Below are 288,358 nucleotides of genomic sequence, written 5' to 3' on the forward strand. Positions count from 1 at the left end.
TAGTGGACCAGCACCCGCACGTCAACCTAAACGCACCCAGCTCCAACCTGCCCTCAGTAAGAAAGGAAATTGCAGTTCCCGCAACAGTCGGGTGCCGCCCCACCTTGCCTCACGTAGTACCTGGAGCCCCGCCCCTACACACACACCCGCACCCCCTGGTCCCGCCCCTGCCGCGGCCCCTCCCTCTGCGCCCTGCCCTGCCCCAGTCCGCTCCCGGGGCGCAGCCAGCGCAGGTCCGCAACTGGAGCAGTGCACACAGCAGCGGAGAGAGACTCCGAGTCCGCACCTGGGAGTCGAGCCCGGACGCAACGCGCCCGCAGTGCCCGCTGCGCCCGGGCTGGCATGGGGAGGCCCGGCTGAGCGCCGCACCCCACCGCCGAGACCCGCCCGCTCTTCAACCGCGGCCCTCGCGCGCACGGGCGATGGCGAAAGCGACGTCCGGCGCCCCAAGGCTGGGGCTGAAGCTGTTTTTGCTGCTGCCGCTGCTGGGCGAAGGTGAGTCCTACGGGCGGCTGGGACGGTAGCGACCGGGGCGAAGTTAGTGCTGCGCGCCGAACCGGGGAGCTGACGCGCGCACAAGCGCGCTGACATTGGCTGGCATAGGCCGGCTGCGCGCCCGGTGGCCTCCGGGCCTGGGAACCGGGTCTCTGCGGCTAGCGGCTGCACCCGGAGCGCTCGGGCCGCCGGCTGGGCGGGGCTCCGGTCGGTGCGGGTCGCCTGCCGGACGGCGTGGTGGGTGCTCCGCCAAAGCCGCAGCTGCGCACCCTAGGCTGCTCGCGCCTCCAGCTGCGGCCGCGTGCCCGGGGGAAGTGGACAGATCTTGTCGCGGTTGGGAAGCAGCTGCGAGCGGACGGGGTTAGGCAGCCCTGGGAAGCCCGCGACTTGCGCCAGCGCTTGAAGGCTGCCGCTTCCAGGTCTTCCTTACACATTTCACTCCCGCACTTTCTGTAGCTTTTCTCTTCTGGCTAAAGGGTGCTGAGGCTCTTTGGTAAAGGGTATTTTTTTTCCCCTTGTGTGTTTTTGCCGCTCTGGTCTTTAAAAACCGAAAAGCCTGTGATTTCTGTCGTATCTTCTCCCTCGAGTATATCAAGGTCTGAGCCCTGCCTCGTATTCAGTTGGAGCATCCGAAAGTGTGGCTTTTGGAGGTGTGGTAGAATCCAGGGCTGACATTTACCCAGCGCTTTGGGCCCGGTCACTCGGGAGTCGAGTGTGACGATGTGCTCAGCATCATACACACATAGGAGTTCTTTATTAGGTGTGGCTTTAAAGGCTGGTCACTGTTCTCATTCCTATACCCTGGCCAAACAAACCCTTAAAGATGCAGGATGTTAATCCTCCGTGGCTACACCTGTTAGTGTCCTTCCAACCTACCCTAACTTGGTCCCCTCCCCTCTGGAAAATGCATATGTACCAAGTTTCTCTCTGATATCAGAACAGAGCCCATGCCACCCTCATCTCCTTCCTTACAAAGGGCTTTTTTCTCTTTCTCTGTTTGGAGCCTTTGAAAACAGAAAAGGCCTTGACCACCTTGCCTCTAGCCCCATGTCCTTCAGAGACTGGATTCACAGACTAGCTCAGGGCTGCATTTGTGGTCTTCCAAGCACCAAGCACCGTAGAGACAGATGCCGAGATGGGGATGGGATAACTATTTTACGAACCCTTGGTGGGGGGGAGGGATATTGGAGAATATGTTCCTAGGTCTTAGGGTGCTGGGTGGCAGTGCTGCAGAGGGCATGTAGGCAGGAGGCTGCGTGACAAACAGGTTAACACTCTGGAGCTTCTCTACGTCTTTGGATTTCAACTTTATAGTTTCAGGTGTATATTCAGGAGTGAACTAGGAAGACGTGCCAGGCAGCTTCCGAAACCCTTCGAGCCCTGTGTTTAGCAAGGTCTCCAGTGGTTGCAGCGGCCCAACTCAAGGGTCTGGCCTGGGCATTTGGTGGGAATATAGGAAGCTTTCTGTGAGACCCCTGGTCAATAGAATTAGATACCCCCAGATATTGTACAGAATACAGGGACTGTGAGCCACTGTGTTATACCCATCCGTTTCTGGATGGCCAAGAAACCATGATAGTGGTCCCGAGAGGGATGCAGCGGCCTCATACCCAGAAAGAAATAATTGGGATTTTGGAGAAGCCCTGTAGCCTCGGCTCTGGAGCAGCGGTTGTGACACCGATGATCTGCTCCAGACTGCCACCAGAGAGCTCGGGTGCGGTTTCTCAGCGTGTTACAGGGAGCTGCTTGGCCTCCTGCGCCCCCTGGTGGTCACGGTGTCGTAGTTGCTGGACCTGTATGCCAGGGTTTGGAGTGGGTCTGTAGAGGAGAGGGAGCCTTGCTCAACCCACGCTTATCCCTCATTTCAGGTCATCATAAAGACATGCTCCCACCCTCTCTCATGAACTCATGCTCAAGAGACCGGTGGGCACACATATACTCCCACAGCATGGCATGGCTTCCTTCCCACAGTACCGTAACCCCCTCCCCCCATCTTCTCATTACTGTCGGGCCCGGTGTCCTAGAACTAGAGATGGCAACCTCCTTCACTAAGTTGTTAGAATTTTCTGGATTTTTTTCCACTGCTCAGTACATATACAACTTGACTGTATGGATGAGGATTCTAGATTACAGATTCTCGGCTCCCATACATATTCCACAGCGCCTTGGTTCCCGCCCCCCCATCCCACCCCATGCCCCAGCTACTTGTCATCTTCCTGGCATGGCATCTTGCTTAACATCTCTAGCTGTAAGAAGCAAAGGATCTGGCACCATGTACTGGGAGGGTCCCTTTCTAGACAGCCCTTCTGTAAGTGTGAGGGGCCCGTATCTGTATACACCAACAGCCTTGTGATTAAGCCGCTGGCGCCAGGCACACGCAGATTGACCACTCTGTTTCCTTTTTCCTCCCTTCCCCTAGTGAGCCCAGGGGATCCTGGAGGTTTGTCCTGATCCTCCCAGATCCAGGCTCACCTGGGTCTGCCCTTGGCTCTTCCCTCTAGCTGCTGAGCCCCAGTGTTCATTCTCCCTGCTGGGCCAGCCAGAAAGCTCCTGAGGGTGGGGCCTGAGAGCAAACAGCAAGTGGGGAAGTTACTGAGCCCATGCACTAAGTTGCCTTTATTTTGTAGAATTGCTCTAGGAATGGGCTAAGTAAATCACTTGTTTCCTTGGTGGTGTGAAGAAAATGGGATGCATTCACCTAATGGGGTGCTAATGGCCTTTTAGCGAGGGGTGGGGAAAACTAATTAAAAATTATGGTATCTGTTGAAATGGAGCCTGGGATAGGAAGGGCAAAGGGAAGCTGGAAGCTGCTACCTCCCTCGGGATCATTTCTGCAGCCTGACAGAGGACTCTGTTGCTACCATTTCCTGCTAACCAGCAATAACTACCCCGGTCATCCTGTAGACAATCCTGTGAGGGTTGTCATCTTTTCCCCCATTTGACAGGTGAACAAACTGAGGTTCTCCCAATCTGTAGACTCTGGAACCTATGGAAAGCTAAGGACTCTCCAGTTTCTGGTCTCTTGTTTTTAGCAAGTCCTATCTGGGCCAAGAGAGCTTGGTTCTAGGAATAAAGAGATGGAGCGGAGCCTAGGAGATGGAAGTGTCCCTGCCTGTCACATCATAGCAAGTCACTCATGTTTGACAGCAGGTGCTCTAGAGAAAGACTAAACCGGATCTAGGGGTGACATGTGACATAGAGCACCACCCACAGACATGAGGCTCGAACCCCTCTGGGTCTGAGCGGAGTTCTAAGTGAGATGCTTGCTGCTCTTACTGACAGTGGGAGTCCCGTGGGCTAGGAATGAACACTAGGCCTGGCTCTCTCTGAGCTGTCCTGGAAAGGGAGCCTGTGTGCTCCAGGCATGGCTAGAAGACATGTTTGTGTGTAGCCCGAGGGCTGGTGGTGACAAGTCACTGAAGGATTGTCCTCTGCGCACTGTCTGCTGAGGCACCTGGTGCTGTGCTAGGGGAGGGGTGTAACTGTGTGCCATCATCCAGGTGGAATCCACGTCCCTGGGGCGCTAGGAAAGACTGACAGAGGAACACACACTGCATGCCCAGGAAACTAGGGCGGGGTTGGCTGGGAGTCCAGCCTCCACTCACTCAGTAAAAGCGTGGCGGTGATTGCACAGTGGAGGAGTGTGTTGTGTGTGTGGGGGGGCATGCCTGCTGCTGACCTCTTACCTCAATCTTCTTCCATCAATACTCTGCCTTCCTCTTTTTCCTCCTTCCCTGTTATTTTTCTGTGTGAATGCCTTGATGGTACTAATCAAAAAAGAGTGTTGTTTTGAAAGGAGGAGCTATCAGCAAAAACCACACCTAGTAGTTTGTGGAAGAGAGAGAGAGAGAGAGAGAGAGAGAGAGAGAGAGAGAGACAGACAGACAGACAGACAGACAGACAGAGATAGACAGAGAGAGCTCAGATAGGGCTGAGCAGTTGGCAGCAAGACAAGGTAACAAGGATGGTGGGCAGCCCCAACAGGGAGCAGCATTGAACGTGGACCACGGAGGAGGTGATGGTAGTGGGGTCACCCCCTGTGTCTCTACTGTGTGCGGGCTGTCCTCTGTGCTGTGGTATGAGGTGTTTCACCCTAGGAAGCTGTGGAGTTGGTACAGCTGTCCCCATTCATAACAGCAGCCAGGGCTTTGTGACCTGTGATTTGGGAGAGGCTGGGGCTGTGCCACCTGCACTGGGGCTCCAGTTCTTCCCAGAGGACAGAGATCCTTTCCTGACAGAGGTTCCAGGACCCCAAAGAGCTCTTGTGGAGTGTGCCTGCTTCCTCCCTCTTTGTTTCCTCAGCTGTTCCTTCCCTTATCACCCACTTCCCTGCCACTTCCCTGTTTTCTGCCTCCGTGGAGAGGCCCTGAGCAAGCCTCATAACCCTGTGATATATTGTAGGGGGCTTCAGGGACCATTCCCACCCCCAGGCTGAGACTGGGAATCTGTCGAGATAGCTCCTGACTATTGGGTGAGTGCTGCTGTTCTCTGTCAGCTCCTTCCCAGGCACGCTGGTGCCCCTTAGAAGGGTTGCTGGTGAGACCTGAAGGGCTGCTTTTGAGGCACCACCTGGGCTCTCTGGACTCTGAGGAGAGCAGGTGGCCAGCCACAAGCAAACACTTCTGTTTGCTTTTGCCTCACAGGCAGCCCCACTCAGCAGAGCAGCCCAGATGCTACTGCAGGTTAACTGTACCTGGACAGGTGTGCACCTGCCTGGTGAGTGGACAGCGTGGCCTCATCTCTGCAGCAAGAGGTGCCTGTGGCCTGATCGTAGCAGATGGAGCCCTTCTGCAAAACCCAGGAGTATCAGATGCTCCTCGTGGTGGTCCCAGGTCTTCCCTCCTCTGTGACCTGGGGTGCTGGTGTCTGAATTCTTCGGAGCTGTCCGAGGGGCAGTGTGATCCCAGAGCAGGAGATGAGGGAAGCTGGTCAGTGTTCATTGAAATTGATTCCACTTCCTCACATGGTCCTTGACATTTTCATATTTGAATTCCAGGGGGAAAAAGGAGTGGGCAATTTTTAATTATCTTGAAACTTAAGAAACCAGAGAATGCTGTGAGTGCCAGGACCTGAATGGGGGTGAGAGTAGAGTTATGGTGGACACGGTGAGTGCGGAGAGATTCACTGAATTTCTTGGACGTTTTTGCCAGTGTGACAGGAAAGATGGGGCCAGATTCAGGGTGACTCGGGGGCTTTGACTTCTCCAGTCTTCCTTTATGGCCCTCGACCCTTACCTGGGGCATCTACTGCATTGTGGAGTCAGGAATCCGTTTCTGCCCACCAGAGATCCAAGCAGCAAATGATGCTGGGAACCACTCTCCTCCCAGGCAGGACGGCCTTAATGTGCTTTAGCACCTTGGGATGTGCTTTGCCCCCGTGAGTGCGCTGCCTGGCTTGTGACTCAGCACAGGTAGTCAGTTGGAGGTCGCCCTTGCAGGTTGATCCAGCAGGTCCACATCTGAAGAGCCCTCAAAAGTCTGGACTGAGCAACATTTCATATGTTTGCTTCCCTTGCCACCCCAGCCTATACCTGCAGTTCTGGGTAACAGACTCCCAGCTTCGTCTCCGTGACTTAACATGGGTGCCCTACTTGTGTGACAGCTGGCATGCCCTCCACATCCAGGAATGCCCTCTCCCAAGAGAAGCTGCACCCCAGAGTCTTGCCCTGGGACATAGGCACAGGAAGAACCAGAGGCTGACAGAGCTTGTGTTGCTTGGCCAGTGTTGTGAATGTCAGAAATGTCAGAATCGCAGCACAGGGCCCATCTCAGTGCAGGGTAGCCTGAGAGTTAGAGAGAAGTGGGCCGAACCCAGGCTGTGGTGTACACATTCTGGGGGCTCCAGACTTCGGACCCTTTCTGTTGTTGTGGTCACCACCATGACGAAAAACAGTGTGGTAAGCAAGGGGTTAATTTTTGTCTCGCAGCTTACAGCCCATCACGAAGGGACGTCAGGGCAGGCACTGGGGCACAGACCATGGAAGGATGCTGCTCACTGCCTTGTTTTTCCACGGCTCAGCTTACCTTTTCTATATACAAGCCAGGACCGTCTCCAGAGATGGCACTGGCCACCGTGCAATGGGCCCTCTCATATTAGTCAAGGAAATTCCCTCACAGACTCGCCTACAGGCCAATCCCATGGTGGCATTTTCTTAATTGGGTTTTTCTCTTCCCAGATGACTCTATCTTGTGCCAAGCTGACAAGCAAACGAAACAAAACTACTTAGCCAGGGTCCCGTTAAGTGGCCTCTCCAAGTGGGCACCTCTGCCCATTTTCCTGGATGGTGCGGCGGGGGCCTATGCTGGGCCCTGGAGCTGAGGGTGAGGGAGGTGACAGTTGACTGAAATTTGTCTTTGAAAAAACCTTTTAAATGAAACAGACGTAGCGTAAGGGTAACTTTTGAAGATGCTAGTGCAGTGACACTCAGCCCAGTGTCCTGGTGTCCCTCTGGCCCATCACACCCTCATTATCCCCAGAGGATGCCGTATATGCATTAAACAGTTGCCCCTTTCTTCATGCCTGCTTCTGTCTCCAGATCTGCCTGTTCTGGGCATGTCATGTAAATGGTTCAGTGTTTATGGTAGTTTGTATGTTCATCTTCGTTGTAGCGTGTGTCAATATGTCATTCTTTCAGTTTGAGTAATAAACTTCTTTTGTTTGGATAGCCAGCCACGCTTTCGTTGGCCTAGGGAGGTGTGTTCTCTTTTGCGAACAGTGTTTCTCAGAACGTCCTCTGGACTGCTTCTTTGTTTTTAAGACTTGTTCTCAGTTCCTAGGAGGGAAGTTGCTTAAGGCTTTGTTGCTTAAGGCTTTGGTGTTTGGTGTTTGAGCAGCCGCTGAGCTGCCCTTTCCCGAGGCAGGGTCTTTTTCAGCCACTGCATGGAAAGGCTACACTTTACCCACATCCTCTCTGCCACTTGCCAGTCCCTGCTGTTTGTTGTTGGTTAGTCCCTCCTCTTCGCTAGTTCCTGCTGCTGTTTGCCTTCCCAGTGGGCTCAGAGTGGGATTTCATTGTGCCTTTGGCTTGACTCTCTAAAGATGCGTGATCTAGTCCTAAGACTAGACGAGCTGCTGTTTGCACACTCATTGACTGGTTATGCATGTTATTGGACAAGAGTCTCTTTAATTTCTCTCTGACAGTTTGATTCATGTACATAGTGCATTTTGTCTTGACTGAGAAGCCACTTCATCCAGTAGCATCTTGGCCGGTTCTGAGACGTCTCCTGAGAAGACAATGATGCCCTTGGATGGACCTTGAATCTCTGCGGTCCACTGAGTGTCTGAGTTTCTCAGGAAACCATGACTTTTGCGCCACATTGAGCACAAGTGTTCCAGAAATGATGGCATTACAGCTAGTGCAGGAGAAACAGATACCCTGGAACCTCCCTGTAAGGGGAGGATGCTGGAAAGCAGAGAGCCACCCCACACCCAACCAGGGAACTGGCTGCCTGGGAAGCCAGGGCTGCCCTCTCACTCTGCCTCTATCTAGACTAAAAATAACTGGACAGATTGGTCTAAGTTGATTACGGTAATTGCTGCTGTGATGTCATGCTGCCGGCCAGGGCTGTGTTGCAGAGATCATAGCCTGTGCGGAGGCAGTGGCGTCTCCTCTGCATTCCCGCTCAGGGTTTATAACCAAAACCGGCAAGGTCCAGGTACCAGTGATGGGCCTTCAGCAATGGCCTGCCCTGCCATACAAGGGACCCCAGGATTCCAGTGCGTTTGAAACCAGAAACCACTCCTGTGTGGTTCCCCCCCCCCCCACTATCCTCCAGAGTGGATGCTTGGGACTTCTTTATCTGTCTCCCCTTCCCAAGAAGAGGCCCATTGCATCTGCCCCAGAGATCAAAGTGGTCTCTTCCTGCTGCTGCACCTTGGTCAGGACGCACTGTATTGCCCCTGACTTTCCAGCTTCCCACCTCATCCTGGGCAGATCCCTGCAGTATGGGCACATGGAGCCATATAGCAGGACTGTCACATTTGGGTGTACGAGTTGTAGACTGCAGGCATGACACAGGCATGGTACCCGCACAGGAGCAGGACTGGCTCTGCGCTGGCTGCAGCATTCACGTCCTGACACGTTCAGTGGTATTGGGACCTTTGACCATTACAGGGTAGGACTCCACAATATGCTGTCGTCCAGAGAGTTGGGCTCATGAGAGCCTAACATTGGGCTCTGTACCTGTGGTTGCTCCTTCCATGTAGTAAACTCCAGTGGGATGGCACCCCTGAGCAAACATCCACCTGGTCTCACATCCCTGAACCCTCACTTTGTTTTGGGGCTCCTGCTCTGACCCCATCTCACTGAAATATTTAGGAGCCGGTTTATAAACACCAAACAAACTGTCAGGGGCATCCACCTTTTTGAGGAGGAATGGCGAAGACGTGGATGTATCTCCCCGGTAGCATTTTCAGCCTGCTACCGCAGGCATGTAAGTGGAGGGCCCCCTGGCCTGGATCTCTGTGACCTGATTTCTCAAAAGCACTATTTGAGCAGCTGTCACTGAACAGAGGAGCCTGGGCCAGTCTGGCTAAGTCCTAAATGACTCTGGATGGCCTGGGGCCGTTCTCTGTCTTGGTTTATTGCTCAGCGAGATGGGAATCCTAACATCCATTAGGCATTTTGATGTGCTGCAAACAGCACTATAGAAATGTCATCGGTGGACATTGAAGGTGACACAAGGGGCATTAGGATGGAGTGTTTAAAAGGAGCTTGAGGTATGTGGGGTGGCCATGTTCTGCGTCAGGCTGCTCTGCCGGCCATGTGGGGACAGCTGCACAGTCCAGAGTCATCAGGGTCAAAGTTGATAGTGTCTTGGCCCAGTGGCACCAGCGGAGTTAAGGCCACAAAGTACTAGAGAGAGCCCTGGAGCAAAAGGGGCCTGGTCTCCCACACACGACCATCTATAGACCACTTGGGTGGCCAGGCCTTGCCTGTCCTAGGAAAGAAATTAATTGTAACCTAATTGGCAGTTTCCTTTGTATAAAAGCCGGAAGAAACTGCCAGCAAGACCCACGATTAAGTCGGTAGCAGCTGGGAAATCATATTTGGGTGGGAGCTTCCTCCATCTCAGTGAGGCCAGTGCAGCTGGTCTGGGTGGGTATGGAAGTGCAGGTGGTAGCTGCAGTGCGTACTGGATAAAGCCTGGTACCCATGTTCCTTGGAGAAGAAGGCTGGGTCTGTGTGTAGAAGGCAGCTCTGGGGTCTGGCTGTCCCAATGACCAATTAGACCCTAACCCCAGGGGTATAGTAGATCCCCTCCCCTCCTGCAGCAGAGAACTGTATGATGGTGTGAGGCTTCGGAGGGCTGAGCCCTGAGGGAAGAACTACCATGATGGAGAGATGCTATCCTGCAGCACCAGTTCGGGGATGGGCAGGTGAGGACCATACCTGGGTGTGTTCAGGGAACGCAGAGCCTCCCAAGTCGGGAGCAGCCCCAGCCCCACTCCTGTACCAGGTCTCTTCTGTCCAGCTGCTACCAGCCGCCCTGCCCTGGAAGCCTAATGAGACAGGTGTCTACAGAGATAGTGCACACTGAGTCTTATGCTCTGTACTAGTGGGGGTCCAGACTTGAAGGGATGATGTGTGTGGACTCTGAAGACGAGTCGAGAGGGGATGCTAATAACTACGGGGAAGATGGAAATGACAGTTAGGATTGTGCTGGTGGTTATGGTGCTGATAATGAAGGTAGAGGTCTGGGGCGGAGATGATGGAGATAGAGGTGTGGGGGTGGAGATGATGGAGACAGAGGTGTGAGGGTGGAGATGATGGAGACAGGTGTGGGGTGGGGATGATGGAGATAGAGGTGTGGGGCTGGGGATGATGGAGATAGAGGTGTGGGGCTGGAGATGATGGAGACAGAGGTGTGGGGGTGGAGATGATGGAGACAGGTGTGGGGGTGGAGATGATGGAGACAGAGGTGTGGGGGTGGAGATGATGGAGACAGAGGTGTGAGGGTGGAGATGATGGGAATGGCAGAAAGAAAGCATCAGAACTTCACATCCGTCAACTAAATTTTGCTCCCAACAGCCCTATGAAGAAGGGCTTGATCTCCTTGGGAGCAGAGGGGAAAATAATTAAGGCACAAAATGTACAGTCCTTGTCCAAGCCAGTGCCCCAGTTCTGCCAGACATTGTGTACCCCAGACTTAATTCATTGTCCATAAGCTGATTCGAACTGTCATTTCTGACAGGGCTTCTGAGGTCATGGTCTCTTAGCCCTGAGAAACTAGACTTCCTGTCAGCATCTGCCACTTTCAGCTCTCTTTCCTGAATTTTCATAGTCTTTAGTCCTCTACCCTCCAAGCCAGGCCACCCTTGTCCTGACACTGTCTTCTCTTCACGCTTGCTAGGAGAGTCCCACCTCCGTGGCCTCCATCTGGCTCCAGCCAAATGATTCGGAACAAGCCACTTAGGTTTGAATAGTTATTTCCTTGTCCTTGGCGTTATGTCTAAATGCCTGACAAGAAACGGCTCTTAACTGCTGGGCCATGTCTCCAACCCCTTGGTTGAATTGTGCAAACAGCATTTGTCGTAGTCAGGGGAACTATTGCTAGGGGAACTATTGCTATGATAGAAGAGTGATGGAAAACAAGTTGGGGAAGAAGGGGTTAATTCTGGCTGACCTTTCCACATCATGGAAGGAAGTCAGGACAGGAACTCTTAACAGTGACAGGTTCTGCTGAAGAGGCTGTGGGAGGGTGTTGTTTATTGGTTTGCCCCCCATAGCTTGATCAGAACCCAGGACCACCAGCCCAGGGATGTCAACACTCACACTAGGCGGGGCCCTCCCCCGCAATCACTAATTAAGAAAATGCTCTGTAGGCTTGCCTTCATCCCACGGAGGCATTTTCTCAGTCGAGATACCCTCCTCTCTGATGACTCTAGCTTGTTCAAATTGACAAAGAACTAACCAGCACAGTATCAGAATACCTTTCATTTAAGATTAAGGTTGAATGTCGTGTGGCTGTTCATTCCACATTCTGGGTACTCATCCACAGGCACTAAAGCTGCATCTGCCTTTGGCTGTTGTGACGAGTACTACTGTAAAATGGATGTGTAAATCACTTTGGGATTTATTTGGGGTGATGCTCTGAGATGGAGTTGCTGGATCCTATGGGGAGCCTGGGTTGCATAGTTTGAGGAATCTTGACGTGTTGTCAGTAGCACCCACACCATTTCAAACCCCCGCAGCATGCACAAGGCTTCTATACAGAGCTCTTATTACTGTTTGAAACCACTATCTGGAAAGTAATTGGGCATACTACACAAAATCAGTATAGCACGCGGCGCAGCCAAGGCCAACGTCCACAACTCGCTCTGATGAGTACTTCTGTGACTCTTCCTGGCCTTCTGTTAGTTTGTTTCCATAACTGTGACCAAAACAACGCCCAGAAGCACCTTAGAAGAGATAAACATGTTTGGGCCCAGGTTTGTGAGACCAAAACAGGATCTCTATTGTTGTTAAGAAGCCGAATTGTGATACATTGTTATTAAGTCCCCATGCCTTACAAGGATGTTTGTTTCCTGAGCCTAAGGTAGCCTGAAAACCATGTTTTTCAGTTAACACTGAACTTTTAGCCCCATGATACCTGCCTACTCCTTTGCCTTGCTAAACTCCTAAACCTGTGAAATATGATTGAAATTTGCCATATGAAAGTGTCTTCCAGGATACCTTGATGATTCTCCTTTGATATGATGTTTTCCTGCACTTACCTACCCCACAGGCAGCCCACCCCCACTCTTCTATCCAGGTACTGATAGCTAATATCTCGGCAGCTGTACTCTATCACCCCTAACCCTTCCCCATAAGAGACCTCAAAAGTTAGTGAGGGCCTACTGCTCCCTGAAATCCCGACTTCAGGAGAGGTAGCCAGCTGGCTAGTAGTAAATACAGTTTGCTTTAGTCAGACAGTCATGGAATTGACTTTTCTCCTCAGGTCTAGCAATGTAAGTTTGACTTGACTGGAAGGGTATGCTGGAGCTGGGCAGGAAGCAAAGACAAATTCCTGGCTCTCTCTCTTTCTGTTACGTCATTCAGGCCCTCAGACTTTGGGACAGTGCAGCCAACTCTCAGGGCTGACCCCCCCCCCCCTTAGTTGGTCCTTTCTGGAGATGCCCCACAGACACACCCAGTGTATGTGCACCTCACTAAACTCTGAGGTGCTCGTTAATCCAGTCAGTTTGACAAGATGAGCCATCACAGATTGAAAGGCAAGCATCTTAGCTATGCAGTGTTAGGAACTCGATTATGCCCACATGACCGGCTCCTCATCAGGACATAGGGTATTTTCATTACCCCCAAATTCACCGTCTGCCACTCCCAGGCTGTCAACCCTATACCCACCAAAGAGCCCCCATGATCACCTGAAACCTGCTGAGACTCTGCCTGACTGCTTCCACTGGGCAGGCTGTCTGTGACCCACCCAGGTGAACATGTGCCGCGGTGGTCCATTTCTTTTCATTGCTGCCCTAGAATTCTACAGCACGGATGTACCAGTTTGCTTCTCTGAATCCCCACGGAAGGGCATCTGTGTTGCCAGCTCTTGGTTGCCTTGAGTAATTCTGCTGTGCAGTGTTAGGATATTTGATGGCTGGGTGGTTTAAGTTCTGCTGGATAAATGCGGTGGAGTTGCTGGGTCATATGTAAGAGCGTGTTTTGATAAAGATAATCACTTTCCTCCAGGGTGCTCTCTGTTTCTGGTGACTGATACATGCCCTGCTTGTCTAGCAGCGTCTAGTATCTATGAAACCTCCTCTGGCCCCAGGTGATCTGTTGAGAAGCTTATTGAATTCCTGGATCATGTATGATCCCAGGGCTCACCACTCTGGGGTAGCTGAGGATTATTTTGCGACTGTGCGACTGTTTTGTACTTTGCCCCACTCCCTATTCCTTACTTTTCTGTCTTTGCTTTAATATGGTGGAATTATCAGTTATGTTTAGCTATGCTCGTGTTCTTTGGACTTGTGAGAAATTCTTGCTGAGGTTAGAATTTAAAATTAACATGCTTTTTGACCATGAAGAATCTGTTTCTCCCACTGCTGCCCACACACTGCCCTGTCTCCTGCAGCCCCACTGGGCCTCTACTTCTCAAGGGATGCTTACTGGGAGAGGCTGTATGTAGACCAGCCAGCTGGCACACCGCTGCTCTACGTCCATGCCCTTCGGGATAGCCCTGAAGAAGTGCCCAGCTTCCGCCTGGGCCAGCATCTCTATAGCGCCTACCGCACACGGCTGCATGAGAATGACTGGATCCGCATCCACGAGGACACTGGCCTTCTCTACCTCAACCAGAGCCTGGACCACAGTTCCTGGGAGCAGCTCAGCATCCGCAGTAAGGGAATAGCCTGGCACCCCATCCCCATTCCACCTTGGCCTAGCCCTCAAGGTGCCCTCATCTTAGCTACCAGTCTGTGGCTAGGGATGGCTTCCTTAAGGCTCCTGTGGGCAAAGGTGTACAGCGTGGGGTGAAGGCAGCTGCCTTGTATCCAGTTTAATGAGGGACCCATGACTTTGGGAGCACTAATTACTCCTGGGCCTCCTGAGGCTATTGGGAGTTGGGAGGACCATTCAAATGACTTGGCTCTTTCTAAGTGGAGCAGTTGCTATTTGCGGTGGAATGCTAAGGGTGTTCAGGTTGTATGAGAGAGAGTCCAAGGAGCTGGGAAATCCCCAGGGGGGGTAGTTTAGCTGGTGACCTTGAACTTGCTGAAGAACACCCGGTCCCTCCCGGGAAGCACGTCAGGATTCCTTACAGTCGCAACGTCACATTAAGCACACAGCAGTCTGGACAGTTTGTTCAAAGAACATTAGCTGCCATGGGATTGTAATAACGTAATCGAGGCTAAAAGAAACCGAACAGAACAGTTAGTAGCCACTAACCAGGTGTAAGGTGGAGGCCCAGGGAGACGTGTGCCTCAGCCAAGGCCTAGACCTCACTAACCTAGGATGTAGTACCTCAGTGGTAGAACTGAACTGGAAATTCTTCCTCTAGGTGTTGATGAAGTATGTCCTTGGGATGTATCTGGGGGAAAGCCCTTGGTGTTAGTGGCCAGGGAGTGCAGTTGGTTCAGGAGTCTACGCTGTAAGGTCACTCACCTGAAGGGACCAGGGAATGTTAGCCCCAGGGCTGGAGCATTTCCCTCAGGAGGAACCATTTGAACAGAAACCTGAATGACAAGAGAGGCAGGCCAAGGACTCAGCATCCTGCGGCAGAGGTGGGGTGTAACAGCTGGGGCTTTTGTAGACACACTAAGCCCTGGCATCCCTGCCCCTGCTCTTCATCCCTTACCTGAAAAGGGGCTGTCTTCTTTTCTCCCTACAGATGGTGGCTTCCCCTTGCTCACCATCTTCCTCCAGGTTTTCCTGGGGTCCACAACCCAGCGAGAGGGTGAATGCCATTGGCCAGGCTGTGCCCGCGTGTACTTCTCCTTCATGAATGACTCCTTCCCAGCGTGTAGCTCCCTCAAACCCCAGGACCTCTGCATCCCGGAGACAGGCCTGTCGTTCCGCATCAGGGAGAACAGGCCCCCTGGCACCTTCTACCGGTTTCAGCTCTTGCCTGCGCAGTCCCTTTGTCCGAACATCAGTGTGGCCTACAGGCTCTTGGAAGGTGAGTGCCAGCCTAGGGCGGGGGGTGGGGGGGTGGCACTATTCTTCCGTTCTGTTGCACAACAGGCATAGTGCTTCCCTTTGGGTGAGCCACCTGTCATTTTTTTTGCCACTGTTTAAAATGCCAGCAATATCTCATTAGTGTCTGTCATGGGCCAAATATTGTAAAAGGTTGGGACACAATTGTAAACAAACAGGACTGGCATTTTGCCTGCTTGCAGCCTCTAATCTTCTAGAGGGTAGAACCCTGTGTCTAGGATACTGGGTGGTTTCTGGAATGAGGGAGGGAAGAAAGAAAAAACAGGGGGCCCAGAAGTGATGGTGCATACTTTGAATTGTGTGATCAGGGCAGAGGCCACTCTGCAAGGTGGGTTGGCGCCAGATGCAGAGGTCAGGCACCCAATGCTGCTAAAGCGAAGTCTTCTGGGACTGGAGAGCAGTTAGCCACAGGAGGCAGGGACCATTTCAGGGTTTTGTTCCTTGAATAGGGGGAGCAAGGCAGGCAGGGGTGGGAGGGGAGGTATGGGAAGTCTCCACTTGCAATTGAAAGGCTTAGTCAGACTTCTCCATTGGGTATGGTTCCAGGTCAGGATTATGTATGATGGTGGAATTATGGAGGCGAGGTACTGGGGAGACCTTTGAGTGGGGGGATGGACTGTCATGAGGCTAGAATTGGCATGAGAATCAGGCAGTGTCCTGGCGTGCTCTTACAAAGACCTAGATGGGTTCTTCCAGAGCTAGATGTGGGGTGTGCATCCCAGTTACATGGGTTCTGCTAGTGTCGATGAGCATGGTGGACCTTGCTGGGGAGCTGGCCCTTTGGGCCAAGTGGACCTGTACCCTTCGAAATCCCATCTGCTATAAAAGAAGTGAAGACCCCAAGAGATCAGTGTGGTCACACACCCAGGAGATAGATAGCCAGCAGAAATGCAAACCTCGCACCCAGAGGTATCTGTGTTTTAATGTCAACCGTGCCCGGATGTCCACTCTGCGTTTTCAAGTCAGGGAACTGTGATGTTGTCTCATATTGTCTAAAATGAGAAATACCACGTCTGTGGTTTTTAAAAAATGGCTAACATCATTGTTAAACCAGCCAGTAACTCAGCTGGCTCTCGGCCTGCACTCTGCCCTCCTGGACCCCACCCCCAGCCCACTACAGAGGTTAGGAGCCCCTCCCTGTTTTTAAGAGAGCTGACCCTGTGTCAACAATTGTTTATCTGTGTGTGTGAGTGAGTTCCAGCCACAAATAAAGGGAGTAAACACACACCTCAAGCTGCCTACGTTTGGAGTAGTGAGTGCCGTTGTCCCCGTGAGGCTACAAAGGGACAGACAGCCACTAGGGCGCCAGAGTTCTCGGACTCCTGTGCATAAGGAAGATCGTCCACGCCCCATCCCGTACTCTGTGGTCATGCGAGATCCTCTTCTGCTTGGTGACAGCGGAGAGTCTGCCCTTCCGTTGCGACCCCCACAGCCTGGAAGTGAGCACACTCTGGGCCCTGGACCGGGAGCTTCAGGAAAAGTACGTGCTGGAGGCCGAGTGCATCGTGGGCACTGGTGACCATGAAGAGAAGGTGGCCATGTCCTTGCCAGTGACGGTGTATGATGAGGACGACTCGGCACCCACATTCCCCGGAGGCGTGGACACTGCCAGTGCTGTGGTGGAGTTTAAACGGAAGGAGGTTTGTTCACAGCTCTGTCTGTCTGTCTGTCTGTTTGTCTTGTCCTGTGTCTCTATTGGCAGTTTATACGTTGATCTGTTTAGCTGCTCCACCAGCCATCCAGTCCTGTGGTTCTCTATGTGTCCCTTTTGTCTTGTCTGTCTGACTGGCTGCCAGCCAGATAGCCAGTAGGAAACGGGACTCTATGAAGGCCCCCAGCCTGGGATGCTTAGTTTGTGTCCAGTCAGGCCAAGGGCCCCAGGGAGACCATCAGGAAAACACTCTGGCTCGTCTGATCTGGCAAGAAGGAGGGTACTCCCTTCTGCTGGCTGGGGCAACCTGTCACAAGAGCCTCTGAGGCCATCAGGAGCCAGGAGGTGATTCTGAGGAAACGTCCTTGCCCATGCTGCTCTGACCAGCCTAGGTGATGTTCTACTGCCACCTGCTGGGCATCATACCACTCTGCAGACTGCTTCTGGGCTCAACAGCAAGGGGGAAAGTTACTTCTCTAGGAACCAGGCAGGTTTCCTGGGGAGGGGAGAGAATGTCTGATCAGACAACCTTAGGGTGACCCAAGTGGCCCTGTGGATTTGTCCACAACTCTTCCTGAGGTCCTGGGGATAAAGCATTCAGTTCTGACCATCTGCCTTTGTAAATTCTGGGCTGTGCTAGGTCGTGTGGTCTTCTAGCTATACCTGCTCTGACCAGCACTCTGCTCTCTGCAGGGCACTGTTCTGGCCACTCTGCACGTGTTTGATGCAGATGTGGTACCAGCATCTGGGGAGCTGGTGAGACGGTATACAAGCACTCTGCTCTCTGGGGATTCCTGGGCCCAGCAGAACTTCCGGGTGGAGCACTCGCCCAACGAGACCTTGGCCCAGGCCAACAACAACTCTGTGCGGGCAACCATGCATGATTACAGTAAGGAGCCAATGGTGTGATGTCTTCCCAGAACTTCAGGGCACTCTGTGCACAAGCACACAACACATGAAAACCGCATACATTACACACATACAACCATTCATACCAAAACCACAGAGCACACCCCTCCAATGCCACAACCAGTCTGTATATAAACATATATGTTTTGTGTATACAAATGCTATGCAAACACCCAGTACACAAACCCATTTACACATGCTACTTCTGCACACACCCACCATTAAATATGTCATTCGCACATGCCATACCTACATAATACACTACACCCACAAAAATATACGCTTACTCTACATGCATATCAAATCACAGGACACAATATATATAAACATGCACCATGCATATGCATGTGTACCTTCTGTCTCTGAAACACATGTACACACACACACATAAATATACTCACTGGAGATCTAACACAGTAGAATTCCAGCTTTCCAATAATCAGTACTATTGCAAGGCTGCCCACTAGGCCAATTTATTATCTGGTCATGTACATGAAAGTATCATGTGTGTGCACTGTTGTATGTTGAAATGGGAGTGTAGCATGTGGCATAGGGCATGATCTCGAAGCATAGTAACTGGCTTTGTCTCATTGTGTCCCCACCTATAGAGCTGGTCCTCAACCGGAGCCTCCCCATCTCAGAGAGCCGAGTCTTGCAGCTGGTGGTCCTGGTCAATGACTCAGACTTCCAGGGGCCTGGGACAGGTGTCCTCTTCCTCCATTTCAACGTGACTGTGCTGCCTGTCACCCTGAACCTACCCATTGCCTACTCCTTCCCAGTGAATAGGAGGGCCCACCGTTATGCCCAGGTGAGCCCACAGTCTGTTGCATGGCAAGAGACTGAGGGTCCTAAGACTGCAGTCGGAGTTGTGGGTGGATGGCACCTCTTCCCTAGCCTGCCAGTGTAGAGTTAGCATAGGTAGAGTCATGGAAGGTTCCAGAGGGAACCTCAAGCCCCCTGTGTGTATCTTTTCACCGGAGAGGGCACTTAGCTTCTTCTTAGCTCCTGGAGCAAGCCCCACTCCCGTTTTTACCTTCTCACTTCTTGGTATATTTAAAGCATTTTGCACTAATATAAAATCATCTCCTGGTCACCCTCCATAAGCCTGCTTGGAAAAATGTTCCTGGTGTACTGATCAGCGGGAAAGGGAGTTTGAGGAACCACTGGCCTCCGGTGACGCCATCAGTGCAAAAGCAGATTTTTTGTTGGAGAGAATTTGAGCATGCGGCAGACAGTGGGTGGCAGTAGTGCCCTGTGGGGAGAAGGCCAAGGTCACATCTGCTTTTGTAAGTTTATGTGCTAGAGAAATTACAGTGTGATGTTTGTGTTTGTCTCCAGGAAATTTATAACTTACATGGGGAAGTAAAAGACTGGGGCTGTGTTTAGTAGTATAGAGCTTTCTTGGCAGGTACAGGGTTCTATCTGAGTGCCCCTAAAATACATGAAAGCTGGAAGAGTGGAAAACAAAGCCTTAAGTGTTCATTACAGATAACGGGGAAGGAAGTAGGTTCGTCCCTCTCCCACCCATAGCCACCATTGATAAGCATTTGCGTCCTCGCTTGGCTTTTCTTAAGTGTGCTCTGGGTTTATTTGCAGTCTGGGCACGCATGGCTTAACCGACGGCAGCAGGTTGATCCATCTTCAGAGTGTACGTTCAGGACTGCTCCTTATTGTCCCCAAGGTCTTCCCCATTCTTACAGTCTGCCCCAGACCCCCACTGACTCCTGTCACCAGCATACAGGAACCCACCTGCAGATCTGTCCCTTGGCCCATTCTTTGGGGTGTTAACATCAGATCAGAAGTGGGCACAACAAAACTCGGGGCCTAGGGAGGAGTTAGAGGCCTCAGTTGGAGGTAGGTCCACCTATGTTTGACAGACTGAGAAGCCCTAGTTGTTGTCCTTGTGACTTTCTGGCCCCATAGTTTTTAAAACCAGATTGAGACCAGTGACTTGGATAGTTTTAAGGGTCATCTGAGAAGATGGAGTGAGCATTCTTTGTCGGGGAAACCGAATTGGCAAGGAGACTGGTTTGTTAGGGTGTCAGTGTGGCCTGCGGGCACCTGTCCCTGCCCTGGGCCTTAAGAGGCTGGCCTTCTAGGCCTTTTCTGCACCTGTGGACAGGGCCCCACATCCAGGACCACTTCTGCAGCTCCTAGCAACCATAGCTCACTGGAGTGGCTCAGAGGTAAAGGGTCAGTGGCTGGCTCCAGAGCCAGGCATCCTCAGAAAGGAGTCTCTTTCCAGAACCCCAGAGAGGCCTCTTAACCTCAAGTGGGACAAGTGACAGCATTGCAGTCATGCAGCTAGGGTACAGCCTCTAACAGTTGGGAGACTCGGACAGGGATTATGGTCCTCACGTCTGATTCCTGATGGTGTGGCTATCTGGGGAGTTAGTGTATCTGATGGGGGTGTCTTAAGCAGAAGGTTGGCCAGGCAGGTGGGCCTGGCGCTTCAGAGGCTTTAGAAGGCTGTCCATTGAAGAAGGCTGCCATCCAGGCTACGTTGGGGACCCTCCTGTGAGTTGGTCTACCCAAGGACCTTTCCAGTTACTGACTGAGGGGTGTTGGTGCCACCCTCCTCCCTCCAGATTGGGAAAGTCTGTGTGGAGAACGGCCAGGAGTTCAGCGGCATCTCCGTCCAGTACAAGCTGCAACCCTCCAGCACCAACTGCAGCGCGCTGGGTGTGGTCACCTCAGCTGAGGACACCTCGGGGACCTTATTTGTAAACGACACAGAGGCTCTGAAGCGGCCGGAATGTACCGAGCTCCAGTACACGGTGGTAGCCACTGACCGGCAGACCCGCCAGCAGGCCCAGACTTCGCTGCTCGTCTCGGTGGAGGGGACATGTGAGTGTCAGGCTTCGTGGAGGGTGGGGCGTTGTGGACAGTCGCAGAGAGTTGGTGTTCGTCGTTGCTCTGAAACTCTGGGGTGATCAGTCACCTGTGTGTCCTTCGCTGGTCACCCTCACGTCCTTCCTGCCGTTATCCGCTCCTCAGACAGGAGGAAAGCAAGTACCTTCCTCTGGCTCTGGAGCGCCAGCCCCTTTCGTAGGACACCCTCTAGTTACCCCAGAAGCCACAGAGGCAGTGGAGCGGTGGTTACACTCTGTCCATGGTGGGTAAGGTCTGGAGACTGGGCCCACAGCAGCCCTTGTGACCTTGGCGTGTCTGTCACTCCCAGTTGTTGCTGAAGAAGTGGACTGTCCCAAGTCCTGTGCAGTCAACAAGAGACGACCCGAGTGTGAGGAGTGTGGTGGCCTAGGCTCCCCAACGGGCAGATGCGAATGGCGTCAGGGAGATGGCAAAGGTAGGCCCAGGAGCCGGTGGGGCGGTCGGGGGGTCTGTACTGGCTGCCACCAGGAGTGAGCATGGCCACTTGATAGGGGCTCCTACAGGCTCTGCCAGTCCCTCCAGTGAGCCTTCCCAATTCTTGCCTTCTGAGCCCTACCCTTGTGTGGAACCAGGGCCAGCAGAGAAGGCAGGGTATGGGGTCACAAGGGCTTTGCCACCTTGAACCTTGATGTTCCTTAGTTGGATTTATTCTGGGCTTGGAAGGGATATACAGGGCACAGAGTGGATCTTCCAGAAGGTCCCAGCCAAATGGTGTATCTGCCTCTCTGACTGTACGTCTCCCACTGGCAGTATAGTTTTAAGTGGCCTTAGCCTTTATGTGGTCTCCTTAACCAAAGGCTATCTGCAGTCCTGGGACTCCCCAACACTTCAGCCCTCGGGGGACATCTCTATCCCATCATTCCCCAGCTGACACCTGAGATATATGTAGTCCTCAGTCTCCTCGTCCACTGTCTTCCTAGAGAGGCGGGTTTAGTCGGAAGGACCATGGTTTGTGGGTGACACCCTGCTGTGTGTTCTGTCATAGGGATCACCAGGAACTTCTCCACCTGCTCCCCTAACACCAGGACCTGTCCCGATGGCCACTGTGATGCCGTGGAGAGCCGGGATAGCAACATTTGTCCCCAGGACTGTCTCCGTAAGCCCATGCTAGGCCCACGGTGATGCATTTCATCAGTATATGGGGAAGGATGGAGGCAGGGGAGCTAGCAGTGGAGAGCTTGGGAAGTCCAGCCCCCACCTGCATACAGTCTGAAGCCACGTTTCTCTGCTGCATCAAGCTAGGCTCGGGTATAGCACCACGGCTGTGTACCAACTTAACTTATATAAGGCCTTGGACTTATCCTCAGCACCAAAGAACAGAAGTGTGTAATAGTAGGTTCATGCAGGCCAGATGTGTCAAACCAGTTCTCCTACCATCTCATTTGAATGATTGTTGCTGTGTTCCCCAAGACTGAGCTTCTGTAGCCTGACCTACCTATCCTTGGCTGACTCACGAGCTGCGGTCCCCATTCTGCTGGCTCAGGACCCACCTTCCCTTTGGTCTATTTCCTACATCTTTACTTTTATTGGGGGATAGCCATGAATGATGCCTTCTGGGACCCCAGTGATGACTCAAACAGTCTTGGTTCCCCTTACTTCCATAGCCATTGTAAGGGGACATTGTATTAACCCCCACCTCCCCGCCCAGGCGAAAGAGGTTCTGAGCCTTCACTGGGCCTGAGCTACTGACACCAAGCTTAGAAGGCTGTCACGATCTGAGGACTCTGAGGTGTCAAGCTGCACCAGGAGACTGAATAGGTTGCATATGTCCTCAGGTGGCAGCATCGTTGGAGGGCACGAGCCAGGGGAGCGTCGGGGGATTAAAGCTGGCTATGGCACCTGCTACTGCTTCCCGGATGAGAAGAAGTGCTTCTGTGAGCCAGAGGACAGCCAGGGTAAGGAATGCCCCCTCCCACAGGGCTCCCTGGACCTCCCCAAACCCTAAAGAGGGTTCTGAGCAACATTGGTGAGGTCCACCAAATGGAGAGCCCATGGGAGGCCATTGAACCCCAGGAGGCTCCCTCCTTCCCTTTGGGTCTCAGTTGCCCTTTGGTGCAACCATGAATAGGGGTCGGAGTCCCTATAAAAAGCATCTTCTAGCCACAAGTTCCCAGTGAAGGATGATCAGAAAACAGTAACTTGCTCAGACTCACTGTATAGACAGGGTCTTGCTTGACCTCTGGCTCTATGACACACTCCTGGCAATTGAGTCACTCTGTGAGAGCTTTTGGACTTTCCTTCCCCCCTTCCCACCATCTCAATGACCATCCAGATACTTGTGACAGGAAAAGAGTACAGTGGTGTGGCCGACATACTCCCTCTGCTGTCTGACCTGGCCAGTGGCCTCTCAGACCTTCACAGTGCCGTCCCTGCCAGGCTGCTGACACCTGTCACTGTGCCCTGCCACAGGCCCGCTGTGCGATGAGCTGTGCCGCACGGTGATCACAGCTGCCGTACTCTTCTCCTTCATCATTTCGGTCCTGCTCTCCACGTTCTGCATCCACCGCTACCACAAGCATGCGCACAAGCCACCCATTGCTTCCGCGGAAATGACCTTCTGCCGGCCAGCCCAGGGCTTCCCAATCAGCTATTCCTCCTCGGGCAACCGACGGCCTTCACTGGATTCCATGGAGAACCAGGTCTCCGTGGACTCTTTCAAGATCCCGGTAAGGGGCCCCAAGAGGTAGGTGGACAGTGTTGGAGGATACATGGCCACATGGCCTTTCTTTACTAGTTGGGGCACCCGCAGGTAGTTGATATGGCATTGCCTATATCTCTTGCCACATAGGGCCAACAGCAGGGGGGTCCTGTCCTTCCTTACACAGTCACCTTCCATTGGGAAGCTGGCCTTGTAAAGGCAGGCTGTCTAGGAAGAAGATAGCAGTCACTGATGTAGATGAGTCTGACTAGGATCCAGGATATGGGGCCTTGAGGTCCTAGGGAATGTGGACTTGGCCCTATCTAGCAGGGGAGGTGTGAGCTGAAGCCCCAGGGCATGGAAGCAGTATTCCTATACAGACACACACACACACACACACACACACACACACACACACACACACGTGTGCTATCTCAGAGTAGGAACGGTGGAAGAAGCCCGTGTACTATAGCTCTTTAACAGGCTACTCTCTTGAGAAGTGGGGGCGCAGAGAGTGTTGGAATACTGAAGTGCTGGTCCTGAGTTCCAGAGCAGCAGCAGTATACAGGGTAAATACCTAGGCATGGATGGAGGAGGCTCTGAGGACACAGCGCAAAGTTCCAGCCATTCTTGAGATGGAGGTGCCTTTCCTTGCACGCTGTTCAGAGCCATGCTCCCCTGAAATCTCCTAGTCCTGGCCTAGGCATTGATGGAGGAGGCCCTGAGGACACAGTGCAAAGTTCCAGCCACTCTTGAGATGGAGGTGCCTTCCCTTGGACGCTGCTCAGAGCCATGCTACCCCTGAAACCTCCTATTCCTGGCCGCAGCTCTGGGCTTGCCACGTGTGGCTTCTGCCCTCACGTTCAGGTAGACCCTGCCCCTTCAGCATCCTGCCCTCGTCTATCCAGGAAGCCAGAGGTACTCTGGGAACAGCTAGGGACAGTGCTCTGAGACAAGGGGCATGAACAGAGTAAGCCATAGATTTGGAAGGAGCTGTGATGTGGACACCTGTGGGAGCCCCCAGTGGCCATGGGGCCTTGGAAGTTTCCATTTCAGATTGAAGTGGCCTTAAGTAGCCAGGAGGTCCTGTCTCCCCCAGGGCCTGTATGAGTGACACCCAGCCCTCGGTTGGGGTCAAAGAAGCCCTTCCTAGATGTGCTGAGGCTGCTGCTTTCCCCCTCTTGCTAGCATGTGGTCCCTGCTCCGGGCAGTAGCTGGGACCTACAGCAGCCTTCTGGAATAAGCCACCAGAGGTCTCCATAACCCAGACAGCACTGTGAGGTCACCAGAGGTCTCCATAACCCAGATAGAACAGTGAGGCTACATAGCAAGGCCGTACTGCCGTTCCCAAGGGTAAAAATACACACGTCTGTCTGCTCCAGGGCTAGCCTTACAAGAGGACCCCAAGTTCAGGGCCAGACTAGACTGAAACAAGCAAACAAAACAGTAAGGTGCTGCCGTTGACCAGTCCTATGCAGCTCAGGAATTGGGGTGGAGCCCTGGAGTCAGTGGACTAATCACTCAATTTGGCTTTTCTATCTAAGGAAGTAAAACTTAATTCTTGGGGCTGATGAACAGGGAAAAACTTAACTCTGGGGTTGGCGCCAAAGGGAAACATGCACAGAGATACACCTTTAGGGTCTTTCTATTACCTCTCATCTCCTCATTTCTTTTCTTACCTCTATCCCAATGTATCCCTTTTGTGAATTCTTCATTTTTTTCCTTACAGATTATATACCCCAGCAAAACCTTCCAAGCAGTATAAAAATTACAATGTGGTTACATTTTATTTCTTAAGTGAATGATCACTGAATTCAAGTAAAAAAAAACATATTTTCCATATCCCTTATATGATTAAACATTTTGATATTACAGGTGAAAATGAATTATCCCCAAGAACCCACATAAACCCATGTCCTACTTATTGTAAATTAACAGTGTAAGCAAGCCAGGTATTTTCTCAGCCAGTTCTTTTACTAGCAGGCTGCATTTTGTGGTTACAAAGAAAGGATCAATCACTTTATTATTTATCTCAAAAGGTAATCTTATAAAAAAAACTTTGAATCCCAAATCTGAACTTTTATATATGAAAAACAGCTCTTTTAAATCCTCAGGGCGGCATACTTACTCATCTGTAGTTTTTTATGTCAGGAAGCTGAGGGCAGAAAGGGGTACAGGAAATTAATCATCAGCTTTGATCAGCAGCCCATCCTAGCATAAAAGGTACATTAGCAAACATACAAAGGCACAGTAAGAGACATTCTGGGGATGAAGCCCTGGAGGGTGGGTGGGGGGCTTGCCTATCTGAGATTTACCTATCAGTGCCTGGCTTCCTGGTGGGCTGGACTCCCGAAGCTCAGTTGCCACTTGGTCCCCCTGACCTGGCCACTTGATAGTGATTTTTCTTAAAGTTTTGAAGGAGTATGTTTGTATGTTTTTCCCATACTTGGTATAGTCTCTGGTGTGCCCCATATAGGTTTCTAATTCCTGTAATGGAGGCGTGGCAGTAGGGCTGTGACTCTGGTGCTATCCGTGCCTTGTTTGTACTCAGGAGGCTGAAAGGAGGTGCTCCCCACATGCCATGTAGATGTGAAAATACTAGCTCTGGCCTGGGTCAGCTCTGTGGCTGGGGAAGCTTGAAAGCGCCTTGTAAACAGAAATTGAGGTCTCCATTCAAGAACACGGGAGATGATGGGCATGCAGATGGTGCCAGCATCACAGGGTGACCACTTCCTGCAGGATTGTACATGGCTGGTGAAAGTCTAGGAATGAATCCAGAGTGGTCATATGATTGTGTGTGGGTAGGACTTGAATGGAATGCTGGGAAGGCAGCCTGCTAGCCAGAGATGAAGCTGGGATATAGCAAAGTGGGGGTGCCTAGGACAGGCCATGTGAGGAGCAGCTGCCTCACACATCAGGATGGGAGTTTCCCCAGGGGCTCAGTGATGTCTTTCTTTAGCAGGCAGCCACATGGGTAGGTGGTGTGGGAGGTCCTTCTGTATATGTGTTGTTTTTATTGGTTAATGAGTAAAGAAACTGCTTTGGCCTGTGATAGGGCGGAATAGAGCTAGGCAGGAAAACTAAACTGAATGTTGGGAGAAAGTAGGCGGAGTCAGTGAGATTCCATGCAGCCTTTGCAGGAGACAGATGTGCTATAAGCCACAGCCACGTGGCAATGCACAAAATAATGAAAATGGGTTAAGGTATAAGCACTAGCTAGAAACAAGATAGAAGAGACTGCTAGAGAATGAAATAATAGAGATGGATTAAAGTAGGTGGAGTCAGTGAGAAGCTATGAAACCACTGCAGGAGACAGACCCCAAGCACCAGATGGGACCTTACCAGTAGGCCACAACCACATGGTGATTGTAAATAATAAAGTTTTGTGTGATTATTTCGGGTCTGAGCTGCCAGGAACGAACAAGCAGCCTCCACCAACAAGTGGGGGTTGCTCTGAATGTTTTCACTGTGGGGAAATTCTGGGCTGAGTTGTGTCCTGAGCCTTGGGTGCCTATTGAGTCCAGGTTCTTCCCCTGGAGATTCGTGGCCTCCCTGGGCTGGCCGTGGTGTCCTCAGTGGGTGAGTTGTGAGATGGTGTCTGTGGCTCAGGAGATGACCAGCTCTCTGCCTACCGGCTCTTGTTGGGGCAGAGCTAAGGGTCAGTATTTAATGGGCTTGCCTTCTTGCTCAACTTGGCCCATCGCTCCTTTCTCCCTTCTCTGCTAATGGCCCCATCTCCACCCTAACACAGGAGGATCCGAAGTGGGAATTCCCCCGGAAGAGCTTGGTTCTAGGGAAGACCCTGGGAGAAGGAGAGTTTGGAAAAGTGGTCAAGGCGACAGCCTTCCGTCTCAAAGGCCGGGCAGGATACACCACAGTGGCCGTGAAGATGCTGAAAGGTACCTGTCTAGATGCCACATCTGCGGGGTGGCTGTGACCCTCCTTCCACGAGACCCACCCTGCGGAGCTCCCATTGCTGTTCTGTGGTAGCTGCCATCTGAGCACCCCGTGGATAGGTAGCCAGTGTTCTGAAGAGGACCCCATCCCAGCAACCCTAGGGGTCTTCTCTGTTCCTGTGACCTGTCATGCCCTGGGTCTGGCTCTCCATGTACACACCTAATTTTCTTACGCAGGGAGTGTGATTCTGATCAGAGGCTATGGCTGCACTGAATGGCGGGTAGCCTTTACTGTGATCAGGTCTCCAGCCTTGTGAACTGAGGGCCCCGAGGAAGCCGGACTGTGTGGTGAAGAGCTCATGTTACAGGCGCATAGCTGAGTCCAGTGCTGTGGTCAGGGACTGCAGCACGGAGAGCTCTCTGTATTTCCCCAGACGCTCAGACCAATTTCAGCCCTCAGTTTCTGGCCTCCCTAGACCTGGCTCAAGGGATCCCGGCACCCTGTCTCCCAGCTGTGTGTCTCTTTCATCCAAGATGAGTCTCAGTGCCAGAGGCAACAGTGTGCCACTGGCAGGCCAACCAGGAAGGTGCCTGGTTACATGTCTGACACTTAGTATACCTTTGTATTCAAGTGCCTAGTGAGAACCAAAGCCAACCCTGGCCACCGTCAGGACATGTTTCCTATGATTTCGGTGAAATCATATGCCAGATGCAGTTAGGCCCTCAAAGGAAGCACGGCACTCTACTTCACTGGGAAAACGCAGGCCTGATGTGTAGGGCGCTGCAGAATGCTAACGCTGCCTTCACTCTGCTGCCTTCATGCAGTATCTCACAGTAACTGAGCACGTGCTCCAAGCATTAGAGAGGGCCACAGGACTCCAAGCTGGTGTCGGGCAGATTGTAGAACGGGAGATCTGGGCTCAGTATAGGGGCCTCTCTTTTGTCCAGCACCTGTCTCTGTAAGTAGGCATGTGGGGACATAGTACGACTTCTGGGAAGACTGAAAAAGGCAAAGGGTGTTTTCCGTAGGCTTCTCTGAAGACATCGGGTAAAGAGACGTGCTGCTATACTTATGCATAGACAGTGAGACTTGGGTGGGAAGACCCTGCTTTTCTGGATATTAGCTCTATGGGCTCTTATCCCAGGGGTATATGAAGCCACTGTTGGAGCCCTAACCAGATGGATGCTGAGGGCCTCCATTTAAACCCAGGCTGTGGGTCTGTGAGGGAGATGGCAGTCTGTCTCATACTCAGTGTGGTCACGGGGATCCCAAGCCTGTGACAACACAGGTTTCTTCATGCTGTGTTTCAGAAAACGCCTCCCAGAGTGAGTTACGAGACCTGTTGTCAGAGTTCAACCTCTTGAAACAGGTCAACCACCCCCACGTCATCAAGCTGTATGGGGCCTGCAGCCAGGACGGTAAGGCTGGCCAGATGATAGGGTGGGCGGGCAACCACCAACAGGGCTGGGACCCGCCTTCTCCCCTTTGCTATACCTTACCCGCTTAATTTTCCTCCCTGGAAGTCTGAGCGTCTGGCTCCACTCTGTTCTGGAGAGTATCTGTCTGCTAGCTGAGCAGGCACCTCTGCCAGACTTTCATATTGGGCCTGCTGAGGGCGTGTCTACAGCATTGGCACCCATTCTGGGGAGCTCCAGGAGTTAACAGTATCCTGGCAACCTACAGAACAGCAAGTGTGCTGTTCCCCACAGGTGACCCTAACCCCAGCTCTGCAGGGAAAGAACATTGTCACCTTCTCAGATTAAGGACAAGGGCTCTTGCGCTGTCTGTTAGTTATTCGGACTTGGAAGTACATGCATGCATACGCACTGCATGTGCACACACAGTGTGAGGAAGGCAAAGAACCAGATGTAGGCCTGCCTGTACCCCTAGTATTTGAAGGCAGGCAGGAACAGGGAGACGGACTGGTGCAGAGCTAGCTGGGGCCAAAACTGAGCTGTCAGATTTGCACAAGCCTAAAGTCTTCCTGCATTCATTGGTTTTCCATTCCCAACCTGCAGGACCAAGGATGGAAAAAGGTACAAAGTTTTAGTAGCGGGCAGCGGTAGCTCTTAGAGTAGGGCTAAGAATAGGGTTCACTCACTCAGGCACCGTGGGAATGGTTTTAGTCTACCTTGAAAGGAGCTGATGTCCATGTCACAGTCAGTGTGGGCCAGGAGTGCGTTGGCCTTCCATAGATTCATGATCCATAAAGCCTTGACTGGTGACTGTCTAGATTAGGACTGTCCCCATCCACTTGCTGGTAGGGTGACAACGCCTGCAGCCCTCCCCACCATACTCGAAGCCTGAGGCTGGCCTGACTCCATACCCAGGGCTGCCTCTCTCTGTCCCCAGGGCCACTTCTTCTCATTGTGGAGTATGCCAAGTATGGCTCCCTGCGGGGATTCCTCCGTGACAGCCGCAAGATTGGGCCTGGCTATGTGGGCAGTGGAGGCAGCCGCAATTCCAGCTCCCTAGACCACCCGGACGAACGGGTACTGACTATGGGTGACCTCATCTCCTTTGCCTGGCAGATCTCAAGGGGTATGCAGTACTTGGCTGAGATGAAGGTAAGCGCCACAGACATTGGGCTGCTCCTGGTGCCCATCCCAGCTCCCGCCCACCCTGGCTAGTCTGAGGGTTCCTGGTGTTTTCTTTCTGTAGCTTGTACATCGGGACTTAGCTGCCAGGAACATCTTGGTGGCTGAAGGACGGAAGATGAAGATTTCTGACTTTGGCCTGTCCCGAGATGTTTACGAAGAAGATTCCTATGTGAAGAAAAGCAAGGTACCTGGCCACGAGTGTGCTGGCGAGTTTCCAGGTGGGGCAGTGGGTTCACAGCTGGACTGACGGGGTTGGGTGGCACCCTTAGAGTGACTGGAGAAGTGGAACTCTATCCCTGAGTGCCCAGGACCCCAGTCAGACCCTTCTTATATATGGTCTTCCTGGGGTCTCTGCTGCTTCTAGTCACTTTGCAAGACATCCCAATACTGGAGTCTAGTCTGCTCCCTGCAGTTCCTCGGTTCTCAGAATAAGGCCACTGACGGCTGTGTGGCTGCTCTTTGCTCCTAGGAGGGTGAGGTGGGATTGGCAGGCCCATGCTCGTCCTCCTGGGGTCTCTGGGTAAAACTGGATCCCGAAATGCATCTCAGGGCTCTTGAGAAATTCCTTCAGGTCTGAGCACCAGATGGACATCTTACTCACTGACATCATCATGTTCCTATGGTAACCGCCTTGCCTTGTCACCTAGCATCTGTCCTCCCAAAATGCCCATCTGACAACGCAGGAGTGCTCAGGCATCTAGTGACCCAGCGTTTGAGACGGCGCACACAGCTTCTCTGCTTCAGCCTTGCTGTAGGGTCGTCGACTTTCTGTGTTAGCACAGGTTATGAGGACTGGCTTTGTTTGTTATGGGGTTTCTGTGGTGACAACGGACCTCAAAACCGCATAGAGGAAGTAGAGGAGGCTGCTGTGCCACACAGTAGAGGATGTGACAGAGACTTCTGTACACACACACACAAGCACATACGTGCACACACACACATACATATCTTCCAGGGAGGACTGTCGTCACAGTGGAAGTACACAGGTATAGCTTATAGTAGCTTACAGGGGCTTTGGTAGCCCCTGAGAGCCCAGGCTGCAGGCTCCACGCTCCACAGGCAGCACCGTTGGAAGTGCAGTCATACATCATGAAGGGCGTAATCACAGAGAAACATGTTTGAGCAATAGAAATGGTCATGGTTGTGTGCTTTCACAAATGAGAGGGCCTTAAGATTTCCTTCCGGAGCCGTCCTGTGCAAATGTGAGGATAAAGGACAAGGCGTGTCCACTAAAGCCATTCGTTGTTTTAGAAAAGGATCTGTTCAGTGAGATGCCCACATTGCTGCTGGTGGTGGGGTGAGGGGACTTATTCTGAGACGCTGAAAAGGCCCTAAGAGAAGGAAAGTCCAGCTTTGGTACACAAGCACTTTCTTCTCTCAAGGTTTTGCAGATGAGCCTTGGTGGTGGTATACCAAGTTGACGGATAGAAGCTAGGAGTTGGTTTCCCAAATGCGTGTGTTCTTGGGATAGTAGAAATGAACTTGCCTTGCAAGACATGTTCTGGGCTCTACACTTGGGAGCAGTGTTCTGCCCCTCAGGTGCTCAGAGCCCTTGAAGCTCTACTATAGGTGGATTTCTTGGCTTTCTTTGCAGGCCTGTAGCATGTGAAAAGTTGTCATCTTTGGCTGTGGGTGGTTGCTCTGACTCGCAGTAGCATCTCTACAAAGCCAGAGGTTCAGGCTGGGGCTGTGACCCCTTCAAGACTGTGCATAGTTGGTCCATCCCAGGACCTGGTACCCTAGGCTCTCTCCGGAGCTGAAGCTAAAGGGACATGGCTGAGTACCTTGGTTATGGAGCTCAGAGCCACACTGATGCCTTCTTCTTCTACCTCTAGGGCCGGATTCCCGTCAAATGGATGGCAATTGAGTCTCTCTTTGATCACGTCTATACCACTCAAAGTGATGTGTAAGTGTGGGAGTTGCCATCCTGGGGTGATGATTTTGGCCCATAATGCCTGTCTCTGCAGCTTGGTTCCAGATACCCGGCTGCAGTGTTGGTCATGCACAACGAGCTCAAGCTAGGTCATCAGCCATTCATTCAGCAAATGGCTGGGCCCAAGCAGCAGTTCTGCCAACCACAGTGGAGTAGGAGTGGGGTGGGGTGGGGTGGTCGTGGCCCACTTTCCTCCATGGCTTCCTCTGCCCTTTCCTCCCATCCTCTGGGTGGGACCTGCAGACAGCATCTCTCCCATGAGTGCTGGAAGGAATATGACTAAGACAGGGCATCCGGTGATGTCACCTGCCCACAGGTGGGGGTCGGGGACCCCACTACAGTTAGTCTTTTGTGAGTTTGTGGACTGGTATATCTCACATTGCTTACAGATGGGAGCCCGTACTTGTGGGCAGATGACAAGACATGATTTGTTTTTCTAAAAACAAAATACTTGCTTCTAGAAAAGAAAAAAAAACTTGCTTCTACAGTGGTCTGCAGTCTGCAGACTTGCAGATCTTGAAAAATATGGGCTATGAAAATAGAGATCTTTCTTAAGCAATTTTAGACAGTTGTTTCCCAGTAATACAGAGTTGCTTTAAAAGAACTGGAAAATGCAAAGAAGAAGACAATAGGCGACCAACAGCCTTGAATCACACTGGGCCCCTCCCTCCTGGTGCCCTTCGGATAGCTTCTGTGGTGTGCACACACATGCTTTATTGCAAGGTGATACATGTTTTGTGATACTTTTATTTCCACCCTATTGTGTGTTCTCATATTCAATATTTTCTCTTAAAATGCTCCAAATCTTTATAAAAATTGCACAGCACACCTTAAGTTCTGTTGCTGGGGTCTCACCCCTTTAAGTGTAGTTGCACCAATGGCAGCGGCTTGGGAGGGTCTTGAACATCCCAAGGGTTGGTCCAGGTAGGCAGGGGGACCTCGCCCAGTTCTGTTAGCACCTGCTTGTGCAGGAGGCTAAAGATATAAACGTCTGGGTTTCACTAAGGAGACTTCAGGAGCCAGGAAGCTGCTTACTGGTTCCCTTGCTCACCACAGGTGGTCCTTCGGGGTGCTGCTATGGGAGATTGTGACTCTGGGGGGCAACCCCTACCCTGGAATTCCTCCTGAACGACTCTTCAACCTTCTGAAGACAGGCCACAGAATGGAGAGGCCGGACAACTGCAGCGAGGAAATGTGAGTAGGTCTTCCTTGCCGCCCTCCCCTCTGACACTCATGCCTCGTTCATTCTCTTCCCATCCCCAAGAAGCCTCATGCCACCAACCCAAGAGTAAGGTGGGTAATGGGAAGTGATAGGGCAGAGGTCACACAGCCATCAGCGGGTATGAGGTAGGTGTTGGGGCCCCTGATGGCATGAGGGCTGATGGAACTGTCAGGAGCCCCAGGCCTCCTGCAGAGTGTGTGGGAGGGACTTGTGTTAGGGGAGGTGTAAGGCCCAGAGGAGGGCAGAGCCAGCCTTAGCCTAAGAGTCCCAGACCTGTTGTGCTTTATACCAGGCAGTTAAATCAGACAATCCAGTGGCCAGGTTAAGGGGGGAGGGGTGTTAACTAGTGAAGATAGCCTGGGAGTACATTCATGCCATGTACTGTCAGTGCCTAGCCAAAAGCAAGGTTAGACATGCCAGGGTGGCATAATGCCTCCATGAACACCTGGGCTGGCACAGTTCCAGAGTCCTCAGCCATGCCCAGCCCTTGAGGAAGCAGGGCTGTGGGACAGAGGTAAAAACTGATAGCCAGAAACTTGGTTGTTAATTTTTTTTTAATTCTTAAGAATTCCATAGAGGTATGGAATGCAACATAATCACACCTACCCCTGTTCCCTCCTCCAGCTCTCCCACATCCTTGAAACATGTGCCCTTCCCAATTTCATTTCTTATTTTTGGATAACTCCTGAGGACCATAGTGCTGCCCATATGTGCATGGGTATGAGGCCATCCACTGGAACATGGGGATCTTAACAGTGACTACACCCTCCGAGGAGAAGGATTCTCCCTCTCAAAGCTCCTAGCCCCTGCCAGGAGCCCCTCAGGAGAGTTTTGACTAGCTTGATCTTGCACTGGTGGTGTGCAGGTAACCACAGCCACTGTCAGTTCGTGAGTGCAACACCCATGTTCGTGTCCAGAGGACAACATTTCATAGAGTATTCCTCGCCATTCTCTGGGCCTTACATCCTTTTCTTCTTCTCTTCCGTGATGCTCCCTGAGCCTTGCTTGGGAAGAGTGGGCATTGATATGTATGTCCTGTTGATGGCCAAGCACTTAGCAGAGCTGCTTATTCTGGGCACTTTGGCCAGTTATGTGTGCCTCTGTTGACAGTTGGTCACTGCAAGGAAAAAAAAGAAGCTTCCCTGATGAAGGCTGAGCCTAGGTCTATGGGTATAAATATGAATTATTTTGAAAGCAACTTGACGTCATGACCATTTAGCAAAATACAAGCAGCAGGTTCTACCCTAGGGCCCAGGACCTCTCCAGTCATGGACTTTTGACTAAGGTTACAGAATCAGGTTTGAAATTTCCTGCTGTGAGCAAACCTCAAATTCAGAAAGTTGTGACAACCTGACATTATTTATTCCCACCCAGGAGTCCTCGATTGGTTCCTCCTTTATACAGGTTGTAAAGACTTTGCTTCCTACTCGGCCACCATAGTGGGTGCAGATTCAAATACCGTTTCTCGTGTTGTGAGGAAAAAACGGTGAACCCCTCTGAAGAGAAGGCCACCAGAGGGCTGCACTTGGGTTGGGACCAGTGAGGCTCAGAGTTGCAAATGGTCCGGAAACAGCATACAAAGGGCAGACTCTGGGTGTGGGGGCCCTGCCAGGGCGTCACCGCCTGCCTGTGTTTTCCTCCAGGTACCGCCTGATGCTGCAGTGCTGGAAACAGGAGCCGGACAAGAGGCCAGTGTTTGCTGACATCAGTAAGGATCTGGAGAAGATGATGGTGAAGAGCCGAGTGAGTCCCAGGGTCACTGCCATAGGCCACGGCGGGATGGTAGTTGGAGGCTCTCTGTCCCCACTGTAAGGCCAGAGGAAGATGACTGAGCTATCCCACGGGGCAGGCAGACGATGAAAACCTGCCCTGCAAGCCAGTCCTCTTCAGCCTTCCAGTAATAACATCTTAGTTTCTAGCTTGTCTTCAGGCAAAATCTCTTCACAGGCAAGTACTGGAGAGTATGTCAGGATTCTGGCACCCGGGAATGTGAGCGTCTCTTCAAGGGCGTCTTGCTTTCGCCGGAATAGAAGTTCAGGCATGCCAGGTCTTCTGGATTTTAAGAAGTTTATGTTTTCCTCCAAATTTTATTAACTGGTCCTGTTGATTTCCAAAGCCAGGTGTGAGCCAAACACAACATGTGGTAATAGTCAGTCTCTGTGCCACGGTGAGGAAGTCAATTGATTTCTGCCTAATATTTATTGAGGAACTGTTTGTTCTGTTCTCTGCTGGATGCTAGGGAGACAGGGAAACATGAGCAAGCAGCCATCCTTAACACTGCTTCCATGGAGGCCTTGTCCTCGTCTGTGCTAGAAGTACTGATCCTTCCTTCCTTTGAATTCCAAAATCAGCAGTGCATGATCTAGGCCCCAGAGACAGAATTGAGCAGTTGGGATTGCGAAGGGGGAAGGCTTAGCTGGTGAGGGCACCTGCACAATCGTGAGGACCTGAGTTCAAATGACAGCATCTGTGAAAATGCTAAGTGTGGCCAGTGCTAGGAAGGACAGGGACAGCAACAGGAGGGTTTCTGGGACTTGCTAAGAACCAGAGTCAGTGAAAGGCCCTGTCTGAGTGGAGGGATTGGTGGAGTCATTCCCCTTAGGGCTGAATGTTTCAGGGTCTCTCCCACTCGTCACATGATCTGGCTGTAGGTCTGTATTCCCATATATACAGGAAGAAGTGTCTCTGATGGTGGCTGAGGAAAGTACTGATGTATGAGCATAGGGAAATGTCATTAGAGGTCATTTTATTGCTATGTTCCATTAGGAGAATACTAGTACTTGGTTTTCCCCTACATCCCTGGGATATCTTGTCTCAAGTTTTTGGTCACCCAAGCAGAGTTGGGCATGGGTGGTTCTATCTCATGGAATGGGCCTTATGTCAAATCAGATACTGGTGGGTTACTCCCACAAGCTTTGTGCCACCATTGCACTAACCTGTCTTGTTAGGAGGGCGCTGTTGCAGATGGAAGGATTTGTAGATGGATTGGTGTTGACGTTTCTCCTTTGGTGTGTGCACATATTTCATTCCAGTACCAAGAACACTAATCTGTAGAGTTGAAGGCTCTAGGTAAGCCCCAGCTCCAGGTCTCTGCTCAGTGAGTTGTGTAGGTGTTGTCTTGAGCAGCAGAGCCTTGCTGACTCTTCGTGGAGTCTAAGCAATAACTGTGGCAACAGTCTGGGTCTTCTAAATTAGTTGTAACTAATTCCTGGAACTGGCAGCTTCATTTGGTGAGAAGAGGTGTCCAGGTGGGGTTCTTTCTCCAGTGTTACTTGGCAGTCTCATTAATATTGCCTTCATATAGGTATATGTTTTAGGAAGCGTCTGCTGTATTAGGTTTCCATGCTATCTCTTTAGTGGTCCTTAATTTTAGCTACCTCTCCCTGTATCTCTGCCTGCCTTCATCCCCACTTCCCTCCCCCTCCCCATTTGATCATCCCATTCCAGTCCCACCCTTGTATATTCATAACTATTCTATTTCCCCTGCCTAGGGATATCCTTCCCTCCCCCAGAGGTATGCCTAACCTCTGTTGGTTCTGTGGTCTATAGCTTGGTTATCATTGACTTAACAGCTGACATCCACATATAAGCAAATATGGAACTTACTTGTCTTTCTTGGTCTGGGTTACCAAACTCAGGGCGATCTTCTTTCTAGTTCATCCATTTACCTGCAAACTTCATGTTTAATTTTTAAATTTAAATTAAGTCTAGGTTGTTTCCAATTTCTGACTGTTATGAATAGAGCAGCAATGAACATGACTGAACAAACGTTTCAGTAATAAGATGAAGCATCGTTTTGGGGTATATGCCCCCGGTAGATATAGCTGGATCTTGGGGTACATCAGTTTCCATCTAACTGAGAAACTGTCACACTGATTCCCATAGTGACTGTTGAAGTTTGCACTCGCACCAGCAGTAGATAAGTGTCCCCTTACTCCACACCCTCACTAGCATGAGCTGTCATTTGTTATCTTAGCCATCCTGACAGGTGTGAGATGAAATCTCAAAGTAGTTTGGATTTGCATTTCCCTCTTAACTAAGGATGGTGAACATTTAAGTGCTTCTTAGCCCTTTGAGTTTGCTCTTTTGGAGATTCTGTTTATAACTGTACCCCTTTGTGAATTAGGTTATTTTGTTTTCTTTATACACAGGGGTTTTTTTTTAGTTATTTATATATTATTTTTACCTTTGCTCTTTATCAGATGTAGGGATAGTAAAAATCTTCTCCCATTCCGTAGGCTGCACTTTGTCTGAATGACGGTGTCCTTTGCTGTACAAAAGCTTTTCAGTCTCGTGAGATCCCACTTACTAACTGTTGATATTAATTTTTGTTTGGGAATTATTTTCCAAATTAAGTAAAAGGAAAGGGAGAATATCTAAATTGTCAAAACTAGATATGAAAAGGGGGACATAACAACAAACACCAAGGAAACTAGAAAATTAATAAGGACAAATCAAATCAGAACATCTAAAATGGCTAATTTTCACAATATATATCATCTGCCAAAGTTCAATCAAAATAAGATAAGCAGTTTAAACAGATCTGTAACCCCTAATGAATAGAAACAGTCTTTAAGTCTCCCAACCAAAAAAGACAGGGCCTGATGATTTTAGCACATAATTCTACCAGACTTTCAAGGAAGAATTAATACCAATACTCCTCAAATTATTTCACAAAATAGAAAAAGAATGAACTTTACCCAATTCATTTTATGAGGCCACAATTACCCTGATACCTAAACCACATAAAGACCCAGCAAAGAAAGAATTACAGAATTTCTCTTATAATTAAAGTGCAAAAAATCTCAATAAAATACCTACAAACTGAATCCAAGAACACGTCAGAAAGAACACCCACCTTGATCAAGTAGGTTTCCTTCCAGAACTGCAGGAATGGTTCAACATGGGTAAATCTGTCAATGTAGTCCACCATATAAACAAACTGAAGGACAGCAACCACATGATCATCTCACTAGATACAGAAATGACTTTGGACAAATCCAACATCTCTTCGTGATAAAAATTCTGCAGAGATAGAGATACAAGGGACATACCTCAACATAGTTTAGAGCATTCGTATTGCCAGTGTCAATTTATAAAGAAACTCAAAGCATTATCATTAAAATCAGAAATGAAAGTTATCCACTCTCTCCATATCTATCTAATATAATAACTTGAAGTCTTAGCTAAAGCAGTAAGACAGCTGAAGGAAATCAGTGATACAGATGGGAAAGGAAGAAGTCAGAGTATCTTTATTTGCAGATGGTATGATAGTATTCATAAGGGACCTGAAAAATTTCACTGAGAAACTCTTACACTTTGAGTGAGGTGGCTGAACATAAAATTAACTCAAAAAAAAAAAACAAAACCCCACAAACCGTAGCTCTCCTGTATACAAATGACAAACAGACCGAGAAAGAATTATGGGAAAAAACCACCTTTTGTAATAGCCTCAAGTGATACAAAATATCTTGGTAACTTACACCATGCAAGTAAAAAGCTCATATGATAAAAACTTTTAAGAAAAAAAAAAGAAATTGAAGATACCAGAAGATGGAAAGCACTCCCATGCTCATGAATCAGTAGGAGTAATACAGTAAAAAGTGGCCATCCTACCAAAAGTAGTCTACAGACTCAATGCAATCTCCACCGAAATTCAACACAGTTCTTCACCGATCTTGAAAGGACAGTTTTTGACTTCATATGGAAACACAAAAACCCACGATAGCTAAAACAGTCCTGATCAATGAAAAGAGCTGTGAGAGGCATCACCATCCCCTATTTCAAGTTGTACTACAGTGCTGTGGTAACAAAAACAGCATGGTATTGTCACAAAAACAGACACGTCGTTCCATGGAACCAAATTGAAGACCCAGACATAAATCCACTCACCTATGGACACCTGATTTTTTATATAAAAAAAAATACACAGGAAAAAGACAGCATCTTCAACAAGTGGTTCAGCTCAAACTGGCTGGCCGCAGGTGGAAGAATACGAACAGCTCACACTTAGCACCCTGCACAAAACTCAACCCCAAATGGATCGAAGACCTCAAAATCAATAGAAGGAAAAGTGGGGAACAGCCTTGCACTCGCACAATTTTGCTGTTTCTTGAGAGATTCTCCCAGCTCTGTAGGTCCAGGGCTGTCCTGGGCATGAGTAGTAGCAAATGCCAAAATCACAGTGTTGAGAAACTGCCAGGATGGCATTGGGACTGTCTACATAAACAGTGCAACATACGTAGCAGGTACCTGCCACTCATGTTCATGGGGGTGGAAACCTGTAACATAGACTGCAGAGGTCCTGGGAGGGATGCTGGAAAGCACCCATTGGGTTGAATCTACCCCTTGGCACTCGGCTTCTGCAGGAATAATGTGACCATAGCTAGTGCTTCTGGACCCGAGAATCTGCAAAGAAGCCACTCCCGCAGCCCTATGCTCTTGGATGAATTAAGGAGCCTTAGTGCTGCACCTCAGTGCCATCCTCCCAGTGGGGAGGGTTCTGTGATCCTACAGAGAGGCCAAGAGAAAAGAGCAGGGTAGGGACACAGCCAGAACCTCTGCCTGTTAGCATTAAGGGGCCTTGAATGTTTAGGAGTGGTCCAGGGTCAAAGATGACTGGCCATCTCTTCCTCTCTCTTCCAGGACTACCTGGACCTGGCAGCATCCACCCCGTCTGACTCACTGCTTTACGATGATGGCCTCTCAGAAGAGGAGACGCCCCTGGTGGACTGTAACAGTGCTCCCCTCCCGCGCTCCCTCCCTTCTACATGGATTGAAAACAAACTCTATGGTAGAATTTCACATGCATTTACTAGATTCTAGCAACGCTGCTCCCTCTGCACCATCCCAACTCTCTGTAATGCTTTCTAAGAGTGTCTCTGACCCCAACGAAACCAAAGCCACCTCTGAACCCTTTTCTTTGTAAATACCTGACTTTGCATCCAGTTTACATTCAGGCATTTTGCAGCTATGTCTTTCTAAAAGGATGTGAGAATAAGTGTCCTTCCCATGCAGCCCAGCAACTTAAGATGACACAGGAGAAGCGGATTAGAGCAGAATTCTCAGGGGACATTGGGAAGCAACTCACAGCACTTCTGTCTGTCTTCGTTACCTAGATAAATTTGCCTGATCTGGGGAGGGATTCAATTGAGCAAGGGGAAGTTGGCATCCCCAGTTTGCAGTGAGAACTCAGCTAGAGGGTGCCTGGGCTGAGATGAGCCTCATGAAAGCCCTTCCACACTCCCGCTTTCAGATACTTGTCCACCGCCATACAGTGTGGCACAGCGGGAAAACCATGTGGGCCCTGGGCAGACACCAGACTGCGGCTGTCACTTCCTTTGCACCGTACCCCCCCCCCCGTTCCAATGTTGTCCCTTACGAAGCCAGTGCTAAACACTGAGCCAGTGCTTTCTGAAAGAACATAGTCTGTGGTGCTGTGGCCTTGTAATGGACAGTAAATACGGTTCTTGCCAAAACTCCTCCTTTGTCTTGGATTAAATACTTGAAATTTTTTCTGCTTTCTAACTTCATCCTTGTTCCTTTTTGAAGTCTTGAAGTTTCAAGCTCTTTCAAGCGAAGGTAGGTTCTCTCTACATGCTTCCTGAGTCACAGGTCCTCACTGGCTGTGAGCGTAGGGCTACCTGCCCTGAGTACTGCCGATGCTGTGGGGCAGCCTGTGTGTGCCCCCCATGGGACGGGAAGCCTTTCTCCTCCATCTTAGCTGGGATGACCACGTTTTCTACGGTGTTCCCACTACAGGAAGCTGTGTGGGCCAGCCGTTGGCTGATGCTTTTTACACTGTTCTAGAACAGTTAGGGGCTTCACCAGATCTATTTCAGATTCAAAAGCCTAAACTCATAGACATTGAGATGGGTAGAATCTGCTAACTTACCCTTGCCAGGAACGTGTGGTATTGCCCAAAGTCAAACAGTGTTTTGGAAACCTGGGATGCAAAGCCATGAATGTAACTGGCACAGAAAGTGCCAGTTGGTTTAACCGTCAAAGGGAGTTTTGCCAAGGCCTTACTGTCTGCACATGAAGTTTTGAGTTCTTCAGTGCAGAACAAATTATCTGTTTTCATTTTTAGGCATGTCAGACCCGAACTGGCCTGGAGAGAGTCCTGTACCACTCACGAGAGCCGATGGCACTAGCACTGGGTTCCCAAGATATGCAAATGATAGTGTATATGCTAACTGGATGGTTTCACCCTCAGCGGCAAAATTAATGGACACATTTGATAGCTAACGTTTCTTTGTGAACGGTAACGGACTCCCAAGGGGGAAGAAACATGCCAAGATCACCAAGTCCACCGGCCTCTTGGTGCACACCACACTGGCCAAGACCAGCCCCAGGTGGCAGACTTGTTTTCTGTAGTTTGTTTTAGCTGGTTCCCAAAGTGGTTTTACTTCTGGTAGCCAGTGGTCCTCCCTCCTAGCACACCTGCCCCACTGGCTGGGCGTTCGGGTCTCTGGTTAGATCCCCTTTCCTTTTAGGATCGGGTAGCACCTCTGTTGGTCTGTTCATCAGTAGATGCCCACGAGCTCTGTGTTCACGTGTGGGGTCTGCCATTCACACCTTGTATGAGAAATTGTACCTGAGCTGTTTGAGTTTTCTGGTGGATAAAAATCTACCCCCCCCCCAAAAAAAAACAATTGTACCATGAAGCACACATTCAAACAAACAGCATCAGTGGAATCAAGAGGCCAGGATGACCTGTCCTTGTTTAGAATGAGAGAGAACCCAGTAAGGATCTCAGTGGCAGTGTCAGAGTCCACCAGGGCTGGGAGGGAGAAGGGTCCTCAGGGCAGTATGTGACATCCTGAATATAGATTTTTGGTTGGCTTTTTTTTTAACCATATAACCTATTTTTAGGAAAATGTTTTGTTTCTGTCATGGTTAAATGACATAGATTTAGCACAATGGAGAGATTTGGTGCTGCCCTTGCTGTGTGCGAGGCAAGCTTGAGAGAAGTGGCCCCACAAGACAGACTTTCCCTTGAGCCCTCTGCGTCCTCACGCATTCAGCACTGAGTGACTACTACCAACTGACCAGAACAAGATGAAGACAAGGGGGCATTTGGAGCGAAGTATCCTTCAGGCCCAGAATTGCAGAGGCCTTGAGCCACAAACGCCGCCCCCACCCCCAACACACCATCCTGCAGTACATCCCACCACCAAAGAGTGTGCTTGCCTCGGCATCTGGGGCAGGTGGCTTTGTCTCCATGTGATTGGTATCCTGTCAGCTCAACGCCCAAAGGGAAGAACAGTTCAGCTAGTTGTAAGAAGTTGCCCTGGTAACGACTGAGGTGAGAAAGCAAGGTTTTGGCTCTTATAGAGCTTGCGTGGAAGGCACATGTGTCAGCTCTTCCTTGTCCGTCATTTATGCTGCTATGGCACGTGTTTTGGTTTCTTCGGTTCTGACCATGACTCACATGGAAGGTTCTTATCTTTCTGTACTGATGGTTTGTAGCCATGGACACTCCGCCCTCTTCCAGGGTTTCAGGGGTGGCCCTTAGAAGTCTCCACAGCCCTTTTGGCTGTCTCTGGACTGTCACTTCCCAGGAAATGGTTATATTACCAAAACACTGCCTGGTCTTCAGACTTAAAGCACTGTGATAGGACTTTGAAATAATTGTAGTAAAACACTATTTTATGGGCATTTCGCAAACACTATAAAGTTGTGACATTTTATGTGGCTGAGAATGCGCAGATAAGTATACCAGATAGAGCCTTAGGAGTGTAATATTTGTGTGCACACAGCCAGGCCAGACAGAAAGAGGAAAACATACTTAGGCATATAATGTGGCTTTAGTTTGAGCCATCTTTTTTTTTTTCCAGATACACTGTGATAAGTTGTTTTTTAAAATAACTGTCTCTAGTCATGGGACCCTTTTTGTTTTTAAGATTGCTTAATGATAGTTTTTATTAAATACAAAAGTAAGAATAAACTCAGATTATTCAACATGCCTACATAGTAAGTGCCAATTGCTACAGCAGGTTGGCTCTCATGGGCTGAGAGCTCCAAATCTGAATAGCTGGCCCATCTGTGGGAAGTTAACACTTAATAACCACTTGTCTGTCTGTTCCTGAGATAGAAAAGTACCCATTCTTGTTAAAGTACCCATTTTTGTTAGCAGTATCAGACAGATTTTCATCTACATATATGCAGAAGTTACCACATATTAAATGTTACTGAGTATTAAGTAGCAATCTGTCAGGTATTAAAATTTGTAAGATCCATTTAAGAAAGGCTATTAAACCATACCGTGCTGGTTTGTTTTTGTAATCAAGGTGACTAAGGGAATAATTTCAGTTGTGTAAATAAAATGATAAATCATAAAATGTGTCCATTTTTTCCTCTATAACTTCTGGTTGCAAAACTAAAGTCAGATGGTTGATTTTAAAGTTTGTGTACATAATTAAAACGTCCCAGAATCTGCGGAGCACTCACGGGAGAGCAGCAGTGGCACAGGTGGTGGCGTTTGTAGGAAGCATGGGAGAGCAGCACCGATGATGGCTGTGGTGCTGTTGGTGCTGCTGATGGGTGTCGCGCAATGTTCAAGCGGTAAGTCGCCTAAACCTGCAGCTCCAGGATTTCGTCCCCACAGCACACCGTCCTTAGAACAAAGCAGCGGCCCGTGTTGGTACTCACTGCCCCCTGCAATTTTTAGCTGCTAATATCAGTAATCTTGTCACTGTTATTAAAATCTGCATAGTGTGAACAAAAGTCACAGACTAGAAAGGGAAACTGTCAGCCACTTCTGTTTGTTAGGCTCCTCAAGCCCCATCGACTCCTCCACCAGGGCAAACTCCTTAGTAATAGCAGCCTTGTCTGTGACCACATTGTGTTGAATACTAGGAGCTGAGTGGTTCCAGTGTAAACTTGTGTACTCAACAGACTTCATGTGTGTCACCAGCACCCTCCTCACCCTTCAGAGCCAAACTCCAGACCATTCTGCCATCCTTTGCCTTTTCTTAAATTTGTGGTTAGTCTGGACCACAAAATCCGGAAGGAAACAGTCAAGGTAAAGCTGTATCTTGAGCGGTGTTTTACATAAATACATTGGAAACAGTCTTTCCAATGGCGTAAACTCCATGAAGGTTTTATATCTTCATGTGTTTTTTTTCCTTCCTAAACGTATCAACTCCATGAAGGATTCTTCCGTGTCCTGCCATGTGGCCGGTTTATTTGAGTGGAAGATTAGCTATCCGAGAGCAGGTCAAAGATGTTTTATATATAAAAGAATTGAGGTGGAAGCACGCCTCCCACTGTATAAAGAAAGCATAAATAAAAGCTGCTTGAATTCTAGACAGAATGGAGTACCACCATCCCTCCCCCTCAAGCATGCTCACATAATAGCTTCCCCAGCCTCCAGAGGTCTGGTCAGAAGGCTGAGGGCTTCACCTCTGTGGCTGTAAGGTACAGTGAGGAAGCGCGTGAGGAACAGGGATTGTGTGTCCCACTCTTTAGTGTACAGATTATTGTGCTAGGGCTGCTAATTAGTTCCTGGCCACTTAGCCCCAAAATAATCACACGTAAACTATTAAATCACTGCTTGGCCCATTAGCTCTAGCTTCCTAGTGGCTAACTCTTACATATTAATTTAACACAGTTCTGTTAATCTGTTTACTGCCACATAGTGGCTTACCAGCAAAGTTTCAGCATATCTGCCTTTGGTGCAGCTGCATGATTTTTCTTTGACTCTGCCTTCTCCCAGCATTCAGTTTAGTTTTTCCCACCCACCTCTGTTCTGCCCTGCTCTGCTTTAGGCTCAAAGCACTTACTTTATTCGCCAATGATATTCACAGCATATATAACTAGATTTGCCGGTCTGGCATCTTCTCTTAGCCCACACAAGAAGTCCCTCTTGTGTCTTTGATTGTAGCACCTTAGCTTAGGGTGTCCCACCTCATTGGGGTGCTAGCAGACATAGGATGGATCGTTTTTTGAGATAATGAGAAACCAGATTTCATATACAGAGGATGGTTTGATTTTTTCCCATTGCCATGCCCTGTAGCAAGGGCAATCATCCCCCTAGAGAGTAAGCAGATATGTTCCATTCATTTCCAGTGTTAACATAGTGAACATTATGCTTGGGATTATGGCATTGTGTGTTGGTGACAAGATGTGTTTTCAGCTCTGGGGACATGTTAAATTATAAGACCTGACCAATAAGCCCACATATAGGAGACTTGGCAGGGATATCTTGCCTGTGGTGGCATTACAAAGAATGGGGTTGGTCAATAAGGAGAGAACCCATAGCCTGAGAGCGTTTGAGCCATTATGATGTCCCCAACTCCCTTCTGTACCAGGATACCAGTGTCAGGTGACACACTAATTCAAGATAAAGTAAGTGTTGATAGGAAAGATAAGAGAGGGACATCCTACAGCTTAAATATAGTAGCCAGTTTTCAACTGGGGGAGTAGAAACAGTTTTGAAATTTCATAATGCAGATACTTACCTTGAAAACTGTCAATGAATAAAAATTTTCAGATCACTTTGAGTGTTTCATTTTTGTCACTAGTCCAGACTTAAGATCAGAGCAACTGTATCTTATTTGACTGTTTTCACCTCCCCTGCACTCTGATCGTTTCATGGGTTTTGAAATGTCTAGTCTGTGTTTAGATAATACATTAGGTGGCTTGTGCTACCTAAGGCCAGAGACCAGGACCCAAGACTGTAGTAGAACACAGCCCTGTTGTGAGGCCTCCGTTCTCATCGAGGCTATGGCCTTCACGTATCTTGGGTCACCCCAAACGTTTTAAAGGACTTGGGCATTTTCCTGGTGCCTCTGTGGTTATGGGGCCTGGTAGAGTGACATTCATGAATTCCTGAAAACCACAGGGTGAAGTCAGACCAGAAGCTTGAGGAGCGTCTTCAGTTTGTAGATAGAAAAGTGGACTTATAATGATTTCTAAGAATAGGAAGAAGTACCCAGTGGGGGAGGTGCCAGGATCACAGTAGGAGTAGTACTCTCCACACCTGGGAGACAGACAGGAAGGTCACCACTGTGGTGGGAGACCCAGCCTCCAAAGAAAGAAAGGAAATGACATTGGGAGTGGAAGGATTCTGGTGTCGTAGAAGATACTCGAAGGAAGTACTGTAGCGGTGTGTGTGTGTGTGTGTGTGTGTGTGTGTGTGTGTGCGCGCGCGCGCGCACGCGCGCGCAGGAATTGCCCACATCATGATTGCCTATTGGCGGCATAGTCTGTGTTTCCTAGCTGCTAGGAGAGTCCAGCCTTTGAACGTGCCTGTGAGAGATGCAAAAAGCTCCAGGGCTCCGGCTTTCATGAGTTGTTGCCTGTGCTGGAGTAGGTGTTTGCGGACGCAGCTCCCTTGGAGTCACACGTGCTCCTCTAAGTGACCCTCCTCATAGTAACCCGAAGAAACTCATTGGGTCTCCAGGTCAGACCTTAGTGCTATCACGACTTGTCTGTTCCTGGTTCCCTATCTGGGAGGCAGAGACATTTGTTCATGTCGCTCAGGAACAGTGTCACACAGCAGATAGGAATTAATCTGTCTAAATCTGTGAGAAATTTCATAGAGAAGTTTACCTAATATCTACCTGAAATCATTTGGTGTTACCATGCCATGTACTTGGGGGCATCTGAGGTTAGCTAAGAAAGAATTAGATTTTCCCCAGTCTTCCTCCTTGGAGTCAGGTTCTAAATGTTATGTTTTCTAAGGTGTTATTGAATCCCACGAGGGGTCCATCCTTTGACAAGCTACTTGCTTTCAGCCATGGCTTTGGGTAAGCCTCCTTTCTTAGCACAACAAATTTTTTTAAGCTTCAACATAACCCCTTTTGGCAGAATCCCCCTTCTTTGAAACAGCCCTTTCTCTGAAAAATAGAAGTGTAAAAGACACTTAACTTGTTGGCTGGCCATTTTTGTTGGCGTTCTATATACAAAGTCATGAACATCGAAAGCCATGTGCACTCCAAAAACATATTTCCTGTCTCTTCTCTGTGTTTGTCCCATGGATAGCTAGTTGACAAGTTGTATGCGCTATCAGCCATGTAGACTGCTGTTTGGCTCAGGTGGGGGACTATATTCTAAAGGTGTGCTTAAACTGCTGCGGTATATCCCACTCGATAACTTAGATGCTAACATATGGTTCATCCACCAATAAGTATTAAGTCCAGTTTCTCATGAGGAGGATCTAATAGGTGGGAGCGAGGTCAGAGAGTAGGCCAAATGAAGTAGAACAGTCACCAGGTTCCTTTCCTGAAGGGAGAGCAGAGAGGCGGGCTTCAGGATACATCTACTAGGAAAACACATCTAGCATTTTGCTATTAATATTTATCAAATTGAATTCGTTTTTAATTGGACTTTCACTCGGAAACTTCTGTTTGATGATTACTGCACAATGGGCATGAGAACCGTTCTTCCCTTTGGTCTGTGAGCTGTCCCTAAGCCGAGTGCTTGCGTCCAGTTTCTGGTTTCCAAATGCTCCCTTGGTGAAGTGAATACTTTTCAGAGAGGGTACAACAGCTGTGACTGTAAACACAGTGCTGGTGCTGCTTCACTTAAAACGAGGTGACATCCTGCTAACCTTAGTGTAAACGGAAAATGCCAAATGTTGCCATGCATTTTCTTTACCTTGCCAACTGAACACCATGGTTTAGCAATGTGACCCACTGGAGAGCGCTGCCTGTTCCCTCTGAGGATTGTGTGGCTAGCTGTGGGCTTTGGCTCAGCAGGAGAGCCCACTGGGGCAGATTACCAGTGAGGAAAATAGAACAGGGGACAGCCACAAGATGGGGAACCTGAATTAATTTGCTACCACCCCAAGAAGAAGAGCCCTGGGAGACAGCTGTGCAGAATGACAAGCCAAAAGTGCAGGTGGCAGGAGTCTGGAGTCAGGCAATGAAATGCTGACAGAAATGTTGCCCCGCCTTTGCTTATGTTGGGGGGGGGTAGATCTCATCCACTAAGATTAAGCCTGGTGCTTGTAGTCTGGAGCCTAAACTCAAGGAGTGGGCCAACCTCTGGCGCTGCCTGTCTGCCACTCATGACTGTGACTCTTGATGACTGAATCTTCAATGTTCTGCTTGACGCTGAGCTGCGCCCCTCCAGCAGAGTGACTGATAGTGAGGGGGGTCTTAAAAGTACAAGGAAAGAGTCTCACCAGACTCTAGATATCAGGGCTGTGGTTGCTTCTACTCCCCAGCAACTGGGAAACACAACCTAGCTAAAACAGCCACCTCAGAGGTGGCTTTGCAGAGCTTTGAAGATGCAGAAGAGCAAACTTGCCCAGCCCACAGACTGCTGAGCTTAAGTGAGACATGAGTGGCCCATGATACACAAGGAGAGAAATCTATTAAAATTAAAGCACGCCTGACAGGCACAGTATTGAGCCAACAGAGGCTCAACCCAGCTTAAACCATAGGAAAGTCAAGAGTCCAGTGAGTTTGTCTTGAGCCTCCCTTATGCAGCCAGACAGCCTCCAATTTTCAAGGACCAGAAGGCACCAAAACTTCATCCACATTTCCCACCTTGCCCGTCACTCTTTTTGTTTCTTTTGTCATTTCAGCAGTGGTTGAATTATTTTCTTCTTTATTCATCTTCATATATACTTTAACTTTGTTTACACAACTCTTTCATTATTGAGCTAACTTTTTCTTTTCTTCTTGTTCTTTTGTGCCCCATGTTTATCTCCCCCCTTCCACCTTTTTGTCATTTAAAAACAAAAACCAAGGATCAGAGAGATGGTTCAGTAGTTAAAAGTACTGGCTGTTCTTCCAGGGGACTCAGGTTTGAGTTCAGCTCTGACATGGCAGCTCACAACTGTAACTTTAAATAAAAAGGCATTAGAAAACATCACCAATTTACTTGATTAATAGGAAGAAAGAGCATCAAAAACAGAGGACAAACATGAAGAACTACTACATTCAGACATTTACAAGAAAAAATATGTAAATAAGGGGTGGAGAGATGACTCTGTGGATATAGAGTCTGTAAACAAAAGTCCTGCACCCATTCAGTCCCAAAGAAATACACAAAGGCTTATATTAATTATAAACTGTTTGACCTATTAACTCAGACTTACTATTAACTAGCTCTTACAACCTACATTATCCCATAATTCTTGTCTATGCTTAGCATGTGGCTTGGTAACTTTTCTCAGTGAGGCATTCTCATCTTGCTTCCTCTGCATCTGGCTGTGTCTCTGCCTTTCCTCTTTCCAGAATTCTCTTATTCTGGTTGCCCCACCTATACTTCCTGCCTGGCCACTGGCCAATCAGCATTTTATTAAATCAGTACAAGTGACAATCTTTACAGTGTACAAAAGTATTATCCCACAGCAAGAATCTGCTGTTGGGAGACCTTGATGGTCAGACATTGTAATCTATCATGCCCTGATAGGTCTCACCAAAGTTCAGCAACATGAAGGACTCTATCCCCAGCTAGACTTCCTACATTCTACCTGTCCCTATCTAGAGAATGTCTCTAGGCTCAGAGAACTGACCTTATCTGAAAACTGTCTCTAAGTCTGGAAGCCTAATTTACCTCTAGCAAGACCCTTGGCACAATGTCCTGCTAGAAGCCTCCCCTGCTGTGATATGGTAATAGACTTGTATTAGGAGCTTTGTTATAAGACCCTGCTACCACCTATGAAGCCTTATGATAGGAGTGTGCCACTTAATGCAAGTTAGAGTTTGTCCCCAGACTCCCCAATCCTATGTATTTCCTATACTCTGGAATAAAGCTGAGCTGATTTACCTGTTATCTCCAGAAGAGCTGTCTCCATCATTTCCACAGCCACTGAAGCCTGCTCCTCTCTATTATTCCCTCCACTCTTATAGACCAATGGTCCCCAAAGAAGAAGCAGAGCTCATGACCTGCCATGCAATCATGAGGAACTGACTTCTGATCCCCATGTAAAAGTCAAGCTTGGCAGTGTGCATCTGTAACCCTAGTGTCAATGAGCAGAGACGAATGGATCCCTGAAGCTTGCTCTCCAGTCATCCTTGTCTCTTGGAGAGCTTCAGGTTCAATGAGAAAAGTTTTCTCAAAAAATAAGGTGAAGAGCAATAAAAAGAGGCACTTAGCATAAAGATCTGGCCTATACACAAACAAGATACGCATGTGCTCTCTCTCTCTCTCTCTCTCTCTCTCTCTCTCTCTCTCACACACACACACACACACACACACACACACACACACAAAATATTGTAACATAAAAACAAGTAAGTAAGCATGACCATAGAATCCAAGAACTCTGGGATATAATCAAGAGATCAAACCTAAGAATTCATAAGATAAAAGAAAAATCTAAGCTAGTTACTAAAAGCAAAGAGAAATATTTTTAATTAAATTACAGTGGAAAAATTCTAAATCTAATAAAATTATATATATATGTATATATACATACATATACATGGCACAATATAATGAAGATGCTGAAACTACGAAGATAAGAAACAATATTAATAGGTGCAAGGGAAAACATCACTTCACCTACAATGGCAAACAGAATAATATCAGATCTATTGTCAGCAGCCCTAAAAATCAGAAAAACATTGAACAATATATTTCAAGGCCTGAAATTATGTGTCAACCACCACTGTTATGTCCAGCAAAGTTATCTATTAACGAATCAATCCCACACCAGTTATGTTTTAAGGGGTTATTTATTTGGCGGGGGGTAAAACTTACATACACCATAAACCGTCAGGAAGGGAGCCTAGTCGCTGGAGCAGGAGCCGGGAGCAGCAGCCGAGACCGAGCACCGGAACCAAGAGCCGGAACCAAGAGGGCCTATTCCGGATATGCTTCTCTTTTTAAAAGAGAAATATACCACGCCCCAGTGGGCTGGTATTTCAGCAGCTATTGGCTGACGGAGCGGAAGTCGCTCCCCGCTGCACTGTGGGCTCGTATTTCAGCGACTATTGGTTGAGGCAGCAGAAGTTACTCCCACAACAGTTATCTTTATTATATTATCTTTTTAAAGATTTAATTTTTTATTATGCATATGGCATTCTGTCTCCGTGCATGCCTGCAGGTCAGAAGAGGGCACCAGATCTCATTACACATGGCTGTGAGCCACCATGTGGCTGTTGAGAATTGAACTCAGGACCTCGGGAAGAGCAACCAGTGCTCTTAACCTTTGAGCCATCTCTCCAGTCCATTTTTATTTTTTAAATTTAATTAAAAGATAATCATATGATTTCCCCCTCTCTGTCCTCCCTCCAACCTCTTCCATACCCACACCACTCCTTTTCAAATACATGGCCTCTAATTCTTTAATTATTATTGTTACATATATATTTTATATATATAAAGAAAAAAATATGCAAATTCAACCATGGAGTCTGTTTAATGTCCCTTGTATATTTTTAGGACTGACCACATGGGACTGGATAATCATTTAGGGTGTTCATCGCTGGAGCAAACTCATTTTCCTTCTCTCAGCAGTTTAAGGCCCCATGAGAGTTCCACCCAGCCATGTTGGCATGACAACTGGTATTATCATCCAGGTCTTGTTTAAGAAGACATACTGTTGAGATTTCATGGGTGTAGCTTCCCTGCCACATCTGAAGATTCAGTCTTATAGCAGACATCCTGATCCTCAGGATCTTACAGTCTTTCCACCCCCTCTTCCACCATTTTCCCTGAGCCATGGAATGAGGGGATATGTTGTAGATTAATCACCCCACAGCCAGTTCTCTATGTTTTGAGAAGTTAAAGCTTTCTGTAATTGTCTCCATCTGTTGGAAAACCAGTTTCCTTGGTGCAGGATGAGAGGTTCATACATCTGTGAACAGAAGATAGGTAATTAGGATGTGGTTAGGAAGTCTATCGGTTTAGGGATGTAGCGGTAGTAGTTCTCCTATGACCTCACTAACTACCAATGACTGACTAAGTTTACGATACCAGACATAACTTCCTTCCTGTTAAGTAGCTTTTAAGTCCAATTAGGCAGCAGTTGCTTACTGCCCAGGCGTAAGTATCATTATTGTACCTTTAGGGACGTCTTTCTGTGATAGTTTGAATGTAATTGACCCCCATGATCTCATCAGGAGTGGCACAATTAGGAGGTGTGGCTTTGTTAGAGTGGGTGTGACTTTATTGGAGGAAATGTGTCACTGTAGGGGTGGGCTTTGAGGTTTCCTATGCTCAGAATAGCACCTAGTATCTCAGTTAACTTCCTGTTGCCTGTAAGATGTAGGACTCTGAGCTATTCCTCTAGCACTATATTTGCCTGCCTACCACTATGCTCCCCACCATGATGATAATGGACTGAACCTCTGAAACTGGAAGCGAACCCCCCAAATTTAATGTTTTTCTTATAAGAGTTGCTGTGGTCATGCTGTCTCTTCACAGCAGTAGAGACCCTAACTAAGATGCTGGTCACGCTGACCATTGTTGTGGTTCATAGGTGTCACACCTCGTCAAGACTGTCAAATGTTTTCCTCCCTTGACAATTTACATAGCACTTTCTGTTATTATGAAAAGTAGTCATCAGACCTTTGACTTAAATCCAATTTGATTCTTCCAAGTCTTGTGTCTATAATGTGTGGTGTCTTTAGCAACAGGAACTTGTCTTCAACTTCTGAGAGACAACCAAGGGGAACAAACATAGCCTGCATTGTTTGGAATCCTTTGCCCAATAACTCAAGGAGGTTTCTCATGACTTGTGCTGGAAGTGACGTCCCTTCCCCTCCCCAGTTAAAGCCCCTGTGGTGGTTTGAATGGAAATGGTCCCCACAGGCCCACAGGGAGCAGCACTATCAGGAGGGGTGGCCTTGTTGGAGGAAGTGTGCCACTGAGGGTGGACCTTGAAGTTTCAGATGCTCAAGCCAGGCCCAGTGTAACCGTTTCTGCTGTCTGCTGATCCAGATGTAGAACTCTCAGCTCCTTCTCCAGAATCATGTCTGCCTGCATGCAGCTGCCAAGCTTCCCACTATGACAATAATGGATCAAACCTCTGAACTTGTAAGATAGCCCCAATTAAATGTTTTTCTTTATAAGAGTTGCTGTGGTCATGTGTCTCTTCAGAGCAATAAAACCATAACTGACCCTTCATTTTCCCCTTTCATTTTCCTCCCGTTTCATCTCAACTCCACCCTGTTAGTCCCTTCTCTGGTGTTCCTTCCCTGCCTTCCTCCCAAAGTGCCCTCTTTCTCCCCCAGTTTCTGTGCTTACTCCATGTATGCTCACATCTGAGAATTCGATGTGAAGAGCTTCACACGATGAGAGTTTTGTCTTCAGATGCAGCATTTGTCTTTGTAGTTCTGGGTACCTCATCCAACATAATCTTCCCTAGTTCCATCAATTTGCCTGAAAATTTCAGAATTCATTTTTTTATTTTTTATTTCCAGCTGACTGATATTCCATTGTGTGTGTGTGTGTGTGTGTGTGAGAGAGAGAGAGAGAGAGAGAGAGAGAGAGAGAGAGAGAGAGAGATTCATTATCTATTTATCAGAAGAACTTTTATGTTGTTTCTATTTTTAGCTGTTGTTGATAGTCTGGCAGTAGATATTGATGATCATGTGTCTATGGAGTATGATGGTAAGTCCTTTGGACATATGCCAAGAATGGCATAGATGAGTCATATGGTAGATTTGGTTTTAGTTCTTCAAGGGTTCTCTACCCCGATTTCTGGAGGGACTGTACCAGTTCACAGTCCCACAAATAGTGCATGAGGATTCCCCTTTTCTCACATCCTCACCAGTTCAAATTTATAGCCCATTTTTTTAAAATTGGGTCATTTGGTTTCTTGACTCTTTAAAAACATTTTTTATAAATTCTGGATATTAATACTTTGTCAGATGTATAGCTGGCAAAGATTCTATCCTACTTCATGGTCTTCCTCTTTCCTTGGTTGATTATTTCCTTAGATACACAGAAGCTTTTTAATATTTTAAGATGCCAATAGTCAATCGTTCGTCTTACATCTGGGCAAATGGAGTCCTATTCAGAAATTCTTTCCTCTATATAAATGCTGCAGGATACCACCTATGTTTTCATTTGGCAGATTCAGTATCTCAGGATCAACTTTGAGGTCTTTGATCTTGTTGGAGCTCAGTTTTGTACGTGGTGGTAGACGCAGGTCTAACTTTATTCTTCTCCATCCAGCAGTTTTCCCAGCACCATTTGTTGAAGATGCTGTCTTTTTTTCAGGGTATGTTTCTGACATCCTCATCAAATATCACATCGTATGGAGCAGATCAGTTCTCCAGTAAGTGTATTGTTGACATGAGCATGGCCATGTCAAGGACCCCAGTGTCTGAAACCCATGGGACAGGCAAGGACTGCTCCTGCTGTGAGCATGGGTCTTGACAGTGTGTGCAGAAAGTTGCAACCAGGCTTCATCATCCCAGATGACTGCAGCCTGAGACTGTTTCTCTACAGAAACCTCCTGCCAGCATTAACTAACCCTCCCTATGCAGTGGTGGTGCATGGTGGGGGTGTGGTGCACGCCTTTAACCCCAGCACTCGGGAGGCAGAGGCAGGTGGATCTCTGTGAGTTTGAGGCCAGCCTGGTCTACAGAGTGAGTGACAGGACAGGCTCCAAAAAAAACTACAGAGAAACCCTGTCTCAAAATAAACCGAAACCAAAAGAGAAAAATTAGCTAACCCCCTCCCCATTCAGTTGTTTATAATAAATGCACCTCCTTATTCAACTGTGTATAATAACCCCCCTCCTTTTCAGCTGTATATAATGAGTCCACCTCCATATTCAGTTGTGTATAACAAACCAACCTCCTCATTCAGCTGAATATAATAAATACCCCTCTTATTCAACTGTAAACAATAAACAACACAGGGTTCACCTGCAAAGAAAGTTGAAATTGTGATTTTTGAGGAAAGGAAATAAACCAGACTTAGAGAAATACCATATGTTTTCTCTGATATGCAGACTCTAGACTTGAATTTATATTTTTGTTTATGTGTATGTACCTGTGAGTGTGTGCACGTGTGTGTGAGTGTGCGTGTAGGTCCTGAAGGTCTTGTAATTGGGAAGAAGTCAATCCTATCATGGCGTTACGTGGCATTCTTGAACAAATGTTTACTTACTCCAGAAAGGGAACTGACAAGAGATCAGAGTAGTAAAGATACCACCGAAGTCCAACTTGGAGAACCATTGAGTTTTTGGAGTTATTTACCGGAGCAAAAATTCTCCAATGACAGCTGCATCACCAAAAGCTTGCCCCAACATGGGTGATAGCTGGAGCTATCTGCACAACCTGAAACTCGCTGCACAACCTGCAGGTAGATCAATGTCTTTCAGATAGCTCAAGTGGCCTTTTCCAGGCAGCCCAGTTTGTCTGAGAGCATCCTTCAGCAGTCTTTACTGATTATATCTGCTTAAGTAGGGAGGTAGAAGATGTATCTAGTTAGTTTCATGGACTTCCTGAAACTTTTGAGTTGTATCCTGAGTTTAACTTGCTTTCCTGCAGGATGGAATGTTTTACCATTCAAACACTTTGTGTCTTAAGAAGCCTCGCTCCAATATGGAAGGTTTTATCTATCTATCTATCTATCTATCTATCTATCTATCTATCTATCTATTTTCGAGACAGGCTTTCTCCGTAGCCTTGGAGCCTGTCCTGGAACTAGCTCTTGTAGACCAGGCTGGTCTTGAACTCACAGAGATTCCCCTACCTCTGCCTCCCAAGTACTGGGATTAAAGGTGGGCGCCACCACTGCTCAGCGATGGAAGGTTTTAATTGAAGGAAGTTGCTACTTAACACCTGTGTAGTGGTTCCTTTCTGTTGCTATGATAAAGCACTGGCCACATTCGACTTTGAGAGGAGAGGGTTTGCTTGACTTTCACTTCCACATCACAGTCCACCACTGAGGGAAGTCAGAGAAGTGCCCAGACCCCTGAACTGAAACTGAGGCCGCAGAGGAAGCTGCTTACTCGCTCTTTCCATGCTCTCTCAACTTACTTTCTTATACACCCCCAAAGGCACTTATCCAAGGGTGATGCCACCCACAGAAGACCAGGACAGTCCCACATCAGTGATCAATAAAGAAAACGCCCCCACAGATTTGCACACAGATCAACCTGATAGATGCGACTCCAGCTGAGGTTCCATCTTAGAGAATGACTCCACTTTGTGTCAAGCTGATAAAAGATAGCCAGCACAACCTGGAGTGTCTTCAGCATTTTCTTCTATGCGGTTCATCTTCTCTCTGGAAACTGATGAACCTAAACATATATTAGGGAAGAATTCAAAGATTCAGATGGATGGCTGGGAGACACACCCACTGTCCAGGGTGTGCACCACAGAGAAAGGCACGTGGCTCTGCCTGGGGTGTGGTCAGGAAGGAAGGAAGATAAAGGGAAGAGAGCAAGCACACATTAGACAGAAACCAGCGTCTGTGGGGCTAGCAAAGAAGGGGAAGAAGAAGATGCTTAAAGTGACTAGGAATGGATCTATCCCAAACTACAGTGTGCTAAGAAGGAGCTGGGTCTGAATTTGCTTAATGGGATCACAGAGCTCTTTTGTGGAGACTTTGCGAGAATTCGGGCATTTACAAATCCGCTTAGATCCTGTGTTTGGCACTGAGATGCCAGGAACTCTAGATGAAGTCTCATTCTTTCCATCATGGTCCCCTTTCAATTTAAATTGAAAAACCAAGCCCAAGCATGTCCATGACCAGAGATGAGCCTAGGGGGCGCATTCTAAAAGCCCCGATGTCTGTGCAATTTCTTTTCTTCTGAGACAGGGTCTCAGTATGCATCCCAGGTTGGCCTGGAATTTACTGTGTAGTCCAGGTAGGCCTCCAGATTATTATTCTTCTGCCTCAGCACCTTGAATGCCAGGACTACAGGCAGATGCCACACACGGCTTCTGGGAACTTCTCGGTAACTGTTGGTGAAATGTCAAGTCTAGTGTGGGCACACAGTAGATGTGGGCTTGGACAAAATGTGCCAAAACTGCCAGTCTGGCATCATGGTTCTCTAACATGCTGATGAAATGCCATTTATATTTACCCTATTAGTCCCTTGGAGAACTTTGGTCTTATCTTGGAAATTTATCAGTGCTGAGACTTTACCGTTTGCTAGAGGTTCCCATGGTTGACATCTCCTAGGAGAGAACCGTTGCGTCTTTACACTCACACTCCTGTCGTGTGCCCACACTTGTGGTAAATAGCATGACAACCCCGTGCACTGGAGACACTTTAGCCAGACTCACGTGTAGGTAATCTTCGCCCAAGTGCTTACCCTGCTAACTAGAAAGAGAGCCGACTAGTGGGAGGCTGCCGACACAGTCAACATGCATTCTGCTCAAGGAAGGTCGCTACAGAACACAGAAAAGATCCCTACATGTTTTTATTTTAAATAATTTCGTTTGGTGGGTGCAAAGTACCAGGAGGTGAAAAGACTGGCCTCTTCAGGAAAGCATAGGCTAGGGGAGTCTACGTCCGAATGAGTTCTTTATCCCTGGGCCAGGCAGGAGGCAGGGAAATCAAAACTGTGTTTATTATTGCTTGGAAATGACATGGGGAAGAGTGAGACCTTAAAGTTGGGAAGAGACTGGATATTCAGTCAGCAGGCCTGTCTTAGAAGTAGGTGGTCCAGACCCTTACGGCATTAGATGAGAACATCTGGACTAAAGATATTGCAACAACTGCCAGCCAGTAAAGTCACCTGTGATTAACGACGAGTCATCTCCCCTGGAATGCTGCTTCTATAGGATGCAACCTGGCAGTCACCTCAGCCTTCCATCTACTCTACCGCATTCACAAACCACAGTAAACATGAGTTAGCCAACTGCTGTCTGCCAGCCCAAATCCCGAATACTTCAAATGTACAACAGCGTTTCATTCAGAAATAAAAACGTCATGAAGCTGGTTTAAAAAAACCACTCAAACCCTTGCCCCAGTCCAAACTGCACACATCTCAGTGGACTCCTGTGCAGTCAGAATGGTCCTTCTGAAGCCGTGGAGCTTTGCTTAGGAGTTTACTTTCATGAGCAATCTCTCCTTTTTTTTTTTTTATTCTCTCTTCTTGTGGTTCTTGCTACTTCAATACCCAGAATGGTGAACACACTTATCCATTATGAAAAAGGAGAAAGATTTGAAAAACCAACTATGATGGTATGATGAGGTTGAAACAAAAGGGAAGGGGGCTTTAGATGTTCTTTTCTGTGTCATGTGTCCCTTCGCCTACATTCCATGTTTCTATTTCGGAATTAATTAGAATAAAGTGACTTTGTAAAATTATATTTATTCCTCGCTGTTTTAGGAAACATATATTATTGTTATTGGCCACTAAGCAGATGAGAAAACTCGAGAGTCAGAGGGGCTAAGTCCAGATAGTCTGCCAAAACAACCCTGCAAAGAAAACAGAACCCAAGTGGAACAGACACCAGAGCTGCCCCTTGGCACCTCCACATTCTACCCAGACACTCGAGGGCTTTGTGCTGTTAGCCGCTCACCTGCTTATGCTAGCGTTTGTGGTGGACACTGCCTTGAGAATATTCCCTGAGCAATCGTTTGGATAGCAGCAAGAGTGGGAGAGGCTTTGTTTTTGTTTTTCTAAAAATTACATAATTTCAGACCTTAAAATCATTTACCAGACTGTCTACTTAAACCCCATAATTGAACATATAAGTAACCTTGGGTCCGATGAAATGGAATGGTTAGCCCAAATGTCATTGGCAAGCTAGGTTCATGGACTAGGGCCAGTTCACCTGAGAATGTCAGACAGCTCTGGAGACCTATGGGTCCCTACCATAGTTACCCAGAACATAGAGTAGTCTCTCTTAGGGCGCTGCTCCCCAATCTTCTGGCAGGGATTTACAGAGCTAATCTGTTGTTTGGCCTGGTACTCCAAGTCCCTGCAGGAGCTTGTTTTTCTGGAGGTCCACAGGCTTTTGTTTGTTAGATTTTAGATGAATCAACACTGTCAGTTGTGGAGTTTTCTGTGCCTGGTATGGGACAGGAGAGGGAAGAATGGGCATGTCCTGGCTGTAAAGGGCAAGGCCTAGCCGTGGAAGGGTGGGACTTGGCAGTGAAAGGCGGGACCTGGATGTAGAGGGCGGGGCCAGGTCGTGGAGGGCGGAGCCTGCCCGTGGAGGGCGGGACCTAGCCGAGGAAGGCGGAACCTTGGCCGTGGAGGGTGGGGCCTGGATGTGGAGGGCGGGGCCCGGTTGTGGATGGCAGGCGCGCGCGGTGGCGCCACACCCTCATTTCCCTCATTTCCTCGCGCGCGCCGGAAGTGGCGGTGCTCGGCGGCGGCGCGCCGTGCCGGCCCGCGCAGGGCGCTGGCCAGGTGAGCAGCTCCCCAGGGCGGCGGCGCTGAGCGGAGGGCGCGGTGAGTACCGCCCTCGCCTGCCGCGCCTCTGGGCGGCGGCCGGTCCTCTCCGACGAGCCCTCCGGGACGGAAGGCAGCCGGGCGCGCCGCTTCACTGACGCGTCCTCCCGGGTCTGGTCGGGTTTCAGGAGACCGCTGGTTTGCGTGTCAGTTATGGGCTGCGGGTTTTTATAACCTACTCGCTATCGTCTCTGCTGAGTGGCTAAACTTTTTACTGCGGGGTTAAAAGCGTCCTCTGGCATCAGCCCTCCCGGCTCTGACAAAACGGCCTCCTGTAAAAGATGCTCTTGAAACATCGGTGACCCCCGGAGCCTGAAAAAACGGGGAATGTCAGAATGGTCAGATAGTTTGGGAAATTCTTGCCTGTCTGAGCAAGTGGCCCTGTAATTTATCAAACTCCTCGGCGGTGCTTGTGTTTGTCACCGGTGATGGTATTGGCAGCATGACAGTTTGCTTACAAATCTAAAGCTTCCCCTCTTAAGCCCTTGTTAAATCTGGAGGTGTCTTGAGCCTGCTTTTGAAATGTGTGTGCAGTGTCTTGACAGACCGTGTCGCTGAAGGCCCCTGGGCTTTTAAAGCTTTGTAGATTAATGTATCTTTTAAAGGTGTGTTAAAATAGCACCTTCGGTTTGGGAAGTGACAAAAAGTGTTTTATGGCTTACAGTTCAGGAATAGTTTGTATTATTATCTGCTACTACTTGTTTAAAATTATGTGACTAAAGAATGCAAAAAGGATATTGGATTTCCGGTATATGTGGCTTGGAGGATTTGGAGTTAAACAGCCAGCATTAGTTTCAAATAATTTAGAGATCATCTTTTTTCCTTCTCCCCTTCTTTTATGGAGGTATAAAATACACATGAGGTCAACAAATGCTTACAGGTTAACTATGTAGGTCAGTGACTTTACATGATTAGTCCCGTGTTTCCTGCTACACACCTCAGACCGTAACTGTAGAGCATTTCCAGGGTGCTCTGCTTCTGCCCAGTAGGTCGTACCCCTGCTTCCTCATCTGTAGTCTGACTTCTCTCCTCAGCCTTAGTTTGATCTATGTTGGGCTTCATTTTAATGGAGTTAATATGTAGTATTCTCAGAAGTCACCTGTCATGTTTTATGGTATGGTGTCATTCATATCTATGGTAATTGATAGTTCTTTCGTAATGTCTCACTGTGTTGTGACTGGTTTTCTGTTGGTGAGCATGTGTGCTTCTGGTTTTGTCTATGTGTGTGAATACACTTCTGCTAGATGTAGAATGACTGAGACATCCAATGGGGGAAACTACATCTTAACTAAAGTGGACTCTTTTTTTAAAAAATGTATCCGAATTGCTATGCTTAACTATTACAGTAGTAAAGGTTGGTTTTTAAAGTATGGCTATTATGAGTTAAGTCATGTTGGTGCAAACCTTTACTCCCAGCACTTTGGAAGCAGAGGAAGGCAGATCTCTGTGAGTTCCAGGCCAGCCAAGGTTACACCCTGGCATGCTGTCTCTAGCAAACATTTAATATATTTATTTATATTAATAGCTACTATTTACACTTCATATTTGCACCAGCAACACTCTTCTCAAAGACTTGTTGTGTTTAATTATCTTCTACCCACAAGTCAGTTAGAGCAGGCCATGATATGACTGTACGGTTTGATAGCAATTAGGCAATATCTGGTTACTCAAGTTAGTGGTTCTTAGGGGAAATGTGGTAGCTGTCAGAGGAAATGAAGCACCGAAGGAGCTAACTAAAAATGGATTGGACAATCATGAGATTTCCAGACAAAAAATATAGATAGTTACTGTATTGCCACACAAGTACTGGGTGTGAATATAAAATTGAATTAAATTAATATGAAGTTAATTTTGGATGTGAATTTATTACAGTAGTATAGTTATATCTATAATAAAGAACAAAAATCACTAAACTTCTGTAGGAAGTCAGATCATGTAATTTGGGCAAATACAAGAAGCTATTGAGTTGAAGAAGATGTTTAAATATTAGTACTCTCAAGTTTGGAAAGATGCTTTGCCTACTGAACACACACACAAACACACACACAGCGGGAGAAGGAGGGAGAGAGAAAAAGATGCATCAGGGGACAGAGTACTGGCAAACATAGATCAACCCTTCCCTCTCTAATTTCTGGGGGGTTTTTTTCCCTCTAAGGGTGGAGATGATCTGAGAGTATGACCTTTCACAAGGGCTGTGGAAAGATTGTTACCTGTACTGTCAGCTCCTGATTGTCGCTCTCCAACTCACAGAAGATAACAAATATGATCAAGAAAATAAGGATATTTCTCAAAGTAGAAGTTTTGAGTAAATTGATACACCAAAACTATTAATATTGTTGAAGCCACACTTAGATACTGTCTAATAAAATTTATAAACTGTGGAGATAAATATAATTTTATAAGATTCTCAAAACAATGTTTTGTTTATTTATAAAGGAATAGAAATCAGATTTCCAAACATTGTATGACAATAGTTTAGGTTTCTAAAGAGCCCGTGGTAACAGGGCGTGGTCATGCATGTGTGTAGTCTCAGCACATGGTAAATTGAAGATCATGAATTCAAGGCCAGCCTTGACTACGTTAGGAGATTCTATCCCAGAAAAGAAATCAAACAAAAAACCAAAAATGCCCATAGGACTGTTTTGAACTTGGAACTTTGTTTTTAAACAAAATCATTTCACCCACATTCAGTAGATATACAGAAAATACTCAGTCAAAATGAAAAATTTCAGAAAAAAATATATATGGAATTCAAAGAAAATAATAAAACATTTCTTAGCTCCAAGTTATAAATAAATTTAGCTAAGAAATTTAAATGTAATCCTTAGGATTTTTAGGTCTTTATTTGTTTGTTTGTTTGTTTGTTTGTTTTCAAAGCAGGGTTTCTTTGTGTAGCCCTGACTGCTCTGGAACTTGAGACCAGGCTAGCTTCAAACTCAGAGTTCTGCCAGCCTCAGTCTCCCAAGTGCTGAGATCTAAGGCATGCACCACCATGCCCAGCTTGAATTTTTAAGTCTTTAATAAACTGGAGAAAAAATTTTAATGTGGCAGCTAGTCAGCTTTCCATTATTATAATAAAATACTTGAAACAAAAGAGAAAGGGTTATTTTTTTCCCCAATTTTCAGCTTGTGCTCACTTGGGCCTGTTGCTTTGCTTCTGTGGCAGCAGAGTCAACATGGTAGCAGGAATAGGTGGCTTACCTTGGGGCCAAAGAACAAAGGGTGAGAAAGGACCCAAACTTCAATATTCCTCCCAAGAGCAAAGAGCACGCTCCCAATTACCTAACTCCCCTCTCTGCTCCTTAAGTATTCTGCTACCTCCCAATAGCACCATAGGCTTGAAGCCAAGACTTTAACACATAGAGTTTGGAGGGACAGTCCAGATCTAAGAGGTAGCAGTTGGAAAGTAGAAAGTAGTTAAAGGCATAATGGAAACTTATCCTGGGCAGGGGATGTTGTAGAAACTGATTACATTCAAGGGAATTTAGGCAGCAGTTCCATTTGAAGGATTTCATAACATTTGTGTATTAGTGAAATACTGTGTTCAGAGTCAGGTATATGAAATATGAAAGCCATTCGTGCCAAGATGCTTAGTAGTGGCAAAAATTTTGGAAGAATACACAAAAATTGTGGGGCTGGCAGGAGAGAGACTTTTCACTCTATACCCTTTATTCATGTTTAACTTTTTTTTTTCAAGACAGGATTTCTCTGCGTAACAGCCTTGGCTGTCCTGGAACTTGCTCTGTAGACCAGGCTGGCCTCAAACTCACAGAGATCTACCTGCCTCTGCCTCCCAAGTGCTGGGATTAAAGGTGTGGAACCTTAATTAAATCAGTTCCACAAAAAGGGGTGCATGTGCATGCACACATATATATTTAGTTTATCCTTAATTAAGGAAATCATAACATCTTAGAATGAAAATTGGCTAGAGAGATGGCTCAGTGATTAAAACTGCATTCTACTCCTGCAGAGAACTTGAATTTGGTTCCCATCACCACATTGAGTAGTTCATAAATGCTTGAAACTCCATTTCCAGGGAGTCTGGTACCTCTTACTTCAAGGGCACTTACATTCACACACACACACACACACACACACACACACACAATTAAAGGTAATAAATAAAAATAACTGTCCAGAAAAACTGCCTCATTTTATAGAAGTCCAAAAAGGTTAAATGTTATGCCCAAGATTTTACAATTGTTAAATAGTTGACTGTATTCTCAAACTTGTTTTTATTCTGCCACAGACTGGCCCATTTTGTGCCATTGTTTGGCCAGCATTCAAGTGTTGTGAGTATAGTTTTCTCTAGAAGCACCTTATCAAAGGATCCATTTGGTGTTACCCTTGGTACTCAGCACAGTACTTGGCACACAGTAGGTGCTCTCAAGGAGTTGTGGGAATGTGCTGCTTTCTGATGATCAATCCCTTTGTTTCTAAACACTTAACATTTGTAAGTACTTAAATCGGTGATTCTAAACCAGGTGTGTTAGTACGCCTTTAATCTCAGCACGGGAGGGGCAAAGGCAGGCGGATCTCTGAGTTCGAGGCCAGCATGGTCTACAAAAACCAGTTCCAGGAAAGGCTCCAAAGCTAACTCTGTCTCGAAAAACCAAAACGAAACAAAATAATAATAATAATAACAACAACAACAACAACATTGGTATTTTAGGCATATATAGTCCATCACTTGTGAGGCTGAGGTTGGGGGATTGCCATGAGTTTGAGGCCAACCTGGTCTACATAGTGAGTTCCAGGACAACTGGGCTATATAGAGAGACTATCTTTAAAAAAAAAAAAAAAAAAAAAAAAAAAACCTTTTAAAACGTACAGTAAGAAGCCAGTTACCAATGTAATTAACAGTACCAGTGCTTTACATTGCTTTTTTTATAGATCTGTTTTCCTTTCTGTAGTACAGGTGATGAATTCTTTCAGCTTATTTTTATGTCCAAATAAAAGCATTTTGCCTTTGTTTTTCAAAAATTATTCTAATGAATTCTCGGTTGGTAGAGTGGAGAAATGTAGTGAACTCTGTCAAAAGTTGTTTTTGCTGGGCATAGAATTCTAGTTTGGCCTTTTTTTTTTTTTGGAGTACTTAAAGTGTTTATAGACTATATTTTATATGTATGAGTGTTTTGCCTGCATGTAGTATTGTACCGTGTGTGTGTGTGTTTGTGTGTGTGTGTGTGTGTGTGTGATGTCCTCAGAGGTCAGAAGATGGCATAGATCTCCTGGAACTGGAATTATAGGTGGTTGTGAGCCACAAAATAGGTGCTGGGAATAGAACCTAGGTTCTCTGTTAAAGCAGCAAATGCTCTTAACTGCTGAGTTAGCTCCCTAGCTCCTCTGAGTATTTATAAGGTAATTCCACTTTTTCTCACTTGTATTGCTTCCAAGAATTCATTTTGTTTCATTAATTTTTTTTGGAGATTTTATTAATTTTTATTTTTGTGTTTGAATGTTGTGTCTGCATATATCTGTGTACCACATGTGTGCAGTAGCTGAATGCAAAAGTATCAGCACAGGAAAATGGCAGTTTATAAAAGTACTAGGGGAAGCTCTGTGTTAGAATGAGGTTGCTTAATTTTAATTGGGCAAGCCAAAGGGGGCGTTTGATGACTGAATTTCGGTACTTTGATTGCTGGTCCTTGGTAGTCTGCCTCAGGAGGAGGAAGTGGCCAAATAAGGGAATAGACTCTGGGGACTAGCTTTAGAAATGTAATCAAATAGTTTTTAGCAAGGCAAAGGAATTGGGGGAGAAGGGCAAGACCTGCCAGAGCCATGCTCTTGAGAGGGCTAGTGCCCTTCAATACCAGAGGAGGCCAGAAAGGGTGACAGATCCTCTAGGATGGGCAGTTCCAGATGGTTGTAAGCCTCCGTGCAGGTGCTGTGAACAGAACCTGGCTCCTCTAGAAGAGCAAGCAGCCATCTCCCGAGCCCCACAGACTGCACTCCTTTCTTTGTTCCATATGTATTTTGCATTTTTCTGTATAGTCACTTCTAAAGTAGAATAACTTTTATGCGAGTGTCAGATATTGTAAATTCTATTTTGTTGTATGCTAAATATTTTATATTCCTATAAATATTCTTGAAAATTATGACATCATATGGAAACAATTTAATTCTTTCAGGTTTTGCTTTTAATATTTGTTGGCAGAAGTTAGATGAATGTTTATAGTTGGTTATTGTCCTGTTCTAAGCCAAGACTTTTTTGAATGCCCAGTGCCTCATGAAGTTAAAGTTTTCCAATCTGTCTGCTAGGAGCATATACTATTCCTAGTCCTATTTAAATGTTGGGATTTGTGTCCTCTGTTTTTTTTATAGTCTTTTCCTTGGCTTATTTCTTTATAAGCCTACACTAATGAGCAAGCACTCTGCTGAATACCCAAAGGATACCCTCTTTAGGTCTCTGGAGTTGTTTTGAACCCTTACTGCCTTGAACTTTTCAAAATATCGGGTCCATCCTGTCAACTCAGAAATCTGGGCTTTGCTTAGGCTGGCCTTCATTAGTACATACATAGATATTTATTATCAAAAACAGTTTCAGTAAGAAACAAGTAATCACTTGTTTCTCATTTCTCCAAGGATCACTACTCTTCATTTCCTGATGTTCAACATCTGGAAAACTGTTGTTTCATGTGATTTTGGTTGTTTCAAACATAGAGGTAAATCTGGTCCCTGTTATTCCACCTTGGGATGAAGTCTCTTAGTCTGTTTTTGAGTTAGGATTGATTGCTTTCAAAATTTCTTTCAACTAACTCTAAAAATATTTGATTTTGTCTTATTTACCTTTACTATCTCATTTTCCTGTCACTACAATATTTATTATCTCTTCACACCCTTCTCTGCATTTAGAGGTTGTTTGAATTAGCTCCAAACTGTGAGTGAATGCCATATGTATAATATATAGACAGTGCACAGGAGAGGGAATCAAGATGTACTAGCAGAAAGAGGTGCGTGTGTGTGTGTGTGTGTGTGTGTGTGTGTGCAGCATGTATGTGTACATAAGGGTGTGTGGGGGGTGCGCTCGTGTGTGTGTGCGTGTGGTAGGTGTTGAACCTAGGACCTCAAGCATGCTTGCAAATACTCCACCACTGAGCTATATCTCTAGGTCTTCTAAAATTCTTAGTAGCTTGTTACCGTTGTAATCTGGTCTTGTGGTATGTGGTCAGAGTTCCTTTTAGGAACTAGGCAAGTAGGCTGTAACAACTACTGTAGAGATATGCAAGTACACTCTAATTAATTATAGCAGCCTTTCTTTCATTGCAGTGGAAAGCAATCAACTGCAGCATTATCACATAGATATTCTAAAACCTATAGTTTATTAAAATGGAGAAACAACACCCAAGTTTTAATGCTTCCATTTAGTGGTTAAATAGCCTTATTTAAATCTATTTATTTCTGAACAATTTTTCTTCTATAAAAAGAAGCTAATACTAGCACTATTCTGAAAGGATATTTCATATATTTTATGGAATATGTGATAAATGGGTCTTAAACTAGTGTCTTTTAGAATTTTTTAATCACAACCCAATTATTACTATATTATACATTAAGTCGCATATATATACAAATATGTATACATATATACACACATATTTAATCACAATGCAAAACTTACTGCTACACGTTTTCTCTTTCACTGAAAAGTAAACCTTTAGTAGTGACCCATTATGAATTATATAAAATATAAAATAAAGAAAAAGACTATGAGGTGACCTATTAATAAGAAGATATGGTACATAGAGCATATATTACTTTATGATCAAGTTTTACCTCAAAATCATTTGAGTATATTGTATGGTTTAGTGTGTCTTTCTTTATTAACAGTTTTTGTTGTTGATGTTATTTTTTTCAAGGTAGAGTCTCACTGTGTAGCTCTGGTTATCCTGGAACTCACTATGTAGACCAGGCTGGCCTTGAACTCACAGCAATTCACCTGCTTCTGCCTCCTGAGTCCTGGGATTAAAGGTGTATGCCACCACCACTGGATTTATTAACAGTTTATGAAATTTTGTTTCTACACTTTCAAGTGTAGCCTTTTTTCCCTAGCAAGTAGGCTAGTAATAGCTTGCACATAGTAAAGAAATACCTCTGTTTATTTTTTCAGTAATGGCATTCAAGTGGCTCTTTTGTTAATGATTATGTTTCTAAGGAATGGTAAATTCTTAGAACTAGTATTAGCTTTGCATTGTCTTTTAATTAGTTTGTTAAAATTTAAAATTTCCCCTATTTTTCTCTAACATTTAAACAATATTTACAATTATCTTGTCATAGTAAAAGACACAATGAATTAAATTTTTCAGGACACTTGGTTGTTACTTGGTTTGCTAAGGTAACAAATGGCTTAGGGGAGTTAAGCCTATTATTTGTGGTCCACTATCATAAAAAGTTTTAATCTTGCCTACATTTTAATACAAATATCTACAAAAAATACACAATGCAGAATTTTTGCAGCAGGCACCCAGGTTTTCCTAGTGATTAAGAAAGCAAGTACCTAGGACTGATGTCCCCACTGCTCAACTCCAGGGCTGTGCTCACTTGGAGAAAGCATTCCTGCTAAACGTCCCTCGTCATGTCACATGATCCTGCTTAGAACACTTGGTTGGATGGAAGTTCTATTTGCAGCAGAGGACTTCTTGCCTCCCTTCTCCGAGTTTAATCTCTTCTATTTCTAGAGTCAGTAATCCTTGGTTTAGAATTATTCTGGAAGAGTTCACACAGCTGGTTGGAGCATGAAAGGTAGCACGTACTTTTGTCAATGTACTGTTTTTCTCAAAGCAGATAAACATAATTAAATCATTTGTGTTTTTTCTTTATATCAACTCCAAATCTTCCAGAATTGTAAGGAATCTTTTGCTGTGTCATACAGTGGAAAATGATCTAATGCTCAAGTAATCTACCAGAGGACTTTTGGATATAAAAATGTTTTAATGTGTTTTCCAGATGTCTGTGACCTTTTGAAATTGTACCCACCCTGCTTGATGTTTTAGGCTTCCTAGATTGGTTGAGCTGAGCAATAGAAATAGTGAGCTAGAGTGAGTATAACTGTAGGAGCTTTCTCTCGCAGTGAATCATTATTGCTGTAATAAAAACTTTGTACAGAAATCCAGTTCCCACATAGTACATGCTCTAGTTGGAAAGTGGTGTGTTAATAAAGAGTTATAAGGAAAATGATTTTCAAGTGATCTCATTAGAATCTTTGTAAAAAAGCTGAACATAATTTTGATGTTTCTTTGATCCAAGAGGTAATGAGGGTATAAACAAATGGATTTAAAGTTTTAAACACAGTATTTTAGTATATTTTATGGTATTTTTCTATTTTCTCCCAGTGCTTACCAATTTACTCTAAACTGTATTAGCACCTTCCTGGACCTCTACATTTGGTAGTAACATAGCAGCCAGCAATTTGATATACTTAAAGAAACAAAATTCTGATTGACTTTGATCTGTTTCTTTCAGAAAAGTCACCACCCATATAATGGACTTTATAGATGAGATTGCTTAGTGTGGATGTCATGGTAACAATACAGGAAATATACGTAATTTCTCACTTCTGCAAGTAGTCATGACTGCTGAAGAAAGAATCTCTTTAAACTACAGCAGAGTTCATTTGGGTACCTTTTATGGAAATCCTAATTTTTTTTCAACTTTTGATGTTTTTTGCTAAAGTTATGAACAAGCCAAGAGCTTGTCTTGCTAGGCAAACACACAGTGGTGAGAATGTCTAGAAGAGGAGCGATTCTTCACAGCCGGACCCAGTGGCTGCTGTTGGGCCTTGCTTTGCTCTTCAGTTTAGTATTATTTATGTACCTCCTGGAATGTGCCCCTCAGACTGATGGAAATGCATCTCTTCCTGGTGTTGTTAGAGAAAATTATGGTAAAGAATATTACCAGGCCCTCCTGCAGGAGCAAGAAGAACATTACCAAACCAGGGCAACCAGTCTGAAACGCCAAATTGCCCAGCTAAAGCAAGAATTACAAGAAATGAGTGAGAAGATGAGATCATTGCAAGAGAAAAAGAATATAGGGGCTAATGGCATAGGCTATCAAGGCAACAGAGAGCAGACACCTAGTGATCTCTTAGAGTTTCTTCATTCTCAGATCGACAGAGCTGAAGTTAGCGTAGGAGCCAAACTACCCAGTGAGTATGGAGTCGTTCCCTTTGAAAGCTTTACTTTAATGAAAGTATTTCAGTTGGAAATGGGTCTCACTCGCCATCCTGAAGAAAAGCCAGTTAGGAAAGACAAACGAGATGAATTGGTAGAAGTTATTGAAGCTGGCTTGGAGGTCATTAATAATCCTGATGAAGATGATGAACAGGAAGATGAGGAGGGCCCTCTTGGAGAGAAACTGATATTTAATGAAAATGACTTCATAGAAGGTAATATGAAAAATATGTTGGTAAGATCCATGCAAGTTGTCATCTGACCTCTACCCCCGTGCTGTGGCGTGTGTGCATGTGCACAATTTTTAATATCTTGGTAAATTCTTGGGTTAGTATTACAGAATGCTAGTAACATATGCTAATATATCAATTATTGCCACAGTACTAAAGCATTTACATTTTTATCCATTTAGTTTCACCAGAAATTTGAAATGGCTTTTGGAAAAAGTTAAAATGAGGTCATAATAAAAATAAGAATAAGAGTTGGGAAAACAGAATAAATCTAAGCCTAAATATAAGAATATTAAGTTGAAGGACTCTTGTGAACCATGTGATTTGCATTCCTCTCTTATCTGGTGTTGATGTTCCTCTTACGTTTTTAAAAATGTATGAACTAAGGTTAAAAATTTGAAAAACATTTGATAAGGGAAGAAAAAATCTAATGCAGTAGGTTAATGATATTTTTCCATTTTGAGAGAAGCAAACAGTCACAGCATGAAAGGGAATACATAGTTTTACATTTGGAAACGTAAGGAAATAGTACGTTTTCATAATACAGACTGCAAAATGGATATGGGGTCTTTCCTTTATTTGTATGTGTATGGGTGTTTTGTCAGCATGTATAATGCACCTCATGCATGCAGTGCTTGCAGAGACCAGAAGGTCAAATCCCTTGGGACTGTCATTACAGTTATCTGCCATATGAGTGCTAGGAATCAAACTCAGGTACTCTAGGAGAGCAGCCAGGTCTCTTAACCTCTGAGCTATCCCTCCAGCCCCAGGATATGTTTTTTAAATGGTATAAAACTTAAAGGTCATGAAAATTTTAGATATTTAATTGCTCTAAAAACATATAATTGTACATCCTTACCTGTGTCCATATTAATGCCCACTGGTAAATATTTAACTGCAAAGAAAATCCTTTTGGCTATAAGTGTTTTTTAAAAGTACTTTTTTCCCCTTTATTCTATATATAAACATTCTACCACATAAAAGCATTCTGTTTGACTCCGGATCTTCATGTCTGTCACTTGTATGGCTCTTGACGTCTATCAGGCAAGGCATTGTACTTTGCCGGGACATTTTAGCTACCATCTTCATATGGCCTCCTCTTTTTTCCTGCTGTAATTTTTTTACTAGTTGTTTTTCTTAAAATTTTTCCAACTTTCTGGAAAGCTTAATTTTTTGTTTTTGTTTTTGTGTTTTGTATTTTACGGTAGACTTGAAAGCTGAAGAGGAAATAGGATAGTTAAGTAGTGTATGACATATTCTCATACTCACTCTGCTCTATGACAGTTATGTGTTCTGCCCCTTTTGCTTATAGTTTTCCTTAGCTCCTGTCACTTTAAGGACTTTTCTTTGCTTGAAATATAGTCTATCTTTTACTTTTTATCCACTGTGCCATGGCTGTCTCTCTCCTAAATTAATTACTGGCAACCACTAAACAACTTCTGTTCCTCTTCCAGGCCTTAGTATAAATGTCATTCCTTCCAGGAAATGGCCTCTAACCTCAAACTTAAAATAGTGATGCTTTCTGTGTGTTCTTGTCACCTTTATAATGCATCCCCTGTCACAGGACTTGCTGCATTATGTGGTGTTGCCCATATCCTGGTTGGTTCTCTCTAGACTGTAAGCCTTAGGAGGGTTGGGGTAAGTCTAACCTTTTTGCTCCTGAGTGTTACACTTAAAACTCTTATTACACAGTCAGTCTTCAAACTGTCTTCCTAAACATACCTCATGCATTGTATTGAAATCTATACTAATATTTCTTTGTCTGATTTTTATATGTATGTATATATGTTTATATGTATGTGCATGTATGTATATATACATATGTGTATGTACATATATGCATACACATACACATATTACACAGTATATTGTCACTGTTTATTTTTCTGTCTTCCTCACTAGACTGACCCTTCTCATACTGAGACCACACGGTCTCTGTATCGTCAATGACTAACACAAAGGTACTTGATTCATGTTTGTTGAGTTGAACCAACTAATAAAAGTTTTGACTCTTGGGCTCAGACTTTAATAATGCAAAAGTAATTTGTTGGCACTATGGCAATAGGGGGTATTAAGGGGAAAAAGTCGTGTATAAAAAGGATGTTATTTTGTGGATTGAATAATGTACCACAGTAAAAAACAAAAAACAAAAAAACTTCTTTTGTAAACCTTTTCTTCCCAAGAGTAGTTGTTTCTGGCTGTACATAGGAGGAGGTGTTTTCACAAATAGATAAAGTCGCTACAGTCTGGTGTAATATTCTCAATCCTTGTCCGAGTGAAGTCTGTATTCCTGTTGAATTTAAACTTTGACATAACTTGGTTTTGTTCCAAACTCTTTTCTTTAGGCTATTATCGCACTGAGAGAGATAAAGGCACACACTATGAACTCTTTTTTAAGAAAGCAGACCTTATGGAGTACAGACACGTGACCCTCTTCCGCCCTTTTGGACCACTCATGAAAGTGAAGAACGAGATGATTGACATTACGAGATCAGTTATTAATATCATTGTGCCACTTGCTGAAAGGACAGAAGCATTTTCACAGTTCATGCAGAACTTCAGGTAACTCTGAACTTGAGATGTGGCTAAGTTCTTTAAATACCACATTTTGTCCATCTTTACTTAATCTTCACCAAGTATGATTACTTACAATTATAGAATGATTTTATAGGCCTCAAGGGATTTTTTTTTAGATTTCTCTTTTTCCTAAATTATGTGTATGTAGTACATTGTTTCTTGACAGTTTGAAGGTGGCAGCTACTTGGAAACTCCATTTGATGACTGTGTGTTTGAATTTAAGATAAGCTGAACTTTTTTAAAAGATTATTTTGCATGTATGAGTTTTTACCTTCATGTATATATGTGCAACACATGTGTACATTGCTCATGGAGACCAGAAAAGGGCATCTGGTCCCCTAGAACTGGACTTCTAGATGGTTGTGAACCTCCATGTGGGTGCTGGGAACCAAATCCGGGTCCTATGCTAGAGCAACCAGGGATCTTAACTACTGAGCCATCTCACCAGCTCCAATAAGTTCAACTTTTAAAACCTAACTATATTGAATCCAAACTTATGTACAATAAAAATTCATATAAGTCTAAAGATGATGTAAAGGACATTTTAATCTTATGTCATATTTTCATGGCTTTTGAGAAATGTGTAAACCAGCAAACCACTACAATGAAAACCCAGAACATTTCCCTCTCCCAGCAAAATCTCTTGAGAGCTATTTGAATTTTAAGATTGAAATAAACTTAAAAATGCAAACATTTTTAAGTAGGAGAACATTCCATCTTAGGAAGCAGAGTGCTTATTGTGCTATTTTAAAATGCTAAGTGTTAAAGTGTGATAGAAGGACCATTAAAGGAAAATGCCGCTTTTCAGTTTCAGCTTAACAATTGCCATGTTTTAACTTACCAGTTTTAGTTCTTTGTGAGCCTAATCTTTATTTACATATGTAAAAGTTAGTTAACTCTGTTCTGTGGTATACTATCCAGGAGTCATACTTCTAACTCAGTTTTACCTGTTTGAAATAGCTCCCGTGAGATATGATTTCCTACAACTTTTTAAAAATTGCCTTTCTTGGCATTGCTTTAAGAGGCTACATTGTCCTCTTTACTGGGTGACCTACATTATGGCAGCTATTCTTGATGGCAGGTGCAATCAGCAGTGTGCCAGCAGCTGACTAATCTTCTGAATTGTTCCATTTGAGAGCAGTTTCTTGATCTGAAACATTTATTTATATGGTTCTTAACTGATTGGGCATACTTCCTTAAATAGTTTTTAATTTGCTACTGAAAGAAATCCCACTGCAAATGTTCCAGAAATGTTTTGAAATATGGCAGTAGTCATGGCCCCCAGAAGGGTTGTCCTAACTAACACACACAGACCGTGTGCCTTTGCTGTAATGCCTTCAACAATCGGGCAGGATCATCACTTTCATGTTTACTTAATGCTGCATGTGATTTCATTCTGTATTGATGGTGTCTAATTCATTTTCTTGTAAAAATTTCATGTGATTCTTTTTTAATAAGTTGTACCTAGTATGTTTTTTTGAACAAACTTTATCTTTCAATTCTCTTAGAGATGTTTGTATTCATCAAGACAAGAGGATTCATCTCACAGTTGTTTATTTTGGGAAAGAAGGACTATCTAAAGTCAAGTCTATCCTAGAATCTATCACAAGGTTGGTGAGCCACGCGCATGCCAATAGTTTGCATGTGTAAAGAGGGGAATTTCAGGGTCTGAGTGTTAGTTATTTAGATAGCTGTGTGAGCAGATGCTCAGTCAGAGAGTACTGCTGCACAAGGCTGAGGACCTGAGTCATCACAGCCACGGAAAGCTACGCTTGACAGCACACAGCTGTAACCCCAAGGTTCCTATGCAAGACAGGAAGCAGAGGTAGGAGGATATCCAGAAGTTCACAGACCAGCTGGCGTGTGTAGTGACAGCACAGAGACCCATCTCTACATGGAGGGCAAAGTAATACCCAAGATTGCTCTCTAGCAGGGCCATGGTGGCACACGCCTTTAATCCCAGCACTCGGGAGGCAGAGGCAGGTGAATTCCTGTGAGTTTGAGGCCAGCTTAGTCTACAAGAGCTAGTTCCAGGACAGCTAGGACTGTTTTACAGGGAAACCCTATCTCAAAAAACCAAAAAAAAAAAAAAAAAAAAAAAAAGATTGTTTTCTGACATGAACTTGCACACATATACAAATGTGCACACATATGTACATATATATACATCATACATACACACTCATACATCACACACAAAGTTGTCTGAGCATGTGTACATGGGTGGGTGGTAATGATAGTAAGTTCTTCATTTCCCACGCGACTCTAAAGCCTGTCTTTCCTTAACTGCTTAGCAGGCAGCCCCGGGTGATCAGGATGTCTTGCTGTATCTTGTCCCCTTTTTTGAATCTACTCTCTACTTTAATACTGTCTGAACTTATCTCACCTTTCTTCCCTCCTATACCCGTGCTTCTACTCCCTCTCAGTGGCACTTAGGTCTCCTGTATCTTTACAACCCCCCACCTGATTCTGCAGCACACAGTACATCCTGCTTTGTCTCTGTAGTTTTGTAACTCAGTTGCTCGTGTAGTACCTGGCACATAGTAGATGCTCAGATTTGAATGAATGAATTGGTAATTCCTTAATAATTTTTCACTCTTTAAAATGAAATTTTTCTATACAAATTGTGGCCGCAAATGTAAGACTCTATTGCCAAATTCAGCCTTTCTCTCTGATGCCCACCTTGATGGTCCTTTTACATGTGGTAGCTAATCATTCCTTCTTTAAAAATGTCATGTGAATAAATGTTTTATTTTTAATGTAAATATGCCGTTTACTATTAGGTTGGCTGTCTGTTTTTACTACACTATAAACTGCATATCTTTCATGGCTTTTTTTGCCTTTTTGCTAGTTGTGAGCAGCCATTTTTCTTGAATTATTGAGCCAACTTCTTTTGGGTTCCACCTACTATGTCCTAGACATGTGCTTGGGGTTCTAACTCAGGCAGCTGGAAGAATGAGCGTAACTGAGAGGTAAAGCCCTGGCCCTGTCCTGCCAGGACTCACAGCCTGGTGAACAAATATGTTACTCATCTTTCCCTCCCCACATCATGGTGGCTTTCAGCTTGAGTCAGACCGTTTTCATAGGCCCTGGGCCTAATACCTGAGAGCCATAGTCTTTTACTCTTTATCTCTAGTTGTCTCTGGTGAGTTACTTTCTGTTTAGGGTCTTTTGTGTGTGTGTGTGTGTGTGTGTGTGTGTGTGTGTGTGTGTGTGTGTGTGTTCCTTCCTTGCTCCTGCCACTGCCTAACCCCAGTTCTTACTTCCTGCATGCCCCACTTCCCTCTTTCCTGCTTTTCAGCCACCAGTCATTTACCCTGGCACATCACTGACTCACCTCCCTGTGCTGTCAAGATTTCTCTGTAGAAAACGGTAGAATCCTGAGCCCGCTTAAGGATATTATAAGTAACACCAAAGAATCCTGGGTATCTCCCAGAAATGACAGGATTATTGCAAATAAATTTGGAGAAGAAAGTAATCAAAATCACTTTGGGGCCTGAAGGACTGGAATCAGACCGCAAAGACTTTTTTGTGGTCTTGTCTGTTTTCTGCATGTTGACTTTATTTGCCTGCTACAGGTTGATTTCTTCCACATGGTGGGGGATACAGCTGTTGTTGGCTCTGGGCTTACATCTTCTCAGCTTTATCATCAGAGAGTTTCAGTAAAGAAAATCCCAGAGGAGAACGTTTTGCTCACCCTTGGTTTCAGTTATTATGGCTGAAAGGAGTGGAGGCTTCACAGATGGCCACACATGAGCCTAGTCCTTACCCCTAGGAAATTACTGGTATTGGGGCAGGTAGAATGAGGGATAGTCTGTAATGAGGCATCCAGGCTGGCAGCGGGGAGAGAGTTATATACCATAACATGGAGAGAAGGGTCTGGGTTCCCCGAGCTCTTGGGGTCACTCCATGCATGGTCTGAGTCTGCCGCATTGTTATGAGAGCAGGCATCCTCACATACGCCCTGTTCAGTGGATCTCTAGCACAATGCCAGCGGCACCTAGTGGACTCTTTAGAGCATAGACGCTAACTCCACCCCTTGCTTCTGAGCCAGCGACTCAGAAGTTGTGTGGCCTGAGATGGCCTTGCTTTCCTCTAGGTCTCCTCAGTCTAGCTTTCCTCCCATTCTTCCTCTTTTACCGTTGTTGGTGCGACCCTCTCCTCATTGTTTCTGTATGTGTAGTCTGACCCAGCTACTTTCTTTGCTTCTGAGGATCGTTTGAAGTAACCTTTTTACTTGCCATTTACTTTGGGATCCTACCGAGGTGTAATTCAAGTTCCCCATCTGACATTCAGTTACTGTAGGCACAAGCCTACACTGTTCGTTCTTTCAGCAGGCTCTTTAATCTGTATCTTCCTCTTCTCTGTTTCCCTCAGTATCGTGGGGCATCGTTGTTTGGCTGTCTCCCCACACCATCAAAACAGATTATGTTTTCATTACTATGGCACAGTGCCCCACAGAGTCTTAGTTCAGTAAGTATGTGCTATCAGGGAGGAAAGAGGCTAGAGGAGCGATCTGGGTGCATCATTTATATAGAATGAATTATTAGTTACCAGAAACAATGGCTCTTTTTCCTTGTCTCTTTGTTTCTTTCATGGTACATTTTTAAGATCTCAGAAGGCAGTGTGCTTTTTAAAATGCCATACCATTAGCATGTGACTTCAAATGTGGGCATTTGGTCCGTATCTCTTCCTGATAATGAACAAACACATGAAGCTAAAGAGTTCCTTACCCTGTGTGACTATATAACCAACATAGTAAGTTATTTGAAATATAAACTATATTTTGTAAGTTCTGTTGAAAGAAGGACATTGTAAAGCTTTAAACGGAACTTACCAACTCTTGTATGTGTTTTTCTCATAGTGAGTCTAATTTTCACAATTACACCTTGATCTCGCTGAATGAAGAATTTAATCGTGGACGAGGACTAAATGTGGGTGCCCGAGCTTGGGACAAGGGAGAGGTCTTGATGTTTTTCTGCGATGTTGATATATATTTCTCAGCTGAGTTCCTTAACAGCTGCCGGTTAAATGCTGAGCCAGGTGCGTAAAACACTGTTAAATGAGCTGAGTATTGAGCTTAACAGAGTATCATTGCCTGTCAGTGTTGAGACACATTGATTTGAGGGAAAACAAGTTCTTGTTAAACCTTAGGATGTTTTTACAAATTACATTAGGCATGATTTAATTGAAACAATAAATAGGGAATTGAAATGTTGAGCCTCTGATGTTCAAATCCTTTGTTTTCTTGAAGTCAGATTCCAGTGGTTCTTTTGAAGGAAAGTAAAGAAATGCAGAGGGTCTATTGGGGTGATCTCAGTGGTGGGATGCCTGCCTAGTATGCGTAGAACCCCAAAGTGGGTGTGGAGGCATGCAGAGGGAGGAAATACAAAAGAAGGAAGTCTGGGAATTGATGAAAAGTAAGCGACTCAAATCAGAAAGAGTCACACACAAAGGTGGTATAGAGGGGGAGAGTTAGAAGTTCTTAGTTTCGGGAAGATAATGTGCCCCTCCCACACACACATGAGTACACACACACAAACACACAAAATGTACTCATGCACACACCTTACACAGGCATGCAGAAGTCTGTGTACAAGTAGTATTTGGTCTCCAGATTATGCATTTTAAATTGATTTACAGTACATTGCATTACATTGTAGATATAAAAGAAATTTGTAAATTTATAAGTATAAAAAATAAAGATGCTTCTGCCAGTCATAGCAAGGGCTCCTTTACTGGGGGCAAATGGCATAGTTAAATGGTAAGGTCCTTGAGTACCATCAGTTTGAGTGACAAGGTTTTCTCAACTTTCCCAGATCTTGGTTTAAATCTGTCTGCAGTTCTGTTTTATTATTCTTTATATATCTATGCTTCACACAATATTCTAAGTATTTACTGTTTTTATTGACTCTGTTTGAAGAGTGAAGAAAAGAAATGTCTGAATTTCTTGGTGCTTATGAGAGGCTAATTTATATCTGTTACTACGAATAGAAGATAAAGAGCAATGAAACGGGTCCCCTGAGGGAACACCTTTGTGTTCCTCCACACAGTTGAAAGGAATAAGCATGCTACACCCGTTAATGTGTTTTTTCCTGTTATTTTGCAGCTACAGTTTCATAGTTTGACCTGTTACGTATTATAAAATAGTCAATGATAGTCTGTAACTTCAGTATTGATAAAACTATCATAATAAAAGATAAAAATATAGTGATACAAGTCCTTCATGTGTAACCTCTGTGTGTGAAATAAGCATGTATTTTTATTTACAGGTAAAAAGGTGTTTTATCCTGTCGTGTTCAGTCTTTACAATCCTGCCATCGTTTATGCCAACCAGGATGTGCCACCCCCAGTGGAGCAGCAGCTGGTGAGACTTTATGTCTTTGGTTATGAAGGCCTTAATCATTTCTTGTAGTTTTTTTTTTTTGTGTTTGTTGCACAAGTAGAAGTTTCAGTTAAAAAATTAGCTGTTTCAAGCACAGCTCCATAGCATTTGCCCTCATAGCATCCATTTGCACTCCCACCCCATCAAAAGGCTTCGCTTCTGTTACTTTAGAACTAAGTCATTGTGGCAGGAGGAAACATTTAGCCGCAAGAAAAGTCCTCATGTTCCAGAAGATAGTGAATTCCAGAATTCCAGAAGGTACTCACATTTCTGCCAACTTATTTTAATAATACTAAAACTGAAATTAATTTTTAAACTCCACTAACTATAAATTAAAACTGCTTTGCTGAATGACTTTGAGGGAGTAGTAGACTGTTGGAAATGATGTAGAAAGTCATGAAAGGCAAATGCCATGCATGCATCAAGTCCTGTAGTGATTGCCTAAGCTATACATACATAAACTTTTCCTTCATGTTAAATACGCTTAGTGTTTGAAAAGATGTGGTTTACAGAGGTGTTGTAAAGCTAGGACATAGTGTTCCTGTGCCTCATTCACCATGTGCAACGATAGTACAGAGCAAGTGTGAGCACACTCACACAATTCCTGCCCCTTATGTTATGTATAGGCCAGCATTGGTTAGGAATGCATACACAAGTAAGACCAGAGTGGCAAATGATCACTCACATCCACCTAATCTTCTACCCAAATCTCTTAAAAATGAATGTCTAGGGAAGGCCAGGCATCTTCAGTAGTACAGCCACTGATAGGGTGCCTGTGCTCCTGTAAATCACCTTGCATCTGCAGTCCTAAGCAACCCTAGTGAAACTTACTGGATGATAAGAAAAACAAAACAAAACAAAACCAAAACAAACAAACAAACAAACAAAACAAGAGGATGGGCAGATGTGGAGGGGGGAGAGGTTAATGGAGATGAATATGATCCAAGCAAATTATTTGTGAGAAAATGTCATACTGGGGGCTGGAGAGATGGCTCAGAGGTTAAGAGCACTGACTGCTCTTCCAGAGGTCCTGAGTTCAATTCCCAGCAACCACATGGTGGCTCACAGCCATCTGTAATGAGATCTGGTGCCTCTTCTGGTGTGTAGGCATACATGCAGGCAGAACACTGTATACGTAATAAATAAATCTTCTTTTAAAAAAGGTAAGAAAATGTCATACTGAAACTGATATTATATATAATGAATATATTGTGAATAAAAATATATAAATTCATAATTAAAATAGATGTATGAGTATTGCAAAATGAGATCAAGTTAGCAGACATACGTTTTAAGAAGTTTACGTAAGATAATGTAAGATTGCTGCTGGAGGGTGGGTGAGCTCACTCAGGTCAAAGCACTTGTTGTGTGAGCCTGACAACCCAGATAATAGAAGGAGAAATGATGAAGGATAGCATCACCAACAATCTTGTGTATCTCAGGATGTGATACAAGAGATAGGGCACCTCACTTACAGTCTCAAGAGAATCACTAGAAAAGTTTCAGACAAACTCGCCCTGAGGGGCATCCTGCAAAATACCTGACCATAACTTCTTAAAATTCAATGTCATTAAAAACTCTAAACTCAGTCTCTTTATTTGAGACAGAAACTTCATCTATTTAATATTTAAAGTGATACTAAAAATAAACAAAACCACATATAATAGAAAAATGAATTTAAAAGTTGACAGTAATTCACAGCTATAATTAGTCAACTTTTACTAGAAATTACTTCTTTTAAAAATCACAGTCGTGCATGTGAGGCTTGGGAATGTAGGCCAGCTCTCTGGGTTCAGGTTTGAACAGATTCATCTCTAATATCAGTAATATCTACTCCTGGGATCTCCGCTAAGCAGATAATCAGAGCCTAGAATAGCAAGCAGTATGTATAAATTGACAACATCAAACACAAGCAAAACTCTAATAAGAAATTTAATAGTTGTTACTGTAGTGATTATTATATACCAAGAGGAGGGCATGAAATGTAAATAAATACCAAAGTGTAAGTATAGAGGAAATGGAACATTAGAAACTGAAATGTGTAGTCAGGTGGTGGTGGTGCACACCTTTGATCTCAGCACTCGGGAGGCAGAGGCAGGTGGATCTTTGTGAGTTCCAGACCCGCCTGGTCTACAAAACAAGTTCCAGGACAGTCAAGGCAGTTAGTTACACAGAGAAACCCTGTCTTGAAAACAAACAGACAAACAAAAAACAAGACACGTGACATGGGTATATGTCCAGGTGACTTTTTGCTATTGTTGTTTTGTTGTCCTTCCTTCCTTCCTTCCCCTTCCTTCCTTCCTTCCTTCCTTCCTTCCTTCCTTCCTTCCTTCCTTCCTTCCTTCCTTCCTTCCTTCCTTCTGACAGGATCTTACTATATAACCTAAGGCTGGCCTTGAACTTACTGTCTAACCCAAGCTGGCCTCAGACTTAAGCCTCAGTCTTCCAAGTCCTGGGCATCACAAGCGTGTACCATGTGCCTGGATAGTAATAGCAGCTAGTGTTTACATGCCCTTTCCTGTGTGCATGGTACTGCTCCATTTGGCCTATGTGTCAACTCCTTTAATCCTCCTGACAACCTTTGTGGTGGATGCTTTCATGGCGCCCTTGGACAGATGAGAACACAGCTGTGCTGCTGTTGTATCTGCTGAACGAAGCAGACTGGGGCCCAGACGGTGTGCTCCATCGTTACTCTGAGGCCCTGCACAGACTGCCTCTGTTATATGAGCTCTTCCAATAGTATGGGACTGTTCTCTGCCAAGCACTGTATTTCACTGAGAACCCCAGCACCCATAACCCTCCCTTGCTCACAAGATCTTTATTCTGGAAAGACAAAAATAAAATCAGATAATAAGCATGATTAAAATAAACTAAGTTGTAAAAACTGATGAGGTGATTTCATGGATGAAGCTGTTGGCAGCCATGTAATGGCTGGAAGGAAGCAGCTAAACAGTGGCTGAGTCTCCTCAGGTGATTGGAGCAAAGCTGGCAGCGTGGAGGCACAGTGCTGGGCTAGGTCACATAGAATTAGTGGATTCCCTAGAAGGAGTTTGCATTGTATGGTGTGTGCTAGCATTTAGAGAAAAGAAAGACTAACTCTGGTAAGAAGCTACCAGTAGGGCATTTGCAGTGGGGGTATGGTTATAGCTGTGCAAAAGGTATTAATGGCATAGACGTCTAGGTATTATTTAGACACAGAACTGATAGCTTGTTGTTGGCCCAAACGTAGAAACTGAGGAAAAGAAAGGAATGAAAGTAGGAAAGATCAGGTCTTAACTGTAGCAATGGTAAATGTATGTTACCATATACAGTCAAGGAGGGGCCCATGTTGCTGTCTTTGTGGACCTGGCATTCCTAGGGGTGAGACTGTGGGGGCTAGATATTTAGATTATGGTTAGCCTGCCTGGCTCATGTAGCAATATATCAATGCAGTAAATATTAACACTAGGATTAAAAGTTTAACTTTCATGATGAAACAGATCTAATTAATCATTTTCTCTAGACTGATAACATTTGAAGAGTTTTTCTAGAAACTAAATTTTAAGAACATATTCACTTCACCATCATAGTATGTATAGAATCAGAATTAGGGTGGGGTAGAGATGTCAAAATAGGTAGTTCACTTTCTTTAATATTCTGCATTGTTGTATTCCTAAAAAGATAGGAATATTAGACTTTAGACCAGGCATGGTGATGCATTCCTGTAATTTCAGTACTTGACAGGCTGAGACAAGAGGCTCTCAAAGTCCAGCCTGGACTACATAAGAAATTCCATACTAGCCTCAGCTATTATAGTCAAACCCTGAGTTCAATCTTTATTACCATTTCAAAAGAAAAATATTGAAATTATTCTGTCAGTAAAACTATGCTTACAAAATCATTTATTTACTCATTCATCATATATATTGAGTGCTAACTATATGCCTTGCATTGATCTGTGTGATAATTTATCATAGGAATAATCAGAATTTGTGAAAGTCCTGCTGTTAGTGAGCTTTATATTTTAGAGGGGGGAAATATGCCTGCTTCAAGAACATGGAAATAAGAAGCTTGTCTTCGTCTGTTAATTCCCATCCAAGCAGAGCCCTCAGGGCTTCCTGGTTCATTCTGTTTTCTGATCTTATCTCCTATTTTGTACAGCAGCATTTTCAGACCGTTTGCACCTTTGTTATAATTATTATTCTCTGAAAACCTCCATCTTCCTGCTATCTGTGTTCACAATGATTGCTACTTAAATGGCTTGAGCCCAGCCCACACTGTGCTTCCCTGGGTCAGCCCTTCCCCTGGGTTCCATCTGGGGGGCTGGCACATGGTTGACCCCCATTCAGGACTGCAGCCTGTGTCACCTGGTGCTAGTCCTACCCCACCCGTCCAGTCACTTTGACTTCATCCTTCCCTAGCTCTTTCCCACTGCCATCCACTGCTGTTCTCTGTAGACCTCCAGCTTTACACCTTACTTGTAATTTATTGTTTCATAAGTGGCCTCCCTTTTTGGCTTTTCTAAATTACTCTCTTTAACAAATGATTTTTAAAAACATCTGTGTTATTCCTCCAACTCTTCAGGATAAAAGCCAAACCATATGACCAGACACACAGGGCCAGTAACATAGGCTTGCTTATCCTAGGCCAGGGGTCAGCAGCTGTGGTTTATTGTTAAAATGTATCCTTCCTTAATGTGAACTGATTTAAAAAAAAAAAAAAGACCATTAGTTGTAATGGTTTAGATAAAACACTGTGGCACAGTTTCCCAAGGAGTGGGGAGCAGCGGGCCTCAAGGGGCAACCGGGTCCACCACCTGAGGCCTCTGTAGGTCCCAGGTGGTGGTGGGGTGGCGGGGCAGCCAGTCCTACAGGGAGCCGCGGATGAGAGACAGATGGATAGGTACGCCATACAGAGTGAGTGTTTAGTGGGTTATGGAAGAAAAGGGAAGGGGAGAGAAGGAGGAAGAGAGAGAAACAGAGAGAGGAAAGGGGGAGAGGAGAGGAGCCTAGGCAACAACCACCTTGTCCAAAGAGAGACAGGGCAGAGGGAGCTCGCATGCTAGAAGAGGAAGGAAGATCCACTTGCCTCTGTGGAATTGGGGAGTGGTGGGACTTATCTCTTAAAGGGACAGGACAGACTTACATTCCCATCTTTTTTTATTATTATTAATAAAAAGGTGGGAGGTTAGGCACAACAGGTTAAAGGAATTGGGATGGTAGATTCTCAAGACCTGCAGGTCTTAGTGAACTGTCATTTTGTCTACACTTCCCCAGGACATCTTTACCATGGTTCCCTTATCGGTCAGATTTCAACTTCTAGCTTTATTTCTGTGGAAAGCTATCCTAGTGCCTGCACTTTGGATGAAGTGCCTTGTTTTAGTTCTTACCTTCACTCAGTGGGCCTACATACCCATAGGCACTTTGCTGTTCTTTACAGTGTTGTTTTCTTACAGATTCCAACCGTGTTAAGGATGGTTGTCACCCAGGCCCTAGGGAGGTAACCGCATTCTGCCTTAGATGTCTGAGTCCAGACCTCAGCTCCTGGGCTGCCTTGGAGCCTTGCATCTTACTTCTTGCCACTCTGTCCTTGGGATCATGCTGATCTCTGCCCTCCCACCCCCAGAAGCCTTCACCTTCAACTTACTTTGTTTCCTATTTCACTTGGAAAAGATAGGCATCCATCATTCTCCTGTCAAGAGCTCTGTCTGCCTTACTGCCCCAGCCTCTGTCCATTCCCAGTGGAAGAGCTTCCCCATAGGAAGCTTACTGTGTTCTTGCCACAGTTGTTCCTTTCTTTGTTGAGCACTCTTTAAACAAAGCTCATGGATGCTACTGCCCTCCTTACTTGCAGTGATGTCTTCCAAGTATCTGCACAGCTTCTTCTCTCATTTTATCCAGGTCATAGTTTTTCCTCCTCAAAGTGTTGTAAGAATCTCTACACAAGGTAGGCTTTTCCTGTCATGTTTTCCCCTTGTGGCATAGCCTTTTTGAAATGAATATGCATTGGTTTGCAATCTTCCTACAAATCCCTAATTTTGTGTTTCTCTACTTGGACTTCAGTACCAACAACTTTATTTTAATATTGGTTTTTCTCATGGCAGAAAAGGATTTGATAGTTCCAAACTTCTATTTATACCCTTTGCCAGCTGTTGGCAAACTCTGTGAAGAGCCGATGGGAGTTATTTCAGGCTTTCCAGGTCAAATGGTCCAGTTGTAACTATGCAGCTCTCTCTTCCTGTGTAGTGAAAAACCCATGTGTCTTTGTCATGATAAAACTATTTGTAAAGCAGGTGGCAGGCAAGAGTTAGCCCAGGGCTGTAGTTTATTGACCCCTTGCTTATGCCACATAAAAAGAACAAGTTGTCTTTTCTATAAACTCTCCTAAGAGTAAGAAGATCTAATGTGCCCAACAGCCTGCCCTTTTTAGCTTGTTGGTTTGAATTTCGTCTTAATACCTGTTAGCAACTTACACTAAGCGGGGCAAAATTGTCTCACAGGTACAAAGTGTTTATGCCCTGCTGTGACAGACAAGTGTTTCCTAAAACTTATAGGCTGTAGATATAATGGGGAGGGCCTTTGTTGACTCCCCATGGGAAGCCTTACCCTCTCCTAGGAATGGATGGGGCATGGGGAGGTGGAAGGAGCAACAGGAGAGAGGAAGTAGGAACTGGGATTGATATGTAAAATGAGAAAAGATTGTTTTTTTAAAAAATAAATTAATTAATCAAAAAAACATACAGGCTGTATAGAATCAAATAATCACCAGAACAAAACTCTACCAAAGAAGATGGGGAAATGGGTGCTGGTAAACACCCAAATAAAGTATTGTGTGTAAAGATGATCATGGTAGATTGTGTATATGCACATTTAACTCTTGCCATCCTATCATGAGTCCTTTGAAGTCAGAGCCCTGCTGTTTTGTTATTAGTGACCTCAGCCTGAACTCTGCACAGGGTTCGAGTTCAGTTAAATTGCAAGTGGTAGGATCCCGTGCTCACACAGATTGGAGTATTTGTTTGTTTTGTAAGGTCTCAACAGAATAAGTGCATATGATCCTTGGTCAGTCACAAATGACAGGCAAAGTATTTTTTATAAAATGACTTGTTTATTTATTGATTAAAACTTCTAGTTATTAAAAATTAAATTGAATGTTTTTTCTTCTCTATCATAAGGTTCATAAAAAGGATTCAGGTTTTTGGAGAGATTTTGGCTTTGGGATGACTTGTCAATATCAATCAGATTTCCTGAACGTTGGTAGGTATATACTATATCTAAGGATATAGAACTTGATGTCTTTATTCTAGGCCTATGGCATTTTTAAAAGTATCAGATTTGAGTACTTTTGGTTAAATTGTAAGGGTTATATCTGAAATATGAACGGTAAAGCAAAGTTTATAATTAATGTCTTGGATTAGTAAAAGTGGGGTTATAAAGGTAAAAACTAAATTTACCAGTTTTTTAAAAAACAAAAACACACCTGTAATGGTCTGTCCTGTCCCTTTAAGAGACAAGCCCACCCACTCCCTCCCCTGTCCACTGAGGCAGGCAGATCTTCTGCTTCCAGCCTGAACTCCTTCCCTACCGGCTCTCTCCAGAAGAGGCAGCTTCTGCCGACCTTCTCCCCACTCTCTCCTTCCCCCTCCTCTCTCTTTCTCTCTGCCTCTCTCTCTGCTCTCCTCCCTTCTCCCTTTTCCCTCCATAACCCACTAAATAAATACCCACTTTCTCTGCATGGCGTGCCTAATAGGTCTGTCTCCCACCAGCCTGGGACCTGCTGGCCCTTGGGGAACAGCTTTTACTTTTACCAAAAGAACACTGTGCTGAGAAAACACTTGACTGCATGTTACTGTGTTACAGTTGTTTGCAGTCCTCCTCCAGAGTTCTCTAACTGTACCACTGTGTCTAGTCAAAGGCTTCCTCTTTTTCATTTAGCGGTGAAGCCCTCTTTCATTCTCTAAGTGCTGTGCAGAACCCCAGTATTAAGACAAAGAGAAGGGGGCATCTCTGAAGTGGGAGCTGGAGAGCTGTCTAGCCCTAGCCCAGAGAAGCCATAGAGGCCTGGCTTAATCTTCTCTTCCCTCAGTTTCAGTCATATTCACAGAAGGCCAAGTGTCAAAGAGGAGTGTTGGCAAAAGGGCTGCTTGTTGGTTCCCAGCCGCCCAGCTCGCTTAAACCTGAAATAATCACACAGAAACTGTATTAATTAAATCACTGCTTGGCCCATTAGCTCTGGCTTCTTATTGGCTAACTCTTATGTTAATTTAACCCATCTCCATTAATCTGTGTATCGCCACATGGCAGTGGCTTACCGGCAAAGTTTTGGCATGTCTGACTCTGGCAAGCTCCATGGCATCTCCCTGACTCTGCCTTCCTTCTCTCAGCACCCAGCCTAGCTTTTCCCACCTAGTTCTGTCCTGCCCTTGCCATGGGCTCAAAGCTGTTCTTTATTCATTAACCAATAGAAGACATAGACAGAAGGACCTCCCACACCAGAGGAGTGGATCCTGTGATTCCAGGTTAGTTAGCGTCTCCATCTCCACTAGGTGCTGGAAGTCATAGGATGATTCTTGTGATACTCTTAATCCATGGTGAATTCACTTTTATAATCAGACCTTTCACTCTGTCTCTTTATAATAATTTAATACTGGGAAAATAAGAAGTAATGATAAGACAAATGCCATTTCCCTGACTTTTTCACTATCTTTCAAAAATATATTTTAGTACACTATAACAATATTGTGAATGTTTTGAGTACTATATTGATTTACAGATTGTGGTGAGTCCACAAGTATTATACAGTAAATGAACAGCTGACAGATCTATTAGACTAAATCACGGGAGTATGGACACTCCACATGGAGAACACATTCAGCAGAGCTGCGGGAACACTTGTCTTTTGGAAAAGTCACTGTCTGTTCTTAAAAATCATGGGAAATAATGACGGTTTTCCCTTCAAAATGGAATTCATTCCCAAAATACCTCAGCAGTGTAGCTTCCTCCCATAAGGACAACAGAATGACCTTCTGTGAGGCCTTAGAGAGATAACATTCACTCTTTGTTCCAATAGTCAAATTTACATAGAGTCTGTCCCGCACAGTTACCTCTGCTAACAGACCACACAGGAATTTCAAGAAGAGGGGAAGACAGCCCTTACCTGGTGTGTTTCAGGGCCCCTTCGTGACTTTATCTAGTGGTTTGGAATGTCAGGTGTTTCCCCTTGGATGCCGACCCCTCCTGGAGTGCTGCTTTGTCGGGTTCTACCTGCCTTTTTGTGATTCTGAAATGCATATTGATATCGTTGTTTTGCCTATGGAAATTTTTTAACCCTGACTGTAAAAACTAAAAACTTAGTGGAGATTGCCCCTTTTCTCTCCCTGTTTCCTCACTCAAGGAATAAAGAATATGTAGAGTGCTGGGCAGTAGTGACACATGCCTTTAATCCCACACTCGAGGCAGAGGCAGGTGGATTTCTGTGAGTTTGAGGCCAGCCTGGTCTACAAGAGCTCATTCTAGGACAGCTAGGATTGTTATGCAGAGAAACCCTGCCTTGAAAATAAAAAAGAATAAGGAGAATGTGTAGAAGTAACAGATGTGAGTTAATTCATTTACCCTCAGATCTTCACTTGCCATAGACATACTGTTCTGAGCCCTGACGGGGTGCTGAGATGGGTATTTAAGGCCCCCCACATAACCTAAGTTGTATAGTTATCACCAATCAATTTAGACTATTACCATCCTTAAAAGAAACCTTATGCCCATTAGTAATTATTTTCCATTTCCCATCAATCCCCACACCCCCAAATTCATTAATCTACTTCCATTGATTTGCTCTTCTGAGCACTTAACATAACTGCAGTTGCACATCCCATGGTCTTGTATTACTGATTTCTTTCACTCATCATGATCGGTGCTGTGTAGTAGGTACTTCATTCCTTTTTTTAGTCAAATAATACTCCACTGTATGGTTATACTACATTTTTTCTGTCTATAGATAGATATTTGGTTTCTGTTTTTATTTAGGCTATTATGAATATTTCTGCTATGAACATTTGAATATTTGTGTATATACTTGTGTAGATACGGTTTTCATTCTCCTTCCTATAGTACAATTGCTGGGTTATATAATGTGATGGTTCATCTTGAATATCAACTTGAAGGGATTTAGAACCACCAAGGAAGCAAAACATGCCCAGGCATGTCTGTGAGGCATTTTCTAAACTGTATTAATTCAGATGAGAAGACCATGCTAAATGTGTGCCATACCATTCCATGGGCTAGGGTTCTGAACTGAATTAAAAAAAAAAAATCTAAGTACAAGATGTGTTACTCTCTGATTCCTGACTGGGAATAAAGTGTGACCAACTGCTCACAGTCCTGCAGCCATGCCTGCTGTGATGTACCCTTAAACTGGGAGCCAAAATAATCTTTCCTTAAATTGCTTCATGTCAGGGATTAGTCACAGCAAGGAGAAAAATAATACATCAGGTAATTATGTTTAACTTTTTCAGGAATTTCCGTGGTGTTTTCCAAAAGTCCTGTCTCTGTTTACATTCTCCCAGTAGTGTGTGATAGTGCTAATGTCTCTACATCTTCATAGTTTGTATTCTAATCTTATTTTTAAGATTTATTTATGTATTTTATGTATATGAGCACTGTGTCTGAGTGTACATATGTGCCCCAGAAGAAGGCATTGGATCCCATTACAGAGCCACCATGTGGTTGCTGGGAATTGAACTCAGGGTCTCTCTGGAAGAGCTGCCAGTGCTCTTAACCTCTGAGTCATCTCTCCAGCCCTATTTTTTTTTCAGGTGTTATAGAGTGTGTGTGAAGTGGTATCTTGTTGGGGTTTTGTTGTTGGGTCATTGGGTCAGGTCTCAGTGTTTTAGTAAACTTGTGGCCTGTACTGAGAACTTGGTGCATTCTTCTTCCCTCTGCTCCTTCTGGACAGGGCAGCTAGATGGAGGATGGAGGTGGATGTTGCCTTACTTCCGGCTCTGACTTAACAACAACAACAAAACGCAGCAAATCAGGTTCTGATTGACCTTTCCCCTGATATCAGGCCTTAGGAGAACTGAATGCACTTGTATATTTTAGGATGATTTCCCACCCGACTCTTGTAACTCACTTTCTAGAAACTACAGAGTTTAAAAATCTAAAGATTTTTTTTTTCTGTTTTCACCGTGAGAACCTGTGAAACTAGGAGTAAAAGTCCACTATGAAGCCCTTTGTGGATAGGCCCCTTGGAGTCTCTGACTCTCAAACTGTCTAGCAATTTTGGAAATGTAGGTTTTCCTGCCCCAGTCAGTACTGGCTCCTGAGGACATTTCTTCTGCAGAAACTTGTGATTCTTTGTGCCTTCCTGTCTCTTTCCAAGTTTCACTCTGTGACCTTACTTCTCAGAAGGATCTAAGAAGATGACTGATTTTTCAGCTTGCTCAGCTTTTTATCTGTTAGGACTGAGTGATGTTTTCTAAGCTTCTTAAATGCCGCACTTAAGTTCCATCTGCGTTTAGTTTAAGTGTCTGTACTAACTTTAGCATTTGAGCAGCTCATTTGTGTCTGTAAGGAAGAACGGCAGAGTGGGGTCACATGTAGCATTTAGTAAAGCTGTGATTGTCTAAACTTTTTAGAGAGCCTAGATGTGGATGGGAAATTAAATCATATCATTTTTTTTTTGTTTTGGTTTTTCAAGAAAGGGTTTCTCTGTAGCTTTGGAGTCTGTCCTGGAATTAGCTCTTGGAGACGAGGCCAGCCTCGAACTCACAGAGATCTACCTGCCTCTGCTTCCCAAGTACTGGGATTAAAGGTGTGTGCTACCACCACCCGGCTAAATCATATAATTTGAAAGGAAACAAAATGTAGAAACCTGGGTTTCAGACGATTGTTTTGAAGACTGTTTTCTAACTGTTCAAAACCTTCAAGTTCTTTTTTGTTTCCTTGCTTCTTTAAAAAGTCAGTTGTTGGGGCTGAAGAGATGGCTCAGGGGTTAAGAGCACTGGCTGCTCTTCCAGAGGCCCTGAGTTTGATCCCCAACTCCCACATGGTGGCTCACAACCACCTGGTGGGATCTGATGTTCTCTTCTGGCATGCAGGCATATATGCAGACACAGTACTCATTAACTAATTCCTTCCTTTAAAAGTCAGTTGTTCAGCTTGAATCCAATTTTAAGTGTCTCCATTCATTGTTATCCACTACAATTGGCCTCTGCTTTTTCTACTTCTTCAGAATTTGCTAATAAGATTATAACATGTGTGCTGCCAGGTCCACTGGCGCTCTCTTTTCCCTTTACTTTATTCAGTATGGAGACTGCACCTGGCTGCACCCCATTCACAGCCTTTATTTTTTGAGACAGGCTCTTGTAGCTCAGACTGGCCTCAAACTTAAGACCCCCTGCCTCTACCTCATAAGTGTTGGTATTATAAGTGTGAACTACCATGCCCAGTGTTCTTTTCTTTTTTTTTTTAAGTCTTTTAATTGAGTAACACTCACCTGGCAACTTCTTCCTTGAATATGGTTTTCAGTTGGCTACTCTCATTAGGGCAGAGTTGTATATCGCTGGTTGGGAGATGGGTCCCACAAGCCCCCTGCGCCTCTGACGGAAGTAGTCAATAAGTTGAGCTCTGGTGATCTTTTGCAAGCAGACTCAGCTGAACTCATGAAGATGGCGGCAGTGTGACCCAAAGAACAATCCTGTATAACACCATCTGTGCACCATCTTACATTTCTGTCCACAAGTTTGTCTATTTCTTGTGTTTTCTCCTATGGAAAGTTTTCTATAACCCAGAAAATCCTGTTTCTTGAAGGATAGAAGGAAGTATATTAGTGGTGGGGGTTTTATTGTATTTCCTTCTCTTTTGACTTTCTGTAGAACTTAGTGTTCTTTAATATTTATTGTGATAGAGATGCTCTCAGCAGCTGATGTTGAACGTGCATAGTCTAAGTGTCAGCTGTTAATGGGATTTCCAAACCAGGAAGTTATCCTCGTATCTGTCATCTTTGTGCTGTGCCGTGCCATCTCAGCTGAAGCAGAACATTTAATGTTAAGATGCTTGTTTATGCTCTGTCTGCCAGACACTTGAAGTGTCAGCTTTGTTCCTTTCTGCAGGTGGATTCGACTTGGAAGTAAAAGGCTGGGGTGGAGAAGATGTTCATCTTTACCGGAAATACTTACATGGTGATCTCATTGTGATTCGGACTCCAGTTCCTGGTCTTTTCCACCTCTGGCATGAGAAACACTGTGCAGATGAGCTGACACCCGAGCAGTACCGGATGTGCATCCAGTCCAAAGCCATGAACGAGGCTTCTCACTCCCACCTGGGAATGATGGTCTTTAGGGAGGAAATAGAGATGCATCTTCGCAAACAAGCGTACAGAACAAACAGTGACACTGCTGGGTGACAGCCATCAGCACACTGAAGTCAGAACCACAAACCAGCACTGGTTTTCAGCCTTAATCCAAATCTAGATTCTGTGCCTCGTCCAGAGAAAAACTGTTTATTTTTCATGTTCTTTCTGAATTTTATTTGTAGTTCAGCTTGATGGGAGAAAAAAACACAGGTGTTTTGATGCAAAGCCAGTTTTGTGAGCGTACTGTTGCAGAAACAGTTGACAAAATGAAATTTGGTATTTGTTCCCAAAATAGTTTGAAATAGAGTCTGCCTGGTACCTGTGTTCTGATTGGTCCAGGGGTGCTAGGCTGACGTGTTGGTCGGCACGTGTACAGGGAATCAGAGCATTGGTTCATGCTCCATAGGCAGATATCACCTGCTAACCACTGAGTCGATCATTCAGCTTCAGTTTTTAATGAGAGCTTTTGTTGATGACATGTAGAATGTTTCTTCACAGGGAATAATTAAATGACACATCTGAAATCTCCAGTCCATCAAGAAGGCAGAAATCAGGGCCTCTTAACTTCCTGTTGCTTTACCTCTAAATCTCTGTCTTTAAGCCAATGGATACAGTAGATATAGTTTAGAATCTACAGTTTGATTATAAATAAAACATAGCATTATGTTATCATCATCTTCAAAATACATAATCAAAACTGCTAGATTGTTTTGAACAAACAAGTAAATGAAGAAGCGTTTAAACAAATCATTTTGTTACATTGGAATGCAGGAAAATAGCTAGGTTTGGGAACATCATCTTAATATAAGCCAGAGGCATCAAACCTTCCTGAAGAGGCATAGAAGATACAAACATTATAGTATGGTTTTGTATGGCTTTTGTTTTGCACTGTCTTATTTAGCGTAGGTACAGATATATTTATTTTCTAATATGTTAATATTTGCCACAGCTGTGTTTGCATTTGTATTATACTTCCAGTTGAAGGCATTTCACTGGAAAAAAAGCAATTTAATGAATTGTATAATAAGATCACTCTGATTTGAAAAAAAGGGAAGGAAGGAAAATAATCTGATAGAAATATGAATTATGGAGTACTTTAAAAAATATGTACAGATTGACTTTTATTTTAATTGAAGTGTAAATTATATTAATGAGACCAGAGGAATAAGAAATTATATTCTGATAGGACTGTACTATAATATTTATCATATGGATATTTTATCATTGGGCCATTTACTAAACAAAGTAAAAGGCATGCATAATTTTTTCAGTCCTTGACTTTTATTAAAGAGGAACTACTATAACCCATGAAAACTCAGAAAAAGTCATTTTTATTCAGTAAGTCATACACTTTCAGATGTTACAAATGCCAAATTTCTAGGTGCTAAAGTGAATCCAATTTCATAATAACTAATTATTGAGGGTTCTAGCTGGGTAATATTTAGGTGTTTTTTTTAAAAAAAAAAGAAAAGATGTATAGAGTGCTTTCTGCAGAATAAGAAAAGCCAGCGTCTCCTTTGTACACATTTATTGTGAAGACCATGGATATGGTATTTAAAATTAGGAAACTTAATTAATTTGCAGAGGTGGATTTTGGCTTGGTTTTGAGATAAATGATTTTTACTTTAACTCCTGTTTTTTAAAGGTAGCTTTTATTTGAAGATGGAAGCAGACAATGAAAGCATTACTATATTTTTTACATTAAGTGGTACCAATAAAGTATTTTGTTACCAAAATTAAATGAAAATGTGGTGAATTAATCTTGTTCTCATTTAAAATATCTTAAGTTCAACAAAGTACACAGCATGCTGTCGTGACATTAAAGAAGAGTAAAGCGAACGCCAGTGCGCAGTGACCTGCCTCTTCTGTGCCCCTCCCAGGGCTGTACACGCCTCACTCTTTGTCACAGTCAGTCGGATTTGGTCAGAATTTGTCCATTGTTCCTTCACAGTTTCCCCAACTCTGAATATCTCTACTGTTTAATTTTTAAATTTGTGTTATTATTTCATTATGTTTTCTAACTTTTATAAGGTATTGTGTTCTTAAAGTTCACCCATGTTAATGTCCAAATACTCATTTTTACTATTGAGTAGCATTTCATGAATATATTATGATATTGATATTATTGATCATATTTGTGGTGCTTCCAAGTTTTTTTGTTATACTATTGGTGGCTCTTGGTTGTTTATAGTTTTATTGTTTTCTTTTGCTATTTCAAGCAGTGGTATCATGAGCATGACCGAACATGCCTCTTGTAAGTGTGACACAATTTCTGTAGGAGTAAAATTCCTATATCATTAGTTGTATGCATATTGAACTTACTTTTCAAAGTACACCACCTTCAGCACAGGTGGAGTATACTTGTGTCCTTGGTAGTACTTAATTTTATCAGACCTGAAAACAGTACTCCTAAAATGAATCTGTGAAATAGAAAGGAAGAATCTTTTTGGAATTCTTTTTTATAAAGCCATGTTACCTTGATACACAAGCAAGACAAAAAACCTTTTAAAAGGAAAAAAGAAAAGAATTAATTATAGGACAATCTTCTAGTTCTCAACCTGTGAGTCACGATATCTTTGGGGACAATTGGTCCTTTCATGGGGGCTGCCTAAGATCATCCTGCCTATCAGAGTTTTACATTATGATTCACAACAGTAGCAAAATTACAATTACAAAGTAGCAATGAAAATAAGTTTATGTTGGGGGTCACCACAGCATAAGAAACTGTATTAAAGGTCACAGCATTAGGAAGGTTAAGAACCATTGTCCTAGATGAACCATAGGTACAAATTTTCTCAACAAAAAACTTTCAAAGTAATTTAAAAAGATCATCCAAAATGGCCAAGTCAACCTCATCCTAGAGATGCAGAGGTGGTTCAACATACATGAATCAATAAATGTAATCCATCACATAAATATACTCAAATACAGAAACCAAATGATGATCTCATCAGATGCAGAAAAGACCTTGACAGAATTCAATATTCCCTCATGACAAAAGTCCAGGAGAATCTAGAGACACAGGAAACACCTTAACACAATAAAGGCAATAGCAATATACAACAAGCACACAGTCAATACTTTACTAAATGGAAAAAACTTGACCTACTTCCATTATAATTAAGAACAAGGCAAGAAGCCAGGCAGTGATGGTTCATGCACTTGGGAGGCAGAGGCAGGCAGATCTCTGTGAGTTCGAGGCCAGCCTGGTCTACAAGAGCGAGTTCCAGGACAGACTACAAAGCTACACAGAGAAACTCTGTCTTGAAGAAAAAAAAAGCAAGACAAGGATGTTCATTCTCTGCACTCTTATTCAACTATAGGGCTTGAGGTCTTAGAATATCCTTATTTACAGACGGTAAGATTCTATACATTAAAAAACCCTGAAAATGCCACCAACAAAAACACCTGAAGCTGATAAACATATTCATGGAAGTAGCAGGTTACAAAGTTAACACAAAAATTAGTAGCCTTCCTATATACCAACAAAAACATACAGAGGAAAAAGTAAGAAAACAGTCACATTAACAATAGCCTTAAAATCACCTTGGAATTAGTCCAACCAAAGAAGTGAAAGATTTTTACAATCAGAACTTTAAGACACTGAAAAAAGAGGGTGAAGATCCCAGAAGGCGGAAATACCATCCATGCCCATGGACTGGCGGGGTGGTAATGGATATAGCTTTCCAGCCAGAGGTAATCCCCAGATTTGATGCCATACCAATCAGAATTCCAATACGATATCCATAGAAACTCAGAGAAGAACCAATTGATACAGAATCACAGAAGACCCCAAAAAGTCAAAACATCCCTGAAAAATAAAAATAATGCCAGATTTACCACCAAACCTGATTTCCAGTTATGCCACAGATACCTAGTAATCAAAACAGCGTGCCACTAGCACATGAAAATTAGTAATGAATGGGGAAAAAACCAAGACCCAGCTATAAGTCCATGCACCTACAGCCACCTAACTTTTGACAAAGATGCTAAAACACAGTGTTGAGAAAAGACATCTTTAAACAATGGTGTTGGGAAAACTGGATATCTATGTGTAGAAGAATGAAACTAATCTTTTTTTCTCTCACCCTTCACACAAACGAATTCCAAATGGGTCAAAAATCTCAATGTTAGACCTGAAACTGAAGAGAGAGTAGTGGGTCCACTTCAGGATGTGGCTCAGGTAAGGACTCCCTGAGCAGGACTTTGGAAGTGCAGGAAATAAGACCAATAATCAAAAGCATGAGTTCATGGAATTCAAAGGCCTCTGTGCTGCAAAGGAAACAATTGACTGGCAAGTCAACAGAATGGGGAAGATTCTTTGCAAGATATACATCTGACAGAATATTAGTGCCTAATATACAGGGAACTCAAAAAACTAAACACCAATAAAACAAACCAGTTTTTTTTTTTTTTCGAGACAGGGTTTTTCTGTAGCTTTTGGCGCATGTCCTGGAACTAGCTCTTGTAGACCAGGCTGACCTCAAACTCACAGAGATCTGCCTGCCTCTGCCTCCCAAGTGCTGGGATTAAAGGCGTGTGCCACCACCACCCGGCTAACAAACCAGTTTTTAACCTGGGCTAAAGAACTAAACAGAATTTAGTTTGTGGGAGTGAAATTTTTAATTAACCGCTGTGGGAATCAGTGTAGCAGTTCCTCAGAAGACTTGAACTAGATCTACTTTATGACCCAATGATACCACTCCTGGGCATAAACCCAAAAGACTGTTTCCTGCTATAGAGACTCATGACCATCCATGTTTATAGTTGCTCTATTCACAATAGCTAGGACATGGAAACAACACAGATGCACATGAATGTACAAATGACACAATGGAATTTTATTCAGCCATAAGGAAAAAATGAAATCAAGAAAAATGCAGGTAAAAGGATGAAACTGGAAAACATACTGGGTGAGCCAACACAGACACAGAAAGAAATACATTCTCACTAACATGTGGATCTTAATGTTGAAGCTTTCAGTGTGTGTGCACTTAAGTTTGAGTACCTTAAAACCCATAAACCCAGAAAGGAACCGTTGGTGGCGAGGGGAAAGAAAGATCTTAAGCAAGGGAGCCGTATAGCATAGGTAATATGAAGGAGAAAATGGAAATGCTGAGGAGGAAGTTTTAAGCGGGAAGGAGCATGGGGATGGGAGGGCAGATGAGGAGGTTGAGGAAAGGATAAGTAATTTCTAAGGATGTTGGAAAAAGCCACGTGGAAACCTATTTTATAAACTTCCTAAATAGCTATCGACATAGCAAGATATACCTATGGGCACTGTGTTGGCTAATGGTGACTGTCAACTTTATTGCATCTGGAATCAATTCCTGTGGGGAATTTCTTATTCAGAATCTTTGAAACAAGAGCCGTTACACATCTGGGCCACACTTTCTGGTGGCTGCCTACTTGAAAGCATATGGAAGAAGGAAACTGCTGTTTGCCTGCTTGCCCTCGCTCTTGTTGTAAGTCCATCTGTCTATTGTTATAATGCTCCCTCACCAATATTAGAGCCAACATCTTTGGGATTCCAATGTAGACTGAAGACCGGCAGCCTCTCAGAGTCCTCCAAGCTTTCTGCATCGGGTTGTAACTGCAGAGACATCCAGCCTCGCAGACTAAACAGTGACCATATTCCTCCCCTCTCCACTGTGAGTCAGCAATTGCTGTACTACCTGGAATACATGTTATAATCCAGCCTAAGAGATCCCTGTTTAATATATCTGTATCTATTCTGTCAGTTCTGTCCCATTAGAGAACTAATGTAAGCACAGTAGTGGCATAAATGTTAGGGGGATAACCAACCACGTTCCAGTTGGGTTTACGGCATGCACCACAGGAGGAAACACATGCCTTAGTACTGGAAATCTGGCCAAGAGCCCTTTGTTGTGGAGCTCTCAGACCCCAAGGGTGAAACAAACTGCCCTCTAAATTCATATTTCTTTGCACACCAATGAGTACAGATTTCATTAGAGAGATCTCTTCATGCAGTGAATGGTGGTTAAATTAATGCAGAAACTCATAACTGGTCCAAGGGAAGAGACAAAGTGACTGTGAATACAGTCACATGTTGGACATCTTTATCACACCCCCTCCTCAAGGGACCGTCACAGAAGTGTGGTGTAAGAGTCAGATGTTAGGGATGACTGGAGCAAAAATACTGTCTTGTGGATATAATAGGACCTCTACAATTGTGAACGGAGAGAGATGAAGTTGCCTGTACAAGGGCAAGCCAGTCAACATTCTAGCATGGGATGGGAAGGAATTCATAATTCCCCTCCCCTAGTTAAGGAGCCATGAGCTGTCCCGCGCTACCGTCTCGCCAGCAAGAACCACGCGGTACACATAGGATCCTTCTGCAGAAAAGCTTTATGTCTCTTGGGAGCTAGAGCATAAGCCACATGGCGGAGACCCAGATAAGATGGAACCCATCCCTTATATAGGAAACAGACCCTGCTCTGGACGTGTCACTCTTCGATTGGTCAACTGCTCCCAGTCCCAGGTGATACCTTGGGAGTAGTGGAAAAATACCAACACGTGTGAGCTTTCTAGCTCACCTGGCGGTGCAGCGCCATCTATGGTGGAGAGTGTGGTTGCGGCCCTCTACATCTCCCCCTAATTTTACTTCTTTGCAGAAAGGCAACTCCCTAGGAAGGTAAAGATAGAGGTCGCACTTCCCAAAATGAAAACATTAAAATGGGCTTACACGGAATCTGTCCCTAGGCTCATGACACCTGGAACCTATCCGGCCTGCCCTCTGCCAATTTTCTGGGAAAGGGAATATACGGCAGGAAACCCTTAAGCAGAGCGACTTATCTCTCAGAGAGGGTCATTCTCTGTGCGATGCTCTTCAGCTCGACAACCTTCAGGGCTAGCTAAGCCAAGCACTCCACCCTGTGCAATGGACCACAGTCCTAGGGGTGCAGGAGCTGGTTGGCTTAAACCTTACTGCTTTAACATAGATAACCACATATCAGTAGAGGCCCCCTGTTCTAGGGCAGCCAGCGCTGAGCAAAAACCACTTTATCCCTATGGCTTTGGGATTTGAGTCAGCAGACCATCCAGAGGAGAAACACTAATCCATAGCATAGGACTGTTCCAAAACATTTCCACCCCCACCCATTCTTTGAAGTAGGGGATGAAGGACACAATCCAGGACTGGAATCCTTTGGCCAGGCTTATGTCCACTCGCGTGGAGTTGATTGTCATGATGGACCATCTCAAGGAGGACAGCAAATCATCAAAATTCTCCTGCAAGATACAAAGACAATTCTCGGGACAAGTTAGCCACTTTTATAAAGTTCTCATATGGTACACTGGTCACACATAAGGCTGGAGTTTTCCATTCACAGCCCAATTGGGCAAGCTGCCATAAGCTATCCACCTGTTCTTGCATTAGGTCAATTATTTGATTAAGAACCATTATTTCACCTCTAATAGATGTATCTATGGTAGCCTGCTGATCCAGGGCTGTAGCCACTGTGGTAGATAACTGATTGAGGGTCTCTGTTTTTCATGGTATAGGCCGTGCTGTCCCAGTGGCGCCTAGGAAAAACCCAGGCCCTGTTTGTTGATATTAGGTTTAAGATTTATTGGCTCCCGTACTCCTTGCCAGTACGGTGGCCTCGGGTTCCAGAGCCCGCCCGCCATCCAAGGGCTGTGTGCGGCCCTGGACCTGCTCGCTGCGCGGCTCCCCGTGTCCCGCTGTGCGGCTCCGCCTGTCCCAGGCCAGGAAGTGGCAGCTCCACCCCCAGGCGCCCCTGCCTTCCCCGCGGGGCTAGCCTAGTTCTCTGAGGCTGTGTTGGTGGCAGAGTGTGGCGGGAGCCGACACTCAGACCGAGGCGGCACAGGTGGCAACATCTCAAGGTCCGCGCCAGAGCCGCTGCGGCTCAAGGGGCTGATGGGAGAGGCGGCGAACAGGGCCGCTTTCCTACTAGCCAACTCTCAACACCTGTGCCACAGCAAAAGCAGCTGTAAACAAACTCTCACAGACCCAGCCAACGACCCAATCACTTTAAAAATCTAAGGGCTTTTTGCATCTACCTCCCTGTGGATCCTGAAACATTAGATTTAAAACCAAATAGTTGTAAGCTGCCATGTGGTCACTGGGGAATTGAACTCACGACCCTTGGAAGAGCAGGCAGCATTCTTAACCCCTATGCTATCTCTTCAGTTCCTTATTCAGATGGAAAATCTCTTGGGCTAGTAGCCAGCATTGTTCGCCCCGCCCGTTGCCCCAGGCCATTGGTCCGCCTTTGTTACCTAGGATCAGCACAGCTCAGCTCAGCCAAGCGGAACAGAAGCCACTCCAGCCTCAGAGCCCCTCACAGTTTCAGGCACATTGCAAGCCTTCTGACCTGGCAGCTTGTGGCACCGTTCTCATTCTCGGTACTGCTGTGATACCCTCCAGGCCAGGCACCAACCGAGCCTGCGCAATATGCCTCCCACCATAGCCACAGAGCAAAGCTCCGCTCCAGCCGCCCTCCAGCCCCAGCTGCACCCACTCCGAGCCCAAACCGGTGCACGGAGCAAAGCTGAACTCAGAGAAGCAGGCTTGAAAGGACCTCATTTAATCTTTAAGGGAATTTGGGCGTCGTTTAGTCTCTTTGGCTGCTTCCTGCTGTTATTGGGCCGCTGAATTTTAGGGGTATACATTACAACATTTCAGGAGGTCTCGGTGATTCAAACCACGTAAATCCCAAGTACACCCTTAGGCTCTCCCCCTCCGTGGAGACGAAAACAGAACCTCCCTCCCAAAACACCACATCCTCAGCAGTCTCCAAATTCAAATATCCCTCTCCCATCCAGTACACAAAAGACAACATGAACAACACAACATAAAGCTTTTGACCCTGCAAATCAGCCCTCTCCCCCATCCTCACTCTCTTTTAAAATCACTGGGGGGTCCTTTTTAACTTATTTTCTTTTCTGTCTCCCCCATTCTTTACCGGAGGGTCCTTTTTAACTTATCTGGGTGTGCGCACAACCTCCCACTGCTGCTCAGTTTCTGATATGCTCTCTGGACTTTAGAACGTACCTCTCTGAGCACGCATGCCTGCAGTTCTGAATCCTCCTTGTGTCCAAGGGGTCTCCGGTGGTGCAAAGTTCTTCTTTTTCCCGGGTTTCGGCACCAGATGTCCCGCGCTACCATCTCGCCAGCAAGAACCACGCGGTACACATAGGATCCTTCTGCAGAAAAGCTTTATGTCTCTTGGGAGCTAGAGCATAAGCCACATGGCGGAGACCCAGATAAAATGGAACCCATCCCTTATATAGGAAACAGACCCTGCTTTGGACGTGTCACTCTTTGATTGGTCAACTGCTCCCAGTCCCAGGTGATACCTTGGGAGTAGTGGAAAAATACCAACACGTGTGAGCTTTCTAGCTCACCTGGCGGTGCAGCGCCATCTATGGTGGAGAGTGTGGTTGCGGCCCTCTACAATGAGCAGTTGATGGCTTCTGGGGAAGGGGTGGTCAGTTTTCTTTAAGGATGTGGCTCCTAGGAGGTTGACCATGCTCCAGTGGATGACCCCAATGTCCAGATGTATATGGACAGGACTGTTGGAATCAATGGGTTATTAAACTTTAAAAAACAGAAAATATAAATTTAAAGTGAAGCTGGGAGGTAAGCAGGGGGGATCTCCAAGAAGTTAAGGTGAATAGTTGGGTGTGAATATGATCAAAATACTTTGTATGAAAATCTCAAAATATTAATAAAAGTATTTATTTTTAAAAAAGACTGAGCTGCTCTGGGGACCTGAGATTAGGGAAGAACTAAAAATCAGAGAGGGAGTTGTGGAGATCAGAAAGGCCAGACACTGAGAAGATAAAGGGCACAGGCAGCAGGAGGCTCAGCTCAGGCAGGTAAATGGATTCACAAGAAAAGATAACCCTCTCCTTTATGGTTAGGATCAGATCTCATCAGCTAAGGATCTTCCTGAAGTTTGGTAAGCTGAGCCTGAGGCCAGGCAGTGGATCAACCTCTGGAGCCATCTACCTGTCCCTGCTGTAGAACTGCTTAAGTTCCGTGAATGTACTTGATACACCACAGCTTCACTCCTTTAGCGGGTGACTAATACTCAAAGCTCCTGAAAGCAAGAAGACAGGTCCTCTGCCAGATCCCAGACCTCTGGATGCTTCTCACACTCCCAGTGGCCTTGGGAGACACACCCCCCAAAATGAAAACATTAGTATCCCTTGGGGATACCATCTGAGGAGTCTCAGGAGGGTGAGAACCCCACCCACCACCCCCGCTCAATCCACAGACTACAAACTTAAGTGTAGCGAGCAGAGGCCTCTGGTACTCAAAAAGAAAAAAAAAGGAAGCTGTCTGCCAAACACTTCTCCAGTATAGACTCACTATACTATACTATACTATACTATACTATACTATACTATACTATACTATACTATACTATACAGTGCATATATAGGCTCAAGGTCATCTTCATATGCATAGAAAACCAGCCTAGAATATATGCAATCCTACCTTCAAACAAATGAACAAATAGTCAGAAAGATCTCAAATCACCCAATGAAACATTTCAAACTCCTAGAAGAAGAAAGGAAGGAAGAAGACAAGAAAGGAAGGAGGGACAGAGAGAGGGAGGGACGGAAAGAGGGAGGAAGGGAAAGAAGGTAGGTCAGGGAAGAAATAAAGAAATGGAGCCTAAGAGAACAATACATGTACTCAATCAAAAACCCTAAAGACTCCACCAGAAAACTCTTAGAACTGATCATTTTTATTGAAAGAATTTCCTACAATATATTCTGATCAGTCTCTCCTCTCTTACCTCCCCAAAGTCCCATCCCCCAACCACTCAGCTCCATGCCCTCTATCTCTCTCTTGAAAAAAGGCCAACAAAAAACCCCCCAAAATTTAAATGAATAAACACAAGAAACACAAAGAAAACCCATAAAAACACAAAATGATTATCATTTTCAGCAAAGTGGTAAAATACAAAATTTTTTACAGACACCCATAACTTTTCTATATGACAATAAGAAATCTGCAGAAACAGAATTGGGTGGAGGGAATGCTGTTCAAATAGTTTAAAAAAGAAATCCTAGGAATAGCCCTAATTAAAGGGTAGAAGCCTTCTAAATGAAAACTGGAAGATACCAAAGGAAGAAATTGGAAAGGACGCGGAAGAGAGCAAGCCCTCCCGCACTCACGGATTGACAGAATTGATACTGTTAAAATGGCTGTGCTATCAAAGTCAGTTCAGATTCAAAAATCCTCATCAAAACAGCAAGGACATTCTTTACAGATTTTTTTTAAAAAGTCCTAAAGCTCCTAGGAAAACACAAAAGTCCCCCAAACAGCCAATCAATCCTTATCAGAAAGGGCAGTGCTGGGAATGCCACTGGTGGCAGGCATAATCCCAGCACTTGGGAAGCTGAAGATGATCTCGGGCTGGGGATGGGGCTAAGAGCACTGGCTTCTGTTGCAAAGAACCTGAGTTCAGTTCCCAGCACCCACTTGGCAACTCACAACCATCTGTAACTCCAGCTCCAGGGAACCAGGTGTCTGCTTCTGGCCTCCATGGATACCAAGCACACACACACACACACACACACACACACACACACACACACACACACAGAGAGAGAGAGAGAGAGAGAGAGAGAGAGAGAGAGAGAGAGAGAGAGAGAGACATGCATGCAGGCAAAGCACCCATTCACATAAAATAAAACTACATTTTAAATGTTTTTAAAAGAAGATTCTCAGGGTCAGGGTCAGGGTCAGCTGAGCTACATAGCGAAAAAACAAAACATAGTGTGTGTCCATAGTGTCACACACTAAGGACAGTGTTCTCTTTTATTGTTCCTAGAAGGTTGTACAAACTTTGAGTATTTGGGGGTTGGAGAGATGGCTCTGCAGATAGGAGCACTCACTGATCTTGCAGAGGACCTGGATTGGGTTCCCAGCACCTACATGGCTAATCACAGTTATTTGTAACTCCATTTCCAGGGCATCTGACACTGTCTTCCAGCCTCCAAGGACAGCAGGCGTGCACAGGGTGTGTATACATATATGAAGGCAGACACTCATACACATTAAATAAACTAAACACATTTGAAAAAGAAAATTGGATTATTTCTTGTTGCAAGGGAGAGGCACCCCCTTTTTGTCCCGGCTGCCCAGCTAGCTTACACCCAAAATAACCACACAGAAACTGTATTCATTAAAACACTGCTTGGCCCATTAGCTCTGGTTTCTTATTGGCTAATTCTTACATCTTAGTTTAACCCATTACTGGCAAGATTCTAATCAGCGTCCATCTCAGGCAGAAGATCCATTGCATCTCTCACTCTGCCCTTCTTCCCAGCATTCAGTTCTGTCTTCTCCACCTACCTAAGTTTTGTCCTATCAGGCCCAAAGCAGTTTCTTTATTCATTAGCCAATGAAAGCAACACGTGAACAGAAGAACCTTCTACACCATTTCCCCTTTTCTGTTTAAACAAAAAGGAAGGCTTTAACTTTAACATAGTAAAATTAATATAACAAAACAGGTATCAAATAAGAATTACAGGGACTCTGACCTTGCCACATGAACCCAGGCCTCAGCTGCTCTCTACAGCTCCTTGAATACTTCAAAACCAGTAGCCTGTGGGAGACCCTTTCACCTTATTTTGCTGACAGTTTGATGTGCAACCCTGGCCTCCTACTGGACCATATCTTCTGTGTCAATTATTTAAATCACTTCTATATTCTGGATTTGAGACCTTTATAAGACGTCTACATTACAAATAATTTCTTCTAGAAATGATCCTATTTTTCACTCTCTTAATGGTATATGATAACAAATGAAAGTTTTTTAATTATAATAGAGTCCAAGACATCAATTTTCTTTCAATTAAAATTTTCTATTTTTTTGAGTTTCATACATGAATATCATATTTACATCATTTTTCCTCCCCTATCCCATCTCAAATTACATACTTGTCTCCCAGTTCTCTTGAATTCATGACCGTGTGTGTGTGTGTGTGTGTGTGTATGTGTGTGTGTGCAAAACCACTTAGTATTGCTCACATGTGCACATTTAAAGCTGACTACTTGGTGTTCAAAAACCAATCAAGGCACTCATCCCAGAATTAAACTGATTTTCCTTCTCTCCTCAGCCATTGATTTCCTGTAGGTCCATGTCTAGGGCTGGGGCCTAGGGAAGTAAGTCCCATCCGTGTTGGCATGTCAAATGGTGTGCTCATTATGTAGAACTCCTATAGCCAACCATATTGCTGATATTTCATGGGATATTTCATATGGCACCCTTGCTATATCTAGGAGATACTACTTTGACAGCTGGTGTCCTGATCCACAGGCTCTTTTGGTCTTTCCACCACTTCTTTCACGATATTTCCTGAGGCCTAGAAATCAGGGTTGTATTGTGGATGTGTCCATTGAGGCTGAGCTCCTCGTGGCCATTTAGTCTCTGCCTTCTGACCAGTTGTAGGTCTCTGTAGTTTCCTGTCTGCTACAAAGAAGCAGCATCTTTGGTGGAGGGTGAGAGCTACACTTACCTGTAGGTAGAAGGATGAGTGTTTAGAATACAGATGGAAACTCTATTGCTGTAGAAAATGACAGTAGTGGGTTCTCCTCTAGGACCAATGACCTCTTCAGTCGCAGGGAGTTGGCTGGGTTTATAGCATGAACTCCCACCTGTTGAGTAGGCCTTGAATCCAATTAGATAACTGTTCCTTACCCCAAGATATAAGTGCCCCTATTAAACTACTGCGGATCTTGCCAGGCTAGTCATTGTCATGATTTACAGTCTTCACAGTTGAAGAAGACTATTAATTGCTTCACTACCTCAGCAACCCACATTGCACCTTCAGATTCTATGAGGGCTAGTTCTCAAGGATGAGGATTCCAGGTCAGGTGCAGCTCAGTTCCTCCTAGTCCTGTATCCGAAGTATGCAATGTCTTCAACTGTAGGGTTTTCTGTTCAGGTTCTGAGAGGCAACTACAGGCAATGGCAATAGCCTGTCTTGTTTTGGCAGTTTCTTGGACTGACCAACAGCTGGAAGGGGGGGGGGGTCTCCTTTGCCTGGTAGTGGAGTTTTTTTTTTAATTAATCTATGACTTTAAATTTTTTACTTTATTATTTTACAAGTGTGAGTGTTTTGGCTGCATGTATGTCTGTGCACCTCATGCACAGAATGCCTGCAGAGGCCAGAAGAGGATGTAGGGTCCCCTAGAACAGGAGTCACAGATGGTTGGGAGCCACCATGTGTATGCTAGAAATCCAACCCTGATCCTCTGCAAGGGCAGCGAGTGCTTTTAACTGCTGAGCCACCTCGCCAGCCCTTGGCTATGAAGGGAGCATTGTCACTTAGTATGGTGACACACACACATATGCACATAGATGTGTAAAGATTATAAAATTATGTTTTCCTGGGACTTTTTCAGACTTCCTTCACGCCATTTGTCTCTCTCCCCCCCTTTTGTGTAGCTCTCCCTTCTCTCCAGTTAAGCTCCTCCCCCACTTCCCTCTTCACCCTTCACATCACCTATGCCCTACTAGTCCCCTCTCTAGAGCTGCTGCCTCTATCACTTCTGGCTTTCCTAGCTTCCTTCTTTGCTTTCAGTCTGTATTTAAATCTAAAACTTCAGAGCTAGGGCCCACAAGCAAGAGACAAGTTTTAACACTGGGTTACTTTGCTCGATATCATATTTTCCAGTGCTGTCCATTCACCTGTCCATTTCATGATCTTCTTTCCAAGTTCACAGAATTCCATTGCATATATGTGCCACGATTCACTTGTCAACTGAGGACATTTAAGCGTTTCCATCTCCTAGCTAATGTGAACAGAGCGAGAGGAAGCACTGCTGAACAAGTAGCTATGGGATGAGCTTGTCCTTGGGACATACGCCAAGGAGTGGGATACCTGGGCCATATGTTAGACTATGTTTATGCTCAATATTCAGATAATTCTCCACCCTGATTTCTGCAGTGCCCTTCCCAGACAGTGATGAGGGCTCCCCTTTGCCTACATCCTTACCAGCATTTGTTCTCAGGTATTTTCTTACTCTTAGCCATTCTAGCTTGGATAAAAGGAAGCTTCAAAGTAGTTCTAATTTGTACTTCCCTGATTGCTCAGAGTGCTGAATGCTTCCTAAGGTATTCCTTGCCCATTTTTAATTTCTTTTTTAAAGTACTTTCTATTCATATCCATCGCCCATTCTTTGATTGGACCATTTGTTTACTTGATTCCTCGTTTTTTGAGCTTTTGCACATTTCACTATATTGTACTCATTCAGTGCTTTGCATATACAGTTACTAATCTGAATGTCTAATTTAAGAAATGTTTTCCTACTCCAAAATAAAAAGGGATTTTTTTTGTTTTCTTTTATACTGTTGTAACGTTTTCAAGCTTGCATGTGTAGCCCACCTGGAAATCAATTTGACATGTATGTTAAAGGTTAAGGGCCCTTTGGAGTTTCTCCTGATGAAGATCTGCTGATAGCAAATTCCATTTTTGTTTATATCTTAATTTCTCTGATTTAAAAAATAGTTTTTAAAGGGTAGAAAATTCTAGGCTTGCACTTTTTCTTCAGCCACATGAATGTCGTTCTCGGTGTGCTGGTTTCAGTTCCCTCTGCTGTGAACTGCCAACTTAACAATGCCCCCCGCACCCCCCTACAACAGCCTGACACTCACCCTCTGTCCCCAGTGGTCTTGGATCTGCTCTCCATCCTCTACTCTGGATCTTTCTTGTTCTCTACACATAGATGTGTGTAACGTGAGGGGGCCTGCTTGCTGGGGTTTCTGTCCCACCCGACACCCCACAGCCAGCATACCCCAAAGAAAATCACACACAGGACTCCATAAGATTATAAACTGATTGGCCCATTAGCTCAGGCTTCTTGTTAACTCTTGTAGCTTATATTAACCCATTATTCTGATCTATGTTAGCCATATGGCTTGGTACCTTTTTCAGCTGTCACATGTTGCTTCTTCAGTGGTCTGGGCAGGAATGGTGAAGGGAGCTTCCTGCTTCCCAGAATTCTCCTGTTCTCATTGCATCACTTCTACTTCCTGCCTGGTTTTCCCGCCTATACTTCCTGCCTGGCCAATCAGCATTTTATTAAAATACATGATTGACAGAATACAGATAATTCTCCCGCACCAGATGTGCTTTTCCTAACCCTGTATGAGCTTCTTCTGGCTTCTTGGATTTTTGTCTTTTATCAGCTGTGAAAAATTCAAACACAATCTTTGTCCCATTCTCTCCTCCTAGAATTCTGCCAGCCTGTGCCAAAATAACCTCCATGTCTCATGACCTTATTTCCCAACTTGGTCCTGAGTTGGATTCTTCTAATTCCCTCAAAGTTATGGCCAAACCAATTTGAGAATCTAAACGTGGGACTGTTGCTCACAGTGAAGCACTTGTGTGGCTTGCCCATGGCTTTGGGTTCAGTCTCCAGGGCTGCAAGAGAAACATAGTAAACAAGGCATCCCGCAATGAAAGCTGCAATAATCAAATGTGCAAAATAATCAACAGTCACATTTAGTAGAATATTAAGTAGAGGTTAATTGGAGTTTATGTCAGTTTGGTTCTTTGGGATGGAGCCACTGGAGGGTCATATTAAAACTCATCCCCAGCTGAAAGTTTGCTGGACTAGTGTGATTTGTGCTGCAGAACTTGGGAACATTCACTGACATGCAGCTATAGATTATTAGCAGGAAGTTTCCCCATATCCATTCAGTGACAGCCTCAAAATAGTTTTCCTTGACTCCCTTGCTCAAGGCAGAACATGGTAGTTTAATGGCACTGTTACACAGCAGGGCATTTTGATTTGTTTGTTTTGGCATGCCTGTCACACGGGCTGGGGTCACATGGGCCTTGGTTCTTCTTCATCCTCCCACATACCTGAGCATGTGGTATCTTACAATACCTTATCATACCTGAGCATGTGGTCCCTTATCTTCAAGGCAAAATCTGGCTTCAACATCATCCTGTCTTCTCTCAAATCCACTTGGATTCTTGACGTTTGTAGAACTTTATTAGTCATTTTCAGCAGGCGAGAGTTTTATGTTCCATGGTACCAGAAATGGTGAAGAACATAATTTGCCTCCTTATCCCCTCTACATAACTGCTTACCCAACTTTGTTGACTATCCATACTAAGTGTTCTGGTTAAGGGTTGATACTTGATACTTCTGGAGTTTTTTTCTTGCTGACAGGGTGGGGTTGGACTTCCTCCCCTTACTTATACTATCATGACTTTATTTTTGAGAACAATGACAAAAGTTGTGCTAACATGATATAAACCAACCTGTAGAAGGGTTAGAGAAATGCATTTTAAATTCTCCCACATAGGATAAACATGCATAGGATTTAACAATGGAGTGGCCCCTTTGCGGCACATTTCTGTTGGTCAGTGCTGGTCTTGTGAGAATGAGAAGCGTTGGTGCTGAAGGTGCAGGGTGAGGCTCTTTGAGAGCTGTACAGAAATCCTCATCTAGCACGGGTTGTATTGTGCTCTCAGGGGGAGCAGGCAGGCTGGAGAAATGGGGGCTCAGCTTCCCATTCAGGACCCGGGTTCTCTCTGTCAGCTGACGGAGCTTTGTGTGCCCTACAGTGTAATCACCACCACAAAAGGTCCCATCTGAACTGTGTCTGGAGGCGAGCTTTATGGGGAGGCGTAGCAGGTGCCTGCAGGACACAGCAGCCCCACGGCAAAAGATTATGACTAATGTTATGAATGAGTGAGAAGTCCCTAACTTAGATGATCACACACTCCATCCTCGGGCGTGTTCTTGGAAAAGAGCAGCTCTTCAACACTCATCCTGCGCCCTGTGCATCCTTTTCTCAGCTCACACTAATCCCTGAACGTCGTTTGTCAGAATGTGGCTCTGTTGCAAACAAAACTTCTTGTTGGGGTCCTCCGCTTGGATGCCTATAGTGGATCTCCACAGTGTTGCCCCCACCCCCAGGCTCCTTAGCACACACACAGGCAAGGGAGAAGAGCAACATGTTCTTTTATTGATGCAAGTACATCCAGTCACACCACAACTGACATCCTGCATATGGTACAGCTTTATACTCAAGAGATCAGCTCCAAATACCAAAACATCAAATGAAGGGCGTATCAAATTGGGGCGATGAAATAGCAATGTAGACACTTTCTCAAGAAGGGACTAGAACCAGTGACCCCTGAAGCACACATGGACTGAAGGCTCTTAACACATGTACAGAAAATGTTCTAACATTATATTCCAAATATATAATCTCAAGTGTCCTGCCTTTATCTCAAAGACATAAACAAATCAATATTTACTATCAATATACAATCTGTCTGTACTAGCTAGAAGGTCTGGAAAGTGCAAACACACTGTGACAGGACAGTGTAACCACTTGGCTCCCAAGGCTGAGGGTGGCCACCTCGCCCACCTCCCCACGGCCTAGCTGGCCATCCCCAGGCTGTTCACAGAAGTTCTAGGAATGGAATGAACCATTCCATACTGGGTCTCTTGACAGGCAGCTCCTACCCAAGCGAAACAAACCGGTGTAGATCTCTCCAGCTGCCTGAGGGACAGAGCCACCCCACCCATGGACAGCAAGACCCAGGGCTCACGCCAGGAAATAAGACATGAAAGATGAACCACGCTCCCCTGTTAGGCGTGTTGGACAGTTTGATTTGGAAGTGCTCCGGCGTGGGGAGCTGCCTGGCTAGTTGTCTGAGTTTCAGATTACCCATGGGGGACTCCTACCAAAGGGAGGGGAAGCTGTCGGTCTGCCACACACCCATTTTTCTTTTCCGTGCACCAGCTTCAGAAGCCGCCTTCCTTCACTGCAGTGCCACGGCTCAGGGGCAGCCAGAAAACTGGCAATGCTCCCGTGCCCTCCCTATATTGTCTTAGATTTTTCTCTCTTCTAAAACACAAGTGAAGAACAATTTGCCAAACAGATTCTCACAGAAAATATGCTGTCAGGCGTCCCCTTGCCCCTCCCAACCCCGTAAATCCCTGATAAAGGAAACTGAAAATGTAAACTTTGGAAAGCCCGTATGTAAAGGTTCCCTTCCAGAAGTGTGCACAGGAGACCTCTTGGCCACTCCAGCCCTTCCTGTGGGAACCTGGTGGCCCAGGCTGCTGAGGGTGGGCTCCTTGCGGCACAGGACAGAGCTGGCTGCAGCTCCAACAATGGAACAGGAAGACTGGACCCCCAGTACCCTCTAAGGCACTAACCCCAACGTCAGAGACACTGGCTGGAGAGGCGTCCGAGCAGGCAGGGCTCACATTGGTTTTGGTTGGGTTATTTTAAATTTTTTTCATAGGATGTTAATCATCAAAAGTAGAAAATAAAAATCTACATTTCATTAGAATAAGATGTTACCATGGTTACCATCTCCCATGATACTCTTTCCCGCCCCTCCCCAAAACAGGGCCCTGCCCTGTTTAAAATAAATAACAACAACAACAAAAAAAAAACTTCGTAAGTGCCAAAGGCTGATGCATGGAATAATTACCATTTTCTTTTTCATAAAAGTTATATACAAAATGGACCCCAACCAGTGAGGCCTCCTCCTCTCTCATCCCACATCTGTCACTATTTGAACTTGGTTCACTTGCTATGTTTCATCCGGCGTCTGCAGGCTGAATCCTTAGGCTCGGTTAAGGAGGGTGGTCCTGCAGATGGACAGAAGGGGCTGCATCAGGCTCCCTGAGCAGACAGAGGGCAGGGCCACATCTCGTCTTCAAACCGTCCAATGGGAAGGCCAGCTTTGTTCTTGCCACGCCTACCCTCTCCCTCCCTAGGCCCGGATGTACCTGGCAAGTCCTACCTGAGCGCCTTCCAGCTGTCCTTCTCCATGTGGTTCTCAGGACCTTCACTTTCAAAGGAGGCGATGAAGAGAGCTGAGGGATGGAGAGCCCCTGAGAGCCAACATCCCCACAGGTGGGCTATAAAAAGGTGACCTTCCAGGGTCACAGCGAGGCCCAGGACAAGAGGACTGGGAACTCTACCTGGGCCCTGACTATCTCCTAGGGCCACCTTAAGAGGTCAAGGGGCCTGCATGGGCATAAGAACAATTGCTATGCACTTGGGGAGATGGGCATGCTGTGCACCCTGGGAGATGGGTGTTCTGTGCACCATGGGGGATGGTGTGTTGTACACCCCAGGAGATGGGTATGCTGTGCACCCTGGAAGATGGGTACGCTGTGCATCCCGGGAGATGGATGTGCTGTGCACCCTGGGAGATGGGCACGCTGTGCATTCCAGGAGATGGGTGTGCTGTGCACCCCGGAATATGGGTGTGCTGTGCACCCTGGGAGATGGGTATGCTGTGCACTCCGGGAGATGGTGTGTTGTATACTCTGGGAATTGGGCACACTGTGCACCCCAAGAGATGGGTATGCTGTGCACCCCAGGAGATGGGTAAAGTGTGCACCCTGGGAGATGGGTATGCTGTGCGCCTGTGGAGATGGGTACGCTGTGTACCTGTGGAGATGGATACGCTGTGCACCTGTGGAGATGGGTATGCTGTGCACCCCAGGAGATGGGTTTGCTGTGCACCTGGGCAGATGGGTAAAGAGATACCCTTACCTTCCTCGCTGTAGATAGGTGCCGTGAGCAGGTAACTCTGAATCTTCTTGTCCTTCTCAAAGGGACACTCGACCTGTGTCCATGTCATGAACTCATGGATCTGTCTGGAAATTTCCCAAAATTTCTGAGGAGGCAAAAACACCAACAGGATATTCTATATGTCACCTGAATAAACGTAAAGACAGCTCTCAGAGCCAGAGAAATGGCTCCCACATCTGTCTCCTGCTTATGTTATCAGTCCCAGCAGGAGGAAGATGACAGTGCCAGTGCTGGCCTGGCTGACACCAGCGCAGCTTGTACAGCATCAGAGGTGGCGAAAATCCCTGAGGCCACTCTGCCTTGCCCTCTGCAGAAGCAATCAGGCTGCAGCAGAACCTATGCCTCTCCTGCATGGGGACCCAGAAGGCTCCCTCTGTGACTCCAACCTGAGGCACTCGCCAGGAAGGCCCAGCACAGGGGCACCAGCAGGACAAGCACCTTTCTCTTCACCATGGCATTGGTATTAATGCACGGGACCCAACTGCCCCTTACTGAATGCACCTTACACTTCCCCAGGTTCTGCTCCCCACATTGGCCAGGCACCCTCAGCCCACCAGGCTGGTCTCTCACTTTCTCTGGAATTTTGCTCAAGTTCCTTCTTACCTAAATCCCTCTTCACCCCCCCCCCCCCAAGTCCCTAGGGATGATTCCTCCTCTGCCTTCTTAGCAGAGACAGCACTGGTCCAAAGATCCTGGATAAATACAGGCCCTGTGGCAACAAGTTCCACGATCTGCCGTTCCCCCCAGAAAGACAGGAGCTGCACCTCACACCTTAAGGCTAAAGAGCAGCCCTGACCCACCTGGCGCATCCAGCCCTGAAGGACCTTCTAGACCTCGGGCAAGGCCTGGACACCAGCCCCTGCTACAGAGCCACTGCCTGGTAGCTGTAGTAGCACGGGAAGGCTCTGCCTGCCCCACCCATGTTGGGCCCTCAAGGGGCTGGGCTCACTTTGAAGTTAACATGCCCACTGGGCAGGTGATTGGTGTGGATTTTGTGCAGAAAATAGATGTCCTTCACAAAGAGGTTGAACACAGGTATGACGATCTTCTCGCGGCTGCTGTTGGCGGTCTGCGACCTCTGTGCTGCCCCCTGCAGGGCTGTACGGTAGTTGCAGAAGTTGCTGGAGGGGTCCATATGATGCTGTGGGCACGGGGAAGACAGAGTGAGTCCCTCAAACAGGTGCAGGATGCCCCTCTGTGGAGTCTGAGATGACAAGTGGAGAAGGCATGGTCCCAGGGGCCCAGCAGTCAACATGAGAAGGCAAAGGCCACGAGCAGCCCCTGAGCCCGCAGGCCTTGGACACGGGAGGGCCACAGCCCTGCCGGCCCAGCTCCTTCCATGGGCCGTCCATTAAAGCAGTGTTTCTCAACCTGTGGGTCATGACCCCTTTAAGGGGTCAAATGACCCTTTCGTGGGGTTGCATAAGGTTATCAGAAAACGAAGATACTTACACTACAATTCATAACAACAGCAAAACTACAGTTATGAAATAGCAATGGAAACAATGTTATGGTTGGGGTCACCACACCATGAGGAACTGTATTAAAGAGTCGTGGCATTAGGAAGGTTGAGAACCACTGCTTTAAAGTATTCCTCTGCTCCACTCCACAAAGGAACACCGCTTAGACCTCACTGCTCCACAAGGCACAAGGACTGGGCTTTCTAAACACAAAGTAGTCTGTGATCAAAGACATCTATGTGGAACTTCAGAAGACTTGTCTGCCAGTCTTTGGGGACCCAGATGGCCCAGGGTCAGGAGATGCAGACTACTCAGTGGCCAGTGTCACCTGGTTCAAGCACTTATGATCACACTTCAGGACTCACTTTCAGTGTTGATTCCACCAAAGCACCATGGCCAAAGGGGAACTCAAGCACCCACCACCAACACGGATAGTCCCATGCGTGTGAGTGCCAGGAGAGATGCCACCCTCTGCTGCTGAGGACCCTCTGGACAACCCAAGATGAGAGAGGGGACAGACGTCAGTACCTCCAAGACATCAAACTTGGCTGTCTTGACTTTGGACCATGTTTTCTTCAGCCGTGCCACTGGACTGAGGTTCATGCCAGCTAAAGGGACATCGAGCAGAGGTCAGGGCACGGAGAAGCAGGTGGCACAAGCAAGCCCCTCTGTACCTGGATACTCACATATGATGGCCATCATGGAGTTGAAGTTCCCGATGTTGAAGCATTCTCGGGCTACATCAATGAAGAACTCCAGCATGCGGGTCCGGTGTTTCTTCTTTACCACCTGGAAACAGTGAGTCTGCCTCGGCATGGAGCCATCAAGGGACCACTGGGCAAAGACGCAGGGAGGGCACAGGACTTTGCTGCCAGAGACCTGAGGCTGCATCTTCAGGGGACTAGATCTACATCCTAACACGGCTTCATCCTCATGCACAAAAGGAATGAAGCCATCTGCCTCAAAGGCCGAGGACCACGGAAGTCACTATAATTGGCTCTGTAGTTCTGACGCCAGGGATGGAGTCGGCAAAAAACAAAAGTCGGGCGAAAGAATCATTATTTCTTTCGTGTGTGTGATTCTGCTGGCAGGGGCAGGCTGAGTCCTGGAAGTGGCCACCATTTGCATTTATTTGAGTCTGTAAGGGTAGACGTCAGTCAGCCTTGCCGAGATGGTGAGAGAGGCCATCTTACCCAGATCCGCTACGGTAGGAACTTACCCCGGCACACCTCGGTAGCCACCAGCATGCTCAGGCAGTTGAACCAGTTGTCATAGGCCTCTAGACTGAAGGTCTTAGTCATGTCTCCTCGGCACTAGAGGGACAAAGCGCGTCACAGGGAGCCCTGGGGACCTTACTTGGACAAGCCAGTCACTGTGGCTGGCCAGGTCCCAGGACTAAGGTATGACCTGGTCCATGCATGCCTGCTCCTTAGCTGTTCTGACAGGCTAACCCATCAGTCCAAGGACACGTGGCTCTGTAGAGTCATCATTAACCCTCATGATAAATCACAGGAAGGCCACAGCCGCACCTACTGGGGGGCATGGTCCGGTATACCAAAGTGCATACCACACACTAAGTGGGACCTGCACCCAACCTGCGGGGCGAGGGAAGGGTGCAAGTGCCAGGCTCAGCTAGGCTGACTGGCAGCCGTGGCTGCCAGAGCGTGCCCGCTCACCCTGTGGTTGTCCAAGGAGTCCATGTGACTGATGATCTGCATGAGGTCCTCGGGGCGGATGCTGTTGACCCTCTCCTGCAGCGGGAGACAAGGAGAGAAGGCGTCCAAACTTCGAGGGAATGAGGCAGAGATTGCAGGAGCAGAAAGAGCCTGCCCAGGGCAGAAACTAGCTCCTCCCAGGCCGCTCCTGTATCCTGGGGCCACCACAGGCCAGTGTTACCATCCCCCCCTTCCACTCATACAAAGAGGCCACACTCTTACAGACCCAACACCAGATACGGAAATACCCCTTACTCTAGCGGAGACACAACTAGCCTGTGGCAGTAGTGGTAGGAGCTGGCATGCTCGCTTCCCTAGCACAGCCCAGACGGAGCAGCGGAGAGGTATCCTTGCAGCACCCAGTGGCGAAGCAATGCCAAGTGTGGCCCAGCCCCACCCTGTACCATACAGAGCATACAGCGGCACTCACCAGTTCGATGTGAGTCAGCTGCTGGGCCAGCACCAGGGGGTCACTGCACACACCCAGGATGTCTTTCTGGGCGGCTGGTGGCTTGGCCTTAAGGATAGGCCCTTTGTCCACAACCGGTGACCGGAGCTTCTCTCGAAGCTCCTGGAGCTGACTTCGGGCAGCCAGGGACAGCAGCAAACTTTGTATCATTTGGGCAATGGCTTTCTTCACTGTGCCATTCTCCTGCGGGGTGGGGGTGGGGTCAGGACTTCATCAAGGTGCTGGAGTGGATTGGCGGCATGGCCACCACCACCACCACCACCACCACAGAGAACCATCTCCCTTCTAGGGCTGTGTCTGACCTTCAGTTCCCACTCTCCTATCAAAGCCTGCAGACACCTTAGGGCCCTTGATGACTACACGGGCCACAGAGCGGCTCCCTGGGGCTGCAGGGATTTAGTGGGCCATCCTGCTGGGGGAGGGGCAGAGGGTAACTTTCCCCAAGGTTGTCAACACAGCTCTTGCTCCCTGCCTCCCATAGCAGGGGGGACCCAGAAGGCACCAGGAAGGGTTCTGTCCCTAGCTGTGGTGTCCTAGACTCCCTAACCTCTCAGGAGTCTCTCCCCAGGCTTCCCTACCCAGCAAACAGGAGCTACTAAGCATGGGGTTCTCCATCTTCAGGAGAGGCCATACAACTCCTCAGTTCTGTTTCTACCAAGGCCAAGACACGTCTGGGAGCCAGGAAGAGCAGACAGGTTCCTAGAGCTACCCAGAGACCCCACCCAGGCACGAGGTCAGACCAGGACGGAGGCAGTAACTGCTGTGATGATGCTGGTCCCCCCAGCCCATTGCTGGCCTGCTAATCTGTTGTCTGTGGGTGCCACCCTCTTACAGGTCACAGGGAAAGGGATCACACAAGCGGATATTCCTGCTGAAACTGCCCCTGCCACCAAAAATACCCAAGAAGCCTGGCAAATGGCCAAGGGAGGACCTCACCTCATCGCACTGAGTGACGCGGTGCGCGATGGCCTTCAGCTCAGCCATAGCCTTTTCGTCCTGGAAGTCGTAAGGGAAGGCCTCTGTCCACTCCTTCAGCAGCTGTACAATCTTGGTAGAGAAGGACTTCAGCTTGGCCTGGGACAGTGGGGGAATGTGTAAGACTCTCAACGAGGGAGCCATAAGGTGGCAATGGGACAAGTTACCCTTTGCCTCAGGGCCATGTCCCTTCCCAGGCCCTGTGCTGGACACACAGCCCCTGTGTGTATCCACGGTTTTGCCAAAGCCACACTACAATATGTGGCTCTTTTTTGTTTCTTATTTCTCTGAAGTGGACTTTTTCACTTAAATTCACCTTTAAAAAACCAAAACACGCCACTACCATAACATAAAAGAAGTTCTGCTTGCTATAGTTAAACATTACCCATTTAAAACAGCAAGAAAAATTGCATTAGATGCAAAACTGCTCTGCCCCTCTCTCCCAAAGTCCTGGGAGGAGATGTAGCCCTGAGGAGGAAGCCAAGTGGGATCCTGCACCCAGCTCTGGAGTGTGTGTGTGTGTGTGTGTGTGTGCGCGAGCGTGTGCTTGGCAAGGCTGTTTATTCTGTTCAAAATGCCTGTGTAACCTGTGCCCCAGGGAGGAGATCAGAGAGACTCAAGCCACTCAACTGCGCCCACACAGGCCAAAGCCCTCCAGCACTGTCGTGGCTACTCCCAGGCCCTCATTGGCTATCGCCATCACCACTGCCCAGAACAAGCCATATTATTGTCTTCAAGATCTCTACTGCTATTAGGACTCACTCTCCTCAGACCCAGCCTGCATCCCATAAGGCTTTACCCAGCTCAGAAGGCTGGACCACGGAGTGCGGTGAGGCTGCACTCTGATGCAGCCCTGCCAGCTCCTGCACAACACCTTTCTTCTGTACCAGGTGGTTTCCTGACCAATGTCTCAGTTCAGAAGGAACAAAGAGTCCAATGGGACGACTGGATGGTTCCATGTGAGCAGGTGCTATCCTGAGGGCACATCCACTTGACACCTACAGAGGTGGCAGTGACCTATAAGACCAGTTCGTGGAACTGGGCGCTGACCAGAAGGCCAGCTATCTGTGGGACCCACCCCAGGAGGGTGCAAGTCCTGTCACAGCTATTAGTCCCAGACCTGAGGGGCCACTCTTCAGGGCTGCAGCAGAGCCCAGCAGCTCTGCCCACACTGGGTCTCCAGGCTGACCCATACCGTGCCCTGACTACTTTCTCTATTCACTAGGAGACAAAGGGCCCCGTCTCCTCTGTGGCTTACCTTCTCAGACCCAGCCTCCAGCTGCTGCCTCTGCTCCAGGCAGATCTGCCCTACTCGAGCCAGAAGATCATGAGGGGGCATGAAGACCCGAGAACTCAGGAGAAACGTGAAGATGTACGTCCTCTGAAGGAAGGAAGGGTGAATGATGATCAGACTGCTGCCACAGGGGTGCCCAGTTGTACCTGGCCTGGCTTCTCCCAGGCCATCACCCTGGGCCTTTGCGTACATGGTTTGCTTTATCTTATATGACTCTGTTTCTTCTACTGTTATGTCTGCACACCTAGGAGACACCGTTCTGCTGGAATTCTCCAGTACCCTCTGTCCCACCCCATGATGGGGGTCCTCCAGGCCTGGTGCAAGCCAGATTGAAAGGCTTAGGTGACACAGCCTGGGTCCAATGGTTCTCATGCCTTGTTTCTCCCATGGGTCAGTTGCTACAGGATCTTCACAGGCTCCTGCCTGGGGGCAGATGGTACTGCAGGTTGGGATCCTCTGTGGGACTCTACCTCACTTGGACCTTGGTCCACCTCATTTGGCTGCTGTATGCTGGACTGTCTAGATCCCTAGGCCCCAACTCCATGCCAATAGGATGGGAATTTATCTGCTCTAGCCTGAGGCCAGCTAGGCTAAGTCAGTAGGGAGTGCACGCAGACAGAAGCCGGACATGTTCATGCCATAGGAGCACGCAAGGCTGCTAGAGGTAGCTCCCTGGGACACTGGGTATTCCTCTGACCCTGTAAACCTGCTGTGACCTGTCCCAGGCTGTACAGCATGAGTGCTCAGTCACCCTAACCAACAGGTGAGCCCCTCAGGGTCCACCTGACAAGTAGATGACTCAAACACGTAAGGAAAAGCTCTTAGCCATCTCCAAGGAGTGGAGATCTGGTGTGTTCTCATGGCATGCATGTGCTTAGCATGCACCCGGGGAGGGAAGATCAGGAACTCTGGAGAAGAGCTAATGCATTGTGGGACTCCCCTCTCTACTTCCTGACTGGCTACCCACTTCCTGGGAACCTGGGAGGGGGTGGCATCCCAGAGCACAATGTCCTGAGAGCTGGATGACAGCGTGCTTAGCTCCTCTGTGATGGCTCATATGGGAATCTTTCCTTGCTTTGGCACAAGATCATGGCTCCATAGCATAGTCAGGGGTGAGGGGCTGTGGCCCTGCCCTGGGTTTCTCCAGAACCTAGAATTGCTCCTCTCGGCTCTGTCCCAGTCTCTCTGCAGCCATTTCCATGTCACCAACACCACTGTCAGCCATACTAGTCTCTGACAGGGTTTACAAGATGAATGGAGGACAGGGAAGGTTTGTCGTCACAGAGCCCAGGGAGGACAGGGATGGCCTTGCAGGTGAAGCCAAGCTGGCCCAAGCACTGCCCTTCAGAGGCAGCAAGAGGGACTGGAGCTGTAGCTCAGCAGTCAGGAGCACCGGCTACTCTTCCAGAGGAAGAATTGAAGAATTGAACTCGGGTTCAATTCCCAGCACCCACCTGGAAGTTTGTAACTATCTCTAACTCCAGGACCAGGAGTTACACACATAAACACTGGTAAAACATCCATACACATAAATTTTTTTTTAAAAAAGAGATAGCTGGGCATGGAGGCACATATCTTTAATCCCAGCACTTGAGAGGCAGAGGCAGGTGGATCTCTGTGAGTTTGAGGCCAGCCTGGTCTACAGAGTAAGTTTCAGGACAGCCAGACCCACATAATGAGACCTTATCTCAAAAGACCAAAAACAGAAAAAGAAAAAAGAGGCAGCAAGAGAGTAGCTATCCCTCCTACCCTGAATCTGACCACCAGGAGCCTGAGTGTCTGCCCTAGGACAGATGGACAGGGGCTGCTCAGATGGGGCAAGCCTGCAGAGCTACTCTTGCTAAGAGATGTCATCCATCAGAGAAGGACGGAAAGCCAAACATGGTGAGATACTGTCTCCTCTGTTCCCAGAATGCCCGATGTCACCTCAAAATGGTGAGGAAGACGGTTTTGAACTACTGATAGGCAGGGATGGGGCTCTTGTGTTGACATGCCTCAGAGAAAGGTGGCTCCTTTCCCGCAGAACTCGTGCTTCAGCTCAGGATGGGCTCCAGGAAGTAGTCTGGGCCACCAGGTCACAGGACCCCCATGCTGGCCTTACCCTTCAAACTCTCTTTCTCCAGGCCCTTTGCATGTCTCTGTTTCCTACATGTCCTCCCTTATTTTCCCCTGCTTGGGGCAGCAGGGGAGTCACTGCGGCTTCCGCTAGACAAGACTTTCACTGCAGAGTAGAAGGTGATGAGGACCCAGGAGGCAGCACTGGCCCTACTGCCCATCCACTCCCTGCTGCTCCGCCCAACTCTACAGCCCCACCTGGCCTCCCTCTCCTCCCAGAAGCAGCCTTCCTTGAAGCCCAGGGTACTCTCCAGCTCCCCCTGATCCAAGGCACTCACATCAGGATAATAGTCTACCGTTGGGACCAGGTGCTCCATCAGGGCCTCCAAGGATCCAGAAGTGAGGCGTCCATCTTGGAAAATGAGGTCCCTGGAGCCGTTGCTGGCCCCACCTCCTCTTTCCCCCATGCCGGGTTGTACCTGTCTGTTACAGTTGGGCCCAAGGATGCTGGAGAAGACCACAGATGTCTGGGGCATAGCTTCCTGGGGAAGAAGAACAAGGGTGTGAGCTCTGTCCTAGATGGCCTGCAGCCTACACACATCTATCTAGTCTGTGTGCACGGAAGGATGACGAGATGCCCGAAGGAGAGGCTGCTGGGCAGCTTGGTGGTCCCCCAGGCACTGCAGATCTGATGAGAATTTCTCTAACACCCACTCTGTACACACCAGATCTTACTCCGGGGACCCTGACTCAGTGTAAGTTCTCCATGTTCTCCATGGGCCTCTGAGGATCATATCCAGGAGGAGAATAAACTCTAGAGCAAGTCCTGGGAGCCTGTGGTCAAGACAGTCTGAGTGAGGAAGTATGAACGATGGATGTAGTTTGGATGGATGTGGCGATTAGCTATGCAGCTCCTGAGGATAGCCAAGGAGCATCCTTCAGGGCAGCAGACGCCGACTTCCTGAGGCTGATGCATGTGGAGTTTACTAGATTAGTAGGGATAGTGGTCTGAGAACTGGGTTAATCAATGCATGCTGTAGGGCCAGTGTATTGTGTGCTACTGCTGCTGCTGCTGGAGTTGAGAGTCTGCTCTGAGCAGAGGAGCTAAGGGATATGGCAAGAGAGGCCTTTGGAAGCTGATAATCTGGTTTTGCTGGAGCACAGGGAGGGCTTGTCTGGTCAAGCAGCAGCAGAGAGGAGGGGAGCGGAACTGACCTTGGGTGTGGTGAAGAACCACTAAGCCTGAGCCTCTTAGCAGCATGACCGAGGGGAGCAGACAGGGTCTGGGGAACATCTGTGACTTGCTTCTGGACATGTGAGATCGGACGCTGAGGCAGGCAGGGCAGCATCCGGGTGGGACTGTTCACTGTGCATGGCCTGCCTTACAAGATCCCTCCCTCATAAGCAGCTACGTCTCTGCTAAGGCAGCGGCAAATCAAAAGCCCCCTGGACTTGGGTCTCCCCACTGCCCAGAGTAGCCAGCTGCGGTGGTTTGAATGAAAATGACCCTTAAGACTCGTAAGTTTGAATACTTGAACCCCATTTTGGGGGAACTGTTTGGGGAGAATTAGGAGGCATGACTTTGTTAGAAGCAATGTATGACTGGAAGCACCATTCCCAGTGAGCTTTCTTTGCCTTGTGGTTGAGTCTCAAGACTCTCAGCGACTGCCCAGCACCATGTTTGCCTGCTGCCATGCTCCCCGCTATGATGGTCATGGACTCACCCTCTGAAACTGTAAGCCCCAAATAAACTTTCTTCTATAAGTTGCCTTGGTCATGGTGTCTTATCATAGCAATAGACAGGTATTAGACACACCAGCCAACTGGGGACCAGGACAGTGCAGGATTTGCTTCTGAAGCCTGGGAGGTGCTTCTGAAGCCTGATCCTGAGGGCATATCCTCCCCATGTCTGCTAGAGGGCGCTACCCACAGTGCAAGTCTCTCCTCTCATCCCTGGGTTGCAGGTGGGCACAGGGCGCTGGCAGCTGCGGGCAGATGAAGGCGTCAGATCATCCAGCCACAGTGAAAACCATAGGCAGTACCTGAAGGGTTTGGAGGCGTGGCTCCGTGCCAGCACAGCACCCACCTCACAGGCCCAAAGTCCTCCCTTGATCTGAGGACCCTCATGTTGAGAGGGAAGACCCAAACACTTACCTCAGTTTCTCCACTGTGCAAAACAGATAATAACCATGGCTACTTTACTTCCATTAAGTACTGACTTATAGAGGGCTACCCCCCCACACACATACACACACACACACACACACTCAGACACAATCACATGCACACACCCCTCCACACCCACACAATCACACACAACTACACTCACACAACCATACACAATCACACACACACACACACACACACACACACACACACACACACACACACAACACTGTACAGCAACGACCTCTCCCAAGAGGCAGTAAGAAGTAGGCAGTGAACCAAGCTTACTTGACAGGAAAGCCTAAGGTTTCCTTGGAATTCTTGAAGGAAAAAAAAGTGTTTTGCCACACACAAGTGCAGGAACTCAAGTAAAGCCCCAGGACAAGGTGGGAGGAGCCCATACCAGAATGCACCCCTTAAAGTTCAGGTCATCAGTAGCCCCACGTCTGGGCTACCTCACACCTATTAGGTGCACATCATTTTCAGGCCCAGCCTGGCTCTGCTGTATCAGAAACACAGGGGCAAATTTGATACTGTGTCCCAGCGAATTTGCCAGGGATCCCCGGGTCAGGTCTGCAGAGCCCTGACTGGAGAAAGCCTTCATTTTTTTTTTTTTCAGATCACAAAACTGAGACCAACTGAGGTAGCGTACAAATAAAGAAATCCTGAGATCTCCAAGTGCAGGCTGAGGGCTGTGTCTCCAGGAGGCCTGCCTGCCTTCTCCAGCCAACCCACGAGGCCAGGGGAGGCTGCATGTGGGCTTTTGGGTCCTTCGACAGGCCCAGCATGGCCCTGTACAACCAACACTGGTGGGCTCTTGTCACCTGCAGCATCCCTGGTGAACCTCAAGTTCACACAGTTCTGCACAATCAAACGGTGAGTAGCAGCTGGTAGCCCTGGCCAATAGCACCTCCATACCCCATACACTGGAGATTTGCTCTACAGAAGCAACGGGAACTCTGGACAAGAGGTGTTATTGAGGGTAGGGATGGGGCAGCATTAGCTCTACCTTCCCACTAACGACAAGGACCCTGTTGAGCCCCTGTGGCAAGGCTACTAGTGTCAGCCTGCTGGGAGAACCAGAGCCGGGGCAGGGGTTGCCTGGGTCTCCATGTGCTGTGATTCTGCGGTTACAGAGGGGACGGTGAGATTTGCTGCCTTTAAAGAGAGACGTCTGAGGAACCGATAGGATTCCCTGGGGGCAGCCATGGTTCCAAAAGGCTGAGATACCCCACCTTGGGAATCTGAAGTCTGCAGGAACTGCCTGGAGGTGGTGTCATTCTGTAGTGTCCTGCCGCTCCTCCCCGACAGCTTACACAGAAGCCAAGTCACGGCCGCAGGTCCCACAGACCAGAGAAGGAGGCCAGGATGCAGAGACAGCTGGCAGTAAATGCAGGAGGAGACAGGCCTGCACTGGGATCCTCAGCCTCTGGGAGTCTCTGGGCAGAGGAAGCCGACTTCTGAGGTCTGTTAGGAAGCCAAAGAGCCCCTTATAGGGAGCCTGCACCACAGGAGCCATTGATTGATGCCACTTGCAGGCCACATGCGCACCAGTGACACAGTGAGCCCATCCTGCATGGATTCTCTGGAACGTCTAATGGGGTCCTCTGCCACAGCAAGAACACCTGGTCTTGTTAAAAAAGCAAGATCTTGTTCCAGACCTGAATCTGTCTCTGATCGAGACACAGGGGTGACTCTTGCGTGGGTAAACAGAAGGCCAGGGAATCTACCCCCTGCACACAGCAGCCTCCAGCGCCCTGGGTCAGCTAAACGAGGACCCCGCCACCGTGGCTGTTCCGAGCACACAGGGACTTTTTAAAAGCCATCTTGTTCAGTTCTCACACCATCTGGGGGCAAACTTGGCTCAGGCATTCCATGAGGGTTTCCAGGTACAAAAGAATATCAGTAAGTTCCCTGCAAGGTTTCCTAGCTGCACCCAGACCCCTGTGAGGCTGCAGCCATTCAGAGGCCAGCCAGAGGGAGTCTAGGATAGACCTGTACTGGGCTGGCTTCTGAGACCCACCTCCGCCTCTGCCCCTAGCCCAGGTCACACTCCAGTCCCTGTAATGCATGGGGGAAAGGCTATGCCGAGGCTGGCTCCACCATTCCTCAGCCCTTCTCCTCTGTTCAAGCAAGAAAACAAGCACCTCCTAATTACAGACCTAATCAGCTCAGTAGAGCGCCTTGCAGTCAGACAGAGCAAGTGACTCACTGTCTCGCGGCAGACAGCCCTTGATTCCCACGTCAAGCCAGGTGGTGTGAGGGCAGGTCCTGGGATCCAGGCTGCTAATCTACTGGAAGGATCTCTCCTGCCCAGAGGGGAGAGAAACTCTCTCCATGCCCGGGTTTACTGGCTCTCTGGAGCCACCACGGAGGACTTCTCCTAGCCTGAAAGGAACTGAAGTTGGGGGAGCAGACCATATCCACGAGACCTTCAGGGTGGGGTGGGCACGGAAGGCTGCCTGGCAGAGGGGAGCCCAAGAAGCCATTTGCTAGCCACCAAAATGGATGAGTTTTAGGCTGGTCAAGTGGCCAGAGGTGAGACAGTCAAAGAGACCATGCCTAGGCTCCCCTGCCACCGTACCTCACCACAGCCCTACCCTTCCCTTCGAGGCTCAGCCACGGTGTCCACTGAGCATTCTTCTTTTTCTGATTATGAAGTGGTTCCTGGGCCCCTGCTGCCAGACTCACTCTTGCTGTCCTTCCCGGGACCAGCACAGATGGCACGCACTTCCTTGGGGTGTTCCCACAATGTGTCTACACCCCACCTATGACCATTCAGGCCCCGTTTCCTAAGTCCTCTCCTGTGACTGCAGGTCCAAGGCCCAGGACATGGGAGATAGCTTGGGATAGCGATTCAAGAATAGTACCTGATTCCACACCTGGGGTAAAGCTTCCAGGCTTCTCTGAGCCAAACAGTGCAGTGGTGGTCCCCATGGCCTCTGACCTTGGGCTGCAGAACCATCAACACACACCAAAGCGCTTGCTGAGGTGCGACACAAGCAGACCCATTCTGGATGCACATAGCAGAGTCTGGAGCTGCGACAGGTAACACCTCGCAACTTCTACACCTTGTGTGCACAGTTCAAGGACACAGAGACCGGTAAGAAAAGTCCAGCCCCTCACTCTAGCTAGTCAAACACTCACAGCTCCACCAAAGACACCATGTTGTGTGCAAACACACTCCCCTCTATATACACTCTGTCTATTGTTCCCCTGGGACCACACAACAAGTGCTCACACACAGACTTCCACTCCAGTTTCGATCTCCGGGGACCCGGGACCCAGAGGAGAGCAGTCATTGTTTCGCTTCTGTGCCCCTCCAACATCCAGAACATGCTCACGGTGACAGCTCCAAAGTGTCAGGAGGGAGGGGTGAGGAGCCCCACACTTAGCCAAGAGCCAGCTCCCCTCCAGCTCATAGGGGCAGTCATTCCATCTTTGTAAGCCTCTGGACCACAACTGCAGACTGCACCATAGGTCCCTGACTGTAGGAAACATTGTAGGGGAGTGCGTGGAAGATGGCTTCATGCTCAGAACAAACATATAGAGGTGTGAGCCAGGCGGGCTGCAGTGCAGACGATAATGGCCCCGGATGCAGAGATGCCTCCAGCAGGCACGTGTTGGAGTTCGACCCCAGCACAGCACAACAGCAGCGGCAGGTAGCCTAGACAGCTGGCTCTGGCCACTGTGGTGTCCTGGCTGCACCAGGTAGCCTAGACAGCTGGCTCTGGCCACTGTGGTGTCCTGGCTGCACCAAGTAGCATAGATAGCTGGCTCTGGCCGCTGTGGTGTCCTGGCTGCACCAGGTAGCATAGACAGCTGGCTCTGGCCGCTGTGGTGTCCTGGCCGCCTTTCCTGTCGCTCTGATAAAACGGCTGACGAATGCAACTGAAGTGAGAAAGGGTTTGACTCACAGAGGGCGCACACAGACCCTCATGGCAGAGAAGGCATGGCAGCAAGAGCTTGAAGCAACATGTCACATGACATCTACAGCAGAGAGGCAGTGCTTGGAGAATACTGCCCTCCACTTAGGAACTCTAGGTGGGCTAAGAGACTCTGCCCCCACGCGGGAGTCCTGGGACTGAGAGAGCTGCTGCAATGGAGAGGTCGTCCAGATGAGTGGTGCTGCCTTATGGCATTCTGCATGCCGTGCGGCATCTTCACGTCCGCTCCTGTGCTTGCCCAGGCCTGGACCATTGCTCTCTCCTTTCCCACTCCTATGTGCTTTTCCCACCTGTGCTGAGGGTGCCCAGGGAGGACAAGAGCTAGGTGGAGTGAGGAAGCTGGGGTGCGGTTTGGTCTCCAGGGGTCTCATTAAAGACTCAGCCCCTTACTGCCAACATCAGCCTAGTGGAACCCAGGTACGGGACGGATGCTGTCTGCAGAGCAGGGTCGAGTCGCTGCACTACCCATAAGCAGGCTGATTGCATCTCCTGTCCTAGAGCCTGCACCCCACCTTGACTGGACCCACGTTTTGGACATATTCTCAGGAAACACACCTTCATCCTGTCAACCTCTAACGTGATGCCTCAGAGGTGCCAGACAGCAAGGCAGGGATGACGGAAGAGCAGAGCGAGGCTCCGAATGATCAGCTGGGGCAGCAGCCTTATCCCTCAGGAGCCCAAGGGCGACAGTGCAGCCTACTTCAATGGCCAGATCTGGATCCTCAGACGTCTGCTCTGAGCACCAGTTCTCTCTGGCCGGCTCCTATCCGACAAGGAGGTCGGGGTCAGCAGTATTTGTCTCCCCAGTACACCTGACCCAAAGTGACTAGACAGCGTGACGCTCCATCCCAGAGACTCTAAGGGGAGAACTTTGGACGGTAGCCTCAGAGGGCCAACTGGCTATCAGGTTGACCTTAGACACAGTCAGTGACCCTTCCCATCAGAGAACAAGACAACAGCCGGAGGAGGGGACGGTCTCTTGCATAGCTGGGAAGCAAGTCAGACATTCCCTTTACGGCCCTGAAGGAAAGAACTGTCTGGAGCAGGATGGCCAAGTACAGAATTCCAGGACCCTTTCCAGATTCCAGAGTCCGTGGTTCTAGAAAATTCTAAGAAATGTAAAAGTAACTTTCAGCTAACCTTGTTAAGCTTTAAGTGTCTGTAATTAGAAATTAGGGGAAGCCATGAGCTAGGCATCAATGTAACTTGACTCACGTAAGCGTGGCTCTCCTGTAATACAGAATGTTGCTTCCTTGGACAAGGACACCAGGTCCTGGTCCCCACGACTTGCATCCAATTGCTCAGGTTGGCAGTGAAGTGCAGGTGAGCCCAGGCCTGCCTCCCTCACAGCCCTCCAACAATCCCTCTAAGTGTCCTAGCAGGAACAAGCCCCCCTCAAGAGCGTGAAGGCCAAGATGAAGGCTGACCCTCTGCCCAGATGGATAAGTGGACAAAGGTCCAATCGCGCAGCACTCTGCACATGGTTTTAGGGGCCGGGGTGGGGGCATCCCAAAGGGCCGCCTGTGGGCCCTGAGCAAAAAGACCAGGACTTCCAAGAAATCAGGACAAAAATGGCCCTGAGGGTACATTTTGCATAAGTACCCAGGGTTCTGTCAGAAGGTGTAGGGGAGGCACCAGCCGGCTCCCTGTCTCTGCCAGTTTGGGGACGGGGGTCTGCTTTCTGAGCAGAACCAGGCTTCTATTTTTTAACCTACTCAACAAAAACGGAGACTATTTTTAGCTCAGCAAGCTGCAGGACATCACAATTAGCAACTGAAAATTACACATCCTGCCTGTCTCTCCTCCGCCGGCTGGGCAGGGGTGCTCCAGGATGGAGCTGGGCCCAGCCCTGTGCTCCTACCCTCAAGGGCACAAAGCCAAAAGGGCAGATTCAGAGATCACAGTCAGGGCTATGCAGACTGCATGGACTAAGGTAGAGGGAGGTCACATGAGCCCAGCTCTGCCCACGACCTCACAAGATGGTTCCCAATTGCTCTTCCCAGAAATCATTTGCACTGAGCTGGGGCAGGGAGTGAGGTGCCAGAGCCTTTACTCCTTGCTCATTAATGAGAGGCTTGTTTGGATGCTCACCGCATACAAAGCCAGCTTCCTGGTGCCAGTACAAACCTCTCTGTAAGCCTTCGGTGGGCCAGAGAATTTGCATCAGAGGCTTTGGGTGGCTGTCCCATCTCCCAGAAGGTTGCCATCAGGTTGCTGGCAGGGCCACCACTCTCTAGAATACAGTGGCTCTAAATTATAACTAGGAAACTGAGCTGGGTTCTGGGGAAGCCCAAGGAGTAAAAGGCTTGGTGTGTTGGGTGAGACAAGGGGCACACCTCCCCTACAGGCTCTGCCACTCAGCCTTGAAGGGAAGGGCTCAAGAGTCAATCATCTCCTGGTTGGGAAACTACTGGGCACTCACTAAGGACAGCAAGCCCCCAAAATGTACACACCCTTCCCCACCTTCTACCTATCTTTAGGGTCAGCTCCTTCCTGCCAATGGGAGGCATAAATTAGCCTCACACTGTGTGGCTCTGTTTCAAAGAAAGGAAGAAAGAAAGAAAGAAAGAAAGAAAGGAAGGAAGGAAGGAAGGAAGGAAGGAAGGAAAGAAAAGAAAAGAAAAGAAAAGAAAAGAAAAGAAAAGAAAAGAAAAGAAAAGAAAAGAAAAGAAAAGAAAAGAAAAAGAAAAAAGCCAGAGCCTCACACCTCCTCTCCAGCCAGAGTTCCCTCAGGCCAGTGCAGAGGCAAGGACCTCCCCATCACCTCTCTTTGTCATCTGCCATTCCCTGACTGGGTTCACAGACCAGAGATTTAGGAAAATGAGGCACTGGTCACAGATAGGTGGCTCCATCACAGGTTGAGGTCCATTTGCACTGAGAGGCAGCGGGAATCTAACTGGCAATGGGAGTCCCATTTGTGCAAGGAAGGAGTTGGGAAATCTGCTGAGGGAAAGCGAGGCAACTATGGAGGGCACAGGCTACCCTTGCTAGCCTATGCTAACAACTTTCTCCTCAGCTTTCCTGCCCTCTGATATGCAGGCCCTCATTTCTCCCTGGCTGAAGTTCCCATCTCCACTTGAGGCAGGTGGCGCTTGTGTAATTCTCCATCTCCCGGGGTATTACACAAGCTACAGGTAAGACACAGCTGCCTGAGGGTCTTCACCTCAGGCTCCACCCAGCCCAACAGACTCCCTGCCTCAGTTTCCCCTGGAGACTGTCTTCCCTCCTTCAAGCTCCAGTCCCAGGTCAGGGTCCAAAACTTTGAGCCGAAATGCCTCCCTTAAGCTTTCTTGTTTCCTGATTGATTTCTTTCTTGACTGTTTACGCGTGTGCGTGTTTTGCCTGCATGTATGCTTGTGAACCACCTGTGTGCTCACGACGGTCAGAAGAAGATACTGGAGCCCCTGGACCTGGAGCTACAGGCAGCTGTGAACCATCATACGGGTGCTGAGAATCGAGCCAGGGTCCTCTGCAAGCGCCACTGGGAGTCCTCAACCTCTGAGCGGAGCCCTCTCCCCAGCCCTTCCCTTGAGCTCATATTGATCCTATCTGCTGCAGTCACACACACCAGACGGGCAAGGTCTAGCTCCAAGTACAGTCTGGGCCTGAGCTGGTTAGAAGAGAGCAAACACGTCATTCTCGTCATTCTGCCGGGAGGCAGCACCTGTGTGTCCCCTGTGACATGTGACAGCCGCGTGACGCTGTGAGGCCAGGGTTGCACCTGGCTGCTTTGACCAGAGCAGGATACAGACATGGCTGCCGCACTACACAGACTGAGAGCTGGCACTCACCTCTCCCTCCCAGCCACACTCTGGGCCCCTCTTAAAACCCTGCGTGGACGGCAGTCAGTTGGTCTATGGGATAGATGGAGAAAACAGAGGGTGCCTCCCACTCCTGACAGGTGGATCCCTTGATCTTTTACGCACTGTGTCCCAGGCACGGAGGTTCAGAGTGGCTGTGGCCTACAGTGAGTCCGTATGAGGGATATAGAAATACATACTTCCTTCTCTACTCATAGGCCCCTCAGGTTGTCACCACCTCGCTCTGACCCCTTACGAGCTCCACAACAAGGAAATTTTGAGGAGAGCTAAGCTGGCCCTCGGTCCAGTTACTGGGTTGTGGGATTCCCAAGTCCAGTGGACATGAGAGAACTGTAGGGCAATGGGCAGAAATTCCACGTAAGCCAAGCTTCAAGAAGTCACATTCACAGTGCCATAAAGAAAAGCGGCATTTGGGGCTGGCGAGAGGGCTCAGCAGGTCTGACTTTGATCCCCGGAACCCACACATCGGTAACAGAGAACCGGCTCTTGCTGGTGTCTGACCTCCTCATGTGTGCCATGACACGTATGCCTCACACATGAACACAGAAATAAAGAAGGGCCACATTTGCGTTCATGCGCTCTTAGAACAGGCCAGGGCCTGGCATAGGGTAGCAGGCTTGGCTCCCACAAGGAGGCGGCTGCCATGGGAACCAGAGTGCCAGCCGCAGCACCTCCTCTGGTGCCTACTCCACAAAGGCAGGGCCTGAGCACAGCACTCATAATTAAAGCTTTGTTACGGGCACGTGGTCCGTTTTTCCTTCTGAAATCCTCTCTATTACTGAATTTATTATGAATTAACTAGAGGAATCTTGCCATCTCCACAGTCCTAGCCACAGATTCTGCTACGTCGGAGACTTCGCCTCCCTTTCCACTCCCCCGCTTGCTCTCTTTGTCCATCGACTTCTGCTGGTGGCTGCTCGGGGGACAGAATGGCATTGTCCACAAATAACTACCCTATTATTGAGGTTTGAGAGGCGTGGGGTGGGCGCAGGTGGGATTTCTGAGAATCCCTGGCCTTTCCCAGAAGGCTGAGTGCTGCAGGCCTGCCTCCAACTGACCCAGGGCTTGTGCGATCACAGCTCTTGGCCTGTGACCTCATCCCCTCTTCAGCTGAATCTGTGGGACTTGACTGCCTCCCTGCATGAGTTTGGCTTCCAAGTCTTGGACTTCTAGAGCCAAATTGGCCACAGACCCAGACAACAGGCAAACAGGGTATCTTAACTGGGTGTTCACTCTCTAGGAGTTTTCCCAGGGGGCTATGGAAGAGGGAGGACAAAATGATGGGGAAAGCCATCCTTATGGGGTCCTCTTTCTTAAACAGTGTCCCCTGAAGAATGCTGAAATAGTTTGTCCTGCTGCTGGCCAGAGCCTAGTGTGGTGTCCCGGACTCTTGCCTGGATCCAACGGGAGAATGCCCGTACACACTACAGACAGCTTAGTCCAGGCCACAGCCCTGCACAGGGATGAGAGAGAGAGAGAGAGAGAGAGAGAGAGAGAGAGAGAGAGAGAGAGAGAAAGAGAGAGAGAGAGATCAGGTGCTTCTGGGAGCTGTCAGCCACCCTCCATGGCCTGTGAATGCTGAATATAGAAAAGGAACAGGGGGTCCTTTAAACTCTAAGTTACACATAATTCGACCAAGGAAAGATTTTTTTCCTTTGTATTTAAAAACAAATCATTTCATCATTTCACTCCCTTGCATTTTCATCTTGGCAGATGTCCAGAGACACATCCCTGAGACCCATATGGCTTGGGAACAGGGAGCGTTCTGTGTGCCCGTGAGTGGGAAGGATGCTGGAGGGGCACCCACGTCTCCGCTGAGCCTTGTCCGGTGGCTGCAGATTCTGAAACATGTCCAGAACACACGTCCTAGTCTCCTCGTCCAGTCTGGCTCTAGAAGTCCAAGACCTGGAAGCCAAACCGCGCACAAAAGAGGCAGCATGCCTGTGTGTCCAGGCCCTGAGGGCTCGTCTGGGGCCAAGGGCACAGCCACTTCTGTCCTTCCCTGGGGCAGCTTATGATGCTACATCCTGTTTTCCAGGAAAAAGCACAAATGTCCAAAGGATCAGCCATCAACCCAGAACTTACAGCTCATAGGGTGTCTAAGACCCGTGAGTGGGACCGCCATCTTCAGGGACCCCTCACCTGGCCCGCAGGAAGGAACTCATGGGAAGTCCGGGGCAGCCTGAGGTGACAGCCAAATGGAGTGGTCAGATCCTGGGAGACCAAAGCAGATTGGGCAGCCCTCACAGAAATTCTAAATAGAACATAGTTACGGCAAAGGAAGCTGAGGGAAGGTAAATAAATAGATTTAATTGAAGGGAGCAGAACTTCTTAAATCCAGGAGCTAACTCTTTGGAATACAACCAAAAAGGTAAATTTTGCAATGGGGCATGGTGTTTCACACCTATAATTCCAACTCTTATGGGGGAGCTGAAGCAGGAGGGTCGTGAGTTCCAGGTCAGCCTGGGCCACCCAGAGAGACTCAAGTCACAAAAACAACAAACAAACTTTTCTGGGATGGGGAGGAAATTCAGTTCAGTGGCCAGTACTTGCCTAACATGTCCAAGCCTCTGGACAGGGAGAGAGAGGCCGTCTACACCCTGAAAATGCTAACCAATCAAAGGAAAGGAATATAGAGGGAGTGAAAGAAGGGGGAAGGCACTTTCTACAAACTCCACCTGGCAACTGTACATGACCCAAAAGCCTTTGAACCTTTCTAGAAAATACGAATAAACAAAAGAGACTAACCTTGTTTAGTCTACAGACCAATAGCCGCAGTGCACATTAGTATTATATTAGTATGTCGACAGTCAGTTGAATGTCAGGAGGAAACAAAGCCAGGTCCTGCCTGGGAGTTTCTAAAACGAATTATTTCAGGCCTTTGCGGAGAAGATGTATGATAGTTTACTCGGAGCCAGACATGGTGATGCAAGCCTTTAAACCCAGCACTCTGGAGGCAAAGGCAGGCAGATCTCTGTGAGTTCAAGGCCAGCCTGGTCTACATTCTAAGTCTAGAGTACCCAGAACTAAATAGATAGACCTTTTTTAGAAGGAAAGGAAGGAAGGAAGAGGGACAGAGGGAGGGAGGGAGGAAGAAAAAGAAGGAAGGAAGGGAGGCTAAGTAAGAAATTAACTACTTCAGCTACACAATCATGCAGAAAAGTTTTCCTGCTCATCCTATGAAGCTAACATAAGCCAAGACCTCCAGATGTGGCTAACATCTGTAGAACGGAAGTGTGGAACACCTATACACATGGTGGAAAACACACCAAGAAGCAACGCGAATCGATAAAATGAACTCAGTAGAGTCTGACCCAGTAGGATTTATTCCAGGAACGTAGGTCAACACCTTAATCCGCTCAGGAGGAAAGACAGTCAATGGCTCTGCTAGCTATAGGAAAGCCATGATGAAACTGAACATCTGTTCTTAGGGAGGCCACCGCCAATGAGTCCAGGACTGTGGGGGGGGGGCAGCAGCTACATACACTACAGGGCCAATGGCAGACTTAGGGAAATACCATATTCCTCAGTACGGAGAAGGCAGATCAAGGATGACCCACTGCCACAAGGAAACGTTTCATGGCTTTTGAGAAACACAATCAAAAATTAGAGGGTACACTAGAAATGGAGAAGTGGTTCTTTCTTATGAATACATAATATTCATTTCCTTGTTTTAGGAAGTCAAGTTAAGAATTTATTCAAAACAAAGTCCAGTGGTGGTGGTGCACACCTCTAATCCCAGCACTTGGGAGGCAGAGGCAGCTGGATCTCTGAGTTTGAGGCCAGCCTGGTCTACAGTGCGAGTTCCAGGACAGCCAGGGCTACACAGAGAAACCCTGTCTTAAAAAAAAAAATGTAACAAGTTCGGTGATCAGTTATCTAGCATATATTCATTAAAAATCAAGAGTTTGCCCACTTCCAGTTCCCCTGAGTGCTGGCTTCCCCCCCACCACAGTAGGACAGGTTCTGGGTGCCCTTCTAGCAGCAGGGAGACGGTGGTATGGCAGGATTCTGTACTGTGGTTTGTCTTTGTGTAACCATGTTTGTATATGCATCTGTGTTTATCTCTGTGTGTACCTGTGTCTGTATATCTGTCTCTGTGGTTGTATGTCTCTCTGTATCCGTCTGCATACAACTAGTGTATCTCTCTGCATATCTGTGAATATGTATCTGTGTCCATGTGTCCTTGTCTGAGTCTGCATGTCTATCCCTGTGTCTCTGTCTGTATCTGTGTGTACCTCTTTGTACATCTGTGGATGTGTGTATTTCACTGTGTCTGCATATCCTTATCTGTGAGTCTGTGTTTATCTCCACGTCTGTGTATTTCTGTGTGTCTGTTCTTATAGCTCCACGTCTGTATGTCCCGGTTTGTATATTTCTATGTCTTTGTGTGTATCTCTCTATTTATCTATGTATTATATATGTATGTGTATCTTTCGCTTTGTCTGTGTATCCCTATGAAATGCGTGTCTATTGGTGTCTGTTATCTGTCTGCATAGTTCTGTTTGTCTCTCTCCTTATGTATCTTTGCCTGTGTATTTGTGTCTCTCTCTGCATAACTGTGTGTGTGTATCTGTGTCTCTCTGTGTCTGTGTATCTGTGCCTGTGTATCTCTATCTGTGTATGTGTCTTTGTGTGTCTATGTGTGTTTCTCCCTTTGTGTGTCTGTGTGTCTATGTATCTGTGTGTGTGCACATCACTGTGTTTGTGTGTCTGTGTGTCTCTCTATGTGTACCCATGCATCTGTGTATCTCTGCTCATGTGTGTGTGTGTTGTGTATCTTGTGTGTCTGTATGTATATCACTATATCTGTATGTCTGTGTACACATAAGTGTGTGCATCTCTTTAACTGTGTGCATCTTCCCCCAGACCTTGCAGTTTCTGCAGGCCCCACAGGCATGGCTCAGAGACCCACTGTCTCCAGAAGGCCTGCACTGTTAACCAATTCACCTACCCCTGGGCACGGGGACACACACAGAGAGAGGGGGGAGGGAAAGAAGGAGGGGGAGAGAGAGAGAGAGAGAGAGAGAGAGAGAGAGAGACCACCCTGGCCCACCTGGCTGGGTTTCAGCCTCCTCTGGGTGAGGATGGCTCATCCTCTGGCATACAGTGGGCAGCCAGGGAGGGCACAGGGCTGTTCTGCTGCCAAGGCTGCTGTGCAGTTTGCATCTCAGCAACCTTGATTTCATCAGTCAGTGACTGTCCTTGCAGAGGGAAGCTGGGAGGGCTCCACGAGACCCCTCACTGGCAGCCCCAATCCCTGGAGCTTCTCAATGATGGAGCTCCTCTGACTCACTCTCAGGCTCCACACAGGCAGGGGCAGTATTCCAGGCAGTTACACTGACATTTGGGAAATGTCCGAATCCGGTCCCAGCTAGAAGGCACACTGTATCGGAGGCAGGGATCTTTTCCGAAGCCCATTAACCAAGAGACAAGAGGTCACCGGGTCAAGAGCCTCCAGAAGCCCCAACGTCTGTCCTCCCCTGAGCCCTACGTTCCCCATCATGCTTTCCCCATCACTCCAGGGTCACTTGGAGTTTTCTAGGGTCCTTAAACATGTCTGACTCTGGTTTCCCCTTGATTTGAGACCTCAGACAGGTCTTGGGGGTACAGACTGCCCCCGATACAGCAGAAGAACCCTGGAACAGGAGCCAGCTCTGACTCTTGATGCTCTGGTTAACCTTAGGCAAGTCTGGGTGCTCTGGGCCTCAGTTTCTCTGAAGACAAAAGCGGGGTACTGGACTAGACCATTTCTAGTCCTTGTGTTGTTTCTTCCCCCGTCAGCCAACAAGTATCAGCAGCTTCTAAATCTATGCTGCCGGTGACCGAATAGGAGAGACCTTAGTGTCCCATTTCAGTAGCGGACTTTATTCCCCAAGCCACAAAATCTCCTCAAAACAAGGGTCAGTGCTAGGTGCCAGGGAGGCACAGGAGTCAGGAACAAACCACAGGGAGAGACTGGGCTTTCCTGAAGATGGGTTTTGAGATGAGTTTCGAAGGATGAGCAGGGGTTTCTAGGAACTGAAGGAGAGGATAGGTAGGGAGAAAAACAGTTGGTTCTCCTCATTGACTCTGCAGTTCAGACAAACCCAGGCTGCCATGATTACCCTCCAGAGATCCTGGAAGGAGTGACATCCAGAGTGTAGACAGCTTCCACAGGTAGAGCAGCTGCCTTGCCCTTGGGCATGACTCCCTCCTAAGCTGCTCCCTGACTGCCCCTCCCATACCCCCCTCTTGCCTTCACAGGCCTTAGACTTGTGACCCAACAGTGATGCTGTACCCCTGCTCCTCAGCCTTTCAATCTTGGGTCCCAGCACTCACAAGGGGCAGCTGACAGGAGTGCTGTGCCCACCTTCTCCCAGTCCAAGGCACTCGGGGCCACCACACTAAAGGCTGTGATCCTCAGCTGCCTCTGATGAGAAGCACACATCAACGATCAAGAGGCTTGAACAGGGTCACAGTGACTTGGGTCAGCAGAATAGAGGCAGGAAGCACAGCTAGAGGGCACCAGGATGGAGCAAGCCCTTCAGGCTTCCTTGAACTCTAGACTGCACACTCTCCAGCTACATTTCACGCTGGCCACACCATCCTTGCAGGACTGCAGAGTTTATGGTCTCGGCTGAGACTAACGATCCCTATACCCCAGCCTAGCCCCAGCTGCCAGTTCTCTTCATTGTAGCATCAAAATATTGACTCACCCCTATCTTATCTTCTGCTGTCTCTGTTACTAGAGTCTAAGCTCCCTGATTTATCTCCTGGGTGGTCCTGTCACAGCCAGCTCTGTCCTTGGCCGCCATGAAGCATCCAACGATACCCTAATGGCCCCAGACATAGGATCCCTCCAAGACCACGGGGCCATAGCCTGGCATGCTGGTCTGTAGCACTCCCAAAAGCCTAATCTCACATACAAATGGCTTCCTCACCCAGGCCAGCCCTGCCTTCCTTGGGTGTTCCCTTCCCTTCCACTTAGCTCTTTCCTGCTCTTCTCCAGTAGGGTCCTTATAGACACAGAACATCCCTGTGGCCTCCCCTGGCCACCCTGCCAAAGGCACAAACACCATCCCACACTGGTAGTCAGCTCTCTGGGCACAAGTGTTCCTGGGTAAGCAGGCTGTCATCACCTGGCGAGACTGGGTGGGGCCATGTAACCCCCTAGTAGTTAGTAGAATTATGTGTATCACTGAGCTAGAGCACTCAGCTGCAAACGCAAGGCCCTGTCTGCTGGCTGTCAAAGGACCCTATCAGCCTGTTTCCTTAGCAAGCAGTGCGGGGCAGAGCAGAAGCCACCCAGGGTAGATGCCAGTGGAGGAGACGGCACCTGTGCTATGAGCCACTGACGCTGGGCATTGTTCTGCCCCTGCAAAATAGCCAGAGCCTTCCCTCCTGGTGCTCTCCTGGTGTGTGCTGGTTCTCCGTGTTCACCTTTGGTCCTTATCGGCATGTAACATGTCCTGTATTTTACTTACAGCGGTGGTTCTCAGCCTTCCTAATGCTGTGGCCCTTTAATACAGTTCCTCATGGTGTGGGGACCCCCAACCATAAAGTTATTTCGCTGCTACTTCATTACTGTGATGTTGGTACTGTTATGAATTGTAAATATCTGATGTGCAGGATTCCTGATATGTGACCCCTGTGAAAGGGTCATTTGTTCCTAAGCAATCGTGACCCACAGGTTGAGAACCATAGACTTACTGAAACCCAGAGGTGCCCCATAAGGATAAGGACTGTGGCCTTCTTAGTTCCTTGAAAACCAAAGTGCCAGCACACAGCAGGAGCTTAATAAATGTGCATTAGATGTCCGTATCTTTCACTCATTAGTGCTGGCTTCCGAGCTCCTCTCCCACCGATCTGTACCCAGCCAGGTCTGTTCCAGGTTAAGGAGCCCTGGGACACCATACAACACACTGCCCTTGAATCTGACCGCCCATGGCTCCAAAGAGGCTTCTACGAAGCAGTCGTGAAGGTGCAACAGCGGCTGAGGCTCAGAGCTAATTTTAGGGTAATTTTCTTGCCTTTCCTACTTTGGCTACCCTTCTCTTTAAACACATGGCATTTGAGAAGGCACAGCCTTGCCCCCACACCTGCCTCTTAACGGCTCTCACTTAAACCTCTCATCTATAAACCCGTCCTCTCTCCCGCCCACACATCGCACATACAAGCACACACCTCCCACACTCCATCACCGACCGTCCCCTCTCCAAACACTTAAGGAGTAAACAATGGTTCTGAGCCCAAGGATAGGGAAAATTCCAGGGTCCGCCACTGCTCTTTACAAGTTTGTCCCCGACCCGGGCAGCCTTCGCTTTCTCCTGACCCTCATCCGCCCCAACTCCTCAGGTTTTCAGGTGGCACTTTGCACTGGAGACTCTGGAGTCAGCACAGGCTAGGGGGGCAGCAGCTTCACCCTGGGTGAAGCCCAAGTGGTGGAAGTGGGGGCAGGTGTCCCGGTAGGGACAGGAGAGTTGCCGGACTGTCCTGGGTCTGCCCCCTCCTGATCTGCTCCCGGCTTCCCAAGCTGGGGAGCGCAGAAACCTTAGCTTTGCGATCCTGCTGTGGTCAAGGCACTGCCCTGGAGCACGCCTAGCCCGCTGTCCCACACTGCCACAGCCCTACCTGGGGCTCCAGAAACATCCTGGCTGCTGCTCCTGCTACCGACCCGCTTGCAGTACAGAAGCCAACTCCCCTCCCCGACTGAGCCAGCGCCGCCTCTGCCCAGGGACTTCCCTCCCGTGGGTCCAGCCACCTCCCGGCCGGGGGGCGGTGGCGGGGTGGCGAACCGCAGGGACAAGACCGCGGGAGGGGCAGCCAGCAAGGGACAAGGGCGAGGCGCGGTGAGGTATGCCCACTGACAGGAAGCACAGAGCTGGGTTTGGGAGTGGCGTTGGGGTCGTAAGGGTTGAGGCTCTGTGTTGGGTGGGTACTGCTGCTGTTGACGTCCAGGGAGGGCCCCAGTCTCCTCCCGCTGGCCTTTCCCCGTTGTCCTCCCCGGAAACTGGACACTACAGAGCTACAGCAGGTGCCTTTCCTCACAGGCACTGACTCCACACAGCTCTGGTCTTGAATTCTCTGTCCTTCCATTCTCTGCCAGCAAACACTAGGGAAAGGGCAGGCAGCTGGTGTTGTGGAGGGGTTGATCTGAGCCAGCACAAGGAACGCGAGGGGCGCCCGTGGCTTGCTGCGCAGTGACTTTCACTCTGGTTCCAAGGCTAGGAAGGAATCCTGTCGGTGGTCTCGCTCTTGCGATGGCCTCTTACTGCAGCCCCCAGCTCTGAGAGCTTAGATGACAGAGATAGACGGGAAGCAAGAATGCCCTCTGGGGGAGCGAGTACTGCTGGGCCTGAGGCTGGGAGGTCAGGGAGAACTGGACCAGGTTCTGGGAATCAAAGTTGGTCACTTATGTCACGCTGGGGGAATATGAGAGACGCTTGGAGCTGGAACCTTTAAGACAGAAGCAGAGGATCCCCCAAGGGGCTGAGATAACCCCAGAAGGGCACACAGCTGTGCCTGATGGATACTATGATCCCGACCTTAACCAACCCAGTCAAGATGCCTGTTGTCAACACTCCACCCTGCTTGCTCTCTGCCCAGCAGCCTGGAGAATCACCCTTCTCTCCTGCCACCTCCCTCCCCTGTCTTCATCAGCGCTCTCACCAGCACAAACATCAGTCAGCAGGCTGCCGTTTGGGTAGTGAGTTGTGTCTGGGGAAGTTCCGAATGCTGGACCCATTCACTGGCTGGAATGAGAGAGCACAGCGGCCGGAGACACATGTCCTTCTGGGTTCTGCCTCCCCTACTTCTCTACCAGCTTGCACTGGAGCTGGGCCTCACTTCCCTTCTTGGGGCCTTGGAACCCATAGTGTTCATTACCTCCTGGAACAGCGCCACAGATGGGCAGCGGGGGGGGGGGGGGCGGGGGGGGGTGTACCAGCTGTCCTACTGCCCCCTCTCTTCCATCTCTGCATCTCATTCCAGAGGATGAAAAGCTCACAGTGGCCTCTGCTGGTGATTCTTGGTGTCAAGACCTACCTAGACCCTCTGGTGCTGGGTTCTTAGAGACACTCCATCCCTTCAGATTGCTCTAATACCAACAGGGGCGAAACTGGAGTCCTGGCTCTGGGTAGGTACCTGTCCCTGCCTTCGTTAGCCCTTTCCCTTGACCCTACAGCACATCTGTCCTAAGAAAGGATGGCAATCCTCAAGAAGTTCACACGTACAGTTAACAATCCTATTGCCACCGGCTTCAAAGCAAGCTTTCCCCTCTGCCCCTCTGAACATGACAGTCCTCAGGCTAGAGGAGGCACTTGATGACAGTTGGAGCCCCTTGATGTCTCCCAGTACGGTCCCAGAGTCACTTCCTACAGTGCTCACTCACAAATGTCCTCAGCATTGTCAAGACGGTCAGTGAGTTAGTTCCTCCCCTGCCCCAGGAAGAGAGAGCCCATCTAGCCCCATCTCTGGCAGACACGGATGGGGTTGTCTTAGTTGCAAGTCTGACCTCAGCATTCACATACGCTCCCAGTGTCCAAGGAGCTTGGGAAGCTGGTGGATCAAGGACTGGTTCCGGTCAGATGTCCTGCTTTTAAAGCTGTATGTGAAGCTATCCTGCAGCAAGGGTTTGTGGGGCCTGACCCAGGACACCATTGCCGTTGTGAAGTTTGGCTCTGGGAAGTGGAGGTGTGATGGGGTCCGTAGACATCTGCTGGGGGTGTTGGGAAGGCGAGGCACAAAGGAGGCTTTCTCCTTTCTCCAGACAACGGAGGCTGCACATGAGGCCCGGAGCAGTCCTTGTCTATCAGAGACTACCCTGTTGGTGACGAAACAAAAGGCAAGGAAGCCTAGTTCTACAATGACAGTGACCCGGGCCATCCTTCTATGCACAGAACAAGCTGCTAGGCCATAGCATTTTGTCTGCCCTTGCAGGTGGAGGGACCCCTCCCACTGGAACCCAGGGCAGTCTGGGTACTCTGACCAGCACTTGCAGAGTCTCAGTGATGATCATAACGAGAACCTGAGTCGGCACCTGAGGGGTCTGACGATCTGTCTCCACGCAGGACCTCAGCTCCTCTGACCGGGCTTGGCATAGAATGCTACCCCAGGTGTGGGGCCACTCCTCCAAGAGTCAATATGTCATCTTCTCAGTGACATATTTAAAAGGTCACCTTCCACCCCGGCACTTGTTCCTCATCAGTGAATTACCTCCTTGAGTTATTCAACCCAACACGATCTTTCCATTTACTTATGGGTCTGTTTTTAAAAAGAATATGAGTGCCACCAGAGTACGACCTTTATCTGCTTGCTGCTCAACCCGTAACTCGCGTGTCTGCACAGAGGCGAGCAGGGGAATCCATCTGTGGAACAAATACAGAGAGATACTTGTATGCATGTGGGTACAGATGTGGACTGGAGTTGGGTATGGATACTGATCCTGGCATATGGGTACAAGCAGACATGGATTTGAACATAGAGATGGAGAGAGATATAAATAGCACTATGGATATGGAATGTGGATAAAGATATAGATCAGCCTGTATATAGATAGAGGTACAAGTAAGAAATAGACACGGGTGTATAAATATATATCTGTATATATAAATATAGATACAGGATACAGCTGTGGATGCAGGTATAGAGAGCCAGAACAGGACTCGGATTCACACCATATAAGAACTTACATCAAAAGAGTGAGAAGACCCTGTTCGTGTAAATGAACAAAATCACGGAGAGGAACTTCATGAGGGGGCAGTAAGTGTAAGTTGTTGGGGTTTATTAGTCATCAGTCAGAAAGAAACTAAAAGCATACTGTGAGAATCCTACACACCCACCAGACTGGTAAAAATGAAAAGGCAGAAAAATGCCAAATGCTGGCAAGGAGGTAGCGAAACCATGACTCTCGGTGGGCACTGGCAGTGGCTAGGACAGCCGCGAGAAGGCAGGTCTTCTGGCAGCTGAGCATATGCGGATCTGAAGCTCCACCCTGAGAATAGAGACTTGGCAGAAGTTCTCACAGACCACACCGAGAGGCATGTGAGCACCGTTTGCAATAGCTTCCAACTAAACACAAGCCAGGCCTTCTCCACAGAGGCCTGGATTTGCACCTACCTTGATGTGGTGTGTCCACCCAACAGAACTCAGCTTGATATTGAGAACAGACAGCAACAACCATAGTTAGGTGGGTCTCAGCCCCGCGATATGGAGCAAAAGAAACCAAGCACATACATTCTGAGTTAGGATCCCATGCTCATAGAGCACAAACCGGGCAAAGGCCCCTGGAGGAGCAGGAGCTGGGAAGGAAGGGGGCTGCTGGAGCGAGGGCCCATCACCAATGTGTTTACCTCACAGCAAGTCGACACGCCGCCTTCCCTGACTCAAACATGACCTGCATGGTCCTCTCTATCTTGTAAGCTACAGTAAGTGGGGCTGGGAAAGGATGCCACAGCAGGGCGGCTAGAACCACTGAGCCCCAAGGCCCTTCCAGGCTGCTCTTGTCCACATCTCAGCCAAGAGGGTAACCAGAAGGCAGGTCATGTCGGACACTGAAACCCTGGCTTTGGTCCCCAGCAAGCTAAGGAAGAAGACCTTTCTTTTCTCCATTTCTCCACTTTTCTCACCCCCTTCCTTATCCCACTCACTATTTGCACACTCGCCCTAGACATTCTCCAACTTCACAGTAGTAGCGTCGCCATTTTTAGTTTTACACTCAGTGGTGATGGATTAGCGGTAGCACTAGGTTTTTAAGTGAATTTTCATATCCTGCACGGTTTGATGGTATCAGTGAAGTCGTTTGTTTGCTCTGCTCTGAATTATACTGGAGATTGAGCCTTCAAGAACAGTTTGTTCAATAAGAGGATCTTCAATAACACAGGAAGCCATACCCAAGTCAACACACAGGGGAATGCAAGAAATATAAATAAGCAAGACAGCCTGACTCCTCCAAGAGACTGCAACTCACTGACAGAACTCAAGCATAGAAAATGCTAGGTAGGGGCTTCAAAGGCTCAGTGGTACAAATGCCTGAAGGATGCTGAAAACAAGGGGATGGATTCAATCCCAGCCCTGGAGAAGAGAGCTGGCGGCACTGGGGAAACGTTCAGCAAAGGAGATGCAGAAGTAAGCATTGTCGGTGAAAAAGTCAGCAACTTAGACAGAAAAAAATCAGCAAGAAAATTGAAGTAGAGGGGGGACATGTAAGTGTTGAAGATTAAAAGCTCCATGAATCAAACAAACAAAGCCAGTAGAAAATATGATCAATAGGAAAGGAACTAATATCAGGGATGGCAGGAAAGGATGAGGAATTGTACATCCAAACATCAAGACAGGCTGGGGGTGACCATAACTCCAATGTCAAAGAAATCTGAATGACGACCAAACGACCAAACCTAAGAATTTATGGGATTAAAGGAGAAACTGAAACAGACATGAAAGAAAATTTATTCAATGACTATAGCAGAAAATTACCCCAAATCTAGAGGACAAATTTCGCATCTAAACACATGACCAAAACCTCTCCACAACACATCACAGTCAAGATGTCCAAGACACAAAGCAAAAAGATCAGACCAAGTGCTGAAAGGAAGGCCTTTAATCCCAGCAGAGGCAGGCAGAGCTCTGTGAGTTTTGAGGCCAGGCTGATCTACATAGTGAGACCCTGCCTAAAGCTACATGCATGCATGCATGCATGCATACATACATACATACATACAAAGTAGAAATGTCAGCTTACTTACATCAGATTTTTCATCAGCAGCCCTAAAAACAAGAAATTATGCATTTCGAGCCCTAAAAATAAATACTGTCAACCAGAGGAGTTATTACTTAAAGTTGGCAGAGAAATAAGGACATTTCAAGACAGGCACAAACCAAGGCAGTTCATTAACATCTAGTCAGCACCTCAGAAGATTCCTGAGGGAAAAGTAGAGGCAAAGCAAGGAAGTCAGTCTCAATGACAAGGGCATAGGAAAGAAAACACACACAAGAGGAATGAATAAAGGAATTCTAGACATGAATCTATCGTGTCCAACATGCTAAACTAGCAAATAATTGGGGAGAAAGAAAATAATAAACAAGTCTCCAATCAAGGAGATAAGTAGCCAGGAAAGTTACAGGAATTCAGTCTGGGAAGCAGCTCGCTGAATAAAGCACTTCCTGTGAAAGCGTGAGAACCTGCGTTCAAATCCCGAGCACCCACGTAAAAGGTGGGGTAGCAGTGCTTGTGGACAGAGACACTCAGAACTGACATCTGACCTCTATATGTGCATACACAAATGAGCACATCCATGCACACACATATGCCCAGACACCACGCACATATACCACACATACACACACAACACATACCACACACACACATACCACACCACACACACACACACATTACTGAACATATCTTAATAATACCCTTAGATATAGATTGTCCTAACTCACCAAAATTACAGAGATGTAAAGCAGGTGACTGGATTAAAGAGCTGGGGTAGAAGCGGTTCCCTTAGCTTTCCAAGAAACACACCTCACTGGCAAAGACACCACAGTCAGTCACAGGCTGTAAAATGACTGGTCAAGCAAAGAGAAGCTGAAAACAAACCACTGTGCAGCTGTTGACAGCCGGTAAAGAAGACTTCAAATCAAAATTGGTCAGAGGAGATACAGAAAGCGCCTGCTGCCAATAAATGGAATAACTCATCAGGAAACTGCGACAGCTGTAAGTCTACAGTCTTCAGACGAGGCTGCCGATTTCACAAGCCACTGGTGGACACAAGAATCAGACAGGTTCTGATACAATACTCGTGGTGACTTCAGCACCTCACCCTACTCACCTCTAGAGAGGTGTCCCCCATGAACACATACATACACATCAACACAAAAAGAAAGAAAGGGAGACAAAATTAACAAAATTAGCAGAAAAAAAAGTGAAGACTCCAACAGATCCCAATGATAACGAGGGAATACTTAGAAAATATTTTTAACTGAAAATCTAGAAGAGAATGATATATTCTCACACACTATTTCCTAAATAAAAGTGGGAAAGATAATTTAGACACATCCACACTAAGCAACAACACTGAAGCAGTAATGAGTATTCCCAACAAAGCAATGCTCAGGGCTGGAAGAATTCTCTGCTAAATTCCACTGGAGAGAGAGAGAGAGAGAGAGAGAGAGAGAGAGAGAGAGAGAGAGAACACCAGTGTTTCTCAGACTGCTCCATAAAGCAGAAAGGGAAGGAATGCTATCAAACTCAGGCTACGACGCCAGCTTTACCCTAAGATCAAAACCAGCTAAGTACATAACAAAAAAGAAAACCATGGCAATAACACAGGTACAAGCGTTCTTCTCCAAATTCTTGCAGACTGAATCCAGGAACACATTAGTAAGACTATAACCAAGTCAGCTCATTCCAAAGATGCGACGCTAGCATTTGACATACATGAATCAGTAAGTGAAATGTCACACAAAAATACATGTAAGGACAGAAATAGCATGATTGCCTCGATGCAGAAAAGGTCTTCAACGAAGCTCAACATCCCTTTATGATAAAAAATCCCCAAAGAAATCTGAAATAAAAGGAACACACCTCAACATAATAAAGGCTACTCATGACATAATAAATAGGAGGAAGCTAAGAGCATTCCTCCTAAATTCTGGGATGAGTCAAGGGTGCCTGTTCTTTCCACACTTGCTAAATACAACACAACATCAAAACCTTAGCTAAAGCAATGAAATAAAAGAAAAATAAAAGGGGCATAAGTAGGAAAGGAATAATTCAAATTATCCCTATCTGTAGACACCTTGACCCTACATTCAAAGGACTCTACAGGCTCTGGCAGAAAACTCCCGGAACAATAAAAGCAAAGTGGCAAGACACAAGAGCAGCCCACAAAAGCCAGCAGCCTTTCCGCATGCCAAAAACTTGCTGAGAAAGAAATCAGGGGAAACCCCATTCACAATAGTTCCAAAGTGAAAACAGAAACAAGCAGACAAAACCAACTGGGAATAAGTCTAACCCAGAAGGTGAAGGACATCCACAATGAAACCCGCGACACTAGAGAAAGAAACTAGAGGACATTAACAGACGAGAGATCGCCCATACTCTCGGATTGGAAAATTAATACTATGAAAACGTCCACATTACCCAAAGATATCCACACATCTAGCCCATCCCCATTAAAATCCCAACGATACTTTTCACAGTGTTAAAAAAAATCCCAAAACCCTCAGATAGCCAAATGAATCCTTAGCAGAAAGAGGGACACTGTAGGTATCACAATACCTGGTCTCAAACTATGCTAGACAGGCACAGTAACCAAAACAATGCCGTGCTGGGTGAAACCAAACATGGATAAACCAATGGAATAGAACATAAGACCCAAAAATGAAGACGCAGCAGCAGCCACCCTATTGTTGACAAAGGTATCACACACTGGAGGAAAGATTGCCTCCTTGGCAGATGCTGCTGGGAGAAGGGAGTGTTCACATGTAGAAGAGCGAAACTTGAGTCTACACCTCTTGGCCTGCACAAAAATCATAAAGTAAGATCTGAAACATTGGACTTGGGAAAGGAAAACACAGGTGCAACGTTTCGACATGTAGTCAAGTAGTTTCTGAAATAAAAAATCCAATAATAGAGGAGACAACCTCAGGAATCAACAAATGAAATATCATGAAATGACAAAGCTTTTGGAAGGGAGGGGAACAATTATGAGAGGAAAACAGATTACAGAAAGGGGGAAATATTTCTCAACTACACATCAGAGAGCTGGCTAATACTGAGAATATATATAGGATTGTAAAAATCCAACTCCAGACAAAATCCCAAATCATCCAATCAATAAATGGGCTAGTGAACTGAACAGACACCTCTCAAAAACAGGACACAGGGACTCGGGAGATGGCACAGCTGGTTAACCGCCTGCCTGCCAGCGTGAGGCCCTAAGTTGGGATCCCAGGACCCACATAAGAGCCAGGTTACGGCAGCACGCACTTTAATACTGTGGAGGCCAAGACAAGTGGGTCCCTGAAGTGCATTGACCAGCCAGTGTAGACAAGTCAATGAGCTTCAAACTCAGTGAGAGACCGTACCTCAGAGAATAAGGTGGACAGCAGGTGAGGAAGACACCTGATGCTGACCTCCGACCACACATACATATACATGTGCACAAACCCACACTTCCAGTACATAAACACATGTACACCGTATCACCACCTACAACATACAACACACACAAAAAAAAATAGAGTAGAATTAGAACAACAAACCATAAGGGAAATGCAGTCAGAAGAGCAAGTACCAAGAAGTCACACAAGGGGTTGAACAAATGTCTCAGAGCTGCTCTTTCCAAAGGACCCGGGGTTCAATTCCCAGCACCCACATGGCAGCTCACCACTATCTGTAACTCCAATCCCCAGGCATCTGACGCCCCCTTCTGGCCTCTGCAGGCACTGCATGTGTGTGGAGCACAGACATACATGCAGTTAAAACAGTCATATGCACAAAATAATAAAATTTTTAAGAATTAAAGAAAGAAATCAAGTAAGAAGTTTGAAGAGATGGCTCAGTGGTTAAAAACAGTTTCTGCCCTTGCAGAGAACCCAGGCTCAGTTCCTATCTGGTGGCTCACACACAGTTCCGGAGGATCCGGTATCTCTTCTGACCTGTATTGCACCAGGCATTCACAGGCAGGCAAAAATACTCATACACATGCATGCAATATTTTTTCAAAAAGAAATCAAACAATAACAAATATACATGAGAATGTGGAGAAAGAGATACCTTAATAAGTCTCTGGTGGGTTTGTAAGCTGGTACAGCCACTGTGAAAATCAGTATGGAAGTTTCTCAAAAAAAAAAAAACTAATACAGAATTATCATAGGAACGAGCTATATCACTTTTGGGATAACTATTTGAAATACTCTGTATCAACATACCACAGAGACATTTCCACATCCATATTTATTGCTGCTTTCCTCAAAGTAGCCAAGAAATGGGGCCAACTTAGGTATCTGTCAGTAGATAAATAGATAAAGAAGTGTGACACACATACATAATATAATCTTGATCAGCTGTAAAGAAAAAAGCATAAAGAAAGTGGATGGAAATGGATATCATTACATTAAATGAAATAAGCCAGACACTCAGGAAGGCTTACTGCATGTTTTCCCTCATATGTGGATCCCCACACTGAGGCGGGTAGGGAGAGAGAGAGAGGGAGAGAGAGAGATCATGTGAGAGTGCACATGTTGGAGAGCGAGGAAGTTCAGTCTCCGGCATCATTCCTTGAGCGCAGCCCACTTTGACTTTTGAGACCGTGTCTCTCGCTTGACTCCAAACTCACCGACTACACTTGACCAGTTGGCCAGTGAACTCCACAGATCTGCTGTTTCCTCTTTCTTGAGACTGTGTTACGAGCATGTATCACCACATCCAGCTTTTCTACCTGGTTTTCAGAACCAAACTCAGGCCTTCACACTTGCATGGCAAGCACTTTACTTACTGAGCTAACACCCAAGCCCCTCTTTCTGTTACTATTTTTAAGTTTTAAATTTTTTTTAGCATTTCATACACTAATACTGTATATATCATTTACTTCCTTTCCTCTTCCTTTTCTCCAGGTTCCCCAAATTCATGACTTCTTTTTTATCGTTTCACACACAAGCACACACACACACACACAATCAACCTACTGACCCCATCAGTGTTATTCATATGTACTTATATTTAGGGCTGACCACTTGCGGTTGAATCGGGAGTGGAAACCCCATCACAAGCCTTTTCTCTAGGGAAAACTGATTCTCTTTCAGCAGCTGCTAGTTGTCTGTAGTTCTTCAACTGGGGGTGACATTTTGTGAAATCTTCCCCAACCGTGTTGGCACATTGACTGGCATGGTCATTATGCAGGTCTTGTTTTGGCAACCAAATTGTTGGATTCCATGGGCACAGCATCGTTGCCTCATCTAGAAGATGAGATATTGAGCTGGCGTCCTAGTCTTCTGACATTTGTAATCTTTGCACCCCTCTTCCGTGATATTCCCTGAGCCTTAGATGTAGGGTTGCAATGTAAAGGTACCAGTTGGGGCCTGGGAACTCCCATAATCGCTCATCCTCTGCATTTCGACCAGCCGGGCATGTTGGTAACAGACTCATCTGCTGCAGACAAGCAAGCTTCTTGGATGAGGGATGAGACTCACTTAACAGGCTGGGCAGCTGCACAAGCTGCGTGACTGCATAGACCTAGGTGTGCAGGGAGGGACAGCACAGTCAGTGAAGACTTCCATGCCTTCTTTTCTGAGACAGGGACTCACTGTGCAGCCCAGATGGCCTGCACTCTTGACCCCTACTTTAACCTCCTGCATACAGGGATTCCAGTTATGTGCCACCAGCCTAGTTCTAATAATTTTTTTTACACTAAAAATAACAAAACTAAATAAAGAAAGGAGAAATCTGGCCATGGTGGCACATCCCGACTATAAATCATTATGACTTAGGTTAGGCAATGTTTTCCTAAACATGACACCCAGACCATAAGCACCACCACCAACAAACAGTCAGGAAAATTGGACCTTAGCACCAAGGACGCTGTTTAGAAACTGACTGATCGTGGTAGCACATGTCTGTAAGCTCAGCACTCTGGTGACTGGGGCAAGAGAATTACGGGTCTGAGACCATCCTGGGATGCAGAGTGAAACCCTGGGGGCAGGAGATAGGGGGAACAGAAGAGAAAGGAAAAGAAGGGGAGAAAGGAGGAGCAGGCTACAGTATGGGGAAAAAGTGGGAGACGATATTTGCATACTACAGATGCCATAAAGCTTAACATCCAGAATCTAAAAGGAGCTCTCAGAATCCAATGACAGAACCTGGGTACCCAACAACAGAAGAGCAGAGTTCTCTTTAAGCACAGTGCGTACACAACGGATTGCCTCCAGACACGAAGAAGAATGGAGACGCTTGGTTTGCAGGAAAATGGCTCATATTACACTAATTAAACCAATCTCAGAGAAACAAATACATATTCTGTTGTTTGTTGTTTCTAGATTTTATATAGCAACACAAAATCATGTGTGTACATATGGCATGAAGGTAGAAGCAAAAACTACCTAGGGAATGGAAGGGGCTATGGGAGGGGTGGGGAGAATATGCTCAATGAGCAACATACACAACATACACCTATGTGGAAAGTCCTTGCGTGGCATGCTACCATGGACAGTAAATATGCACAGTGGAAACTTTTAATTACACTAAAAATAACTTAATGATAGATATCACAATTAAAAATGGGAAAATCAAGGTGAAATTCTATTTCTCCAAAGAAGATACATACACGCCTGATCAATGCATGAAAATTGCTCAGTAGCATTGAATGTCAGGAAAACGCAAACCCAAACCACAATGAGGCCGTAGCTTACAACCGCTGAGAGAGGTATTGCCAAGAGACAGATAATAACAAGTTTACTGGTGATGCTGAAACACATATACTGCCGGTGAAGATGTGAGGTTGGGCAATCGCTTTGCAAAACAGGCTGCCGGTTCTTTACACCATTAAACAGTTATTACAGGACTTGGCAAATCCACAACTATATATATATATCCAAGACATTTGAACATATGCCCACACAAAAACTTGTATACAGATGGTGGGGGCTGCTGATGGATACACGGTTTCTTTTCTATAATAAAAGTATTCTGGAATGTGGTGATAGTTCCGCAGCTTGTAGATACACTAAAAAAAAATCGCTGAATTAGTCACTTCAAAGATTTGTTATACCGTATCTGTATCAGTTGTTTAAAACGAATGGACAAGACAATGGCTAACAGGGCACTCTCAGGATAGAACCCAAGACCCTTCGCCTTCTCCACAACCGAACAGTTGACAAAGGCCTTCTGTAGACTTAGTTTGCATTTATTTAGGATAAGTGAGAGCCAGCTAATAAAGCATTCTTTTTCTTAAAATGCTTCTCTGGGGGCTTCCCCTTGATTCAGCTGGCTTGAGGAGGTGCTGCTGCTGCTACTGCTATTGTTGGTCCTCCGTTTGGTGATTATCTACCTAATGGCAAGATACTGTAAATATAAACACTCTGGTCATGAGACTTACATGGGGAAAGGAAGCCACAAATACTAAGCGATTCCTACAGCAGTGGGCAGGAAGTGCTGTGGAGAAAACAAGAGTGGGCAGGGTGGGTCGGGAGCTCTGTTTATACAGATGGGTTCAGAAGGCAGATTGGCATGGAACATCCTTGTAGGTTCAAGGAAATATCGATGCAAAGGCTTGGGCAGGAGCGCCTTGGTCTAGAAAGGAACAGTGAGGAGACTTTATTGCTGGAGCAGAGTGGGGGAGCTAAGAGGTGAAAACAACTCCTGGTGAGATTAGAGGCCAAGATACAGGTTTGTATCCATTTCCTGAATTACAGTGGTACCCTGACACATCACTCCCAAACTCCCAGTGAACACATGAGCCCATGGCCAACGCCAAACTCCCAGTGAATACATGAGCCCATGGCCAACGCCAAACCCCATGTGCATCACAGCTATCAGCCCCTCTGTGGCACAACTGGATTGGGGGCCACTCCTGAGATTTTGGGCCATTAAATACAATGATGGTGATTTCAGCACAAATGCTGGGATGCGGGACAGTTTAGCAACTGGGATGGCCACGACCAGGCAAGGAGTATGTGCAGTGCAGACACACGGGACAAGGGCAAACCACCTCCAGGCAGAAGAGGGGGCGATGCCAGATGTCACTGCCTTTCTCAGGGTGCCAGGCAATGTAAAGCAAGAATTATGTGTTTAGGGCATTGTTCACTCAATGTTTTGGGGACACAGGTGACTGAGTGAAAAGCACTATAAAACAACCACAGATGAAGGAGGCTCCCTGGGCCACAATCTGTTTGCTTATGACCAGAACAGGTCCATTCCCAGTCTTAGAAGCTGAAGTCTGAAGCCAAGTGTGGGTGGGGGCAGGCTCTTCTGAGGCTGGGAAGAGCCCTCTCACCCCGCCCAATTCTCATCCTGGTCTCTCGCATCAGGCAATCCTTGGTAATGTTTATCTTCCACTGTCTCTTTGCTTATCTTTCTTCTGCCTTCACCTTATTAGCAGGGCCTTGCTTCCTCCCTCTCTTCCTTTAAGAACATGAAATGGTTTTAGGGTCCACCTCTACCCAGGGTGACTTCACTGTGATTGTTCACATCCCAAAGATCCCATCCACATGCTCCAGACAGCGCAGATTGAACTACCACACTTTTTAAAACCTGCCCAATGGGATTTATTTTTCTATTGCTAGGGATGGGACTTAGGTCCTCACATACACAAGGCAAGTCCTACCATGCCTCAGCTTCTCCAAATACTTGCTGGCTTCATAGTGTCCCAAAATGAGGACATAGCTGCGGGCATGGAGGGCAAGCCCAACACCCCTGGGTTTCCTTCCCACTGATGCTGGGTGACTCTGCTCCAAACAAACCTACATGTCAGAAGCCTTCCCTCCTAGGAACATCCCAGATGGAGCCTCACTGTAGCCAGGATCATCCCAGGACGCTTTGCTTCTGCCAGGCAAGGTATACCTTACCCCTCCCGAAAACAGTTGGTCCGTCCTTGCCTAATTTTAATTATCTTGGATTTCTTCAATATGATGACCTATATGGCCAAAGAAAGTTTGGAAATATCTGCCATGTGCCACACTGCCTCAGTGGAAGGCATTGGAGTGAGGGGCCACAGCCACTGGCCTCCAAGTGCAACCCCCCCTCATAGACTCTGACCCAAATCACTTGGTAGTCGCATGTGAGGAGGGAACCAGGAGAACCTCTTTTTAAAAGGATGAACACAGACCTGTGGGACAGATCACAGTGGGGGACTGGGTTCCCCATCGGACCTCCCCCAGTGGATCTGACACCTCTACAGACATTTGCTAGTCCTTAATTCACACATACACTCCAAGTTTGTTCTCTATTGCTGTGAGGAACACCATGACCAAAAGCGATTTTGGAAAGAAGGGGTCTATTTGGCTTACATGGCCCCAGCACAGCATAAACTCAAGGGAAACCAGGGCAGGAATGCGAAGCAGGGACCAGAGGCAGGAATTACAGCAGAGACCGTGGAGGGACGCTGCTTACTAGCTTGTCTCCATGGCTTGCTCAGCCTGCTTTTTATCCAACCCGGGACCACCTGCCCAAGGAAGGCACCACTCACAGTGAGCTGGGCCTTCTCACCCCACAGATATGCTCACATACCTACCTGAGGGAGCATTTCTCAATTGAGGTTCCCTCTTTCTGGATGATCTTCACTTGGGTCAAGTTGACAAAAGCTAGCCAGCTACCATCCCAAGAAAGGGCCGACTATTAGTGAGTCACCTGGGGGGGGGGGCTCTGAAGAGGAGAGCTTGGAGACGAAAAGACCCTACATGTGGCCATGTCAGAGTCAGGCAATGGGTCTGAGTTGACCCTGTTGGGAAGGCCCCCTTGCTGTGCCCCAGGGTGCTGCTAGTCACCAGTCCAGAGTAGCTGAGGGAATCCCTGGGACAAATGGCCCGTCATCTCTCCCTAAGTCTCGGAACCTGTAGCCTTGCATGGGTGATAGCTGGCAGGCCCAGACTGTCTCATTAGAGCTGGAAATGCCCAAAATAGCAACTTGCTCTACACTAGGTTTCCGAGGCATGCAGCATTTGGTCCCAGAGATGTTGTGGTCCTTAGGTACACAACAAGCAGGGTCCTGTCCACGCCCTCCAACTGCACAGACAACATAGAACGGGAAAGTCGGTGTCTACACATAGCTCGGGCTGGCACAGATTGCTGGGGACTGCCCGCTGGGTCAGCTAGTTCTATGTCCATCAGAAAGAGCTTGCTGAGGGGCCCTGGCTGGGCCAGCTAGTTCTACATCCATCAGAGAGAGCTGGCTGAGGGGCCCTGGCTGGGCCAGCTAGTTCTACGTCCATCAGAGAGAGCTGGCTGAGAGGCCCTGGCTGGGCCAGCTAGCTCTACGTCCATCAGAGAGAGCTGGTTGAGGGGCCCCGGCTGGTGACATTAGGCTCCACTATCATCCTGGAGCCCAGTGATGTGGGAGGTCCTTCTGTCCATGTGCAGCTTTCATTGGTTAATGAATAAAGAAACTGCCCTGGCCCATTGATAGGTCAAAACTTAGGTAGACAGGGAAGACGGAACTGAATTCTGGGAGGAAGAAAGCAGAGTCAGAGAGACGCCATGGATCTGCCGGAGACAGACACTGGGAATTTTACCCAGTAAGCCACTGCCACGTGGTGATACACAGATTAATAGAAATGGGTTAAATTAAGATGCAAGAATTAGACAATAAGAAACTAGAACTAATGGGCCAAGCAGTGATTTAACTAATACAGTTTCTGCGTGGTTATTTTGGGGCTATGCTAGCTGGGCCAGGACAAACAAGCAGGCCTTCCTGTTACAATTGGTGCTCCAATGTGTGCTAGCTAAATCCACTTAAAACCTGAGAGATTGGAAAGTAATTCTAGACACAAAAATACAGAGTTTAACACAGCTTCTTGCTGTTTGCTGGCGGCGGGCCACAGCTCCTTTGACAGAGATTTTCCTGATTCAGCCATAGCAGAAAAAAGCTGTTTAGTTTTAAAACGTGACTTCCTGGGCTGTGCAACCAGCACGAACTCTGGCTATAAAGCATTTCAATGGCATCTGTGGCCCGGGTGTTTGTGTGACCACTCAGGGAAAGGAGGAAAGTTCCTGAGACCATGCCCACAGCTCAGCGGTCCCTGCCTGGGCAGGAGGCGGGATCAGGTCTACTAGACTTGAACAGGCAGGAGACCATGGTAGATTCCCGCTGGCATACATAGAGATGTTTCCAGGCTGTGCAGTGCTCTGCATGGCAGATTTAGCTGTTACTCAGATTAAAAGGGTTTATATGCTGCATGGTGTTACCCAGAGTTTAAGAGGTGAGGATGGCTCCCACCCAGCAGTCCTAGAGCTGAGGTAAACTACCTCCACCATATTTAAAGCCTGAGAAAGGCAGAGCCAGCCCCCAGGGCCACTGAGACCAAGCTGCTTAACATTTTAAGAAACGCTTCTGATCAAAAACTAATTACAGATACACAATAAAGACAAATTCAGATGAAAAAAGAACTCTAAATAGGTCACAGTGTTGGTTAATGTACGTAGGCTTGGGAGAGAGAAGAAAAAGCATATAGAGAGTTGGAAAAGATGTAAATCATTTTTTAAAAAAAGTCTTTAAAGAAACAGAGTACAGACAGTCATAGATTAAAAGGAGTAAAAAAAGCCACATAAAAATGGGGAATATACAGAGAGTCTGGATTAAGTATATTATTGTCTTTTCTTTGAATTTTTTGACTACAAAGGAACTAAGTACAGAGAGACATTTCACTGTATGGGCTGCTAAGCTACACCAACATGTATATTATAAAGGTATCTTGACTACCGAATTTGGGTCTAAAGATAAGTTGCTTTGGAAAAAAAGTTTTTCTTTTGTTTCCACAGAAGATGAGAACCTGTGGAATACTTCCAGATAAATATGGTTTGATAGACCACACCCCTCTGAAAGGTCACCTCGAACACCCTCAAAAAATTACTTTACCCAACTGCTGACTGAGATAAACCTAGCACACAGGATACACCATGATTAACAGCGCCCCCAAACAGCAGGAAGTAGTATGGACAGAACTACACCCATATTCCCAAATATTGCTTATCACTGTTTGTTTACATTTAAAGGGGGATATGCTATAGAAATTTGCATTGGTATGAATCTTGGTTTATTGATACAAATTTAAAGTCAATTTTGTTATCTGTATATTTCTTCTCTTGATTAAGGTATTATGATTATGTAGTTCATTTAAAAATGTAATGTATAATTAAGAAATATAGGTTAATAGATAGTCATCTAAAATAGTCAAGATTGTAGTCATGTTAGTTAGGTTTTCTAAATATATGGAGATACATTTCAGTTAGTTAGGTATTCTTCAAATTTTTCAGAGATCTTCAGAATATGGCATTTAAAATGTTTTAAGAACTTAGGACTTTTCATGACAATGAGACACATCTGCACCTGGCAGCACCAATTACTTTGAGAAGAAGATGGGCGTCGAAGAGGCTCCTTAGCCATTTGGGCAAGAAACTACTCTTGCCTGAACTGCTGAATTGGATATGCAGTACCTGCAGGAAAATGACTGCTGAACTTGCCTAAAGGTTAGATGATCCTTTGGGGTTCCTGCTTCATAAAGGACTCTGTGAGATATTCTGCAGGACACAAAAGAAGATGACTGAAAACTGCCAATATAGGCAGAACTGTCTTTGAAATTTCCTACTTCATGGAAAAGTCTGCTGGATACTATGGGCCTGTAAGCTGAAGATGGATGGATGCCCCAATGGTACAGATGAACTTTGGGTGATTGTACAGGCAGCGAGATGTCTCTGTCAATTCTAGAGTTTTGGGAGTTGCTTACAATGCACTTCCTGTTAGCTTAGGTAATATTATAACCTTCTGGAGTCTTTGATGGAATTGGAGAATTTATAATTATAGTTACAGTTTTCCTTAGTTATGATAAAAGATAAATAGATATAAATATTGTAAGTGTAATTCTTGCTTAATAACTTTTGTTATATGTAATTTTACTATGTTAAAGCCTTCCTTTTTTTAAAAAACAGAAAAGGGGTGATGGTGTGGGAGGTCATTCTGTCCATGTGCAGCATTCATTGGTTAACGAATAAAGAAACTGCCCTGGCCTGTTAATAGAGCAAAACTTAGGTAGGCATGGAAGATGGAACTGAATTCTGAGAGGAAGAAAGCAGGAGAGAGAGACACAACATGGATCCGCTGGAGACAGATGCTGGGAATTTTATCCAGTAAGTCACTGCCACGTGGCAATACACAGCTTAATAGAAATGGGTTAAATTAAGACGTAAGAATTAGACAATAAGAAACTAGAACTAAACTGGGTGGTGGTGGCGTACACCTTTAATCCCAGCACTCAGGAGGAAGAGGTGGGAAGATCTCTTTGAGTTTGAGGTCAGCTCTGGTCTACAAGAGCTACTTCCAGGACAGGCTCCAACCCTGTCTCAAAAAAAAAAAAACCAAAAAAGAAAAAAAGAAAAGAAAGGAAGAGAGAGAGAGAGAGAGAGAGAGAGAGAGAGAGAGAGAGAGAGAGAGAGAGAACGGGAGAAAGAAAGAAAGAAAGAAAGAAAGAAAGAAACTAGAACTAATGGGCCAAGCATTGATTTAATTAACACAGTTTCTGTGTGGTTATTTCAGGGCTAAGCTAGCCAGGTCAGGACGAACAAGCAGGACTTCCTGTTACAACCCAGGACAAAGCATACTCTTACAAGATATTTTATTATACAGTATAAAGATATGTCACTGTGATTGGTTTAATTAAAAAGCTAAATGGCCAATAGATAGGCAAGAGGTATAGGTGGGACTTCCAGACAGAGAGAGCTCTGGGAAGAAGAAAGTGGGGAGTCACCAGCTGAACGCAGAGGAAACGACATGCAGGAGGAGAGGTAAAAGCCACAAGCCGTGTGACAGCACGCAGATTAATAGAAATGGGTTAATTTAAGTTCTAAGAACTAGTTAGGAACAAGCCTAAGCTAGGGCCGAGCTTACATAGTTAATAAGAAGTCTCCATGTCCTTTATGAGTTGCCAGGACAGAGAAAGACTTGCTACAGGGTTCTCCTGGAGCTTTACCAGCCTCCGCCCCAGGAACGCATAAAGACACCAGGTGATGGTGCTGCCGGGAACAAGTATGTGGGTTCCATGTACATTCGAACAGCAAGTTGACTCGGTGCTCAGGGGCAGCCCCTGGGGAAGGCAGCACAAACACTGCAGCAAGGTCTGATAGGGTGAAGGAACTGGAAGATGTAGCTTGGAGCACGTCCCCAGGACACCCGGCACAGCTGCCAGGCAGGTCTCTCTTCCCGCTTACAAGGATGTGCCCTGGAGGGAGGAAGTCAGTCTCCAACCTAGTGGAGCAGTTGAGGATTTCCTGGTTCCCAGTTGGTGGGGGAGACACACTGAAGATCCCAGACCAGGAAGGAGTGACTATGCAGGCATCAAAACCCAGAAATGCCACAGAAGAGGCCAGACCTGCAGAATGGGGCCTGGATTTACTCTTCTGCACTCCAATTTCTAAGACTCAGTTTCCCTCCCCATTCCGGTCCTAGCATGAGGGTCAGTCAGCCGATGAACCACAAACAGTGTCCCTGTGCACCTGGCAATAGAGTCCCGCTGTCCCTTGTCATCCTTCACGCAGCGTGCCTGGGCCTGTCAACACAACCCAACATCTTGAGGGGCCCCCTCACCATTCTGCAAGCGGAAGTGCTACCCGGAGGGCTTCAGGAAGTACCACTTCTGTAGCAGCTAGAGAGCCTTCCAGAGCCCACCCACACACATGAACACAAAAGGCCACGCAGACTGACTCTGTGGTCTTTGTGTGAGCTGAGGGAGACATTGGTGTAGGTGGGAGATACAGACAGTGTGGAAACAGATGTCTCCTGGAGCCCACGGCAATACCTCACGTCTACAGCAGTCAGGGGACCACACCGTCCTTCCGTGATGGGAGTCCTGAGCAGATGATGAGGGGCTGGGAAGTGTCATCCCCACCAAGATCAGCAGGAACTGAGGTCACCGACTCAGGGCTCTCTGGCCTAACAGGAGGCCAGAACCTAGGCTCCCTTCTTGTTGGCTGACATGGAGAGGGTGGTGAAGCACACGGCCTCGAGCCTGTCACGCCCAGAAGTAGTCTCGCTTTTCTCAGCTTCCTCTGCACTCCTGTTGGATCCAGAGGTGGGAGCCCCCATAATACTGACAAGACGACTAGAACAGAAAGATGGGAGGTCCTTCTGGAGGATGACCATACCAAGGACACAGAGGTGGAGCACTGAGCTCTGACCCGACCTGGGCCATGGGTATACACACTCAGAGCCCTGGGGGAAGGCACCATGGCTAAGGCCACTAACTGGTCCAGATCAGATCAGAAGCAGGAGCGTGGAGTTCAGCAGCTACTCTAGGCATCCTTCTTGTGTGTGAGCACGAAACCCATACCTCCTCGGTCAGAGGACGACACTTCCAGACTCAAAGGTGCCAAGTAATGTAACACAGAACAAAGGCAGCTCTGGTGGATTGAATGAGAATGCCCCCCCATAGGCTGTTTGAAGACTTGGCCCCCAGTTGGTGAAACTGTTTGGGAAAGACTAGGAGGCACAGCCCTGTTGGAGGAGGTGCGTCACATGGGTGGGGTTTGAAGTTTCAAAAGCCTCCTGCTGGCCCAGTGTACTCGCTGCTTCCTATCTGTGGATCAGGACCTAAGCTCTCAGTTGCTGCTCCAACGCCATGGCTGCCTACTTGTTGCCATGCTCCCCACCATGACGGTGATGGACTCCTGACCCCTCTGGAACTGTAAGCCCCAACCAGCTCCTCTGTTGTGGACTATGACTTTAACTATACAAACATGTGTTACATGTATTTATGCTGCATTTGTTTAACTATGTAAAGATGTGTTATACTTGTTTCACCCTGCCTGCCTACAGCACCTGATTGGTCTAATAAAAAGCTAACTGTCCAATAGCTAGGCAGAAGAGGGATAGGCAGCGTAGAGAGAATAAGTAGGAGGAGAAATTTAGGCTAGGGAGAGGGAAGGAGGAGGAGAGAACAGGAGAAAGAGAGGGACATGCCCAAGGCCAAAAGCCAGGCAGCCATCAGCCAGTCAGACACTGGAGGAAACAGGAAAGTAAGACAGAAAGACAGGAAGGAAGGAAGGAAGGAAGGAAGGAAGGAAGGAAGGAAGGAAGGAAGGAAGGAAGGAAGGAAGGAAGGAAGGAAAAGAAGTCCTGAGGCAAAAGGTAGATAAAGAGAAACAGGTTAATTTAAAGAGAGCTAGCCAGAAATGAGCCTGCCCTGGATTGAGCATTCATAACTAATAAGAAGTCTCTATGTCATGATTTGGGAGCTGAAGAAAAAGCCTGCTACACCCTTCTTGCTATAAGTTGTCTTGGAGTCATGGTGATGGTGTTTTATCACAGCAACAGAACCAGCAGATCCAACTCTGTGGGCCAGACCTAGGAAGGTGGAGAGACCAGACCCAGGGAACAAGGGCCTTGGCCTTGATGAGCACCAACAGGAGGAGGCTGGGCTGCAAGACTCGAGGGAATCAACATCTTGCAACCATTTCTAGCGAGGCTGCCTGGAGAGGGAGAGAGGGGCGAGGGGCCTCGGTGCTAAGCAGGATATACTTGTGCGTCACGTGAGAAAACTGTGTCCACTGGGGAGGAAGATCCTAATTAGCCACCAGGCAGGGTTTAGGTCCCAAATCGCCTTCGACTGACTTCAGATGGTCCCTGAATAGGTGATATGGTCTGTGTTTGAATAGGAATAGCCCCAGAAGCTCATAGATTTGGATGCTTGGTCATTAGGGAGTGGATCTAGTTAGGAATTAGGAGGTACGGCCTCCTAATGAAGGAAGTGTGCCACTAAGGGTGGTCTTTAGGGTCTTCAAATCCTCAACCCAGGTCTCCTTCTCCACCTGCTGCCTGCAGATACAGAAACAGAATGCTCAGCTACCTCTGCAGCGCCATGTCTCCCTGAATGCCACCACACTTCCTGTCCTGATGACAATGGACTAAACCTCTGAACTCGAATCCCTTTATAAGAGTTGCCTTGGCTATGGTGTCTCTTTACAGCAACAGAGCACTGACTAAGACATAACCCATCTGTGACTCCCCACAGGAAAGGCAGAAAACATGTCTGGGAGGCAGGCACACGGCAGGTAGCCATAGTATTCTTTCTGGAAAGTCATCCTCCCCTCAGCTGGCCAGGATCAGTGGTTTTAGCAGCAAAAGAGGACAGGGACATTCTTTCAGCGTCACAAAGGCGGCTGAGTAAGTTTATGGGCCCCTCACAGGCCCCCTCTGGCTACTCTACTATCAGAGCTTGGGAGGTTGGGGCATCCTCTGGCTGCCAGCCGCTGGGAGCAAGCCCACCCAGCCAGGCCAGCTCTGACATGCTACACACCTGCACCACCCATGCCCTGAACTCAGCCGGAACTCAACTGGCAGGCCCTTTTCAACCCTCTTGCAGGGCACGTGCCCCATGCCTGTAGGTCCATCTGAGTTCCTAAAGAATCAGCTCTGCTGCCAGCCTGCCAGGTTTCCCCTATGCCCAGGCCTAACCAAGGGGCAGTACACGCCAGCCCAGTTAGAGGCCCAGTTAGAGGGACTGCTCCTGCATTTGGCAAGGCTGGACCACAGAAGGGACCCAAGCAGGTCTGTCCTGGGTTCCAGCCACCCAAGACTCTGTACAAATGCCTCATTGGCACACACCAGCACATTCCCACCATCTCCTTCCTTACTGCAGGAACTATGGTTTGCAGATCACGCTTCATAAAGGCTCGGGTCTTCCAGTAATACCACTTTTGGGTACATACCCAAAGGATGCTCAATCATGCCACAAGGACATGTGCTCAACTATGTTCATAGCAGCATTGTTTGTCATAGCCAGAATTTGGAAACAACCTAAATGCCCCTCTATCAAAGAATGGATAAGGAAAATGTGGTACATTTACACAATGGAGTACTACACAGTGGAAAAAAATAACAACAGCTTGAATTTTGCAGGAAAATGGATGGAGTTAGAAAACATCGTACTGAGTGAGGTAACCCAGACACAGAAAGACAATTATCACATGTACTCACTCATAAGTAGTTTTTAAACATAAAGCAAAGAAAGCCAGCCTACAAACCACAATCCCAGAGAACTTAGACAACAATGAGGACACTAAGATTACATAGATCTAATCTACATGGGAAGTAGACAGTATAAAAAGACAAGATCTCCTGAGTAAACTGGGAGCATGGGGACCTCGGGGGAGGGTTGAAGGGGAGGGGAGATGCAGAGAGGGGAGCAGAGAAAAATGTAGAGTTCAATAAAAATCAATAAAAAAAAAGAAAAAAGATTTAAAAAACAAAAGACTCAGGGTCTGGCCAGTTCATACTCTCAGGGAAGTATGCCCCGAGAGTGGGTATGACCCACAAAAAGATGCTTCCACTCTGACTTCTGCAACCTTGGGGTGCTTTGTGACATGGATAAGGAGTTTTGCAAACTCTTGAAATAGTAGGGTAGGCTCTTGAGAGGGAGATGATCCTCAATGAACTGGATCCTCAGTCAACTTCAATCACCAGGTCTACCACGGGGGTGCCCTCCTAACTGCCCAGGTAGACCTGATGACGGGTGAGGGTCAGGAAACCAGCGGTGTGAGAAAAGTCACCACGCTGCTGCAGCTCTGAGGTGTGAGCAGTCACTGGGGACATTACAGAGCTTTCTGGGTTCAGGGCCCCCAGGTGGCAGCCCACACGGAATAGGCATAACCTCACGTGAAACAGGGGGACACACTGAGGTGACCGCGATTCTCTCCTGGCTCTTCATTGCCTTTCCCACGACCACAGCACCCAGCTGTGCCCGTGAGCACCAGGAAAACGGCTACAGTTGCTGGAAGGGAAAATCTGGGATGTCCCCCAGGCTCCATGCACAACACCCTGGTAGCTACCATCCAGAATTGGGGAGCTGGGCCCAGGACAGGTCTCAGCATCTCCACCCCAAGAGGCCCCACAGAGGACCAAGCAGGACTCTGGAGACAGAGTCAGGCTTTGCTCAGAGAAAGAAGACTTTCCAGAGAAGCACCCCCAACATGCCTATCACAGGCCTAGGCTTTGCACAATCCCAACTGCCCAAGAAAGAAGCTACCTAGACAAAGCCATCTTTGGACAAGACTCAGGAGGGATGGCAGAGGACAGGGCACAGGGCTCCATCAGGCACCAACATCATCACTGTGGCACCAAAACCACTGTGCAGCTATCCATGGGGGACCATGGACGTATCACCGAAGTACTACAGCTCCCTCCCCCACTGATGACATCTAGCTCCTGGCCCTTTGGATCTATGGGCTGCTCGGCTTGTTAGCCTTGCTTCACTGGACCTGGCTTTGACTCCAGCACGCTCCTGACGGCAAAGCCTCTGTCCTAAAGATTGCTAGCCTGCATCAGACCCTCTCATGCGGCTCTTCCCTCCCATCTCCACTACTCTCAGAGCCTGGGGGCTCCCTGTCACACTGCTTCCCCACCCACTCACCCATCTGTCCTCACCCAAAGCTGCCAATGAGACCTGTACCTGACCTGTTACACCAGCGGTTCTCAACCTGTGGGCTGTGGCCCCTTTGGGATCGAATGGAAAACACAGACATTTACACTACAATTCATACCAGTAGCAAAATTACAATTATGAAGTAGCAACAAAAATAACACGAGGAGCTGTATTCAAGGGTCACAGTACTAGGAAGGTTGAGAAGCTTTGATCTACACCCAAATCTGTCCCTGATGCCTGAGCCGCTTGTGCCCCTACTGCAAGAGGTGCCGACCCAAATGAGCCACTCTCGGCACACACCACTAGACAAAGCTGTTGCTAAGTGTCTATGGGACAAGCATAGACATTGCTCAGGGACACGGAGCTACTGCTATGCCATGCTTTAAGGGGAGGGTCTCCTAAGGAGACCTCCGGAATCCTTGGCTAAACAGGGAGAGCAAAAGAGGCAGCCCCTTCGTGGCACGGGAGCAATCTTGGGAGTGTCATTTGGACATGTACCCATTGGGTCTGATCAACTGGGACCCTTGTGTAGCTGGCCGCACTGCACCACAGAGAAGAGCCTGGGCCTAGGGTTGGGTGGAGAGCCCTCTATCATAGCTCTTCACATAGCTGGAAAACCCACAGGTGTTCCGACTGGCCAAGAACTTCCAGGCATCTCAGAGGAAACAGGGCAGCACCAGTGTTCTTCAGGGCACTCTCGGGAAACCCCAAAGGCCACTGCCTGGCAGAAGCGAGCCCCACCCCAGCCGGCCACTCCAGCCAGCTAGGCTGAAGCTGAGTTGAAGTGGAAATGCCTGGAGGGAAGAACACCGGATCTGGGAAACTCTCCAAAGTCACTGCCCTCCGTGGCTACCTTCCAGGAGCCAACACCCTCTGGGCTCACCAGCCTGCTGGGCATAACTCCTTCCTGCCCAACCCACAGCTACTTCTCTTGTGTGACTTCCAACCTGGACCCCCTTTGGGGATGTCAGTCAAGCAGGCTGAGGTTGGAGAGCTGATCCCGGGCCTGGCTGATTATCAGAGCGGTAACTTTGTGGAAAGGCTGGGGACAGCCACAGCATCTCTTAGATGCATGGGGCAGGAGAACGGCTGGTGTCCTTCCCACATCTGGCAGCTCTCACCTTGGCCTTAGGGGACTCACTAATGATCAAAACCACACAACACAATACGTTCTCCTCATAGTAAGTGAGTTCTGTGAGTGGGACCACCAGTCCACTTTACAGAAGCATAAACTGAGGTTGAAAATGTGGAAGGAACTGTCCAAGGACACGGACCCGGAATTAAAACCAGCCCAGAGCCTGATGCAAGAGATGGGGGGAAGCTCAGCCTTCGGCATATGGCCATCCCTGAAAACGCAAGCACGTGACTGTCCTGGGACGAGGTTCTGGAGAGAAAGCACAGCTCTGTCCACACCCAAACAAGTCCGAACCAGCATTATACACCAGGCACCGTTCTTTGGGGCCAGGACAGTCGGCACCTGCCTTTGACCTTGCGGGAGCCTTCTCCTTCAGTGTTTCCTGAGCAAGGAACAGCATCCTGTAGCCAATCTAACAGAGAGGGAAGGTGAGGGAAAGGAAGAAGGCCACCCTCACACCACTGCCGTTTTTCATGTTGCTTGGCAACAAGAGAAAGCAGGAATATGTCAGAAAAGAGCCCAGACCACCTGTGTCCCATCTCCTCTGGAGAGCGGGCTGTCTGTGTAGAGTATCTGAACCTAGAATCTGGGGGGAAAAGCTGAGAGAGCCTGCTGGCCAGGAAGCACTGGACCAGCAGGCACTCAGGAGACCACAAACTGACACCCCCAGCCATGGGCAGCCTGGCTTTGTCCTAGAGCATAGCTAATTTTACAGGAGCCACACCTGAGACCCAGAGGGGCAGCCCATGCAGAGGGCAGGAAGTGGCAAAGCTGGGCTGTATGTACCTCCCACCAGTGTGCCTCCTAAGTGCCCATTGGAAGTGACCATCTGGGCAGGTGGTTCTCTGGCCTTAGACAAAAGAGGAGTTGGGGGTCACCACATTTTCCAAAAGAGTAGAAAGAAAGGCAGGTGCACCATGCTGGAAAGGCTCTGGGGCAGGGTGGATACAGGCGAGGGCTGAAGCTCCCTACTGGCAGCCCCTGGGCAGTCACTGGTGACTGACAGGGAGACACTGGTCAGACTTCACATGGTCACTCCCTACCTCCTAATCAGCAGTATACAGAGCTTCCCACACCCAAGGAAGAACCATGAGGACATCCCCAATCTGACAACCCACTTTGCAGATGGGAAAGCTGAGGTGGGGAATACTCCACCACTTTTGCTAGGCCCAGTCAGTCTGTGAGCTTTAGCAAGGTAGCCTGGAGGTTCAACTCTGTAGGCAAACTCAGACACCAGTGTGCCCAGGGTCTTGGAGCAGGAGAGGATGGAGACAGAGAAAAGGCCTCGCCCTGTGGCATCCTGGTAGAGCTATGGCACCACTCCTAAGCCAAGAAACAGGAAAAGACCCCCAAGGAACTGATGATCTTCCTGGGGAAGGAGGGTGGGAGAGGGTGGGTTCCCCACTTGACACACCTGGGAAAGGCCCATGGGAGGATCTCTCCTCAGCCTCAAAACTTCCTCACCCCAAGCTGCACTCTTGGGCCCTTGAGCTATGAATAGCTAAATGTAGGCATGAGTGTAGGCTGTCTGGGGGGAAGGGAAGGCTTTCTCAAGTCTCTCTTGTCTCTTGAGCTGTTCTAGCACACAAGTCAAGCCTCAAGTAGTTCTGAAGTTTCCCAGTGAAGAGGAAAGAAAGTGACACCCAGCTTGCTTTGAATTCAAGGTAGGAATTTCCTGAAGTTCAAACGGAGGTGGCTAGGAGTGGGCTAGAAGGGAAAGTTCTGTCTCTTTAAAGGAAAGTGTCCCTGGGAGTTGGCGACACCCAGTGGCTTTGGATGCCTGTGTAGAACTCACCTGGCCACAGGAGGCTTGTCCTTATTTCCTTGGAGCTCTCAAGAGAAGAAGTGTGGCTACCCATTTATGAACTCTGAGGCAGGGTCTAGGGTGGCAGGGACAGGGTCTCCCTTAGCTGGATAACACCTCCGACCTTACAAAGGCCTGCGTCACACACATGCTCCTTCTACCGTGGGAGTGTCGGCTGTGGGGTGGGAGGTGGGGCTCCGTGGTCATAGTTTGGCCTACAAATGAGATCCTGAGTTCCATCTTCAGCTTTGCAACAACCAGACCATGGAGAAAACAGAAAGGATCCCCGCCTCAGCATCACAGTATTTTCCAGGTGCTGCTAACAGCGAGCAGCAATGGAGGGTCACTTTGCTGGTATGGGGGTTGGCAATGAGGGCTCCATGGGAGTCGCAACTCCTATTCTTTCATGGAACCTGTTTGTCTCTCTCCTTCCTCCCTGCTTCCTGCTTTTGTTTCTGCCCCCATTGTGCCCTGGGCATCCTCGACTTTTGTTTTCACATTCTAGTTACTGTGACATAAACAGAAGAAGGAGAGAGAACACCCCACTGTCTCCAGATAGCAGAAAAGTATTTACTCTGAGTGCACATCATGCTTATTTACAGATTAGAAATAAAGTGACGGGGTCAAAGGGCACATTCACGCCAGGGGATCTGTTGAATGGTGGATCTTGCACAGGCAAGACGGGATTAGGAATTAAGGTCACAAGGTACTGAAGAGTGATACAGGGCAGACATTTTGAAGAGGCTCCCTCTTCCTTCCACAGTCACTAATGAGGAAGGGGAAGATACAGGCATCTACGCCCATGTCACTAAAATCACTAAGACACTCTAAATTGCGATCTTACCCATCAGAATCTCCTTGATGTGCAAGGATCACCTAATATTTATCTGCATGCTTGAATACAGAGTGGAGGGTTTTTAAAGAATGGCCTTGGGTCGCTCCGTGTGCGTGAAAACCAACAGAGCAGCAAGGCTCCATGACTGTGAGCAGACCCTGGCTGGGCTGAAGGCTCGATGGAATGGTTTCTGGATGGGGGAAGCTTGGGAGGCTGTACCAGGTTCCTGGTTTTCCCGTGTACTTCACGATATCTGCCTAGGGTTGTCAATAAAGAAATCACCCCCAGGAGAGCCCCCAGACTCAACAGGGGCACAGAAGGCGCAGCAGAAACCATCCGCTGCCGTAGGATCCGGAGAACAAGAGGTGGTGCTGTGGTGCTCTCAAGTCAGGCAGCTGCTGCCTCTGAGTTCTAACCCCCTGGGGCGATTCTCCTAGGTTCCCACTTCCTGTGGTGTGGGGAGGTGGGGAGGCACCTCCTTGGCCCGCCCCTGGCCTGATGTCTATGGCCAGGGCAACTCCAGGGTGGCAGAAGATGTGGTATCCTCCTGGCCAAGAGTGTCCCTGCAAATGGCCATTGGTTGTGTCATTCTATCCTGACGATCTTTGGGGCTACAACTGCTTTCCTCCCAATTAGGCAACCTCTGTCCCATTGGGAGGGCTGTGCTTGACGAGACTACTCTCCATGTTACAAGTCCTGCTTGTTGCCACCTGGAACCCTTGGCTTCGCGGTTGTGTGCTGAAGTGTAGTAGGGAATGGGGTTGTGAACAGCCAGCTTCTGTTGAAAAGTAGACAAGTAGCTGACAAGCAGCAGTGGCCTGAACGCAGGCCCAGGGAGTACCAGAAACCTTGCTGGTAGAGGCTAATCGTACCCATGAGCTGCTGTGCCCTGTTTCCGTTGGGTGACCTCAGACTTGGGGCAAGACGCAGATGTGGATCTTGAATAATCAGGAATTGCCAGCCCAAAGGTCTCCAGTCTGGTCACCAAGGTACCAGATAGGAGTGTGATAAGCACCAAGAACAAACATTTGGAAGAAGACCAAGCTGCCCGGCAGCCGTAGCTAACAACAGGCAAACACGGTTGGCTCTGGGATTTCTACAAATGACTAACACTTGGGAAATTCCTGAATTGGTAGGTAGACGGGTCCCAGAACGGAGCAGTTAATCCCTGCCTGTTGGATTTCACAGTGGACTAAGGGGGTGCTGGAGCCTATCTGCCTCCTTTCTAACCTGGCTCTGTCTCCAGTTCTGTGAACTTGGGGTGTTATTGATCACTGGGAAGTGTCTTAACCTTGGGTCATAGGGCACGAGAGGCTGGAGCAAGTGCTCTGTGAACCTGGTAAGTGAGGCTTCTGGAGCTTTACATAGAAAGTGGCTCTTACAGCAAATCAAGTGTTTTGAGGGTGTTGGCATTAAATAACTTGGAATACAAACAGGACTATGGGAGACCTGGGCCTGAGTCCCTGTGACCAAGGACAAGGTGACAATATGGCTTTAAGGAAGTCTAAAGGAGGAAAACGGAGATGGAAGGGGACTGAGCCATAGATAGGGTAGAAATCCCACCACTTGGTCCAATCTCTCCTGACTAGACCACACTAGTGCTCCTGTTGACAGACTGGGTACACCCACCCAGGTGGACGAGAGAATGTAGGTAGGGAATGGGCAACCGTGATCCTAGACTTTCTCTCTCTCTCTCTCTCTCTCTCTCTCTCTCTCTCCTCCATATTGTTGCAAATAAGACAAACTGGCTCCAAGATTCCTCCAAAGTTGCCACTCAGCTACCAAGTGGTAGAATTAATATAGTAAAAATGGCCATCTTACATAAAGCATCTATCACTTCAAAGCAATCACCTTCAAAATTTCAACACAAGCCAGGCGGTGGTGGTGCATGCCTTTAATCCCAGAACTTGGGAGACAGAGGCAGAAGCAGGTGGATCTCTGTGAATTTGAGGCCAGCCTGGTCTACAAGAGCTAGTTCCAGGACAGTTAGGGCTGTCGTTCCACAGAGAAACCCTGTCTCAAAAAAACAAAAACAAAAATTTCAACGCAATTCATCACAGATCTGAAAAGGAAACACTAAAAAAAAAAAAAACCAAACAAACAAAAAACAGGATAACAAAAATCATCCTGAATAATAACAGAACTGTGAGAGGTACCACTATCCCTGACCTCAAACTGTACAGACCTACGGTAATAAAAACAGAATGGTATTAGCAGGAAAACAAACATGTGGATTAATGGGATCAAACTGAAGACCCAGACAGAAATCCACACACCTCTGGACACTCAATGTTTAATAAAGAAGACAGAAATACACAATGGGAAACAGACAACATCGTCAACAAATGGTGCTGTGCAGACTGGATGGTTGCAGGCAGGAGAATGCAAATAGACCCGTCCTTGTTACCCTGCACAAAACTCAACGCCAAATGGATCAAAGATCTTAACAATAACAACAACAACAACAAAAAACAAGACACGATGATTCCAATAGAATATAAAGCAGAGAATAGCCTTGAACTCATCGGCACAGAGAAAGACTTCCTCACTTACAGTCTCAGAGGCTCAGTCCACTGTCATCATGGTGGGACATGGCAGCGTGCAGGCAGACATGGTGCTGGAGAAGCAGCTGAGAGTCCTGCATCTTGCAGGTAACAGGAAATTCTCTGAGTGCCACACTGAGGGAAGCTTGAGCAAAAAAAGACCTCAAAGCCCACCGGTACAATGACAAATTTCTTCCAACAAGGCCACACCCCCTTCAACAAGGCCACAGTAGTGCCACTCCCTTTGGGGGCATTTTCTTTCAACCCACCACAGGCATACATACACCCAAAGTATGCTTAGTCCTATACCACAGAACCACTTTCTCAGCCACGTTCACTGCAGCAGCACTATTTATAGAAGCCAGAAACTGGGGGGGGGGGGGGACTAGAGGAATGGATAAGGAAAATGTGGTACATTTACACAGTGGAATATTACTTAGCCATTTAAAAAAGAAATCATGAATTTCATGATAAATAAATGGAACTAGAAAAAAAAACATCCTGAGTTAGGTAACCCAGACCCAGAAAGAGAAATATGGTATATATTCTATTATATGCAGATGTCAGCTGTTAAGTCAATAATAACCAAGCTACAATTTATAGAATCACAGAGGTTAAGTATAAAGTAAGGAATTATCTTGTAAAGTAAGGGATAGACAGAGCTCCCTAGGAAAGGGAAATAGAATTATTATGGATGGACAAGGGGAGGGGCCTAGAGTGGGAAGATCAGATGGGGAAGAGGAGGGAAAAGGGGAATAGGGGAGGACATACAGGTAGAGACAGCTAAAAATTAAGAACCATTAGAAAGGTAGTATAGAAACCTAATACAGTAGAAGCATCCTAAAATATATTCATATATGAAGGTGATAAAAATAAAATTGCCAAGGAACAGGGGAGACAGAACCCCATCTGGATCTCTGTCATCACCAATGAAGCTTCCAATACTAGCAATGAGTTATATCTAATTGAGTTGTTGGTCAAAGGGCTTGGAAGGGAACCCCCAAACAACCCAGGCTGTTGCCAAGGCTATAGGTTGATCTCCAGCAAGAGTCAGCAAGGCCCTATTGCTGAAGACACCTACACAATTCAACGGACACAGAAAGCTGAGCTGAACCAACCAACATCTGATTTGACCTAAGGCCCACTCCATAAAATGGAACCCATACCCGACACTGCTTGGGTGACCAAGAACCTGAGACTAGATAGTCCAGGGACCTAGGGGAAAACCAAATATTGATATTCTGCTAAAGTAACATAGCAATAAATTGACTAATGACATTCTGCTATCCTCACAGACCGGGGCCTTGCTCAGCCATCATTAGAGAAGCTTCCTCCTGCAGTAGATGGGAATAAATACAGAGTTCCACAGCCAGACAATACGCAGAGAGTGAGAGGTCTTGGAATAAAGATCCCTAAGGGATGTCTCCATCAGATTCCTCCCCTCAGGGCTCAGGGAACCCTTTAGAAAAGGAGGCAGAGAGAGTGTAAGAGCCAGAGAGGACGGAGAACATCAAAGAAGCAAAGCCTTCTAAACACAGTAGTACCGACCCACATATGAACTCACAGAGACTGAGGCAGCATGCATGGGGGCTGCACCAGACGGAGGCCTAGAGCTGAAGGAGGAGTGGACACATGACCCCAGCCCTAACCCAGAAGTATCTCCAAATGATAACCACTTGCAAATAAAAGTTTAGGTTTCTCCAAGGGAGGGAGTCTCACCAGGGAAACAAACCACTCATAAGGATAGGCTGCACGCCCAGCGCTAAATGACCAACGGTAAATGAACTCAGTAGCATCTTTGTGGGTCCTCATCACACAAGGTCATATCGGGGCTTTTTCTTTTTCTTTCTTTTTTTAAAAAAAAAATAGATTTTTCAATATTTCTTTCTCTTTTTTACGCTTTATGTCTTTTGGGTATATAGTATGGGTTCTATTTTATGTTTTTATGGTATTCCTGGGTGTGCAAACAAAAGGGTTTCTGTGTATATACACATATATATAAAATAAAAATATATCTAATTTTGTGCCTTTTCTTGGGCTCTTTTCCTTCTGTTTGTTTGTCTTTCTGTTTCTTTGTTTTTCCATTTGTTTATTCTGGTGTGTTTGTTTGTTTTATCTTACTGTATTTTATTTCCTTATTCTCCCTTAGAAGCCTGTTTGCTTTCTAATGAGAGACAGAAGGAAGTGGATCCTGATGGGAGGAGGGGGGGCACTAGGAGGAGAACAGGGAGGGAAAACCATAATTGGGATATATCATATGGGGGGGGAACTGTTTTCAATAAGAAAAATCAAAAAGACAACTGAATAAGAAGATCTGATAAGGCTGCCAAGCCCACCAGAAACTGTGAATGGAAAAAGTTTGGAAACGATTATCACAGTCCATATATTAAAATCTTCAAAAAATTAAGAGAAATGACTTGTTCCCATGTCACTCTGCAAGGGATTAGGGTGTGAAGGTATTATAGTCTGATTATATGAGTCTTAATGCATAATTTTTTACAAGGGAAAAAACAGAATAGAAATTTAATTTAAACATAAAAATTTAATAATTATAAAAAATAAAATGTATTTTTTTAAAAAAATAATTAGATCCTTAGATATTTAACGAAAATAACCTGATTTTCTTTTGTTGAGAGGCAGGGTCCCGATATCCCTTGGGATGCTTTCCTTGTAGACATGTAGACTCTGAACCCATCTATACTCATAGAAGCTCCCACACATTCTAAAGAGAACAGAAGGTATTCCAAGCTTCCCAGCAGCTGGTCACCCAAGCCTCACTAGGTCTCAGATTAGACAATGGTAAATGCAGATACTTCGGCCAGCTTGATGCTTCTCGATCATGGGCGCTCCCTGCCACTCACCTATGACCTTAGAAAGCTTAAATACTCCAAGAGAAAAGCTTGTTAGTCCCTGTTCCCAGTGCGTGCTCCAAGAGATGATAGGACTCATCTGGGCAAACCTATACTGCTCAGACAACTGCTTCTCACTCTTGGTTTCTTCTTGATAAGAAAAATGAGTCAGGTAGTAGTGGCACACACGCCTTTAATCCCAGCCCTTGGAAGACAGAGGCATGCGGATCTCTGTGAGTTTGAGGCCAGCATGGTCCACAGCATGAGTTCCAGGACAGGTTCCAAAGCCACAGAGAAACCCTGCCTTGAAACCACCACTCCCCCCCCCAAAAAAAAGAAAGACAGACAGAAAGACAGAAACTCAGACAGACGCTGCCCAGCTTTAGGCTACCATGACCTTCTGTAGAAGGCCGCAACCACACTCTCCACCATAGATGGCGCTGCACCGCCAGGTGAGCTAGAAAGCTCACACATGTTGGTAACTTTCCACTACTCCCAAGGTATCACCTGGGACTGGGAGCAGGTGACCAATCCAAGAGTGACACATTCCGAAGCAGGGTCTGTTTCCTATATAAGGGATGGGTTCCATCTTATCTGGGTCTCCGCCATGTGGCTTATGTTCTAGCTCCCAAGAGACATAAAGCTTTTCTGCAGAAGAATCCTGTGTCCCGCGTGGTTCTTGCAGGCGAGGCCGAGCGCAGGGCAACCTTCACTTACTGCAACACTACAGCACCTACCTGCAGCCAAGAGAGGCAGGTCCACTACTATTTTAACCTAAAATGATAGTTGAATTCCCAGCCCCCAGAAGGCATCTGGAAGGGACCTCAACTATCTCAGGGCTATTAAATGCCTGAAGCAGATCCTGGGTCCATCACCCTCAAAACCAGCCTTGGACTGATTGCTACTATGAGGGTGTCTCTGAGAAGGGTCGCCCTACTCTGGGCTACTGTGGTGTCTGTTGGCATCCTCCGCTCCACTCCTTCCGTCCCTCTGCTCCTACATACGGCCCTACATATGGAACACTAGACTGACGGCCTGCCAGAATTTTACTGAAATCCCCAGAGCTTGCTTAAGAGCTTGCCTTATAAAATCAATCTCTCTGCCTCTCTGTGTCTCTTTGTATCTCTGTCTGTCTCTGTATCTCTGTCTCTGTCTGTCTCTGTCTGTCTCTGTCCCTCTCTGTGTCTCTGTGTCTCTCTGTATCTCTGTCTCTGTCTGTCTCTGTGTCTCTCTGTTTCTTTCTCTATCTGTCTCTCTGTCTCTGTCTGTCCCTCTCTTTGTCTCTGTGTCTCTCCGTGTCTCTTTCGGGCTGACATCCCCTAGACTCCACCCTCCTCTGAGCATGAAGTAGCTAGAACAGTCACTGCCCCCTCCCCTGACAGCAGTCAGTGTCAATCCCTGGGAGGAGGTAATAAGAGAGACTTCGGGGGGACAGGGCAGACAAGGAAAGCAAAGGGGTTTCCTGAGATGGTGGCTTCTTGTTCCTGGGAGAAGCTGTGAGGAGAAACAGTGGGAAGGCACAGGATCAAGTCCTAAACAGGACCAGTAGAAGAAAGGGGAGGACCCAGGGGCCCTCAAATATTCAAGCTAGCGAGTACATAGTTGACTCCCAGTCTTAGGCCTCTCCCATCCCAAGGGATAAAGCCACTGCTTTCCCTTTCTCCATGGCTTGGTCTTCTGTCTTTCCTGGTCTTTTAACTCTTTGTCCATTCCAGGAAAACAATCCTCTTGTCCAACACCAGCACAACCATTACAGCAGGGCAAGGACTCAGTGACCCAGAGGAAAAGAGATTGGAACCTGACCCTGACAGCCTGGGCAAGAGGCCCCACTAAACAAACACAGGCGCCACCAAGAGGCCTAAGGAGTCTTGCTGTCTGACCCGCTAGCCCCTCACCACCCCTCCCTGAGCCTCTTATCACATCACACCAGGTGGTCTCCTCTTGTCAAGTCCTAGGCCACTTCAGGTATAGCTCTTGAAAGAAACTAGATCAGTCCTCTGCTGCCCTCAGCAGCCTCTCCACAGGCCCACGAGGGTGGGATGCCAAGGGCTCCGAGACACCAGGAATTTCCCAGCTGAGACTTTCCTCAGCACCCTCTTCTCTCCACTGTCAAGACCACAGCATGGAACCAGAGAAGACTTCCTCAAAAACCCCTGGCCTGCTTCCTGTGCCAAATGGGCACGGAGCAGCCATATAGCCCAGACCTGGTATCATTATTATATAAACATCCTCGCCCACACCTAATCCATGCCTACTCCATTGGCCTGGAATCAGACAATCCTCTGAGGAGATTCACCTTAAAACACGCCGGTGGGCAGACACAAACGGCTCTCAATGGGCCACGTGTGCTCACAACTTGTCTGCCACTCTGGGGGGAGCGGACAGCCTGACAGCTAAGGTCCCAGGGCCACAGAGAGGGCTAAAGTGCTGGGAGAAGAGAGGTGACTGCAAGGGAAGACTCCACCCTGTCATTTCCTCCTTTCTCTAGCTCCAGGAAAAGTCCCCAAAGGTCACCACCAGACTGAATTCGACTTCCTTGGCTCTGCTGATTGGGTTTCCCACAGGAAGGGAGTGAGTTAGGGGCTCAGCTGCAAGGGAAGGGGTAACAGGAAGTGAGGTGGGAGAGAATGACAAGGAAAACAGGAGCCTGTCATTGCAGAATCTGATTGATGTTCCTCGCCGGCTGAGAAGCAAGAATTTTAACACAATTAACATGTACTATGAATGCTGCTGACACCAACTAAATATTCCTTTCACATGTAGATTTTCATGTTAAAATATTGATGAGCAGGCTTAAGCCTGAATGCATATGACCTTGTGCAGGACCTCATTCCTTTCCCAAATAATGCCTAGGAGTCTCAAACAAAGCTGTAGAGAAGGTGCCCTGCTTTCCTGTACACTATGTGCCCACTGGGCTTTCCTGTGCCTTGTGCACTCAGTGTAAGCTTCTCCGGTGCCTCTCGGGAACCACCCAGTGATAAGACAGTGGCTTTTAGCTCCACCCGAATCCTGTATATGACTTGCAAAAACAATGAGTTGTAGCTGTCCCTCGAGGGCCCGCACCCACACTTGAGAATGTCTTACTTTCTCTGAGCACCTCTTTTCCTTCCAATCCTTTTGCTTAAGCCCTATAGAAAAACTCTTTAGTACACCGGGCAGTGGTAGCGCATGCCTTTAATCCCAGCACTCGGGAGGCAGAGGCAGGCGGATCTCTGTGAGTTCAAGGCCAGCCTGATCTACAGAGTGAGTTCCAGGACAGCCAAGGCTACATAGAGACACCCTGTCTTGAAAAACAGGAGAAACAAAAAACTTTAATCAAAGCTCCAATTTCATAAGCTTGCTAGTCCTCAAATTCTTTACAGTGATGAAGCCAAGAATCCTGATTTGTCCTGAGTTGAGGTCCTTAAAATCTGAAGGGAACCCTTGAGGCAGTGGAGATCTGTGCCTCCTTTATTTGTATCCCAAATGCTGGCAGAAGCGGTGATGTTGAGGGCATCGTTGACAGTCGGGGCAGGTAGAACACAGCACAGCTGCAGGGGGCTGAGCAGATGAAACCAGCACAGGGGTCGCATGTGTGGCTCAGGCAGGTACAGGCCGTGGCCCAGAGTCATGGGGACTCAATGGGACGTCAGTTCAAGCCCTGGAGCCCAAAGGTCTGGAGCATGGAGAAGTCCAGGCTCACAGGGCCAGATTCTCAAGAGTCAAGCTCGGGCTGGACCAGAAGACCAGGCCAGACGGGCTTTGCTGCTGCTTAGGCTGGGACTGGAAGGCAGAGCTCAGCATAGGACCTGGGCACAGGGCATTACCCTTTTGGGGTGGGGAAGCAAAATGATTACCTGTTTCCTATGGGTAATAAAGGCCCAGGAGGCAGTGCTGAGTGTAATGTGTGGAGCTGGGAGTAGAGCAGAGCCTACTAGACGGGGCTGTAGGGGACAGATCTCGGACACTACTCCACCTGGGATACCTTGGCTCCAAGCTATGAAGAATCTCCACACCTACCCAGAACCCTGGAAGCTTGGAGGGCTCATCTAGCGAGGAAAAGATAACTGGTAAGGAACACCTTCCAGGCTCTAGCAGATGGCGGCCTCCTAGAGGACATCCCATGGCTCACTTGATCATTACATGTGGTGAGGTTTCCCAGGGCCACGGACCCTTGGCAGACAGACTCACTCTTTAGGTAGTGACCCTCTTAAGCCGCGGTAGGCACTGACCACCCTCACAATGACCCACCCCCCAGATCTAATGGCCTCTGCCAGATGTCAGGAGGGTAGATAGGCCATGGTCAGCCAGGTATACCCCGGTGCCTACCTGTTTCACTGAGGCTCATCCCACCAAGTGTCTAGGCTCCCTGGTTGCAGGTGAATCAGAAGGGAGCATAGGCTATGACCCAGGAGTCTCTTGATGCCACCTCTGATCTGGTCGTAGTCACTTCCTGAAACTGCTGGGTCCTCACACAGGTTTGACCTCAGACCCAGGTTCCCACTCCTGGGTGCCATTTATAAGACATCTCACCTAATTCACAGATGTGCTCAGAAACTTGGCTGTGACACCATGAGCTCAGAGTGTTAGGGTGACACACAGGAATGGCCTCAGGAGTAGGCACAATGACCTCAAGAAGTCCTCCCACAGAGGACTGAACACAGCTCAGAGAGCCACCCCAAGAATGTGGTGATGGTATTGGCAGATTTCTGCACCATTATCGCTGTAGAGGCTATCACTGCCATCTGTGTGGGGGTGATGTGGATGATGCACACCTTTTGCCTTGTTTGGTTTCTTGTTTTGCTTTGTTTTGAGATGAGGTCTCACCTTGTAGCTCTGGCAGTCCTGAAACTCACTATGTAAACCAAGCTGGCCTCAAGCTCAGAGATCCTCCTTCTTCTGCCTCCTAAGTGCTGGTCAGCAGAGCCAGACAAGGTGGGGTGATCCTAAGGAATAGGTGGGTCAGGTAGAAATAAGAACCTGTGAGAAGCCAATGGGGTGGCCCAACCTTGTGAGCACAGTGTCAGCGGGACCAGTCTGTAAAACCATCAAATCAAGAGGGAAACAATGGCTCTCATGTGTCTAGATTCTGCCCCTGGGAGGTCCTGCTGGTCAGCAATGCCAGAGATGCCCACTCATCGCCCATAGCTCACTCAAGCATCAAGCTGCCTCATCAGAGACACAGATGGCTCCAGCAAGGTATGGCACAGCCAAGACCCCCAAGCCTACACAGGTAATGCGATGCTGGAGGCTGGAGTCCCAGTGATCCCAGTTGATCCTCCATGCTCCCTGTGGGCCTCAGCCTGGGTCCTGAGAAAGTGTCCTGAGCAAGCTCCAGAGAAGAATTCATCTCCCGTCTGTACCTCAGTTCTGGCCCCAGCCCCACATAGGCCCTGCCTCTCTGTGCTCTGGATCTGGTGTCTCCTGTGTATAGATCTCTGAGAGCAGCAGCCATCCGCAGACTAGGAAGTGTTCCTTGTATTCTCAGCAATACCATATGCCTCTGATGTCCATCAGGAGCCTCCATCAACCCTTGAGTAAGAGCCAGCAGTCTCTGTCCTAGGGCACAGAGAATTCATACCCACAGGGAGACCTGAAGCACAGGATGGCTAGAACTTAGCCCGTGTCCCCATTAGGCCTCCTACCCCACATTTTCTTTGTTGCTTTCCTGCACACGCAAGCATTTCTGCCACAGTGATACCTATCTTTCTGGGGGAAACCTTCCCTAATGTCAGGCTACCATATACCAAGACTGAGGGGCAAATGAGTTAGGTACTCTAGTGGCTTGAATAAGAATGTCCTATATGTGGTTACCATGGCCCCACACGCTCACATATTTGGACACTCCTTCTCTAATTGGTGGCATAGTCTTGGAAGGATTAGGAGGTGTAGCCTTGTTGGAGGAGGTGTGTCACTGGGGGCAAGCTCTGAAGTTTCAAAAAGTCCACTCCATTCTCACTCAGCTCTCTCAGCCTCTGCCATAGTCACTGTGTCCTCAAGACAAAGACTCTCAGTGCTGCTCCAGAGCCATGCCTGCTGCCTGCTGCCTGCTGCCTGCTGCCTGCTGCCTGCTGCCTGCTGCCGTGTTTCCTGCCATGATGGTCATGGACTCGAACCCTCTGTAACCATGAGCCCCAAGTTAAGTTGCCTTGGTCGTGGTGTTGTGTCACAGGAAATGAAAAATAACAAAGAAAGGTGACCACCTTGGTGTTTCCAAGTCCATGTGAGCGCCAGGAGAGATCAGCCGTAGACCCACCCTCAGGGAACACACAGCACAGCACAGCACAGGGAACACACAGCACAGCACAGCAACCAAACGCACTGAGTCTCCCATACAAGAAGACTAGCAGGACGGATGAGGTGTGCCTGGGAAGGAGACAAGGGTGACTCAGCAGTGGAGAGACTGGGGGCTCAGAGGATAGTGCTTTGGAAGGCACTGGGTGCTTATCTTGTTTTTTTCTGGTTAAATGTCCTCACAGTAACCAAACGGTCCCGGTGAAGAAAGATCACTCATAGAGGAATTTTTCAGATGCATTTGGAAGGAACGAGGAATGAGAGAATTAGAAGGGAACCACCTTGCTGAGGATATATGTCACTGGGAGGGTGCTCGCCTAGACTGTGTGAGGTTCTAGGCTGCATCCCTAACACTTGGGGAGGTCTAAAAAAGAAAGGCATCATCTAGCGATCCTTCGTGTGGCTCTTACCTAGACCGTGCTTGCCAATGGCTTAGACCATCAGAATACTCTGGAGGTGCCTATGACCCCTCGCTAGAGGCCAAAGGGGTTAGAAATGGAGTTGTGGTGCCGGGATGGCTGGGGCAAAATCTGCACTTCTGGGAAGTGAGGATGTGCCCGTCACTAACACTAAATACAAAAATCTGTGGGTCAGTCAGTAAATGCCTGCCTGCTATGCCAACACAAGGAGGTGAGTTCAGATCCCCAGCACCAAGGTAAAAGCTGGGAATGGTGGCATGCACCTGCAGTCCCGCCACTGGGAAAGCAGAGACAGGAGGATTCCTAGGGCTTGCTGGCCAGCCAATCAGTTAGTTCTGTATTCAGTAAGAAACACTGTCTCAGTTGGGCATGGTGGTGACACCTTTAGTTCCAGCGCTTGGGAGGCAGAGGCAGGTGGATCTCAAGGGTAGCCTGGTCCACAGAGTGAGCTCCAGGACAGACAGGACTGCACAGAAGAAAGAAAGGGAGGGAGGGTGTAGGGGAGGAAAAGAAAAAAAAAACCAAAAAACATTGTACCAAAAACATAAGGTGGAAAAAGAAAGAGAAGATGCAAATTAATAGAATTAGAGATGAAAAGCAAGACCACAATAGGTACCAGTAAAATTCAGAAAATTATTAAGCTATTCCTTTAAAACTTACAGTCAACTGAGTTAGAAAAACCGAAGGAAACAGTGAACTTCTAGATGCCTATGACCCACCAAAGCTAAACTAAGACAAGAGAAATAATGTAAACAGACTTCTAACAAGCAACTAAACTGAAGCAGTAATAAAATAACCTCCCTGCTAAAAACAGTGCCATCCAGATGGCTCACTGCAGAATCCTACGGACCCTTAAAGAACCAGCACAAGCTTCCTCAAGCTATTCCATCACACAGAAATTGAAGGAATACCTCACACCCTTGAAACAAAGCCAGCGTCACCTTACCCCAAAACCAGATTAAGACACAACAAAAAATAAAGATAAAATTCTGGACCAAGCTCTCTGATAAACATAAATATAAAAATACTCAATAAAATGCCTGAAAACTGAACTCAAGAACGTATGAAGGGCCCTCGAGATGGCTCAGCAGATGGTCTTACACACATATGCCTGATGACCAGGATTCAGTCCCAGAGCCACAGTGAAAGGAGAGAAAGAACTCCCAGATGATCCCCTCTGACAGTCATTCATGTGCTATGGCATGCATATGCCTGCGCACACGTGCATAGACACACACACACACACACACACACACACACACACGGGGGGGGGGGAGGAGAGACAGTAAAATTAAAATAAAAAAAAACAAATCAAAAAAATCATTCACCATGATCAAAATGCCTTTATTTCAGAGATGCAGGGATAGTTTACCATATGTAAACAAATAAAACAAACTCCACCACACAAACAGACTCAAATACAGAAACTACACGATCATCTCAGAAGATGCAGAAGAGGTTTTTGACAAACTCAACATCTCCTCATGATTTCCACTAAGATAAGAACCAAGATACCGGGATCACTTTCTCACCTCCTATTCTTCACAGTGCTTGAAGTCTTAGGGAAATAAGACAAAGGAAAAAAGATACAGACAGAAAAGGAATGGGCTGGAGAGATGGCTCGGCAGTTAAGAGCACTGACTGCTCTTCCAGAGGACCCTGGTTCAGTTCCCACCTCACAACCATCTGTAGCTACAGTCCCAGCAGATCTGACATCTTTCTCTGACTTCCTTGGTACCAGGCATGCCCATGGTACACAGACATCTATGCAGGCAAGACACTCATACACATAAAACAAGTAGTCATAATTTTAAAATTTTAATTAAAAAAGAAATAAATAGGAAAGAAAAAAGTCAAACTCTCCTTATTTGTGCCACCATCAAGGACTTGAAAGATGCAGGGTCAGTGGTTTCTTCCTCATCTCTGTCTCCTAGGTGGTCTGAACAGAAGATGGACGAAACTTGGTTATAGCAAGGTTAATCCAGTGGTAGCCCCAATTGCAGGTGCTGTATCAGACGTGACCTCCTCACCTGGGCTGATTACCAGATTTCCTGGTACCAGGGGTGCAGCTACTGATCTTGTGAACGCTTTTTTCTCTACATCCACCCAGAGGGACCACAGGAAGCAATCGCTTCCAGTTAGCAATACCATCAGTATACGTCCATTGTTCTGTCTCAAGGACATGGAAATCTTCCAGCTCTGGATCATAACTTAGTACACTGAGATCCTGACCACTTTTCTCTTCCTCAAGGTATCACACGAGGCCGGTAAACTGATGACATCTTGCTGACTGGACCAAGTCAGCAGAAGGCAGCAACCATTCTGGAGCTGCTAATAAGGCAGTTGCACATCAGAGGACAGGCAATAAATCCAACCAAAATTCAGGAACCTGCACCCAGTAAAACTTTTAAGAGGAGGGGAGGAAGTGGGAATTTTGAATTGGTATTATTTAAAGTAATAAAAAACTTTAAATATTTGAATGGAAAAATAAAAAATTCAGTTGGTATCTCAAGATGTCAAAAAAAAAAAAAAACCTTCTAAGAGTCCCATGGTGTGGGGCATGCAGGATCAGTTGCTGAACATAGGACCTTCCACCACCAAGGAAGAAGCACAATGTTTATCGGGCACTGGATTTGGTAAGCAGCACATTTTTTAGTTGGATGTGCTACTCCAGCCCAAACATCAAGTGGACTCCAAACTCCAAAAGCTGTTAGTTTTAAATGGTCCTTAGATCAGGTTCTTACCGGTCCAGGCTGCTGGAGAGACAGTTTTGCCACTTTGGCCATCTGATCTAGCAAGCCCAACAAGACTCACAGTGTCAACAACTGCTGGGAATGCTATCTGGAGCATTTGACAGGCTGCCATAGGTGAATCATAGCAGAAAGCCTAGGGATTCTGCATCAAGGCCAGCCATCATCTGTAAAGTACTCTTCTTTGAAAAAAAAATCAGTTCTTGACTTGCCACTGGACCTTACTAAAAACTAAACACTTGGTAATTGGCAGCTAAATTACCATGAGATTTGAGGTACTCTGCATGAGCTGGGTTTATCTGACCTACAGCCCATTAGATTGGGTGTATACAATAGCAATCCAGCAACAAATGGAAATGGTATATACATATGGTCAGGCTCTAGCAGGTCCCAAAGGGACAAATAAGTTATACAAAGATGTGGCCCAAAGGTGTAGGTCACTGCTCCTGCTATAATGCCTTCTCTCCCAAGGCATGGACTTACAGATTCATGAGGTGGGCTCTTTGGCTGGCTAAAGAACAGAATAGGGCTTGGTTTGCAGATGGTTCTCTACAGTATGCAGGCACCACTGAGCAGTGAACACTACAGTATTACACCTGCTCTGTGACAATCCTGGATGACTGCGGTCAAGCAAACCCTTCACAGCAGAAAGGACTGCAGGCAGCGTACACTGTCAGACATTTTCCTTGGAAGGAAAAATATCTAGATGTGAAAACTATAAACTGATGTATGGTTTGGTTGGATGGTTGGGAGCTTGGAATACGTATGACTGAAAAAAGTGGTGAGAAAGATGTGTGGGGAGGGGTATGGGAGTAGATTTCTCCAAATTGCAAAGGGTAGGAATATTTGTACCCCATGTAACTAGCTGCTTGTTACAGGGTGACCTCAACAGAGGAGGACTTCAAACATTAAGCAGAAAAGATGTCCCTTTCTGTGGACAATAGCCAACCTCTTTCCCCAGCCACATCACTACCCAACAGGGTCACGGACAAAGTGGCCAGGGTGGCAGGGATGGAGGTTGTACGTAGTGTGAAGGTTAATCCAGACTGGATTTAGAATCATCCAGAAAGCATACCTCTGAGTGTGCCTACCAGAGTGTTTTACCCAGCAGTGTGGGGCATGCCTTTGATCCCAGCACTCAGGAAGCAGAGGCAGGTGGATCTCTGAATTCCAACCAGGGTCCACATACTGAGACCCAGTCTCAAAGGAAAAGAAAAAAAGTTCCCAGGAGAAAGGGGCCATTGAATGGGAAAGCATATGGCAAAGCCAGGGGAAGAGGAACAGGAATGGGGGGAACAAGTGAAGAAGAGGATCAGAGGCCAGAGTAGAGAAGGAGGTGGGAGAGTAAGTAAGGATGTTTGAAAAATCCACATGAAAGCCTACTATAAGTTCCATGCGCATGTGTGATATGCATGTATGTGTTTATGTATATGTGTGTGTATAGTATAGTTTAGGTAACTATAAAATAATACAATTCTTTGAGGTTTCCTGGTCTCATTTGTCCCTTCTTCCTTCCTCTCTTTCTATATTGACCTTCCTTCCCCTCCCCAATTAGAGCCCCTTCCCACATTTTTCATCCCCCTTTCATATTACCTGAATTGTAATATTACCCCCAGTCTGTACCCCACCTTTTTGTGACTTTGCAGTTACTCCATGTTATATACCCACACCCACAGCTAAGAACTGAAGATGAAAGGGAACATGTGGATTTTGTCTTTCTGGGTCTGGATTACCTTACTCAATATAATCTTTTCTAGTTCCATCCATTTAGTCACAAATTTCATGATTTCATTTCTCTTCCCTCTGAATAGTATTCCATTGTGTATATGAACCACATTTTCATTATCCACCACCCATCCACTGAAGGACAGGTTGTATCTATACCTTAGATACTGCAAATAGAGAAGAAACGGACATTGCTGGGTACTGTGGAGTAGTAATCTTACCATGTTGGTGTGGGAGAATTGTCTGTATTCTGTCAATCATATTTTAATAAAACGCTGATTGGCCAGGCAGGCAGTATAGGCGGGAAAGCCAGACAGGAAGTAGAGGTGGAGAAAAGAGACTGGGAGTATTCTGGAAAGCAGGAAGCTCCCTCCACAGTTCTGCCCAGACCACCAGAGAGGAAAGATGTAAGCTGCCCAGCTGAGAAAGGTACTGAGCCGTGTGGCTAATGTAGATAAGGATAATGGGGTAACATAAGTTATAAGAACTAATAAGTAGCCTGACCTAATGGGTCAATCAGCTTTATAACTTATAGAGATCTCTGTGTGATTGATTTTCTCTGGGACTTGCTGGCTGTGGGGTACTGGGCGGGAACAGATACCCCGACAAGCCGGCCCTCCATACTACACCATGTAGTAAGATGTCATGTCCTTTGGGAATATGCCCTGGGGTGTATAGCTGGGTCACATGATAGATTTATTTTTAGCACACAAAAGCCATAGACTATCTAATAAGAACCCCAGTACCAGACATGAAAAACCTCCATTCAAGCTGTTGCTTGGTGTAATCTAAGAGACTCTCAAAGCAATACAGACTATTGCTGCTCCCCTCACTTGCCTTCCAGAGGCTGAAGGTAAGTCCTCAATGCTGAAGACACTTTACCTTTCAGACACAGAACTTAGAAGATTATAGCTGGGCCTAACCTGGAAGCCTCCCTCCTGTGATCTAGCTTTCAAATATCAGAAAGTACTATGTAAATCTCAACAGACGGAAGCAATCAATAGTCCTATCCGGATGTGATGGTAACAACTATAACAATGGACAGCACAGCAAAATATCCCTAAAGGGGGTGATAGTGGCATTAACATCTTGGTGGTCACCAATGACTGTGTAATTGGATTTAGGGCTCACTCAATACAAGGAAATCATGCCTGATGTTAGAAACGTAGCCAAGTACTCTGGGCTACTATGATCATGGGTCTAAGAATCTACTACCAGTGCTTTACCAGCTGAATGTAATTCCTAACTGCATTCTATAACTCATCCTTAGACACGCAAATGGAGGGTGGCTTCCCCCCCTCATCAAAGAAGCTTCTCTTCACAGCAAACAGAGACCATTTATGAAACCCACAACAGGGCATAATGCAGTGGTCCATGGACCGTGGGGAGGTCAGCCCCAACTGATACATCTACAACAGACCCCTGCATCTAAGGCTCAGAGAACATCTCAGAAAAGGAGACAGAAAGATTAGAAGAGTAAGAGAAGTTTACTGTGAGATTGCATCTCCTAGATATGACAGCGAAACCACATCCACAATAACACAACAGTAGAGCTGCTTAAACAAGACATAAACGATGACAATATCAACAGACATGCTAATGCAGAAGTGGGAAATATTGTGTGGTCGCACCCCTAGACAAAGAACTCCAGGTAACTAATGACTGTTGAGAGATGGAGAATTAGCCTCTCCCAGGAATGAGCCCCTGTCTTAGTTAGAGTTTTTATTGTTTCAACAAAACACCATGACCAAAAAGCAAGTTGGGGAGGAAAGGGTTTATTTAGCTTCCACTTCCATAGCACTGTTCATTATCAAAGGAAGTCAGGACAGGAGCTCAAGTACAGCAGGATCCCGGAGACAGGAGCTGACGCGGAGGCCATGGAGGAATACTGCTTACTGACTTGCTCATCATGTCTCGCTCAGCCTGTTCCCTTATAGAACCCAGGACCACCAGCCCAGGAACAGTACCACCCACAATGGGCTGAACCCGCCCACATCACTAAATGAGAAAATGCCTTACAGATGAATCTCATGAAGGTTTTTCCCAACTGAGGCTCCTTCCTCTCTGATGACTCTGGTTTGTGTCAAGTTGACAAAAAACCATCCAGTACAGCCTTGTCAACTCGACACACAAACATATCGCTATTAAGTCACAACCATCCCCAAGTTCTCACATTAAAAATATAAATAACTTTAAAAGTCCCAAAATTCAAATTCATTTACAAATTCAAACACATTAAAATTTCAGTCCCTTTAAAATAGCCAATTTCTTTTAAAATTCAAAGTCTCTCAGTTGTGGGCTCCCGTAAAATAAAAAATAAACCAAATACTTTCTTACTTCAAGAAGGAAAAATCAGGGCACAGTCAAAATCAAAGCAAAGCAAAACCAAATTCCAATCATCCAGGTCTGGGGATCCACTCACGATTTTCTGGACCCCTCGGAAGGGCCTGAGTCGCGTCTGTCTCCGACTCCGCCCTCTGCAGCACACGCAGCTGTCTCCTGGACTCCAGCTGCTCCATCCGCTGCTGCTGCTGTTCTTGGTGGTCATCCACGGTACTGGCGTCTTCAAAACTACTAGGGTCTTCTGTTGCAACTGGGCTGCACTCTCACCAACAGCCTCTCACGGGTTTTCTTCATGGCGCCAAGCCTCAGCTTCTTTGCATGGCCCCTTCAGTCCTGGGGCTTCAGCTGCTACTGAAACTGAACCTTTACCAATGGCCTCCCCTGGCCTCTCACACTGCCAAGCCTCAGATGCTTTCCATGACCCCCTCATGCCTTCAAAAAGAGCCCCACTTGGGTGACTCTCACACACTACCGCGTCCAGCTTCCAGCACGTGATACAACCTTGGCAACCGCTGGAACACAGCTTCTCTGTGCTTTCAGGAAACACTTCCCAGAAGATTTCACCACAGTGACGCTGGTCTCTTCTTAATCACTGCTAATTTCTTAGCTCCAGCTGATCAACATCAATTTTCCCAGTAATGTAAAGGTTTCACTTCAATGGCGCCGGTCTCTTGCTAATCATGGTTGACACTTCCGCCCCAGCTGACCAGAATGTTAATTGGAAAGAGCAAATGGCCCTGATAGAGCCTTTAATACTGCCTCTGAGACGTCACAGGCCAGGCCTCCATCTTCTGCACTGCTCTCAACAAAGAACATCCCACTGGGATCTTAACATTCAATGACTTTTCTAACCAAAAGTTCCAGAATCCTTCCACAGTTGTCCCAACAACGTGGTCAGGTCTGCCACAGCAACACCTCACCTTTGGTACCAATTTGTCTTAGTTAGGGTTTCTATTGCTGAGACAAAACACCATGACTAAAAAACAAGCTGAGGAGAAAAGTGTTTATTTGGCTTACACTTCCATATTGCTGTTCATTATCAAATAATTCTGGACAGGAGCTCAAACAGTGTCTTCTAAGATGTCGGGGTCACTGCGGTCATGAGTTCTTTGACTCATGAGCAACTTTGACTGCCAGCTTACATAACCTGCACAAGATCAATAGACCCGACATTCTAGCAAGGATGCAGGAAGGTCACAGGAGCCCCTAGCTGAAGAGCTAATGACAGCTGAGGGCTGCTGGGATCCAGTGCATGGCCTCACACTCAAGTGTATATGGGAAGCACTTGAGACTCAATGGGTTATTCCATTATTAAAAGGAAGACATGAAGTTGGGAGGGAGATTTGGGGGCAGAATCTGGGTAGAGTTAGATGGAGGAATGGGGGTTGAATATGATCAAAATACATTGCATCAATGTATAGAATTCTCAAAGAATGAATTTAAAATATCCCACTAAAATTGAGTCATTTTGTATTAACACACTGCTGAGTAACAGAAATAATAGTTTTAAAGGCTTGGCTGAGAAAAGAAGGCAAACCTCGAGTGTGTGGACCCCATCCAATGGGCTGGCGTCCTAGACCGAATGAAGAGAGAAGCTGAGCTGAGCTCCAGCGTACAGGTCTCTGCCTCCTGACCACACCGTGTGACCACTGACCTCATGCTGTGGCTGTCAGGCCTTCCCTTTAATGGTGATGGTGGACTGCGCCCCAAACCGTGAGCTAAAACAGGCCCTCTCTTCCTTAAGCGGACACCAACACTGAGTTCCTGGTGTGGTGCCATGTCCAGTGTGACCAGCCAGTGAACCGGTGGCAGAGTGACTACAATGTGCCGCTTCCATTGTTAGAAGTCGGTACTTGTCTTATTACTGGGACAGACCCTGATTCTAGTGTGAATTTTCCTATCCTGGTGGTAAGTCTTTCACCAAAACTACCATCCATGCAGTTGCAGAATGCCTTTTTCCACACAGCTTCTGACAAGGGACTTATTGTAAAGGCAAGAGTGGGCCCATGCTTGCGGATGCTCTGATCTTGTCATGGTCCCCACCAACCTGAAGCAGCTGACATGATCAGCGGGGTGGCCTTTTCAAGATGCAGTCACTGTGCCAACTGGGTGGCAACAGCTTGGAGGGCTGGAACAAGGTTCTCCAGAAGGCCGTACACGTTCTCAGCCAGCATCCACTGTATGGTACTGCTTCCCCAGTAACTAGGAACGGAACCAGGACGGACGCTCTGCCCACCTTGTAAGTCACTAAAGGCTTTTGCTTTCTGTTTCTGCACCTTTCTCCTCTGCTTGTCTGGAACCTGAGCTCCAGTTACAGAAAAGAGAACTGTAATTGTCATGAATATTTCTGTCCTATTTTGTTTAAAATATGTTTGTAGGGGCTGGAGAGATGGCTCAGTGGTTAGGAGCACTCACTGCTCTTCCAGGGAACCTGGGGTTCAGTTCTCAGCATCCACCTGGTGGCTCACAACTGCCAACTCCAACTCCAAGGGATCTCACACCCTCTTCTGGCCTTCATGGGTACCAAGAATGCACATGCTACACAGACACACATGTAGGCAAAACATTCATCCACGTAAAATGAATAAATAAACCAATTTTTTAAAAACATCATGGACTCCATATGTAAAGGTCAGTGAGCTATCTCATTAGGGATTTAGAGACTAAAAAAGAGTATTGTGTGCACATATGCACATATAGTATGGAGATAGATGTCTGTGTTTTCTTCCCCTCCTGTTCCGTTGCCATGTACATCACACCAATTGAGTTGAGATCCATGCTTAAATATTATTAAATCTATATAATTTGTAAGCTATGGAATATTAAAAGAGAAAGCACTCCTCAAGAGATTGTCATCTATTCTGGAGGGATAATTAATGCATTTTCCACTGTACATGGGATAGTTAGGTTATATTAAGTGGAATTATAATGTTGTCTTCATTTGGACCTTAAATATAACTTAAGGCAATGTGACTGGAAGTCAAGCTGACAAGGGCAGACCCATGATGGTTGGTCTGCCATCTCGATGAGATTTGTATCAACCTGAGAGACAGACCTCTGGGCATGTCTATGAGGGCATTTCCAGAAAGGATTTGCTGGGGGAGGAAGACTCACCCTCAAAGTGGGTATCACTTTCCAGCAGGTGACTCCAGTCACCTGCCTGCCTCCACTTCCTCTCCCTCAGGAAGTGCCTCTGCCATGGCCTTGGAATCTTCAGACTTCTAAGATAACTAAACACCAGCAACTCTGCAGGAGGCTTCCAAGCCTTTGGCTCCATGATAAGACTGATGAGACTTCCAGTTTTATGTCAGAGCAACTGCCAGGTTTTCTGCCTCTCCAGAGTGAAGATTAGACTAACAAGCTCCTACTATGCTAGTCAAACCAACAAATCGTGTGTGTGTGTGTGTGTGTGTGTACATATATGTATGTGTGGGTATGTATATAGGGTGTGCCCTATATTACCTATAAATCCTATATATTACCCATATATTATTTATTACCCATATAAATATTATATATTACCCATGTTGGCTGGGCATAGTGACTCCTATAATTCAGGAGGCTCAGCCAGGAATTGAATATTCAAGACTATACTGAGCTAGACAATAAGACCCCTGTCTCTGAATAAGTTTGAATTTAAAACATGGCATCAGTATATTAATATACGGACAAAGCAAGGAGGCAAACAGGAAGGTCTAGAAGTACCCCAAACATGCAGCTGAGTATGGGGTGAAGGTGATACTCCAGGTCAGTAAAAAGAAGGCAGTTAGCAAGAGGCGTTGGTCACATGGCAGCCATCTGGAAACACAAGCTGGAGCCCTACCAATGGATCAAACAGTCAATTTGAGAAAGAAAACCATCAGCCTATGAAGAAGCACAGGCGATTTCTTCGTAGTTGTAGATAAGACCTTCTTGTTGATTTGAGAGCTCTGGAATTAGAAGCCGGAAGCTGTCAATGACCCACAGAAACTTATTTCACCAGGCTCATACCCAGGATGAATGTTTTTAAAACTCCAAGTCAATTTGAAATCATCAGTTTTGCTACCTGTATTTTAAAATGTCTTCAAAAGTCCAGACACACAAAATGAAAACGACACACTGAGGGAAGCATTTGTAACTGAGCTTCAAAGGTAACTGTTTCCTAATATTAAAAGATCTGGGTGTGGTGGTGCACACATTTAATCCCAGCACTTGGGAGGCAGAAGCAGGCAAGTCTCTGAGTTTGAGGACAGCCTGGTCTACAGAGCGAGTTCCAGGACAGCTGGGGCTACACAAAGAAACCCTGTCTCATAAGAGAAGAAAGGACCAGCCAGCCGTGGTGGAGCACACTTGTAATCTCAGTCAGCCCTCAGGAGGCTGGGCAGGAGATTCCGTATCCCAGAACAACCCACATTACAGAGCAAGATGGACGCTGTGTCTGGCCGAAATCTTTGTGCAGAATAAGAACACCAGATTAATAATAAAAACACAGGTAGATTTTTTTAAAGTGCTGGTGACTGAACCCAGGACTTCCCATGTGCTAAGAGAGTATTTTACCACTCAGCTCTATCTTCAGTCCCAGAAGGATCACATAAGTAGGAAAAGATGCCCAATCCAATCCCATTCATTACATGAGAAATGGTAACTAAACTGGGCTAAGGTGTATCTCATCCATCAGACTGGCAAGGAGAAGGAATAGAGAAACAGGCCCCGTGCACACTGGAAACGGAGTCTAACAATGTAGTACTGGTATGGTGGACAGTTTGCCAAAATTCCGCAACATGACAACTGCACCTTCATGACACTCTGTCACTGCCAAAGGGCCACTCCAGGATGTGCCAATGTGAACTCAAGGCACAAAACCCCTAACAGAGTCTCTGCCACATAAAATGGAGCGACACATTGCTGTATGTACAGACCAGGAATGTCCAGAGGGGACTTCCAAAGCACAGCAACGGTGTCCGGGCCCAGCCTGGAGACAGAGAACCTACTTCCACGGGGACCCGTGTTACTTTCTGAATGCTATTAACATAAACGCAGCGCTAGGATCTGTACACTGAGGAGGAACGGGGGCTGCGCGTTCATGCTGGCTTTGCACCATTCTGTCCTCAGACCCTGGGAAAGTTGTTCTCCGCCCACCCTCCCGCCCTCCCATCTGAAGATCAAGGATCAGCTGGTCCGGGGCTTCTCTTCCTCTGCTCCCCTATTCCTTCCAGACTGCCTCTCCCATCAGCTTCGAAGGGTGAGGCATAGGGAAGGAAGCTTCACTGGTCTGTTTCCATGGCAACAGAAGGAACAAGAGGCAAGAAACTCGGGCCAAGCCAGCTCAGCTACATCCTCCCCGAATGCTGAGCTATTTCCCCTTTGGAATCTGAGTGCAGGAGGACCCAAAGCTTCACCAGTCCTTTGGCTCCCCATCCCATGGATGGACTGTAAGGACTCCCACTGTAGATTAACAGCGATCCTGAAGCTTCAGAGGAGTTAACCTAAACCCGGAGCCCTGAACCGAAAGCCAGCCTGGTATCCTGGGCCCAGCCCATGCAAGTCCATGGCAACTGTCAGGTCCTCTTCCAGCACTCAGCATTTTGGAGACTACACTGGTAGGCAGTCTCCGCTCCAGCACCAGTAACTCATTGGACAGTCGGATATACCAGGACGTTCATCTCCAGATGTTATTTCATTCCCCTTCCCCACCCCACCCCGGAAAAAAATCCCAAGAAGGCCTGGGCTTGTTTCACAGATGTAAAAATTGAGGTCAAGAAGCACAGAGAAATTCACCCAAATGCCTTACGCATTTTTGGCGGCAGAGTCCGGCAGAGTCAGGACTGGGAATAAGTGGTTCACTCTCCAATCATGGCTAAGCTTCCCTTTCCTGCTCTTTCCTGCTCTTCCATCCTAACTTGGCTTCCAGGAGATTTGGGAGTGCCAGTCTGTTTCCCACTGTGTTTTCCAGGGTTGCAGCTTTGTACCTGCTCTGTTCCCTAGACCCCCACAGGTATGTGGGGGCAGCTGTCCAGGGCAGAGGGGGGTAAGGACAAGGGAACAGAGCCAGCCAAATGTGCAGCCACCCACAGACACACCCACATACCACAAGTGCAGGCTGACTGCTGCTTAGCGAGACTCTCCTCAAACCAAGAAGGTATTAGAAAGCTTTTATGGCTCTGTAGCCAGAATCTAAATAACAGTTTCCCTCCTACACTCCCTACTCACCCACACCACTGTCTCCACCACACCGTTACCTCCACCCTCACCAACACGCCCACCATCACCATCACCACCACCACCAACATGTCCACCATCGCCACCACCACCCTCACCAACACGTCCACCATCGCCACCACCACCCTCACCAACACGTCCACCATCACCAATACTTCCACCATCACCACCATCTTCTCCATTCCACAACCATCACCACCACCACCATCACCAACATGTCCACCATCATCTCTGCGGTCACCACCCGCAGCACCATTCTCAACAGCTTCATCACAACCATCACTCTCTCTGCCACTGCTTCTATCACCAACACCATCGCCACAGGTCTCTCCTACCCCGCCCCCCGCTGCCCACCATCACCAACGTGCCTGGCATAACCATCACTGTCTCGTATCACTGCCTCCATTATCAGTACCACCAACACCAACACTTCCATCACCCCTTCTGCTGCTACCATCACAACTTCAAATGCACCATGTCTGCCACATTCTAGAAACATGTCAGGGGCTCTAGGTAAAGTACTGCTGTTAGCACCCAACCCAGGGGACATACACTCTCACCACTCCTTCTCAGGGGCTCGAGGTCATCAAAGGACTTTCCTGAGGCCACCCGGGTGGCCCCACAGCCCCGCAGCCCCTGTGCAGTTCTGCCCACTCCTGGCTTTTGCACTGCTAACCCTGTCGGAAGACTGCTAACCTCCAAACTTAATACCCTCTGCTACCAGTACGCCGCACTACCACTGTGACACAGGAGAGGATAGATCACGAGGGCTGCCAGTGACCCACTACAAGAAAGTTTCTAGGGCTGGGCGGTGGTGGTGGTGCATGGCTTTAATCCCAGCACTCAGGAGGCAGAGGCACAAGGATCTCTGTGAGTGAGTTCGAGGCCAGCCTGGTCTTCAAGAGCTAGTTCCAGGACAGGCTCCAAAGCTACAAAGAAACCCTGTCTCGAAAAACCAAAATGATAATAAATAATAATAATGTTTCTGTTCCTGCCCCCCCATACAGTGGTAAAGTGGAAGACAGTTGGTATGTGGCAACAAAATGTCACCAGTAAGCTGAGGTTGAGAGGACAGAGGCCAAAAGACATGAAAAAAGCAAGACTAGACGCCTGTAGCATGGGGAGAGGTGACGGCATCCACCAGCACTCCAGAGTCCTGGAGGGGCGGCAAAGCTCTCGGCCCCGCCCCAACCCCAGCCAGAACCACTAGCCTTGAAGTCCTGGGGCAGGGACAGTGACAGGTGAGGCAGGGGGTGGTGGTGTGCATAAAGAAAGGTGGTGTGGTCCTCCCCCAAGGAGAAACCGAAACATTCACTGAGGACATCAGCAGAAAGGACAAGGGGGTCCGGCAGGCAGGGTTCTCATAGAGGATGGCCAGGCCGCCCTGGGCTCGGTGTGGAGAAACCCTGAGAGGGGGAGGGGCAGTGCAGGGGTGGAGAGAAGCAGGATGAAGGACACAGCTCCCTGGAAGTTGACCACAGCCTCTTCAAGAGCCACGGGACAGGATGGCCGGGGACGGTGGCGGTGGTGTGGGACACAGAGAGCAAGGCAAGAGAGTTGTTTGGAGGCTGCCGTAGGCTGCATGCCATACATAGGGAACTTGGCTCTTGGTCTGGACCTGGCTCCTGAAATCACAAGGCCAACTGTGAGTAGAGAAGATGCCAGGAGCTGAGGCGGGAATGGGGCAGGTAGAAAGAACAGGTGGACAGAGCTCCAAGATGGCTAAATTGGAAAAGGAAGGAAAGAAAAAGGAAGGGGGAGGGAAAGAGGAAGGAAGGAAGGGATGGAGGGAGGGAGGGAGGGAGGAGGAAGGGAGGGAGAGAAGGGGGGATGGATAAATAAACAAATAGAATGAGCAGGGTAGGAGGAGTCCAGAGGTCAACGGAGGGATGAAGAAGGGTGCCCGCCAGCACCGCTCAATTCCCTCTGACAGGAGAGCGGCCATTCTGAATGGCTGCTCCCAGCACAGCTCCGGGCTGAGATAGGGCAGGACAGTCTGGGGTCCCGTCTGTTCAGAGGCAGGTCTAGGACACACATTCTCCTACCACTGTGCCAGCCTTCCTGCCACGTCAGACTGCTCATCATTTCTACAGAACAGCGTCTGGGTGTGGCCGGGGGTCTGGGTGTGTGCCTAGGTTTCCCCAGGGATCAGTGGGCCTCATTACAACTTCCCCTGCTGGGAAGAGTGTGGCCATTGGAACGGACACACTCAAGGGTCTTAGCCTTGGTCAACACCTGCGGACAAGCACAAGGCTGAAGCCTACCTAATGAATCCACCAGTCAGGCTGGAGAGACTTCATGGGCACACATGAAGCACTCTGTCCTCGTGCCCCATAAAATCCCATATCTGTCCTAGGTGATCTGAGAGCTGTGGAAATGGGACTATGTCTTATAGACACCTGGTACCCAGAGAACCTTTGCACTTAACCTGGCCTAATAGACGGGGAAACTGAGGCATGACTCGGTTGAATTTAACCTAACAGCTCACATCATCTGAGTAGGCAGGTATCGGGGTGTCTAATCCTGAGGTGAAACACCCACTTCTAGCCAGGCCAAGGGGATCCCGTCCTGAACAGGGGCCTGAAATAAACAGCAGGCCAATGGGAGACACCTCCTGAACTCCCTCATCTTTCATGACCAACCTGGCACACCATTTCCCTCAGGGATACCAGTTATGCTGTAACAGACCCTGGAGGGAGTGTAAGGCATCCTGCGGAGACAGAGCTTGACCAGTCAGTCAGTCTCTTGGTCATATTGGTTTGGGGGAAGGGGTGCGTGGCGCATGTGGCAGGGAGGTTTGCAGGGGAGTGGTGGGTGTGAGGTGGGCTGCTGAGCACACCCGACGACAGAACCGGACACTCTCCCAGGCTGTGTATCCACACACAGTCCCTTGCCCAGGCCACTCCACCAAAGCCTCAGCAGGAACAGGGTCGGCCCGCTCTGGCCAGCCACACCACCTGCAGCTCCTTCCTGTCTCCTCTCTCCAGCCTGACGAGGGCTCACCCAGACGCAGGCCTCACTGCAGGAACCTCCTCATGGCTCCTCGGCCACAATGGTCCTTACAGCTTCCTATCCTGGCCTCCTCTCGAGACACATCTGGGATCTGGGGCTGCAGTGGCTGCTGCAGACCACAAAGCAGCTTCAGGTCTCAAGTGTCCTAACGTCATGAGGCAGGAGGCCCTCCAGACAGTTCTAGCCTGGTGCCAGGGCATCCCATACTCTCTCAAGCACGCCTGTCCAGACCTCACGTCAACTCTTGGTCTCTCCACCACAGGGGCTGGGAGGAGGCCCCTGAATGTGGATTTCTCCTCAGAAATCATGATGGCCACATCCCTAAGACACCCTTCACTGTATTTTCATCTATTATCTGTAAAGTCCTCAGTTTTCATTATTCTTCCTAGACCCGTTGCCTATATGACCTCAAATCTTAACCAATACTCAACTGTTGTAGAATTATCTATTCTGTTTTTCTGGCTCTCATAGCTTCCCTGGTGGTGATGGCATGGTCTGAAGAAGCATCTTTGTCTGCTATCCACTGGGATGTCTTCACATCCAGTCTGCAGCAGCTTTCACTAGCGCACTTACTGCTTGTTCATCAGACGCTTCCACACCTGCAAGCGCCCCATCACTCAGGGTGTGGCCCAGGTGATGACTCGGGCTTGCTAGCGTCTTCCCTTTAGACCACATCTATACAGAAGCTCTCCCCCACCCCACGTTGCCCTGTTCACTCTCAGCTCTGGCCCTGCCGACCACTGTGGACACCTCCTTGGAAGTCTTTGAGGATCTGCACCCCTCCCCCCCTTACATGTGGCAGGATGAATGACTTGGCTCGGGAGCCTTCACGGCAGAGGTTTGACAGCAGATCCTAAGGTTCCACACGTTGGTTGGTTAGCAGGTTCCCAGGGACACCGGGGCCAGAGGAAGAATAGGCTAAGAGCATAAGATGTCCTTCCCCAAAGTGCAGCTATCTGGAGGGACCCTGGACTTCCTGGACAGTGTAGGGAAGACCTAGGCTCTCCTAAAAAGATAACAGCTCACTTGTCCTTGGGCTGCTCTCCCAAGGAACTCTGCTCTTCATCCAGCCTGCCAGGGTGGGATGAAACCCACTACTATGAGCAATAATAAAATAAATACCTGACATACTCCCCTTGCCTGCTCTGTATCTCAATACCCTAGGGCCTCCCCAAGTTCCTTTGTAAGCCTCCAACCTGGCTTCCCTAATGTCCTAGCTGATATACCCAGCCAGCCTCGGGCAACTCTTGCAGCTCTCAGGACAGGGAATTGGATCTTCCCATCGAGGCTCCCTTACAAACTCAGGGATCACACCCTGTGACCTGTTTGGGGGGGGGGGCAATCATTTAATCCAAACCATGATCAGAGAGGAGGGAACAGAGCTAGTGAACGCTCGGAGACCAGAGGAGTTAGACCACAGACTCTCTGCAGGGGAAGCATCGCCTGTGAGTCTGGGCTTCTACAACTGCAGTGCCTCGTCTTAGAAAGTGTCTGGAGTGAGGACTGGATGTATTCCACACCCCAGGGAGGAGACCTTCCTGAGCCTGGCCCTGTGCCTCAGCTACGGCTGGAATCAGTTCACACTCACACCGGCTGGGTCTGGGTACCAGAAGCCTGTAAAGCGGAAGAAGTCAGGGAGGGTCCTCAAGAAGATCTGGGTGACCTCGGTGGGGGGGAGGGGAAATACGGCTCTGCAGATACACTCATCAGAATGCACACCCTTTCCCAACACCCTCGGCTTCTGGGTGAGCCAGCCTCCTCCACAGAAGCTAGTCTTTGTTAACAGTGTTGTCATGGCAACTGCATCCAGGGAGAACTCTCTCTTTAAGGTAGAGTCGGAGGGTGATACTTGGAGAAACTGAAGTGTTGGTGACAAGCAGGGCACTGGCCCCTGGCTCTGTCCACACTCACCCCTCCTGGGCAGGCCTTCTCCCCAGACCCTCTACCTGTCCCAGAGTTTTAAGTCCATTACTCTCTCCTCTCCTTGAAGGCAGAGAGCAACATGCCTCAGATCTCTGTACACAATGTTCTGAGACTCAGATCTTCACCCCTTCCCCACTATGCCCAGCGGCTCAGAGAATTCAATCCCCATCTCGTCAGAATGGCCAGTGTACTGGAGACGGGAGTTCCAAAAGGACTGAGGGAGACTGAGCTCTAGGGAATCACTGCCAAGACACTTGGAGACACTCACTGTAGAAGCTTGGACACCAGTACACCATGCCTGTAGAGGACGACTCACACCCCAAATAATGCTAAGGGCCAAAAGGAGACCTAGCAGAGGCCATGTCTGTAAGGAAAAGGTATCACAGTAAGGAAGTCCTTGAAATGCTCTGTCTGGAGAATAGAGGATTCACGAAGTGGAAGGGAGTTCAGGAGAGGCCTGGGGTACGCTAGGCCAGAATGGATGTTACCTCAATGCAAGAGGGGACAGCAGTTGGCTGCTCAGGTGGTGATATTGAGGCAAGCGAGGCTTAGGCATAGGATGGCAGTGGATAGGACACCCGTGGTCACCCAGAAGAAGCCAGCAAGCACAGCACATGTGCTAAGAGAGCCCCAGGTTCTAGGGTTGACAGGAGTTGGGGTCACCTCAGCATGAAGAACGGAAGCTGCAGTGGCAGGGAGGACCCGGATCCTGAGAGACAGAAACACTGAGTGTCCTGAGACAGGCGGCAAAGCTCTCTGGAGAGGCCTACAGAGAGGTCAGAGGAAAAGGGGGACCAAGAACCAGGCAGCCAGACCTGGATGTAGCGCATCTGGGAGCAGGGACAATGGAGCCCACAGCCTCTGCAGTGGGGCTCCCTGTGGGGAGGGGTGCGTGCCAGATGGGAGTGGGCTGGGAGTGAGTGGGAAGTGAGAATGTGTTGTAAGCAAGCAGAGAACACATCTCCAAGTCAGCCTGCCTGGGATGAGGGTGGGCAGGAGCTGGTGAACAGGAGAGGAAGGAAGCCCTGTGCAAAGCCTTCACCTTCGAGGACTGCCACTCGTCAACCAGGGACCTGGAAAAGGCTCATGTTTCCAATGCTGTGCCCTGGTGTTGGGCAGAGCTCCCACCGCTGTGTGTGTGCGTGCGTGCGTGCGTGCGTGTATGCGTGTGTGTGTGTGTGTAGCATTGACCCCAGGCTATTCTACCTAGAGTCAGTGGACATCCCAGAGGCCCAATTTCAGGCCTCCCTTCCAGGAGTTAGCTAGTGCTCTGCTCCCTGAATTCACAGAGAATCCACGGCCCACTCAGGAGGGCTAGAGATTCTTTCAAGGCTGTCGGCTGCCCTGGACAACACTGGCCAAAGCCTGGCCCTAAGCCAGAATGGTCCTTGAGCGGGGAGGGTGACTATGCATTAAGTAATTTATTTCACATCCCAGCACCAAGCAAGGATTCCCTGAGGAAGTTCTGTGTCAATTAAATGATGAGAGAGGCTTCTCAGGACAGGGTCACGGGAAGGATAATCCTAAGTCATGTTCCACAGCATCCCTGTGATCCAAGGTGCTTTTACAGGGATATTCGCGGTCATCTGTGTCTCCCTGTGCAGGGTCCCTCCTTGTCATCCTTAGCCAGGGACAGTCATGGATAACACTTACACCCCAGCTCCCTCACGTGACAGCTATCACTGCAGGATGCCTAAGGCAGCCACTGGCCAGCTCTCCCAGAACAAAAGTCCCTAAGGCAGCCCCTTCCCAGCTCTGGGCTGAGCATCCTGGTCCTTTGGACTCTGCCTCCCATGTTCTAGTTACATCAAAAGCTGCTGATACCAGCTGACTTTTCCAAATTATACCCCAGGATTGCTATATGGAAACCTCCTGGTGACCCCCAACCCAACAACACTCTACTGATGGGCTCATAACAGTCTACCCACTCTGAACTGGTCAGGACAGGTCTTGTGTCTAACTTTTACACATATCGGTAGCCCCAGCCTCCAGGCCCAGAAACATGTGAGAAAGGCAGAAGGCCACAAAGGGGGCTTACATGTCTACCCCAGACCCCCAAAGGGTCAGGGACCCTGCAAGTGACCAGAGGTCACCAGGGCCCTACCCCCCCCCCACAGTCATCACCTCCGAGAGGCCACCCAGTACCCCTGTCCCCTCGCTCTCTCCCTCAGCACATCACTTTCTTGCTAAGTGTACACTCACAGGCAGGAGGGAGGTGGGCAACTAGAGCAAAGGAACCTGGGAGGCAGCGGGGAGTGGGTGGAAATCACACAAGGCAGATTCTGGAAGCTCTGAGAGAAAAGCAGCCAGAGCAGACCATGGCCGGAGCAGATGGCCTCAGGAGGGAAAGCGGGAAGGAGGGAGGGGGGAGTCCCATCAGAGAGCAGAAGGTAGGGACCTGGCAGAGCCCACGGAGGCCCTGGCCAGGTCTTCTCCAACAGGGCCTCTCTTATGGCAAAGGGCCACACAGACATGGGCATCACAGTTCACTGAGGCCCACCCCACCACTGTCAGGAGCTCAGTGCCCCTTGCCTTGGCAGGGTATCTTCTCTCGACCTATTTTGCCATGTGGCTTCTACGAGACAACGGTTTTAAGGTCATAAATTCCACCAGCCTAAGATACTCATTGCAGGCCCCTCTGCTGTGGTTCTGCCAGTGAGGAGACAGACCATTCCAGCATATTCCAGCTTCCATTTAATTGCCTCTCCAGGACCTGGTCACCAGGGTGGCAGCCTGCTCCTCACCCGTGCCCTGGGAGGGGGGACCTTACACAGGTGCAGCTCACCCCCTCAGCAAGGCCCATGCGCTGCCCAGCATTTCCCCTTCTCTTTTCCTTTCTCTTCCTCCCTCTCCTCCGCCCCTCCCTCTTCTGACTGCAGTTGCTAAGTTACACCAAACCCCGCTCTGTTCTCTGTGAACGCTTCCATTGCCACAATTTGCCAGGTAAAAGGCAGCCATCCACTGGCAGCAGGAAGATGTATCTCAGAAAACAAACAAACTCCTGTGTGGATTTTTTGCGGGGAGGGGCTAGGTCACTGGCACCCCTGCCTGGGAGCATCTGCTTGAGCTCCCAAACCCCAGGAGACGTGCGTAAGAGCACACGGCTTCCATACTTTATCATGGAGTCTGGTCACACTCTTCTCAGAAGCAGAGCCTGTGGGCCCAGGAAAACACACACACACACTCAAGCTGAAAGCCACCCAAAGGGTCGCTGGGCCACTACAATCCACAGCCCTAGAGACAAAAAACGAAACAAGGTTGGACAGGCAGAGAAGTCACTCTTCTGTCCCCAGACCACACAGCTAAGAGTCCCTGATGTCCTCCCACTCTGGATGCCTTTCCTGGGCTGGGTACCATGGTCCTAAAGTGGTGTCACTGAAGACAACCATGGAAATGCCCCCAGGAGTCATCAGAACCATGGTGTCATTCTGTTGAAACCATGTCTCAGAGGGGCCTGCAGTCTGCCCATAGCTCACAAGTCAAAATATGTGGCCTCCCAATTACCTACTAGGATAGGAGGTACTATTTTGCTTTGGAGAACCCAGGGCCCAGCAGAGCAGGTTCTGTGCCCACAAGGGCTGGAGTGAACAAGAAATCAGGGAGAAGTGGGGGAGCCCTAAGGAGATGAAGGCTTCTGTAGGCCAACCTGACCCTAGGGCAGGAGACCATCTGAGTCTCCCCCCCTTGTCTCACAGTAGGATAAGGCTAATAAAAGCAGGGAAAGTGAACAGAAAAGGGCTCCGCTGTACTGAATAGGAAAAGAGGGAGCCTGGCCATCTCCAAGTCTCAGGCCCCATGCAGCTCCCAAAGGCAGCCTCTTGTCAAAATCTACTACCTGCTTCTCTCAGAAGTAGCCTGAGACGCAGAGAGCAGGGACCCATCAACACTGTGCCTCCTCAATCATTAAGCAGAAGGATGGACGGACACGGACACACACACACACACACACACACACACACACACACACACACACCACACCACACCACACACACACTTATTCCAACTAGAACCAACCAGCTGTACCTGTCGAAGTCTGCGCTCCCAAACGGTCCTTCAAATGACCCCGGCCCACGGGACAGAGGGACGCACCTCACCATGCCCCTCAAATGCAGAGCTTACGCCCCAATTCCTTGCCAAACAGCAAGTGCGTGAGATGCCACCTCGGACACAGAATGCACAAGAGCAAATGGAAACTTCCAACTGCGCAGCCCCGAGCTCCTAGGATCCCCGACCCCCTCCCCCACGCCAGGCCCTGGGCAGTGGGACTTGCCAGTGGTGCCCACGCCTGCCACCCGGTGCGCTCCCTCCATGCTCATCGCGGCTGCCCCGTGCGCGGCAGGTGCAGGAGGCACAGGGGTCCCGCCGTCCAGCCCGGGGCGGAGTTCCAGGAACTCCACGCGGGGTTCCACGTCGCCCTACCCGGTGCCGGTCCCCTGACCCACGCCCGTGCCCGCGCCAACGACCCGAGGGGACGGCCCGCCGGAGGACCCGAGGGGCGCGGGGCTGCCGCTGCCTACCTCGGTCCGTGCCAGCGTCGCTCCCGCGTCGCCCTCGTGCCGCAGCCCGGCCCCGAGCAGCGCGCGGCCGGCGCCGGCGGCTCATGCTCGGCGCCCCGGCCCGCGGCTCCCGCCCACCCGCGGCCGCCCCCGCGCTGCGCCAGCTGCGGGCAGAGCAGCTCCCTCCGCAGCCGGCGCCCAGGAGCACGAGCGCGGGGAGCGGGCGGCGCGAGAGCGCGGGGAGCGAGCGGGAGGGCGCGGGGCGAGCAGCAGAGGGTGCGGGGCGAAGGTGCCGCGGGAGAGGGCGGGCCAGGCTTTCTCAGAAAATGGATATGGCAGCCAACAGCCCCAAAGATGATGTGGCTGCCTCATTAAAATCCATTTGGCCACTCTAGGAGAGCTGCGAAAATGTTTATCAGCGGTACCTGGCGCTGAACGTGCTCCCTTCACCCAGTCACCCTGCAGGGTTGGTAGGCTTTGGCTTCCCCATGGGCAGATGAGTAAACTGGGGAAGACCAGGGAAGTGAAGTGAACCTGTGTGATCTCAGTGCTGGCGAGTACGGGTCAAGGCTCCAAAGTCACCTTGAGAGATGCTATGGCTCCCATTTTTCCCAGAACCACGAGGAAGAGCCAAGTCTTCTGGCCTCCAGTGGGACCTTCTGTCTCTGAGAAGATAGCCCCAGGATTCAGAATGACCAGGGCAGGCAGCCAGACGCAAACAAGTACAGCATAGCCAGGCCACAGGTGGCAGGTTTGGGCGGAAGATCTCGAGGGTCCCCACGACACCTCTAGAAGAGAACGGAGACCTTTCTTCCTCATTCATAGTGGGAGTTTCTGGAACACCCACTATATGCTAGATGTCAGCATTGATTTGGGCCTGGTTGGAACGGGTACTGTCACAGCAAGTGAACAGAAGGAAAAAAAGATGTCAGAGAACAGTTCAAGAGTTCAGAGGCTCCAGATCCCTGGAGGGAAAAACAGTAGGCAAAGGAGCCATGGAATGGGCTGTCGATGTTTGCGGTGGGCCAGCGAGTCTTTGAGGAGAGGGCATTTGAACAAAACTGTAGGAGTCAAGCCGTGCTGGCTTAGAAGAGTGAGCTTCTCAGGCCTGTGCAAGGCCAAGGGCAAAGGATCTGAGATCCAGGGCCCATTGGAAGGAGGCCAGAGCAGGTGGAGTGGAGCAGAGACCCCAGGATGTGCCGAGTGACAGAGCAGTTCACCTGGTCACACAGAGAGAGCTGAGGAACTTCTGGGAAGGTGGGGGATTACACGGTGACGTCATGACCTCACTTTCAAAATTACTTTATGGAAAATGTCAGACATTTACTATAATGGAGGTCAAAGCTGGAGGTACAGCTCAGGGGTAGACAGTTTGCCTCCTATGCATAAGGCCCTGGGTTAGATCTCTGATGATGATGATGATGATGATGATGATGATGATGATGATGATGATGATGATGAGAGGTCAAAAAATAAGCACAACATGCCAAACGGCCCAACTTCAATATGGCTCATTTTAATTTGTCTGCATCTCCTCCCACCATTCCCTCTATTTACTATTTGTTCATTTGGTGTGAGCTTTAAAAACATTCTGTCAGTAAAACATGCAGACAAAAGCAAATGCGTGTTCAATAGACTCTTTAAACTTGCAGCAGTGGTTCAGTGACTGCGCTGAAAGGCGTTTGCACCTGGGCTTGCACTGTGAAGAGATTTTCTTTCTTTTGGTTCTTTCCTCCCCACCACCCTCCCGTCTCCCCCGCCCCATCTTTAATGAATGTTAAGCTTGCTTTTGCTATTTTATGTAAATTTTTCATACAATATATTTATCATGCTTTCCCCTCCCCCAACCCTTCCAGATCCTCCCCACCTCCCTACCAAAAAAAAATCCTCAAAAACCAAAATCAAAACAAGCAAATAAAATAACAATAAAACAAAGAAATACCAAAATGAAACAAAAGTTTCACAGGAAAATAAAAAGCAAAAAACCTGGAGTCCATTTTGTGTTGGCCACCCTGGTGTGGGTGAAATGACACTCCATTGGAGAAAACAGATTTTCCGGTTCCTAGCAGGTATCAGCTGAAGATGGAGTCTTGGTTAGGGAAGGGACCTTGCATCCACGTCCCCCTCCCAGTGGCGGACTTGAACTGCTGCAGGTCTTGCAGGTGCTCCTACAGATTTCCAGTTCATTTCTGCCTCCATCTTGCTGTGTCTGCAAGACTGTTTCCTTGGAATCACATCCACTTCCTGCTTCCCTGGCAGCCCATCACTTCCTGCTCTTACGGTCTTTTTGTCCCCTCTTCCACATAGATCCCTGATCCTTGGCCAATGGGGCATGATTAAGGCATCCCGTTTAAGACTGAGCGCTCCAAAATCTCACGCACATGCACACATGTACACACAAGTATGTGTGTCATAAACCCGGAGCCTCACACATGGCAAACAAGCCATGTTTTTTGGCTTTTGCTGAGCTATGTCACCAGTCTGCCAAACTTTTTTCTGAGGTGGGGGATCTTGCTATGTTGCTCTGGCTGGCCTAGAACTCCCAAACTCAAGTGAACCTCCACCTGGTCCTCAGAGTAGCTGGCACTATAAGAACCGGCTCTGTGTAACCCAGGGTGATGGGGAACTTTCATCCCGAAAGCTGAAGTTAACAGACATGCTCCGCTGTGCCTGGCTTGGTTTAACATAATTTACAGCTTAGGATGTAGTCTATTTTAGGCAATGCCCTGTATACCCTTGTGAAGCATGACTAATCCATACACATCGGTTGGGTGGGGCTGGTGAAAGAAGTTCAGACCTTCTAAATTGTTACTGGATTGGATCTCATCATCTGTCTGTTCCTGCAAAGGGGTTTCTTAAAATCTCTACTCTGGCCACAGACCCGAAACAACCCCAAATTTCTACAGATGACAGATGGGTAAATAAGTGTAGCACCCCCAACAACGGCGTACTTCTCCACAGTAAAGAGAAGAGCTAGTGTTGAATGTAACTTGACTGTTTCTTGGCTGAAAGACACCAAACTCAGAAAAGTTCGTCTGCACAATCTTATGTGATGTCCTACTAATGAGAAAACTGCTGGGACGGAAAAGATCCACGGTTTCCTGCATTGGTGGGAGGGGCAAGCATGAGTAGCGTAGCAAACTGTATTACCTCCTTATTGATAGGGCTATCACATGGTCCCGTACACCAAAAAGAACACATTTCGCTGTGTGTAAACTAATTAAAAATTATTTTTAATTATCATAAAATAATTTAAATTATTAAACTGTATTAGATTATGTGAACATCTTGCCATCTCTCTCTTCAGATACTGTCTTTAGGTTTCAAATACATTTTAAAGGTTTTTTTTTTTATTCTCTCATATATTACCTCCTGAACTGTTTCCCCTCCTTGTTCCCCTCCCAGTCTCTCTCCTACCTCACCTCTCCTCTAGATCCACTCCTCCTCTGTTTCCCTTCAGAAAAGGCAGGCCTCCCAGATATAGCAACCAAACATGATATAATAGGTTCCAATAAGACTAGGCACCTCCCCTCACATCAACCCAGTAGGAGGAAAAGGGTCTCAAGAGCAGGTGAAAGATTCAGAGACAGTCCCAATCCCACAATATGGAGTCCCACAAGAACACCAAGCTACACAACCGTAACACAGATGCAAAAGGCCTAGGTCAATCCCTTGCAGGTTCCCTGGTTATGACTCAGTCTCTGTGAGCTCATATGAACCCTGGGTAGTTGATTCTATGGGTTTTCTTGTGGTGTCCTTGATCCCTCTGGCTCCGACAATTCTTTCTTCTCCTCTGCTGCAGGACTCCCAGAGCTCTGCCTAATGTTCTGCTGCCTCTGCCTCTGTTCCCATCAGTTACTGGGTGAAACTTCTCTGCTGACAATCAGGGTAGGCTCTGGTCCATGGATATAGCAGAGTATCCTTGACTTTTTTTTCTGGTCCCTCTGTTGGTACTTTCCTAGATCTCCAGCCTATCCAGCCTCGGATCCCTGGCCCTCCAGGTAGTGTCAGGTAGACCCATCCCTCTTGTGGCATGGGTCTCAGTTTGTACCAGTCGTTGGCTGGCCATTTCCCCAAGTTCTGCGCCACCATCTTGCAGGCAGATACTGTCTGTCTGTAGGCTTTAAATACATTTTTAAAGATGTACTTATTTTTATTCTATGTGTATGAGTGTCTGCCTCCATGTATGTTTGTGCACCAGGTGCATGCAATGCCCAAGGAGGCCGGAAGAGCACATCAGATCCCCTGGAACTGGAGTTACAGAACACAGTAGGCATGATTGGATTACTCGGGCAGCCTCTATCAGGAGGGACTGTTGTATGCTTATGGGACTCTGTTTAGTTCTCAGGAGAGGGTTGTTATTAAACTGCTGGACCTCCCCCAGTCTCTGACATTATGTCTCGCTATATGTCTCTTGTTCACTGACGCCCTCTCCAGGGTAAATGGTTTGTAGAGCCAAAAAGTAGCTCACTATAGACCAGGCCAGGAAGTCCAGTCTCCCAGTGAGAGCTAAATAATCCTCTGTCCTGTACACACCTCACAGTTCAGGTATTTTGTTATAGCAGTGGTAAAACCAAAACCAAAAACAAACAAAACCTGTTACAATAGTCAGACTAAGGAGGAAGTCGGCTGAGCCCAGGATAGCTGTAATTGTAGAAACAGAGAGAGTTTACAGTGGAGTTGTACTGTGAAGAGTCCCAACTATCTGAGTCACAGAAAACGAGGACCCAAGGATGCGTGTGTAGGGTGTCTCCGTCATCTCATAGCAAATTTAAATTGCATATTAATCCTTTTTCTCAGGCAGAGCATACAAGCCCAGATCCGTAGTAAGATTCTGGCACTGAAGACTCTAGGCAGGGTTTTGGGGTGGTCAGACACCTTCCGCAGTGGCCTCCCTAGGCCTCCCCTGGTGGAGCTGAGCAAGGATGCTTTTCTGAAGGTGTGCCTCTTGTCCGTGGCTGAGATCCAGGACAGTGACTGGGGAGTAGTTCTGAGCTCCACCCACGTGAGCTAGTTCAAGCGGAATACTTTTGAAGTAGCTGGACAGTGTAGGCTGTGGGAATGAGAACTCATGCCTAGAGAGCCTCCTTGGCATAACTCTAGCCATCTTGGTCATATCTGTCATCGTGCCAGGCGGCATGGCATAAGTCACAAACACAAGCTCTGCAGAGTGGTGGCCAAGCACAGCGTGCTGGTGACTGTTGAGCTGACAATGGCAGCTGGCTTTTGAGTGGGCCCAGACGCAGCTCACCTCTGTCCGTAGTAGCTCTCTTTCTTCTGCCCTCCTCACTTTGTGTGATGTGCGGTTCTCTCATTCAGCTGCCACCCTGTGTGTGAGTCCCCATTAAACCGCACTGAGGACTCCTGGGTCCACCTGCCTCCTCCTCTCTCTACCCACATGCAGATGGTTACAGCCGCACGCAGATGCTGCCATGTCTCACTTGTGTTTCCCTGAAGATCTCCAATGTAGAGGTGCCACCATGACTATCACTATGGCCAGCACTGTGGTCCCACAGGAACCAGTGGTTCTCGGGGTCTCTGGTCCATGGCCAGGGAGTCCCGCCACTTCCATTTCGGCTCTCTCTCCTGACTTCTCCTGCCTCCTATTCTGCTGTGTATTTACTGTCCTGCCTGTACCTGCACCCTGCATTTCTTTCTTCCCTCTACCTTCAGAGCTGTCCCCTGGCCGTCCCCAGTGACAGATGAACCCATTCCACCTTCTCCACATACCCCCTCAGCCATTTGAGGATTGTTGAGGGAATTGCACAGTACTGTGTGCACACTAAACCCACAGGAAATCCACCAGCACCCCTCAGTCATCCTCCTGCACCCCCTTCTCTCCTGTTTTTACATTGTGAACTATGTCCTACATTCAGAAGAATGTGTGAAATGTCTGTTTATAGGCTGGAGAATAATCAACACAAGAACGCCCACAAAAACCACCACTCAGGGGAAGAAGTAGGACACTGCTGCCTCGGAGACGCCTCTTGGGTCTTTCGGCAGTGCCACCCCCTCCCCAAATCTCCTTCCTCCAGTGACCCTCATCTTGGTAATCACTCTCCTGTCGCTGTATGAGCCTTCCATTCCAGCAGCTGTGATGACGGTTTTTTAACTTTGTAAATAGGGTCATACTCTGGATCACATTTCAGGACAGGTTGAATAACCCTAACATTCAAAATGCATCAAAATGGGATATTTTTTTAATACCACAAGTGGAAAATTCCACACCTACCTTCCTGGGATGGGTTGCAGTCAGTCACAAAGCAGGCCTTCTAAAATATGGTAGCTATGTCAGGTTACATGTGTGAAACATAGATGGACCTAAATATGGTAGATATGTCAGGTTACATGTGTGAAACATAGATGGACCTAAATATGGTAGATATGTCAGGTTACATGTGTGAAACATAGGTGGACCAAATATAGTAGATATGTCAGGTTACATGTGTGAAACATAGATGGACCTAAATATAGTAGATATGTCAGGTTACATGTGTGGAACATATATGGAGCACAAGTGAGGTTTGTGCCTGAACTTGGGTCCCTCCCCTGGGATATTTCATTGTGTATATACAAATATTGCAGAATCTGAAAACGCCAAAAATTCAAAACACTTCTAGTCCTCAAGCATTTTGGATAAGGTATACTCAACCTGTATTATCAAGATCAAATTTAAAAATAGTCATAGTTTATTCATGCTGACTATTGTTTGGTGCCCTGATGTGTAAGTGTACCCTAATATGTCATCACCAAACAATGACAAGTGACAAATACCTCAGTTAGTAGAGTGCTTGCCTAGGATTCATGAAGCCTTTGGCGTGATTCCCCAGAACCACGTGAACTGGGAATGGTGACACACACCTGGAATCCTAGCACTTGGGGACTGAAATCAAGGAGCATTAGAAGTTCAAGGTCATCTTCAGCTAAGTTGGAGGCCAGCTTGACTACATGAGACTCTGTAGATCAAAACAACAATAAGAAATTATAAGTATGTGAGGTTTAAGAAAGTGCTAATTAGCTCAATTTAGCCATTCCACGACATATATTTCAAAGCCATGATATATCATGAATATGTATAATTTTATCAATTTTTAAAATAGATACCTGTGCTGGTTGAGTTTTGTCAACTTGAGACAAACCTACACATATCTGGGAAGAAGAAGCCTCATTTGAGAAAATGCCTCCATTGGATCGGCCTGTAGGCAAGTCTGTAGGGCGTTTTCTTGGTTAATGATTGATGTGGAAAGGCCCCACTCACTGTGGGTGGTCCCTCCCTTGAGCAGGTTGTCGCTGAGCAAGCCATGAGGAGCAAGCCAGTAAGCAGTGTTCCTGCATAGCATCTGCTTCGGTTCCTACCTCCCAGGTCCTACTTGGAGTCCCTGCCCTGACTTACTGTGACCTGAGAGCTATGAGATGAAATAACCCTTTGCTCCCCAAGCTGCTTTCGGTCATGGTCTCTTGGCTCAGTAACAGAAACCGTACTTAACACGTTACTGGAATATACTTATTCAGTTTACCACTAGTAGGTGCTTCAGCGGCTGTCATGGTTTTGCAGTTTTGAACAACACTTTGTGGACATCCATATACTATATTAACATTCCTTGAACATGTGCTCTGTGCCAAGTATTGGGACAGAGGAGTGGTCAGAACAGTTAAAAGTCCTTTCCTGCACACTGCAGAGGTGGGTGGCTACAATAAGCCAAAGAAATCCACCATTTACGTTATACATTAGAGGGTGACAGGTACTCCCCAGGAACCCAGCTCGGGGGAGAGAGGAAACATGACAGGGTGAGAAGGTACTCCTGGGCTCACAGCCACACAGGGACTCTGGGCAAGAAGGATATCAGCACCATGGTGTTCCAACAGAGGGAGAACTGTGTGGAGAACCCAAGGTAGAGAAGGGAGGTGGCCTAGACTAAGGTGTGGTAGTTTAAATGCAATGGGTCCCCATAAGTTCATAAGGAGTGAGTGACACTATTAGAAGGTGTGACCTTGTTGGAGTAAGTGTGGCCTTGTTGGAGGAAGTGTGTCACTGTGGGGGCGGGCTTTGAGGTCTTCTATGCTTAAGCTATGCCTTAAGTGTGGAAGCAGACTCCTTCTGTTGCCTGCAGATCAAGATGCAGAACTCTCAGCCCCTCCTCCAGCACCATGTCTACCTGCCTGCCTGCCACCCGCCATGATGATAAGGGGCTGAACCTCTGAAACTGTAAGCCAGTGAAGGGGCGTGGTGCAATCGGTAATTAATGATCTGCCAGACTAGCTTAATACAAAAGATACAGCTTTAATAAACAGAAGGAAGACTTACACCAGAATCCCAACGATCCGATCCGTCTGGATGCAGGAGTCAGGCGAGAGAGAGCTAGGGGAAGCGCACCCACCAGGTTTATAGGTAAATTTTTGCCTTAGGGCAACACGCCCCACGGACAGAATGTGATTGGCTGAACTCCCCTATCAAGCCAGCACCAGTTAAATGTTTTCCTTTATAAGAGTTACAGTGGCCATGGTGATAGAACCCCTAACTAAGACATAACATAAGCAGAGGAGGGTCTGTGCGACACAAGGGTGGCAGAAACCCCAGATGTCCCAGGACAATGGGCGCAGACCTGACAACACTGTCCTTACCTCCAACACCAGCTGCAAACTCAGGGGTCCCGGAGCCAACTGACAGCAAATTTGGAATTCTCACTACCCCAGGTGAGCACTATTCTCCAGAACATAGCCTTAAAAAGGATGAGAGTCGGGACCAGCAGAAGAGGACTCCATGTGCAAAGCTTACGTACTGCTATGCCCAGACTTACGCTGTGCATCCAGGGTGTTGTTTCGTACGTGTGACCAGGGCCCAGCTCCTTCCATGCAGAACTCAGGCAGAGGCTCCTTTCTGATCCATTTGGGTATGACACTGCACCCAGGGGACAAAGGCACAGCAACTTCAGTTGATAGTTCTTGACTGCTTTTATTTATGACACTCATTCCATAAATCCAAACCAGCGTTCAGGCAGGCTGTGCAGAAGAACTAAGCCTTACCTGGAGAAAGGTGCAGAAAGGGAATGGCCACTTCTAAGTTATTTTTCTTGTGAGTCAGGGGCAAGGAAACAGAATAATAGACAATAATGTCAACCTCTCGAACCATGAGCCGAAATAGAAATAGGCATTTCCTCTTTTCAAGTCATCAGCAGGGGGTGGAGAGGGCAGATTCAGAGTCATGGCTTAGGGCACAAACAACTTGGTGGGAATTTGCCACTTACCATAGAGCAACACAAAGGGACCTCCACAAACACACAGCCCACAGGAACAGACATTGGACTTTTCTCCAAGGGAGCAAATACGTCCATTTCTTTTGACCTGGGATCTATATTTCAGGACCACACCCGGTAGGACTCTTGTACATGAACACCAGAAGACATATCCTCTCTGTGGTCTGGTAGTTCTCAGAACAGTCCTCTAGCCAAAGGGGCATGCTTTGAGTGCCTTATTGTGCCTCGTCCAGGCGCATTCTGAGGGATAGTAGTCTGGTCTCATGCAGACATGTTTTGAGAGGCATATTGTGCCATAAACACCTTCTCTTGGGTCTCTCTTTGATTTCCCCCCATTTGAACATCTATTATTTCTTTTCAAAAGATACATGGGACTTTTCTGGGTATGCCTCCCAGCTTCCATACAGTCTGTCTCTTCCCACTCAGAGTTACGGTTCTCTGCAGAATGAATTGTCTCCTCTGAGCTGAAGGTGTACATTAATGCTAAGGTGTTTGATTTGCATGTGCAAAGCCCTGGGTTTAATCCCCAGAATACATACATACATGCAAACACAACTACATAAAATAATCTTCCAATTTGCCTACTCCTGAGAGTTGGAGCAAAACCATTCTTTTAAAGGGAGAGAAGTTTGCTCTAGCTCAAAGTTCGGGGGGATACATTCATCATGGCAGCAACCCAGCTCCATGACAGTGGGAACACCTATCAGTGACCCAGAAAGCACAAATGAATCAGGAAGTGGGGCTGGGCTGTGAACCTCAAAGCCCCCTACCCACCCATCCAGAGATTCACTCCCTCCAGCTAGGCCCTACCTCCCAAAAGGTCCACAGCTCCCAGAACAGCTGGTAACCAAATATTCAAACACATGGGCAAGCTTATAGAGGACATGCTCCATCTAAACCATAATATTCTGGTTCCAGCCCCACAGACTAGGAACTATCTCATAATACACATTCAGTTCAAGTTTTAAAATCCCAATAGTCTTAAAAGCCTCAACACTCAACTTTTTTTCCCCAGTACTGGGGATAGGAGAATTCAGACCATCCTCAGTGAGCTGCCAACAGCTCAACGGGGATTTCAAACACTTAAATTTGATGGTATCTCTCCCTTCTTTGAAAAGTGACATTTTCCACCACATTTAGGAAGGGGATAAAAAAGTTCCATTAACGTCAGCAATTGGGAACACTTGTCCTTTGTCAAAGAAAAGGGGTTAGCATCATGAATTTCAATAACTCCTTGGAAGAATTTGCTGTGTGGTGACAACAAGCTTCCTCCTGGTGGAGAGGACTCTCGGGGTCACTCTCCAGCTTGTCTCCAAGGACGCTGGCTGGGTTTCCAGTCCAGCATGAGAGCAGCTGGGGACTGATTCTGCCCTAACAAGAAGTGAAAAGCTGGACAAGCCAAAGAAAGACTTTGATGGGATCGTTTGCAGACTGATGAGGAAAGCTTCTCCAAACTTAAGAATGCGAGTAGAGAAACCTTCCAAAACTGACAAGGGAAATATTGTGAAAATCTACAATATCTAAGAACTGTGGAACAGCTCTGTGTAAGTACTTATGGCCGGAACACCAGGCTGAGAGGACAGGAACAGACACAATATTTAAAACAAACAAAATGGCATTTTAAACTCCCCTAAATTAATGCCGGACAACAAATGTCCAAGGAGTTTAAGAAACAGGAAAGTGGAGACACGCAGAGCGTGAAAGCTGCATCTAGGCACAGCACGGCCAAACTTGAGAATGACTTTTCAAACCTCGTAAGAACACAAAGGAAGAAAATCATTTTTAGGGTCTCAACGTTAAGAATTCCCTCTGATTTTTCTTCACAGACCAGGCAGGAAGAGGTGGTGGGGAAGGTGTACTGAGAAACGGGCAGGTAGAAACCAACCAAAGCTTCTGGAGTTCTTGGTCTTAGTTGCTCAGATGGGTAAGCTTATTGAACAACAACATGTCTGATTATATGTTGTTGGTTATATGCAGTCCTTTGTGCATAGGTGAAGACAATGATAGTGGTCCTACAAGGAACAAAAGAGGGGGCACGGTGGGGTACCCTGTTACCCTAGCACCCAGCAGGCAAAGACAAGAGAATCATGTCTGAAGCCAGCCTGGGCTATACAATAAAATAATGTCGGGGGAGGGGGATCAACACATAAGAGACAGTTGTTCCGCGTCTGTGGAGGAGGCTGCTGGTCTCTCCATCAGGAGGCCTTTTATAGATACAGCCAAAATCCACCTGACATTTGATGGAGGCAGATGCCAGAGTCACTTTGTATGTTGGCTACTGGCAAAGCTGGATTCCTCCATTTTAATCAAGAAGATGTGAGTAAACTATCCTGCTCACCCAGTTTTGGGAGCTTGCACGCCCCGTAGAACCAATACTTACCTGCGGACTACTCACCCTCTGCCAAATCTGCGGCATGAATTACTGAACGGAAACTCAGACAGTTGTGACCAGACCAGACCTGAAGCTTTGACTCCTGCCGGGGGGGGGGGGGGGGGGGGGGACACAACCACAGCCAGGTGCTAGCTCCATTCTTCTTGACCACTCGTCAGGTCACAGATCAAGTCCATGCTTACACCGCGCCTTGGCAGTGAGCCAAGGCTCCAGGCCTTCTCTGGTGTTTGTTATCTGGTCTCATCTCAAGTTCCTGGAACTTCCTTAATAAATGGGAGTCATGTGGTTCTGATGGACACTGGGTCAGGCCTTTAGGAATCTCTGTTTCATTTTGTTTTTTAAGTTAAAGTTGACCTGAAACTCCTGGGACCAAGTGGTCTTCCTGCCACAGCCTCCCAGTATGAGACTGCAGACCCCGTGGCCAGATTGGAATACTCCCTTGAGTAACCTACATTTCTAATGTGTCCGTGTTACGCTTTAACTTCTACCATCGACTCCTGCTTTGCCTATTTCTTCACTATGGCCTTGGCCGTTTCCATGGAATGTGGAAGGACAAACCTTCTCCGGGCCTCTACAGCGTGGTTAAAGATGAGGTGCGTTTTCTCTAATCTGGACCAAGACCTTGATCCTGAAGCTAGTGTGCAGTGCACGGTGCCTTTGATGAACTAACAGGGCCAGAAAGATCTGGAAGAAAGAAGAGGTTTTGTATGTTCTGGGCTGAATTCCAGTTGCTCCTCCTAGACCCATTTGGGAAGGTTGTTTTTCACAAGGCTTTTCCTGGTGCTGTGCACTTGGGTGTGCACTATCCAGATAACTAAGGAGAGCATCTGGACATGCAGCTCCAGGTCTCCTCACTGCTCTGGGGAGGAGCTACACTAGGAACTGTCCAGATTCTGGTCAAATGTTTGCAGACACTAGAGGCAGCGTGTGGGAAGAGCAAATGCGTCTCTGAGATTCAGTCATCATCCTGAGCCAGAACGTGACGCACAGCCAGACGGTGCTGGTCACTGACTTGGGGTTTAGTTATTGCCTTGCGTTGCTGCCTGCTTGTTTTGGCAGGACTAGGGACAAGTTCAGGGCTTTGCACATGCTAGTTACACACTCTATCCCTGATTCTCAGCGTCTTTGACTTTTTTATTTTGATGCAGAGTCTTTTATCCCAGGCTTTTTCTTTTGGCCCAAAACAAGCTCCCAAATCGTGACACAGAGACTTACTGTTAGTTGTAAGTGGAGACGGCCTCTATTTTCTCGGCTGTCCAAACCCAAATAATCACACAGAAACTGTATTAATTAAAACACTTATTAACTAACTCATATCTTAAGCTAACCCATTTATATTATTTTATATTTTACCATGAGACTCACGGTTTGTTACCTCTTGCTTCTTGGGCAGCTGCATGGCATCTGTCTGACTCCGCCTTTTTTCCTCATCTATCTCTGCTTGGAGTTCCCACCTTGCTATAATCTGCCCTGCCATAGGTTAAAGCAGCTTCTTTATTAACCAATGGATATGAAACATATTTACAGCATACAGAGGGAAATCCCATATCAGTTAGCTATGAATTTTTAGTCCAGCTTAGGCTCATTTCTGGCTAGCTTTTTTAACTTATATTAACCTGTTTCTCTTAATCTACCTTTTCCCCCTGGGCTTTTTACCTTCTTTCTTTCTGTATTTCTTACTTTTCTGATGTCTCTATGTCTGACTGGCTGGCAGCTGCCTGGCTTCTGATTCCAGGCATGTCCTTCTCTTTCTCCTTCCCTTCTTCTCTCATTCTTTTCTTTTCTTTCTCATTCTTTTCTTGAGTCCAGATTTCTCCTCCCATTTATTCTCTCTGCCTGTCATTCCCACCTATCTCTCTTCTGCCTAGTTATTAGCCATTCAGGTCTTTATTAGAGTAATCATGTGCCTTAGGCAGGCAAGGTGAAACATGTGCAACACATCTTGACACAATTTAACATATATCCTTACATCACTAAACAAATGTAACACACCCTTACACGGTTAAAGTAATACTACACAGCAGTCTTTTTAAGTCCCCCAGACTTGTCTTAACTCTGTAATTCAGGTGGGTTTTGAACCTATGATCCTCCTGCCTTGGCCTCCTGAGTATGTGAGAAGGGAAATGGACTATCAGAGAAACACTTATTCAGGCTGACAGTCCTAACTTTTGTCCTTTCACCCCAGGGAGCTTCTATCTCCCATGGGCACTCTTACAGACTACCCACCCTCCAGGAAATGGGTCCACACAAGGGCTCAGTGCCCACTTCAGAAGATAAGAAAAGGCTAAAATGGTGCCAGGCATCTGCTGTCATTAAGACCCACAATTCCACAACTGCTCCCCTTCCTTCAGGGTCTCACTACGTAACCATGACTGATCTTGAATTCTCTATTCTCCTTGCTCAGCTTCCCAAATGCAAGAATTACAGGCATGTACCAGCTCATCCAGTCTAATCCAGCTTGATGAGGAGACTGCATACCCTTTCTCTGCCTTGGGGAGGTGGGTTGGGGGCTGAGGTCCTCGGAAGACGGTCACGAGGAGGCAGTCTGTCGATCAGCACCAAGGACAGCAATCAGCGTGGCCCTTCCAGAGTGCTGAAAGTCAGATGTTCAGCATGGACCAACTCCTGGGATAAACCAGGTGAAGGAAGATCTTCACAAGCAGGTGTCTGTGAGACAAAGTCCCTTTCTCCTCTGCATAGCTAGACTTCCACTGTCACTCCTTAAGAACTAGGAAGTCAAACATTGGTGTGAATGAATGTATACAAAGGGGAGAAGATGGACAACCTCCCTGGGAAGAAATATACCATGTGCACCCCCAAAATGGTGAGCAATCTACAGCCTGGCTCTGTGAAGGTTGATCTCGAGGACTCCATGGTCACATGGTTCTCTTATTTGGAAGTTCAAAGTGCCCCTTAATGAAGGGACTGCTTGGAGACCATGGGTACAGTTTTCAGGAAGTAGCTGGTGGGCTTGTCACTAGCAGCACAAGCCACAGCCAGTCTTAGTCTAGACCACACCACTCACTGGCTGTGCAAATGTAGGAAAATCCCTCAGGCTCTCCAAAAACCTGTCTTGATGTCATTAAAATGGTATAAACTGAGACTACCTCTAGAGGAGTGAGGAGGTGACAAGGGTTAGGTACCAGGAAAATGCCCACCAGCAATAAACACACACAGTCCCCAAACATCCTTACCCAGTCCAACGAGGCAGGCATTCAGAAACGGGGATTTGAATAAAACATTTGTTAAAGGATAATAAACTCCCCGAGGCTTACAGGGGTTTGTGGAAGTCCTTGAATGCCTTGCCTGGGAGAGAGGTGCTGTAGTTTGGATATGATTTGGTTGTTCCCCCAAAGATCTGTGAACGGGACCTTAAAGAGGTGGGACCTGGTGGGAGTTCCCTGCATCACAGGGACCCTATCATCAGAAGAGATAAGGCAGCTCTGGGAGAGGGTTGAGGCCCCACCCCTGAGCTCTTCTCTTTTGCCTTCTACAGAGTGACTGACTGACTACCTGCCCCACCCATCCTCCCACCATTGCTAGCTGCCATGATGTGACACAGTGAAGACCCTCACCAGAACAGAACCATGCCCTTCACTGCCAACACTGAAAGCTAAAAAAACTTTTCTTAGGAAATCGGCCTATCTCAGCTACCCCAAAATCACTGAGAAGCTCACTGCCACTGTCAGGGTGGTTGGTGAGCCAAGGAAAGACACCAGACCTTGTGGACCAGTCTGCGTGTTAAGGGTGGAGATATCCTGCGTGTCTTCCTCTCTTTGCTCCTCCTTTCTCCACTGGGAGGTGGAGAGCCACACACAGAGCAGAGGTTAGCCCAATTCTTCCTGCTGAGGGGGAAACTGTTGAGCACTCCTGATTTCCTGGAGGTTGAGATGCTTATCCAAGCCCAGTGTCTGAGCCCCCTTGCTCGTTTCTAATTGGGGTAAAAAGTTTGTGTAGATAAAAGGATTCCGCCACAGATCAGGTGACTAAGGGCTCCAGTAGGCTGGTCTCTGGTGCTTCTGTTTTCTTCAGCATTTGACAGCAGCAACGGTGACGGAATGCGGGCAGTGGTGGCAAGTCGTGCCCTTTGATTTAGTCTCCGTGCAGGCCTCTGGGACAGGGACCCTTAGCTCTGCATGGGCTATACAGTCGCAGGCTGGCAGTTCTCAGGCTGTGATCTGAGGTTCTGGAGACTTTAAACTCTTTGTATTCTTCTGGTGGCCAGGGCCAGCAGGCTCCTCTCTGACCCTTCCAGCCTTTATCAGCCCCATACTCTTTGCCTCTTCTACCTCCCTTCCTCCGGCTATGGTCACTTTGATGCTGTTCAGCTGTCAGGGGGCACAGTTAGATTCTGAAATCACAGCTCAAGGGCTGGGGTGCAGCTGGCACACCTGCCGCAGCTTGGGAGGCCCTCAAGCACTGAGTACACAGCCTAGGTCACTCAGGAGCAGGCATTTGTGACCACCAGGGACTGATCCTGATGGATGGATGGGGTCCCCAGGAGGAATCACCAGGTCTGTCCTCACCTTGGAGCTGATGCCTGCCTGCACACTTTGCTGGTGGGTGGGTCCAAGGTGGGAGCTTTTCAGCAACTAAGTGGAAACCGCACGAGCTGTTTAAGAGCCCAAGACATTGGAAACCAAGCTGCAGGGACTCTTAGACCCGGAAAGGAGCAGCTGCAGATGGATTGGGCTAAGAGGTTGGGGTGGGGTTTGGAATGCACGCTGGGCTGTTTGGGAGGCCAGCCTCAGGGATCCTGAGCCAAGCACTGTCGGCAGGATCAGCCATGGAGAGTGTTGGGCCCTAGGGTTGTGCCAGATCAGGCCACATCGCAGGGTAACCCTGAGATGATCAGGTGTGGAGTCGCCGCTGGAAGCTGATGCTTTTCCAATGGTCTTCAGTGCTGCAGAAATCCTTGGCCCTCTGCTTCTCAATTCCTGTTGCTACCGCAGCCTGCACTAGTGAAAGTGGCCAAGAAACACCTTGAAGACAAATCTTTACCGGGACATGGCCCTGCAACGCCAGGGAGCCTTCTCACTACCTTGGGCCTTAGTACCTCCAGTCACAGCAGGCACTCCACCCAGGAAGCGCCCCCCTGTGGCCGAAGTAGAACTGATTCTATTGGTCTGCGATTCCGAAAGTCTGGAAAGGCTCCAAATAGCCCTGGAGGAGGACATCTGTGGGATTCACAAGTCTTCTGATGACTGCTAGGGTACTGTGGGGGTAATGTCATGATTGTTCATTGAAGGAGGAGGCCCCAGCCCACTGTGGTGCAGCTCTTGAGCAGGCAGTTCTGGGCTATCTACGAAAGTTAGCTGACCATTAGCAAATCAGTAACGTTCCTCCACAGCCGCTGCTTTCAGTTCCTACCTTGTATTCCTGCTCCAGCTTCCCTGGATAATGGATCTTAACCTGTGAAAACAAACCCTTTCTTCCAGGAACGTCGGCTGTTGCTATGCTAGACATGACCGTGTTGGTATATGGAGAGAATTGTGGACACAGAACTTTGGACTGACTGGGCATGCTCAGAGCCGAGTGAGCTCTGTTGTGGATGCTCTGAAGAGAAGAATGCGAGTTCAGGGCAAGCCTGAGAGTCCCTCTAAGACTCTTACGGCCCTTCACGTGACTTTTGTTTTTTAAATTAAGAATCTGGAAGTGGAACCAGGCGGTGGTGGCGCACCCTTGGGGGGCAGAGGCAAGGGACCTCGGTTGAGTTCAAGGTCAGCCTGGTTTACAGCATGAGTTCCAAGACTGTCAGGGCTTTACACTGAGAAACCTGTCTTGAAAAACAAAAGAAAAAAGTCTGGAAATGAAATCTTCTGCTTTACTGAGAATGGACCCTGGTTCCCTAGAACTGGCGAATCTGCTGTCATTAATAAGAGAACAGCACCACTCAGGAGAAATCTTCTGGGGTGGATTTCCTCAGTGTGATGTGGCCCAAAGGAGCCAAGTCTGCCCCTCAAGCTGGTAGGTAAACTAAGCTGGTAGGTAATAAGTCTCCTTCGTGGTACTCCCTTTAATGACTCGGATAGGTTATGGAGAACAGACGAGGCTTGACACTGTGTGGCAGGGTCACAGTCACCTTGGTGAGTCCAGGAGGGTCCGTGGGGAAGGTGTAGCCTCAGCTGCAAAGGGAACCCCAGTATTGAAGGGGTCATGGAGATTTCACGCCATATGGCAGGGAGGCCAGGGAGCCACTGATGAAGATACAGCCTTGGTTGCAGTGGAGACCCCAGTTTATTGGAGATACCTGGACTGTCGGGGCGAACACTAGGAGCGGCAGTAAGTGTGAAGTGGCTGCCTTAGCCTGCCTGACAATCTGTGTGCTGTGGTGGCCCGGCCACAGAAGCGGGACCTCCCGAGCTCTTTGGAACCCGGAAGCTAATAGGTGAGTCTAAGATGCTGGGAACTGAGTTGCAGGATTTGGTCTACAATGCTGGACAAGCTGTGTGCTGCAGAAGCTGGGCTACAGAAGCGGGACATCCCAAGCTCTTTGGAGCCCGGAAGCTAATGAATGAGTCTAATGAGCTGCGAACTGAGCTGCAGGGTTTGATCTACACTGCTGGGTGCTGTTTCTGTTCTAATTGAATTGTAGCTCTGCTGTGGTTCTTTCCTCTTGGAGGAAGAAAATCTTTAACTGGTTTTGGTTTTTTTGGGGTTTTTTATTTTATTTTATACGAGCCCACACTTAAAGAGATTTTGGGTTTTAAAAGATACCTTGAATTTTTAAAGTTTTTGAATTTTCTAAAAAGACAGGAGGACTTTTAAAAAGCCAGCCAGTAAGCAGCGCCCCTCCGTGGTCTCTGCTTTAGTTTCTGCACCCAGGTTCCGGCCTCGGCTTCCTTCAGCAGATATAGTAAGCCACATAAACCTTTCCTCCCCCAAGCTGGCTTGGTTCAGTGTTGTATCCCAGCAGAGACACAAACTAGGGGAGCCCTATTACTCTCTGCAGCCTAAGCAGCAAGGGAGGACCCAACAGCCGCTCCTTCGAGGGCACATTGCCTGCATTGTCTTTGTTATTTACTGGGACATGAGCTTCAGGAGGCATAACATGTCATCTTAAAGAATTTATTATTAAATCTAGCATTAATTTGGTCGGGTTTTAATAGTTCTAACAGTGCTTTACACCTGGTAAATGCCCAGGGAGAGTGGACCCTGTCTGCCTCACTTCGACGTGGGTGCTATTATAGCATGAGTGTGTTTTCTCTCAACAGATCACAACTGGATAGGAAGCTCTGTCCACCCCTCTGGTTTCTCAGCTCTGACATGTTAGCGTCCAGTAAGTAGACAATAGGCTCTGGGGTTGGAGCACCCATAAACTACAGAAGATGGGGCGTAGTGGTACATGAATGGTAACACAAGAGTCTTCCACGGTCTAGCTTTTGATGGTGCTGCTCATAGCAGGCTCTCAATCATGCTCATTGAATGAATTAGTGAATGAGTGGGTGAGGGGATGAATGAGTAGATGGAGAAAGCAGGAGTAGGAAGGGCTCAGCTGGTCAGGACTGCCACATCCGCTAAACATGGTAGCAGTCATGTTGTAGAAGGTGACAGACATGTGATGTAAGCAACCTGCCCAAGGGCAGGGACTGGGCCTGTACCCAGCTTCAGGGCCATAACTGGCCAGCCTGGGGCCTCTTGTGCTTGGTTTGAGTTGTCTAAACCCAGAGCTCATTCATTTTTCCGGTTTGGACCTGAGGATGGGATTCCACTCCTGTTGATGGAGATGGGAGCCCATGCCCACTCTCACCCTCCATAAAGAGCTTCCTGACTTAAAGCAAAAATCCCAGGACAGCCAAAACAACCCTGTATAATAAAGGAACTTCTGCATGCATCACAATCCCTGACTTTAAACTCTACTACAGAGTTACAATACTGAAAACAGCCTGGTATTGACATAAAAACAGACAGGAAGACCAATGGAATCTAATCAAAGACCGATGGAACCAAACTGAAGACCTGGATATCAATCCACACACCTACAAACACCTGATTTTTGACAAAGAAGCAAAAAATATAAAATGGGAAAAAGAAAGCATTTTCAACAAATGGTGCTGGCATAACTGGATATCAACATGTAGAAGAATGCAAATGGATCCATACCTATCACCATGCACAAAACTCAAGTCCAAATGGATCAAAGACCTCAACATAAAACCAACCACACTGAACCTCATAGAAGAGAAAATAGGAAGCACCCTTGAATGCATTGGCACAGGAGGCCACTTCCTAAATATAACCTGAGTAACACAGACACTGAGATAAACAATTAATAAATAAAATGGGACCTCCTGAAACTGAGAAGCTTCTGTAAAACAAAGGACACAGTCCACAAGAAAAAATGGCAGCCTACAGATCTTCACCAACCCCACATCAGACAGAGGGCTGATCTCCAAAATACACAAAGAACTCAAGAAACTGGTTATCAAAAGAACAAATTATCCAATTTTTAAAATCGGGTACTGATGTAGGAAGTCCTTCTGCATATGTGTTGCTTTTATTGGCTAATGAATAAAGAAACTGTCTTGGGCCTATGCAGAGCAGAATAGAAGCAGATGAGGGAAACTAAATTGAATGCTGGGAAAAAGAAGGCAGAGTGGGGAGAAGCCATTTAGCTTCACCAGAGACGGATGCTGGAACTTTACCTGGTAAGCCACAGTCACATGGTGATACACAGATTGATAGAAATGGATTAAATTAATATATAAGAGCTAACAGATGAGAAGTTAGAGCTAATAGGCCAAACAGTGATTTAATTAATACAGTTTCTGTGTAGTTATTTTGGGACTGATCAGTCAGAAACAAACAAGTAGTCCTCCTACAACAAACTGGTGTACCAACATGACTGTCTAAATTCATGTAAAACCTGAGAAAACTTAAAAAATAATTCTAGACACATTAAAAAAAAACCCACAGAGTTAAGCATGGCTTAACACCATGACTCCTTTAAGAGAGATTTTCCTGATTCAGCGGTAGCAGAAAAAAAAAGCCGTGCAGTTTTGAAACAGCAGCTTCCTGGGCTGTGCTGCCAGTGTGAATTTTGACTCTTTCAGGAAGCTGAGCATTTAACTGGGATTTCTGAGCAGCATGATACAAATTACTTGGTGGCAGCATGGGCCAACTGGTTATCAGAGTTGAGGTGGTAAGGACAGATCCCACCCTACAGTCTCAGAGGCACTAAATGGACTTCCACCATGTCAGACTGGGTGGAGCAAGCAGACAGAGCTGTATTTCCTGCAATGCCACTGCTTATGTTCTTAAGAAGCACTTAGCATTTTAAGAAGCCATCCTGGTCAGAAAAGGATTACAGATATGCAATAAGGACAGATTCAGACATAAAAGACCTCTTAATGAGACACAATGTATTTAAAGAATGTACATAGGCTTGGAACAGAGAAGAAAAGGAGTATAGAGAGTTATAAAAGAAAGTAAATGGTTTATTAAAAAAGAAAAGAAAGTCTTTAAAGAGACAGAGAATAGACAGTCATAGATTAAAGGAGTAAAGATAATAAAATTAATATTAAAAACTAATCAAGTAAGAAAAATAAGTCATGTAAATATGAAATAAACACAGAGAGTCTGGATTATGTATATTATTGTATTTTCTTTGAATTGTTTGACTGTGAAGGAGCTAAGTACAGAGAGATATTTTGTTGTTTGGGCTGCTAAGCTAAACCAGCATACCTGTTCTAAAGGTATCATGACTTCCAAATTTGGGTCTAAGGATTTGTTGCTTTGGAAAAGAGGTTCTGCTTTTGTTTCCACAGAAGATGAGAACCTGTGGAATCCTTCCACACTAATGTGGTTTGATGGACCAAGACCCCCTGAAAGGTCATCATGAACATCCCCAAAAATACTTTGCCCAACAAAAGAAGGAAGCAGTTTGGAGAGAACCATGCTCAAATTCCCTAAATGATTATTTATAAATTTTGGTTTACATTTAAAGGGGATATGCTATAGAGATTTGCATTGGTATGGATCTTGGTTTATTGACACAAATTTAAGATCAATTTTGTTCTATGTATATTTCTGCTCTTGATTAAGGTATTGTGTTTTGCAGCTCATTTGAAAGCATAATATATAATTGAGGAATACAGGTTAATAGAGAGTCATCTATAATAGTCAAGCTTGTAGTCATGTTAGTTAGGTTTTCTGTATATATAGAGATATATTTCTTATATTTTTGGTTGTGAGCCTAGCCTTTAACAGCTGAGCCATCTCTCCAGCCTGAGATATATTTAATTAGAGAGATATTCTTCAAATCTTTCAGAGACCTTCAGAATATGACATTTAAAAACTTATGACTTTTCATGACAGTGAGACATATCTGTTCCTGGCAGCACAAATTACTTCAAGAGGAAGATGGGTACTGAAGAGGTTCCTTATGGAGTTTGCTAGCAATTTGGACAAGAAATTGCTCTTGCCTAGACTGTTTGATGTTATGTTGTATGAACTGGATATGCAGGACCCACAGAGAAATGACTGCTGAACTTGCCTAAAAGTGAGATGATCCTTCAGGGTTCTTGCAGCATGAAAGAGTCTGCCAGACATTTTGCAGGACACAGAAGAAAGTGAATGACAAACTGCCAATATAGGCAGAACTGTCTTTGAAATTTCCTACTTCATGGAAAAGTTTGCCATATACTATGGGCCAGTAGGTTGAAGATGGGATGGATGTTCCAACAATACAGAAGAACTTTTGGTGACTGTCCAGGCAGCAAGCTGTCTCTGACAATTCTAGAGTTTTGGAAGTTGCTTATAGTACACTTTCTGTTTACTTAGGTAATATCGTATCCTTCTGGAGTCTTTGATGAAGTTGAAGAATAAATAGTTATAATTATAGTTTTCCTTAGTTATGATAAAAGATAAAGTAGATATAAATATTATAACTAAAATTCTTGTTTGATAGCTGTTTTTATATGTAAATTTACTATGCCAAAGTTAAAACCTTCCTTTTTATTTAAACAGAAAAGGGGAAATGATGTAGGAAGTCCTTCTGTATATGTGTTGCTTCTATTAGTTAATGAATAAAGAAACTGTCTTGGACCTGCGCAGAGCAAAATCGAGGTAGGTGGGAAAAACTAAATTGAATGCTTGGAAAAAGAAAACAGAGTGGGGAAAAGTCATATAGCTTCACCAAAGACAGATGCCAGAACTTTACCTGGTAAGCCACAGTCACATGGCGATACACAGATTAATAGAAATGGGTTAAATTAATATGTAAGAGCTAGTATATAAGAAGTTAGAGCTAATAGGCCAAGCAGTGATTTAATTAATACAATTTCTGTGTGGTTATTTCAGGGCTGAACAGCCAAAAACAAACAAGTGGCCCTCCTACAACAGGGTACAGACCTAAACAGAGAACTCTCAACAGAGGAATCAAAAATGGCTGGAAGACACTTAAGGAAATGCTCAACATCCTTAGCCATCAGATAAATGCAAATCAAAACAACTCTGATGTTTAATCTTACACCTTTAAGAATGGCCAAGATGAAAAACACTGATGACAACTTATGCTGGAGAGGATATAGGGTAAAGGACACTCCTGCATTGCTGGTGGGAGTGTAAACTGGTACAGATGCTTTGGAAATCAATGTGACGATATCTCTGAAACTTAAGAAACAACCTACCTCAAGACCCAGCAATACCACTTTTGGGTATATACCCAAAGGATGCTCAATCATACCACAAGAACATGTGCTCAACTATGTTTATAGCAGCCTTATTTGTCATAGCCAGAACCTGGAAACAACCTAAATGTTCTTCGATCGAAGAATGGATAAGGAAGATGTGGTACATTTATACAATGGAGTACTACACAGCAGAAGAAAACAATGACATCTTGAAATTTGCAGACAATTTTGAATGAATTTAGAAAACATCATATTGAGTGAGATAACTCAGACCCAGAAAGACAAATAGCATATGTACTCACTCATAAGTGGCTGTTAAACATAAAGCAAAGAAAACCAGCCTACAATTCATAATCCCAGAGAGCCTAGACAATAATGAGAACCCTAAGAGAGGCATACATGGATCTAATCTACATGGGAAGTTGAGAAAGACAAGATCTCCTGAGTAAATTGGAAGCATGGGGACCATGGAAGAAGGAAGAAGGAGAGGGGGGAGGAAAAGAGGGGAGCATAGAAAAATATATAGCTCAATAGAAGCAATTTAAAAGAGAAAGAATGCATGAAAAGGGCAAAGAAAAGAGATGAGCAACAACAACAAAAGAGCCTCCTGACTGATAGGAGGCTCCCTGCAAGTTACTCAAGCCTCAAGGACAAAAGAACCATAAGCCCCTGGCTGATGTAAACCAGCTGACCAAGCAAGAGAAGAAGCAGGCAGCAGTTTTCAAAGATGAAGCGACTGGAGCAGACATAAATTGTTGACAGCTCTGCTCTCCCCGATTGGTTCCATTTCACACCTTATTTGCATCCCCACAGCTAGCCACTCAGGACCTTGACGGAAAAGAAAGAGAAAGAAGACTTTCTTCAAGACTCACTGGAGATGGACTCAGCAGAGGCTTGGCACGTGAGGCTTTGGCACAACCTCTCTTCCTCTCTGCCTAGGGAGCTCACTCTAGCCAGCCTCCAGGGCTTCATTGCAAACAGGGGTACTCATTTCTGCCTCAGCCCTAAAGCTGGGGCTGGGGATGGGAATTCCTTTCTGTAGTTGCTTCCAGCCTTGCAGACTCCCCCTGTTCCCAGTGGTGTTTTCTACAGACTTGCCCTGCCAGGAACTGCTCTCGCTTAATTCTTGAAGTACCACCACTGTCCCCAGCTCCCAGAGCTGCAACACTTCTCAGAGAACTAAGGGCTCTTAGCTGCCATCCCACTGAGAGCGCAAACCTGTTCTATTTGAATGGTAATCCTATGAGGCAACCTTTTAGTTATCTAACACATTTAAGGTTGTTATCTCAAGCTAGTTTGAATATCCACCAATGTTTGCCTGCTCCACACTGGGAGGGAAGTGGGACAAGAACGCACTTGGAGACAACAGATGGTCTCCACCAACCTCTTCACTGTGGTGTCCCCAGGAGTGGAATCTTAACTGGTCCTGGAGAGGGCAGAATGAGACATGGCAGGGTGAGCCTCATGTTTCACCCCAGAGAGAGAGTGCATATCAGATGAGCCCCTCTGCAATGAGCCCCTGTTGCCATTTCTTTTTTGTCATGGATCAACCTCAACAGAAATACCGCTTGCGAGGGTAGGGGCATTGGGATTTGGAAATATTAGTAAAGAATATGAAGACCTGAAAATATAAGACAGAAAAACAGAAGAGTACCAGGAGGGAGTTCCAGTGAATACTGAAATCGCCTGCATTTAATTTCCAGCTGCTTAAAATACCCCTGACCACAAAGGTAGGAGTAGGACCAAAAAAAAAAAAAAAAAAAAAAAAATGCATTAACATGATTCAAGGAAATGAACATACCAGTTGATGGTTGCAGGCTACATCCATAGTTAAACATTCTGTTGCTAGAACAAAACAATCACACTCACACCCTAGACCAAAACATTCTGTAGGCAAACCACTCTCTGGGTGGATTCCACTGTTATCTCCTTAAAGGAACTGAACCCTTAGTTGGAGCCTTAGACATTTTTCAAGGTAGAAACAGATCTACTTCTCTATTCCTGAAATACAAGGTCTGGCTATTAGCTACAAACTGTTGACAATAACCTCGAGAGAACAGAACTCTGACCCGAATCTAAGTGGGACCTTTGTTTGAGGTAAAAACACAATAACCTTGGAGGAACTAGAAGTAAGTTCCAATTCTCTGACTTTTGGTCAATGTGGAAACAGGCTCACATTTTGGGGCCTTCACACTCTTTCTATTGTGTACTCAGACCTCCTCAGCCTAGGCTGCAGAAAGTAGAAAAGATGAATCTCACTTCCTAGGTCTGAGCCAGAGAAAGGGTCTCACTTGAACCAGACTCCCTGGCCTTCCCACAGCACAGCCGGTTACATAGGGAGCACAAAGGACTCAACAAAAACAAGGAGTGGCAACAGATTCCTTGAGAGAGGGTGGGGAAGGGTAGAGATATGAAGAATTCACAGAGACAGCAATGGAAAGGAAAGAATAGCCCACTCCAGGGTGCTGCAGGCTTCCAAGCTCTCATGCATGCAAGTTCGTGCTGCAGGGGAGTGGATGCATGCAAGCCCATGCAGGGGAGTGGGGTACGGATGTATCTTCTGTCGTACAAGTGCCCACACCAGCATCAGGACTGTGAACCACTGTGCCACAGCAGCCAGCAGGTACAGGGGCTAAGTGGGCACTCCCAGTGAAGCGCCTGGGGTTGGCTAGAATCTCTAGAAACTCCTCAGGGTTGGCACTCAGTGTGGGAAGGCCCTTGGCATTTTGATTCCATGAATTCCCACAAGCGCCCTCTAACCTGCTTGTCAATAGGTAATGTGACTGTTCTCAGACACATGAGGAGATCTCAGTGCACGAGGAACTTTCTCAACATGATCCATGCCTATCCGCATGGTAATGTAATATTTGGGGAGAGACATGACATGCCCCCCCCCTTTTTTTTTTTCACAGAAAACAGGATAAAGCCAATGAGGTCGGCATTCTAGTTCCTTGCTACCACAATTAGTAAAACAATAGACTCCAAAACTCCTGTGGAAGGCATATTGTGCTCAAGTCTGTAAGGAAAGATGCCTAGGATGCTGCGAGCTGGCAGTCCAGCCTGTGCCTTCCTCAACTTGCAGAATCACAAGACACCTGGTAGTCCGACTTTGGAAAGTGCATCACTGGGGCTGGCAGATGAGCTAGCTGCCCCTCCCTGTTGCCTGGGAGGGAGTGGCAGGAAGGTCTGCAGCACCCTCACCTGGTAAACAGGAAATGAAAAGCTGTGAATGAGCTCACAGCCCTGGGCCACTGATTGAACACACCGGAGAAAACAAGCAACACAAAGAATGGAGCCAGGGCTTAACTGGGAATGCTCAAGGTAACGGAACAACAGAATTAAGACTTTAGAGTAAGCATAGAAATGTGTGTGCACAGAAGACAGAGAAGCATTCAATTACAAATAATAAACTACGTCCAGATAGGAAAGGAAGGAAATGAAATCCTGTACACAGAAAATCCTAAGGAATGACACATGTACACAATTGCTAGAGCTAATGGGGATGTTCAGCAAAGTAAAAGGGTACAAGACCAAATTAAAAATCAGGTTTCTTTTTAGACAAAGTCTTGCTATGTTATCACAAAAACCAGGAAATAAAAGTAATAAAGGAGAAAAATGAAACTCAACCTCCTATCATGTATAAAAAATTTAACTGGAAATTATCTAAAAGCTAAACATAAGAACTCAGACTGTGTAACTCCAGAAGAAAGCAGGAGAGACATTCAGTACTGAATCTCAAGAGATTTTTTGCGTTAGAAACTCAAATGTGTTAGCACTTTTTAACAGTGCTGGTGGGAATGTGTAGCACAAATTCTAATTGGTCTTAATAATAAAAACCCAGAGTCAGATACAGGGGTTAGTGCTGAAGATCAGAGGAGTAAAGGAGTCAGCACTAGTTCTTACCTCTACTGGGTCCTCAGACCAAAAGGGCAGCCCTGTCCCTATGAGTCACCAGACTGAAGGCTGAGCTCCCGTCTCATACCTGGTCTAGGTGGTGAGAGTAAGTAACTGCTCAATGCCCAGGAGCTGGAGAAGGGGACGACGGGAAGCTGTTTTGTCTTCTTTTATAATGATGATCAAACCAAGAGTCTCTCAGCAAGCATCCACCTCTGAGCTGTACTCCCAGGCCTGGATGCAGGGGAGTTGCTAAATATTATGTTAGCATATATTAGTGATACATAATGATGGATTTTATTATTTTTATAATGTATATAATGTACTTTGATCACATTCACCCCCTTCACGCTCTCTCTTATCTCCTCCCACTCCTATTCCTTCCCTTCCTCCTTCAAACTTTTTCCCTTCTACTTTCGTGTGTGTGTGTGTGTGTGTGTGTGTGTGTGTGTGTATACACAAGTTTGTTAGTATTGTGTTCTGGAGTATCAGCATAACCACTGAAGAAAATATCTCTCCCGCCTCCCCCAGCAATCATTAACTCCTATAGATCGTCAGGGAGGGCTGGGCTACATGAGCCCCTTCCCCTTCCATGACAGGATGCTGATGGGCCCCATCTTGCCCAAGTCTTTGTAGGTCACCATAGCTGCTGTGAGCTCGAGTGCAATGACCACGACCCGCCTAGGAGACAGCGCTCCACAGCACTCCACCCCTCTGTGTTTATATTCCTTCTGTCCTCTTTTATGAGACTCTGTAAACTTTGGAGGGGTAATAGAAGTGTCCCATTTAGGACTGGGCATTGAGCGGTTACTTATTCTCACCACCTAGACCAGGTCTGAGACCGGGTATGCTGCCCACGGTGAAAAGAAGATTCCAGATGAAAGTTTTGTCCAATGGACACAGCATTTATGTTGTGCATAACAAAAAAAAATGGACTTGGGAATATACAGCGTAGAAGTTGCACAACAATATAGAAAACTAATGTCACTGAATTTACATTCAAAATGGAAAATTTGGGGGCCAGAGAGATGGCTCAGCAGGTAAAGGTGCTGCCCACACAGGCTGAGGACCCAAGATGGATGTCTAGGACCCAAATAAAGGAAGAAGAGAACTGACTTCTCCAGGTTGTCCTCTTCCATATGTGTGCAAGGACACACACACACACACACACTCACACACACACGCGCACACACACGCGCGCACACACACGCGCGCACACACACACGCACACACACACACGCGCACACACACACACACACGCACACACACACACACACGCACACACACACACACACACACACACGCAAGCATGCACATAAATAAACTGAAATGTTATTTCTGAGAATGGAGAGATGGCTCAGAGGTTAAGAGTATAGGCTGCTCTTGCAGAGAACCCAAGCTCAGTTCCCAACACCCATACTAGGGACTCACATCAACCTGTATCTCCAACTCCAAGGAGTATCTGATGCCCTTTTCTGGACTCCTAGAATGACACACAGTAAAAAAGAATTCCCACTGTGAAGGAGGTTGCATTTCTCTTGATGTCTTTCAGTTTTTAAAAACAACCTTTGTCTGTTTTTTGAGACTGGGTCTCACGTAGCCCCACGAGGTCGCAAACTCACTCTGTAGCTGAGGTTGTCCTTGAACTACTTATCTTCCTGTCTCTGCCTCTCAAATGCTGAAATTACAGCAGAAAACTACCACACATACCTAAAAATAACCTATTCCCATATAATACACACAACACAGAGGCCACACATTTATAGAGATGCCCCTGCCTCTGCCTTCCTGGTGCTGGGATTAAAGGTGTGTGCCACTATGCCTGGCTCATTTTTTAAACTGGGTCTATAGCCCAGATTGGTCTAGAATTTGCAAAATCCTCCTGAGTCAGCTGTCCAAGGAGAGTGGTTATAGGTCTGGGCCACCATAACCAGCTCTGAAACATGGTGGAAACTATCAGCCTCTTAGAGATGGATGACATAGCACCCTACTTTTTAAACTTGCAAACTTTTCTTGAAGTAGTATCCAGAGCCTAGGATACATTTTTAGAGAAAATGAAGGTTAGAAATGAACAGACTACTTTTATAGCTCAAAAACCAGACTGTCACATTTAAAATAAGCTCAAGAAAGTTGAGTAAAGTAATTAATAAGGAAGAAAAATAAAACAGAAATCAAATATGCAAGTTCAAGGCAGACCCTCCAAACACAGCTGAGTTCTCAAGTTGGACAGACATGTGGGGGCTGAGCAAGCCTGCTTCTTCCTTGTTTGGTTCAGTCTAGTTAGATCCATGAGAGAAAACAGAAATGGAGACAGTCAGAAAAGATGAAAGACAATGAAAGAAATTAAGTAAGTCTCAGTAGACCACCATGTATGAATGGTGAAAAGGTTTAAATCCCAGAAATTGGAGAGGAAATTATGGGAAAACATGAAGAACCACATACAGGAACCATCGGCTCCTGGCCTGGTTCCCCATGCGGGTCTACATTGGTGAAGGAACAACCGAGAGTTCAGCCTCTTGGTTCAGTCACCGCTGCCACCTCCCCCTGACTCTAGCAGCCTCTCACTGCACTGGAACAAGATTAGAAAGTCAGAGGGGACTCAGGAGAGTGTTCACCTCACATGCACGAAGGCCTGGATTCAATCCCTATATATGACCAGGTGTGATGGGTATGGTGGTTTAAATAGGAATGGCCCCCATAGATTCATGTGTTTGACTGCTTGGCCCAAAGGGAGAGGCACTATTAGGAGGTATGACCTTGCTGGAGTAGGTGTGACCTTGTTGGAGGAAGTGTGTCACTGTGGGGGGAAGGTTTTAAGGTCTCAGATGCTCAAGATAGGCCTAACGTGGCATTCACTTCTGCTGCCCAAGAGGTGGAACTCTTCAATTGCCTCTCCAGCACCATGTCTGTCTGCATAGTGCCATGTTTCCTGCCATGACAATAACAGACTAAACCTCTTAAGCTGTAAGTTGGCTCCAATTAAATGTTGCTCTTTATAAGAGCTGCCTTGGTCATGGTGTCCCTTCTCGGCAATAGAAACCCTAAGACAATAGAAAGTGCCTGTAATATCAGCACTGGGAGAGGCATCAAAACTCAGGGTCATCCTTGACCATGTGGAGAGTCCAAGGCTAGCCTGGGCTACTGAGAAGGGTTTCTATCAGAGGGAGAAAGTTCTGGTATCTGTAAAACCTGAATGAGAACTGGTCTGGAGATGTGTGGGTGGGACCTTCACAAACAGTTCTAAAGGTGGTTCCTGTAGCACTGCTCTGCAGTGGAGGTGCAGGCGCCCTGGCAAGGCACCAAGTGTTCCGCTGGCAAAGGAACACTTCAGGGGCACAGCCTGAAACCTGTTTATGAAAACTGAGAAGATAGCCCCTTCCCTCTCCTCATTTGTCAGTTGTCAGGATGAAAACCACGAAATATCCTTCAACAGTTTGAAGAAAAGTCATAGAGAAAATGGGAAAAGATAAAATGTCATAAAAAAGAAGTTGAAGAAGGAAAATCGAATGTCAACACAAAAGACTAAGGTTTCACTGGCCCTACCTCGAAGCAACAGGACACATGAGATCAGGGGCTAAGACCCTGGGTCCCAGGAGGAAAAGTCGTGGGACAAGCCCAAACTAAAGTGGCAGATGGATCCATAAAAGAAACTCCAACTAGTACCACAGATAAGGAAAGTGGTAAGATGCAGAAGTAAGCACAAGAAGGAGGTCTCCAACAAGAGTCCTGGGTCCCAAAAATGTGAGCCTATTTCCACATTGACCAAAGGTCAGAGAGTTAGAACTTACCTCTTGTTCCTTCAAGGTTATTGTGTTTCTACCTCAAACAAAGGTCCCACCTAGATTCTTAGTGGAGCCTTCTGCTCTCTCAAGGTTATTGTCAACAGCTGTGGTCTATAGCCAGACTTTGGGCTCCAGGAATAAAGAAATAGATATGTTCCTACCTCAAACAAAAGTCTAAGGATCCAACTCAGGCTTCAGATTCCTTATGGAGATAATTTTGGATTCCACGCAGGGAGTGGTTTGCCTACAGAATGCTTTGGTCTAGGGTGTGAGTGTGATTGTTCTGTTCTAGCAACAGACCATTTAACTGAGGCCGTAGTCCATGACCTCCAATTGGTCTGTTCATTTCCTTGTACCCTGTAATGCAGTCTTTTGTCTTACTCCTACCTTTTGGGATCAGGGGTATTTTAAGCAGTTGGAAATTAAACGTGGGCAATTTTCAGTACTCACTGGAATTCCCTCCTGATACTATCCCATATGTTTCTTTGTTTTATTATTTTCATTTGTGTCTTCATATTCTTTACTATATTTCTAAATCCCCATGCCTCTACCCTGGCATGAGGTATTTTTGTTGAGGCTGATCCCCGACAAATGGCAGCCCAACATTGAAGATATCCTGCGAAAATGAGAAGACACAAGACGCAAATAAACCCACTTAGGAGTTTATTAAGAGGGTTGTGCTCAATAGGCTCGAGGAAACGGTGTGGAAGGAAAGAGAGAGTAAAAATGGTGCGGTCCAATTTTTAAAGGCTTCCTAGCACATGCGCATGAGGGGAAAGATGTGTGCATACAAGGGCTTTTGCCTCAGACGCTGATGGGCCTGCTTTAGAACCCGGAAGTGCAGCCTTACGGGTGGCTAAAAGAATTACAAACATGATGCGGTCAATCGACAAATGATGCTGAAACTGTAATGGTTGTTCTGTCTCTTTAAGAGACAAGCCACGCCCACTCCCTCCCCCATCCACTGAGGCAGGCTGATCTTCAGCTTCTGGCCTGAGCTCACTCTCTTTTCTGTCTTCCTCTCGGAGAGGCAGCTTCACTTCTGCCTCTCTCCCTACTTCTCCCCTTCCGCCCTTCTCTGTCTCTTTCGCCTCTTCTCTCTCTCTCTCTCTCTCTCTCTCTCTCTCTCTCTCTCTCTTCTCTCTCTCTCTCTGGTTCCCCCTTCTCCCTTCCCCCTTCATAACCCTCTGAATAAATATTCAACCTCATTCTGCATGTTGTGTCTATCCATGTCTCTGTCTCCTGCCCACCTGCCATGTGTCTCCCAGCCTGGGACCAGCCCCTGCTCGGGACCGGCAGCCTCTGCCTGGGACTGGCTGCTCCCAGGGCCCGCTATCTGCCTCCACATGGCCCACTACCACCATTTGGGACCTACAGCATTTCTGTTGCCTACTGCCACCGGGGATCTTGCAGCATTTTTTTAAAAATCATAAAAGAAACATGGGGCTGACCAGTGAACCCCGAAACACACAAAAGTGTGGCCAGTCATGCAAGGGAGTATGTAAGGGACCCTGCAAGAAAATTGCACCACAGGTGGAGAGGTAATTAATGAGAACTGGGAAATAAATAATAGATAATAAAAAAGGAAAGAGAAAGGGAGGGCGAAAAATCAGGAGTAAAACTGTAAATATTTATCAATATGGGACAATGAGATAGTATTCAACTGTCTGTACAGTTGCTTGGATGTATTTTGATAGCTAGAGGAGCTGGAATGAAGCAGAAACAAAGGCAGAGATTTCTAGAGTTTATAAATATTATATTCCTACCCCTGAGCTGGCGGTGTATCTGCTGCCATCTTCAGGTCTTGGAGAGGACAAAATGAGGCCCCGCCTTCACCCCTGCAAGTGGTAGTACTACAGCCACCACGCTGCAGCCTCTGTTGCTGCTGACTGGGTGGAAAGAGTGACAGGAATGCAGCATTTGATCTGGAATTGGCCTAGGTTACCACTGAGATTGTGGCAGTCCACACACACAAGCTGTGGCCAGCCTGACCCACACCGTGCAGTGGAGCCAGGAGAGGCCTACAGGAAAGCTGAAAGGGCTCCACCTCCTACAGTCAGCGCCTAGAGTTGGCCAATGGAAATGCCTAGAGGCTAATTGACCCATTGAGCCAAGGACGCCTATAATGGATAAATCTATGGCTTTTAACAGAAGAGAGGATTCAGGAATTCTAATTTTAAAATAAAAATAAAAACAAGGATAGTAAAAGTTGGCGTGGTTATAACTGCCTAAGCTTGTGTTCTCACGCGGCAGTCCCAAAGCCACTGCAAGAGCAGACACCTGAGAACCTGAGCTAAATTTGCCAGCCAGTTATGGTCTATAATGGGACCACTGAATGTGGCCTGTGCCCTGCCGAGGCAGAGCAGGCAATGAGGGACTGATTGCCTGATCCCAAGTACCCAGGCAGAACAGCCAAGTGGCATGGCTTGCAGCCAACCACAAGTCCCAGTTTCAGCTAAAAGCCTAGCCTGACCTGACAGCCAAGCTGCAAAAGAATTGCCTCAGGAAACTGCAGCTTCAGGCCAGTCGAAAGTCTGTGAAAATGTAAATGAGCAAGTTAAGCTTGTCAGCTAGGCAGACTTTCAACTTGGATTAGAAAGTGTAAGATTTTAGACAATTCTGAAGCCATTTCTGACAATTCCAAACCCTCTCAGCCTCCGTGCCTTAGTGCTTCCCCTCCTCTCCTGGGAACCAAGGACCTAACAGCTACACATGCACGTACTCAGTTCCTGAACAATTACCCATACACGTATGTTTTGACTTGGTCCCCTGGGAAACGGGGTAAGAATGACCTCTTACCTCATCTGATCTGACAATAGTTCTCCAGTCAATTTTTGGTATTAGCCCTTCTCGAACAAGCCAATCATAATGGTCAAGGAACAACCCGTCTTGTTTCTATGGGGCCTTCTGCTTTAAAAGTAGACTGTACCAGCTAGTCGGGGTCTCTCGGCTTCCCGAATGCTGAGGGACCCTATCATGACAGAATTAATAAAATTCTCATGCTTTTGCATCGGCTGTGGTATATGAGGTGGTCTCTGGGGGCGACTCCTTCTCGGGTTGGACACTAGAGTCCAACAAAAGTTAGCTTACAAATGTTTAATAAAATAGCCAATGGTTAAAAACCTTATTTAAAATATCCTATGGGAGACCTTGAACCACTAAGTGAAATTCTTTAATGGAGCGGTGATCCAAGTTCTATTAAATAGCTTACAGAAACTGCCAGATGGGTACTCAAGCAGATAAAGTATGCTATACAGAAACAGCAAGTACATTATATTAATTATGATCAGCCTTGGCAATCATGTATATTACCTACAAAACTTACTCTTACAGCAGTGTTAGGGCAAAGCGGTCCCCTTCTATGGCTGCACCTTCCCATTTCATCAGTTAGGATATTAAACCCTTATTTTGAAGCATTAACTTGCTTAGCACAGAAGAGCAGGATGGAGATATTTTGACACAGAACCTGCTGTGATCAATATTCCTTATACTAAGCAACAGATTAATTGGTTATTTCAAAATAGTGATTCTTGGACAATTGTGTTTGCTCAATTTGAAGGCCAGATTAATAAACTTTTCCCAGATGATCCGTTGCTGTGATTCACACAACTACATTCCTTTATTTTCCCTAAAGTTATAGCAAAAGATCCTTTAAAGGATGCTATATTAATTTTTACAGATTGTTCTTCCAATGAGAGAGCTGCACATGTTGTTAATGGAGGAGGACATGTAGTACAAGCAGAACCGGCCTCAACTCAAATAGTTGAGCTGTAAGCTGTTGGTATAGTGTTTCAAATTTTTGCAAATAAGGCATTTAATCTATATACTGACAGCCAATATGTATTTAATGCTTTTCAAGTCCTAGAAACTGTCCCATGTATTGGGACTAGCAATAAGCAAGTTAAGATGCTGTTCCAGCAAATTCAAAATGCTATACAACAAAGAAAGTTACCATGCTTTGTAGGGCATATCAGAGCTCATTCAAATCTTCCCAGTCCATTAGCTGAAGGGAATGCTTTAGCTGATAAACTTACAAAAATAGTTGCTTTATCTCAGGTTGAGCTTGCTCAGCAATCACATGTTCTGCATCATCAAAATAGCATAAGTTTAAGAAAACAATTTAGATTAACAAGAGAAGCTGCTCACAAATTGTTAAGCGATGTGATACATACTCACAGTATTTACCTTTACCTCACCTGGAGGAAATCCCAAAGAACTACTTCCTAATAATTTATGGCAAATGGATGTTGCTCATATTTGTAGAGCTTGGAAAATTAAGATATGTGCATGTGACAATTGATACATATTCAGGATTCTTGATGTACAAACTGAAGAAGCCACTAAGCATGTAAATGTTTAAATTGCTTAAAATGCTTCTCATGTATGGTAACCCCAAAAATCATAAAGACAGATAACAGGTCCAGATATATGTCAAGCATTTCAGCAATTTTGTTCCCAATGGAATATCGAACATAAGACAGATATTCCTTATAATCCTCAAGGACAAGGAATTGTGGGGTGTTCCTATGGTTCATTGAAAACACAACTTCAAAAAAATAAAAACAGGAGAATTAAACCCTCAAACGCCACATAGTGCCTTAAGTCATGTACCTTTTATGGATGCCTGTAAGCAATCTGCCGCAGACAGATTTGGGCATGATGGCACCAAGGCGACCTTTGCTAAGGCAAGGTGAAAAGACTCTTGCACTGGATTGTGGAAAGGACCCAACTCTGGATTAATTTGGGGTCAAGGATATATTTGTGCTTTTTTTCACAGGAAGAAAATAAAGCTGATGAGATGACTGCATATAGAGCAGAGGAGTACCAGCCCTGATGACATCGCAGTCACTAATGACTCCATAGGAGAAGCAGAAAGAAGTCCCTGAACCTGTGATCCTGACCTGCTCAGACCACCACGCTGCAGGCCAAGGAGAGGGGTACCTGAACCAGTGTTCCTGACTCCCAACATCATGCTGCTGTCTGACAAGTTCCCGGAAAGAAGACTGGGGTGACAACTGGTGATTCCTAGTGGGTTTTTTTGTTTTGTTTTGGATAGACTTGCTGCGCAAACTTCCAGACCTAGTGAGTCCTGTTTACTCTGGAGCCAGACCAGAAACGTAGACCGAACATTTGACTGCTTTATACTTTTGGACACAGGACTCAGATTGCCAATGAGGTATTCAGTCTGCTGTTGAAATGTTGAAAGAACCTGAGAATTGAGACCTCAATTTTCCCTCAGTGGAAAAAAGACTCATTGCAAGGAGTGACTAAAGCCCCTCTTCAGAGATGAGAAGGGTAGCCTAAGGGTTTTTGCTGCTGCTCAGAGACTGGGACAGTTGCTTAAAAGCAGCATTGCATTTGGACTCTTACCCATTACAAAACCTTTTCCTGTCTTTTGGTTAGAATGAATTTAAGATAATTGTGATTTGATAAATTGTGTTATGATATTGACCTGTTAAATTGTGTTATGGTATTGACTTGTTAATGCTTTAGTTCACTATAGGTTGTTAATGATTAGAAAATGATTAGAACTTGTCTAAGAAAAGTTTGACATTAGCAATTAGCTCTTGAATTTGATGTGTTTGATAAGAAATTTAGATTTTGATACAGCTGGATACTGTTAAGAAACACTCTTGACCAATTCAAAGTGGGCATTCCCAACCTTTGTGATCCTCCACACAAATTATATTAGAAATTATAACCATAGAAGTATGTAGCACAAAGTATTATCTACTTGCTTACCATTAGATAATTGCTGATGAACTCTCTGACAGAAACTTGACACAGAGACATGGAGCCCAGAACTTTCTCCCTTAACCCTTTGCTTACAGAGATTGGCAATCAGTGACAGGTTTGATCCTTTTCCCTGTCCCGGGTGCCTAAGACATGGACTTGCATAGCTGGGAAGCATGTTCCAAAGACTGCTGAAACGAAAACAGTGTTCACCTAAGGCAGATGTGATCATCTGTCCTGTTGCAGAAGCACAGGCTTTATTAAAATTAACAAAAAGTGGAGGCCCAAAAAATATGAGCCTATTTCCACATTGACCAAAGGTCAGAGAATTGGAACTTGCCTCTAGTTCCTTCATGGTTATTGTGTTTCTACTTCAAACAAACATCCCACCTAGATTCAGCTCAGAGAGTTCTGCTCTCTCAAGGTTATTGTCAACAGCTGTGGCCTATAGCCAGATCTTGTGTTCCAGGAATAGAGAAATAGATATGTTCCTACCTCAAACAAAAGTCTAAGGATTCAACTAGGGCTTCAGATCCCTTATGGAGATAACTTTGGATTCCACCCAGGGAGTGTTTGCCTACAGAATGTTTTAGGCTAGGGTGTGAGCATGATTTGTTTTGTTCTAGCAACAGAATGTTTAACTATGGTGTAGTCTGCGACCTTCAATCAGTGTGTTCATTTCCTTGTATCATGTTAATGTAGTTTTTGTCTTACTCATACCTTTTGGGGTCAGGAGTATTTTAAGCAGTTGGAAATTAAACACAGGCAAATTTTAGTATTCACTGGAATTCCCTCCCGATACTATTCTATGTTTCTCTGTTTTATTATTTTCATTTGTGTCTTCATATTCTTTACTATATTTCTAAATCCCCACGCCTCTACTCTGGCAAGAGGTATTTTGTTGAGGCTGGTCCCTGACAACATACCTTGCGGCAAGAGAAGGACCCTGCCAAGTGCAGAGACCCCAGAAGCTTCAGAGCCTGGATTACAGGTGAAGGCTGAGATAGCAAGTCAGAAATGGAGCTGAAGGAGAAAGGGAAACCTCACTGGAGGAAAAAAAAAAAAACCTAATGCATACACCATGGAAGGCTGAAGTCAGGACATCTGCAAGAGAAGTTCCCAGCATTCCCAAAGAAGTGGAAAGAAACAAAACTACAACCTGACAGTGCCCATCAACCTCAAGTCAGGACCTCAACTGAAAGACCATCAAAGTTACCTGGAAAGCCCAAAGGCTGATGCCTGTAATCCTAGCTCCCAGGAGGCTGAGCAGGACACTGGCTGGGAGAGGGAGCCTTGAGCCACTGCTGACTTCCAGTCCAGCCAGGCTACAGACACACTATGTGTCAGTAACAAAACTGCCTGAAGAACTTTCAAAGATTGTCTGGTTTGGGAGTAGGATGTAGCTTTTCAGTGGACTGCTAAACTGAGTTTAATTCTAACACTGAAAACAATAACAAAACCACCTTGGAGGTGCACACATGTAATCTCAGCTCTCGGGAGACTGATGGAGACTGTGAGTGGGAGACAGCCTGGGTCACATAGCAAGATCCCATTTCAAAACCAAAAGAAAAGTTTGGACTAAAGGCTGGGTTGTAGCTCAGTAGAGTGCTTGCCTAGTCTACTCAAAACTCTCTATTTGGTCCCCAGGATCACACACACACACACACACACACACACACACACAAAGTGCTAACTCTGAGAGTGGGGTTTAAAACCTCTGTGGGTAATTTCCTGCTCATAAAAAAATGGTGTTTTAAAGTAAAATCTATTTTTAATTACACAAAATACTCCAAACAAATGAGAAAGTCACAGCAGACAGAAATGACAGGTTAGGAAATGAAGGGAAGTTGGGATTTACCCTGAAACGCTGTCAAACAATGGAACTCTCTGTCTAGAAAATTGAACTAACAACCTAAAGAAAAACTAGGTCACAAAACAAAACAAATCAAATCCATTAAGGGGCTGCCTGCCAGCAGCAAACCTCGCAGCTATCAGCTATGGTGAGTCCTAATATGCAAAGACAGGTGTCAATCATGACAGTAACTCAACACCATGACTGGGGTAAATCCAACAAAATGGGGCAGGATCTACACAGATAAGAGTACACATCACTCATATGCATTTTACTGGAAGCTGTATGAATAAATAAAACAAATAGGTTGTGTTCCTTGATTGGAGAATTAAATATGATACAAATGTCAACCTTTCCAGTTTCATCAAATTCAGCATCAATATCATCAAATAGAAGTTTCCCTGTGTAAATGACAGGTTAATACGTGAAGGTGAAAATGTATGAGACTAGTAAAGGCCGACATCAAAAAGAAGAAGGGTGAGATAAGAACTCAGTGACACACGAAATATATGATAAACCACATCACAAAAGAGGCACAGAATATCCTAAGAGCCAGAAGACAGAGAGAGGGCCTGCCACGTGCCACCTTCAGGGTATGACAGTCATTGCAATACTGAGCTCACAGAAGCTGCCAGGGCCTCAGCAAGACTGGCCTTGTCAACAGTCAGGTGTGCATGGGGGAGACAGTGGGGTCCCAGTCTTCCTTGTAGAACTATTGGCTATGAATAAATATGGTGGGGAATCAGTATCTTCTGTTGCGTACCCACTGAGGAACTCACTGGTCTCCAGTGGATAGTCCCAAACCCATGTTCACACTGATGGCCCTGGTCACACTCAGCGGGTGAGAAAATAAAAGGTGAGAATATGAGAAAGAGATCTGTAGAGAGGAGGGGAGGTTGACAGGGTGGAATGGAAATAAAAGAGGAGTTAGTGTAATCAGAATGCATCATATAAACATATGGAACCGCCAAAGAAGAAGCTTAATTAACAACAGACATGATAAACTACTGTAATTTAAACAATATGCAAAAATACATAAAAATGTACTCACTTTGGAAGAGAACAGTGTCCTGAAACGGGCCACTACATTTAGGAGCTTCTTAAAAAGTGACCAGGGGTGATGGTGCACACCTTTAATCCCAGCACAGTACCCTGGAACTCTGTGAGTGTTTGAGGCCAGCCTGATATACAAAGTGAATCACAAGATAGCCTGGACTGCATAATGAGACCGACTCAAAACAAACAAAATGGCTCGTTTAAAAACTAGAAGCCACAGCTCAGCTGGTAGAGTGTTTGCCTTGCATGCATGAGACCTGAATTCAATCTCCAGCCCTGGAAGAAGAGCTACCACACTGACTGGCGACGTTTGCAATATCCTAAGTAAACAGCTATCTCACAGCGCCAAACAAAGTCAATGTAATTATCCAAACCATGGAAATTTGGGACTAGAGAGATGGCTCAGCGGTTAAGAGCACTGACTGCAATTACAGAGAATGCTGGTTCAAGTCCCAGCACCCACATGGCAGCTCACAATCATCTGTAACTCTACTTTCAGGAGATCTGGCAACCTCTTCTGGCTAATACAGATATCAGGTGTGAAGACTGTATACAGACATACATGCAGGCAAAACATCTATACACATCAAATAGATAAATTACTCTATGGTTCTTGAGAGGAGCACTGTTAGTCTAACTAGCTTAACTGTGTGTGTGTGTGTGTGTGTGTGTGTGTGTGTGTGTATGCATTATGTATTATTTTAGGTAGATATATGAAATAGTATGTTCCTTGTGGTTTTATCAGACAGTCTTGATGCTCCTCCTCCCTCCTTTCCTGTGTTGACTTTCTCCCCCCTCTCTAGTTGGAGCTCCCTCCCATTTTCCCATTTCCCACTTCACAACATCTTCATACTGCTATTTCCTTTCCTCTTAGGCCCAACTCCTCCCAGGGCCCCAGCCCAACCCCACTTATGGTCCCTTTATATTCTTCTGGTTTCTGTGGTTGCACCATGTAGACTCACATCTGAGGACCTGCAGGTGAGTGAGAACGTTCAGCCTCTCTTTCTGGGTCTGGGTCACCTCACACAGTATAATCTTTTCCGGCTCCATCCATTTGCCCACAGATTTCATGATTTCATTTTTCTTTAGTTGAATAGTATTCCCTAGTGTGCGGGCACCACATTTCCATCCATCTGCTGAAGGACATTTAGGTTGTTTCCATTTCTTGACCACTGTGAAAAGAGCAGCTATGAACATGGCTAAGCAAGTATCTGTGATGTAGGAAGTGAAGTCCTTTGGGCATATGCCCAAGGAATAGTATAGCTGGAGAGATTTATTTTTTGAGTATTCTCCTTATTGATTGCCAGAATGACTGCACCAATTTGAAATCCCACCAATGAATGAGGTCACTCCCACCACAGGGAATGAGGTACCCTCCCTCCAATAGGGAATGAGGCCCCCTCCCACCAACAGGGAATGAAGTCCCCTCCCACCAACAGGGAATGAGGTCCCCTCCCACCAACAGGGAATGAGCCCCCTTCCTCATAGTTTCACCAGCATTGGTTGCCAGCTGTTCTGTTGGTCTTAGCCACTCTGGCTGAGATGAGATGAAATGTCAAAATTGTTCTAATTTATATTTTTCTAATTGCAAAGAATGATTAACATTTTTTGAGGTATTTCTTAACTATTTTTATTTATTCTATTTAGAACTCTCTAGTCTATTTAGATTCCCTAGCTTCCCGGGGCCTTAGAAAAGCACCTACTATTGCCATTTTGCTATGCCAGCAAAGTGTAAGGATGCAATTCCTTGCTATTTCCTAAGTGTAGGGATGCATTCCTTACTGCATCCTAAATCGTATCCTTATGCCCACAGATAAGTGCAGCAACTGGAGACCATCACAGAAAACCCCCATGCAGAGAGCTCAGTCCTAATGGACGTGTCTATGTATCACAGCTCCTGCAATACATAGGAACACTGTGGAAGCAGGGGCTGAAAGACTGTAAAAACCAGAGTACCAGGAAGTACGCTGTGAAACAGTCTTTCCTAGAAATGGGAGCACAGATAAGACTGGAAGAGAAAACTTTTCACAGAGTCCCACTCCTAGACAAAACTACAGGCAACCAATGATTGCTGGGAGGAGAGGTAGCTTCTCCCAGGCACGAGCCTTCTTATTGGTTGTTCAATACATCGTGGTCAGCCCTGAAACCATTTACACACTAACAACAAAAATGCACTCAGCATGTCGTATTTACATAGTTTTGCACACATTTACATATATGCATGTAACAATAATAATCAAGAAAAAGAGCTTATCAATAAGATTAAAAGCGTGTGCCACCAAGCCTGACTTGTCATAGTTTTGTAAAATTTAATTGATTGTCTTTATATGCTTTTAATTGAAATAAAATGACCTTACTTCACCCCTCCCTGTTCCCCTTCAACTTTGTCCTTGTTCCTCCCACTCTCTGGGAAGCATGAACACAGGTGAACGGAGTGTCTGCATGGGGCTTAAAAACTGGTCACTTTGTCTTTCCCCAAAGGCAAGTTGCACTTCCTTTTTTTTTAGATTTATTTATTTATTATGTATACAACATTCTGCCTCCATGTATGCCCGCATGCCAGAGGAGGGTGCCATATCTCAATACAGATGGTTGTGAGCCACCATGTGGTTGCTGGGAATTGAACTCAGGACCTCTGGAAGAGCAGCCAGTTCTCTTAACCACTGAGCCATCTCTCCAGCCCCATAATTTGTGCATTTCTTTATTGATTTTGACTTTCAAAATAGGGGTTCTCTGTGTAGCTTTGGTGCCTGTCCTGAAACTAGCTCTGGTAGACCAGGCTGGCCTCAAACTCACAGAGATCTGCCTGCCTCTGCCTCCCAAGGCGTGCAGCACCACTGCCCAGCATGTTTCACTTCCGTAACATCAGTGTGTGTGTGTGTGTGTATGTGTGTGTGTGTGTTTGTTAATTATCTACTTCACACAACCTAGAACTTCCTGGGCAGAGTGTCTCAATGAGGGATTATCTGGATTAGGTTGGCCTGTGGCATAACTGGAGGTGGGGGCAGGGCAGGGGGTGAGGGGATCTTGCTTAATGGGAAGACCTCCCTACTATGGGTGGCACCCTTCCCTGGGCAGCAGACCCTGACCTGTATACGAAAAGAGAAGGCTAGATGAGCCCAGTAGGCATGCATTTGATGAACTTCTCTTGGATACTGACTGTGAATGTCATGTGACCAGCTTCAGGTTCCTGCAGCCTTGCCCTCCCTCTCTGCCGTTGCGTTCTGTGCCTGGAACTGAGAGCTAAATAAGTGCTTTCTCCTTTAAGTTGCTTCCATCAGGCATCTTATTACAGTAACAGAAAAGCAAATTCACACAGTGTGTGTGTGTGTGTGTGTGTGTGTGTGTGTGTGTGTGTGTGTGCGCGTGCGTGTGAGAGAGAGTCATTTTATATCATTGCTTGTTGCTTGTTTGTGAGTGTGTGTGATTTATTTGTAACACAATAGAGTTTTGAGGCAGGGTCTCACTGTGTGGCCCGGCTTGGTCTTGAATTCATGATCCTTTTGCCTCCACTACCACACCCAGCCTGATGCTCACTTGCTAACTCTAAGACGCCGGTGTCCAGATCTTTTGTGTGCAGAAGCACAGAGCAGGCTTGTGAGGAGCCTGTACTGTCTCTTGACTCTTCCCAGCCCCTCAGGAGGGCCAGATGTGCTTTCCTGTCTCACTGGAATCAGGAAGGGTTGGGGAGCACTCCCAAGACTGCTGAGCACTCCTGCTTCTTCACTGTCCTTCAGTGGTCTGCCGAGGGGTTGCTGGAGTCCGTAGGTCAAGGAAGGACAAGCCCATCAGATGGCGTTCCTTCAGGACTGTAGCCTGTGATGTCTACGGAGAGCCACATGTTCCTTCCTGAAACAGGAGGGCGACACATTCAGTCAGGACCCAGTGCCCCATGTGTAGGGAATGTGACGTGATGACTTCCTGTCACTCCCCTGTGTGATGAGGGTAGTTCCACCCAATGTCACGGCCCCTCATCTGAGTCGGTTCCCCAGAGACAAAGAGTCATGAACAGCAGAGGCCGGGCTTGAATTTAAGACCCCTGGCTCTGAGTCCAGTGCTCATTCTACTTATACCCTGTGATACACACAAAGTGTTGGCCAACCCCTGTGACGTCCTGAGGGCTCAGCATGCTTCTTCCTGTTCGTAGAGTCAGGAAGTGATGCTAGGGGGGCCATGGGATGAAGGCCAAGCTGTGCTTGGTACTGTAGCAGCCCCCTCCAGCTGATGATCTTATAACAGACCTGCTGCTCCAGCTGAGGCCGCCCTACACCCTACCTTCTTGGTGAACCCAGGGTCTCTGAGAGCCCCCAGAGCCACAGATATCCCCAGAAAGAACAACAGTGTGAGCTTACTCTCCCACTTGGGGGCTTGAGGGCCTAGGTGCCATGTCTGGGTTGAGGGTAGGCCTTGTCCTTCCTGAGCGTCCTGAGCTGGTATCTGGGGAAAGGCGGAAGTTCATTCTCTACAGCAAGTGGGAGAAGTGCTCAGTCCCCTGGGTCCAGGAAGCACTGTGAAGAAAGCCTCTGGCCTTGAGAAGCTGATTCTTCACATGAGCGGCTGGGCTGCCTTCTGGGAGGCCTGGATCATGGACAGAAAGTGAGAATAAGGAGGACAGGTCCCGCCAACACCGAATCTGCTCTACCCTAAGCAAGATGGGGTGGTGGCTCGAGGCAGGCTAATGGCTGCTGTGGACATATGGTAAGACTGGCCCAGTAGACACTGTGGTCATCCTCGCCTCTTGGAGCTACTTCACTTCCCCGTCTGGTCACACCGCCCCCTCCTTTGGTCACCTTTCCTGTGGGTACCCGCCCTCCCGACCAGTCTCACTGTCTCCTGAGTTCTGCCTTCCAGCAGTTCCCCTAAGCAGCCTGTGTCCCTCTGCCCCCGCCTTAGAGCTGCAATTACTGCTACATTCCAGATCACTCTGGTTCTCTCCGTGCTGGAGTGGATGGTTGCTCACCAGGCCCCTGATCTGTGTCTACACCTGCATAATGAAGTGGTTTTTATCCGAGAATGACCTGCTGTGGATGGCACAGTTGGCTCTGGGTTTCCTCTAGCTGCCCCTCCCCATCAGAACCTACATTGTACCTATGACAGATGGTGATAATGAGCTTGCTTTGGCCAAAGAGAAACAAGGAGAGGTGGCCTCTTCCTTCTCAGGGCAGAGTAGAGGGAGACAGTGTTGTCACCCATTACTCTCCTCCCGTTCCCACAAGCCCCGCTGGCTCCGGGTGTGGCCTGCAGCTTCACCCTGAGCCTCTGATACTGCAGACTTGTGCTGAGCTGAGACTGTTATAGGAAACTTTGGGTGTGGCAAGCATTATTCCTGCCGGTCATAAGCCGCTGAAGTGTGGGGCATTTGTTCCATCAGCACGCCTTGACCGGACCGTGTTTGTACAAAGTGCCTTCCACTTCTGTTGAAAGGAGGAGAAGTGTACTATGCTCCCATGAAAGCAACTAGAAAGAACAAGTCTCAAGGTGCAGAGGCAGGGAGTGTCAGGGGAAGGGTGGGGATGCAGTAGCCAGGGCAGGTTGCTGGGATATCAGGCAGGGTGGATCAGACCCTACCAACTTCATCACCCTCTCGCAGGAGGAAGTTAACCAGCACATCTGGAGACCTGCAGAAACTAACCACTGGAAGTGATGTTCTTGGCTGTTTCCACAAGGTCAACTGCTTGCCTCCACATCCTGGGGCTGTTCCATATGGATGGGATTGTTCCGTTGCCTATTTAGGAAGGTGGAAGCTAAGGGTTCTATCTGGATGTGAAGTAGGAGCAATGCCTGCTATCTGGTCAGAGCCTGAAGCTGGGCACAGTGATCAGAGATGGGTGCAACGGGTGGGAGCAGGGCAGAGCCACTTAGAAAAGATTTGTGTGCCCTGCCTCCGTCTCTTTCCCAGGAGTGCTGGCAATAGGGCAGGTGGAGGGAGCCAAGCTGTGCTTGGTCCTCTGTAGAAGAGCTCATTTATGCTCTTGATCTGGAGGAGGGGGGGACCTCTAATGCAGGGACTATCAGGGCTGGGTCAGCAACAGAATCCTGCATTATTCTGTTTAGCATTGAAAATAGTGACTCCAAAAAGGAACGCTTCCCTTGAAGACACAGGGTAACCCCATGGGAGACATTTATCTCAACAGACATGAAGCCCAGCCACAGAGGTCTGAATGGAAGAAAGTCAGATGAACTCCTTGCTAATTTCATGGTTGACTTGACCCTGAGACTGTGCACTCAGAGACCCTTCTCCGCCCAGCCAGCCCTCTGTCTTTACTCTCGCTAGCACGTTCAAGGATTCACAGGCCCCCTCCTTTATGGGAACATGTTTATCTTGGTTGTCATGGGAGACACACCATAGAGGAGGAGAGAAAAAAGATGAAACAGCAGCCCCTGGGGGCCAGGCTGGGCCGTGTGCACATCTTGTGCATGTCCTGTGAATTCTTTCAAGAGCTGATGAGGCGGCCGCTACCTGCAATGTGAGGTTCATGGACACAGCCAGGCATCTGGAACAAGGCCTAGCACACAGTAGGTAGTCGGGAAATAACTTTTAAAGGACAATCTGTATCACTTACATTGTATTTATTTTCTTAGAGACAGAGGTCTCTGGCTGGTGAGAAAAGGCATTTGTCACCAAGCCCAATGACCTGAGTTCAATCCCCAGGACCCACTGAGGTCTGTGAGATTAGGAGCTGAGTCCAAGTTCATGCAGTTCATAGGTCACCTAGTGAGGATGGGAACATCGCTCAGACACACATGTTCTGAACCCAGTAGAATACACTAAGTCACTAAGTCACCTAAGGGCTAGAGAGATGGCTCAGCCAACAACAGCATTTGTTGCTCTCACAGAGGACTGAGGTTCAACTTCCATTACCCACATGGTGTCTCACAACCACCTGGAACTCTGACCTCCATGGACACCAAGCATGCATGCAGTGTATGTACATACATACAGGTAGGCAAAACATTCACATAAAATCAAATGAATAAACCAAATAATAGCAAGGCAGGAGGTGTAGGCGGGACTTCCCAACAGAGAGAGCTTTAGGATGAAGGCAGAATCACCAGCTAAATGTGGAGGAAGCAGCAAGGACAGTAGGGAAACATTAGGTAAACGAGCCACATGGCAGAATGAAGATTAGTATAAATGGGTTAATTTAAGTTATAAGAGCTATTGGGACAAGCCTAAGCTAAGGCTGAGCTTTCATAATTAATAAGAAGTCTCCGTGTCATGATTTGCAGGCTGGCAACCAAGGAGAAACTACTACTACTACACACACACACACACACACACACACACACACACACACACACATGTGTACTCATATACATATAAAATATATACACACAAATAATTATATTATTATTATATTGAACCAGGCATGGTGGTTCACACCTGTAATCCCAGAAGTTCTAGAGTACTGGGTTATAAAGTAAGTTCTAGGCCACCCTTAGAAACAATGTGAGGCCTTGTCTCCATAAATAAATGGACTGTTTTTGCTTGCCCACTTCAGTCCTTGCTTGAAAGTGCATCTACTCTGTTGAGGACATGGTTGCTGCCATCCTTTCCTTCAGACTTCTCCTGTGGTCTGAAGGTCAGTGACTCTTGAGAAATGTTTCCAGCCCTTAGCATCAGGTTGAATTGTTGAGGATTCAGCCTTATGGATCACCAGCTACTGGTTCTCAGCCCCTCCAGTATGCAGACTGTAGATGGAAATTTCTGTCCTGCCTGGCCCCAAGCCGTTCAGTTCCAAAGAAACATACAGAGGCTTATATTAATTATAAACTGTTTTGCCTATTACCTCAGGCTTATTATTAACTAGCTTTTACAACTTAAATTAACCCATAATTCTTTTCTATGTTTAGTCACATGGCTTGGTACCTTTTCTCAGAGCAGCATGTTCATCTTGCTTCCTCTGCATCTGGGTGGCGACTGCAGACTGAGTCTTTCCTCAACCCAGAAATCTTCTAGTCTGGTTGCCCCACCTATACTTCCTGCCTGGCTACTGACCAATCAGCATTTTATTAAACCAATACAAGTGACCAATCTTTACAGGGTACAAGAGCATCATCCCATGGCAGCAGACAGCCATTGTTGGACTATTCCACCTGGATTGTGTAAACCAATATAAGACATCCCCTTTCTAATAAACACATTGATTGATTGATCAAATAATTGTAATACTGAAGGGGTCAGGGATGTGGCTCAGTGGTAGAGCACTTGAGAGGAATGCAAAAGGCCCCAGTTTTGAGCCTGAATGCCACAAAAGATTTGTTTTGTTAGCTTCATGGCAGTGGTACTAGTTGGGGTACACCAAGATAAGTGAAATCCTATGACGAACTGCTTTTCTTTGCTTTCTAAATGTGACCACTAGAGGGGGCTCCTGTGGGTGCAAGCATCCCCAGGGCAGCCTGAGGCCAGGCCGGGCAGGGCTTGACTAAGGATGCTGCATCTGTTGTGAAGGCTGATAAAGGAGTCTCATCTCCAGCTCTGAAAATGAAGAGCCTCCTAAAGGCCCAACAAGGGGTAGTGGAACCCAGGACAGGCCCAGCCTACCACCACACAGTCTTCCACAGAGCCACACCTGCCTCTGCTGCCATCTCATCCCGGGGATGAGGGGATGTCTGTACCTCCCTTCTCCATACAATCCACCCATTCTGGGGGTAAAGTTAAAGACGTTTGGCTAATTTATAGAGCTGAGTCACCAACACCACAGCCGAGCTTTAGAACCTGTCCATCACCTCATTTTCCTCCCTTCACTTCCACCCTGTCTTGAGGAATCCATCCATTCGTTTTCTGGCTCTTCGGATTCTTCTCTGCTGAGTGCTTGATACACAGACAGCACGTCAGGCTTAGTGTGACGGACTGTCCATGCTGTAGGGAATATTGGTAGCATTACCTGTTCTTTCCCTTTCTCCCCTACAGTGTGTGTGTGGGGGGGGGGGGGGGCTGGGGGTATTGAACTCATGGTCCCACACATGCTAGCCAAGAGACAAGCCATCTTGTCATTTTATTGCTGTTGTTGGAGATATTTTCTTCTTCTCATATATAGCAATTTTGTCCTATTCCTAAATTCCCAGGAAGGTGTTTTAATCTCATTGGTGCTCTTATAGCCTCTTCGGGGCCTGCTTCCCTTTCAGTATTCCAGCTTTCTCCCAGGTGATCTGAGCATCTTCCTGTTTACTTCTGATTTTGGGAAGGAAGGGAGGGAGGAGGCGAGGGAAGGGAGAGAAAGACCCCTCTAGGTCTTTGAAGTGTCACAGGACAGAGCCCACAAGGAAACTGCCCTCCTCCTCCGCTTACCTTTCTATTATGTCTCCACTTAAAATCAAAAAAAAAATTTTTTTTTGATTTATTTATTTTATCTCACTGAATGAGTGTTCTGCCTGCATGCACGTAAGTGTCCCACAAGAATGCCTGGTGCCTGTGGTGGTAAGAAGAGGGCATCAGCTCTCCCTGGGAGTGGAGCTACAAACAGCTGTTGAGCCATCATGTGGGTGCTAGAACCCAGGTCCTCTGCAAGAGCAACAAGTTCTCTTAACCACTGAGCCATCCCTCTGGCCCTAAAACAGTCTTTTCATGAGTCAGAAAGCATGGCATTCCCAAGTCCGACTCATTCTTACTGAAGTCTTGAGTGTTTACACATTCTGCCCTCACAGTTTAACCGTAAGCACACAAGTAACAGTGCTTGCTTACAAACTGGCCTGTTGGGAACCTGGCTTCTCTTATACCCGGGCCCACTGACCATGGGGGCTGCTTTGTCTGCTGCCCAGTACAGATGTCTGACATACTAAGGGCGCTCTCACTTCTTGTGCAGCCCTTAGGCCCTAGCAGAGACAAGATGGCGGAGCGTGTGGCATTTGAGCATCTGAGTTTGCCAGAACGGGAATCTTGGCAGGTGTCAGATCTGAACTAAGCAATGGGCTATCTTTGTGATCTTCTACTCAGCCTGGAGATCTGTTCCCAATGATGGTTTGCCTCTTCTAAATCAGAGACTGGGAACAGCCACTGAAATAGTGCATTGGTCCTTGAATTTTCCATTAACAAAACAAATCCTTAAAAGGACTCCAGAAACAGAAAATCCATTTTCCTTGGCTGTTGTGAACTTTTGGGCTTTGTTAGTGAGGGGCATGAATTTGATCTCTTCCTCCTGTGGACTGGCCATGTAGACACACAATTATTACTCTTTCCATTGTGAGCACATCAGCTCGTGGCCCCACACGAGCTGTCACGAATGTATACCTGTCTCATCCTTGTACATGCATCAGGGAAGGGGGTCACAAGCATACGTTTCCACTTGCCTGAAGGTTACTTTCCTAGCTTTCATGAATGAAAATGTTTTTGTTTTTTAAGACTTGGGCCAGCATGGTGGCCATGTCTTTAAACCTAGAAGCAAAGGCAGGTGGATCTCCATGAGTTTGAAGTCAGCCTTGTTTACATAGTGAGTTCCAGGACTAGATAGTGAGGCCTTGTCTCAAAAAGAGAGAGAAACAGATAGACAGCCAGCCATGGCGGAAACTTAGGTGGGTTTACTAACAGAAAGATGCTGATCTAAAAGGCTACTTGTATTATTCCAAGTACACAGCATTCTAGAAAAGGCAAAAATCTGGAGACAGGAAAAAGACAAGCAGTTGTCAGAGATTGGGGAGAAGTGGGGGGACAAACAGGCAGAACACAGATCCATACCAAATGCCTTGGGTGTCCCTGAGTGCACCCTCTTCCACAATTCCCATGTATTCACCAACCCAGGAGCTCCCCAGAAACACAGCTTAGGGATTTTTATGAAAGTTTCATTAGGTAGGTAAGTGTGACGGTTTGAGTAAGAACAGCCCCCACAGGCTCATCCCGAGAGCAGGACTACTTGAAAGTATTAGAAGGTGTGGCCTTTTTGGAGAAAGTGTCCCACTGGGGGTGGTCTTTAGGGTTTCACTCTAAATCCAGACTCTCTCTTCCTGCTGCCTGTGGATCTGGATGCAGCGCTCTCAACGACTTCTTTTTTTTATGACTTTATTTATTTATTATGTATACAACATTCTGCCTCCATGTATGCCTGCAGGTCAGAAGAGGGCGCCAGATCTCATTACAGATGGTTGTGAGCCACCATGTGGTTGCTGGGAATTGAACTCAGGTCCTCTGGAAGAACAGTCAGTGCTCTTAACTGCTGAGCCATCTCCAGCCCTCTCAACGACTTCTTTAGACCACGTCTGTCCACATGCCACCATGATGACAGTGGCCTAAGTCTCTGAAACTGCAAGTCAGCCCCAGTTAAACGCTTTCTGTTACAAGAGTCGCTGTGGTCATGGTGTCTCTTCACAGCAACAGAACACCAGCTGAGGCGGTAAGTCTGGGTGAATTATAGGTCATTGGTGACTGACACAACCTCTTTCCCTCCCTAAGATGGGGTAGGGAAGCTGAAAGTTCCTGTGTTCAGAGAAGATGGTTTGTCCTCTGGTGATAAGTCCCATCTTCCCCAAAGAGTCACCTCAGTACACGCAGGCATGGTCAAAGGAGCTTGTTATGGAACCAGGGTAGCTCTGTGGGTAAAAAGTGCGTGCTCTGCAAGCCTGATGACCTGAGTGTTATCTCCGGAACCCATGGTAAAAGCCAGATGCAGATCAGACATGGTGACACATGCTTTTGATCTTGGCACTCAGAAAGTAGAGACAGATGGGTCTCTGAATTCAAGGCCAGTCTAGATTACATACTGAATTTTAGGTTTCAGGCTAGCCACGACTACATAGTGAGGTCCTTTAAAAAAAAAAAAGCCAGATGCAGTAACTCCAGCATTGCTATGGTAACCCCAGCATTGTTATGGTTAGGTAGGAGGTAGGCAGGAGAATCTATCAGAAGCCCATGGTCCAGTTATCCTGGGGTACACTGAGCAACACTGGGAAAGGTGGACAGTGAAGACCATCTCTCAAAAACTGCCTTCTGACCTCTGCATGCATGCACATATGTATGTTTGCACATGTACACACATACAAAAATGACAAAAAACTAAGCACTTATTATGAAAAATGAAGAATACTCTTACTCGGGATTGGGAGCTCTATGCCAGAAATTGGTGCCAAAGCTCCTATCCCCCAGGAGCCATTCTTTAATATCTGAAGAGACTGGTTCCAAGACTCCCCAGAGCTACCAAAATGCGTATGTACTCGGAGCTCATAAAATGACATATATCCTCCAGAATCTTAAGAGTCTTCTGGTGTTGGGCAATGGTGACACACGCCTTTAATCCCAGCACTTGAAAGGCAGAGGTAGGTGGATCTCTGTGAGTTTGAGGCCAGCTTGGGCCAGCCTGGTCTACAGAGTGAGTTTCGAGCAAGGCAAAGCTACACAGAGAAACCTTGTCTTAAAAAGCCATTTAAAAAAAGGTGATTTGTAATACCTTAACAATGAAAATGCTATTTAGATGATACTCTCTGTTATTTGTGAAATAGACAAAAATGTCTGTCATTTTTGTCTGTGTGGTGCAGAGGAAACTTTTTCAGAAATGCTCTTCTATCTGTGGTTGGTTGGACCCACGGCTAGAGGACCGGCTCTACACTTCCTAGACAGAACTCCCTCACAAGTTAAGCTAGAAGTGGGCATCCCTCAATCTAAAGATGCCCATCTGACACTAACCCAGGAACCTAATGCTTCACGGGGACCCTCTTGTACTGCAAGGACTGACATGGGAAAGGCCCTGGCAGTAGAAGAGACACTCAGAAATGCCCAAAGAAGCCATCTGCAGTAGTTCACATCTATATCTCTACTTCTTGGAAGCTAAAGCAAGAGGTTCACTTGAGCCCAGGAGTTCAAGACCAGCTGAATAACAACAAGATCCCATTTTCTTTCTAAAGAAAAGCCGAAGTTCAATGGTAAAGCACTTTCATACCTAAGGCTCTAGATTCAATCTCCAGTATTACACAAAGAGGGAGGAAGAAAGGGAGGAAGAAAGGAAGAAAAGAAGAAAAGAAGAATAGGAGGTAGGGAGCTGGAAGGGAAGGAAGGAGGAAGAATGGAAGGGACGAAGGAAAAAAGGTAGAAAGGGCCAACCACACAGTGGGCGGGAACTTACCATTCCTCCTGTTGTGTCTCTAGCCCCACCCCCGGAAGCCAAGGCCAGAACACGAGGTCCTCCTCATCTGTTGTTCTCCATCATTTCCAAGTTCCCACATCCCATCCCCAGTAGTCTTTTTAGGTCCAGATCCAATGATTCAGAAACAGGGATGGAGCAGTCAATGTGGGCCAGGTCCTGGGGAAGATGGTTAGGGTTCTTTGGACTGAGGAGTCCCCCAAGATCAAGGATGGAATATACCTAGAGACCAAGGCCACAGTGCCCAGTGAAATGATGGGTTGGAGATTTAAAGAGTTTAGGTTAGTAAGAAATCCAAGATACTTACAGATCCCACAGAAAACAGAGCTAGAGGAGTCTGTTGAAAAGAAGGACTCCACCGAAGGAAGGGCCATCCAGCAGGGTGTTTCTACACTTGTAGCCTTGGCCCTTTTGCTGAGAATCTTTCCAGAGGGCTCAGACACCCGGTGACAGTGAGGAAAGAGGCTTGTGCTAAACATTTCATATCCCAGACGTATGCATTACAAGGATTGAGGAGCTAAATGATTCCCCAAGGCTTGGTTGTGGACACTGCCTCCTTTCCTCATGTCCAGCCCTGGGGAAGCTGTCTCTGATCTCTGAGCTCAGACAGACAGGACTTCAACCCAACCATTTCTGTTATTCTTGTCTCCCCATACCTCTGGTTTGTAGCAGCAACAGCTCCATGGGCCCTGCTTATTGTGATTCTCCATAGCAACACCTACAATAAGTGCTCTGACTCATCTATCCTCTTCTTTACTTCTTGGGCAGGAGGTATACAGAAACATCCTTCACTGTTCCTTTCCCCTGACTCATCCGTGACGGGAAAACACCCCGGAACAAAGTTTTCATGGACAACTGTGAAGGAGGCAATATGAGCTGGGGGCATGTGGTTGACTTGTGTAGGTCTTGTTGGGCAGAAGGCATAGATCGGTTGGTAGAATGTTTGCCAGCATGCACAAGCCTTAGGTTTGGTCTGTGGTACCACACAAACCAGGCACAGTAACACACACTTGTGATCCCAAACCTCATTCTCCAGAAGTAGAGACAGAAGGAGCAGAAGTTCAAGGTCATTTTTGGCTTCAGAACTCAAGGTCAGCCTGAGCTACCTGACACCCTATCTCAAAATAAAGGAATATAGATTTTGCTGTGATTCAAGATTTTTGTTTGTTTGCTTTGCTTTTTGAGACAGGGTTTCTCTGTAGCTTTGGAGCCTGTTCTGGAACTCGCTCAGTAGACCAAATTGGCCTTGAACTCACAGAGATCCGCCTGTCTCTGCCTCCTCAGTGCTGGGATTAAAGGCGTGCACCACCACTGTCTAGGCATTCAAGTTTTGTATGTAGTCATTTTTTTCCATTTAAAAATTTAAGATATTGGGCCACGGAAGACACCCAAGCTCAACCGTGGCCTCACAGCCCAGGACAGGGCCAGCATCACTGCAATGAACAAATATGTGATGAGAGGTAAAAAAGATAGAAAGACAGAGCAGTATGTGCGCCATGGAGAGAGGCAGAACTCGAGACTGATGGCTGTCATAGGTGAGAGAGAAGGCTCAGGTCCACATGTTGTCATTGTCCATGGGATGACACACAACAGCCTGGAGATCATGCAGACACAGATGCAGACTCAGCCCCTGAACCTGCCACCCAACTGCAGCATCCTCCTGACTCTGGGCAATGACGGGGCCTGAGATGAGGAAAGTTCACTTCTGGACCTCCTCAGAGGACCACTGTGGTCTGCCATGACACCGGAGGCCATGTTGGTGTTGGTAGTCCACACTGTCTGTGGTCTCAGGCTATGGTGAAGCCGTGTGGATGTATGTAGACTGTACCACTGCTAATGCCTGGGTGATGTCCTCAGGGTTTGCTGCCTCGGGGAGACTTGCTGTTGTAACATTTGTAACCCCCTGTTACAAAAAAAAGGTCATGAGTGGCTCAAGGGTCCCAGTGCAGCCAATGGCCATGTTGATGTCTGCAGCCCGTGTTACCACCGAAGTCCACGTGGATGCCAATGGTCAGGACTATGGCCTGAAGCCATGCTAATGTCAGAGGGCCTGAGGGCCTGCACCTCAAGTGAAACCTGGCTCTGCCCACGGTGGCAGCTGCCATGGATGTGTGAGAGTTGGTACACCCCTTACCGGAGAGCTAGTCCCGTCCCATTCCAACTACAGCACAGCTCTCCTCAGCTGATGGCTTCTGATGTGGATGAAGTACTCATCCTCCCTTGGGGTCTGGCCACTATTAATTTGACCATGCTCCACTGAATAATATATGAACAACACAAACAGACTTGATTTTTTTCCCCTTTTGTTGGGGAGTGTGGGGGCAGGCATGGGAAGACTGTGAGATTCCTAAATAATAAAAAATAATTTAAAATAAAAAAATTGTAAGATACTGTACTGTATATAGGAAAGATTATAAAAGAAAGCATAGACGAGACTGGGGTAGAGCTTAGGACTCACTAGTGTGTGCAAATAGCTGGGTATCATCCCCAAAATTACAAAAGAATACGTGCGTGTGTGCGTGCGTGTGTGTATGAAAGAGAGAGTGACTAGGGACCCAGGGCCCTTGTACAAGGTGAACAAGGCTAGCACTGACTTAAATTCCCAGCTTTTTTTTTTTTGAGACAAGGTCAGTGTAGTCCTGGCTGTCCTGGAACTCGCTCTGTAGGCCAGACTAGCCTTGAACTCACAGAGATCCTCCTGCCTCTGCCTCGCTGCTGGGATTAAAGGCATGCACCACCTTATCTAGCTGCTCCTAGCACTTTTCTACAGTTTCACTTGGAGATAATCCTGCGTACCTAAATCCATGCTCGGATGGAGCAAGCCCACCTACCACCTTGAAGATGAGCAGAGATTGGCTCGCTCGCTGCTAAACTCTGTGCTCATCCTTGCTTATAAACACGCCCTTCCTCACCTTTGCTATGCTCCGGCATCTGTGTGGTATCCTTGGATACATCGGTTGACTCTGCATGTCCTTCACTACTCTCTGTAACCATCTTCTCGGCAGCTTGTGTCAGCCACCAGTACAGTCTAGGCCAACAAACACTTTCACGTCTTCTTTATGACCAGACACTAAAGATGAGGGAGAGGGAAGCATACTCTAAACCAGCGTTTCTCAACCATGGATCGCAACTCCTTTGGGGGTCAAACAACCTTTTCACAGGGATCACCTAAGACCATTTGAAAACACAGATATTTACATTACAATTCATAACAGTATTAAAAGTACTGTTATAAAATAATAACAAAAATAATTTTGTGGTTGGGGTCACCATAGCATGAGAAACTGTATTAAAGGGTCACAGCATTAGGAAGGCTGAGAACCACTACGCTAAGCCATTTTGATGCTCCTGGACAGTCAGAGGCCCCCAGAGATTTGTCCTTCTCTTTGCCACCGTGGTAAGGCATTCCCATACAAATGAAGCCCTAGAAATAATAGTCACATGGTACTGTTTGCACTTAATTAGGTCCACAGTTTTGATCTACTTAATATGAGAGAGCTGCCCTGCTGACCTGTTTATCCAGCCTGCAGGCTAGAAGAATGCTCCACAACGTAGAAGTGAGGTCCAAAGGTTAACTCTGTATATGCAAAATGTACAGAGTATTAATAGAACGGGGTATTAATAAAAATGTCCTAGAATTCTTACACTCTTCGGGGCGATTGCAGAGCCCCAGGCTCTGTCCGTGTCCTCACAGCATTGCTCCCTGAGGACGTCATTATGAAACAGTTCTGTATCAAACCCCAGAAGGGATGACGGCTTGTCCCTTCTTCAGTGGCTGATTCCTACAGGCTTTTAACCAGGCCACTCAGTCATGCCACATTTGCCAAAAGACCCTTTCATCATTTTCTTCCTGGTACTGTAGATGGAACCCAGACTTCAAGCATGCCAGATGCTCTACCACCAAATTATGCCTCTGGCTGAAGTCCCACTCTAAGCTACAAGCCAAAAATTTTATCTCTAACGAATGGTCATCCCAGGGCCAGAGTGGGAAAGACTGGTCTGGGTACTCAGCAAATGATGCTGTAGGAAACAGATGGTAGGCTGTGTGTGGCTGCAAGTGCCTGCAATGCAAACTACCTGGGAGACTGGGGGAGAAGGACCATTCTGATCCCAGGAAAGTTGGAGGCCAGCGTGGGTATATAAATCAAGACCCCTGAAGCAAGCAAGAAGCAACCAACTGATGATAGCATGGGTAGATAGATAGATAGATAGATAGATAGATAGATAGATAGATAGATAGATAGATAAGAATAAATGATAGATATATGGATAGATAATGAATAGATGATAGATAGATGGATAGATAGATAGATAGATAGATAGATAGATAGATAGATAGATGTGTGTGTTACCTGCATTTATATATGTGTACCACATACCACATGTGTACCTGGTACTTGCAGAGGTCAGAAAAGAACATAAGATCTCCTGGAACTAGAGTTAAGGATAGTTGTGAGTCACCATGGGGCTGTTGGAAACTTAAACTCAAGTCCTCTGCAAGAACAAGTGCTCTTAACCACTGAGACATCTGTCTAGTCCTGGGCACAGGATTCTTCAAACCAGATAACAAGACTGAATCAGAGAGATGAATAGGGCTCCTAGGACAGTTACTAGACTACACAACAGAGGCCACAAAATGCCATGCCACTACTGCAGAGGCACAGACGCCAAGGCTGGGAATCCATGCAGGTGAGCATGTAGTTACATTGTGCACTGGTAGCATACTGCTCTCACTGCAGCTGAAGTGAACATCACAGGTCTTCCGGCAGTGTGCCCTCACACCAACTTACAAACTCCACCAGCAGCAATGAGACTCTGGCGGATCCAGCAGTGTGCCCTCACACCAACTTACAAACTCCACCAGCAGCAATGAGACTCTGGCGGAGCAGCTTGGTTACAGCCAAGCATATGTGCCTGCTGCCTGAGTCCCTTCCCCTACAGGTGCTATGTCTGGGATGGTAGACAGCAGACCAGATCCTCAGGTCTGATCCTCCCCATCCATCAAGGGAAAAAAATATACATTTTTCATAGAGTCCCTGCCGAAGGGATGGCTCAGTGCTTGAGAGACCTTCCTACTTCCTGATACCCAAGTGCAGCTTGCAGCACCTGTATCAGGTGACTCACAATGACCTGTAACTCCAGTCCCAGGGTATCTGATGCCCTCTTCTGGCCTTTGGGGGCACCTGCACTCAGGTGTACAAACCCACATACAAACACAAACATACAAATAATTAAAAATAAAACTAATTTGTAAAAGCAACCTCTCCTCCTTTGCCCAGAGCAAGAAAGGAGACAGGAGAAATTTGAAAGCCAGGCTAAAAATTAGTGAGATAGTTCTTAAAGCCATATGGATCCAGGATGTAGATATAATGTATGGAGCCTACATTAGCCACAAACTGATTGATTTCTATGCTGTCCCATTTTGCCTATCTACAGAACAAAGGCTAGAGACCTTCCCTCTGATTTGTGAATTTTTATTTTTATATTTTTTATTTGGGGGGAGATGAGAGAGACAGAACCTTGCTATGTAATCCTGAATGGTCTGCCCTCACTGTGTAGTTTAGACTTGACTCAAACTCACAGAAATCTTCCTGCCTCAACTCTCTGAGTCCTGAGATCATATGTCATCATGCACATCTTGCTGCAAATTTTCAACAAACAAAAAGCTCAGGGCATGCTCAGCACTGTGACTGACCTCATGGGTGTGGCCCCTCATTTGCACTTACTATTAGTAACCTTGAAGACGACTGCCCTTTGGAACTCTAGTGACCACTGTACATATCAGGCAGTTCCTGGAGGTCAACTGAGATAATGTTGAAAGCCACACATTGGGTGGCGTCTGTCAAAGGCCCCACGTTGGGCGCCATCTATTGAAAGTACCCTGGAACATACAAGCCCTCTGTGACTGGATCACGGCAAAAGTCATCCTAAAAGGTGGCTTATGACCGATAATGGTAATGACCTCATCAAGGGCCACTTTTTGATGATGGAGAAATTGACCCAGTATGTTCCTGAAGCCAAAGCAAGCTACCTGCCATGCTCCAAATCAAGAAGGTAAGAGAGTAGGAAGCACACACCCTTCACCATGATACCGCCACAGCTATGAGAGAGCGAAACATTGGCAGCAGTCTTTCTGCCATCACCACAAGGTGAACCTGTATCACTTGCATAGCGCTGGGAAGGATCTCTTCCTGTGACGTGTCTGTGTCGGGATGGCCAGAGAGGATAAAAGTTCTGAGGCAAGAATGAGCTTGTCACATTAGAATAAGGACCATTGCAGCCAGAACAGGGAAGGAGGTAAGATGAGGTGGGCATGTGATAGACGGGGGTGTAGGAAGGATTGTGTAGAGACAGGGATCTAGGTCACAGTGATGTACTCAGGTTACTTTAAAATGTGCGGAGTCCACTAAGACCCATAGAGTCAAAAGAGAATCCCTTCTCAAGATCTGCAGTAGTTCTGGTGAGATCCTAAGAACAGAGGAGGGACAGCAGAGGAGGGACAGGGGAGGTGGTGTGTGTGCACAAGTGTGTGTGTGTGTGTGTGTGTGTGTGTGTGTGAGAGAGAGAGAGAGAGAGAGAGAGAGAGAGAGAGAGAGAGAGAGAGAGAGTGGGTGGGGTGGGCACTAGATCTAAGGGGAAAAACAGTGGTTTAGACTGAGCCTTTGGGAGAGTCTTAACTGGGGATGCTGGCCATGCAGCACTGTCCTTGAGGTGTGCTCCTCACTTACTCTGAACGTGTCTAATTTGAGATGGCTGCAAGCCACCAAGCCAGGTGACATGAGGTAGCTAGCTACTTGAGCCCTGTGTTCACAATAACAGACTGGAGGCCGAGGGTTAGAGTCTGCATAGGTGGAATTTAAATTCTTGGCCTCCATAACTTCATTTCAGGAGGATAAAAAGATTAAAAAGAGAGGTTCAAGGGCTGGTCCCAGGCTTTTGTGTTCAAGATGGAGAAGGTGAGGTTCAGGGGGCCCCATGGAGAAAGAATGAAGACCAGAAAATATTGCCTCCAGTCAAGATGGGGAAGGTAGGGATGGCTGAAAAGCCAGAAGTTGTGAGGTCAGGTGGCTGACCTGAGTGACTGGGTCAGAAAGGCAGGAAAATAATTAGGACACAGGAAGGGGAAAGATCCCTCACCCAAAGCCTGATGGAAGTCCCTCCCCTAACACAATTACACAGTTAGCAGCACTGGCTGAAAAAGCTGCTAGCATAGCCAAAGTTGCTTTCGTTTATGGTGCTCCAGCACCATGTCTGCCTGCTGCCATGCTCCCCACCATGATGGTCATGGACTCACCCTGTGAAACTGTAAACAAGCCCCCAATTAAATGTTTCTTTTATAATCCCTTTGGTCACAGCATTTCTTAACAGCAGTAGAACAGAAATTAAGGCGTATATAGGTTTTAATACATATATAATATATAGATATATATTTCAATTTATGATGGACTCATTGAAATAGAACCAAATCATAGGACAAAATCATTGACACAAACATATATATGCATATGTGTATATATGTGTATATTTGTGTGTGTATCAATCATAGAGAAACTTAGTGTTTCGCCTGTATGTATATATGTGCACCCCACAGTTGTCAGAAGAGGGCATCAGATCCGCTGGGACTGGAGGTACGGATAGCCATAAGCCACCATGTGTGTGCTGGGAACTGAATTCACACACTCTGAAAGAGGAACAAGGGCTCCTAACTGCTGAGTCCTCTTTCCAGTCCCCCACTTTTCTTAGAACATATGATGTATATCATGATTCAGTTAATATACAACAAGATACCTTGTGTTAAGGTTAGTGGTTAAGGCACCTGGACAGTGAAAACATGTCTTTCCCACTAAAAACTAAGTTGGATCAAGCGAGTGGTCTGTCCAGTCCTTTGGGAAAACTGAGCCTACACCTGCGTGTCTTCAGGCAAAGGATTCCAACAGACAATGGATGGAAAATGCAAGGATGCCATTGCCACAGTGTGGGAGGTACACAGAGCTGTCTGTGTACAGGTGCTGGCGGGAGCCTGTACAGGAATTTCTCCTAAGATTATTTTAACAGAGTCAAGGAAACCGAGGCCCAAGAGCCTTCCTAGCTGGTGCACCATTAACTCTATAAACCTTTCCAACAGCATGAGAAGTGGGACTCTAAGGCTCGAGTAATGAAACATACCTGTAACCCCAGCACTCAGGAGGCTGAGGCAGGAGGATTGCCATGACTGACTTTGAGGCTGAGTTATATAATGGGATCCAGGCCCTCTGGAGTAACATGAAGGGACCCTGTCTCAAAGCAAAACAAAAAACGTCCTGACTTTAGACAAAATTTCAATTAAAGATGTTCAATTCTCGGGCGAGGGGTAGGGAAACGAGAAGGTGATATCTATCTCCTGCAGGCTTGCAGATTCGTAAATACTGACTTTATTCCCCCTGCCCCGGGAATGATTGTTTCAGCTGTGAGCATCCCAGCAGACGCTGAGAAGGATGCTGAGTCTGTCCTTAACTGCCCCCTTCTGGTCACCAGAGGTAGAACCGCTTTCCTCAGAGACCTGGCCCTGCCCCGCAAAGGGCAGTCCAGCACTCATCTTCAGCGTGGTACTTATGAGCGGGGTGCCGGCAGAGATAAGAGTGTTGCTAGAACTAGCTTAGAGGATCAGGGCATCTGGAGTCAGAAAAACAAATACAGGCAAGCACCATAAAACCTGGAGACTACAAAAAAGTATAAGGAAGAGGGAAGTCACTCAGAGGCAGGAAGGATAGGCAGAGACAGAAATAGAGACACACAAAAAGACAGACAGACAAGCAATGTCCCAGACACGAAGCCAGAGAGAGACGCGGAGGGACTTCAGGACCACAAGCCCTGTGCTGTTTCCCCGAGATGGGATACCAGCAGGGACAGCCCAGCGGCTTTGCCCATGGGTTCCAGACAATCCTCACTCCAGGAGAGTCAGGCTCTGACAGACCCCAACAGCTGGGTAGCACGGGCTTGCGGAACCTTCCCCGGACTGCGGGAGGCAGCTTCTCTGCGTGGTCAGTCCAGCCTTATGTTTGCCCAGAATGCACCATGCCTCTGCTCTGTCCTCGCAATCATATCTGTCTTTCCTCCTTTATAGAAGACACAGATGTTTATCACTTTAATCGTATTCAGGAGAAAACAGCTGTGCACCTGGCCGAGCGTTTGCCCACAACTGGTTTCCAGTACTTAAAAAACAAAAACAAAAACAAAACAAAACAAAAACTAGGAAATATTTTTTTACAAACAGAGCGAGGCTTGCCTGGTGTTGTGGTGCACACTTTTAATCACCACTTAAGAGACAGAGGCAGGTGGAGTTATGTGAGTTCGAGGCCAGACTGGTCTACACATGGAGAGACTGTCTCAAAAGAATAAAAAGAACCTGGTTTGGTGGCCCACACCTGCAGTTCCAGCATTTGGGAGAAGCAAAAGAATCGGGAGTTCAAGGTCAGTTTAAGCTAATAAAGAGCTCAAGGTCAGCCTGAGCTCCACGAGTTTCCTTCTGGGGGGCATGGGATGCAGGGAGATAGCTAGCACCCTTCCCGGGTTTGATTGAAGGTTCTGCCTGCCTGCCTGCCTTCCTAGACAGCCTTGTGGCCCATGGGGTGGCGCCCACGAGTTCTTTCAGCCAGCTCTGAAGTACGCTAGGGCTGCAAGAGAAATAAATGACTGGGGGCAGTGGTTGGTGCAATTTGGAATAATCATGGGGAGAAATTCCTGCATGCTTCCTTTTACAAACCCCGCCTGCCTCACACACCTGGGCCACTTTCAGCTTCCTCCACAGAAACTGCCACCATCCGCTCCTGGGACTGACTACCCACATTCTAATTCTGTTCTGACCGTTTAGCAACAGGTGACTTTGCCATGCTGCGCCTCTATTTTTCCAAACACGAAATGGAATGCCGATAACACCTGCTTCCATTGCATGAAGTTGGGGCTGGAGCCAGACAAGCCTCGCGTTGTCTATCTGTCCAGATTTCAAGTTCTGTTCTGTACAGGGAACGCAGATTCTGAGCCTTGGGGGTACGTGCAGATAATTAAATGCACCAAGAGACCCTGCTAGGTGTGACGCAGGAAGGTGACTGTTAGCTGCTTTCCCGAGCCCTCACCACTTCCCACATGACCGGCTCTTCCTGGTCTTCTTGGTCCTTCTCCGTGGATCCAGCTTGCCCAGCCACAGTTGCTAGTTCCCCCATCATCAATTCCTCTACTCCTAATACGCAGGCTTCCCAGACCGCAGATTTCAACGCCCGTCTCCCCTTCACTGCACCACCCCCTCAGTCACCCGTGCTTTTCTCAAGTTAGTCGTGCTTTTGCTTCCTCAGAGGGCACAGCAATCTGGAAGAAAATTAACTATGCCAGCAGGGCCTTGGCACTGCTTCTCATACATCCTAGCCTGCAGTCAGGTGAAGAGGCGGCAGTGGTCCACAAGAAAGACCAGCTTTTCACAGGTATGTGGAGGCTATAGTGGCCATCACCTCACTCCAGTTCTTGCAGCACCGCCGAGGTATCCCCAGGCCCAGTGTGTCTATCCTGTTCCGTCTTTCATATAGTGTTGCTATAGGCAGTCTTCAATTCCACATAACTGGCCCTCCATCCCTGCTCTGCCACCTACATTAATCCTCATAGGTACAGAGGGTTCAAATCCATTCCGTTCACAGTACATAGGGATACATTCCATTTGGTTCATAAATTAAATAAACTCCTAACCTAAGAAATGTTACGATTATCTTTCTCTGGTCAGTGGGGAAATTCATCTTTAAATGCACATTTACATTGTTTTAGTTGGTTTTTGTTTCTCTTTTTGATTTTTCTATTGAAAATAGTCCTTAAGGGGCTGGAGAGATGGATCAGCGGTTAAGAGCACTGATTATTCTTCCAGGGGTCCTGAGTTCAAGTTCCAGCAACCACATGGTGGCTCACAATCACCTGTAATAAAATCTGGTGCCAACTTCTGGCCTGCAGGGACACATGCAGGCAAAACATTGTATACTGGTGTAGGAGGCCCTTCTGTATTTGTGTTACTTTCACTGGTTATTAAAGAAACTGTCTTGGCCTAGTTGATAGGGCAGAACTCAGGTAGGTGGGGAAGACAGAACAGAATTCTGGGAGGAAGAAAACAGAGACAGGCAGACGCCATGGTTCTCCTATCCAAGACGGACGCTGGTTAGGTTCATGCCGGTAAGCCACAGTCAAGTGGCGATACACATTAATGGAGATGGGTTAAACTAATATGTGAGAGTTAGCCAATAAGAGCCTGGAAATAATGGGCCAGGCAGTGATTTAATTAATACAATTTCTGTGTGATTATTTCAGGTGTAAGCTAGCCGGGCAGGACGGAACAAAAGGACCCGCTCTCCCTACAACAGTATACATAATAAATAAATCTTTTAAAAAAAGAAAATAGTAGGAGCACTTAGTAGGAACACTTCTGTACTGCTAAGTTTCTACAGTTTAAACTCTAAGCCTGCCACGTCCCCCCCCACACACACACACATCCATGCCTTGACCCTCCTCTGTACCCAAGTCCTGATGTTCAAACCTTGGTCCACAACCAGACCCTGATGTATGACCGTGTTATATAGCTAGACAACATCCAGGTTCTGTTACTAGGCATGGGTGAGGGTCCTCATCCATGAACTGCTTTTAGTAAGGATTCAGAATCAACGCAGATATCCGGCAGCCTGTCACAGCAGAATCACAGTCTTTCATAACCAGCCTCTTTCCTGTCATGTTACCAAAGACACACTCAGATGCACCTTCCACACTCATTAGCTCTTAGCTGGCTTAAAGAGCCATTGTTTTGTTTTATTTTGTTGTTTGTTTGAAACAGGGCTTCTCTTGTAGTCTTGGCTGTCCTGGAACTTGCTCTGTAGACCAGGCTGGCCTTGACCTCACAGAGATTCACCTGCCTCTGCCTCCTGAGTGCTGGGATTAGAGGTTTATGCCACCCTGCCTGGCAGGATCAGTTATTTTGTAAGTAACATGCTTGACAGTGAATAGCATCCCTGACATGTGTCATGATAGCAGTTACCTGAATTACTTTTCACTGTCTTAAGGGTCACTTTTGTGGTGTGGGGAAAAAAGATACTTTTCTCTTGTTTTGGAATTTTGTTTCATTTTCCCTTTATGTGCATTGGCATTTTGCATGCATGTATGTCCATGTGAGGGCTTGAGAAGCCCTGGAACTGGAGTTACAGACGGTGTGAATTGTCATGTGGGTGCTGGGAACCGAACCTGGGTCCTCTGGAGGAGCAGTAACTCTTAACCACTGAGCCATCTCTCCAGCTTGGTTTTTGCTTTTTAAGACAGAGCCTCACTATGTTGCCCTAGCTAACCTGGAACTTCTTAGGCCAGACTGGCCTCAAACTCATAGAGACTAGCTAGCCTCTGTTCTGAGAGAATGCTGGGGTTTTAAAGGTGTATGCCATCACACGGGGCCAACACTGACTCTTCAGTAGGCCTGCAGACATCCAGTGGGTGCCTGAGACAAGATAAGAAGGCTTAAGATCTTTGTTTTCATAGTCTACCTTTTTGTTGTTTAATTTTTTTTAACTCTGTGTATGTCTGTGTGGTGTATGTGCATGCGAGAGCAGTTACTAAAGAGGCCAGAATGGGGGGCTGGAGAGATGACTCAGTGGTTAAGAGCACTGACTGCTCTTTCAGAGGACCCAGGTTCAATTCCCAGCACCCACATGGCAGTTCACAACTGTCTGAAGATCCAGTTCTAGGGGATCTGACACTTCACACCAATGCACATAAAATAAAAAGTTAAATAAACCACAAAAAATATTAAAAATATTTTTTTTAAAAAAAGAGGCCAGAAAATGGTATTAGATCCACTGTAGTTGTAGCTACAGACACTGGTGAACAGCCAATGTGGGTGCTAGAAACTGAACTCTGGTCCTCTAGAAGAACAGGAAGTGTCCTTGAACACTGAGCTACCTCTCCAGCATGCCTTAAAAAAAAATAACAAAATAAGACAAAAATAAACAAAAAAAGAAGAAAGAAGGAAACAGGAACTGGAGAGATACGAACATGACCTAGTTAGGGTTTCTAATGCTGTGAAGAAATACCATGACCACAGAAACTTTTCAAAAGGAAAAACGTTTAATTGGGGTGGCTTACATTTCAGAGACTCAGTCCATTATCATCACGGTGTGACATAGTTGTGTGCAAGCAGACATGGTGCTGAAGAAGTAGCTGAGTGTCCTACATCTTGACTTGCAGGCAACAGGAAGTAGTCTGTCTCACTGGGCAAAGCTTGAGCATAGGAGACCATAATGTCTGCCCCACAGTGACACACCTCCTCCAACAAAGCCACACCTCCTTACAATGGCCTTTGGGGGCCATTTTCATTCAAACCACCACATTCTACTTTCTGGCCCCCAAAGGCCTAAAGTCATAGCATAATGAGCTCAATAAAAATCAATTAATAAAAAGAATAGCTTAGGGCTGGAGAGATGGCTCAGTGGTTAAGAGCATTGCCTGCTCTTCCAAAGGTCCTGAGTTCAAATCCCAGCAACCACATGGTGGCTCACAACCATCTGTAATGAGGTCTGGTGCCCTCTTCTGGCCTGCAGACATACACACAGACAGAATATTGTATACATAATAAAATAAATAAATATTTTAAAAAAAAAGAATAGCTTACCTAACTTGTATATTGGCTGCCTGCTTCCTTACAGCAACACCAGTAACAATCCCTGTTTGACAAGACTTCTGTTGCCCCACTCCTGCACAATCAGGAGTTCAAGCCCCATCTGAATCCAGAATTCCCCTCCCCCCATGCTTTACACCTAAACCCTGCCACAGCTGAGCTCGATGCTCTCCCTGATCCATCCACTGTGTCAGAACAGAGAATCGAAGCTCGACCTTGCAATAAAAAGCTCTTTGCATTTGCATATTAAAAAGTCATCATAATGCAAAATGCAAAAATGTATTCAGTCCAACTTCAAAAGTTTCCTTCGTCTATAACAGTCTCAAACTTATTTAAAAGTATAAAGGTCAAAGTCTCTTCTGAGATTCATACAATCTCATAACTGTAATCCCCTGTAAAATCAAAATAAAAAAGCAGATCACATACTTCCAACATATAATGGCACAGGATATACATTACCGTTCCAAAATGTAGGGAAGGCAGCATAGTGAGAAAATACTGGACCAAAGCAAGACAGAAAACCAGCTGGCCAAACTCCAAACTCTGCATCTCCATGTCCGATGTCAAAACATTCTTCAGATCTCCAACTCCTTTTAGCTTTGTTGACTGTAACACACTTCTTTCCCTTGGGCTGGTTCCACTCTCTATCAGCAGCTCTCCTTGGCAGGTATCCCACAGCTCTGGCAGCTCTAACATCTTGAGGTCTCCAAGGCAATCCAGGCTTCAACTTCACAGCTTCATGCCATGGCATCTCTATAGGCTTCCATTCAGGGACACCCCTGACACATGCCTGGCCTCCCTCAGCACGTTTCTTTAATCATGAAGGCAAATTCCTTAGTCCTTTCCTTCTATCATTTATTCCAGAACCATGTGGCTGAAGCTGCCAAGTTCTGCTGTTTGCTGGGGCTGGAACATGGACCCCTTGTTCAATTATGGTTAGACGACCAGGCTGGCCTCAAACTCAGAGATCACCAGCCTCTGTCTCTGGAGTGCTGGGATTAAAAGCATGCACTGCCATACTTGGCTCTAAACTTTTCTTTAATTCCTTTTCACAAGTCAGAAATTTAGCCGGGTGGGATCTTGCCCTGAGGTCACCACTCCCTTTATTTCATGTCTTAATCTGTTTATTTCCTTGACCACGGGATTTAGTTCCATTCTACATTTTTTCTGATGCTCCTTTTTCATCCAGTTTTACATTTTATAATTTACTCTGATCAGCTTGCTCCTTTTTCTTATAAATCTTCATTAGAGTTAGTACTAATAACCACACGGCAGAATCTATGCTACGCTGTTTTGAAATTTCCTCTGCCAACTGAACTAATCTAAAAACTCTTCATTTTAGCTTCAGGCAGACTTTTAGGAAAAGGGAAAAAAGCAGCCACATTATTCACCAAAAAAATCACAAGAAGTATCTCTAGGCCAAATAATAACATTCTTTTCCTCTGAAATCTCTTGAGTCAGGCCCCCACAGTGATACGATCACACTCAACACCACTGTCTCCTGTGCTCCCACTAGTGTAGCCCAGTAAGCAGTGCTTAAAGCATTCCACTGCTTTTATAATTCATAGTCCCAAGGTCCATATTCCTTCAAATAAAAGCATGGTCAGACCTATCATAGCAATACGCCAGTCCTTGGTATCAACTTCTGTCTTAATTAGGGTTCCTATTGCTGTGAAGAGACGCCACGACCACGGAAATTCTTAAATGTTTAAAAAAATGTTTAAAAAAAAACATTTAATTGGGGTGGCTTATACTTTCAGAGGGTTAGTCCATTATCATCTAATAGCTGAGTATCCTGCATCTTGACTTGCAGGCAACAGGAAGTGGTCTATCCCATTGGGCATAGCTTGAGCATAGGAGACCTCAAAGCCCACTCCACAGTGATACACTTCCTCCAACAAGGCTCCAACAAAGCCACGCCTTCTTATAGTGTCATTCCCTTTGGGGGACATTTTCAATCAAACCACCACAGAGCACTTATTGCTCTTCCAGAGAACCTGAGTTCAATTCTCAGCAGCCACATGGCAATTCATAGCCATCTATAACTCCAGATCCAAGGGATCTGACACTCTCTTCTGGCCTTCATAATCACCAGACACAAAAGTAGTGCACAGACTTACATGGAGGAAAAATACCCATATACATAAATAGTAAAATAAAAATTTTAAAACAAAATATGTGTGTTTCAGTGACTTTGTATTTGTTTGTTTGTTTATGGGAAGGGGCTTGCACAGCATGATGTGCAATTGGAGGCCAGAGGACAACTTAGGGGACTCAGTTCTCTCCTATGTGGGGTCCAGGGATCAAGCTCAGGTTATCAGACTTGAAGGCATGTGCCTTTATCCACAGAACCGTATTACCAGTCCTGTTTTTAATTCAGATTCTATTAGGCTCTTATGTAGATATTGTGATGGTTTAAGTAAAATACTGCAGATCCCCGAGGGGCTGCAGTGGGCAGCGGGTCCCGAGACCACACCATAGGTTCCCAATGGGTCTGAGAGCAGCCAGCCCAAGGCAGGGATGGTGCGGTTCCCCGAGTGGCAGCAGTGGGCCATGAGTTCCAGGCAGGGAGTTGCATGGTGGGTGAGAGACCAAGACAAATAGGCACGCCATGCAGAGTGAAGTTGGATATTTACTTAATGAGTTATGGAAGAGAAGGGGAGAAGGGAGAAGAACAGAGAGAGAGAAAAAGAGAGAAACAGAGAGGGAAGAAGGGGAGAAGTGGGAAGAAGGGAGAGACAGAAGCTGCCTCAGAGAGAGAGAGAGAGAGAGAGAGAGAGAGAGAGAAAGAGAGGTGTAAAAGGAAAGGACTCAGGCTGGAAGCTGAAGAGCAGCTTGCCTTGGGTAGACAGGGGAGGGAGTGGGTGTGGCTTGTCTCTTAAAAGGACAGAGTAAACCACTACAGACCATTACAATGACCACTAAGAACTGCTTGTTTTAAGCTGTAACACAGAGTTAACTTAACCTGAATTTTCCTAATTGTATTAGTCAGGTTTCTCCAGAGTCACAGAACTTAAGAAATATATATATATATGGAAAAATATTGGGATGACTTATAGGCTGTAGTCCAGCTAACCCAACAATGGCTATCCTTGAATGAAGAGTCCAAGACTCTAGCAGTTGCTCAGTCCCACAGGGCTAGGGCCTCAGCTGGTCTTCTCTATCTGCTGGGATCCTGAAGAAGTGGACTCCAACGGCAGTGAAGGAATGGATGTGCTATCATGGCGAGGGCAAGAGGCAAAGAGCAAGAGCTTCCTTCTTCCCTGTTCTTATATAAACTTCCAGCAGAGGGTGTAGCCCAGATTAGAGTAGTCTTTCCTACCTCAAATGTCTGAACTAGAAGTGGATTCACTGCCTTTAAAATAAGCAGAAAATCTCTCACAGATGTGCCCTCCATTTCTGGATTGTAGTTCATTCAGATGTGGTCAAGTTGACAACCAAAAATAGCAATCATACTACTCTTTCTCTCTCCCCACACTTTAAGACTGAAGACACACACCAGCCACCATGACCAAAAACATCAGGTCATGAAAGGAAAAGAGATAGCACTCAACTCCTGGAAGATACCCACCTGGTTCCAGAAAAGACAAGAATATTCTTTCCCTCTCTAACCCGATTTCTCTCCCTCACTATTTCTGCCCTGCATCCGGAGACCCCTAAAATCCTGAAAGAAAGAAGCCGACCTGTCTGCAAAGCCCCCTCCATTCCATTCTTTGGTCACTGCATAAAGTCCTTCTTTCTCCCCACTCAACTCCAAGCTGTTGGTTTTCTGTGGCATGAGCTTTGGCAGCAGAGTCCAGTGAGTTCTAGGACCCTCCCCAGACTTCTCACCAAGATTCTCTCCCAACCTCATGACCTGATCCCCCTCCAATGCCCACCCTCACCACGCCTAGAGCCTTCACTGACAGTTCCCAATGTCCTTCCCCTGTATGCTGGACCCCTAGTCCCCCAAACCAGGTCACTTTCCCTGACATCCCAGCCCTCCAGATATGACTTTCCCACACTCTACTTCCCAAGCTAAGGAACCTACCCCTCAGCTGCCCTTTCCCCAACTCAGGCAATCTGGTGGCTAGTTTGTTAGGTCAATGTGACATAAGAGGGAATGTCAGCTGGTGAACTGCCTTCATTAGACTGGCCTGTAGACAAGTCTGTGTGGCATTTTCTTAATTAATGACAGGTGTGGGAGGTCCCAGCCCACTTTTGGTGATGCCACCCCAGGGTAGGTAGATGTACCTGGGTTTTATAAGAGAGCAAGCTGAGCTGGGGTATTGCCACACACCTTTAATAATTCATTATTAGCAATAAATATAGGCCGAAAGCAAGGTTCCTAACTATCAATAAAAGTGTTTAAAAGACTCACATTGGAAGACTTAGGAATTATTCCAGTGTTCTAAGTCATTATCACATGAAGTAGTAATCACACAGTCAATGTTGTCAATAAAGTTAAGGGGATGGGCAATTCATTTTTAAGGGTTGGGGTTTTTTTCTTTTTTTTTTTTTTTGTTGGGGGGGGATTGACCCAAGGTTCAGTTCCCACGTCTGGGTCTTCACTGTATCACTCTGAGAGACACAGGGGACATGGACGCTGGGCATGAGATCTATAGAAGTCCAGCTTTCGGATGCAATTCTGGTTTTTGCCCAAGACAGGTGCAGCAACTTAGAAGTGGATCTGAGGCTCATGCACCCTGTTCTTCTCAAACCAAAGAGCACAGCAAAGAAACAGAAATCGGGAACTCATCTCATCTCTCACGGGAAATATTTTTCCACTCCTGTACTTTAAAGTAGTGGTTTCAGACCTTCAGCATGGAAAATTACGATGTTGCTCATTCAAAGTTAATACATTAATATTTGACTAGTTTGCTACAAACAACTAACAGCTCTCAAAAACCTCTACTTTGGCTGGATGAGGTGGAATACATACTGGTTTAGCTACTCAGAAAGCTGAGGCAGGAAGATGCTGAGCACGGAGGCTCCAGGGTAGGTTATACATAATGGTCAGTTAGACACCTTTAATCCCAGCACTTAGGAGGCAGAAACAGGCAGATCTCTGTAAGTTTGAGGTCAGCCTGATCTACAGAGTGAGTTCCAGGACAGCCAGGACTGTTACACTGAGAAACCCTGTCTCAGGGAAAAAAAAAAATAGGACACTCTCTCAAAAAAAGTATTACATATACTAAAAACTACAATTTTTTATTTTATTTTATTTTTTTAAAGAGAGGGATAGGTTAGTGGGTAAAGTGTTTGTTGTAGAAGCACGACACCCTAATCTCTGATCCCCAACACCCATGTGAAAGATGTAATCCCAGCTCCAGAGCAGTGAGGATGCAGACAGGCAGTCCTAAGGCTCACTGGTCAGCCAGTCTAGCAGACTTGTGAGCCTCAGGTTCAGGGAAGAGATTCTGACTCAGAAGATAAGGCAATGAGGCTAGAGAGATGACTCTGGGGTCAAGAGCACGTAGTACTCTTGTAAAAGACCCAGGTTTGATTCCCAGCATCCACAGCAGGTGGCTCTCAGCTGCCTGTAACTCAGCTCCAGGGAATCTAAAGCCCCTGGCCTCTTGGCGCAACTACACTCGTGTGCACAGACACAGACACACATTAAGAAATAAAAATGAAATATTTTTTTAAAGATGAAAATATTCAAAATCTACCCATGGCCTCATAGTCATACACACAGCCAAGCACATTCCAAACACGCATGCATACACTACACTACACACACACACACACACACACACACACACACAAGAGAAAGAAGAAAGGAGCTAGGTATGGTTGTACACACAGGAAACAATCCCAGCATTTGGAGTAGAGGTGGCAGGATCAGGAGTCACCTTCAGCTACACAGCAAGTTCAAAGAGAAGGTGGGGTTTTTGAGACCCTGTCTCAAATACAAGATCAGTCAAACAAACATGTTAAGCCAGGAACACACCTGCAATCCCAGCATTCAAGAGGCAGGGGCCTTATGTAAGAGGATGACTTTAAATCTGATCCTCCTGCCTCCTCCCACCCAAGTGCTCCATTACAGCTGAGCACACTGGGCCCCACTGCTACAAAGCTGAATTCACACGCACACACACACACACACACACACACACACACACAGAGTTTACTAAATTTCAACTTCTTCAACAGGTCCTTTTAGTTTAGTAACTGTAGCTTTGAGAAGTCTGCGACTCACTTTGGTGGTCTAATTAGAGAACACAGCACTGCTCCCTTTGCTTCTTGTAAAGCAGAATAACAAATGACTCCAAAATATTGTTAAGTTTTGGTTTGGGTTGGGTTTTTGCTTGTTTGTTTGTCACAAAAACTTATAGTCAAATCCTGATGGCACTTGTATTCAGACTGCAGATGGTCTCAAATTAATGAACAAATTAATTTGACGGACAAGTTTCTAGAAATGATGAAATTGAAGAGCGGGCAAGATGACTCCGTGGGTAAGGGTAGCTGGCACCGAGTCTTCTGACCTGAGTTCAATCCCCAAAACACACATGGTGGAAGGAGAGATCCAGCTCCTGCAAGCTGCCCTCTAACTTCACGTCTGTTGCACTCCACACACAAAAGTAGATAAATAAAATATAACCAGCAAAAATGAACAAATATAGACATTTGTTACCACCTCTCTTTCCCTGTGTGTGCGCATGTGTGCGCGCGCACGCACATGAAAACACATATGTTTGAGTTAGGGTTTCACATGACAGCACAAGCTGACCTGAAACTCACTATGCAGTCCATGCTGGTCCTGGCCTTCTAGGCATGAGCCACCAGGACTGGCACTTCGTTGCAGTTTCTATACAGACAGGAGTTTTAAACCATCATATTTATGGTCCTTCAACTTGAACTAAGTAGTACTCCATTCCAGATACTGCCTCTCTTCAGAATTAATTTATTCTGAAGATTATATGTAGATGAAGAAGTCTGGGGAAATACTTTGGAAGGAGAGACACTGGTCTAAAATAAAAAATGTTTTCCATAGCCGGCAGTGGTGGTGCAGGCCTTTAATCCCAGCACTCAGGAGGCAGAGGCAGGATGATCTCTGTGAATTCGAGGCTAGTCTGGTCTACAAAGTAAATTCCAGGACAGCCAGGGCTGTTACATAGAGAAACCCTGTCTTGAAAAACAAATAAACAACAACAACAAAAAAGAAAACTTTTTCACAAATTATATTCTACTCTAAAATCCGGGTGTGGGCTTAGTTGTAGCTCAGCAGCAGAGCGCAAGCGTGGGACACTAGCTCAGCCCCCAGCACACCTCCCTCGCCTACATCTGGGCATGGGTCATCTTCATTTGGCACAGGAAATCTGTGACTGTGGTTGATGACTGTCTTGTGCAATCGTTTGTTTGTTGCTGTTCGGCACTATGAATTAAGCTTGGGTCCTTGAACATGCTAAACCTTCCCACCCACTAATGAGCTGTACCCCAAATCCAAAGCAGTTTTCTTAGAATGAGAGAGAGTTAGTGATAGAAAAGTGGTTTTGTTGTCATTGTTTTGTTTTGTTATTTTGACACAGGGTCTCACTATAATCCTAGCTTGCTTCAAACACATGATGTAAACCAGGCTGGCCTGAAATTCACAGAGATGCCCCTGCCTCAGCCTCCCAGGTGCTTAGATTAAAGGTGTGTGCCACCACTGTCAGGCTTGGTGTGTGTTTTTAAAGAAAAATGAGTTTTAAATGTTTGTAAACCATAGAGGTTATTGGTGCATACGTGGCATGCACAAGGCTCTGGGATTAATTCCCGGCACCAGAAGAAAACTAAAGAAAACAGGAAGAGAAGAAAGCAGAGAAAGAAAGTGAGGGTGGACTGTGCCCTCTTAGCTGTTCCTTCCAGGGTGGCCCAGTGCCTGTGCTTATCCGGCTGTTCCCAAGGGACTCCGTTTTACAAGTCACTTGTGGTTTCACTCTGAGCGCAAAATGCGGAAGCCGAATGATCCTGTATCTTGTTTGTGCATATTGAAACCACAAGCTATCCAGTACCATGGGGCACAGACTGATAAATATCTTATGTCTGCAAGTAAGAGGCACCACGGGTACACAGTAGTGTAGCTTGGCAAATTAAAATCATATCAGAAAAAAACAGGTCTTGCACACCAGGCCAGTGAAGAGTGTAATGCCCTCACTTGAACCCCAAGGGGATGGTTACCTAACGACCACAGATCCGTCATCCACCACTCGGTGTGTAAAGGGCAGCAAACTCACCACTGTCTTTGGAACTTCAGCTCATGTATGATGTGGCCCACCCACGTTGTTCCTCTACACCCGTCTGGACCTCTGGTCCTTGCTATTGAGACTCAGCATGTGCCAATGCTCTCAGCAGCTTTCCAGATGAGCTGGTTAGCATCTTATCTGACGACTGGCAGTTGTTAGCTAGTCAGGCATCAGCAGGCTTGGAGATCATTAAGAATGGATTCCCTCCCTCACATTCAGCTCCAGGCCCAGCCCCGGTCTCCCTGGCAACACACAAGTTTTTTGAGGAAGGAGGAAGGATCATAATCACTGAAAATGCCATGGTTATTCATCAGTGACTCCCTTTACAGATGGCTTGGTCAGTGACAGATAGTTCCTTTTGATAAAAACAGCCGGGGTTTCCCTTGACCAGGCAAGGCCAAAGATCACCCATGTTAAAAGAGAAAGCTGTGTTTTATAGACGCAAAAGTGCAGTCTAAAGTCAGGTCAAGGGAGGTCTTGCTAACCCAGAGAAATAGCTGCTCCCTTTTAACGAGCTGTGTACTTAGACACCCCAAAGCCCTCCCTCCGTAGCTTACAGACCCTCCCTGCTAATCTGCAATAGCTTTTCTTTTCTCTCTCCACCCCACCCCACAATATCCGCCTGAACACACCCCTTCATTACGAAGTAACCCTTCCCCCTCCGTCCTCTACCCCCAACTTGCTCCCCAGACTTCCATTGCTGAGTCAGTTTCCTTGACTTCCAACTCAAAAAGCTCAGCCTTGTCGGGTGTAGTAGAAGATGGCCTTGAACTTCTGACCTTCCTGATCACAGGCTGGCACCACTACTTTCAGACTTGGGTCACAGTTTGTACCCCATAAAAGCCAATTTTGGATACCCATCCTTAAGAAGTCAATTAAAACAGACAAATTAATGGCAAAATCCAGAAAAGGGAGTGGGGGAAAACTGAAGAAAGGGTCAGAGATCCGGGGACACACTCCAGTTTGTCTTTGGTTCCTAAAGTGAGGCTAGAGCTTAAATAAAGGGCCAGGGATATTCACACCTAAGCAGCCCAGGCAAGCTGCCCCCACTACTGACTCCTTGCTGTCTGGGTTTCATCTCAGCCCACAAGGTGAACTTTGTGAAATCTCTTCCCAGTACAAGAAGGTTCGCCTCTGCCCACGCCTTTTCCTTTTTCCCACATGAGACTGCTGAGGAAATTCCCATTCTGTTGGGCCCACTGTTTCATAGTCTAACAAATCAAGAGATGCAAGCGTCTTGTTACAATAATTTACACCAAGCCAAGTATCGTGGTGCATGCCTTTAATCTCAGCACTCGGGAGGCAGAGACAGGCAGAGACAGAGGAGTTTGAGGCCAGCTGGTCTCCACAGTGAGTTACAGGACAGTTCTACATAAAAAAAGAAAAGAAAAAAAATACTTTACAGCGTGGTTACCTGTTTTACAGCGGTAGGATCGAACCCAGAGTTTCCTGCACAGAAGAGCATTCTACCAGCCAAGTTGCACACCCATCCAGTCCAAGTCATTTGCTTCTGAAACAGGGTCTCCTCACTGTGCTGACTGACATCAGGTGTGGAGCTCAGGTGGGCTTCAAACTTGCAACAATCCTCCTGCTGTAGTCTCCCAAGTCTAAATACATAGCACTACCCCAGGCTGAATTGTATACTTGCCATGGGTGAATGTTGCAGTAGCAGAATCATACCTCTTTTTTGTTTCTTTGTTTGTTTGTGGAGACAGGGTCTGGCTATGTGTTGTGTACTAGCCTGGTACTTGCTGTGTGCTGTGTACTAACTAGCCTGGTGCTGACTATGTGCCATGTACTAGCCTGGTGTTCACTGTGTGCTGTGTACTAACCTGGTGCTTGCTATGTGCCGCATACTAGCCTGGTACTTGCTATGTGTTGTATTAGCCTGGTACTTGCTGTGTGCCGTGTACTACTCAGACATTTACTCTGCAAGTCAGGCCTTGACTTTTGGCACTCTTGCTTTAGCCTTCCTAATGCTGGCATTGTATAGGCATGTGCAACCACACCCAGCTAGAATTGTATCTCAATAAAACTTTTTAAATGTCATATTAAAAATAAATTAGGAACAAAGTCAGCCAGGACTTACTAGAGAGCTCCTGTCTCAAGATGAGAAAATAAAATAAATTCCAACAGGCACAAGTACCTGCCACCAACCCTAATGACCTGAGATCCATATTGTGGAAGAAAAGAACAGACTCCCGCAGGTTCTCTTCTCTCTCTCTGTCTCTCAAACACACACACACACACACACACACACACACACACACACACACACACTTAAAATTTAAAATTAAACTTTTTTTAAAAAAAGAATAAAAACAAATTACATGTGCGGCTGTACATGTAGCGGTCGTTAAACCCATCTCTGGGGACAGGCAGCTGGGGGACTTGGGCACAACACTCAACCTCTCCAATACATCCCCTGTCCTAAAATTGGGGTGATGAGTCTCTCTTTAGAAAGCAGTATCTGGAAGCTGCCTTCACTTGCCCGTTACCCTGGCCCAGCATCCTGAACTCTCCAGGGAAGGCTCGCCCAAATGGCTAAGATGTAACTGTAGAAGCTGCAGGGAGGACGAGATGGGGATGAGCGCCTGGCTGCTCTGCCGTGGGACCTGGATTCTCTTCCAGAGGTCATGGATTCAATTCCCAGCGCCCATGTAGTGGCTCACAGCCATCTGTAGTAACTCTAGGCCCAGGGGAGCTGCTACCCTCTTCTGGTTTTCTTGGGCAATACACACACATGTGGACAAAACACACAGACACATAAAATAAAAACCAATCTTTAAAAAACAGAAGAGATGCAACTGCTAACTAATCGTTCTTTAGATGTAGCAATATGAACCCAGAACACCTGACGCCCTTCATGACCCTTCCTCCGCCTTTACTTCTGTCTGGGGAGAACTATAGCAAGTAGCTGAGGAAGCTGAGCTCCATTGCCATGGCCATTTCCTGCCACAGTGAAAGGAGGCCACATGTTGGGATCCATGTTAAAGGCCTCGCAGCAGCCTGCTTTTCTTCTCTTTCCCTATAAAAAAAAAAAAAACAAAAAAAAAACAAAAAAAAACCCTTCTGTGCCCCAAAACCCCAAAGTGAAAACCCTTCCATCTTCTCAAGATTGCAGCATTTAGCCGGGCGGTGGTGGTGCACACCTTTAATCCCAGCACTCAGGAGGCAGAGGCAGGCGGATCTCTGTGAGTTCAAGGCCAGCCTGGTCTACAAGAGCTAGTTCCAGGACAGGCTCCAAAGCTACAGAGAAACCTGTCTCTAAAAACAAAAAACAAACAAACAAAAAAAGAAAAAAAGAGTCATCCTAGGTTAAATAGTTGAGGCCAGCCTGAACTACATACAACCCTGTCTCAAACAAACAAACAAACAAACAGCACAAAAACTTTATATAGCAGCATAAAATTAGGTAGAATGCTATCGTTTTCAAAAAAGAGCAAATATCCAAAGACCATTTTGGAATAGATATTGGTAGCAGGAAGTGCCCACAGGAAGCAGTACTCCCCCCTCCAAAAAAAGCCAGGTTTTTTTGTCCTTTTTTTTTGGGGGGGGGGGGTTGAGACAGGGTCTCATTACATAGCCCTGGCTATCCCGGAACTCACTTCTGTAGATCAAGCTAGCTTCAAATGTAAAGATCCAGATCCACCTGCCTCTGCCTCCTGAAAGCTGGGATTAAAAGGGCTGGCTGGGAATGTAGTTCAGTTGCTACAAATAAATGAATTCCTGGATCCGATTTCCTGTATCACAAAGCCCAAATATGGTGATGCTCAGTCTGCAATCCCAGTACTTTGAAGATGGATGCAGGGCATCCACGGTCCAAGGTCATCCCCAGTTATGCATGGAGCTACAGATAGCCTGGGACACTTGAGACTTCGTCTTTTCGAAAGAAGAACACATATTTAGAAATCATTCTATACCAATGCACATGGGTAGAAGGTTGGAGAGATGGCTCAGTGGGTAAGAGCACCAACTATACACACAGGAGGATCCAAATTTTAATTTCCAGCAACCATATAAAAATTTGGGGCACTAATGCAAGGCTGTAATTCCTGGTGCTGCTGTTACCTGTGGTTGGGATCTGGGCCTCTGGATCCCGGTTCTTGGCCTCTGATTCAAAGGACTGAAATAAAGGCTCACACAGATTCCAAAGTAGCAAAAATTGTTTATTCGGAGCAAAGCAATAGGACAGTCAGATACATGTCAAGAGTGACCGACAACCACACAAGTCAAGGTGCCTGGTTACTGCTTGAGGCTTCTTTTTACAGAGTTCAAGAAAAAGAGGAGTTTGGTTAGTCAAAGTGTAGTTTGGGTGGTTCTCTATTTATTTATTTACTTTTGCTTTTCAGGACAAGGTTTCTCTGTAGCTTTGGAGCCTGTCCTGAAATTAGCTCTTTTAGACCAGACTGGCCTCGAACTCACAGAGATCTGCTGGCCTCTGCCTCCCAAGAGCTGGGATTAAAGGTGTGCGCCACCACCAGCTGGTTCTCTATTTTTGATTGACAGATTACATAACCATTCCTCTATTGCACATGTCCCTTCCCATAATATATCTGATTTTAATCATATGCATGCCCAATTACACATAGATGGTAAAAACAGGACTTTTCCCCCTAAAACCTTACTCAAGGAAATAGTTTGCACAGGTACCCCAACTAGTTCAAGCCAGATCATCTCTCCTACCTTTGTATTTGGACATAGCTGAAATATGACTACGTAGATTTTAAATCTGATGGTTGTTATGAAGAGGAGAAAACTATTCCATCGTTGAAGTGGGGTGTGAATGAGCTAGGGGCAGGTGGGCAGTCCTAGGCCGATAGCAGGTTGGGAAGTGCAGTGTCTACAACATAGGACTGTGTTCATGGTACATGCAGATAAGGGCCTTGAACGGCCTAGTGCATTATCAACAGAGGTTTGTACTATTCCCTGAGCTTCCCAACCATAACGATTTCAGGGAGGGGACGGTGTAGTGATATTTTGCTTGTGTCTTAACAAATAAAACTTGCATGGAGATCAGAGTGCAGAACGAAGCTACTAGAGGACAGGCAGTGGTGGCTCACACCTTTAATCCCAGGACTCTAGGGACGGACAGATCTCTGTTAGTTCAAGACCACCCTGGGCTCCATGAAACTGATCGGGTCTAAAAGAGAAACAGAGCTCACACAAAAGTTATCCCATGCCTTTAGTCCCAACACTAGGGAGGTGGAGACAGGAGTGATAACGGCTGGCCGGAGAGAGGAATACAAGGCGGGAGGAGACAGGAGCTCAGAGCAGTCTGAGGACAGGATGGCCCCTTTGGTCTGAGCATTGGTAGAGGTAAGAACTCTCCAGTGGCTGGCCACTCTGCTTCTCTGATCTTCAGCATTAACTCTTATATCTGACTCTGGATTTTTATTATTAATACCAATTAGAATTCATGCTACAGGGTAGAAACGGGATGACTGCTGGAGCCTGGAAGTCAGTCAGCCTGGACAAAACTTTTGTGCTCCAGATGCAGTGAGAGACCCTATGTCAAGGAAGTAAGCCAGCAAGTAAGAAAGCAGATACCCTCATGCCCTGTGTATAGGTGTATAGAAAGACAAGGACATACACAAAACCATATAAAGAAAGGTCTCAAGGCTGGGTTATGTGACATGTGCCTGTCATTTTAACACCGGGGCTGCTGAAGCAGGAGGGTCACTGACAATCAAGACTAGTCTCACCTGGGGAAATGGCTCAGCAGTTAGGAGTACAGCCTGCTCTTACAGAAGACCTGTGCTCCAGACATAGCACGCACAAAGCAAATCACAATTATGTTGCTGTAGCTCCAGGGGATCTGACACCCTCTTCTGGCTTCCACAGGCACTGCATGCATGTAGTACATATACATGCAGACAAAACACCTATACACATGAAATACGCCTTTAAAAAAAAAAAAAAGACTAGCCCCACATTAAAAAAAAGAAAGTCTGGCGTTCTCAAAGGATTCTAGAGTTGTTTGAGTTTGGTGAGGACAGGAAGGCACTGAGTGAGTTCAGAATCATGGGGTTTCAGAAGCCAAACAATGTACTGTAGCACAAATTATAAAAACCCAGAGACAGATATTGGGCTTCAACCAGGACACCAGAAAAGCAAAGCATCCAGCCATTAGAGAAGTCTTAACTCTATCAAGGCTGGGTGACCACAGACTAAACAGACCGATCCTCTCTCTTTTCCCATTTTATATTCCCTCTAGTGCTGGGATTAAACACATGACTCCCTAGTACTGGAATTAAAGGTGTGAGGCATCACCACCTGGATTTGTTTCAGTACTGATCTTGTATAGCCCAGGGTGGCCTCGAACTCACAGAGGTCCATCTGCCTCTGTCTCCCAAATCCTGCAATTAAAAGTGTGTATCACAACTGCCTGACCTCTAGTGGCTTAGCTTTGTCCTTCTGATCTTTAGGCAACCTTTATTTATTAAAACATAAATAGACTATCACTACAATATACTTTATATGATTAGCAGAGGAAGAAGGGGATGAGTCATAGATAAAGGCAGCAAGAAAGTCAGAACTGTTGAATGAGATAGATGTGGTGGCACAAGCCTTTAATCTCAGCATTTGTGAGGCAGCAGCAGATCAACTTTGTGAGTTTGAGGCCATCCTGACCTACACAATGAGTCTCAGGCCAGTCAGGGACCATGGCAACCCATACAAAGGAAAACATTTAATTGGGGCTGATGTACAGTTTTAGAAGTTTATTCTGTTGTCGTCACAGTGGGACATAGTGGCAGGGAGGCAGGCATGGTGCTGGAGAAAGAAGCTGAGAACAGAGAAGGTGCTATATCTTGATCCCACAGGCAACAGGAAGTGGTCTGAGAAACTGGACACTGTAGTAGGAGGCCACTAGTTTGCTTCCGGTGCTTAGCCCCAAAATAATCACACAAAAACCATATTATTTATAATACTGTTTGGCCAATAGCTTAAGCATATTTCTTACTAATTCATACCTTAAATTAACCCATCTCCATTAATCTGTGAATCACCACAAGGCTGTGGTTTACCGAGTAAAGTTCCGGCATCTGTCTCCAGTGGGGCTACATGGCTTATCTCTGATCCTCCCTTTCTTTTCCCAGCATTCAGTTTAGTTCTCCCCACCTAGTTCTACTCTGCCCTATCAGCAGGCCAAGACAGTTTCTTAATTAACCAATGGTATTCATTCACAGCATACAGAGGGGAATGCCACATCAGGGCATAGCTTGAGCATATATGAGACCTCAAAGCCCATCCCCACAATGACACACTTCCTCCAACAAGGCCACAGTTGATCCAACAGCCATACCTTCTAATAATGCCACACCGATGAGCTTATGGAGACCAATTACACTTAAACTACCACACATAGTGAGAACCCATCTCAAGAAAAACATGTTTAAAGAATATATTTAGAGATTCAGGAACAGTGAAGATCTGGGATGCTGCTTAGATTTTCCATTCTGCCATTGTGTAGGTAGGAGACAGAGTAGGAAGGGTTTAAGGGGAAAAACAAGCGTTTACTTTGAGAAATGTTTATTTTAGCAGTTGTGGATGGTGAAGTACTGGTAGGATATAAAAGAAGTGCCCAGAGCTGAGAAGTCATGTGATAAACATGTGTAGTTCACAGATACGTGTACAATCTTCATCAAATGCACACCAGGGGCTGGGGAAAAGACTCAGTTGGTAAAGTACTTGTGCAAGTACGAGGAGCTGCATCCACATAAAAAAGTCTGCTGCGTCATGGTGGTGTATGCTCAGAATTCCAGCACCATGGGAGGGCAGTAGAGACATGAAGATTTCAGGAGCTCTCTAGCCAGCCAACAAGGCCTACTCAGTAAGTTCCAGGTCAATGAGAGACTGTCTAAATAACAAGGTGAATGGCACCTAAGGACTGACAGCCAAGGTTGTCTTTTTGTCTGACAACATGCCATGTGCACGCGCGCACACACACACACACACACACACACACACACACACATTCTCCTCAACACACATACATAGAGAATGCAAACCGATGTCTCTCCTTGAAATTTCCCTGGTTCCCACAGGTGGGCCTGCCACAGCCCTATAAGGATCTGATCACCTCACCCACTCACACAGGCGGGCGGGCAGGAGGACAGTGAGCTTCTCAGGAGGGAGATAACTCAGTGTTTGTGGGGTGTGCCTGAACAGACATACAGAACTGAGAGTGAGGACACAAGGAGGGGTTCATCTCCTTGAGACAACCTGAAGAGCCTTCAGAGGGTAGACACCCCTTGCCTTCCCTCTCTTCACCTAGGAGGGAGTCACTTTCTTCTGTGAGATCCCCAAATGCTGATAACTGACAGATAGGCTGTCACAGTCAGCACTCGATAGACATTTACAGAACAAACACCTCCTAATCCAGGACAGCAAGCAAGTTCCTGTAACTCAAGATTCAAAAGCACCACCAACATCACAGACTCTGCAACCACGCCTGGTCTGAGACAGTCCCTGTGCACTGCTGCAGGCAACACACCATTCTCCCACCTGTGTGTGCATCCAAGAAACAGGAGCCATGGCAAAACCTCATCTGAATGTTCACCAAGACAACGTTTGACGACACCGGTGATCGCGCTGCTCGTCCTGAGCAGAGAGCCCACGTGGAGGGCTCTGTCTGCAGAGTTGCTATCTTACTTGGCCCTGATACACAAAGCAGATCCACAGCCTGATGGAAGGGGCTGGAAGAGCAACCTCAAGGGAAAGTGCTCAGAGAAGAAAGGTCCCCCACTCTCGTTTGTGTTGTTTTCAGGTAGTCCACACTGGTCTCAAGTTTGCTATATAGAAGATGACCTCACGAATTATAGGCTCAATGTCCTTTGAGAAGCTAAATAAGAAGGTGAACCCAAAGAAAATCATATAGTTATCCTCCTGGATATTGGAAGTAGACAAGATTGTCAGGCAAAACTTGGGTGCACGGGGGTGGCGGGGGTGGATGTAAGGGGAGATGGTTAGAGAGAAGGGAGAAGGGGAGGATTCGGGAGAGTTTGGGGGAATGGGATGGGTGGGATGGAGGAAGGGTGGATACGGGAGCAGGGAAGTAAATATCTTAATTAAGGGAGTCATTTTAGGGTTTGCAAGAGACTTGACTATAGAGGGGTTCCCAGGTCCAAGGAGAGGTCCCCAGATTGTTCCATAGCCACACTGATGAATACCTTGCATATCACCTTCATCATCTGGCGATGGATGGAGATAGAGACAGAGACCCACATTGGAGCACTTGACTGAGCTCCCAAGGTCCAAATGAGGAGCAGAAGGAGGGAGAACATGAGCAAGGAAGTCAGGACCGCGAGGGATGCGTCCACCCACTGAGACGGTGGGACTGATCTAATGGCAGGGCACCCTGACTTCTTTAGGCACTCCCCCTGAGTGAGGGGGAGGGGGAATGGGAGGAGTGGAAGGAAAACGGGAGGATGGGAGGAGGTGGAAGTTTTTAATAAATAAATAAATAAATAAATAACAAGGCCAGCAGGAATGGATTGAACGAGCATGTGATAAAATCGGACTCTCTGAATGTGGCTGGCAATGAGGGGGGACTGAGAAGCCAATGATAATGACACCGAATTTTGATTCTACTGCATGTAGTGGCTTTTTGGGAGCCTAGTCTGTTTGGATGCACACCTTCCTAGACCTGGATGGAGGGGAGTCTTGGACTTTCCACAGGGCAGGGCACCTTGACTTCTTTAAGGACTGGAGAGTGAGGGGGAGGGGGAGTAGGGGGAGTGAAAGGAAAATGGGAGGATGGGAGGAGGTGGAAATTTTTAATAAATAAATAAATAGCAAAACCAAAAACAAAACAAAAATAGAAGATGACCTCAAACTCCAGACCACCTGTCTTCACCTCCCTAGATCTGAGCCACTGTTCCCAACTTTAAAAGGTCCTCTCAAAGTCACACTGTTCGCTAGGAGCCATACAGGGCCTCAGCCCCAAATCCCTTCTCCTCAGATGAGGTTTACTCCTGAGGCTACAGAGGGCAGTGAGCACAAGAAAGTAACGATCTGCAGGCAGGAGCACTGTGGTGAGAAGGCGTCCAGGAAGGGACCACGGATCTACACCAAGAGAAGCCCAGCACTTTTGTCCACCAAATGCACAGCTTCCTCCCTCTTCAAGAACCAGTCTCATTTCTACTGCCAGGATCTTAAACAGAAAGAAAATCTGTCCTCATTCAAGACAGATTGATTGGTGGGAACTGAACAGGAGCAGGGATTTGGAGCCCAGCTCCCTGTGTGTAACTTTTGCAAGATGAAAAACCACCTCATCTCCTGCATGCATCATGCTTGAACACTAAGTGTCCCCTCTCAGAGGCCCCCATGATTGACCATATACTCAGTGGCCAGCAGTCACACCTCCTATGTTCTAAGTGCTATGGTCAGCTCCTAGGTTAATGTACCTACCTTTTAGGATGTTAAGCCTAATGCTAGCAGCGGTTGGTGGTGCGCTTCTTTAATTTCAGCACTCAGGGAGCAGAAGCAGGCAAATCTCTCTGAGTTCAAGGTCAGCCTGGTCTACAAAATGAGTTCCAGGACAGTCAGGGCTATGCAGAGAAACCCTGTCTCAGGGGGCGGGGGAGGAGATCTTTATAAATGGTCGTGAAATTAAATGGAAGCCAGGAGGTGGTGGCACATGCCTTTAATCCCAGTACTCGGAAGACAGAGGCAGGCAGATCTCTGTGAGTTCGAGGCCAGCCTGATCTACAAGAGCTAGCTACAGGACAGGCTCCAAAGCTACAGAGAAACCCTGTCTCGAAAAAACAGAAAAGAAAAGAAATTAAATGGAGAAATCTTTTTTTAAAAATGTACATTAAGAATTGAGAGTGGAACTAGAGAGATGGCTCACTGTTAAGAGTAGTTATCGCTCTTCCAGAAGATCCAGGTCCAGCACACACAGAAAGTAGCTTACAACCACCTATAACTTCAACTTTAGGAAAGCCAATGTACTCTGACCTTCTTACAGAGCGTCACACAAGTGATGTGCACATACTCATGTAGGCACATGTACATATACATGAAACAATAAAATTTGTTTTTTCAAGGAAATGGTGAGGTCGCTCAGTGGGTGTGGTGGCTTGAATAATAGATTCCTCCACAGTCTCAGATATTTCAATACTTGGCCCCTACCCTAGTTGGTGGTACTGTTAAGGGACTGTTAGGAGGTGTGGCTTTGTTGGAGGAAAAATATCACTTTGAGGTGGGCTTTGTGTCATTTCAGGTTGGCTCTCTCTGTTCAAGATGTGGCTGTTCAGCCACTCCTGCCACCATGCCTGTTTGCTGCCACGCTTCCCTGCTGCGGGGGTGATGGAGGCTTAGCCCAAACTTCCTTGTCATGACAGCTCGTCCCGGCAACAGAACGGTGGATACAGTGGATCAAGACACTTCCTGGAACCATGTAATGGGATGGAGAGAACTCTACAAAACTGTCCTCTGACCTCCCCAGGTCACACACACACACACACACACACACACACACACACACACAGACACACACAGAGACATGGTGTGGGAGAATTGTCTGTATTCTGTCAATCATGTATTTTAATAAAACGCTGATTGGCCAGGCAGGAAGTATAGGTGGGTCAACCAGACAGGAAGTGGAGGCAGGGCAATGAGAATAGGAGAAGGCTAGGGAGGAGGAAACTTCCTCAGCCACTCCTGCGCAGACCACTGAAGAGGCAGCATGTAACTTGCCCAGCTGAGAAAGGTATGGAGCCATGTGCTAACATAGATAATGATACTGGATTAATGTAAGTTACAAGGACTAATAAGGAGCCTGACCTAATGGGCCAATCAGTTTATAACCTAATGTAGACTCTGTGTTATTTTCTTTGGGGTTTGCTGGTTGTGGGGTACCGGGCGGGACAGAAACCCCAACAAGCCGGCCCCTCATGTTACAGACACACACACACACACACACACACACACACATGCACAAATGATGATGATGATAAAAAGTTGTATCAAAAAGAAGCGCTGGGCTGAGGAGAAGGCTCACTTGGTAAAATGTTTGTTATTCATGTGTTAGGACCTGAGCTGCAAACCCTAACACCCA

General features: G+C 46.9%; 3 protein-coding genes and 2 long non-coding RNA genes across 9 annotated transcripts; 3 read left to right on the top strand and 2 right to left on the bottom strand.

The window, feature by feature from the left end:
- Positions 1 to 231: 231 nt before the first annotated feature.
- On the top strand, positions 232 to 43,230 carry Ret (ret proto-oncogene). The gene is made up of 20 exons (XM_085686953.2): positions 232 to 495; positions 13,566 to 13,829; positions 14,820 to 15,107; positions 16,544 to 16,785; positions 17,490 to 17,685; positions 18,314 to 18,513; positions 20,294 to 20,552; positions 20,887 to 21,012; positions 21,583 to 21,693; positions 22,373 to 22,492; positions 23,007 to 23,263; positions 26,987 to 27,134; positions 28,443 to 28,550; positions 29,485 to 29,699; positions 29,794 to 29,916; positions 31,568 to 31,638; positions 32,722 to 32,859; positions 34,531 to 34,630; positions 39,533 to 39,680; positions 40,977 to 43,230. Exons 1-20 carry the CDS (start codon positions 423 to 425, stop codon positions 41,132 to 41,134), a joined length of 3,345 nt encoding a protein of 1,114 aa, XP_085543079.1. The 5' UTR covers positions 232 to 422; the 3' UTR covers positions 41,135 to 43,230.
- Positions 43,231 to 59,040: 15,810 nt separating this feature from the next.
- Positions 59,041 to 93,605, top strand: Csgalnact2 (chondroitin sulfate N-acetylgalactosaminyltransferase 2). Of its 3 annotated transcripts, none has more exons than XM_085686950.2 (8): positions 59,041 to 59,126; positions 68,631 to 69,552; positions 71,913 to 72,129; positions 73,653 to 73,754; positions 77,009 to 77,187; positions 78,417 to 78,511; positions 85,683 to 85,764; positions 91,617 to 93,605. In XM_085686950.2, exons 2-8 carry the CDS (start codon positions 68,892 to 68,894, stop codon positions 91,907 to 91,909), a joined length of 1,629 nt encoding a protein of 542 aa, XP_085543076.1. In that variant the 5' UTR covers positions 59,041 to 59,126; positions 68,631 to 68,891; the 3' UTR covers positions 91,910 to 93,605. The 3 variants fall into 3 exon arrangements, with proteins under 3 accessions (XP_085543076.1, XP_087760496.1, XP_085543077.1); XM_085686951.2 differs by having other exon boundaries at positions 59,061 to 59,168; XM_087904370.1 differs by lacking the exon at positions 73,653 to 73,754 and having other exon boundaries at positions 59,059 to 59,168.
- A 16,225-nt stretch (positions 93,606 to 109,830) lies between these two features.
- On the bottom strand, positions 109,831 to 201,885 carry Rasgef1a (RasGEF domain family member 1A). 3 transcript variants are annotated; one of them, XM_087904372.1, is made up of 13 exons: positions 201,783 to 201,885; positions 120,759 to 120,962; positions 118,330 to 118,452; positions 117,033 to 117,170; positions 116,058 to 116,279; positions 115,589 to 115,663; positions 115,132 to 115,225; positions 114,599 to 114,700; positions 114,441 to 114,520; positions 113,402 to 113,593; positions 112,414 to 112,537; positions 111,653 to 111,725; positions 109,831 to 111,497 (listed from the first exon to the last, which is right to left on the bottom strand). In XM_087904372.1, exons 2-13 carry the CDS (start codon positions 120,954 to 120,956, stop codon positions 111,473 to 111,475), a joined length of 1,446 nt encoding a protein of 481 aa, XP_087760498.1. In that variant the 5' UTR covers positions 120,957 to 120,962; positions 201,783 to 201,885; the 3' UTR covers positions 109,831 to 111,472. The 3 variants fall into 3 exon arrangements, with proteins under 3 accessions (XP_087760498.1, XP_087760499.1, XP_087760497.1); XM_087904373.1 differs by lacking the exon at positions 201,783 to 201,885 and adding an exon at positions 201,289 to 201,446; XM_087904371.1 differs by lacking the exon at positions 201,783 to 201,885 and adding an exon at positions 138,968 to 139,100.
- Positions 139,141 to 141,689, top strand: LOC146895270 (uncharacterized). Its single transcript, XR_015000985.2, has 3 exons — positions 139,141 to 139,190; positions 140,327 to 140,471; positions 141,105 to 141,689. It is a non-coding gene; the product is annotated as an uncharacterized LOC146895270 (long non-coding RNA).
- Positions 201,886 to 243,853: 41,968 nt separating the features above from the next.
- On the bottom strand, positions 243,854 to 276,722 carry LOC125407083 (uncharacterized). The gene is made up of 3 exons (XR_015737462.1): positions 276,286 to 276,722; positions 245,710 to 245,935; positions 243,854 to 245,206 (listed from the first exon to the last, which is right to left on the bottom strand). It is a non-coding gene; the product is annotated as an uncharacterized LOC125407083 (long non-coding RNA).
- Between the last annotated feature and the right edge of the window lie 11,636 nt (positions 276,723 to 288,358).

The sequence above is a fragment of the Myodes glareolus genome, chromosome 3 (genome assembly GCF_982192425.1).
Source record: "Myodes glareolus chromosome 3, mMyoGla1.1, whole genome shotgun sequence".
In the NCBI taxonomy this organism is placed as follows: Eukaryota; Metazoa; Chordata; class Mammalia; order Rodentia; family Cricetidae; genus Myodes; species Myodes glareolus.

Bases quoted from the DNA above. Each gene is read 5' to 3' on its own strand.
- Rasgef1a (XM_087904371.1), bottom strand. The intron at 117,171-118,329 runs GTAAGCCACAGA...CCACTGTCCCAG, and splicing joins TGGAGGCTGGGTCTGAGAAG to GCCAAGCTGAAGTCCTTCTC. The intron at 115,664-116,057 runs GTGAGTGCCGCT...CTCCCGCTGCAG, and splicing joins AGCTGACTCACATCGAACTG to GAGAGGGTCAACAGCATCCG.
- Csgalnact2 (XM_085686950.2), top strand. From the start codon at position 68,892: ATGTCTAGAAGAGGAGCGATTCTTCACAGCCGGACCCAGTGGCTGCTG. The intron at 72,130-73,652 runs GTAACTCTGAAC...CAATTCTCTTAG, and splicing joins CAGTTCATGCAGAACTTCAG to AGATGTTTGTATTCATCAAG. The intron at 85,765-91,616 runs GTAGGTATATAC...TCCTTTCTGCAG, and splicing joins ATCAGATTTCCTGAACGTTG to GTGGATTCGACTTGGAAGTA.
- Ret (XM_085686953.2), top strand. From the start codon at position 423: ATGGCGAAAGCGACGTCCGGCGCCCCAAGGCTGGGGCTGAAGCTGTTT. The intron at 28,551-29,484 runs GTAAGGCTGGCC...CTCTGTCCCCAG, and splicing joins TGGGGCCTGCAGCCAGGACG to GGCCACTTCTTCTCATTGTG. The intron at 29,917-31,567 runs GTACCTGGCCAC...TTCTACCTCTAG, and splicing joins CCTATGTGAAGAAAAGCAAG to GGCCGGATTCCCGTCAAATG.